This window comes from Phaseolus vulgaris, chromosome 2, assembly GCF_051622355.1.
Source record: "Phaseolus vulgaris cultivar YP4 chromosome 2, ASM5162235v1, whole genome shotgun sequence".
NCBI lineage: Eukaryota > Viridiplantae > Streptophyta > Magnoliopsida > Fabales > Fabaceae > Phaseolus > Phaseolus vulgaris.
This window is the reverse complement of record NC_143499.1, coordinates 26,702,949-26,970,828: the sequence shown is the minus strand read 5'-3', so window position 1 is coordinate 26,970,828 and position 267,880 is coordinate 26,702,949. Positions and strand designations below refer to the sequence as shown.

At 34.1% G+C, this 267,880-nt stretch overlaps 18 protein-coding genes, 1 long non-coding RNA gene, 1 other non-coding gene and 3 pseudogenes across 44 annotated transcripts; 14 read left to right on the top strand and 9 right to left on the bottom strand.

Moving 5' to 3' along the window:
* Positions 1 to 6,924: 6,924 nt before the first annotated feature.
* Positions 6,925 to 7,797, top strand: LOC137809295 (uncharacterized). Its single transcript, XM_068610427.2, has one exon. It carries the CDS (start codon positions 6,925 to 6,927, stop codon positions 7,795 to 7,797), a length of 873 nt encoding a protein of 290 aa, XP_068466528.2.
* Positions 7,798 to 9,270: 1,473 nt separating this feature from the next.
* On the top strand, positions 9,271 to 12,012 carry LOC137811144 (putative polyamine transporter At1g31830). Of its 6 annotated transcripts, none has more exons than XM_068612760.2 (3): positions 9,271 to 9,742; positions 9,850 to 9,920; positions 10,154 to 12,012. In XM_068612760.2, the coding sequence occupies exons 2-3, from the start codon at positions 9,918 to 9,920 to the stop codon at positions 11,609 to 11,611; spliced, it is 1,461 nt and encodes a 486-aa protein (XP_068468861.2). In that variant the 5' UTR covers positions 9,271 to 9,742; positions 9,850 to 9,917; the 3' UTR covers positions 11,612 to 12,012. The 6 variants fall into 6 exon arrangements, with proteins under 6 accessions (XP_068468861.2, XP_068468859.2, XP_068468862.2 ...); XM_068612758.2 differs by having other exon boundaries at positions 9,316 to 9,595; XM_068612761.2 differs by having other exon boundaries at positions 9,321 to 9,595; positions 10,061 to 12,012.
* Positions 12,013 to 29,117: 17,105 nt separating this feature from the next.
* On the top strand, positions 29,118 to 31,320 carry LOC137811143 (large ribosomal subunit protein eL13x). Its single transcript, XM_068612756.2, has 5 exons — positions 29,118 to 29,251; positions 29,914 to 30,029; positions 30,131 to 30,264; positions 30,611 to 30,769; positions 30,892 to 31,320. Exons 2-5 carry the CDS (start codon positions 29,921 to 29,923, stop codon positions 31,111 to 31,113), a joined length of 624 nt encoding a protein of 207 aa, XP_068468857.1. The 5' UTR covers positions 29,118 to 29,251; positions 29,914 to 29,920; the 3' UTR covers positions 31,114 to 31,320.
* A 2,730-nt stretch (positions 31,321 to 34,050) lies between these two features.
* On the bottom strand, positions 34,051 to 37,236 carry LOC137809293 (LRR receptor-like serine/threonine-protein kinase EFR). The gene is made up of 2 exons (XM_068610424.2): positions 34,571 to 37,236; positions 34,051 to 34,458 (listed from the first exon to the last, which is right to left on the bottom strand). The coding sequence occupies exons 1-2, from the start codon at positions 37,209 to 37,211 to the stop codon at positions 34,079 to 34,081; spliced, it is 3,021 nt and encodes a 1,006-aa protein (XP_068466525.1). The 5' UTR covers positions 37,212 to 37,236; the 3' UTR covers positions 34,051 to 34,078.
* Positions 37,237 to 50,387: 13,151 nt separating this feature from the next.
* Positions 50,388 to 52,361, top strand: ACBP6 (acyl-CoA-binding protein 6). Its single transcript, XM_068612754.1, has 4 exons — positions 50,388 to 50,650; positions 51,623 to 51,740; positions 51,879 to 51,941; positions 52,026 to 52,361. Exons 1-4 carry the CDS (start codon positions 50,639 to 50,641, stop codon positions 52,103 to 52,105), a joined length of 273 nt encoding a protein of 90 aa, XP_068468855.1. The 5' UTR covers positions 50,388 to 50,638; the 3' UTR covers positions 52,106 to 52,361.
* Positions 52,362 to 62,469: 10,108 nt separating this feature from the next.
* On the bottom strand, positions 62,470 to 68,446 carry LOC137811140 (Ribonuclease P protein subunit P38-like protein). Of its 2 annotated transcripts, none has more exons than XM_068612752.2 (4): positions 66,800 to 68,446; positions 64,173 to 64,228; positions 63,898 to 64,090; positions 62,470 to 62,971 (listed from the first exon to the last, which is right to left on the bottom strand). In XM_068612752.2, the coding sequence occupies exons 1-4, from the start codon at positions 67,448 to 67,450 to the stop codon at positions 62,621 to 62,623; spliced, it is 1,251 nt and encodes a 416-aa protein (XP_068468853.1). In that variant the 5' UTR covers positions 67,451 to 68,446; the 3' UTR covers positions 62,470 to 62,620. The 2 variants fall into 2 exon arrangements, with proteins under 2 accessions (XP_068468853.1, XP_068468854.1); XM_068612753.1 differs by having other exon boundaries at positions 63,898 to 64,087; positions 66,800 to 67,678.
* Positions 68,447 to 72,574: 4,128 nt separating this feature from the next.
* MED32 (mediator of RNA polymerase II transcription subunit-like protein) lies at positions 72,575 to 75,345 on the bottom strand. 3 transcript variants are annotated; one of them, XM_068612749.1, is made up of 3 exons: positions 75,133 to 75,345; positions 73,833 to 74,067; positions 72,575 to 73,213 (listed from the first exon to the last, which is right to left on the bottom strand). In XM_068612749.1, exon 3 carries the CDS (start codon positions 73,206 to 73,208, stop codon positions 72,768 to 72,770), a length of 441 nt encoding a protein of 146 aa, XP_068468850.1. In that variant the 5' UTR covers positions 73,209 to 73,213; positions 73,833 to 74,067; positions 75,133 to 75,345; the 3' UTR covers positions 72,575 to 72,767. The 3 variants fall into 3 exon arrangements, with proteins under 3 accessions (XP_068468850.1, XP_068468852.1, XP_068468851.1); XM_068612751.1 differs by having other exon boundaries at positions 75,061 to 75,236; XM_068612750.1 differs by lacking the exon at positions 73,833 to 74,067 and having other exon boundaries at positions 75,133 to 75,333.
* A 743-nt stretch (positions 75,346 to 76,088) lies between these two features.
* Positions 76,089 to 101,508, top strand: HAF01 (HAC13 protein (HAC13)). 7 transcript variants are annotated; one of them, XM_068612742.2, is made up of 21 exons: positions 76,089 to 76,828; positions 77,202 to 77,308; positions 78,338 to 78,400; positions 78,563 to 78,608; positions 80,389 to 80,637; positions 83,827 to 83,945; positions 85,581 to 85,737; positions 85,976 to 87,089; positions 88,206 to 88,408; positions 88,544 to 88,781; positions 92,353 to 92,689; positions 92,932 to 93,141; positions 93,605 to 93,697; positions 94,095 to 94,298; positions 95,586 to 95,792; positions 97,196 to 97,682; positions 97,857 to 98,041; positions 98,186 to 98,308; positions 98,931 to 98,993; positions 99,459 to 100,535; positions 100,858 to 101,508. In XM_068612742.2, the coding sequence occupies exons 1-21, from the start codon at positions 76,783 to 76,785 to the stop codon at positions 101,221 to 101,223; spliced, it is 5,694 nt and encodes a 1,897-aa protein (XP_068468843.1). In that variant the 5' UTR covers positions 76,089 to 76,782; the 3' UTR covers positions 101,224 to 101,508. The 7 variants fall into 7 exon arrangements, with proteins under 7 accessions (XP_068468843.1, XP_068468846.1, XP_068468849.1 ...); XM_068612745.2 differs by having other exon boundaries at positions 83,799 to 83,945; XM_068612748.2 differs by having other exon boundaries at positions 76,140 to 76,828; positions 78,563 to 78,659.
* A 1,497-nt stretch (positions 101,509 to 103,005) lies between these two features.
* AFH14 (Formin Homology 14) lies at positions 103,006 to 114,176 on the top strand. Of its 2 annotated transcripts, none has more exons than XM_068612741.2 (17): positions 103,006 to 103,279; positions 103,352 to 104,049; positions 104,353 to 104,574; positions 104,712 to 106,630; positions 106,841 to 106,967; positions 107,321 to 107,392; positions 108,769 to 108,867; positions 109,748 to 109,789; positions 109,867 to 109,947; positions 110,041 to 110,091; positions 110,173 to 110,254; positions 110,398 to 110,492; positions 110,665 to 110,736; positions 110,840 to 110,956; positions 112,515 to 112,583; positions 112,760 to 112,826; positions 113,589 to 114,176. In XM_068612741.2, the coding sequence occupies exons 1-17, from the start codon at positions 103,207 to 103,209 to the stop codon at positions 113,741 to 113,743; spliced, it is 4,041 nt and encodes a 1,346-aa protein (XP_068468842.2). In that variant the 5' UTR covers positions 103,006 to 103,206; the 3' UTR covers positions 113,744 to 114,176. The 2 variants fall into 2 exon arrangements, with proteins under 2 accessions (XP_068468842.2, XP_090154580.1); XM_090298454.1 differs by having other exon boundaries at positions 103,133 to 103,279; positions 104,357 to 104,574.
* A 1,341-nt stretch (positions 114,177 to 115,517) lies between these two features.
* DUR3 (urea-proton symporter DEGRADATION OF UREA 3 (DUR3)) lies at positions 115,518 to 119,051 on the bottom strand. 2 transcript variants are annotated; one of them, XM_068612740.1, is made up of 9 exons: positions 118,631 to 119,051; positions 118,357 to 118,464; positions 118,170 to 118,265; positions 117,964 to 118,046; positions 117,630 to 117,850; positions 117,278 to 117,540; positions 116,900 to 117,138; positions 116,129 to 116,778; positions 115,518 to 115,991 (listed from the first exon to the last, which is right to left on the bottom strand). In XM_068612740.1, exons 1-9 carry the CDS (start codon positions 118,814 to 118,816, stop codon positions 115,696 to 115,698), a joined length of 2,142 nt encoding a protein of 713 aa, XP_068468841.1. In that variant the 5' UTR covers positions 118,817 to 119,051; the 3' UTR covers positions 115,518 to 115,695. The 2 variants fall into 2 exon arrangements, with proteins under 2 accessions (XP_068468841.1, XP_090154579.1); XM_090298453.1 differs by having other exon boundaries at positions 117,630 to 117,785; positions 118,631 to 118,997.
* A 6,532-nt stretch (positions 119,052 to 125,583) lies between these two features.
* LOC137811134 (ubiquinol oxidase 1, mitochondrial) lies at positions 125,584 to 129,402 on the top strand. 2 transcript variants are annotated; one of them, XM_068612739.2, is made up of 4 exons: positions 125,594 to 126,015; positions 126,118 to 126,246; positions 128,484 to 128,972; positions 129,110 to 129,402. In XM_068612739.2, exons 1-4 carry the CDS (start codon positions 125,734 to 125,736, stop codon positions 129,167 to 129,169), a joined length of 960 nt encoding a protein of 319 aa, XP_068468840.2. In that variant the 5' UTR covers positions 125,594 to 125,733; the 3' UTR covers positions 129,170 to 129,402. The 2 variants fall into 2 exon arrangements, with proteins under 2 accessions (XP_090154578.1, XP_068468840.2); XM_090298452.1 differs by lacking the exons at positions 128,484 to 128,972; positions 129,110 to 129,402 and adding an exon at positions 127,185 to 127,839 and having other exon boundaries at positions 125,584 to 126,015.
* A 773-nt stretch (positions 129,403 to 130,175) lies between these two features.
* HGL1 (heteroglycan glucosidase 1) lies at positions 130,176 to 144,827 on the bottom strand. 5 transcript variants are annotated; one of them, XR_016518577.1, is made up of 23 exons: positions 144,226 to 144,827; positions 143,479 to 143,761; positions 143,235 to 143,303; positions 143,016 to 143,153; positions 142,795 to 142,912; positions 142,222 to 142,304; positions 141,507 to 141,602; positions 141,067 to 141,235; positions 140,774 to 140,916; positions 140,573 to 140,659; positions 140,188 to 140,373; positions 138,976 to 139,143; positions 136,315 to 136,435; positions 136,134 to 136,203; positions 135,470 to 135,557; positions 135,212 to 135,373; positions 134,805 to 134,998; positions 134,574 to 134,682; positions 133,081 to 133,236; positions 132,825 to 132,927; positions 132,494 to 132,649; positions 131,687 to 131,832; positions 130,176 to 130,777 (listed from the first exon to the last, which is right to left on the bottom strand). XR_016518577.1 is itself a non-coding variant. In XM_068612737.2 (23 exons), the coding sequence occupies exons 1-23, from the start codon at positions 144,372 to 144,374 to the stop codon at positions 130,584 to 130,586; spliced, it is 3,147 nt and encodes a 1,048-aa protein (XP_068468838.1). In that variant the 5' UTR covers positions 144,375 to 144,827; the 3' UTR covers positions 130,176 to 130,583. The 5 variants fall into 5 exon arrangements, 2 of the variants coding, with proteins under 2 accessions (XP_068468838.1, XP_090154576.1); XM_068612737.2 differs by having other exon boundaries at positions 135,253 to 135,373; XR_016518578.1 differs by lacking the exon at positions 135,470 to 135,557 and having other exon boundaries at positions 135,253 to 135,373.
* Positions 144,828 to 146,831: 2,004 nt separating this feature from the next.
* On the bottom strand, positions 146,832 to 148,757 carry LOC137811132 (uncharacterized). The gene is made up of 5 exons (XR_016519037.1): positions 148,148 to 148,757; positions 147,827 to 147,945; positions 147,668 to 147,742; positions 147,362 to 147,475; positions 146,832 to 147,272 (listed from the first exon to the last, which is right to left on the bottom strand). It is a non-coding gene; the product is annotated as an uncharacterized LOC137811132 (long non-coding RNA).
* Positions 148,758 to 159,349: 10,592 nt separating this feature from the next.
* On the bottom strand, positions 159,350 to 174,553 carry LOC137811131 (uncharacterized). Its single transcript, XR_016518576.1, has 22 exons — positions 174,394 to 174,553; positions 173,821 to 174,122; positions 173,566 to 173,634; positions 173,351 to 173,488; positions 173,133 to 173,250; positions 172,530 to 172,609; positions 171,817 to 171,912; positions 171,333 to 171,501; positions 171,085 to 171,227; positions 170,880 to 170,966; positions 170,467 to 170,652; positions 169,283 to 169,450; positions 168,067 to 168,187; positions 167,893 to 167,962; positions 164,011 to 164,098; positions 163,792 to 163,912; positions 163,275 to 163,468; positions 163,022 to 163,130; positions 162,455 to 162,535; positions 161,940 to 162,043; positions 160,676 to 161,862; positions 159,350 to 160,503 (listed from the first exon to the last, which is right to left on the bottom strand). It is a non-coding gene; the product is annotated as an uncharacterized LOC137811131 (transcript).
* A 2,196-nt stretch (positions 174,554 to 176,749) lies between these two features.
* On the top strand, positions 176,750 to 187,334 carry RECQL2 (RECQ helicase L2). Of its 4 annotated transcripts, none has more exons than XM_090298448.1 (20): positions 176,750 to 176,929; positions 177,120 to 177,340; positions 178,522 to 178,616; positions 178,737 to 178,949; positions 179,330 to 179,434; positions 179,543 to 179,647; positions 179,786 to 179,908; positions 181,212 to 181,300; positions 181,752 to 181,788; positions 181,880 to 181,913; positions 182,426 to 182,478; positions 182,789 to 182,866; positions 183,163 to 183,228; positions 183,823 to 183,889; positions 183,986 to 184,039; positions 184,213 to 184,320; positions 184,725 to 184,789; positions 185,687 to 185,765; positions 186,213 to 186,430; positions 186,822 to 187,334. In XM_090298448.1, exons 4-20 carry the CDS (start codon positions 178,740 to 178,742, stop codon positions 187,002 to 187,004), a joined length of 1,674 nt encoding a protein of 557 aa, XP_090154574.1. In that variant the 5' UTR covers positions 176,750 to 176,929; positions 177,120 to 177,340; positions 178,522 to 178,616; positions 178,737 to 178,739; the 3' UTR covers positions 187,005 to 187,334. The 4 variants fall into 4 exon arrangements, 3 of the variants coding, with proteins under 3 accessions (XP_090154574.1, XP_068468832.1, XP_090154575.1); XM_068612731.2 differs by having other exon boundaries at positions 176,755 to 176,929; positions 178,470 to 178,616; XR_016518575.1 differs by lacking the exons at positions 185,687 to 185,765; positions 186,213 to 186,430; positions 186,822 to 187,334 and having other exon boundaries at positions 176,755 to 176,929; positions 178,470 to 178,616; positions 182,430 to 182,478.
* A 9,722-nt stretch (positions 187,335 to 197,056) lies between these two features.
* On the top strand, positions 197,057 to 197,770 carry LOC137809291 (uncharacterized). Its single transcript, XM_068610423.2, has one exon. It carries the CDS (start codon positions 197,057 to 197,059, stop codon positions 197,768 to 197,770), a length of 714 nt encoding a protein of 237 aa, XP_068466524.2.
* Positions 197,771 to 200,141: 2,371 nt separating this feature from the next.
* Positions 200,142 to 200,855, top strand: LOC150029081 (uncharacterized). The gene has a single exon (XM_090297925.1). The coding sequence runs from the start codon at positions 200,142 to 200,144 to the stop codon at positions 200,853 to 200,855; it is 714 nt and encodes a 237-aa protein (XP_090154051.1).
* Positions 200,856 to 208,779: 7,924 nt separating this feature from the next.
* On the top strand, positions 208,780 to 210,310 carry KUF1 (KAR-UP F-box 1). The gene has a single exon (XM_068612730.2). The coding sequence runs from the start codon at positions 209,017 to 209,019 to the stop codon at positions 210,205 to 210,207; it is 1,191 nt and encodes a 396-aa protein (XP_068468831.2). The 5' UTR covers positions 208,780 to 209,016; the 3' UTR covers positions 210,208 to 210,310.
* Positions 210,311 to 227,238: 16,928 nt separating this feature from the next.
* LOC137809670 (uncharacterized) lies at positions 227,239 to 230,525 on the top strand (annotated as a pseudogene).
* A 2,364-nt stretch (positions 230,526 to 232,889) lies between these two features.
* LOC150029080 (uncharacterized) lies at positions 232,890 to 236,291 on the top strand (annotated as a pseudogene).
* A 9,504-nt stretch (positions 236,292 to 245,795) lies between these two features.
* On the bottom strand, positions 245,796 to 247,385 carry LOC137809290 (protein FAR-RED IMPAIRED RESPONSE 1-like; annotated as a pseudogene).
* A 4,247-nt stretch (positions 247,386 to 251,632) lies between these two features.
* On the bottom strand, positions 251,633 to 255,018 carry LOC137811128 (phytochrome-interacting ankyrin-repeat protein 1). The gene is made up of 3 exons (XM_068612729.2): positions 254,323 to 255,018; positions 252,481 to 252,652; positions 251,633 to 252,158 (listed from the first exon to the last, which is right to left on the bottom strand). The coding sequence occupies exons 1-3, from the start codon at positions 254,449 to 254,451 to the stop codon at positions 251,944 to 251,946; spliced, it is 516 nt and encodes a 171-aa protein (XP_068468830.1). The 5' UTR covers positions 254,452 to 255,018; the 3' UTR covers positions 251,633 to 251,943.
* A 3,109-nt stretch (positions 255,019 to 258,127) lies between these two features.
* LOC137811127 (trihelix transcription factor GT-3b) lies at positions 258,128 to 260,634 on the top strand. The gene is made up of 2 exons (XM_068612728.2): positions 258,128 to 258,683; positions 259,719 to 260,634. The coding sequence occupies exons 1-2, from the start codon at positions 258,357 to 258,359 to the stop codon at positions 260,319 to 260,321; spliced, it is 930 nt and encodes a 309-aa protein (XP_068468829.2). The 5' UTR covers positions 258,128 to 258,356; the 3' UTR covers positions 260,322 to 260,634.
* Positions 260,635 to 267,880: the final 7,246 nt, after the last annotated feature.

Genomic DNA, 267,880 nt, shown 5'->3' with positions numbered 1-267,880 from the left:
GGGAATTGTAACCGTTTGTCCCACGTGTAACCACGTTCTTTGCTTAATTAGATAATTTACTTCGAACCACGCGGTCGTCCGGTGCCGACCGGTACATACCTACTTTCCACATTCTTTTTTTACCATACTTTCCACATTTTGTGAAAAAACTAATATATTATAAAAAATAATAAGAAAAAAAGAGAAAATTGAAGAGAGGAATAAAGATTATGAATAAATTGATAGTATGTTTTTCATGTTTTAATAATAGTTAAAAATTTTCAATTTTTATTGTGTTATAATATGTGAGTTTTTAAAGACAAAAACAGTCATATGAGATCAATTAAAAAAAGTATTCTATAATGTTATCATTTGCATTTAAAATTGATCAATATCACATTTTGGATATTTTCTTTTTTTTTCTTAAATTTTATAAGAAAGAAATATCACATAAGTTCCTTTGAAGATAAATTAATATTATTAACAAATATGAATTTTACTTGAAATTAATATATCAATACTCTTATATGTTTATTTTATTATTTATTAACTTACTTTTCTTTACTTTAATTAGTTTTATCAAAAAATAGTATTAAAAAGTTATATAATTTTTTTAAAAAAATTATTTACAATTTTAAAATTGTTTAATTAAAAGTAAATACAAATATTTAATTTTTATAACTTTTTAAATATTTTTTTCATTTATTATTTTTTCAAATTTTAATAGATACATACCAAACACAAATTTGAAGACTAAATGTTAAAAATAGAAAAGAGAAGTGAATACACGAAAAAGATCTTATAGAGAAAGGAGGAACAATACTATTCATATGACAAATATTGCTTCAGAAATGAAATTGACATATATTTGACATTTGGCTCAATCAATAAAAAATGCAGTTAACAAAAATGTTATTAGTGCTCCATACTACGATTTTTTTTATTGGTGATTATATGCTTTTTAAAAATTTATTTAATTTGATTAAAATTTATATTTAATCAAAATAAAACTAAATTGAATAATCAGTAAATTTACCATGTATTACTATTATGTTAGCTATATTTTGATAAAATTTATGTGTTTTCTTACATTTGTATTTATTAAAATGAACTTAAATTTATATTGATAATACAAGTGTGTGAATAATAATATTGTTTGTTCAATTTTAATATTAAACATAATTATATATAAATAAAAAATAAAAAATGTGGATACACAACTCACTAGTATTTATAATAAAATATTTTTATATATTTATAATAAAATAAAAAGTATTATGTATATTAATAAAAAAATTAAAATTAATTAATTATATTATAAAATTTATATATAATGAATTATGTATAGAAATCTTATAACGTAATCAATTATAATAACTTATATGTAATATATATAATAGGTTATGTTATAGAATTTATATACACTAGCGGGCACACAGCCTCTCGTATATCCGCATTTTTTATTTTTATTTTATTTTATATAATTAAATATAAAATTTAATCAAATTAAATAATATATTATTATTTGTGTTAATTTGTTATTACTTATATTTATATTTATTTTTAATTAAATATGTTTAAAATAATTATATTTTTTTATCACAATAAATCAAATGTAATATTTTTGAAGAACTTAATATTTTAACAATGTGATTCTTAATGAGTTATAGAAATTGAAGTTATTAATTTATAAAATAAACTAAACATCTCTATTGAAAAAAAATAAAATAAAATGTATACATTAGAGAAATAGGAAAAGCAAAATAAGATAAATAAAAGAGATGAAATATGAAGAAAATTAACAATACACAATTTCAGAATCTCAACATTAGGATTTTTGAAGCATTGAGGAGACGGAAGACCGGTGAAGTGGCGGTGATGAAATGTGAAGAAGAATAACAATACAGTTTCAGAATCTCAAAATTAGGATTTTGGAGACATTAAGATGTTTTCTTATATGTCACTCTTTCATAATCTCAAAATTAAGATTTTGGAGACATAAGTTTTTATATTATTTCTCTTTCACAGTTTTCTTATATATTACTCTTTTGCCTAAAAAAGAGTAACCATTCATAAATTCACATTTCACCACTCTCTCTCCACTATTCCCTAATAAAAGGCACCAATCTTTTCACTTTCCTGTCAATTAAGTGAGAACAAATAAAATAAAATTTTAAAATTAAAAATATGCTTATTTAATAAAGAAGAATATCAGTTTAAAACAAAAAAGTAACCAATCTCTCCACTCTCCTGCCATTTAGGTGATAACAAAAAATAAAATTAACGTACCAATTTCTCCATTAAGTGAGAACAAATAAAATATTTTACTTCCAAATGATACTAAAAAAAAAGTGGATCTTTAACAATAAAAGATTTTCATCTATGACATCAAAATATATTAATTTTTCAAAATAATATTAATTATTTATTTTAAAACATTAATAATCAATACTTTTTTAACACTACCTTAATAATCAGCACCCTTTTCTATAAAATCTCAAACTAAGAACGAATAAAAAAATTAAAAAAACAAATAATAAACTTGTATCTATTGATTTTTTTTTTTGTTAAATTCTTTTTGTTTAAAAAAAATTAAAATCTACTAACTGTTTCTGTTATTATACAACAATTAAATATTAAACAAAAACAATTTAAAAAATGAATGATCTCATTAGAACTAAGCACAATGTGACTGAGAAAGATGATGAAATCTTCGCACGGGTGCTTGGATTGCTCCCTCTTTTTTTCAGACTCCCCCTCACGGTTTTCTTTTGGCTTGAAAAAAATCAAGTTTAAAGGACTAATCGCATGAAACCACATCTTGTTCTCCACTTTCTCTGGAAAACCAAAAGCAACATCCATAGAGAGATGGAACAACATCAACAGAGAGAAAATGAGAGTTTACATTAGATTTCGTTGATTGAAGAAATAAAAAGGTAAGAAATGAGGAAATGAAAAATCTATTTGAATCAAATTGAAAACTGTTGTGTAAATCAAATGATAAATTGTTCTGTATCAAATCGAGAACTGCTCGCTGATTCAAATTGTTTCATAAATAAAATGAAAAACAGATTCAAAAAGAAAAGAAACAAATAGAAAATTAAATTCAAAACTGTATACAAAATAGCCAAAAACGGTTATTTAGGAGATTTCTCTGTTCTTTTAAAATATATATATATATATATATATATATATATAAAACAGTTACAAAATAATAAAAAATAAGAATAAAATAAAATATTAATATATAAAATATTAATAAAATGTAACTGATTTTGAAAATAAATCAAACCGCTCATCCACCTCTCGCTCCCACTACGTATACCAAATATTGTAGAAAAAATAAGAAATGACACAATGACCATAATACAATAATAAAATTAAATATTAATATAAGGATAAAATGAGAAAAAAAATGAAGAGCAGTTAAGAGGGGAATCTCCTTTATATATAGGTATAGATAATGGATTATATATTATACATACAATTATATATAAATTTAAAAATATAATTAATTATAATAATATAGTATAATTATATAATATAAATATTTAAATATTAAAAAATAATAGTATTAATTAAATTTTTTTATTAAATAATAATAATAAATATAAATTAAATAAATTAATAATAATTAAATAAATGTATTAAATAATAATATTATTGATATTGATTATTAATCTTATTTTTATTTGTATCAAATATAAAATAACATTAATGAAAATAATAAAAATATAATTATAATATAATAAAAATATAATTATTTATGTTAAAATAATTTATATAATAGTAATAATATTATTAATTATAAAAAATAAATATCTAAATATTAAATTATTGTATACTTCATTAGAGATTTGATTACATATATTAAAGTATTAGATACTGAGAATCTGAATGAGGTTTCTTCTAACTTATCCACTTAACTTTTGTCACGAATTTTATGCACCCTAAAATAATCTTTTCCTTAATAATTATTTTACCAGAAATCGTATTCTTACTTTGATACCAATTTAAAAGAAAAACTACAATTAATGGTTAGATTGCATCCATTTCTACTTAAAAAAGTAATAGGTAAAATTTCTTACTCAATTGTCCTGGACCCATATAACCTATACCATGAGATGCACCACAAATAAAACATATATAAGTCTTTTGAAAAACATTAAATGTAAAATGTCATTATTTAATTAAGATACAACTTGAAATTCTCACATATTTGATATAATTCATTATATGGTAATTTAGTATAATTATAGAAGGCACCATAAAAAGAAATTACTTAACAGATCTGATTAGTAAGGAACATGTGGATATGGTGTGTCTAAGTGCTTTGATTTCAGCAGGGAGAAGATTTGTCTTCTTTGGGAGACTAACGAATTAGATTGGGTAGAAAACAAAGCTACAAACAGCGCAGAGGGGTTCTTACGATGTGGAGTAATTAGTCGTTTCAGATGTTTAGTTTTGTTAACGGAAGGAACTATATTGTGATTGAAGGTTTTTGGAAAGGTGGGTAATGGGGTTTTTGTAACTATAGTGAATGTATATTGCTCTGACTCTTTATGGGAAAAGAAAAAGATGTGGAAAGAAATCAATGGAGTCAGGTTGAATCAACTATCAAAGGCGTGGTGTATTATTGGAGATTTTAACTCTATTAGACGTCAAGAAGAGATGAAGAGTTTGATTTCGACGTCAGATTATTCTAGAGAAATAAAAAGGTTTAATGATTTTATTGAAAAATCAGAATTGGTTGATATCCCGTTGGTTGGAAGGAAGTTTACTTGGAATAAGCCCAATGGTTTGGTGAAGAGCAGAATCGACATGGTTGTAGTTTCAAAGGAGTGGCTGGAATCTTGGCTTCACTGCCAACAATTCGTTTTAAACAGATCAATCTCTAACCATTGTCCAGTTATACTTAAAGAGGTGTAAGTGGAATAGGGCCCAAAACCTTTTAGGTGTTTGGACGTCTAGCAAAAATATAGCAAATTTAAAGAGTTTGTGAGTTCGAGTTGGTCTTCTTATGAGGTTATAGGAGGTGGGATTTTTATTTTCAAAGAAAAATTGAAATCTTTGGAGATGTAAATCTTGCTAGTAAGGAAGTGCAAAAGAAGATCGATGAATTAGACGTATGAGAAGATGATGGTGGTTTAGTTGAGTCAGTAAGGGAAGAAAGAAAGTCCCTCTTTGTTGAACTTAATAGATTCAAATTTAAGCAAGAAGCGATTATGTGTCAGAAAGCAAGACAGAGGTGGTTAAAACAGGGGGATCTTAATACAAAGTTTTTTCACTCGTTTGTAAACTGGAGAAGGGCAAGGAATCAGTTGCATGGGGTTTTCGTTAACGGTAAATGGTGTGAAGATAAGGAGGTGATTAAGGACAAGGTTCGTGTTTTCTTTGAAGATAGGTTTGCCAGGAACGATGCTTGTCAGGTTATACTGGACAATGTCAGGTTCAGTTTCATTTCGGAGTCCGATAATGAGTTGTTGATTGGAGATTTCTCTGAAGATGAGGTTAGGGCTACAGTTTGGAATTGTGACAATTCAAAGAGCCCTAGCCCTTATGGTTTCAATTTCGGGTTTTTAAAATTTTGTTGGGATATCATTAAAAAGGATGTGGTGTCAGTGGTGAAGGATTTTGCGGTTAATGGTTATTGGCCCAGAGGTTCAAACGCTTTGTTCCTTTGTTTAATACCAAAAGTAGAAAACCTCAGCAACTCAGTGAGTTTAGACCTATTTCGTTAGTTGGGTGCTTGTATAAAATCATATTTAAAGCGCTATCTCTACGATTGAAAATGGTAATTAGTAAAGTTATTAACGTTAGACAGTCGACTTTCCTTGAAGGAAGGGGTTTGCTGGACAGTGTGTTAGTAGCCAATGAGATTTTGGAAGAATATAAAAGAAAGAGGAAGAGTTGTGTTATCTTCAAAGTTGACTATGAGAAGGCGTATGATTTGTTCAGTTGGGAGTTTATTTATTATATGCTAAGGAGGTTGGGTTTCTGCGATCTTTGGATCCGTTGGATAAAGGGTTGTTTAGAATTAGCCTCGGTTTCAGTTCTGGTTAACGGTAATCCAACTAGGGAGTTCTTTCCTAGGAAGGGACTTCGTCAAGGTGATCCACTAGCACCGTTTCTCTTCCTTATTGTGGCTGAAGAAAAGAATTTGATAGACAGTTTGGAGGTTGGCAAGGATAAAATGAAGGTAAATATGTTACAATATGCATATGATACTTTGTTCTTCTGTGAAGCTAACACCAAAAGCGTTTTCAATATTAAGGCGATTTTGCAATGCTTTGAGTTTTCTTCTGGGCTTAGGGTGAATTTTTTGAAAAGTAGAATTGGTGGGACAGGGCTGGATCAACTTTTTGCTTCAGCATTTGGCAGTTATTCTTAATTGCGACGTGATGGTTTCTCCTTTTGTTTACTTGGGATTGCCAGCTGGTGGAAATCACAGGCATGGTGCCTTTTGGAATGGGGTGATGGAGAAAGTTCAAGCTAGGCTGAGCAGGTGGAAAGGAAGGTGTCTGTCGTTGGCTGGGAGGATCTGTTTCAAGTCAGTTCTTTCCTCTATCACATTATTTTTTATGTCCTTATTCAAACTGCCATCAGGGGTGGCAGATAAATTAGTTAGGATTCAAAGGAATTTTCTTTGGGGGTGGGGATCTGAAGGAAGGAAGATCGCTTGGGTTTATTGGCAAAAGGTATGTAAGCCTCACGATTTTGGGGGGCTTGGTATTATTGATTTAAAGATTTTTAACATGGCTTTGTTAGGAAAGTGGATTTGGAGGTTGGGTACGGATAAGGGTGGTCTTTGGAAGGAGATTCTGGTTTCAAAATATGGTGGTTGGAGGTGTTTGAGAGAGGAAGGAAAAAGTCGTAAGAGCTCTCTTTGTTGGAAAGATTTGAAAAAGGTGTGGGCCTTAGAGGGTTGAGGAAGAAGTTTTGAAGATGGGTTCAACTAGAAATGATATTTCCTTCTGGGAGGAAAATTGGTTAGGTTGCGATGCGTTGAAGAGAGCCTTTCTGAGACTGTTCTCTCTGTGTTTTGCCAAAGAGGCAAAGGTGGCAGAGCTTGGATCTTGGTCTAATGGTGTTTGGGTTTGGCATTTAGTCTGGCAAAGACCTTTTTTTGAATGGGAGAAGCCTTTGGTGGATCAATTTTGGCAGGTATTGCAAGGTATTAGGTTGATTTTGGGAGAGGCAGATAGTTGGGTTTGGAAGGTCGGGGGTCTTCAGAAGTTTTCAGTTAATTCTGCTTATATGCATGTTAAGAGGGATAGCGAGGTGGAAGGTTCTCCGGTATTAAGTAAGTTGTGGAGGTGTAAAGCCATACCTTCTACTTTATTTATTGCTTGGAGGGTTCTAGAGAATAAAATCGCTACTAGGGTCAATCTGAAAAGGCGAGGAGTGATGGTTGAAAATGCTTTGTGTTGTTTGTGTGGGAAGGAGGAAGAGTCTTACCGTCATTTGTTTTTCGATTGCAGTTTTGCTTGGCGTGTTTGGTGTCTTTGTTATAAGTGGCTTGGAGTGTCACTTGTGTCTCACATTGATCCTAAGTCCAACTTTGCTCATTTATGGATGAGTCAGTCTTCAGAATTGATTAACATTGTGTGGAGTACAATTTGGGTGGGGGTGGTAAGTGAATTTTGGAATCACATGAACCTTATCATTTTCAAAAGGGGTGTGACTGATGTGTTAAAAGTGTTTGCAATGGTGCAAGTAAATGTTTGGTCTTGGATTTCTGCAAAATCTCGTTCTGCTTCGTTTTTGTATTCTAATTGGTGTTTGGAACCGTCGGCGTGCATGAGGATGGTTCCTTGAAGTTTTTACGTGTTAGTTTGATTAGTGCTTTCGTCGGTTAGGTAGGCGGTTCTAGTTAGAAGTTGGTTATTGTGAGATATTGTGAAACTTTGTATAAGAGTTGAACCACCCTTAAAGTGATTCTCATTTATTTATTGTTTATTAATGATAAAAAAAAATCTCAATAAAAAGTATTACAACCTTTTATACTAAAGTCCTATACAAATAAAGTATTAAAGTAAGTTAAACCAAGTCATTATTATACTAATTTTTATAACACTGAATATTGAAATTTTCACATTTTACTTGATTTCTTTAAATTTCTTTTATATTCAACTTCTTGTTTATGATTCACATGTTTTTTTATCTATACTTTTATAACACCTTTTAATAATCTTGGTTTAAGAAAAAAATTCAAAATTCAAATGTTCAAATGTTCAAATTGCTATTGTAGAAAACGTTTAAATATATTTTCAATTGAAATATAATACTTATTTAACATGTATAAATTATATAATGAAAATGTAATTATTGAATTTAAACATTTAAATACTTATTTATCTTATTTTTTATTTTTTATTTGCATATACTTTTTTTGTTTTTATTAATATAATTAAAATTTATAAAATTATTATTATAACTTTAATCAAATAGAAATATTTATTAATAATTTTTAAGATAAAATTTTAAATTATTTTAAAGACTATTTTAATTTCATTACTTAGTTAAACTTATTATTGTGTGAGACTGAGATGTTACGATGGTTTGATGTTGGAGAGTGCTTGATATATATTCTTGAACTCTGAAATATATATATTTTTTCTGCTCTGTGCGATTATTATTGTGCTAGTATATATATATGACTTAATTTTTTTAATAAATAACTCTATAATTTAAGAATTAGAAAAAATTGTTAATGTGTGTATTGAGATTACTTCTATCTTAATCTTCGAGATTTATGTTAACATAAATCTTAATAAACTAAGAAATATAAATAGCTAAATGATATAGGATTAATGATATATTTACTCATATTATATATCAATGACAAAGCAATTTTTTAAAATTGGGTCTTTAGAGAGTCTTCATTAGGTTTATAGTTTATAATTCTATAGCCAAATTATTGATAAAAAGCGGTAATTGTTTCTTGCATCATATCATATCACCGAATGCAAAATTTAAAATCCAATATTTTGTTCTTGATTTTATTTTTCTTATGGATACACAAATTTCGAAGTGAGTTTTATACATTATGAATTTCGAAGATATTTTTATATCTTATTTAAGTTTCTGGATGGTAATATCTAAAATGAGAGTTATAAATTTCAGATTTTTATATCAGAATAATTTATATGGTGTTAAAGATTGAGATTCAAAACTCATTTATGTTTACTTAAGAATCTTAACACGTGAAAATGAAATTTATACTGTTCAATTAAGTTTCCTAAAGGTAAAATTCCAAAGTATATATTCATAATTTGATTATGAATATTTGAAAGAAAAAAATTATAAATTATTAAGAGAAAAAATGGATATTTCAGGTTAGTGTTGGGTGCAAATCTAATATGATGCGGGAGAATCAGCCCCAAAAACATTGAAAGACCCAAAAATAGTAAAACCCAGATACAATCCGAAACCGTTCAATTTTCTTCTTTCCTTTTTTAATTTCCTTGTTTCCTTCTCTATCAACCCTTCATTTCGATCGGGTCTCATAATTGGGTTTCTAAAGCTTTTCACAAGTGGGTTTATACCAAGGAGGCTATTGCTTGTTGTCGGTGTTCCAAGATCTGTTCCCAGTTCCCCTCCACCCTCTTGATGCGTGCGTATTTGTTTGAACTTTAAATATTTGAAATTTATATTAGCCCAGTAGACCCATCTTCGTAAATATTTTTTTTCCTTTCACTTTGCTGTGTGGTTTGGTGGGTTGTTGGCTCTGTTGATGGATGTGGGGATGTTTGCGACAGCGGTGATGAATCCGGTTTATTTTTATGACTTTTATTTGATTGTTGGAGTCTTAAAAGCACTTGATTTTGTGATTGTTGATGTTATTTCAAAACTGTGTATTTGGTTCAGGTGCTCGACGCTAGATTTCACGATGGAGGATGTTATCATCTCCACCCTGACAGGATAACTTATCTTCCATGGTTCGTTCATTAACCGTTTTTCACACTCTATTTTTAACACATTCTCCACTGTTAGTGTTGATTTTTTATTAAACATGTAAAAATTAGTATACCTTACTTTTTATTTAATGAGTTTAACTAAAATAATTTTTTTTCATTAGTAATGACTGTGCTAAAAGGAGTGTATCTGGAACTGTTGCCACACTCCTCAACTTCTGATTTTGCTATTCTTGAAAAAAACTATATGGGTGCAGAAATTCAGGATTGCGGCTGTTAATAGACAACAAGCTTCCATTGAAATGGGGGAGTTCCCCCAGGAGGAGTATGTAGCTGTCAGTGAATTACCTCCCATCAGGGCGAATCACTCAAGGAAAGTTTCAGTTCTTCCTCTTGTGTTTCTCATCTTCTATGAGGTTTCAGGTGGCCCTTTTGGGGTGGAGGATACTGTGCAGGCAGCTGGTCCTCTGTTAGCCCTCCTTGGGTTCTTGATTTTCCCATTAGTATGGAGTATTCCTGAAGCTTTGATCACTGCTGAGCTCGGTACCATGTTCCCTGAAAACAGTGGTTATGTGGTTTGGGTTTCCTCTGCTTTGGGTCCCTATTGGGGGTTTCAGCAAGGTTGGATGAAATGGCTGAGTGGGGTGATAGACAATGCTTTGTACCCAGTTCTATTTCTTGACTATCTGAAGTCGGCAATCCCAGCTTTAGGTGGTGGTTTGCCTAGAGTTGCTGCAACATGGGGTCTGACTATTGTGCTCACTTTTTTAAACTATAGGGGTATGGTCATTGTGGGATGGGTTGCTGTTTGTTTAGGGATTTTCTCACTACTCCCTTTTGTGGTTATGGGGTTCTTGGCAATTCCCGATCTAGAGCCTTCTAGATGGACTGTGACAAATCTCCATGATATTGACTGGAATTTGTATCTGAATACTCTATTTTGGAATCTTAACTATTGGGACTCCATAAGTACTCTTTCTGGAGAAGTGGAAAATCCAAAGAAAACTCTTCCAAGGGCTTTGTTTTACGCTGTGATCCTAGTAGTTATAGGGTACTTCTTTCCGCTCCTAATAGGTACTGGTGCTGTTCCTCTCAATCGGGATCTTTGGACGGATGGCTACTTCTCAGATATTGCTATGATTATAGGAGGAGCGTGGTTGAGATGGTGGCTTCAGGCTGCTGCCGCCATGTCAAATATGGGAATGTTTGTTGCTGAAATGAGCAGTGATGCATTCCAGCTACTGGGGATGGCTGAGAGGGGAATGTTGCCTGAGATCTTCAGCATGAGGTCTCGCCACGGAACACCTCTAATAGGAATACTCTTTTCAGCATCAGGTGTGATTTTACTATCATGGATGAGCTTTCAAGAAATTGTAGCAGCAGAAAATTTCTTGTACTGTTTTGGGATGATTTTGGAGTTTATTGCATTCATTTTGTTAAGGATTAAACATCCCAATGCATCTCGTCCTTACAAGATTTCAGGGGGAACAGTTGGAGCCTTTTTGATCTGTATCCCTCCCACAATATTGATTTGTGTTGTGTTGTTTTTCTCCTCCCTCAAAATAATGTTTATAAGCCTCTTTGCTATGGCAATAGGCCTTGTGTTGCAGCCTTGCCTCAAATATGCGGAGAAAAAGAGATGGATGAAGTTTTCCCATAATTCTGAGCTCCCTGATTTTGGCAATCAGGAGATCACTCGCTCTTTGGTGTATTAATCTCTCCTGTTTCAATAAAATGAACACGATTTGCTCTTCAAGGTCTTTAAGGAAGCTGGTTAAGTTTAAACTATGAAAGGGAAGCTTTCTATCCAACACCTTTGTTAATTCACTTGGTTGTCTTTAATTTTAGTTTGATCAATAGATAGATGAGAGGGCAATTAGAAACATGGAAAGTAGAATTTGGTATTTCTTGGGAAACACATTATTTGTTTAGAAGAAAATTCTGTTATCATTTGAAAAGGGAGAAAAATAAAGTATAGACATTTTTCTTCTTTAATTTTAAATTGTTTGTTAGAGAAGCTAAATCATGAATCCAGTTCATTTGGGGGCTTGTGGAATGTTTGGTAGATGTGCTTTTGTAAAAACTTTTTAGCAGTAATATTATTTTATTTTCATTATAGAATTTATTACACCTATTTACATTGTTTTTCTTCATTTTTAATATTAATTTCATATTTTATGTCATTTTGTTATAAAAATTGTTGCATAAGTTTTAGGTAGAAGTTACTACTTTTCTTTCAAAAGTTCATTTTTTATATTTAAAATTATTATTAACACTGAAGTCCAGTTTCGTTCATCATTTTTTCTTCTGGTTCAAAAGATACTAAAGATTGGATTTGATTCCATCTGTGAATGGTTCTTGAACAGATATGTTAATTTTAGAACTCAATTGATTTAAATAAAAATAAATAGAACATATGCTGTTTTTTTAAAAGCCCAAAGCTATAGTCATAGAAAGATAAAATGACCAAAATCACTATTAACGACATCAATCATGACTGCACTTATAAATTTGATGAGTTTTACTTTTCATTTAATAAATAAATATATAATAATTTATTAAAATTTAGTAATTTGAAATAAATAAATAAATTGTAAGCAATACGCACCTTACATTCCACTAACATGAAGGCTCTCTTTGAGGGTAAAACAAAAAAAACGAGGTATTAAATAATATAAATCACTAAAAACGAGGGTAAAAAAAAAACGAGGTATTAAATAATATAAATCACTAAAAACGAAAAGAGTTTTTTTTTAAAATTTTCTTCCCGTGAGAAGAGAGAATTGCAACGAAAAGTTGCTTTAAAAGTTGCTTTATAGTTTAAGTTAGTTTTTTTATTTTAAACTAAATATAATTAAAACTGTAAAAAATATTTATTATAAAATAACATAATTAATTATTTATAAGAATAAATATAAATAATAATAATAATAAATATATTTTTAAATAAAAATAATTATATTAATTATAAAAAATAAAGATAAAAATAATAAATTTATTTAATTTATAAAAATCAATCTAATTATTTTTTTAATAATTTTTAAATATAAAAGTAAATTTATAATTTTATAATTTTATCAATTAAAAAATATAATTTCAATCATATCTATCTCATCACTCACAAACTTTCATAAACTTTCTCTGCATTTTCTACTTTATTTACCTTAATCCAAACAACCTCGCTTTCGTCATACTTTCCCTTCAAATCATCTCAAATTCACTCATCCTTTTTCCTTTTTAATCCAAACAAAACCGAAAACCAAAAATAAATAAATTAGATGCCAAATTGTTAATGATAGAAAGAAATGGAAAAGGGTTGGAATTGAAAATGGTGAGTGCTGCAACTTTATCATTTTATATTTTAAAGTAAACTTTTGATGTTATGCCTCAAAACTTGTGTGTGAAATATATTTTATAAGTAATTTAACAGCAATTTGAAGGGCATTCAATAAACTTTTATTATAATAAAATTTTAATGACTTTAATATTACATTGAAAGTAAATTTTAAGATTAATTTAATCTTAAAATAAAATTCACTTATATAAAAAATTATCTTTAATAGAGAGTAGATTTCTCAAATTTTTTAAAAAACTTTCAATGAAAAGGTCCAAAACTTATTTATATAGCAATTTATTGTACACCAAATAATATAAATATCGTATTAGTGGATATATTATTATTATTGTTTTTCATAGAAATGTGGATATTATGTTGATTTTTTAATGTTGGGTGTAGTTTTTGTACGGTTGGAAAAGAAGACGGTGGGTGGTGCAATAATTTTGCAGCTTCAGCATGACCTGGCCATAACCAGCTATGGTGCGAGCTTATGTGTAAAAGCATTAAAAAAGTAACTGATTGGTTTCTTTAAATTTAATTCTATTTGTTTTATTGGAAAGAACTTTAAAAAAAATAAACACATATAAACTCCACATAAGCCCAAGAGAATTTTTCAATGTCCTCTACAAGGGAGAGAAATTGAAAAAAAAAAAAAAAAAAAAAAACTTGAAATAAAAAAATTATTTATTTATTTAGTAGAAAAATATGTAATCTTTTATTAATTTTTCTAATTTCATTTATTCGATGAGATAAAAAATATTAATTTTATAGTATGCTGGTATTGTTAATATGCATTTATAAATAAGATGAATTCTATAATTGTGTATAAAATTATTAAGAAAATTGATAATTTTATATGAAATCTATTTTCGAACGGGTTTGGGGTTTAGAGAATGATTCCTTCTGCCTCTACCTTCGGTCGGTCACTCTCACTCCAAGCTTTTTGTTCCTCCTTCCTCCTCTCAGTCCTCTGGCTCCACAGGCGGGGATGATACCTGCAGAAGGCACTCCAACGCTCAAGTCAGTCAAGGTGTTGACACTCGGGTGTCAGAGTACTGTAGATAATCACCTACCTTTCTCCTTGGAATATGTGTTTTTTATTACCTTAATGGGCCTTCATTGGTGGACCGAATTAGAAGGTTGGTTCATGTTTAGGGTTGTGCTAAACAACCCTTAATTATGTATTAACCTTGTTGACTTGGTCAACTCGTGGCTTGACGCCCAAGGTCGGTCGGTCACGTATCATCATGTGACCTTCTCATCGTGGTTGATTGATTGAGTGGTGAAGTTCTTGACCGAGTCACTGAGTTGTCCTAGTACAAAATCTTTTGATGATATTTACATTATATTACATTTAAAGTAATATTTTAAGATAGTTACATTATATTCATAAAGTATGAAAATTGGATTGAAACTTTGATATTTATGGAAATTTATTCTTTAGACTAATATGATCAATATGAATTCTCACTCAAGTAACACTTGAGTTTTAAGAAATGTGAGTTGATTGTATAGGTTAGTTTCGTATAAGAGTTGGGTCATGATTCGTATAAAAATATTTTTTTAAACTTAATTTTGAATATTTTTTGTTTATTAAATTAATTATTTTATTTATTTATATAAATTAGATAAATGGTATCATATTATTATCTTCATTGACATATGGATAAAAGAATATTATTATGATGTTATGATTTTTAATAAAATTTAATTTTTAATTATACTAGTAAAATGATTAATAAAATATTTCATTAAATATATACAATCTTTAAGGTATTACATATAGACACATTATTACTCATTTAATTTGAAAAATAGTATATATATAATACTATATTTAAATTTCATTATAAAAAGACTAATGTCTTTTAATGAGTATTGGAAAATTAAACAATCATGTATTTTAGAAAAACAAAAAAATATTATTAAATATTAAAAAATTATTATTGAATTTTGTAAAAGTGTTATGAATTAGGAATTGAGAATAGTTTCTTCTGGCACTTCCATGTCTTTTTTTTTGCCCCTCATATTTCAAAAAATACTCAAATTACACTTTGATTTTTTATATTAAATGTTTTTTTTCTTTAATTTCATAATGTGAATACAATTTTGTATTGAGAAATTATAATTTTAGAATTTTTTAAAATACTGTTACATTAATAATATAACCTACTTAATATAAATTGTATTCAAAAACGTTAAGTGTGATAAATGTCAAAAGATATGTTTGAGGTTCACACAAAATTTCTTAAAAGCGGTTAAGTAAATGTCATTATTTTATTAAGATACATTTGAGGTTCACACAATATTGGGTATAAGTGATTTTATTTTAATTTATTGTAAGTGTTCTTAAGAGAAAGTTTGATGTTCTTCATCATATATGTATGTGGTGTTTTATGTATTACAAACCTTTCTACTAAAATCATGTATCTTTCATTGCAAATAAGGTATTAAAGTAAGTTAAACCAACTCATATAATATACTAAAAATTATAACACTAAATATTTAAATTTTCTCATTTTACTTTATTTCTTTCAATTTCCTTTATAGTTAACTTTTTTATGATTCACATATTCTTTTATTTATAATTTTATAACACCTGTTAGTAAACTTGGCTTAAAAAAAATTCAAATTTTAGATAATCAATTGTAATTTTTATCATAATTAACAAACTCTACTTTGTTTTGAACCTTAGGAATACAAATGTTATATAAAATAGTTTTAAAAATAATTTTATTTGTGACAAATTTGTGATATTTGTTTGCCTTTTATATCTAAAAATTAATTTAATATATTTAAATTTTAAATTATATTTGACCAATCTAACTAAAAAAATATTTATTTTATTTAACGGATTATACATAGATTATATTTTTTTCATCGAAAACATAAATAAAACCATGTAATATAATGTAGATAACATTAATTTCATAAAGACCCTTTTACCTCTTCCAATTCAAAATATGCTATAGCATAAGAAATAATAGTATTTTATATCAACAACTCTCATTTATTTAAAAATGGTACACCCTTTTGCACCTTTGAATAAATAAGTTAGTATTTGTTGGAAAATAGTAGTCCTTTGCATTTTGCATGAGTATCTCAATATTTATATATTTTAAAACTAAGATATATATAATTATTTATTAAATTAATGATTAATAGTATCATAAAAACGTATTTCTAAAGTAAAAAATAAAATTATTATTTATGTTTTAGTTTTCATTTTTTTCATTGCATTTATAAAACCTTAATACTAATTTAAGTAGAGAATAGGATTATAATAGTAAAGTTAGGTTAAACTTTATCGTAAAAAATGCATGATTATTATAAATTAAACAATATTTTCAATTTCTAAAACTTTACCAAATGGCTCGTCTGTATAAAATAATTACATTATCCTGATAAAAGATGATTAAGTTTATTTTCAATTGAAATATAATACTTGTTTAACATGTATATTATATAATGAAAATGTAGTTATTAAATTTAAATATTTAATATTTTATTTATATATACTTAGTTTTGTTTTTTAATATTATATTTACAATTTATTAAATTATCATTATAAATTAAATTAAATAAAAATATTTATTAATAATTTTTAAGATAACATTTTAAATTACTTAAAATTATTATGCTTATAAAACCCAAACAAAAAGTAGTAAAACCTAAATAAAATCATAGTCGTTTAATCTAGATGCGTGACGTATACTACTTTAAAAACAAACACAAACCTAGTTCTGTCTCCCTCTCCATCCACCAACAACAATAAATTTTTATGGTGATAGAAATTTAATATTCAGACATAATTTTAGATTAGTCAAAATTGAAAACAAAAAAATAATATGTAAAAAAAATATTAATCAACCTTTTTTTTCATTTTTTTTAGTTTGAGTTTCTCTTCTTTAAGTTTTTCCTTTTCTTCCATGGATGGTTTTGAGATCGAAAAATGAGATGATGTTGACGGTAAGGTTATGATTCACTTATCGTAGATAAAAAAAGAATTATAATTTTACTAAATAATAGAGTCATTGAAAATTGAGTGGAGAGAGTGATTCAAAATGAAAGTTATTTTATTTGTAAGAATAATTGAAAATGTAGGTTATTTCATTTTATATGTGAACTAAATGAAGGTAAGGGTAGAGTCTTTCTTTCTTTATGTTTTTACCTTGAAATAAGAAGTCAGGAAAGAGTGGAAGTTAATAAAAACGGTCTCTTAACATTAATTTAAAAAATAAAATAAAAATATTAATTTAGTGAAAATTTATTTTTTCACTAATGACAAAATATTCCATTGTACTAATAAAATAAGATATATTAAATAAGAATAAAACTATAAAATTTATTTAAAGCGATTATAAAAAAGGAAACTTTCTTTATAAACAAAACCATGAGTATAATGCATATAACACCTCTTGCAATTAAAAATATGCTATAGTATAAAAAATAATAATATTTTATATTAACAACTCTCATTTATTTAAAATGTACATTCTTTTACACCTTTGAATGAATAAGTTAGTATTTGCTGGAAAATAGTAGTCCTTTGCTTGAGTATCTCAATATATAAAGGTCTGTAATACATTTTAAAAATAAGATATAGATAATTATTTATTGAAATAGCGATTAATAGTATTATAGATATAAGTATTTCTAAAGTAAAAGATAAAATTATTTATGTTTTAGTTTTCATTTTTGTTCATGCTGCTGCATTTATAAAACTGAAGAGTAATACATGTAATTATTGATTTAGGTTTTTTATGTGAATATTAAATAGAGTGGGGTGGTCAATTATTAATAGTAAATATTACAGAAGGAAAGAAAGAAGAAATCACATAGTAATAAAAAAAATGATTTAAAATATAAGAAGGCTAATATTTTAAATAAGAAGAATTCCTACATCCTATTAGATATGGATGGATTCTGAAAGTCTCAACAATTTGTAAGAGTCATTTTTTAATAATATAATATAAATTATTAGAAAAATATTTATGTTAAAAATGAAGTTTAATACTTATACTTTCAAGATATTCATATTTTACAAAAAAAATTATATTTTTTAAAATAAAGCTCAATTATTCTTGTTTATTGTGTTAATTTATTTATTTTTCTCTTATTCTTCTTGTTTAATTATAATTTATACTTATTTTATTCTCCTATTTAACTGTTTTTAATTATTTTCTTATTTTATTCTTATATTAATATTTAATTTTATTTCAATATTACAAACATTGCGTTATTTTTTATTATTTTTTTTAAAATATTTGGTATATATGGACAGGTATTGAATTAAAAGAAAATGAATGTATGATTTATAATTAAAGAGATGATTTATTTTAAAAAAATTTGAATAGAGATTGGAGTGTTTGTTCAAATTTCGAGAGAGATATTACGAAGTGGACTTTAAGCCTAACTCAACCCCATAAAACCGGCTCATAGGGTTGAGGTCTGCACCCATTTATATATTATGAAATGTCCTTATCTCTAGTCGTTGTGGGATCTCCAACACACCCCCCTCACGCCGAGAGTGATTAGCAACAGAAATAGAGTAATTATTTGATAAAAGAAAAGTAGAAAGTTTAGCGTACCATTGGCGACCAGCTTGACGAAGGCCATACAAAGACCGTTGAAGCTTGCAAACATGCTGGGGAGAAGGAAGAGAAAGGCCAGGTGGGGGGGTCATGTATATCTCTTCATGGAGATCACTATGAAGAAATGCATTATTGACATCAAGTTGTTTTAAAATCCAATTTTGGTAGTGGCAATAGCAAGCAGAAGGCGGAGGGTAGTGAGTTTAGCAACAGGTGCAAAAGTGTCTAAGAAATCAAGTCCTTCAAGTTGGGTAAACCCTTTGGCAACAACTCTAGCTTTGTGGCGCTCAACAGTGCCATCAGAATGGTATTTGATTTTATATACCCATTTACAACCAATAGTTTTCTTTCCTGGAGGGAGAGGGGTAAGTTGCCAAGTATTGTTAGCAGCAAGAGCTTGAAGCTCATCTTGCATGGCAGATTGCCAAGAAGCATGTTTGGAGGCTTCATTATATGTCCGAGGTTCAGGATGAGAATTGATAGAGGAAATAACATTTCTAAAATTGGGAGATAAGGAATTGTAAGACAAGTAATTATGAATAGGATATCTACTACTTACAGTGTTGGTTGCAGTGTGGAAATCTGCAAGATAGGCAGGTTGTCGGTGAGGACGAGCTGATCTTCTTGGAAATTAGGGTGAGATGCTTCCTGGAGATGCAGGCGGTGATAATTCTGATGGAGGTGCAATGTTGGATGCAGGAGCAAAGGCACTATTTGTTGGAAGATCATAGGATAATGAGGCTGGTAGAGGAACAGTATTGGGTGCAGGAGTAGAGGCAACGTTCAATCTCCCTAGTGCGACGTTCAACCTCTCTAGAGCGATGTTCATCCTCTCTAGAGCGATGTATACAAAAGAAGACAAACAATAAGGCGACAACGATCAGAACCACAATAAGAATGTGAAATTTTTTTAATATCTCAGACATTTGATAATGATGATCTTCCCCATGAACATCATCATAATCCTGAAGAAATCTACGATGGTGTCCATCAATCAGGTCAGTGGCTGCCAAAGCTACTGTTGAGAACAAAAAGAGAATGCACATGAGTTTGGTGAGTGATTTTGTCCACATCATTTTGTATGAAAAGAAATTTGTTGAAAGAGTTAACTCTGAAAACAGTAAAAAAAGGTTTGTGGAAGAGTTAGTTGTTTTCTTAATAAATGTTATTCCTACTCCATTACTTGATAACATCACTCCTCATGAAAAGTTGTTTGGAAAACCATATGGCATTTCTTTTCTAAAAGTGTTTGGTTGTCTTTGTTATGCTAGTACCATTACTGCACATAGGAAAAAATTAGATGATAGATCTATCAAAGGTATTTTTCTTGGCTTCCCGCAAAATACAAAAGGTTATATTATCTTAAATTTAAAGTTTCATAGCATAGAGATATCAAGACATGTAATCTTTCATGAAAACCACTTTCCATATAAATTGGACAGTGGCTTGCCTAAGAACCCTAACACTTTATCTCTCCCTATTTCTAATGCATATAATTATGCTTTTGATTTTTTTTCTGATACTGCACCTCCTGTCGAGCCGGTTTTATGGGGTTGAGTTAGGCTTAAAGTCCACTTTCGTAACATGGTATCAGAGCCATTTCGAGCCTATCCTAGCAAGTGTTTGTGTTGGGCCTATCGTGCCACCCGCTATCGGGCCGCTATCGGACCACCCATAATATATAGTCCCACGCACGAGCTTCTATCTATTACTCTCGGCGTGAGGGGGGTGTGTTGGAGATCCCACATCGACTAGAGATAAAGACATTTCATAATATATAAATGGGTGCAAACCTCACCTTATTGAGTCGGTTTTATGGGGTTGAGTTAGGCTTAAAGTCCACTCCTTTTATAATTATTTTATTTTATTATTCTATTTTTGTTATATTATTATTTTTTAGTTATCAAAACATATTTTTTATATTATTTAAAAAATAATAATTAGAACAGTTAACAGTTATTGAATTTAGATAAAAATATATTGTTTTTTTTTTACAGAAACAAATTATAAAGTTGATGATATAAGAGTTTTTTAATACAATCTCTTTAAATCTTAGCCCCTTTGCTCCATCTTGCCTCACCGACATCAACGTCTCTAGAGTTTCTTCCCACATGGTCTTACTACGCTCACTTCTTCACCATCTTTACTTTCATTATCATCATCTACTATGTCATGTTGGACCTCTTCCCCTCCTCCGACCATCCCCACGATGCCCCGCGGAACTTTGATTCTCAGATGAAGATGACTTTGATCTCGAGAAGCCCTCCTTATGGACATCAAAGGTTAGATCTATGACATTTGGTAAAACAGGTATAGGGAGAATAAGACCACTTTTGTGTTTTTTATTTTTGTTCTTTTTTTAATTTTTTTATGTTTTTGGATTCTAGGTTCTTGGAGGCATTTTTTTCTGTTTTTTTTTTCTTTCTTAGATGTGCATTTCAGAAATGGAAAAAACTTACAAACTCATTGTTTTGTCCTTGTTAAGCACTAAACCCACAAAAAGGAAGTTTTTGGGTTCAAATTTTGGGTGATTTTGGTATCTCGTTCTCTTAAACAAAACTATGAATGATTACACTTTGTTGCACAAGAGGACGTTTGTGTTTTCAGAATTGAACTGCTCACAAGTTGGAAAACTCCAAATCTAATCTAAAGTGCAACATTTTGTATATAGGATTTTTGTTTCTAAAATTTACTTTGTTTTTCTATCATTCCATTAATATTTCTTTGGGCATTGCCTCTATCATTAAAGGGACTTTGCCTTTGTCTGGGTCTCCTTTTGGGAATTGTGTTGTGCGTTATTACATTTTAAGATTATTATTTTGTCCTCAACGTGGCGAAGTGGCGATGAGTGTGCACCTGTCCATTGGAAAGAATGGAAAAGGTGAGAAGACAAAGCTTTTGGTTCAAGGGGACTCCATTCGAGGCGGTTAATGTTACCAATGAAAATGAAAAATGAAAGTAATAAAATTAACAATGCAATGATAAGGAGAGGGTGGGAAAGGTCAATATAAATATTATTAAATAATTATAAAATATAAATATTATTAATGAGAGTTGTAGAGTAAAAGTAAAAAAGAAGATAAATGCAAAACAATTATTTGTGTATAATATTTGCTCTTATACATTCATTTAGCACAAACATCATTGACCTTTCTCTCCCTCTCCTTCAACATTACATTGTTAATTTTATTAATTTCTTTCTCATTGGTAACATGAACCAAAGTCTCGGAAGCGAGTTCCCTTGTCTTCTCACCTTTTCCATTCTTTCCAACAGACACACTCATCTCCAAGTTGAGTACACAATAGCAAAAACCCTATACTAATAGAGGCAACGACCAAAGAGATATTAATGGAATGATAGAAAAACAAAGTAAATTTTAAAAACAAAAATCCTATATACAAAATGTTGCACTTTAGATTTGATTCAAATTTTTCCAACTTGTGAGCACTTCAATTTTGAAAACACAAACGTCCTTCTATGCAACAAAGTATAATCATTCCTCATGTTGTTTAAGAGAGCGAGACACTAAAATCACCAAAATTTGAACCCAAAAACTTCCTTTTTGTTGGTTTGGTGCTTAGTAAGGACAAAATAATGAGCTTGTAAGTTTGTTCCATTCCTGAGATGCACATCTAAGAAAGAAAAAAATAGAAAAAAATGCCTTCGAAAACCTAGAATCCAAAAACAAAAAAAATAAAAATAAAAGGACAAAAATAAAAAAAAACACAAAAAGTGGTGTTATCCTCCATGTACATCCTTTGCCAAACATCATAGATATAACACTTGATGGCCATGAGGAGGGGCTTCTCGGGATCAGAATCGTCTCCATCTGGGGCTCGAATTCGCGGAGTGTCGTGACGGTGGTTGGAGGAGGAGAAGAAGTCCAAAACGACATAGTGGATCGCGAGAATGAGAGTGAAGAGGGTGAAGGAGTGGGTGTAGAAAGGACATTGTAGGTCATGTGAGAAAAAAAAATCAAATTGTAAGTAACTGTTCCGTAAAATGTGAAAAAAATAACAATATATTTTATTTAAATTAAAATTTTGCTCTATCATATGCTCTGTAATTTGTTTCTTGCAAAAAAATGACAATATATTTTATCTAAATTCAAAAACCTGCTCTATCAACTGCTCTGTAATTTTTTAAATATACTTTGATAACTACTCATACAAAATGACAATATAACCAAAATAGAATAATAAAATAAAATATTATAAAAGAATACAATATAAATAAAATTGTATATATAAAAAACAGTTATAATAGGGAATTCCCTTTATATATAGGTATAAATTTATATTTTAAAATTTTTTAAATAATTTTTCTAATGTTTATTATTTGTCTAGATTTTAATAGATTATATAACAAAATGGAAAATATAAGTGTTAAAAGACTAACACTAGAACGATAAAGACAAACTTGAAGACTTCTTTTAAATGACAGGGAAAATAAAAGCCATTTTGAATACCAATCTTTATTTAGTGTCTTAGAATTTATTACGATAAAATCATGACATTGTAAATTACTGCTTTCTTCTTTAGAATATATATATATATATATATATATATATATATTATAATTTTGCATGACATTTGTAAATTTACCATATATAACTATTGTGTTAGCTATATTTTTCACAATATATGAGTAGGTGCACTTAGATAATTATGTGCCTTCTCATATATATTCATATTTATTATAATGTATTATAAATTTATATTGTTAATCTAAGAGTGTGTTTGGATTGAGTAGGAGATGTGTGAGGATTTGAGGGAGTGAATGTGTGATGATGTGAGAAGAAAATGTAAAGAAAGTGGGATTCCTTGAATTGAGGTACGTTAGAGTGAATATGTTGGGAAAGTTTACGGGAGTTTGTCAGTGATGTGATACTATGAGAGATTTTTTTTTTAAGTACAAAATGTTATTTTACAAATTTACCCTTGTGTGTTAAAAATATTTAATAATGAAATGAGTTATTTTTGTTTAAAAATAAACCACTTTCACATATTCCTAGATTTGAAAATTACAATTAAAAAATAAATATGTATTAAATGTAAATAGGTATAATTTTAAAATTACAATTAGAAAAACATATGTATTTAATAAATTAAATAAAAACAGAACTTCGGGTAATTTATTAAAATGTTAAACATCTACTATAAAATTAAAAAATAAATCAGAAAATAAATCATATCTTTTATAAAAAAAAATTACTTTTTAATATTAAAAATTGTAGTAATGAAAAATAAAAAATACTACAACAATAAAAGTATAATATAAATAACAATAAAAAAAAATCTTATAACAAATTATTATGAAATAAATTACAACTCATAAACATAATAATTATAAACAAAATATATTAATATAAACATAAAAACAAATTAAATAAAAAGAGAACATCAAGTAATCTTTTAAAATATTAAACATATATTATAAAATTGGAAAATAAATCACATTTTATATATAAAAAATACTATTTTTTAATATTAGAAAATCTTACAGTAATGGAAAATAAAAAATACTAAAAAACAGTATAATAAAATAAATGAGGGTAAATTCAAACAATTCGAACATAACACATGCTTACTTGACTTTTCATCTACATCTCTTTATTTTGCATGGAGATGATATTTACTGCTCACAAGTATACTCTCTCATTCTATTCCTCCACAAAATCCTCGATTCAAATGACAAATCCTCGATTCAGTCCCACTAGTTATAATTGGAAAACGTTTTTTGAGCACCCCAAAAGTTCTCTCAATTACATTTCTAAGGGATGAATGTTGATGATTAAACAACTCTTTTGCATTTTGTGACTCTATTCGCGAATATTCTTTCAAATGGTATCTCACCCCCACGATAAGGTGTTATTATATTTCATTTTAACATAAAACCTGCATCACCAAAATAGTATTTTCCTACAAAGATTGTGGAAAGCTAGGTTAGTATATACTACTACAACCTTTTAATTTTTTTGCACACCCAATACCCTATAAGTAACCTTCTGGAATAACCAAATGATCGTCTTTTACCAAAACATCTTTCAATATCCTTGAATCGGAGGCAGTTCCTTCCCAACCGGCTAGGACATATGTGAACTTCATGTCAAAGTCACAGCCTGCAAATATGTTTTGGGTTGGCCAATCTTTTCTCCCTCGAAAACGAGGTGCATCAGCACGTGCAACCTTAACACGTACATGACTCCCATCTATGGCCCCTAAACAATCCTAATGTAAACAAAATTTCATAACTTTAATTGAACACAAAATAAAAAAGACATTAGACATAATTTAAAGTAATGTTATCATCAACAAACCTTAAAGTAGGGAAAAAATCGACTGTTGTTAAGGATGTGTGGTTCTACAACCGTTCCATTTGGTTGAATTAAGAATTCTCCCTCCAACCTTAAAATTGCAGTCAAAACATTATGGAAGTGACGTGAAACTGTTTCTCCAGACCAATGGAAAAAGAATGACACACTTTGATTCTTCACATTATGCCCAATAATGTGCATAAATTTCGGTACTTGTTCTGCCACGGTTGATCGATATGCATCTTTAGCACGTCTAGTTGTCCGTATTCATTCACATAATTTAATGAAAGCTTCCGGTCCCATGCGAATAATATCACGAGATTGTTCACTCTGAACCAAGTACTCCATCAATTCTTGTCAGTGACACTCTTTTTGTGGTTGAGACTCACTCATACAGTTACTTATACTAGGCACCGTGCGTAACAAATTCAATCCAAAAGCAATCATACAAAAGATCATGACTGATGCACCTTCATTATTATTTTTTATTTCTTCGATTTGTGAAATTAAATTTATGTTCGCCGCAACAAGATCGTCATAAATTACAACTGTTTCCTCAAAGTGTACCATCTCTACCTCGTCATAATGTCTTTCCGAATTCATACCGAAGGCGATTACCGTTTCGGTGTAAAAGTACACCAATACAGTGACCCTAAAACATATTTTTAATTAATTTTAATGGAAAATTTATTATAAATGACTATATCATTTAATTTTTGTAATATAAAAAAATTATATAAATATATACATAAATTATATTTTTCAATCACATAATTTAATCAAACAACAAATAAATATAAACAAACAAAATAAATAATAACATAAAATTAATAACTATCATAACAAATATAATTATATATAAATATTCAAATTTCATATATTTATTTCAAATGTATAAAAAAAAACCTAAAAATTTAAAAATTCTATTTCATTTATGTCTAAATTTTTACTATTTATTTTAATTACTATATCATTTTGTATAATGTTTTTAATTATAACATTAACAATTTATGTCAAATAAAATTAAAAAACCCTAAACATTAGAAATTATTTTTTCCATTCTGTCAAAATTTTATTTATAAATAAAAAATTCATTTTTTTAAAAAGAATTCAAATTTTAAAAAATAAAGTAAAAATCATATTTCTTCTCTGAACTTTTACTGCTTTTTTAAATTACTACGAAATTTTTATAATGTTTTTAATTATAACATTAATAAATTATGTTAAATTTAAAAAAATGAAAACCCTAACATTATAAATTTTGAATTCCATTCTTTCAAAAATAATTTTTTTAATTTTTTTTATAAACAATTCAATTTTAAATAAATAATTACTTTCTACATTTATTATTAAAATATCAGATTTCTTCTCAAAAGTTTTACTGGTTTTTTTAATTAATACAACATTTTTTATAAATTTTTTAATTATAACATTAACAATTTATGTCAGATATAAAAAAAACCTACAAATTACAAAATTTTATTTCCAGTTATAAAAATATTCATTTTAAATAAATAAATTTTTTTTATAAACAATTAAATCTTATAAAAAAATTACTAAAACATTTTTTTAATATTTTTAATGATAACATTTCAAATCTAAAAAATATTAACTAAACATTATAAAATTTTATTTCCATTCTGTAAAAATATTATTTACAAATAAAAAACTATTTCTTATAAATAAATTAATTTTTAAAAACTAATAACTATCTACATTTATTATTAGAAATTCAAATTTTTTCTCTAAACTTTTTCCACCTTTTTAAATTACTATAACATTTTTTTATAACATTTTAATTCTAACATCAATAATTTATGTAAAATAAGAAATAACCCTACAAAATACAAATATTCATTTTAAATAAATAAATTTATTCTCTTATAAACAATTAAATGTTAAAAAAAATAACTATCTACATTTATTATTAAAAATTTAAATAATATTTATCTAAACTTTTTCAGTTTTCTTTAATTACTACAACATTTTTTAATTGTTTTAATTATAACAATAATAATTTATGTTAAATATAAAAAAAACCTAAACTTTACAAATTTCTATTTCCGTTTTATAAATCATTCATTACAAATAAATATTTTTCTTAAATGTTAAAAAAATAATAACCATCTACAAAAATTAAAAAAAAAAAATCACATAAAGGACTTCAGAAACAACATTAATTTACTAACTCATTAACATAATTAACTAATATAAACTCTGAAAAAAATTAAATTACAAAACCATAATCAACCAAACATAAATATAAAACAGAAATTTAAAACAAAAACCAAAAAATAAAGAAAAAATTAAAAAATATGAAGAACAACACTGAAGAACACCACAATAGAAAACACAATAGGGATGAAGAACACACCAGGAGAGTGATTGAAAACCATATTAAGCAACACCATATATGCACGTTTAACAAAAGCCATAATCGATTATCACCATATATGCACGTTTAACATAATCGATTATGTCTTCAAATTTTAACAGATAATCGATTCCTGCCTTTGCATAATCGATTATCAACTCCATAATCGATTATGTGGCCAGTGTTTTTTCAGCCATAATCGATTAACCATCATTGAAGCAAAGTCAATGCTCACCCGAGATGAACCAAGCACAACGTAAGTGAAATCCCTACCACACTCTGATGCCTTACTAATCTCTTCAACCGCAGTAGAACTCAATACATATGAGGAGAATGTTCAGTTTCATTGATCAGTGAAGTGAAACAACCATGCATGGTTTAGTTTTATATACTGAAAAACCAAGTTATTGCACACACCTACTCCTCACCCACTGCATTCACAACCTTCACAGCCTTCAATGGTCAAACGATTCCTGAGCCAAAGTCATGAATCTCACGCTCTGATCTCGCATGCATGCAGGGGCAGTGCTTTATCGTGGCATGGAGGAGAAAAGCAAGGGCACAACGGTAACTTCCTAGGTTTGATGTGGCACTCGCTCTGCTCATCTCTACTTTCTCTTCATCTTGGAGAAGCCCCTAAACCCACTCCACTTTCTTTACACTTTCTCCATCACCCGCATGGAACACTGGAAGCAAACGGGGTGGCATTGAGACTTTCGTCGTCGACAACAGTACCACCCCATAACCAAACAGGACCTAAGTGTTTGAATAATAATAATATTTAATTAAATTTTAATATTAAGTATAAATATATAAATAATAAAAATAAAAAATACAAATACTCGAAAACATTCCTCTACTTTATAAATATAAATGTAATTAAAATAAGCTAAAGAACGATTATAAACTTTTGTCATAAAAATTGAATAAGATAATATAATTATAATAGTAAAGTTAGGTTAAGCTCTATCATAAAAAAATGCATGATTACTATAAACTAAACAATATTTTTAATTTTTAAAACTTTACCATTTGCGTCGTCTGAATAAAACAATCACTTTATCATTGTAAAAGATGATTAAATATATTTTGAATTGAAGTATAATAGTTTGTAACATGTATAAATAAATTATATAATGAAAACATAGTTATTGAATTTAAATAATTAATATTTTATTTACATATACTTGTTTTTGTTTTTTTAATATTATATTTACAATTTATTAAATTTTTATTATAGATTTAATCAAATAGAAATATTAATTAATAATTTTTAAGATAACATTTTAAATTACTCTAAAGATGTCAACTTAAAATTATTATGCTTATTTTATTTTAATTTCATGAATCCAAAACCTGACAAAAATCAGTAATTTTCTATAAGATCTCAAGATTTATTTTAACATAAATTTTAAGAAACAAATAAATATAAACATAAAAGCACATAATAATATATATACTCATAATATATATATATATATATATATATATATATATATATAAATGAGAATACAAATTTCTAAACAAACATGCTATTTTGTTATTGGGTCTGTAGCCCAAGCTTTGATCCAATAACAGGCCCAAAAGTATTAAAACCTAAATACAATCCTAGCCGTTCAATCTAGATGTTGTGTGACTCATAGGGTACTTTAAAAACAAGCACAAACCCTAGTTCTGCCTCTGTCTCCGTCATTTTTCGGCAGTTGCAGTTCCTGTGCGTGACCGAGACTCAGGTAATTGTGCATTTCTCTTGTTAAAGCTTCATTTCGCTGTTACGTTTCCGTCGCACTTCTGAATGTAAGACGTTCTCCTGTTTTCGTTTAGTCCTTTATGGATTCGTATTTGGGATTGAATTAGACTTACAGCTATCACAGTTTCTGATATTCAAGATCCCTCTATTTGGTGTTTGATTTGTATTTGTATTCTTCAACTGTTATTGTTTTTTTTTTTTATATAAATATGACTCTGAAATTGTTTTTTATCCTCTGCTCTGTGAGATTAGCCTCTTGAGTGGTGTGACTACTCTTACTCTTTAAGAAATGTATGTATTAATGTATTCAGCTAGCGAGGCTATCCGATCTTTTATAAGAAGGAACTGTTGCAAAAGAGCACTTTTTCTTTTTATCTTGTGTGTTCAATCATCTGGTTTAGTGACTGCTTTTTAAACAAAATTATTTGTAAGTCCTTTAATTTCTGAAGGGACGGAGGTCTATTATGGATGAATTCCTCTTTGTTTTTTCTGCACCAAACTAATTTTTCTGAACTTTTTGTTAATACTATATTCCTCATTGTTTACAGCTTAATTCTTAGTGTGTTTGATTTGTGATTCACTCACTCTGGTTATTTTATAATTAAACAATCTCATTTATTGTTGTGGTTGGCTTTTATATGTTAGGTAAGCCATGGTTAAGCACAACAATGTTATCCCCAGCGGGCACTTCCGCAAGCATTGGCAAAACTATGTGAGGACATGGTTCAATCAACCAGCGAGGAAGACAAGAAGACGTTTGGGTAATTGACATATTTTCTTCCTCCTTTTGAAACTCCTTACTAGCTTGAATAATTGTTGGTTGCTTTAATTTCTAACAAGTTGACGTTGTTGCATTGTTCAGCTCGTCAGAAGAAAGCTGTGAAGATTTTCCCCAGACCCACTGCAGGACCTCTTAGACCTGTTGTGCATGGTCAAACTTTGAAATACAATATGAAAGTTAGAGCTGGAAGAGGATTTTCTCTTGAAGAGCTGAAGGTAAACCTTGTATCTCTTATATTTGGTTAAGATTCAGTGGTTGTAATTATTGTTCGATTTGGAATTTAAATTTGTTACTCATTTTATTTGTTATACTGAACAACACAATCGTTTTTTTTTTCCATTGATAAAAGTATGGGAATATGCTTATTTCTTTATTTTTTTTTTATTTTTTTATTTATTTTCAGTGATAATTTTTTTAATGAATTACTTCATTGATAGCTGATGAAATTATCCAAAAGTAATTTCAAGCATTTATTTATAAAATGTGAGTGTGTAGAAGCAATGAATTCTGCGTTTTTAGTATATCTCTTGATATTAGGTTTGTTTCTGTATTATGTTATAGGCTGCTGGTATTCCCAAAAAGCTTGCTCCAACAATCGGAATTTCTGTTGATCACCGCCGCAGAAACCGTTCATTGGAAAGTATGCAATCAAATGTGCAGAGGCTGAAAACCTACAAGGCCAAATTGGTTGTCTTCCCAAGACGCGCACGCAAGGTCAAGGTAATACAAATGTTGAATTATATATTTTGATTCTGTCGGCAGTTTTTTAATGTTTGATGCAATAATTCCTTGCAAGGATCTTAAAGTAAAATAAACCCTTCCCTTTTGTTAATCGTTTGCAGGCTGGTGACTCTACTCCTGAGGAACTTGCAAATGCAACACAAGTCCAGGGTTCATACTTACCTATTGCGAGGGAGAAGGCTCCTGTTGAACTTGTGAAGATCACAGACGACATGAAGGCATTCAAAGCTTATTACAAGCTAAGACTTGAACGCACCAACAAACGCCATTTTGGTGCCAGACTGAAGAAGGCTGCCGAGGCAGAGAAGGAAGACAAGAAGTGATGATCTTTTTGTAAGTCCCAAGTTTATATAGTCCCTTCATATGATAGTTGTTGCAAGACAATTTTTGCTCGAGATTAGTTTTATCAAGAACATCCTCTGTCGAAATCAGGATCTCTCCACCTATTTTTATTTTGTTGGTTTATCTAAAAACCTTTTATTTTGTCTGGATTATCGGGCAGAATTTATTTTTGCTAAGAATGTTTCTAATTGTTCGCATTGTTATTTACTTAACACTGATCGGGAACGTCTTTAATTTTACTGGGATGCATAAAAATATCTTCAAATGATTTTTAACTAATTTTAAGTCCGTAATTACTATACACAGTGAATAATATCGTTAAAAAAGATCCATTAACCCGATTGTCAGTAATTTTTGAGAGAATAGTGTGTTGTTGATTTCCGTTACTCTTTTCAAGAGATACAATATCCTCTTCTGGTTTCTGGTTCATAAGTTCGACTATATCCTTTATATCTCTTTGATTTCAATTTAGCCTTTTGTGCCATTAGTATAGCCTTTTGATGAGCTTTTTATGTTGGCCTCCAGTTTGTAGTACTCGTGAAATGTAGTTTCAGAATATTCATAGAACTATTTTTGGAACTATTTAGAATTGTTGTAGATTATTCTGGGATTGAAATGAATTAATTTCTAAAGTATTTATGCCGAACAAATATTTTTAAATGTATAAAGTATTTTTCTAGTTAAAATTAGAAAAAAATGAAGAATGATATTTTTGTTATCCTTTGTTAGAAAAATATCATTTTGTTATCATTTGTTATCCTTCCAAATTTACGGCTTTAATATTTTGTTATATATAAATATAAATATTCGGATATAAATATATTCATTACCTTTTCTCAAAGAATTGTATTATGTATGCACTTAACAAATTAGATATGATAATGTTTTTAACACAAGTTATTTCGTTATAAATTATTTATCTACAAGTAACAATGTTTTATCCTGATAATTACATAGTATACTGTAACTATTTATTTACAATTTTAAATTTCAGTCACAATAAACCGGCGTTCTTAATTTCAGGAATCATAATGCAATCAAATTTTATACGAAATGAATATTTATAAATACATAATTTTGTATTTATTTTTAACAAAAAAAATTTGAAATTATAAGATAAGAGATAATTGAGTAAGCCTTAAATTAACCATCCCTCTGTATTATGGGAGTAGAGAGTCAATTAAGCCTAAAATTAAATAGAAGTGCCAGCTATGAACATGATTTATGTTAAAATGGTATAACTTTTAGATTCAATGAAATAAGAGTAATTACATCAATGGATGTGAAAGAGTTCTTTGTTTTTCACCTTTTAAAATTTCCTGCATAGATTATAGATAAGAAAAAAACCCCTAAAGTATAGATATTTCTGGAAGAATTTATACACTACTTCAAAAAAAAATAGAGAACAAAGGTGAATCAATTAGTTTACCATCACTCTAATATCATAGTTAATGAATTGAATCTCATCTTAGCTAATAATAAGAGAATATTTCATCTCACATTAAACTTTTTAATTATGAAATCAAGAAAATAAGAATATAGGATAAACGTAAAAATATAATGTGAGCATACTAATATAAAGATTATGAATAGTTAAAAGAAAAATAAAAGAGGAAAAATCAAGTAAAATAAGATGGAGAAGACCGTTATTTGAGTTTTTTTTTTTTTTATAAAAAAGTTGGTGTATTATTACACTATTATTATGTAAATGGATAAATTTTAAAAAATTATATATTTTACTAAATGACGCGTGAGACTGTAATTCATAATAATATGCACTATCATGATAAGAATGCTTACAAGATTTCTCTGAGAAAAATGTATTCATTTAAAAGTATTTTAAAGAGAGGCAAAGTGACTATAATACTCAAAATCAAATGTAGATGATAGGAAAATTTCAAATGAAAGATCTAATTAAATTCTTTATACACCTAACCTAACCTGCACCTCACACTTTTAAATTTCCAAAAATATCCTCCATTCTGAAAAAAAATCTGGAATTAGAAAAAATACATTCTGAAAAAGTAATTTCAAAAAAAGTAAATCCAGAATAAACTAGTGTTGTAGAAATAAAAATTCAGAATAAAATTAAAATATATTTTCAGAATAGAAAAATACGTTTTGTAAAACAAAATTCATTAACATATTTAAGAAAAAAGATCCAAAATATATTTTTATCCAATATCTCTTTTTTATTAAGGATATTTTTATTATTTCACATTTTTTTATTTAAGGATATTTTATTATTTGATATGGTAATGAAAGTAATTGCCTAAGATCTATAATAACCCATATGTGTGGCCCACCTAGGTGAAGGTAACTCACTTTTCTTGCCTTTATCTTCTCATATTTGACTTGGTGTTTCCTTTGCTATGGTTTGGCCGAGATTCTTTTTACTCTCCCTAGTAATTCAGTACTTTTCAATTAAGACCTAATTACAATTCCAAAGTTACTGTTGCAATTTAAAATCATATAGTAAAAATAAAATATACAATTCCAAAAATTAATGAGTTCATAAAATACTGAATACATAAAGTAAATAATTATTTTTGTGGGTAAAGATGTTTTTATTTCCTTTCATGCTTTTTGTAATCTTTCATAATCTTCTTATTCAATTTCTTTTGTTGATTTATGTATTCATCACAACTTTCCTGAACCAAAAAAGATAAATACATAAATGATTTTGACAGATATTGTTGTTTCATTTAATGCTTCTTGTAATATCTGAAATGAAATAAAAATAGCAACCAAAAAAAATTATATTTGAAAACCCAAAAAAAATAAATTACTATATAACTTGTTACCAAAATAATCATGAAAGGGATTCGAAAAAAAAAATAGAAGACAAAAAGAATAAAGTATATGATAGAAACATGAAACTTTTTTTAGAACAATAATAATTTTCTGTTCTATAGTTATACAGTGCATAATTAAATAGATTCTGGTTTACCCAGCAGCAACAGCAAGAAAGACCCTTTTGATTCGACTAAGCTCCTTGATAAGATCAACCACACTCATTCTTTCTTTTGGTGATTCCTTAGAACAAGCAAGTCCAACTATGAAAAGTGAAACTATGCATTCCTTGACATTTCGATTAAGATGTGAGTTGTTTCCATCCAATGTTGTTGGTTCATATGTTGGAACAAGTTGTGGGTCCAAAATTTGCAGAAGATTACTAGGAAATGAAATTGAAACAAAGTTATGAAGATTTAGACCATCTTCAAACACTTTATCTGTAGGTCTTCTGCCTGTTAGAATCTCCAACACCAGAATTCCAAAGCTATACATGTCCCCCAAAGTAGATACCTCAGAGCTCATTCCATACTCTAAATATACACAAAAAACTGTTAAGCACAATGCTAAAAACAATAACAATTTGACACCAAAAGATATCAGAATTTAAATGAAAAACATGGTGATTCAAACTTTAGAATGTACCTGGAGGAGCATAGCCAACAGTACCCTTTATTCCAATTGTACTTGTTTTCTTAGAAGTGGTGGCATCAGTTGTAGCTGAGAGAAATCTAGCTATGCCAAAATCACTCACATGAGCAATCATATCATCATCAAGAAGGACATTGCTTGGCTTCAAATCACAATGAATGATTGTTGGCTCACAATCATGGTGAAGATAATTTAAGGCAGTAGCTACATCAATGATGATATTTAATCTTTGATCAAGACTCAATAATCTTGGATGTTCTTCAGGGTGTAACCATTGCTCCAAGCTTCCATTTCTCATGTACTCAAAAATTAAAGCTTTAAATTCCTGACCTTTGTAATCTGTGCTAGAACAACACGTCAAAATCTGAACCAGATTTCTATGTTTAATGCTTCTCAGTGCATTGCATTCAGCAAGGAAACTCTTGTGAGATCCTTTATGTTTAAGGTTTAGAACCTTTATGGCAACTACTTTATCTTCTGACTCAAGAGTTCCTTTATAGACAGAACTAAAAATCCCACACCCTATCAAATTTGTAACTGAGAAGCCATCAGTTCCATTGTATAGGCTTTGGTATGAAACTTTAGCTAGCAGGTTAATTGTTGGCGAATCCAAAGATGCTTTTTTAGTCTTTTTCCTCATCCAATAGATAGTTAGAATAACTAGCATGAGAAAAACAACAACCACACTAACCATCACTGACACTATGATCAACTTGAACTTGTGTTTTACAAGTTTCTTACCTTTGACAGGACATGAGGGTAGCTGTAGTTTTGAAATACCTCCACAAAGGCCACTATTTCCAGAAATCACTACCCCACTTGCATTTCGGAAGACACCTTCAGTTGGCACCTCACCATCCAACATGTTAAATGACACATTCAAGTATGCTAAGAATGAAATAGTCTGCAGAACATTAGGAGTTGATCCAGATAATTGGTTTCGTGAGAGGTCTAACTTTTCAAGTCCTTTGAGTGATGCCAAAGAGGATGGTATGCTTCCTTGTAAAGAATTCCCTTCCAAATAGATTTCTTCCAACATTATGCATTTTCCAATGCTATCAGGAATGACACCCGAGAGATGATTATCAGACATATACAACGAATTAAGGTTTTTTAAATTGCCCACTTCTTTTGGTATACTACCACTCAATGAGTTTTGTGACAAACCCAACACGTTTGTTAGAGATGAAAGCTTAAAAACCTCTATTGGTATGATTCCTGTAAGGTTGTTATCCGAAATGTCTAAGTATTGTAACTTTTGACAGTTTCCTAGACTTGGTGGAATATTTCCTCGTAACATATTTTCTCCTATTTCCAGATGAAACAATTGACTAAGATTCCCTATCCAGTCTTTAATGTCTCCTGACAACTTGTTTGAGCCCAAATTTAAAAACTCCATTTTCTGAAACTTTCCAAAAGTTGTTGGGATATTCCCAGTGATATAGTTATTTTCCATGGCCAAAATATTTAAGCCAATTAGATTACCAAGTGCAGCAGGAATTTCCCCAGATATCTGATTACCTCCAAGATATAGTTGAGGGAGTTGATTGGATAAGTTGCCCAAATAATTTGGCAAATGGCCACCAAAATTATTGTAGGCTAAATCTAAGACATTCAACTTACTACAATTTGTTAATGATTCTAAAAACACCAAATCATCAACTGAATTTTCACCAAGAAAGTTTTTATCAACAACAAAATAATAAAGATCTTGTAGATTCCCCATACTTGGAACTCGTCCAGTAAGTTTGTTTCCACCCATTTCAAATATTGAAAGATTAGATGCATTTGAGATGGATGGTGGGATTGAGCCTGAGATTTGGTTGAGATTAAAATAAAATGTTTGGAGATTGGAGAGGGTGTGAAACATGTTGGGTGGAAGGGAGCCATTGAGCTGATTTTCTGTAGCTGAGATCACAGTAAGAGAGGACATATTATAAACACACAAAGGAATTGTTCCACTTAGTTTGTTGAAATTAAGTGATAGAAGTGTCAAGCTTTTCAGATGACATATTTCTTGTGGAACACCTCCCTCTAAATTGTTTTCAGACACAGAGAAACGAATCAAAGATGAAATATTTCCTATGAAGGATGGGATTACTCCTGTCAAATGATTCCTATAAAGGGCAAGAAGTTGAAGCTTTCGAAGTGAGACAATTTGAACAGGTATTTTTCCAGTGAGATTGTTCCCATTCAAGAGTAAACTTGTGAGATGAGCAAATCCTGTCAAATTTGTAGGAATTTCACCTACTAAGGAGTTATTTTGAAGAGAGAGTTGTTGTAATTGTGACAACAATCCTAACTCTTGTGGGATTTTGCCGTGGAAGTTGTTGTTTGCAATGTTGAAATCTTTCATAAAAGAAAGATTGCCAACATGGGGAGATATGAATCCCTTCAACTTGCATCCCTGCAAGTTCAAGTGTGTAACTCTTTGAAGCATGGAATTGCATGTGACTCCATGCCAGTTACAAAAGTGAGAAGAAGTATTCCAGGAGAGGAAGATTCCATATGGATCATTGGATATGGAGGCCTTGAATTTCAGCAATGCTAGATTATCAGTATCATTTCCTGATGTAAAGCCTTCTGTGTTTGGGGTAAAGCACAGTGTGAGGAAGATGAAAGCAAAATACTTCATTTTGATGAGAAATTGAAGATTGGTTGGTGGTGATCTTCTTTTGTTTCATGACTCTATATATAAGAATTGGTGATTAGAAGACATCATAAATCAACATAATCAGTGTAACAGTGTATTAGTGTAAAAGTAAAATGTTACTTTTAACAATTATAATATGGTGGAGATTATCAATATAATCAACACATAAAATTTATTAATGGATTAAAATATTGATGTAAGAGTGTAGTAAGAATTTTTTTTATTTAAATTTATAAAAATGGATGGGATTTTATATAATTAAAGAAATTTATAAGTTTTAAAACAGGATTTTTACAACGAAATAGAAGTAGAGTTTTGAATATATAACTTCTGTTTTTTAAATACGAATAATTTATTTTTATAATTTTTCAAAGATCTAATTATTTTGGTAAATTGTAAAAGAAATTATCTCGGTAAAAAAACTCTAAGGCATGTTATTCAAATATAATATCATGTTAATTATTTTTTCAATTAATTATTATAATAACTTAAATTAAGACAATAGATCTCACTGCAAATAAGAAAAAACATGAAATAGTCTACTAAAATACATTATTTTGATTTATTTATATTTATTAACGTGCATAACAACAAGTAATAAATTATGACAGAACCATCTCTGTTTTTTTATGAGAGTGGGTTGATTAAACAACTCTCAAAACTATAATGAATTGCATATAAATATATAGACTTTTAAAAAAATACTGTAATTATTATATTGTTTCAGGAATTATAGATACAGAAACATGTTAATATATGATTTTTTGATACCAATTTGGATAGAGGTATGAGTAACTCCAGTACTTTTATTTATATTATATTTTATGGTTGATTAAAAAATTAATAAACTATGACAAACTAAGTGATTAAACTAATTACTATATAATATGATTTAATTATTTGTTTTATTGTTCCCCATCAAAAATCATGGTTTGAACGGCTGCAAATAAACTATGTTTTGTTTGTCACGTAGGAATTGTTTCTTATGTTCTCAGCTTTTATCACGGTTTGTTCTTTCTTTCTATCAACTTTTCCTTCACTCCAAATTGATACGACGTCTTTAAATAATCAATTTTTATTGCTTCCACTTATACATAATTTGTGTTAATTAATTTGTCTGTTTTTCAAATAAAGTAAAACTAATTCATCCATCAACTATTTACTTAAAATCTTTATTATTACCTAAATATAGGAATTTATAATGATTTTGATATATGAAATGATGTGATCAATCCAATAATAAGTAAAGTTCAAGTTTAATAGGCTCATCAATGAAGAGATGAATAGTTTTTTTAAAGTAAAAAAAGCCACATATATTAGTTTCGATTTGTATGTTTGATTAATTATGTTATCTTATTTACATAATTAGGGTTTGATTTTGTTGCTTAAGTTACGTTTATTTCTATTAGGGCATTAGGTTTCAAAGGGGTAACCTAATTAATTATACTATTATGGAAATTTTTGGGTAAAATTCACATGATTTTATTAACAATTATGAAAATTCAATATTATATAGAAGCTCATCAAGATTGTTTGAAGATAATATATTTTCAGTCTATTATATTACATCATATGGATCTTGTTAGTTACTGTTGGACACTAGCTAAGGAACTTAAAGTATATTTATATTAAAAAAATTATGAAATATATTAAAGTTATAGGAAAACACATTTCTTTCTAATGATGACCTCTATTTTAATATAAACCCTAAATCTAACAACACTTATGAGTGATCAGAAGTAAGATTTCAACTTATATTATATTAATTTGAAAATAACTTTGTATAAAATATATCTGAATACGTGGCTTAATTATTTGCATTATTATTGTTACCCACAAAAGTCATTGCTTACGTTCTTCACATAAACATTTTTTTGTGTCCCCTTTTTTCCCATTTTCTATCTCACTTCATTGTTTATCAAGTCTTTTGATGGAGACAAGAATGAAACATTTAATAGTATAATTTTTTTGTTTTTAATTTTAATGGTTAGAGTTATAAATTATTTCAGTACTCTGAGTTAATTTGAGTTAACTTCTCATTTTTCAATTTTAAAAATAAGTTTTTTACTCAAAAATATTTAAACTATTATGCTTATTTAAATGTTTTGATATTTTATAATGAATTTTACAGAGGGGGTAAATTAAAAAAAATAGTAGAAAGTATTAAACAAATGGCTAAACAATCAAAGAAGGTGAGTGTTAGCCTCCGTAATTTCCTTTTACTTTTCCACATTAATGTTCCTCCTTTTTAGATATAACTACTTTAAAAGTAAAAAACAAACTAAACAAAAAGAGGTATCAAGTTTTTGGTCTTCCAGTTTTCAGGGTTTTTGTCTTCCGGTTTTTATGTTCATGGTAAAGACATTTTTTATTATCTTTTAACTTTAAGGTGTTTATAGTGATTGTATTTGGACCTTATATATACAGATAATTAAATTAGGCTAAAGTGGTCTTAGTCATAATTTTATATGTTATTTATTATTTAACATTTGTTAATTACATTCTTAAGACATTGATCTTAAGAATTAATAGTGCATGCGTTCGAGATGTCGAAATTCCAAATGAAATTTAATATCTCAACAACTCGACAATAGAATATATTATAACATCTTATTTACTTTCATTGTAAAATAATATAAAAAGTGTGATGACATTATTATCATTAAATGGACACTTTATATTATTTATATATTTAACAATACAAAAACATTTTTATATTTCTCAAATTCTAATGTAATGTTTCATATTCTACAACTCTAACAATATTTATGGAGTTTAACGATATAAAATCGATGAAGATAGAAACATTGTTATTTATATGAAACCTAGTAAAGTGTTCAATGAACATTTGTGCGTTTATTATAAGTTTTACAAATTACAAATACTATGATTTGGTAGTGAAAGCTATTATTAACCTTAAGGCTTTGTTTGGATTAGAAGTTGTGGGTGAGTGGAAAGTTGAGGGTGTGGGGGAGTGGAAGTGTGAAGAAAGTGTGAAGAAAGTTGAGGGTGTTTGGATTGGGATATGTTAGAGTAGATGTGTGAAGAAAGTTTATGCACTCTCCCCTTTCTCTTCATTTTGGAGAAGATGCAAGATCTCCTACACTTTCCCTGCAATCTCTCCCTCACCCGCACACATAACTGGAAGCAAACAGGGTGGTACTGTGACTTCCGTCGTCGCAAACAGTACCACCCCTAGAAGCAAACGGTACCTAAATCTCCAAAAAGGACTTGAACCAAAGACCCGTAACTAGAGAGATTGATTAAAGTCATGAAAAGCTTTTTGTATAACAACTTGACCATAGCATAGATTCCCTAACCTCCCACCTTGTGACCATTTCCTTTGGTATGCTACCACTAAGAATTTCCTCACAAAGTGATTCACTACCCTCCCACCTTGTAACCACCTTCACCATTTCCTTTCGTTTGCTACCACTTGAGAATTTTCTCACAAATCCAACAACTTTGTCACTATGATTGAAAACCTCTTGTGGTATTGACTTGTGAATGAAAAGAACAAGAAAAAAAATTGTGGAATTGACCTGTGAATAAAAAGAAAACTAAATAAAACTAAAAGATGAAATTTAGAAAATATTTTATAAACTGTACTAGATAATAAAAAAAATAAAACTTTTAAAGGAATGATGAAAAGAAGAAAACTAAAAAAACAAGAAGATGAAATTTAGAAAACATTTTATAAAGTGTAGTAGAGAATGCCTTCCCACGACTAGTTGTGTGATTGTAAAAAAAAATAAAAAATTCATAAACTTTTAGAAAATTATTTAGAAAGTGAGAAGTTTATTTAGAAAGTGTGATAGAGAATATTCTAACATGTTTAAGAAGTTTTTAGAAAATTCTATGAGTTTTTAAAATGATTTCCAAAAAAAATGACTTAAGATGTATGAACTTACATAATTACCTCATGAGGGAATTATGCAAGTTCTTAAACTTAATTACTTCATCAAGAAGGTGGTTTTGACTTTTTCTTCATATTACTATCATAGAGTTCTGGCAAAAGAAGATTCCATGTATTTGCATTATTTTGTTTTGCTTCTAAATGTTTTTTTTTGAACTCTATCTCTTCTAAATGCTTCAAATAAATGGGAATTTTTGTAAGATCTTCAAGTCTATTGAGAGTTTAATACTCGAGGTTATGTACTTTTTTTTTTGAGTTTTTTCAAAAGACAAATTAACCTTGCATTTATCATTTGACGGCATGTTCTTCCATATTTCTTACTTTGTGCATTTGATTTTTTTTTTTATCATTTGTTCTTTGATTTTTTATTTAGCAATAAAATCATCATAATTCTTAATTAAGTTATTTTTTCCAAATCTTTCTTCAAGTTGATAGGTTGTTTTTAAAGATAAGATGACTCATTAATTCACTAAAGTGTTATTCACTAAAACATTATATTTTAGATAAAAACCTACTGAATTTTATCTTAATTATTCAAGTGTCGAAATGGCAGAAATTTTTTACTACCTTTGTTGTTTATGAATTTTGAAATACATAACAAATGGCTTAAAACCAAATTGTAACTACACAAACAAATACTCAAGTAAGTGCCAAAGTCGGCAGCAAATTCAACTAATGGGTGAAATAATTCCAAAAAATAAAAATACAGGGAAAAAGAGATAATCTCCTACAAATTTCTACATACATCAAATGAAGATTGTGTTAAAAATACTTTTCTATGAATATGAGACTTGTAATGAGACGAAATTAAGGTAACCTTTATCTACCTTCTATGAATAGAAAAAAAATAAAAAATCACAACGATTGAGAGAAAAACCTGATTAAAAGGTAAAAAAAGGGGTTTAATAAAGCTTATACCTTTTTTAGAATGAAAAATAATAAAAATAACTGAAAGGGGATAGTATGTACGAATTAGGATGAGTGCAAATAACAAAAACAATAATGGCAAAAGTCCATTGAACCAAAATAAATTGGGCCAAGCCCCAGTTACTCATCATTCCGACAAGGACAGTTTCTTCCTGCACCCCTACATTTTTCTTCCTGCAACCCCATAATATTATGCAAAGACCAAATTGTCTCTATTATTCTTTAAAAACCTTAAAATGCACTTGAACTGTATTTATTTTTTTGCATTATGGATTATGGAATCCGGAAAAATTTTGGATTGACACTTCCGGTAAAATTTCAGATCCACCAATCCGTAATTCAAAATATGCACCATTCTAAAAAAGCATTCTGGATCCACCAATCCGTAACAGAAATATGCATTCCGGATTTAAAAATATGTAATTTAAAAAAAAAAACATTCCAGATCCATGAATCCGTAATAGAATTAGACTTCTAGATTCAGCAATCCAAAAATCAATAATTTATGCAAAAATTGCTTCCGGAACATCCCCCTCATCCGGAAAAAAAAAATATTCAGTTCCAGATTGCTGAATCCGTAGCACACTCCTAGATTCCTATTTCCGATAACCACAGTGTCCTTTTTCAAATAAAATATTAAGGTCAATTTCGGGATTTAAAAAATTATGGTGGTGCAGGAAGAAAAATGTAGGGGTGCAGGAAGAAGAAGCCTCCGACAAGAATCCAAAAGGACAGTCTATACATAGTTTCTATTTTATAGTTTTATTTGTAAATATCATAATGTATCAAATACTTGTTGGAATTTTTCTTTTGGGGTAATAAATATTTGTCTTATACTTTTTCCATTCGAAATATATTTCTTCTTCAATACTTGTTAGATACTATTGTTATAAAGACAATTTTCAAAAATAATAATTTATTATGATTTAGAAGTGACATAATAACATAAGAAAACTACGAAATGAATTAAGAAATCATTTCCAAATTGTAAATTATAATACATGAGCAATTTTAAAAAAAAATCATATTTTAAAAAATGTATGAGTTATTTCCAAATTGTAAGTTAAAAGTGTTGTAAAATTTATTTAATATATTTATTGTTTATTGTCATGTTATAATAATATTATAATTATAATGATATGTTATGTATATTATTTATTTTTCAAAATTAAAAAAAAATGTTACAACATCTAAGTGTCTAGCCTTTTTTACAAGTAAAATAAATGTTACAACATCCCGTAATTTTTAAAATAATCATTTTATCTTTTATATTTCAGATTATCCATTTTACTTTTTTAATAAGTTTTCCAATACTTTTAAAATAATATTTTTAGAATCAAATTTCTGGAGCATGATTTTTAGAATAAAATTTCAGGAACACCTTTTTTGGAATATATGAAATGTATTTCAAAATAAATTTTCAGAAACAAACTTTTCTAAATATAAGATGTTTTTTGGAATAAGAAACTTTCCAAAACAACCTACTTTCTCAAACATGTACAATAAATTCTGAAAGAAGCTTCCAGAACAACTCTCCATCTCTTTCTTCTTCATTTCAAGAGTGCACCAATGATGGAGAATGGAGGTGAAGTTGTTGTAAGATGCACGATAACAATATTTTAACCTTTTTATCTTAGTATGGGTTCTAGTTAGTAATTATTAGGATACATGAAGTAAAAGTCTAAACTAAGGGACAAATGGGCTTGAAAGGCACATGGGTGATAACCCAAATTTTATTATGTGATTGGATAGCGAGTTATGTTCTGCACCTCCACAATCTAACCCCCCACCCCCATATAATCTGAAAATCCAATTTTACCCTTTTAAAATTATATTTTGGACTCTACACTCCGAAAAATAAAATATAAATTCCAAAGTGCACATTCCATAACAGATATTTTAGATTATGCATTCCAAAATACATCTTTTATATTATGGATTACGTATTTTATATATCTCTTTTGTATTTCAGATTGTACATTTTGGAATGTCCAATTTAAAATACAATAGATGTATTCTCGAATACACAATCCTAAATACATTATTTTTTTTAATTAATTTTGAACATAATTTATTTATTTTAAAGATCCATATTTTATTTTAAACACAAATAATTTATTTATTTTATTTTTTATTAGTAACAATGTAAAACACAATAAATCATGACAATATATTTTATATTAATGATCAAAAGTTTTGCACAATATTATTGCTAAATTTAAAATACAAAATATAAGTATTTTGGGAAATTGTCTAAGAACTATAACTACGTGTCTATCATCTATCATCTGCTCCGTACAACACGTGTATGTCTTATATAAATTATCCTCTCATTTGTGTTGTTATAGGTTAACTGCAATAAACTGTGAGTTTCGTCTCATGCTGGAGTACCTTATGACACATATCTATAGTCAAGCATGCACTACAAAATGTCAGTAATCCTCCTGAATGTATCTTGCATTCATTGAAATTACATCAGACACTTCAAATGTTAAAACAAAAATCATGATAAAATAATAATGGAAATAACCCACTGGGCAAGCATTCTCTTGCTTTGGCGACGATCATGTTTGACCACCATCCGAACTATGTGGACAATGATGTAGTAATATAGTCGGTCGATCTTCATCTGCTTGAGGAAATGTGTAGGGATATGGCATGGATCTGAAGTAGTACATGTATCCAATTGCATATGCTAAGAGATGAGAAACCAATGTCATATGAGTACGAAGATGGTTAAAAATGTGGGGGAGGTTGAAGAATTGTCTACTTTTACCCAAACTATTGTAGTATCTGCTTTGGCAAATAGCGTTGGGAGCACATCCCGATTCGATATATTTATGGAACATGATTATTGTCTCAAACAACCGACTAGGACCATGGTTATCATAAAGACTTTAGAACACCCCAACATGGGTAAGACCATCTATCTTCACACGCCCAACACCAACTATATATATATATATATATAACATCTAATGACATAACGAGATGTCTGAGGGAAAATCTCTTGATATGTGGCTCTTGATATGTGGGATTGATATTGTTGGGTCTATTAGTGTCTAAGTTCAAGAGGGGAGGGGTGAATTGAGCTTATAAAATTTTCGCAATAACACACAATTTACAGTATACCAGAGGCAAAAAGAACAGATTGTTTTTACACAAAACAGATTGATTCTTCAGAGCAGTCTAGCAAAATTTGACTTTGTTCAAATTAGAATTGTAATCAACAGAGGATTATAACAGAATCAGATTAGTTGGATTTTATGAGTATGAAGAATACAGCTATGCCAAGAAATCAATCAACTTCATTCAACACAAGGTTTTAATGAGAATAAATCTTTGACAGGTTTTAATGAATAGACAATTTGTTTTCAGATCAATTAAAACAGCATATACAACTGCCTTGATTGTGATTAGAGAGCTTTAACAGATCAGGAAGAACAGTTTTTATTAACCCAGAATTAACAGATTCAATTTCAAAAGAACAGATTTAGTTCTTGACAGAAATAAGCAAAACCAGAAATGAGTGCAGGGATGAGAAGAAAAGGCACACAAGTTTTTATACTGGTTCACTCATACAGAGCTACGTCCAGTCTCACCTTACCCCAAGGTGGAATCCACTAAAAACAGTACCAATTACTTACAAACACAGCAGTTCTTGAACACTACAAGAACAACACAATCAATGCTGAAAAACCCTATTTCAGCACACCTTGCACTCCAAGAAACCCTATCAAGGAGTGACTAACACTTACACCTTTACAAACCAGAATAAAGGAAAGATTACACCTGAAAAGAAGATGCAAGAACTCAAAACCAGTAGTTCAATTTGCTGCAGAACTGCACCAGCACCTTCACCAAGATCAAAGGTTTCCTAGAACAAGCACACTTGAAAATCTCTTTGGAAAACCTTTCAAAAATCTTTCAATCTTTCTTCTCGCATGGAAATTGTTTGATCTCTGTCAAAAACGTAATTGCTCAGCACTTTTTCATGTGAGAGAGACTTTTCTTTATATAGAAAACAGTTTCTAACTTCTTTTCAAAAAATAGTTGAAAAGCAGTTATGAAAACAACAGATTCATTTTTGAACTTAACAGATTTATTTTGTGAAAACCGCCAACTCAGCTAACTGAAATAACTGTATGAGTTGTACCTTTGGTGCCCTAACTAAATTATGAAAAACCTTTCAACTGACCAAAGAGCAAACCGATTCTTTCACAGTGAAACAGATTAAATGATAACAAATAGGCCAGCTCAGCTTTAACAGAAATAACGAACTAAGCTTTGCCTGTGGTGCCCTAACAAAATTTTAGAAAAGCCTTTTAACAGAGAAGAAATAAACCGATTCTTTCTCCATAAAACAAATTTATTTGTGTACTGATTTAAAACTTTTAAAAACATTTTAAAAAGCTTTTCAAAAACCATTTAACCACATCATGTGCTTGATCTAGACTTGGTTAGGCATCTAGGATAGGTCACATAGCAAAAGGCAACCATACACAATTACAAGCCTAATTACAAACGAATTTAAAAGCCTATTACAATCTTCAAAGCACTCAAGCTATTTTCTTCATCAAACACACATCAAGCCTTGGTAGGGAAGAAGCTTCCTCCAGCTTCAACAGATATCCCACATTCTCATCCCCGAAAAGTGTTTATATATCCATGCTTTATGAACTCATATTATTCATATATCCAATTAGAAATTAATCAATTGTTCAAATGATGTGTATTATTTATCTATAACAATGTGACATAATCTCTTAGCTGATCGTACATGTGGGTGAGTTGATATAACCCAACTAGACAAGGAGATAACCAAGGACACAATAACCACTTCACAAATAAGTCGGTTATCTCAGCATCTAAGACAAGACCCTACCAAACTTTAGAAGGACCTTAACAAAAGAAGAACTGAACATAGGCTAGAGCATCAAATTTTCTTTCTTCTGGTATTTTTAAAAGACAAGTTTATTTGAATATTTTTGGCTCATTTTGGGGGTCCAAACAGAAGAATAAGCTCAAGTAGGATGTGCTTAGTAATTTGGGCTTGTGTCAAGCCCACCTTTCATGACATGTGCACCTAGGTTTAGGGTTTCTTTGACCTACCTTATAAAAGGTTTCTCACCAATGACGTCCCTACTCCTCTCACTCTTGCTCCCCAAGTCACTCTCTCTTATATGAAGGGTGTCTTGCCTCATATTTTTCTACCCTTGAATTTGAATTGAGAAGAGAAACTCTACTTGAGTGATTAGTGAACTTTGTCTCCTAAATTGTTTTTGCGTCTTATCTTGAGAGTAGTGCACCTCAAGTGGTGGCTCCTCACCACTCATATTGGAATTCCCTCACCCTCCAAGTGGCATGATTCCTTGCTCCATTTTCCATAAGCTTTCTTCATGTTTTCATCCTTTTCCTTTCTTATTTGGGCCATTTCCATTCCTTTTTATGTTCTTCCTTTTTCTTTTCAATTTTCATTGTGTTTTCTTTCCATTTTATGTTCTTTATTTCCGGCCATCATCATCTAAATCACCATATAACTGTGTTTTCTCTTTGCCCTCTAGAAGAGAACCTTCACACTTACTTAACCACTTGGTTAAGTCCGTGTCCAGTTGCAATCTTCTTTGGGTTTCTCACCATATTCTGCCTAAACAAAAACTTATAAACAAAGTGAAACCCATAAAAATGTGTAATTCTAAAATCAACTCACATCATGAGTGCATCAGGTCCCCATGCGTACCCATCACACATCCTTATATTGTCGAATAACGACAAGTACAACATGTTAATTGATGTCACACTTCTATAAAAAAAAATTGTGCAACAAGATGTAACAAATAAGAACGAGCTGCAAACTTTTATTTGTGGTGGACGATGCACTCCTCGTACACCTCGCACAACCAACTCAATCGGATGTGAGCACCACGATACCCTTCAACTTTCTCACCACATCACCAAGCTCTACACCAACTAGTTCAACCAAATGATGATGCTAATGTGAAATCCAACGTCACATATGAACAAAAATGCCTTACAATCAGGAGATGCAACAGTGTTGACACATAACTAACGTTGCATGGTGGCAACAACTCGTTGTTAAGGATCATGATCTCAATCTAGTGATGAGGGATCTCAAGCTCACTTAACTCATGTTTATAGGAGACCAACTTTAGTTACTCATGATCCTCACCCTCCCATAATCTACACGTTATGTGGTCAACATAACTCAATAGTTTTAATGTGTTATAGGTCCCCCAACAAATCTCACTTGCTCATAAAGTCTTGTAGTAGCTGGTGGCAACAAAGAGGAACGAGTGCGAGTTTGATTATCTCATCCCCATCTACGAAAAATTCATCCTCATCTCCATTGGGGAACATGTATACCATTCTTGTGTTCGTACCTACCCCCTCACTATTCTAAATAATAATTAAATAAATGTTTTGTAAAAATAAAAATCACAACAAAGGAAACATGATTTCATCATGTATTCAATGTCAAAATGATATACATTTTTTTTTCTCCAATGTCAAATATCAAGAAAGAAATTATAAATGTATAAATATCAAATCGTGAAAATGGTCAAATGTATGACCTATAAAAAAGTTACAAAATTAAGGAATAAAGAAAAGTTAATATAAGTTTGTTAGGTTACCTAATAAATTAAAGGTGTTTTAGTAATTTAAAACAAGAACGGTTATGAGGACGAAGATGAGTATTAGGACGAGTTTGGGGACGAGGACGAAGAGGATATGCACATACTCATACTCTTAACCAGTAAATGCGGGGATTTCTCATCAAAATCGAGAGGGGTTTATACAATACCTGTGAAGATGAGTTCATTTGTCATCCCTAACTGATGGCAACATCAACATCATTAACAACGATAATTTTTCCTATCCCTTTTATAAAAAAATGTTGTCAATCTTTACTTAACTTTCATTTACGATGGAAATTTACCTCTAATCGTAATCATATCTCTACCGATAATAATAAAACAACGACTACTTTGTTTGAAATAATAAATACATTTTGGATTGTCCACTCTTGAATGTATTTTCTAATTCTAAACATTTTTTGAATACCTAATCTAGAATGCATTTATATATTAAAAACCCGTTTCTAAATTTGATGCATTCCAGAATATATACATACTTGCCTTTTAAAATATATTTTGAAATTCGAAAATTAGAGATAACACCAAACTAGAAAGATAAACCAAATAAATACTTACCTCTTCTAGAGGCACAAGTTAATACAATTTTGGGAGAGCTTAAAAAATGGAAATGGGGGTTGCGATAGAAATAGAAGAGAAAGAATTAGAAGAGAAAGAAGTGAGAAAGAAGAAAAATCAAGTTTAATATAAATATAAGGAAAAAATAACTTAATCTTTTCACGTTACTATTGGGTGCATTTTAAAGTTATGGGCTCCACATTGCATAGCGGGATTGGGTAATCGCTAGTCCATATAGCAACGTGACAGAAAGTGCCCCAAATTAGTAAAATACTTAAAAAGTACTTTTCTACATATATAATGAGTTTGAAAATTGTACAATTTTAATTGATAAGAAAATAACATTTTTTAACGATAATATCATAATTAAAATTATTATGGTTCAAAATAGCTAATCTATGGATTTAGTAAATAGTAACGGAAATATATTTAGAATATGTTGATAAACTGTAATTATGATTCATCTTAAAATACATTTATACCTAACTGATAAATATTAAAAAAGTGAGTGTATATTAATACATGTTTATAGAGTTTGTTAATTTACATTTACTTTTTTTTTAAAATAGCTGATAAAGTACAATTATGATTAAGCTAAAATATATCTTAATGTAGTTTATTAATATATTTTCTATTAAAACCAATGAATATGCTAATTAATTTATATATATATATATATATATATAAATTAATTTATCTTACCGTTATCGGCGAAAATATAATTTTTTTAATGATATATACCAAGGCAAAATTGAAAGATATAAAGAAAAGAAAATGACTTTAACTTACTTTAAATGAAAAGAAAATAGTTAATGAGTGTCTAAAAGTAACAAATATATCTTGGATTTAAGTTTCTAAATCATTTTTAAGTTTCTAAAATTAATAATTCTTTTGATGCAAATTCAATTAAGTGTTTTTGTGAGAAGTTTTTCTACTGTTAGGAAGATTAACTAAGATCATTAAAAAATAAAAAATTCTTTTAATTTCTCCAATAAAAAAATGAAGGTTTTAAGAATAAATTTGCTTGGACAAGTTGATAGGTCAGGGATGAAAATAAAGAAAACGACGAAATAATTTTGTACTGACAACATTAATTTTTGTAGATTTTTATAATTTTTAATTTAGAATCTTTAAAGCGGATATAGGAATAGGAATATGGTTGCGTTACGTAGACGCGCGGCGTGAAATTGTTCTCCGGCCCACACCCCAAACTCTGCAACTATAAGTAGGCTTCGAACATAACGCCTATCACCACCATCATCGTTATCATCTACAACTAACGAAGATCCAACAACCCGATCAATCTCTCTCTCTGTTTCCCAACGAAAATACTCATGGGTTTGAAGGTTCGTTTGTTTCCATAATCTATGTGCTTCTTCCATATGTTTCAACCTTTGTTTTTCATCAATCATTATATGTCTCCTTAGCATACATAGTTGTTGTTTATATTATACATAGCATTCAATCTTGTTCTTGCCTTGTGCTCGGCTATTTATTTTATTTTTTTTGTGGGGGGTTTCTCTGATAGCAAATATCTCTTCTTGTATAGTTTTCCAGATCCATGTCACTGTTTAATTTGTTAGGGGGTGCTAGATTTCTTGGCAAAAAAGGGTTTTTTTGTTTGTTTTGGTTGGTGGGTATTTTGAAGAGTTGTCTCGAAGTGAAAGAAATTTTATGGGGTCTGTTTTGTGGCCTGAGAGGATGTGATACCCTTTGATTTGTTGGAACTTGGAATAGTGAGTGAGTTTTTTATTTGAGTAAAAGAAATTACTAGATGATTGTAATTTGTCTATGTACTGTACTTGCATTTCTTGCGGCCTTTAGCTTTAGTTGCTTGATTATTTGTAGCAGAAACCTTTTGATCTGTAGTTTGTATTGCTGTAGGCTTGAAGATACTGGTTAAGTTTTTAAGGGGATTGATTGTTCTTTAATGGATCCGCAAATGCAGAAGCACATGCTATCAAATTAGTAATTTTGTAATGGGAAATTATGATATGTTCGGCAGTATTGGTTATATTCGTAAAGCAATGTTTTATGCTACTATTTGACTAGATTTTGGAAATAATACAGTTGTTCAAATACTGTAATTAGCCTATTCTTCAGTCAGTATGAAATTAAATTCATCAAATATGCATCCCAAATCCCCAGGCAGGTATGTTAATCAATAGTTTTATAATGAACATGGATTGTCGTTGATGTACTGTATTTGTGGGTATGTTCTGAGTTTTGAACTAGTTTTATACTTCTATGCTTGACATTTTGCTTATAAAAAGAATTGAAACTTGAAGCATCACACACTGTGGAATATGGTTATGCAGGAGGACTTTGAGGAGTATGCTAACAAAGCAAAAACTTTGCCACCAAATCAAACAAATGAGAACTTGCTTATCATTTATGGATTGTACAAGCAGGCCACTGTTGGACCTGTTAACACCTGTGAGTGATGTTTATTTAACAAATAACTGTAATAACTCCTCCACTTTTGAATCCTCTCTTTCAATAGGATTCACCCCACTTCTTTTCTAAATACATAAGGACTATCGTTGTTCATGGATTTTCCATCTGATTTTACAGCCCGTCCTGGAATATTGAACATGAAGGACAGAGCTAAATGGGATGCATGGAAGGCTGTTGAAGGTAGTAGATAGAAGCTAGGTCGATCAATTTATGTTTCTTGCTAGTACTTTATGTTTTCTCAGAGCATCTTACTATTTTTTGCAGGGAAATCCAAGGATGAAGCAATGAATGATTACATCACTAAGGTGAAACAGCTGCTGGAAGAAGCTGGCTTGCCTGCTTGACAACATTGTCATCTCTTGCATTATGATTCCGTGCTACAAGTTCCCAACTGTTTGGAAATAAGCAATTGCAATGTTTGAAGCTTTCATAGTTATAATATAATCTTATTTATTCCTAATTATTTAGACATGTTCCTTTGAGTTCAGTTTTATGTATCACTGTTCACTATGATTGAAAATGCTCTCAGACACATGCAATGGACCTCAAAATTTCTTTAGTATAATTAGAAGTTGAAACTACTTCTACTTTTGAATTTTATTGCTTGATCTCGCGTTTTCCCTATCCACTCTGGTTAATCTGAATTTCATCAGATGCTTGTGTTTGTTTTATCCTTGCTCTGTCACACTCCAACAGTGCCTTTGTATTTCTAACTACCGTTATTGATGATGATGATGATGTTATGCTTGTTATACCAACATGGCATGCAGTGATTTCTTCAGAAATATGGAATTTTAAGGATTTCAAGCATATGGGTTATCTTTCTCATCTCATGGATAATATGTTGGAATATGAACTATTTGATTTGGTAACTGCGATTCTGTAGAATAAGGATTAAAGAAAAAAGTATCATACAATGATTAAATTAAACACTGTTCTCAAGGGTTGGCTTGTCTTTTTCACTACCTAGTGGTGAGAGTTTGGATAATTAGGTTCAAACCCTTGGTTACTCTCAAAAACTATGATTTTGAGTTTACAATTTCAGACCATAAAATCTTGCTTATACAATCTTCTACTGTACAATTTTTTTCTTTTTTTCTTTGTCTAAAATTTCAATTTTTTTTATAAAATTATAAAAATACATTTTTTATATGATCGATTAGAGGTTTTACAGTGGAAGGGGTGATTCCAAACAGTTTTTCATCATAAAGGCAACTCCATTCTCCATTTTGGTATTTCTGAATCTAGTAACAGTAAATTTCTGAATTTTGATGTAATACCCAAATTCAGTAACATCATTTTCCCTCCCCACTGTAGACCTGACACGAATGCTATCTGAAATGCAACTACTGGTCCATAACAAAAGGATATGGCACACTTATACAGCCATTATTTTTTGGATCACTAAATTTTAGATGATATCCTACACCTGACATCACGTACAAAGGATCTTTAGAAGGATATGTAAAATCAATTTACCTCGTTATCAGTGCTAGGTTTTTGTTGGTGCACTCTGTGGTCCCTACAGTTGCTTTGGTTGGTATTTTTTATTCATCATTTATGGGCTTTTGCTTCTTACACACCATATTTTTAAAATAACTTTTTTATTCTCTAGATACGACTTTTAAAATAAATTTTCAGATAAAAGTTTCTATAACATATGGAATGTATTATACGACATATTTTTTGGAATAAACTTTTGAACACATAAATGAAACTTTTTAGAACACGTTAAATACGTTTCAAAATAAAATTTTCAAACCTTTTAGAACATATATGATAATTTGAAGAACGAGTTTTTCTTATTAAAGTTAAGGTTTTACTCTCTTTCTTTCTTTTTCTTAATTTCTCATACAACAATGATATTCGTAGAACATGAGTAGCTTATCTATTTATTTCAATTGCCCCCAAAATAGAAATGTATTTTTTTTTATTAATTTTGAAATGGAGGTAGTTAACTGGTAGTTGTTTTGGTAGATATAAATGAATACTGTTTTAAATGGAACAAACAATGGTAGTTGGCAAAGTTAGGCACTTATGAGTATTCCATATCGATCTATCCTGCATTCACGTGTCGATGTACCCAACAAATCTTAAATAAAGACACGAAAGTAGTTGGTACATAAAAATATAGTTAGGAGTTTTACAATTTTCAAAATTCTTATCAATTTGGTTTATGATTTGATCAAAATAGACAAACCTTTAACTTCTATTCTACAAATTCGACATACACTTTAAAAGATGAGATATTTACATTAACAAATGGAAATTGTAGTTACCTTAAGAAATAATACTTATATTCCCTCTAATGTTTTGAAATAGGAGGAGCCACCACCTCTCTTTGAAGTCAACGGCGGCTGAATCAACCGACGAGAATAGCGGTACTACCATGTCGCCCGAAACAGTATTGTCCGCTTTCACAGAGCATCAGTGGAACACATCCCGAGGCAGGAGAAGAAAAGGGTTGACGTCCTATCTCGGCTCTCGGTCACCAAGAAGAAGAGCCACCAAAAATCAATCATGCAAATATGGCTAAGACACCCAGTGTCTCAGAAACCGAATGTCTGGCAGTCACCGAGGTCCAAACCGATAGCTGGATGATTCCTATCATCCAGTATCTCAAGCACGACACCTACAAGCTAGAGGAAGAGAAAACAATGAAGTAGTAGTGTGCCCCGACACACTATGTTGAACGAAGACCTATACAAAAGACGCTACTTGGTCCCCCTGCTCAAATGCATCACCCGAGAACAGACCAAGTATTTCCTCACGGAGATACACGAGGGGGTATGCGACAACCATTCAGGAGCTCGAATGATGGGTGCCTAGGTCCTCAAAGCCGGCTATTATTGGCCGACCGTTCAAGTACACTGCGCTGAATATGTGAAGAAATGCGCCAAATGCCAAGAGTTCGACACTCTGCACCATGCTAAGCCAGAAGTGCTACATAGCCTCACGTCCAAGGTTGTCAAACTCGCAAGTCTACGTAGACTCGTGGGAGCTCCGTAGACTCGACTCGTAAGAGTCTACTTTCCTATTAAAAAAAATAATAAAAAAAATTAATAGTTCTTTAGAGCATTTTTACTTCTACTAGAAGATGCAATTCTATTGAGCTCACTTAAATTTGATCCACACCCTCCCAGACTTTCCTTAAAAAATATACTGCTCCTCCAAATTTAACTTCTTCCCAAAAAAACTAATGTGCAGCAAGCCCACTTCATTCTGCAGCAGCCCAATAAAAAAAAATAGAACCCTAATCCCTTCCCTACCCTAATTTCACACCACCCATCTCAAGCAGCAACCTGCGACCACCGCGACGCCACCACCTGCAACCCGCGACCACCGCGACGCCACCACCTTCAACCCGCGACCACCGCGATGCCACCACCTGTAACCCGCAACCATCGCACGCTCCGCTTGATCTACCGCCGCACTCCACAGAAGAACACGAAGACGCAGTCCACACGCAAACACAAACGACACCGTTTTGAGTTTAAAAAAAATCCAGTTGGACTCGTCAACTCGGACTAGAGTCGCGAGTCCACTGCGATTTCACCGAGTCCGCGCCGAGTCCACCGAGTTTACCCCAAAAATGAGTTTACTACCGAGTTAACTCGGTAAGGCAAAGTGGGCATGTAAACTCGGACGAGTCAACGAGTTGACTCGCGAGTTTGATAACCATGCTCACGTCTCCATGGTCGTTCGCCATTTGGAGAATGGACATCATCGACCCATTCACCAGGAAATGGGCAAACAAAGTTCCTCCTTGTTGGAATCGACTACTTCACAAAATGGATCGAGGTCGAGCCACTCGCATCCATCTCTGCCAAAAAACGTGCAAAATTTTGTATGGCGAAGTATTGTGTGTCGGTTCGACATACCGAACACAGTAATAACGGATAACGATCGACAAATCATTGACCAGGGGCTCCAATCCTTTTATGTCGACCTCGACATCAAGTCTATAACGGCCTCAGTCGAGCACCCCAGACCAATGGGCAAGCCGAGGCCACTAATAAAGTCATCCTCAACGAGTTGAAGAAGTGTCTCAGCAAGGCGAAAGGCCGATGGACAGAAGAACTGATAGAAGTCTTATGGGCATACATATGCACCCCCAAAACAACCACTCAAGAAACACCATATAGTCAGACGTATGGAACCGAGGCAATGATCCGGTTGAGGTAGGCGATCCTACCATCCGAAGACAGATGTTCGACCTTACCCTTAATGAGGAAAACCTCTCGGTCAACCTCGATTTGGTAAACGAACTTCGTGACACGAGCAAGATTAGGGAGGCAGCATACAAGCTTCGGATGACAAGACACTACAACACCAAGGTCCGACCGAGGAGCTTCCAGAAATGAGACCTCGTCTAGAGGATGCGAAGCGACGCGAGAAGAAGTGAAGAGATGTTCTCATTCAATTGGGAAGGACCCTTTCGAGTCTGAGAAATCGCAGTTGGGGGGCATACAACTTAGAGTGGCTTTCAGGAAAAATTGTACCGAGAACGTGGAATGCCACGCATCTCAAATTTTACTATAGCTAACGAAATAAAATTTACGCACTCTTTCCTCGCCTGACCTTTTTTTCCTAAGGAGAGTTTTCGGTCGGGAAGGTTTTAATGAGGCGAGTCTTTTCAATGTTATCCTATTTGCACCTCTCAAACATCAGTTCGGTCTGGATGAAGTCTTAATCGGCATACCCTGCTGACACCGCCTAACTTGGTTTGGTCTGGATGAAGCCTTAATAGGCAGCCAATACCTCACACACTCGGTTCGGTCTGGTTGAAGCCTTAATCGGCATACCCTACCGACACCGCCTAACTTGGTTTGGTCTTTATGAAGCCTTAACAGGCATACCCTACCACCTCACATGCTCGGTTTGGTCTGGATGAAGCCTTAATCAGCATTAAGGGTGGTCATGGATTGGATTTTCAAAAATCCAATCCATATCCAATCCAAATCCAAATATTTGGATCAGATTTAAAATCCAAATCCATATTTTTTATAAAAACAATTTGGATTTCTATAAATCCAAATCCAAATATTTGAATTGGATCTAAAATCCAAATCCATATTTTTTATAAATTTATATAATATAAAAAAATTATTAGTGTAATGTAATTTAATTTTTTATGATAAAGATTAATTATTAATTTTTTAATTATTAATTTTAATATTTTATAGTAGCTTAACATTTTTATATTTACGCATTTATTATTTATTTAATATATATTTAAATAAGTAAGTTTGATTTTAGGAGAAATTTTTTATCCTGATTTTATTTTCAGTTATATCTATTCAGATAAAATATATATTAAATAATTTTAATATGTTTAATTTAAAATTTTCGTATTATGCTTATTTTAATTTTGATAAAAAAAACTTAATAAAAAATTACTCCGTTGTTTTTATTAAGATAAAACATTCTCTATTTTTTATTTTTTTTATAAAAATTATTTAATTTTTAAAATATTAAAATAAATTGTATAAAAGGGACTATTTTTTTACTGATGTCAATTCAGTAGAAAAAATTTATTTTTCAAAATTCTAAAATGAATACCCTCTTGATGAATAACAAAAATTTAATATTTTTATTTCATGTATTTTTTATCTACATTTTTGTAAAATAAAAAAATTGTTAAAATTTATCTGTGCCTCAGGTGTTCACGTTATAATGGTTTGAAATAACTAACCTTTGAGCGTGAAGAACTGAAATCTTGTAGTACATTTCACATTGTGACCATGCAATGAATATGGATTGGTTATTTGGATTATCCATTTTCTAAAATCGGTATAAATAAAATGGAACTCTGATATGGAAAAGTTTTAAAATATGAATCAAAATCAAAATCATATTTAAACAAATGGATTTTGAAATGGATTGGAGCAGTTTACAAATAGAGCAGTTTATTTTAATTGGACACCCTTAATCGGCATACCCTGTCGACACCACTTAACTTGGTTTGTTCTGGATGAAGCCTTAATAGGCATACCCTACCGACACCTCACATGCTCGATCGGCATACCGTGCAGACACTAGGTCTAAAACTCTAACAAGACTACGAACAAAGGCTGACCGCCTATTTACCTTGTTATTTGGAAAGGCACTTATGAGTAACCGACCAATGGTTTAACTTGTTAAATTTTTACTCAATTACTTATTAGACCGAGTGCTCACAATATTTAATGAAAACGACTGATGCATTGATACCGAGTGTTCAAGCTGCATGAGGCCTCGAACAGCTCATGCTCTAGCCGAGATATCTCCTTGGCATGGCGATCTCGGTCTTGAGATCCCAACTGGATCATGACAAGGGACCGACACAACATCTCCAGACCCCCCTTCAGCAAGTTCAATGTCGGGACGACCCGGATCACATCTCGGGTGGCCTTAGGAAGCGCAAGCCACACCACCCCCTAGGATCGCTAGGGGTGACATAGAAACCTCCATCGAGCAATCAGTCTCGGGTGGGGAGACCGCCTTGTTGGCCTCACTCGGCCGTGGTGAGTCGATGTCAATAGGCTCGCGACGAGGTGGTGGTGTCGGGAGAACTTGTTGTTGCAATGTTGCTCCCCTCCCTCAGCCGTTTCTTGGACTTACTGGAAGGGTCAGCCGAACCCTTTCAAGTTCGGGATCCCAAGCCCTTAGCAGCATCCAAAGTTTTGATGCTCGGCCGACCCTTCCTCTGGGCAGCCCTCTCCCTGAAGGCATGCAACACACCGCCATCCAGGGGACAATCTTGATCCATGAATCCTGCAAAGAAAAGTCAACTGTTAATCAACGGAAAAAATACTGACCGAGGACAAAAGAAATAAGCATACCCTTAATGGCCACCCAACGTGACGACTCGGTGTACACGTCAATCAACTTTCGCGTAGGAAGCTTCCTCGGGAGCGCAATGAAGAGCGAAAGAACCTCTAGCTCCTCGTCACCCCCGACCAGCTGAAGCCATTCTTTAAAATCACGAGGCTTGTTGGTCCAATAAAGGGAAACCTCGACCGACCGGTCTCATAAAAAAAGTAGGTTGTTGCCTCTGGCTGAATATAAACCTTGAAGAACCTCTCCTTGAATTTTTTGTAAGAGGTGGAAAAGGAATTGAAGATGACATTACCCGACTGACTAATCAGGGAATGCCACAGAACATGGTTGGTCGAGTGAGACGTATAATAACTCAAAAAACATGAAGGAGAAGGATGAAGACGCAGAACGTCACATATCATGTGAAAGGCTTGAATGGACGCCTAGGTGTTTGGGTGAAGCTGGGTAGGCGCCACGTTGCGCGTCCGAAGGACACCCATCCTGAAATCATCAAAGGGGAGATAAACATGTAAGTCTGAAAAGAGACATAAATACATATAGAAGAAAGGAGGACCGGTACCAGGTCAAACCATACAAACGCTCTCGGTCGGAAAGCAAGGCTCAACACTAAAGAAACTAGAACGTGCATTGATGACTTTTTACGGAAAGTGCACCGCATTTGTCAAAAATAATAATTGTCCCTAAAGGACGGATATCGATCCCACAAGGAACAGTGAATTATCAAGTACAATATTCGCTAAATATAACAACGAAACAATAAAAAGTTGGTTATGTTGGCACTGATCAATAAGAAAACAAACAAAGAATTAGTTGCTTCAATTGGAAAAATAGGGATTAGGTTTCATCTCTCTCACTCTCATGTATTTTAATTAGCATGTCAATATTAAGTTCTTTGATTGAAATTGATGCCCGTAGAAAATTCATTTATATCGATCTCTCGCATATAAAATTCTTAAGAATGTTTCTTAAATATCGATCTCTCGCATACTTATAAAAACAACTTAGAAATCACAATCAGATGTTAATGACAATTAACATTTCAAGTCTATCTCTAACACTCAAATATGTTAAGTAATGATGTTTAGGTCCGAACCCTAAAAATACCTCTCGGTCATATTTAAGATTATCAATTTGTCACGGAAAGTTAAAAGTAAAACAACAATACCAATAATCAATCAAGAATTGAATATTAATATATAAGATATCACCTCAATACATAAGAGTTTGGGCAGATTACTCTCAATCCCAAAGGGTAGAATTAGCCACACATACTTCTAGCACCTTCCATTCTTCCAATTGGGTTACAATTCACTCTATGGTATTTTCCTCTCAATCTGGCACCCTAGGGTTGAGCCTCTAGCTCTCTATTTATCCTAGTTTTCTAGGGTTAGGTTGCTTCTTGTGTCGCGCTAATGGGCTAAATGATAAAACATAAAAATGACTCAATCTTTCTTTGCATCTTTTTTTATTCTGGGACCTTCCAGCTTTTTCTTTTTAGCTCAAATTATTCTTCTTTACTCCAAATCTTCAATCATCCCTAGAAATCTGCAATTAACACCAAATTAGGGATTAAAATGCTCTTATTCAAATAAAACTCATAAAAAATGTAAATAGGTATAAATTCATAAATTAAGGATTATTTTATATGTAAATTAGACACTTATCACGCATCCGCCTTCGAAACCGGGACCCCTCCCTAAAATTTGGAGATGGAGACCTCGGTCGAGAAGGTGGACACGATCCTAGTTACCTTAGGATCAACCCAAGCATACTCCACTCGAGAGGTAGCTTGCTTGGGGGAGTTCGACCGACAAGAAGTCGGTTGTAGAGGAACCAAAAGACAAGGACGAGGATGAGGACGAAGACGAAGAAGAAGGACGCGCGGGAAGAAGAGAAGGGGGAGCAAAAGAAGAAGAAGTAGGCCGAGACAAGGAAGACATCACTAACCTTACACAAAGCCGAAAACCGAGACATTGCAGGAGGACGAGGGAATACTCGAATCTCAGAGCAAACGACAGAGAAGTAGCATAGTGTCTCGGCACTATTGGGACCACTATTTATAGGCTCCATGGGCCTCGAGAGAGGAAGCACCACAACGATCTCAATCGTTAGATCTCCTAGATCCAACGGCTCGCAATGCTCCGCGCCCAAAAAACCTCTCATCAATGCGGGTCACATCACGTGCGCAGGCGCCGCCTGAGGTCACGTCATACCTCGGGAAGTCCAACCGTCACACTAAACTCAGAAGACCAACCGACAGTCAACATTTAAGACTCTTTGGATGAATTCATCCTCGAGCTTGGGGGCAAGTGTACTAGTATGGACCGAACGATCAACACCATGACTCGACTCATACGGCCAGGCCGACCGAATGACATGCGTCCGTACGGGCCGACCGAGACCCTCGACCCATTAACGTTCAAATCAAGGTCAGTAAAGTTAAACTACCATTAAGAATTATGTAATATGTCTCTAAGTATGATTCACCTCACTAATTCGGCCCAATAAGATAAGTCAATTAAAATAATATAAATAGCGCATATTCAAAAAACAAGGTACCTCATTAATTATTGCGTTTGTTTTATATATGTTGTGCTCGTGCTCAAAGTGTCAGAGTGGAGCACCCCCAAAGACACAGCGTGGCACTGCTCCGGCAAACATGTGTGTAGGAATCATCTGCATTGCCGTGGAGGTAGTCGCGGTGGCGGTGCGGAGGGTTTTGGTGTGTGATGCGGTGGTACCACAAGCAAATGGCTATGAGATGGCACGTTGATACGACGAAAGCTGCTAGACCCATTGCAATGAGGAGAATCACAACGATGTTAAAAAAGGGGTGGCCGTGGTCGTCGTCCATTGTTTAACGGTGAATGCAAGAGATTTGCCATTGTTTAATGCACGCCTTCTGATTCATGTTTTTGTCTCTTGCTTGATTTGGTGATGACTGATAAAGATTTGAAGAAATGTAATGGGTACGGAAACACAAAATCTGAGAACCAATGAGTATAAGGGTGATATCTTTTTCTTCCATATTTGTTTTAACCACTAACACATTTCAATTATATTTTCTTCTATGAAAGTAGCAGTTAAGTCACAGTGTATAAATTTATTGCTTAGTTGAATCACCTGCAGTTGAACTTTTCTTTTGATGATTGATCGGAAATTTACCACTTAACTTGTTTTTTTTAGTATACAGTGACTTCAATATAGAAACCTAAAATACTACAATTTTAGAGTACATGTGAAGTAGCTATCAGTATAAGTGACAGCCATATGCAACAATATTCCATGCCATGGTACGTCAGATTCTCCTTGGTCTACACTCAGCATGAGCCATGTAAAAAACAGGAGAAAAATAACTTACAGGGAAGCTCTCTAGCAGAGTTTTAAACAACTTTTCCATGGAATAAAAGTGGAATGATCGAGAAAGATTGCTTGTCATTTGTTAAACCCACATCAAAAGCCCTTGATTATCATCATTTAAATAAATTCTACAATTTTTTAAAAAAAAATACAAATAAGAGGATGTTCCAGTTATTAATCCAATACATCTCATTAATCTGCTGACGACAAACTGCATTCAATTTCTAAACCTTGTCATTAAGACAAGACGACTAACTGAAAAGTGGAAGAAGGATAGCAGTCCTCCACAACACAAGACAGATGCAAAGGAATGTCATAGAAAAACAGGAGAGACAAACAAATTAGGTAAAATGAAATGGATATAGAAGGCGTGTGAATGTGTGTTTCTTTTGTGTTTAGTGACATAATGCATCTTAACCGTTATTGTTGTTGTTGTTTTGGCTTTTCAGAAATGAGTGGTTCCATCAGCAAATGGACAAAAATGCATTTAAGATGGATGCCCACGTGGGGGAGGAAGAAGAAGATATTTAAGATGCCAACATAAGCAGCAGCGGTATGATTTCATTTCACAGGGATATCCAACTACCACTTTTATGAATTGAAAAAATATACATACCCACAAGAGATAGCTTGTTAGCTTTAGAGGTGAGGCTTCCTACTGCTACCAGTCTCAGATTCTATTGAACAAAAGGATATCTAGAAATATAATATTCTCTTACACGAGATGCCCCTTCCCGTGAAAGAATCCCCTCAAGATCGCCAATAATTCTGGCCAACCATATCTCCAGATTTCGCTGGATTTCTTTGAAGTTGTTCCTCGTAGACTCCAAAGACCGTCTTGTGGTTAGTGTGGTCTCGCTTCTCAACTCATCTCTGTAATTGCTCTTCCCAATTTCAGTTTGCAATGACACTAGGTTCTGTCCAGTTTCAGATACCCCCTGTTGAAGCCGAAATGCTTCCAATAAAAATTCTGTTTGAGTTTGGGTTCGGAATTCTGAACCGAGGGAGGGCTCGCAGGGATCATTAGCCTGTTCAAAAATAAGGGTGTCAGGCCCAAAATTGCAATCGGTCTTATGTGACAAAGAAAAATGGGTCCAACTTTAACTAAATGAAGCAATAAGATTATGTCAGCAGAAGCAGGCTTGCAGGGGGGCTGTTGTTTTGGAAGAAAATACATTAGTAGGTGGTGCCTCTACCTATAACGTAAACTTTAAAGTCAAGTTTCTTCAAAACAGACTAACATCCACACTACAAACAGAAGTACTAACATCAGATTTTCGGTGTCTCTTTCAATCCCCGATCCATAACGTTGTGCATCATGCTTGCACAGCACAACAAATAATACAAGCTTTAATTTTTCATTTCCTGGATGAAGCAGTTGATAGCCACACACATAACCATCAATAAATATCTTATATAATCAATCAGTTGGCACGAAGCTTGCTCCACCCCAGAGACAGTCTGACCATTGGTTTTACATATATACATAATACATCACATCCAATAAATATGGTATTGATAGTTCTATGTGTACTCATGGACCTGTATTCAATTCCCGAACAAAATATTAAATTAAAATATGGTATTTATAGACACAACCATCAACATGGGACCAATGATAAATTATATTAGTAGGTTGACATATCAGACAATTTATTTTCAGAATATCACCATAATTTATACTTCTCAATAGAGTTTTAAAGGACATATACCAACTAACGGGATGTACAGAAGTTTATTGATAGGCAGTTGACACCGTACACTTTACATATCAGCTGACCTCAAAAGACACATTTCAAAATATACAGGCAGTGCCTCACAATTAATTAAAGGTTTTTAAGTATTTAAAGCAAAAAGAGAAAAGAATTATTATGATTTCAACTTTTAGATCAATTACAATTTGCAACATAGCAACACCTAAAACAAAAGAAGAAATAAGACATGAGTTACTTACTATTCTTCGGCATAAATCCTCTATTTTTTCTGAAAGCCCTTGATATCTCTTTGCCTGCTTCTTAATCAAAGATGACACCTTGGAAGGATCATTTTTACCAATCTTCTCTAGATTTAGTAAGTCTTGCTCAAGTAATTTAAGTTTAGAGGAAACTCCAGCAGAATCACCATCTACCTTCCAGGGAGACTCCCTTCTGGGGGGAAAAAAATTCGTTTAGTTGGATATGATTCCAAATGCTTCAGAAGTTATCTGCATTTACACTATCAATTATTTACCTTGCAACGAAATGCTTTGTATTATACATTGATTCAAGGGATTCGTACTGTACATCCTGGAAGAGTAGACATTTACAGGTCAGAAATTGAAAGAGAAGTATGTGGACAAGTAGTTCCTTAAAAGTTGCCTGGTAAAACATTGAGAAAACTAACATAATGGTTTTTATTTCAGGTGTAATGAAATATGAAGTCAAATGAGCTTAGATCTTCTTGGTACTTTTTGAAACAAAAGTTTTCTCACTTAGTGCCTTTAAGAATTTAGGTAGGATGGTGGGTTCTTTTATACTTTCCAAAGGTTAGAGTTTGCATTGATCACTAGTCTGCAATATGAAATAGTTAATGGGGGATCACTGATTAATCGATTTTAATGAATACCTAGTTTGCTTAGACCATTTCATGTGATTTATTATTGGTTGATAATACTCAACAAAATGATATTTTAGAAACAAAAAACCAAAAAATATTTATGGGACAATTTAATTAATAGAAATAGGAGCGAACAAATAAATATCTATGTTTTGAGACTGTCAATGAAGGTTCATTGATCACACGTATTAATAAAATAATACAAATAATTAAAAAATATATAAAATAACAATAGAGAAATATAACATCATAACTTAATAATACTAAAAACTAAAAATAACATATTTTATAAGTTTTTAACATTCAAAATACACATAAAAATCAAATATATCATAATATTAATATTTAAGGTTCAACATACATAATAATGTTTTTTGAAAATAAAAAGTTACTCGAAAAGAAAATGACAAATACTTTACATTATTTTATTTTTAAGGGAAAAAAATCAAAATAACATTTAAAAATATTTTAGAAAAAACTGTAGACTTGTTTTGAATCAGTTTTAAGCCGGATTTTTAACTGGTTCAGTTGAAAATGGATTTTATGGTTCTAAAGGACTGGACACCAGACGGATTCAGTCCGGTTTATACAGTAGAGATAAATATACAACAACTTCATACTCATGCGATTTACAATTTAAAGGAGATTTCACTTTATCATCGATTTACAATTTAAAGGAGATTTCACTTTATCATCTAAACAAAATCATTTATTCCTAAACTCGCTTTCAAAACATCATTTCCAAAAACAAATCAATTTTCTAACATCAATTATTTCAAACCCACTTCTACCCAAAGTCTAAATCTAATAAAACAAGAAATTCATTTCTCCCTAGTGGGTGCTTTAAAAATATCCCTAGCCTGTCGTATATTTCCTTCGTCAACCACTCTCGAAGAATAAAACATGTGTTTGCCAACTGCTGTTTGCAATAGCAAAGAGTAAAAGATTGCGAGACCCTGATACCAGCAGCAAAGAGCAGAGCTAGACCTTTTCCATGTCAATCAATGCATACTAAGGGTGAGTTTAGAATTCATCGATTGCAAACTAAAAAAAAAAGGTCATATTTTTCAGTTCTGCTAAAAAATTCGTTTGGAACCAACGTACACTTTTCATCATTTGTGAATGCAATTCAACGTACACTCTCCATAATGCAGACTATGGTTTCTTTGGGGTATGCATAATATAATCAAAACATGCATGAACCACCAACCAACACCAATAACTTAAGCGATTAGCAACCATGTCCCCAGCACAGACAATGAAGAACCTAGAGAATAAAGGCCCTATATTTCAGCACCGGATAAGAATGGTGACTACTGCCTGAAAGTAAAGTGGACCAGGCATGCAGAGCAGCATAACATGCAATAGGGGACAGATTGCTACAAGCAAAGGACAGAAGTAGACAAATAACAATTGGATGGTCCATGGCTCCACCATGGCGAACATTATGAAACCTAACCAACTACATCTAAACTCCAAAGGGAAAAAGAAGGCCTCTCGGACCCCCAAGTTGCCATTACATATGCCATTTCTTTTTCCTCTTAGAAAAGTGATGTCTAGAGCAAAAGTTATGTCGTACTCTCCTAAAGCTATAACCTTAAAAATCGAGTAAAAAGTGGTGCGGTAAATGAACAGTCCACCACAAGGTTAGAACGGAGCAGAAACATCCTGACCCAGAATCCTAAACCAGGTCATCGTCCTTGAAAAAGAAAAAAACTTTTCGCCATAGCCCACTTTTTAACCATGATAAAAGTATTAACTATCTTCCACTTTTAGAAAAAAATGAATTAAATATCTTTCTACTCCCTTATAAATGAGTTTTAATACCTCAAAAATATTTTCTATTATCGTCTCTCGAGTGTAAAAATGGGTGATGAGTAATTCTTAGTTTTCAAGGATGAGGAGAGATATTGAACAGTGACAATTTTTTGTGAATGACAGGACCACACATCACACAATTTTATAACTAGGAGAGACCAAAAAAAGTTTGCTTTTCAGAAAGCGAATACTGCCATGATATGAAACGACTAAAAACATATTTAATCCAAAACTAAGTAAATTAAAATTGCAAGCACCATTTTCTTTTGTCTCTGTAAACTTCAAATTGTCTTATGCATGTGTTGATTATGAACCTTTACCGAAAAGTAAGACAAGAAGAAGCAATTATTTAATCAAAATAAGCCAATTTAAACACACTCATCTAAAATTTCAGCGAAAAAAACGTAATCAAAGTCAACCAAGTTAAAGAGAAATCCACAAACCTGCCAAAGCGAGGCTTTCTCAGACCAGAACTTGGAAGCAGAGGCCATGAACTCAGAATCAAAGCCATTGTTTCCAAAATGTTGACTATGCTGTTCATAGATAACCTCAATCTCCTCTTCCAAACTCCTAGTGGACCCCACCAAATCCTCTTCCTCCTCCTCCTCCTCCTCCTTCTGAAACCATTCCCCACTCTTCTTACCATACTGCTCCCTGCCACCCAATCCCTCCTCCTCGATCCTCCGCGACATGAACCCAATCATCTCGTCCCGCTCACCCACCTCCTTCTCCGCACGCGTCACGCACTCCTCCAGCTCCACCACGCGCCCCCGCAGGCGCGCGATCTCCTCCGCCGCCGCGTCGATCTGCTGCAGCAGGCGCTTCTCCTCCGCCTGCCACGCGTTCCGGTGCGACGCGAAGATCTCCACCACGCGAGCGTTCGCCTTCGAGTCCTCCTGCCGTCGCGACTTCATCTGGCGCAGCTCCTCCGCCGCCTCCGCCGCCCGCTGCGACAGCATGCGCACCTTTCCCTGCAGCGCCGGCACGGAGTTGTTTGCCAGCGTGGCTAGAAACATGGAGAAGCTTAGCCCTAAATACGAACGCAACAGCTTGTGAGTGTCTTCTTCTTGTTGCTGCTGTTTCTCTTCGGCCATTGCGACAAGGGTTTGGGTGTTGGTCTCTGGGACCTGTGAATGGCTTTAATGAATGGTGGTGCAGCGTTTGTTGGTGTTGCTGGTTTTGCTTCTGCTGTGTGGGACTTCTAGAACTCAGCAAAAGAGAAACAGTGCCTTTCTGTCCTTTTATGTGTGCCCTTTGTCTCTCATGCTTCTTTTAACCATCTCTTTTCAACTTAAAACACTTCTCATTTCATATTCAAATATTTTTTCACAACCAAGTTTCTCTATTTACTTCTGATCAATAACATGATTAGCTATGGATATTTGAGATCTCACATCGACTACAAATAAAAATAAGAGGATTTTATTGTATATAAAAAGATATAAATCTTAGTTCATGAATTGATTTTATAGAATTGAATTACAAGCTTGTAATATTAATAAATAAAATAGAATACAACAAACTTATTTTCTTATTCTCTTTCTTGGATGACATGAATGAATGATTGAGGACTTTTGTTTTTAGATTAGTCTTAAAAAGTGTGATGTGTGCAAGTGTATAAAAAGGCTTGTCAATTCACTTTTTACTATTTTGAAGAGTTGCAAAAAGAAATGTGGGTCTATGCTCTCTCTCTGCCAATGTGTGCACAGAGTGGTGGTATCTTCAGAAAATGAAAATGACAGAATACTCATATTTAAACAGAACTTTTGGAATAAATTGAAATTTTTAAAATATAAAAACGAGGTGTTAGTGGCAATAAGGCATTTAAGAATTTTTGTTACTGTTTAAAAAAGTGATTTGAGTGAAAAAAAGAATGATTGAGAATTAAAATAAGAAGTATTAAGTTAAAAAGTAAGTGTGAAGGGAAAAGCAGTGACAGGGGAAGAAACAGTGTGTTTGAGAAAAAATGATTAGTGGTTATAAGGTTGTGGGAAATAAAGGGGTGATGATTGTACCTTAGGTCTGGAATAGAAGCTATAAGCAAAAGCACATGGAAAGGAAGATAGCCAAAAAAGCAGAAAGAAAAAAGTGAGGGAACAACTAGATGACAAGTCCACAGCTATAAAGACTATACCAATAGTTGTAGATGTCAATTTGGTGGACAATAAATATTTTAGAATTAAGTCTGTATATCATAAAAGATAATTAAATAGGAATACTTTTTATATATTTTTTCTTCTCATTTCGTTTTTCTCTTTTTTTTTTCTCAATAGTAAAATATAAATTCATTTCAAGTAATATTCAAGTTTATTGTTGTTATTCATTTCTCACATTAACAATGACACTGTGAATTAATATTGTACAATTTTATTTATCATAAATATTAATAAAGCTTTCTATTTTATAAATAAATTTGGAATTTTTTTATCTTACTTAAGATCCGTTCATTTTGATAAGGATCATGAATATTTTCTTATCAATAAAAAAGAAGATTGTCTTACAAAATGTACTTTTAAGTAATTGTTCCATAGATTGTATCTCTATTTATGTGAAGAATAAATCATCTGACGAGAGAATTTTATTTGTACAAATGATATTTTGAACTTGGAATGAGTATGAAGAAATTAACATTTTTTTCATCTTTTGAGTTGTTTTGTCAAATCAGTTATTCAAGATCTTTGTTCTCTACATGAACCTAATTGAAAAAATGGGACTTCATCCCATGGACTCGTTGAAAATAATTCTGATATAGTTTTTGTAGCGTATTAGAAGTTGAAGGTGCCCTAGTGGGATCCTCATCTATGGAAAAAAGATTTTTTTTTCAGTTTGATAAAGATCGAGTGGCATTGCTTATTTCGTCTGAACCAAGAAATGTCAATTTAAAATTTACGATTTTCTCTCAATTTCAACACAAGGTGTCTTTGATTCCACCATTTTGTAGCATATCCTACAAACATGTAATAACACAAAGTAACAATATGAAAATCATGGCAATTAACAATGAATGGATGAAGTTTTTCATTTTTTCTCTCCTATGAAAAATATGATCCATGATCAATTTTACATCCAAATGTGAAAATTTGATTTTCAAATATCAACATGTCATCCATCTCGTAAAAAAAAATCAAAAGTATCTACACAAACAAATAGTTAGCACAATTAAGAAAAAAAACATATGACCTAAGTGCTCACTAAGTATTTACTCAATTAGTCATACATATATCCTGAAAGTTAAGCACTCTTACTCAAAGTTCTCTTTAATTCTTAAGAAGAACATTCAATCAATCAAACAATTATATTCAAAGTGAAATATATAAATACATAAAAGTTATATTAATGAGGTGAAGAAAATTAAAACTCAAAGACAACAACAAAACTTTAAAGACAAGTAAAAAAACCACAAAAGCAAGAAATATGTTAAAACAAAGAGAGTAAAAATATGGCAAAAAAAAGTATTTTAAAAAACATGAGTAGTGGTATTTATAATTATTACTAGAAAATTGCAAAACAAAGTAAAGATAAATAATTAAAAAAAATCAAGTTAAGATTCTCTAATAAGTTATCACATAAAACTACATTTCATAATTAGGATACAAGAAAATTAAGAACTCAAAGAAATTAATGGACTAGAGACTCAAGTCCAATTAAGAATAAAAAAATAGCACCCGAAAGATCAAGAAAATTTAACAATTATATGAGTTAATCAACACATTTACACTCTTTAAATATTACACTACTTCAGTTCAAATGGTCACAAAACAAAATTGATTTGAATAAAATTATTGATTGCATCGATTGGACCAACTCCATCATTCAATAGATTGCCACGCAAATAAAGTCATCCAAACAACAACCAAGACTTAACAAATATCACTAAAACATAAACAAGCATTGTAGTTATTTTCTAGAATGCTATTGCACTATACTAAATCAAATACTTTGTAATTGAACAACTCATACTTGAATTAATTTCACATTGAATAAAACCACTGTTTAAAATTGATACACATTATTCATGTAGAATTAAACCACTTTAAATCAATTCAAAGAAATATAAGAAATTTGTTCACACACTTGCTTCTTTCATTGTTTCAATTCATTAAAAATTCTCAAATTGAATGACACTTATCTTTATTGCTAATGAAATTTAATTATTGTACCAATTGCCACCACTTGCAATAGATTATTCTCCAATATTCGAATAAAGCACCAAACAAATTGATGTAAGGAGTTGTTGCACTTTCAATTTCTTCATTGTGTTAAATATTTCCAAATTAACATATGAATTTGACCTAAAAAATTGATGCTCAACAGTTGCTTAAGGAAATGCTCGAATTAGGAAATCTCATTTACAATTCAACGAAACTGAATCATAAGTGTATCTTTAAACAATATGTTCATGCTATTACGATTCAATCACCAAAGATTGTTCGATCCAAATGAAAGTTGCAACAACTTCAAATGTATCACTGATTCAAGCCACGAAAAGAAAAAACAATTGCGCGCCACAATTCATCTAGTAATTGTTTCAAGGATTAAAGACACTGACAAACAATAATTTGGTTTGCATTGCTTAATTCAAGATTCTTGTGTTGACTAGTGAATACTACACATAACACCTTATGAGCATCAATCATCACCGTGCACAACTTCAAGCAAAGTAATAGTAATGTGTTAGAACAAAAGTCTAACTCCTATAGTTTTGATTAAGTATTGAAAACATAAAATAAGATAATGTGTCATTTTTAAGATGGATGTTTTCAACAATAGATCATGTAAGACTCAAGTGTTTGGTAGAACACTGTGAAGTCTTTTTGTAAGTCTATGTCACTATCGGGATTATTGTGGGACGAAAAAAAAATTCAAAAAAATAAAAGAGTTACAATTAAAACTACAGAAAAACCTAAAACTATGCTTTGCAAAATACAATGTCCAACGTGAAAATGAGTGTGGGTTCTTAAAAATATTTACTTTATCTCGAAAAAGAAAAAATACAAAATGCATGAATAAAAAAATATATTTTTGGAATTTTTTTAATTTGTCCGACAATGATTGGCCTGAATACTACTTATTTTCATTTACAATGAAAAATTATGGTTTATGCAGTTCTAAAAATCAAAAAGTTTTTTAAGTTATATATTTTTAATTTAGATTTTTTTTTAATTTTATTTCTTTAAGATTTTATGTTTTTTATAAGTCACTTTGTTTGGACTACTACACAATGGAAACGATTATGCTTAATATTATTTACAAATCATACCGTAAACAAAGATAATACAAACGGTACACCGATATTGTTCACTATTTGTGTAAAATTTATTTAAAAGAAAATATATTTTTTAATTTTTGTTGGAAATAATAGAAGGTAATGTGAATGGTCATATAAATACTCAAAAATCATACATGTATCTAAAATTTAGTGTAAAAAATTATATTTTTATTTATTTTTTATTTTACTTTAAAAAAACGTTGGTGATGGTATATTTTAAAAAATAAATAGCAAATAGCAGAAGATTTGGACCTAATGAATGAGCCGAAACTTTTTAAACAAAATAAGAACGGGTAGATCTATAAATAAAAGAAGTAGTGGTAAATAGTAAAAGGTTTGGCCAGCTGAATGGGCCTAAGGTTTTCAAAAAAATATACAGTGCATATATAAAAAAGGGGGTAGCACTAGTGAAAATATTGGGTCGAATGGATGGTCCTTAATTTTCTCAAAAGATATGTTGCCTTCGATAATTAAATACAAATAGATGCAACAAATATTTAAATCAAAGATACAATTGTTAAAATCATTTCAATTTTTTAAATAAATTCTAAACTGTTTTACGAAGCACATCCTGTTTCTAATAATATATATTTATAAAATATTTTGAAATGAACAATCCAAAATATTTCAAAATTAATATAGACTTTCCATACTAAAATATTAAAAAATTATTTCAAACTACATATTCCAATTACTTTTAAATTTGTGGGCATTTCTACATGTTGTATTTCATATTTAATAGTTGAATTAATTTAAAGAATTGGTTACATGTTCTATTTCATATTTTGGAGTGAATTTAATTTAATCAATCTGTTGTATACTTCGTTGGTCCTCTTATCTACAATACAATGTATATAGTTTGGATGTGGTCTTTGTGTCAATGAAATTTCTGAATTGCACTACTTGTATGAATACATTTTACAGTGTTTAATAAATTCACTCATGTTAATTTATAGGGTAAAATAAAATACATTAATTATCACCAACATAAAATTAAGGATTGTTGTCTCATGCACAATGCACACAAGTTACACTCTTTAACAGCTTAACAAAGAGCTAATACTTAATATTAGCTAAAGCAGTACCTAAGCAAGATCAGCATACAGAAATATGTAACATTAATCATCACAGTTACCCTAATGCTATTGAGTAGCATCTTCAGAAAATCTCGCATCAAATGCAGCTGAGGGATGGGAAAGAGCTGAATTAGCAGAACTAGCTCCAGAACCATGCTGCAATTCAATGACAAGCCATCGAACTGCTTTACTCATCTGTTCCAACCGAACTGCACTTATGGGAGGAAGACCAGTCATGGTAGCTTGTCCAGGTTTTCCTGCCACAGGCCTTGTTGCCTCATCCACCAGACACTCGGATCCTATCCTTTGCTTCACAGACTCCACAAACTCCTCAGCTTGATCACATGCTACTCTAAACAATTCCCACTTCTGCTTAAAGTTCTCCAGAGCAGTATCTGTTGCTGTTGTTTTAACAGAACCGGCACTTTCTTTCGCTTCTAACACATTGGCAGCGGCGGCAACAAAATCTTGATAGGCATTATTCAGAGAATCAACTACACTGTCCATTTGGCCTGCTTGTGTTAAACAAATCAATTCTAAGATTCTTGTAACTACAGATCCTAAGGGAAAGTAACACCAATGGAATTAAAGCTTGAGAACAGTAGCTACTAATATCACAAGCTATTTGTCTCCTATCCAGATAATATATTTGTATGCAAGACTAAAATATCACTAAGAAACACAACACAGTATGAATTGTTGAACTATCAAAAAAAGAAGGTGGTAGGAGAAACACTGGTATACCAAGCACCCTATAAACATATATTATACACAGATCCATCAATTACATTTTATCAAGTATGTGATCAGGAATAGAAATATTATAAGGTAAAAGAAAATTACTGGTTATGAATCTAATACAGTGAAACTAAAATCTGCCAAACCCTGATATTATAAATTCGAATCTGTCATTGTAGCCAATCAAGAAGATTTCAATTCAATTTACAATCATGGTTGTGAAACTTGCGAATCAACTCGGCAGTAAACTCGGTTTTTGAGTAAATTTGGCAGACTCGGAAAGAACTTGTTCAAACTCGCGAGTCTGCTCTGAGTTGGCGAGTTCAGTTGAGTTTTCGTTTTAACCAAAAAGATATCGTTCTGAATGGGGAAAATTAAATGGAATAAACTCACTTTAGGGTTTCGCGTTGCGTTTTGGTTTCAGTCACATTGCATCTTCTCTGGAGCGGAGGTGGTGCGTCTTCTCTGAACGAGTGCGGCGGTGGTGGCGATTGGGCAGAGGACGTGGCGCGGTGGTGGCGGTTTGTGCGTTCGTGCGGTGGTCGCGCGTTGCAGGTCGACGGTTGTCCCGGTGGTGCCGTTGGGTGGTGTGGAATTAGGGTTGTAATTAAGATTTTTTTTTATTGGGCTGCAAAATACAAGATGTGCTCCAAATTATACTTTTTTCATTTAATTGAGGTGCAGTTTTTTTTTTGGAATGCTCTCTGTTTCTTTTAATTGCAAAATCTTTTTGCAAATTTCATTTGGTTTTGTCAGTTGAATTTGGAGCAGTGTATTTTTTAAAGAATGTCTGAGAATAGATCATACTCAACAGGGGTCAATCTAAGTACATCTCTTATTTGTAAAAATCTCCAGAAAATAAATCAGATATTAGACGATAGACAAATATTAACAAACATAATTAGAGGATTGTACATAGAAATTTGATATTTATCAATTTCTAATTATTTAATTTTTATGACTTAATTTTCTTTTTCATGTGAACTAATACTTAGACTTCTGAGTTTGAGAATCTTTCTTGCAGTTGTCCTAGAACATATTCAACAATAACCATTCAACATATATATTAATTGATTGAGGCACATTCTTATGGCATATATTTAATTTTTATGACTTAATTTTCTTTCTCATGTGAAGTAATACTTAGACTCTTGAGTTTGAGAATCTTTCTTGCAGTTGTCCTAGAACATATTCAGCAATAACCATTCAACATATATACTAATTGATTGAGGCACATTCTTATGACATAGACATTGAACTATATTTCTTCTCAAGATAGGCATTCAAATCGATATAACTGTTATCTTCAGAATGATCAGCCGAGTTCTTAGGGCATACACAAAATCAAGAGAGATAATATAATTTAACCACTTAATCATTGAATCTCATTGGGCTATTTCTGATGATCAGGTGCAAATTAGACTTTTAAATTAGAAGGCCACTGGAAAACAAACTAATATACAAGCACAGCAAGAATTAGTTTAGTTTATCTGACCTAGCCACACGAGAACTAAATTCAATTAAATCACTGTTTCTTATTTCTTGGTTTGAAACAATGATAACAGAAATGCATCATACACAACCCCAATTTGCAGTGTCAGACAAATAATCCTTACCCTACCTCTAATTCATACCAAGAAAACATATATCATTGGCAATTCAAGATGCAGAGCACAAATCTGTTGAGAGATACCGTTTCGGTTTGATGAAGAATGTCTCTTTGTTTGTGCGTGTGGGACGAGAGCTTTGCGCGTCGACGAACCCTAATTAACCAACACCTGAAATGAAAACTCCTCTGTTGTTTATTCCTCTGTCAAAGTTTATATGCTTTTTGTAAGATTCTGTCCCTGTGTTATGAGTGGAGTTTTTTATGAGGTAAGTGCATAGCTAGATTAAGATTTAACTCACACCAATTTTGACTTTTGACATTTTTAACTTTTAACATATCAATGCATCATATTTTTTTATTTTACAAAATACACATTAACATATATATTTTCACTTTAATATTAATAACTAACTTATGAATAGTTATGTATATCAACGTATACCTAAATTAGAATTTTACACGTATATATAATATAGTTTGTTTTAATTAGCTAAATGATTGTATTTTAAAAACTAATATTTGATATTGGGACCATACATAAAAAAAAGAAAAAGAAAATAAAATATAAAAAAAAGCATAATAAATTTATTTATTTTAAAGAATTACCCATATAAATTTAGTTAAAAAAAATCTAAAATATATAACTTAACTTAAATTTAATTAAAAGTATTTTTTTTACTAATATTAGAATAATTGAGTTTATAAAATAAGGTAACACAGATATGTATTGATTGTTAAGAGCACTAAAAACTTAAAAAATATAGTAAAACTTATCAATATAAATATTTTAATAAAATTCCCTATTTCGTAATGTAAAAACATATTATATTTTTAATTAAAATTATTGTTTATAACTATTTATAAAGATATTTCTTCTGAGTGCATATAATTTATTATCAATTTTACTTTTATTAATACATCTCATTCTATAATTTTGTATTCATTTTTTAAACCAATTAATTTTTTACAGTAAAAAAGTTACTTTTTATAGAACTATAAAATTCTTTATTTATTTACAGGTGTTTCCACTAGGTATTTTTGAAATGTTTTATCCTAATTTTTTTTGTATTTTGTAGAAGTTTAGGGGTGCAGGAAGCAATTGGTGAGAGTCAAGAATATCACCCTCTTCGTGTCACATCCTCTCCCCCAAGAAATAAATAAATAACACACCGTGCGGCATCAACAAGCTGCAACTCAATTCGGAAAAGAGGGTCTTCTCCCCAACACCGTGGACGGCGACGAACACGTAGTCGCAGATCTCAAGCATCATCTTGAGGGTTTTCTCAACCTTGTGCCCTCCTCCGCCACGTCCGCATGCGCTCGCCTCTCTTTTCCTCCTCGACGGCGAAATGAAACGAACGGTCTCATTTGGAAATACATAACACACTGTGGGGTAACAACAAGCTGCAACTCAATTGTTGAATCGATCAACTCTAAACGCTGATTGCTGAAACCCTTCGTCCGTTCACGGTCCAGGCAGTATTCGGTTCTGCTGAATTTAATCCGGTTCGTGGAGAGGAAACCTAATTTGCGGGCTTCGTTTTCTTTAGGGGATGAAGAGGAAAATTGCAGAGTGGAATAGGGTTAGTGAAGTTTAAATAGGGTTTTCGAGGCACAGAAGCACTTGAAGAAGACAGTAATTGGAATTGATTTTGCTGGAATTTTGTTCTGGAGCTGCTGTGATGAGTTTGTGCTGAATTTGGGCTATAATTCCAATAGCTCTGGTCGGACAGCATGGGTTACGATTCGGCTAGCCCCTCGCAGGATGGGAGGGACGAAGGTAAATGTCTGCAACGAAAATTGGGGAATTGTAGCATGAGAAGGGATAGGAACAGGGAAAAGAAAAAAATCAAAATAAAGGAAAAATAAATAGCTTCAATATGGTTAGAGGGTTGCGAAATTGGATGTATATTCTAGTTGGTCAGTGTTGTAGGCTCGAAAAATGTTTCGTTTGCTTGTTCAGGCTGTTTGTTATCATATTTAGGTTTAGAGTTGGGAGTAGGGTGGAAATGGTTAGGCTAAATTTTGAGTTAGTGGCTGTGTGCTGAAATGGGATATATGTAACTGCAGTTCACGTGGTGTTCTAGTGTCTTATATGGTTTGTTGTTTGGTTTAGTTTGTTAACTCCATGTGTGATGAATTTGAAATGATAGATGATGAAGAAGAATATGAGGACTCTGGCAAGGGTAATCGATTTCTTGGGTTCATGTTTGGAAATGTAGATAATTCTGGTGATCTCGACGTTGACTATCTTGATGAGGTAATTTTATGCCGCCTTTCATGTTGCATTTGAATTTGGTGGTCAAACCATTTGGAAAGTCAGGATCGAGCTGATGCATGCATAAATGTCATGCTTAGATTTCTGTGTCAGTTTTTTTTACTCAATCATAGTGTTACTGTTATCTTCCTGGACTCCTATGTGCATCTTAGATAGTTATACAGCCAAATGAAATTGCTAAGCTATTGTAGATTTATAATTGGTAAGTAGAGGTTTTTAAGTTACTAAACTTTTATTTTGGAAGATTTAAAGCCACTATATTTTAGATTCGTACTTTATGGGGAACTTTAACTTGAGTCGTGCATTGTAAATTCTCAAAATACAAAAAAAAGGAGGCATTTTGATGTGTGTTGCTCAGTATGATTGTCCAAAGTCTAAATTAACAAATTACATGCAATTCAATTTTGGAGGATTTTAGTATTCGTGTGCAAACTGCAAATATTTATTTATTATTTGCTATATGTGTCTGGTTGCATGGTGGAGAACATCAGGAGTTACTTTGCCTTCTGGAAACGTCATTTCAGTGAAAATGATGTTTGGTTATTGTTAGATAGGACCAATTTTGCCTCGAAACCTTGGTTTGACTAGAAGTGATAAAAAGTAGCTTTTGTGTTAGGTTGACAAATTTACTTTTAAATTTTATAACAAACTTGCTTTTAAGGTAAAATATTGAAACATAAATTACTCCACTTAAAAATAAATGTTAACAAATCCAAACAATAAGATTTTTCTTAATTAAATTTATGTTCTAGGCTGCTGTTTATACTTTATGCCTTTACTTTCTGTGATATGGGCATGCCTGATTATGAATTATACAGGGAAAAATAAATTGAAGGTTCTAGGGAGGATGGTCTTCCTAGAAAACAATTGCATCATTTGTGATATATACATGTTATGAAAATTAAATTATACCAATTGTTGAATGAGCAATCGCTTCTTGGTTTATTCATGTATATCTGTTTTGGCGAAAAGCTTTAAAGCTGGTGCTAAATAAGCTTATTTCTTCTTTAGGATGCAAAGGAGCATCTTTCTGCATTAGCGGATAAGCTGGGTCCTTCACTGACAGATATAGATGTAAGTAAATCTAAATATCATTACCTGTCTGTATTGTTCAAGTTTGGAATTCAAAGTGCTATCTGTTGACATGCTTAAGAAGTGTCAAATTATCTGATTTTCCTACTATGTTTCATTCATTCTATTTCTATTTTGACGATGATAGAAATTTGTTGTTTGCAGTTGTCAGGAAAATCACCACAAACACCACCTGATGTTGTTGAACAAGGTGAAGTCTGCCAGGAAAAAACTATATCATGCAGTTTTTGATATTCTGTTGGTATCATTTTTTTCCCTCATCAACTGAGAGCACTTCACCTGTGTTTTATTTCTACTGGAATTCTTTCCCACATTGCATATGTTTTGTAGGGTTATAGACGCTCATTGTCTTTCCTTCTCAAAGAAGAAATTTCCATACATCTTATGAGATATTCTGGCACTATACTTTCTAACACACTCTATTGTTGACTGAAATTTATTGGAAATAACAAAATTTTGTTTCTCACTTATCTGATGACTCTCTCCCCTAATTTTGTAGTTTATAGTATTGTAAAACCATCCAGCTTCCGCCATGTGTCATTTCTGCATACAATTTGGGCCCACTTTTTTTTCTATCGTTTTCTCTATCATGCTCTTGTGCTAGATTTTAATTAATTTACCAATAGTAGAGTATGTGCTAAAAAGAATCTTTCACTAGCATTCCTCATCTTAAATATGTATGTATATGGCATTGGACGATTAGAGTGGACACTAAACTCTCCATTCTGGAAAATATTTTATAAAAATGTTTTGTTTGTAAAATAAAAACATCAGTAGTTATGGCCGATGCTAGGGGTTAATAAGGGCCACTGATGCAAGTCAATAGAAGAAGATCGATAAAACAAACTGATGTGAAGTTTCAGTAATGACTTGTAACTGGTATTGATCAACATGTGTGAATAATAGTCATTCATTAGCAGTCATACATTGTTACATAAATATTGGTTGGCACCTAAAATATGGTTAGGTGCTCTTCCTGGCTTCTGTTTTCTCCAAAATGATTTTCCTTTGGGGAAGTGTATTTAGTCAAAATGAATTGATTTATGAAATACTTTATTGGATTTTCTGGGATTTGATCTGTATAGGATGTTAAGGTTTTATGCAGTTGTAACTCTTTTCATGGGGGTTTGTTGTATTTTAAAGCAAAATGCAAGAAAATTACAGTGAGTGGCTTCTGCTGTTGAATTTTATTTGGGTTACGGATAGTTTCCATGATTTTGTGTGTATGGAATTGTGATCCTTGCTTACAAGGTTCTCACACGACTGAGGGTCAGTTTGGAGAAACTTCTCCACAAGCTCTCCTAGGAGAGAAAAAGAAAAAACTGAAATCAGTTTTTCAGTAAGTTAAATTAACAATAGACTCATTTATATTAATTATTTCCTCTTAGCTTTTGCTAAATCTGATTTTTAACTTGCATAAGTTAATTTTAGCTCATAGAGAAACTGATTTCATTTTTCCATATATTTTTCTTATAGAAGTGCGTAGGGAGAAGTTTTCTCTAAACAAGCCCTTGGTCTTCTTATTGTGGCATACCTGAAATTCAGACATGGGGTCCCACAGTACTTTTCCTGCATAGGGCATTATACCAATTTTCCTTTCTCCCATCAAAAGACTTAGTCATGTGATGTGACAGCTTCATGTGAGGGGAAGGGTTTTGATTTGAATCTCATAATTTATTCAATGAGTTACTTTGACAGATTTGTGGAGGGATTTGAGAGTATTTCTGCTTGATGCAGTATATTTGTTTTCGTTATTTTCTGTTGGGAGGATTTCTGACCCTTCTGCTCCAACATTTCTTCTTCCTTGGAAATTTCATTGCATAAAGCTAATGCACATGAAGAGCATTTGTTGTCTGTAAAATAGTTTGAATTTGACACAATGAAGCTTTGTTTAAAAGAGCAATATAAGTCTTCTCTTTTCTCCTCTTTCTGTAATTTAGTTTTCTAACTTTGGATTTTTCTAATGTTAGACTGTGATGAAAAAGCTGAAGACGCTGTTGATTATGAAGATATTGATGAAGAGTATGATGGTCCAGAGACAGAAGCTGCCAATGAAGAAGACTATTTATTGCCAAAAAAAGAATTTTTCTCTGCTGAGGCATCTGTATGCTTGGAATCCAAAGCTTCTGTATTTGATGATGAAAATTATGATGAAGAATCTGAGAAGGAGCAAGACTCTCTGAATGAAGATTCTAAAGTTGATAATATATCCTTATCTGGTAATATTTTTTTTACACGAATTGCACCACCACTTTGTTATTGCTGTTGTATTTTGTGTGTGTGATTTTAACTTCAAACATGAATTTACTTGTTATGTTGGTTTTACTCCTCATAAAAGTGCAAGAAAGATATTCATTCTTGTAATCTAGCTATAGCATTTTTAGGCAGCCTTGTTCAGATGTTAGCTGGAGACAGATTTATGGTTTGTTTGGATTTCAGTTGAAATACCCAATCTAACTTTCAGTTTTCGATCAACAGTCTGCCAACATATGTCACACCTTTTTCTCAGATTCAGTTGGAAACAAAATTCACCTCAAAATCCAATTAGCTTAAAAGCTATAATGAGTTGCTTTTTTTTAGTCTAGTTGAGTTCAACTCAACTTAATTACCTATCTGAATTCCGAACACATTTACTGTTATCATGAATGAGAGTGCTTCAACTTTTTTACTAAATTTTTTGTGGTTCTCTTTATTTGCACCTTAGAGATAGTTCTCTTTGACTTTCGTGATGACATGCTACATTAGTTGACTCCCTTTGAGCAATAAATCCAGGAGGTTGCTCCATGTAGACTTCCTCATCACAATCTGTAGAATAGTTGCGATGCAGAAGAAAAGCAAGATAAATGTCATTTTGGCAACAGGAGAGAAAATGTTAATATAATCTTGTCCATAGGTTTGTGTGTGTCCTTTGGCAACCTGACTAACTTTTTAGTGATAAATTTGTGCTTTAGGTTTTGTTTCAAGTGTACAAGTACAACCGTTAACACCCAACAATTGATTTTCTTGTTAGATCAAGGTTAAGAGTAGAATGTATACCCTTTTTGAATACAATTGGCCAATCATTTTATGAGGAAATAGGATTAGGATTGACTTCCACTATATCATTGTTAGTCGAAGATGAGTCTTGTATTCAAATGCAAATACGTCGTGGGTGGTGTTGATATACCTGAAGTGGTGTTGAAGACGCATCTCGAGATATGGTAGAGTCATTTGGTGATGAAGGAAGATTGACAAACGTGAGAATCTCACTATATATATATCTTGATTAGAAGGATCAAGTGTATAATGAGGCAAGCTAAAAGGAAGAGACATAAACAAAAACAAAATATTGATTGAGCTCAAAAGATAATCATTGATACCCTTTTTGAGTACGATGGTATCGTAGAAAGACATATTTGAACAATTGTGGAGGCTTTGTCTTGGCCAAGTGTGAGGTTATGTACTAAACATGTGGAATAAAAAATAGATGGAGGACGACTAGATAAACGAGAATGAGGAAAAGGGATGAAGTGAGTTACCTAATCATTAAGGACAAATGATGATATTTGATTAATGAGATAACATGCGGTTAAGATAACATTTCCCCAAACACGATGTCAAAAATGACTACGAAGGAGAAGGGTTTGTGTAGTTTCAATAAGATTTTTGTTTTTGTATTCAACTACTTCTTTTGGTTAAGTATGAGGATATGAAGTTTGATGAAGAATATCATTTGATGCCTTGAATGGTTGGATATGGTGAAATTGGTATTCTCGAACATTGTTACTCCAAAAAGTGCATATGAATTCTCAGAAAAAGGACTTTAAGATTACCTCAATCTCACAAAATTGGCTTATAAGATTATGTCTGTACCCATTTATATGTTATAATTTGGCCTTTTTTCTATTCGTTGTGGGATCTTCAACACACTTCTTCATGCTGAGAACAAGACATCTTGTGCGTGAGACTAGATATATCTTGTGACACAATATGCCCAACAAATCTCATTAGGATAGTCTCTGATACCATATTAGAAAATGGACTTTATGTTTCACTCAACCTCACAAAATCAGCTTGTAAGATGAGGTTTTGCACTCACTTATATACTATAATTTGACATCATTATATTTAGTTGATGTGGGATCTTTAACATGAATGTACCAAATTGTGATTTAATTTCATTACAAAATTTGTTAAGATAGATATAAATTTTGATCAATTTTTCATCAACAAAATCGAAGTACATATATTGAATAGTTGTCAATAAAGGTAACAAAATATTTAAAGCTAGAGGGAGTAGTTGTACTACAAAAAGGACACCTAATCTCGGAGTGAACTAAAGAAAAAGTAGATGAAGCTTGTTTATAAATAAATACTATAAAGAAAACAGACAAATATGTTTACCTTGACACAACTCAACTCAAACTAGACAAGTTTTTAAAATTTAGTACAATCTATTGCAGTTTTTTCCATTTGGGATGTTCTAGTGTGCACAAATCATCATTGGAGAAGCTGCTTATGCACAATCAGTCGTGGATGGAGAGAGATGGTAAAGGCCATGCGACTCACATCCGACACCAATCTTCCATGTTATTCGATCTTGTAAGGTACCATTTGTTGGTAAAGATAATGTCATGAGATTTAATTAATCGGGTGGCAAAAAGTAAATTAAATGGGTAGTTAGGCACATAAAGAACAAGTGTGGTAGATCACAAATAGAAAAGATGGATGTGAGGGTGCATCAAACATAGTCTTTGGCTGGTGTTTAGACGGTTGTGTAGATCAGCTTTGGGCGAATTTGACCTTGTGGCCGCTAGAGCACACAGAGGTTGTAGGAAAAGTCATCAAAATGGTGACCTAACCCAAAAAGAGGGTAGACAACAAAAACTCTTCATTGGAGACAATGAGCCAAGATGGTTTTCAAGAGGCTCCAGATACCATGTTAAACTATAGGAAATAGAGAGCATTGAGAAAAAACTGTGTCGATATGAGACAACCTGGATGCTGTTTTATATTGAGAATTGAGAAAACAGAATTAATACAATAAATAGATGAGAGATGATATCCTCTAATAATAAATATATGATAGGCGAATAAATAAAAACATTTCTAATAATGCATATATAATCTAATGCATATATAATTTAGATATTCATGGGTCTAAAACATATTCATAATTATAAAATATTTGTACCTTATGTATAATTATAACACTAACAATACTTGCTTTGTGCTTGATCTAGAGCTTTAATACCATATCTTTCAGCACAACTAAACTTAATTCAAGAACTGATGATTCTGTGAGGGTTTAAGCTTGGAAGTTTTAGGAAAGAAAAATAAAAATGCTTGTTTTCCCTTAATAAACGGTAGATGTACCTCATTTCATATTGGAATCTTGCAGTTCACATATGCTAGCTTTGTTCTTTCAGAGGAGCAGGAAGAGAGTGTGGTAGATGCATCTAAAGAAGAGAGTGCTGTTGAACGGGAATTACATGTTGACTCACTGCAGACTGAAGAATTGGATGCTGATGTACAAAAACTTGAGGAGGTATATTTCAGTTTTGTGACCTCTTAATTATTTCTTTTTGCCTTTTGATGTTTGAATACGAGAGATTGAATGCACCTTGATCGATATTTGCTTGGTTTCATATAATATGTTAGAATATTATAAAAAGCATAAAGCAATATCCCTTGTTTATTCTTATACTAAGTCATAGTCTGAAGTCCCAGCTATTTGAGGAAATAAATAATAAAACTAAGAATATGGAAATTAATCCGAAGAGATAAGATATGCAATGATACTATGTAGATATCATTGGATATTGCTCATATATTCTAACAATTCTCATGAATGATGTTTAAGTTCTGTACTATTCTGATGATTAAGTGAATATATGTACTGTTTTGACTCTGAATCATATTTGACCTTCAAGTTGTATATTTAATACTTTTGATTAGATTACTTGTAGTCTTGCAGATGAGAATATAGGTGATTCAACTATATAAATAAAAATAATTGATGGATGGCTTAGTTGATGTTGTGTGGACTTGCTTAAAGAGGGTTGATCTTCTGATTAATAAGCAGGGTAAATAGAAGAACATTTTCTGCTATTAAGAAAACCGATTGATCCTGATATATCTTTTAAATTCCTTTATACTGGAGGAAATCACTAAAATTAGTCGCTACTCATATCAGGCCAAACTTGTCCAAAGAGAGAATTAAAGTTAGATCACATAAGTAATTTTTTACCTGAAGCTGCCTACTCAATGAGTGCATATACTGCATTAGTTTACGTAGTACTCAAACTCACTACATTGATGTGAATGGTAATCCATTGTGTGTGTGTGTGTGTATATATAGAGTCGTGTGGCTTGAGCCCATGAGCACATGCTGAGGAATTCAATCCTTAGACAATGTCACCCTATGATCCCCATTCTTCATAATTTTGTCCCCTTTGGGTTTTGATTAATTTTAGGGAAACATATCTCCCCCATAGTGACCTCAACCCCTCACGCTCACCCCCACCCCAAAAAGAAATATGAAAATATTAATCTGTAAAGTTAAATAATAAGTTGTTTTGAATACCAAATAATATAATCCAAAGGGACTGCAAATTCAAACCTAAAATGATCTTGGGGACATTGTGGTGCTGTTTGGTCCTTGTATTCGACCCTGCCTAGTGGGAAAAGTTGGTTGTAGTAGTGGTGACGTGGGACAAGCAGAGATATGCATACTTGCACATAACTCTCGACCTTGTTTTGAATGGTGGTTTTACTGGCGTATTTACTACTTGATGCATTTTAGAAACATGCAAATAGGATGGCATTTCAGTTTGGTGCTTAATTAATTGTAAATGGCTAAAGTGGGGTGGAGAAGAGTAAAAAGATTTCTCTGAAATGTAAGCATCAACTTGAGCCCATTTACTATTAACTGTGAAGTATACCGCGTTTAGTACCCTGCTATAAGCCCAACCAATTAGTAATGCTTACTCTGACATATTTTTTTCCAACTAACTGTGATGTATACCGCTTTTAGTACCGTGCTATAAGCCCAGCCAATTAGTAATGCTTACACTAACAAATTTTTTTCCAACATTGATGATAATTATTGTTGATAGGATTATAAAAGATTATGTTTGACTTTCTATTGACATATTAATGTCTTAATTGATGAAACAAACAGGAAGGGCCTGAAGTTCAGAAAAGGTCTACGGCTGTGCCATTGCCTGTTTTATGTGTGGAAGATGGTGTGGCAATTTTACGCTTCTCTGAAATCTTTGGCATTCATGAACCTCTCAGAAAGGGAGAAAAGAGAGAACATCGGCAACCTATTCCAAGGGGTAATTGGAGATTGGAAATGTTTACCTGAATTTTATTTTGATGTGTCAGTCTATTAATCTTCTAGGAGAGATATGATTAGAAAAATTAAAATTGTTGTTGCACAATTTGTAGAGTATGTGAGTGAAATTTAGGGCTGCCAATGGTGAGATTTGAATGACACAATGAATGCTTATCTTTCTGCAGTGTTAGTCTGTGGGGCTTCTATTCTAATTGGCCTTTTACCTATCGTGTTTACAGATAGATACAAGTCTTTGGATTTTACTGATGATTTTGTAGAAGAGGATGAAGAGGAATTCCTCAAGGGCTCCTCCCAGAGTCTCTCACATACTAAACAAGTTTCTGTAGTTCATAATGATGTATTAGAAAGCAACGATGTTGACTTGGAGTTTCCAAAATTTGGGTTTCTTCATGCGGAGCCCTCAGTGGTCAGGAAAGATGATCATCAATCAAAGGACTCGTGTCATAGTGCTGAACCAATGAAAGGGGATTTTGAAGAAGACCTTTCATGGAAAGATCATCCTTTCATATGGACCAACTTTTATCCTCTTGATCAGCAAGACTGGGAAGATGAAATCATTTGGGGCAATTCTCCTGTTCCAAGTAATAATAATATTGAAAGCTGTGAAGTTTCTGGACCTGAGTTGGGAGTTTCTGGTGGCAGTGAAATAGAAATTGAAAGTGGGATCCAGACTATTCAGATAGAGCCTTACAAGATACTGGAAGATAAAGATCATAATGTCTCGCTCAGCTCTCCTGTCTCGTTGGAGGCCTTTGGCTCAAGGGGTTCTTCTGGAGCTAAAACCAATCTAATATCTAGAAGTCTATTTCACCCCCAACTTTTAAGGTTAGAATCCAGATCTGAAGTGGATAGTTCTAGTCTTGCAGATGGAAAAGAGGGGGAAATATGTAAGCATAATCAAAGTAGTCAAATTACGCGTTTTAACAAGGCTATATCACAAAACAGAGACATGATGGAGGGTTCCTGGTTAGACGAGATAATATGGGAGGAGCTTGATCAGCCTATGGTGAAACCAAAGCTTATCTTTGATCTTCAGGATGATCAAATGCACTTTGAAGTTTTGGATAGCAAGGATGGGGCGCATCTTTGCCTTCATGCTGGGGCTATAATTTTAACTCGATCTTTAAAATCAAGCAGTGGGGACTCTTCTGAACTTCCAGGACATGGAAGTCAATATGGATGGCGATATGTTTCTAATGACAAACATTATTCAAATCGTAAAACTTCTCAGCAATTGAAATCAAATTCCAAAAAACGCTCAGCTCATGGTGTCAAAGTTTTCCACTCTCAACCTGCTCTGAAGCTGCAGACAATGAAATTGAAGTTGAGCAAGTAAGATTTTATTTGTTTGGAGGAGGTAGCATTTTTTGTCTGTAGCATGCCTTACCTGTTTTGAGACATTTTTGGCTCAGAATATTGTGTTTTTTAAGATGAACTTCTGGTACAATCTTACATTCAAGTTTGTTTGATGATTAGGCTACTAGATACCCAATATGGTGAGAGCATCATATCTCCAAATATTTTTGGGTTTTCTATTTTTCTTGCCTCTGTGCACTATTCTTGAATAATATAACTTCAGTCCAGAGTTTTTCTCAAACCAGGTTCTTTTGGAAAAAATGATTGTTTATCTGTCTCAGTGTAGGTGAACTTTTGTTGTACACTTAAATGGATAGAGTCCGTGATTCGTGCAAGTTACTAGATTCATTATCTTGTTGGTTTCTCGTTGTTTATGATTTTTTCATACTATACCAATTAAATGGATCTGATTTCACACACCGATACACTTAATATAAATGCAAGTTTGCAGTTCAGTTCTTTTTTCCCTGAACAATTCATGCAAGTAAATCCCTCTCTGTGTATACTTAACAGAACTTGTCTCATTCTCCACCCTAAAATGCTACATACATGCACTCTTATCATTTTACTCCATAACTTATTTTCTGTCCATCAACTCAACTCCTCATCTATGGTCAAACCTTTATGGAAGCAAAATTGCTGGAGAAATCTCTGTATCATAGAGCTTAAGATGATCTCGACCAGTTACAGTTTGTGGCAGATAGAAAGATTGATTCTTTATATCTTGACCTGTGCTTCAGAAATGATATTGCAAAACAAGAATAGACCTTGACATTTTTTTTATCAGCAGGCCTAGACATCGATGCTTTTGTTAAAGAATGGCCCATAGCATTTAAAGTTTGAACCTAGCTCACTGTTTCTATATTAGCTCATAACCAGTCACCATTAGACTAGTCCATTTGTTGACCTATTAGTTGCCCATAACAATTGTGAGATTTCTTATGTTTTTTATCAAGTTCTTGCAAAACCTTTGTTTATTTGTGTATAAGTGAGTCATCATGTCTGTCCTTTAATTTATATGGTGCTTTAATATCTATTGTCTACATGTGCATTGTAGATTTTGTCATTATAATCTTACCAACTCTTTTGCAGTAAAGATATTGCAAATTTTCACCGGCCAAAAGCATTATGGTATCCCCATGACAATGAGGTGGCTGTCAAAGAACAAGGGAAATTGCCAACACAAGGACCCATGAAGATCATTATAAAGAGTTTGGGTGGAAAGGGGAGTAAATTGCATGTGGATTCTGAAGAAACTCTCTCAACTGTTAAAGCAAAAGCTTCCAAAAAGCTAGGTTGTGAATTTTTCCTTCTATAATAAAATTTCTTATTTCTGTAATGGATTTAAAATCATAATTAGGCTGCAAATTTATTCTAGATTTCAGTGTACTTTCTACTCTTCTGTATGACTGATCTGAAGTTTTTTATAGATTTTAAGGCATTGGAAACAGTGAAAATGTTTTATTTAGGAAGAGAGCTTGACGATCAGAAGTCACTTGCTGAACAAAATGTTCGACCAAATTCCTTGCTACATCTTGTTCGTTCAAAGATACATTTGTGGCCAAAAGCACAGAGGGTTCCTGGTGAGAACAAGTCCTTGCGTCCTCCTGGGGCATTCAAGAAAAAGTCTGATATGTCTGTAAAAGATGGACATGTTTTTCTGATGGAGTAAGTGACTTGAAATTTTTATCCTGCTATTACACAAGGAGAGATAAAAGAAAATGAAGCACTGAATTAATATTAACTTAGATATATTAATATACATACATATATATATTGATATAGTTGATATATTCTATGTATTTGCAAGCTTTCATATTCATATTCAATGTACTACGTTTCTTATTTTTTATGCGTATATTTTTGTGAAGTGTAGAAAAAGTCTCATGAAAATCAAAACTGTGGACTTGATGAAATCCTTTTCCACTAGTTGTGCTTTATATTTATAAATGGATCCATATGCATTTTCCTTGACTCGAAAAACCATTTACATCCAGCAGCTTGTCTGTTAGAGGGTAATGTAACTAAATCCCATGTATTTGCTGCATGAGAGCATCATACTCCTGCTGCATTGCAGCTAACCAATTAGCATCTTTAAGAGCTTGCTTAACACTTGGAAGAAGCAGTGAAGGGAGAATTTTGTGTTGAACAATACCAAATTTGGACCTAGTTTGCATAGGGTAAGTATTAACAGGAGGTGCTGTATTATGTACAAGTCCAGTAATTATGACAGGTGAAATATTAGACATAGACTCAGATGAGGATTATTCTGTTGAATTAACGTGAATTCTGTGTATATTTGGACCTAGTTTTTATAACAGGGGTTGCTGTATTATATACAAGTTCAGTAGTTACAACAGGTGCAGTATTAGACATAGACTAAGAGGACCGTTTTGTGGAATTAATAAGCACATAACAAAATGAAGTAGTGTTAGATGTTTGAGGTAGTGGAAGAATGGGATTTAAATTAAAATACTCATTGAGATCTTTGACAGTATTGGGAGTATTAGGAGAAAAATGAGAATAAGGAAATTCATGTTCATTAAATCGAACATCCTTTGAAATGTAAACTCTTTTACTGGATTGTAACCTTTGTGTATTTGAGAATATCCTAGGAAAATACACTCCCTAGATTTAAAATCAAGTTTATGAGAATGATAAGGTTTTAAAAGAGGAAAAGAAGCACATCCAATTTTTTTGATAAAAGCAAAGTCTGGATCTTTATTAAAAAGAACATAATAAGGAATAACAAAATTTAAGAAGCTGTAGGAAGTCAATTAATAAGATACAAAACTATAATAAAGGTATAATTCCAAAATTGTAATGGAAGAGATCCTTTGGGCAGCAAGGTAAGACCTAAATCAATAATATGTCTGTGTTTCCTTTCAACAACACCATTTTGATTATGTGTATGAGGACAAACAAGTCTATGATTTATACCACAATGAGTTAATTAAGAGACTTGTAAAAGGTCTATATTCTCCACCTCAATCAGATGGGATGTTTTTAATTTTGAAACCAAGCTGTAACTCAACCAGCTTTTTTAAATTCTGAAAAACAGACGTGTCACCCTTAGACTTTATTGGAATTATCCAAGTATATCTAGAACAAGCATCAACAAAGGAAACATAATATTTGTACCCTGCATAAGAGGTAAAATGAGCAAGTCCCCAAAGATCGGTAAACAAGCTCTAAGGTAGAATAAACAAATTTGGATGCATGAGATGACAAGTTATGTGATTTACCAACACAATAGGATGAGCAAAAGTAAGAATTAGCTTTATTGGACAAAGAAATTTTACAATGTTTCAATACAATTTGCATAACATGACTATTTGAATGACCAAGTTTATTGTGCCACACATGAATATTGTTATTTACCTGAGTGAAACACTTGGAAGATGACTACAATTGAGATGACTGCAATTGAGGGTGGGTGAAACTGGAGATTATTGAATGGATAAAGCCCATCAATACCAACAACACCTTGAAGAAGAACTTTATCCATCCCCTGAGATTTATCAAGACACTTGTCAGGATGAAACTCAAAGAAAGCATAATTATCTTTGGCAAATTGACTAACACTTAACAAATTTTTGGTGATAGAACGAACATGCAACAAATTGTTTAGTTTTAGAATGACATGTGAATCATTAGATGAGACAAATGAAGAGACACCAACACCACAAATACTCCTAAGAAAATCTGGTCAGGATTATCAAAATGTTGAAGCTGCTTTACCTTCTGAGATTCACCAGTAACATGGAAACTTGCTCCATAGTCTGGTATCTAGGATGTTAATTTTTGCTTGAGAGGTGGACTTCATCAGTAATATGCTAGGTTGAGTGTTATGTCCATAGTTGTTATTAGGATTTATCCATGTATTTGATGGCTTATATGAGCCAGCCGATTAAGGAATATATTTCTGTGGCTGGATCAATAAAACATCGTGATTGACGGGGTTGATACGAAACATCATACCTGAAATGGTAAACATTGGCGGTATGACCAAACTTAAGACAAATCTGACACTGAAAATTGGCAAACTTGCCACCACGACCTCTACCAGAACCAGTAGCACCAACACAAGAAGTTCCATTATGGGAGCCTCCACAACCTTGTGCATAAGAGACGTGAGTGTAATTCAGGAATGGTGATACTTAAGTGTTGAAGACTAGAAGGAGGATGGTACATGATAATATTTATTATTCACTTGCTGTGAGAAAAGTTTCATTTTGAAGATTGAGAATAACAAGTTACTACTTTCTGAGCTACAGATCTGTTTTGGTTAATAAGTAATAACATCCTTTGTATCTTAAATTCTTCAAAAGCAGTAAGCTAGAAAAACTTTTCTGTGCCTGATAGTTGAAACTACTCAGTGTTTGTTTTCACATATTATCCGTTTCCATTTGGATTTATTTTAAAGTTCTGGACTGTTGACTTTGGGTGACTAAATTTTGGAAGTATCTTTTTTCTTATTGAACAGCCCTTCAACTTGCTTGTTATGGAATTCCATATGTTTATATTTCTTCGTTGATTGAAATTTAGGTAAGACTGGGATGGTACCATGGTGTTAGATATAAGAGAAACTATATATGATTATATAAATAGGGAAAGAAGGGTAGAAGTATTCATTAATTTTGTTAGCATTTTTTGTATTGGGCATTGGCTCAGATGTAGACAGGGAATCCTTAGATAATAAAATTCTACTCATATTCAGTTTCTGCCTTCCGAACATTTTTGCGCATTAGTTAATACTCATCTGAAAACAGAAATTATTGCAATTTATTTTTGCATATCAAGCATGTTCTAATGACTTCAACTCTATTATATTAAGAAAAATGTGGCTTTAGTAGTTGACTTTAATTTTTCTTTTTAATTTGTTGCCTGCAATGGGGATCCTCTTTTTACATTGTATCTCTTTTGGACTTAGCTAAATGAATGAGGATTGAGGATACCCCATTAGGATTCTGGGAATTTCATTTTTATTTAGTGTATTTTACATTTCAGTTTTAAACTGCACTGTTGGTAGTTAGTTGTTGACATTGTTTTTTGTACGATGTTAGTTGGCTGGTAGGTTACTAATGCCAACTGTCACTAACTGTTTTTGTAACTAAATGTACACAGTTTTAAATTCCAGTTTGTACTCCTTGATCAATACACTAATAAATTCTCTCTTTCATGCGTTTTCTCTGAAGTTTCTATGTTTCTAATGGCATTGAATATGTTCTTTTTGTAGGTATTGTGAAGAAAGACCTTTACTTTTGAGCAATGTTGGAATGGGTGCAAGACTTTGTACATACTATCAAAAATGCTCACCGGATGACCAATCTGGCTCTTTATTACGCAACACAGATAGTAGCTTGGGGCACATTATTTCTCTGGATCCTGCTGATAAATCTCCTTTCCTTGGAGATTTGAAACCTGGTTGCTGTCAGTCATCACTAGAGACAAATATGTATAGAGCACCCGTATTTCCTCATAAAGTTCCACTAACTGACTACCTGCTGGTTCGCTCATCCAAGGGAAAGTTATCATTAAGGCGCATTGATAAAATTAATGTCGTCGGACAGCAGGTTTGTAGATTGTTGTTTTGTGCTTTTTTTTAACTGTCTTTTAATGATTTAGAATCTGACTTTCCATTTGGTAAATGTGATGTTTTGAGCAGTCACACTCATAATGCCGTATTTGATTAACTTCTCCTTGTTTGATACTGCAATTTGCCTAACAAATTCCAAAGCTGTCTCTGAGAATATTATAAAAAGTACAATTTATATTTGTGATTTGTGCTAATTTGTTTCTAACTTACTCTTTGCAGGAGCCACTCATGGAGGTATTTTCACCGGGAAGTAAAAATCTTCAGACTTACATGATGAACAGGCTATTGGTACACATGTGCCGTGAATTCCAAGCAGCTGAGAAGCGGCACTTGCCTCCTTATATCCGTGTCGATGAATTTCTCTCACAGTTTCCTTACCAATCAGAAGCATCACTCCGTAAGAAAATCAAGGAGTATGCAAATTTACAGGTATAAGAGTGTCACAAAGCTTGCTATTCTCCAAGCAATTTATAGGAAATGGATCCTCCAAGCAAATTTACATGAATGCTTAACAGCATTCCTTAGGGCTTGTTTGGTTTATGACAATGTGTTCTGTTTCATTTCTTGTTTTCACAGAGAATTACAAAAGTGATATTGTTTTCTCTGTCTTTTCTGTTTTCAAAGATTTGTATAGAAACAATAAAATAGCAATTCTTTTCATTGTTACCCTGTACAAATTTTTTAAAACAGTGATTTTTTTTTTAATTATTTATGAAAATAGGAAATGAAAAATAAAAGGAAATATTTTCTCCAACAAAACTAACCCTTATATTTTCAAAAAACGAGAAAAATCATAATTTCTGGAAAATAGTTTTATATTGGAATTACAATCTTAATTTTGTGTATTTTTAATATGTTTTTCTGTATTCCTGAATATTATCTATTACTGCAGAGGGGAGCAAATGGACAGTCAATTTTGGTCAAAAAGAGAAATTTCCGCATGTGGTCGGAGGATGAACTGAGAAAAATGGTTCCGCCAGAGCTTGTGAGTTGTCATATGACATTCATTTTTTTTATTTATAATTTAGACATGTCTTTCTGTTGAAACATACTATTAAGAATAAAAAAGGATTGCAGCCTGTTTTATTTTTATTTATACTGTGCTTTTGGGTTGTTGAAAAATGAGGCTTCATTAAATAACAATGCATTTTATTGGGTGCTCAATGTGGTTATTTATGCTTACCTTGTATTGCTTTTATGATTTGGTGGTCTATAATTTACATGTTGCTTAGCTTGGGATAAAGTGAATTAACTGCGTTTCAATCTTTGTTCCAAATTTGGGTGCTTTTGCGTTATTGTTTCTTTGTTGTAAGATGTATCCTGTTATATTGTTTCATTTGATAAGATTCTTTCTGTCTTGTATTTATTTTAAATTGTTTTAGGTTTGTGCCTATGAAAGCATGCAAGCAGGCCTCTACCGGCTAAGACATTTAGGAATAACTGAAACACACCCTACAAATATTTCATCTGCAATGAGCCGGCTTCCTGATGAAGCAATAGCATTGGCTGCTGCATCACACATTGAGAGGGAACTTCAGATTACTCCTTGGAACTTGAGTAGCAATTTTGTTGCTTGTACAAGCCAGGTGATCTATGTTAAATCTGATTTTTGGTTTATTTGGCATTGGCATCTATCCTGGTCATGTGTTAAAAATTTGTTCACATATGTCCATTTGATTATTTTTGGGTAGAAGTGAAAAAGGGGATTAAAAAGTAAAAGGAAATTAGGGCAGGAAAATTTAAAGAAAGAATAGATGAATTGACTGTCGAGGATGCGCTGACTACTATATGCAATGATCTCATTCCTGGTATTTTTGTCGGATGTAAGCTTATAATGAGTTATTTACTGACTTGGGTAGGTCATTCATACATTTGCACTCTTTGTTTGTTATTTTATACAAGAATTTGAAACCTGGAAACATGCTATTTTTTTCACAAATAATCTTGTGCCAGGGTCTGATAATTCTTTAGCAAAGAATATTTTAAAATAGAATTAATTACAATAGGTTTAGACTTCGTGAATTTTGGTCCCAAGAGTTGTTTTTTCCAAGCCCATTAAGTCCCCTGTTTAAGATGATTCAAAAGGGATTCTGCTACCAAACACCTCAAATCCCAATTTTCTACTTAGTAATTGTTTGGAATTATTTGAACCCTTTTTTAATTCAAAACCACCAACTAAAACATCAAATTTCACCCAAAATGAATAAAATCTTATGAATTTCTTCAAATTTGATCAAAATTTCACTAAATTTATGACTTCTAAACACTTGAAATTATTTCAAATACTAATTATATTACAAGTTGTCAAATGTTTGATTAAAAAGTAATCTAAGATTGGTCTTTAACTGAGCTTAATGTTGGCATGTTAAGATTTTTGTTATTTGGATTGGAAATTACTATTTTAGGGTTTGTAGTAGATGAAAATTGAAGGCAGGATCAATTTTTCTTAATTTTTGAAGTAAATGAACTTAATTGATTCAAAAAATCAAGTAAAATACATGGGAGTGCTAACTAAAGGAATAAAAGAATACAGTTATGTTTTGCAAAAGGATAAACATTTTACTTATCCACTTTATTTCCCCATCCCTTATAAGTTCGCTGTAGTATGTTATAAATATGACCTCTTAAGCTGTGAACTGTTATGTTGATAAGATTGTCTTTTGCTTCTTGACAATTGCGCAAAGAGACTTGTCCTTGCATCCTTAAGTTGCCTAGAATGGCTGCAATTCTTCCATTTGTTGCGTGTCATATAATTCCAACAAAATTTGAATACAAGTTGAAATGGATGTTATACTTGAGTTTAGAGACATGCATCAATGGAATTTATGCTTCCATTTACATTTGTGGTAGTCATAATTTGCTTGTATTCGCAGGGTAAGGAAAATATTGAACGTATGGAAATTACTGGTGTTGGTGATCCATCTGGTCGTGGCATGGGTTTCAGCTATGCTCGGGCACCTCCAAAGGCACCAGTGTCTAGTGCAATGGTGAAGAAGAAAGCAGCTGCTAACCGTGGAGGTTCTACTGTTACTGGTACAGATGCTGATCTCCGTAGATTAAGCATGGAGGCTGCACGAGAGGTGTGTGGTATTTTGGTGATCTGTTCTGAACTTTATATGCTTATGTAAGCTATAGAGCTTGATATTAAAAAGAATTTTCTTTCTGGTAGGTGAAATTTTTCTGACATATTGTACTCAATTGTAATAAAGTGATTTTCAAGCTCCACTTCAAATATGAAAATTATTGCAGCAATTTTTTTCTCTCATGTTTTACTCAATTGTGTTATGAATAGAGCTGATATTAATGGATACGTTTGTTTTTGTATTAAACTGAGACAAACTGCACCTCAGAAGTGAAAATTAGTGCAGCAAAATGTTTTGATCTCTGTTGGAGTTCCCACATTCATTAAAAATATTTCCAGATTAAGGTATATAAGTGGAGGGTAGCTCTAACCTTATAAACCAGTTTTGTAATGTTAATGACCTAAATACAAATTTTCAGATGCTAACAGAGTCTACCTTAGTGATTGTTGCTAGGCTTATTTGGTTACTCACTATCCAGCTATTATCAGACCATCCATAGATGTCTGGTCTTGCTAATTTCATGCTTGACTTTTTAGAGATCCCTCATTTATCTAGAGTGTAATTAAATTAAAGTATATAAGTGAAGTATAACACTCATTCCCAAGCTTGTTGGTGTTTAACTAGGATTAAACCCAAATGTTAAGGATTGTTCAGATTTCTCCAGATTTTATTCCAAACAGTAGTTTGTTTTGTTTTCTCTCTATATGTAGCTTTTTTTAATAAAAAGAAAGAATGTTATTTGCATCACTATACAAGTTGTAATGCTAACCAACCAGGTTAGCACTACTACCTATACCAATCATATGCAGCATTCTTACTTAATACAATTAAAAGAAAAAGGAAAAACAAAAGTGACGAGTAACAGCAGATAACATCACTGCTGCTAGCAAATTACTTCAATTCCTATTGGGACGTGTAAGTGTCTTAATTGTTGAAGTGCGCAGCTGCTGATCCATGATGCTTTGAAAGTCCATAATATAACTGGAAAAAGACAAGCTAAAAAATGATGATTTGCATTTTCAAAATCATTATAACGAGGACAATATGATATCTCATTTCAAGTAGCTAATCCGTAGGCAGTTGATTATGTAGCAATCTCCATAGGATGAATGTTTAGAAGGAAGAATGGCTTTGCTCCAACTTGTTTTTCCCCAAGAAACCTGTGGTTTAGCAATTGGAATGAGAGTGTTTAATTTGTTGTACAATATCATGTGACACTAATAAAATTCCAACATATCCATAGTTGCTTAAGCAGCAAATTAATTTTCCACTACTCCATTTGGCTGGTTTTGCCTTATTAGTGTCTACTTGACTTCTGACTGCAATTATAATGATGGAACAGCATTGTATGTTTAATATGTACCATTCCTGTTTTTAATCTCAGTTATGTTCTGATCCAGGTTCTTCTTAAGTTCAATGTTCCTGAGGAAGTCATTGCAAAACAAACCAGGTGGCATCGCATTGCTATGATACGTAAACTTTCAAGTGAGCAAGCTGCATCTGGGGTTAAGGTTGATCCGACAACTATTAGCAAATATGCTCGTGGCCAGCGAATGTCCTTTCTTCAGTTACAGCAGCAGACTAGAGAGAAATGCCAGGAGATTTGGGATCGACAAGTTCAGAGTCTGTCAGCTGTAAATGCTGATGAGAACGAGAGTGATTCGGAAGGGAATAGTGATCTGGATTCTTTTGCTGGAGATCTGGAAAATTTACTTGATGCTGAGGAGTTTGAAGAGGGAGAAGAGGGTACAAATGACTTAAAACGTGACAAGGGAGACGGTGTTAAGGGTCTTAAAATGAGAAGACGCCCAACTTTGGCTCAGGCAGAGGAGGAAATAGAAGATGAAGCAGCTGAGGCTGCTGAATTGTGCAGGTTGCTTATGGATGGTATGATATCCTGTTGATCATTGAAGTATTATTACAAGATATTTTTTAGTACTGAATGTACCAAAGCTGATGTTTTTAGGGCTGTTCTAATGCAATTGGATTAACATTTTCAAATTGAACTCAGATGCTACTTGTCATATTTGACCCCTTTTTTTTGGATGATAATTTGTGCAGATGATGAAGCTGATAGGAAGAAAAAGAAGAAAACTAAAGTAACGGGGGAAGAAACAAGATTGGTATCAAAGATGCAATCGAAATTTGCCTTTGACAGTTCTGAACTGGTTAAGCCATTAACAAATACTTCACAATTAGATGGAAATAATCCCTTGAAAGAGGATGTGATTACAGATCTTAGGGAGGTAAGATCATTTATTTACATTCTCCTGTCAGTTGCATTGTTTAAACATTTATTTCACAATTTATATGAAGATCTGATCATAAATATGTAAAGACTTATTTATTTATAAATGAGGCCTAATTATTTTATTTCATGATTTTGGCAGGAGGAAAACTTTGGTGCTAAAAAAAGTAAATCACTGAAGGCCAATAAAGCAAAGAAGAATGATATTACACCTGTTTCTCTTCCCAATAAAAAAATCAAATTGAATATGGGAGAAGGAATTAAGGTAAGTGATCAACTTTAGTCTGTTTCATCACTCTCTTTTTTACTTATAGATAATCCATTTTAAGTGGTTGAGTTTATGTAAAAAGCAACAGGTATATTCATGGCTGTATCAAAGTTTTGACTGCTTTATATATAGGTTTTTTTGCTTAGTCTTTTGCTATAAAAGTCTTTTCATCTCGTATTTTGAATTTTAACTTCAATTTGAGTTTGTAACTGCTGCATGTATTTTTCATTTAGATTTTTGTGTCATAATTATTTTCTTCTTTTGATTTTAATAACCTTGGATCAACCATATGCCAACTCATAAAAGGAGGTTAGGCCAAAGTGTACATCGTAGTAATTGCATTTCTTTCCATCACATTATTGAGAAATTAGGACTGCTCTGTCTGCAACTATTTACTACATTTATCAGTAATTGCTAGAATTGAAGTAAATACATGGAAATAGTCTTCTTGACACTTGTTCAAATTGCAATACATTATTGTGTTTTGCAGATATGCTAAAAGTTTGTTGAACTCTATGTTTTTGTCTGAGTTTTGTATCTGCATTCTTTCAGGGAGATCAGAATAATATTTTCAAATTTTACTCTGCTTCCTGAAATTATCTCTGATTTGTGTATGCAGAACCAGGTGTTTAAGGAGAAAAAACCATCAAGGGAAACTTTTGTTTGTGGAGCATGTGGTCAGGTGTGTGTATCTTGAGTTGTTTACATATGTTTTTAAGTATTTCATCGGGGACGGGCATCAGTATATAAAATGGCAGGCTCCTGTGTCCAATATTTTGGACATTAGTTGTCCCAGTGTTCTGTCCTGTCAACTTTCGGTATATCAGTAGATGTTTCATGGGTTTACAGTTTATTTACATAAACTTCAAAATTAGTTTATTACATGTTTCTAGGTTCAATGCCTTTAATAAATTTTGCTAAAATGGTATTTTTTTAAATTCACTTTTGTGAATGTGAAGGTAAATTGTAACTACACTAGTGTATTTTGAAAACAAAGTGTGATCAAGAAACCAAAAGACTTCTGTATTTTCTACGTTAGTAATTAATAAAAATCTAGCAATTAAAACAGAAGGGTATCATGGGTTATCTTAAAGTTTTGCTCTCCATTGTTCAATATTTTATTCTAATTATTTCATTGATGAACCAGCCTGGGCATATGCGAACAAACAAGAACTGTCCAAAATATGGTGAAGATCTTGAAACTCAACTTGAATCTGCAGATATGGAAAAATCATCTGGGAAACCCATAGACCACTCTAGTCACTCCCAGCCTACTAAAGCTCCCTCCAAAAAGTCCATTTCAAAAAGCACCACGAAGATTACTCCTGTTGACAATTCGGCAAAAATTCCACTGAAATTCAAATGCGGCTCCTCAGAGAAATCTTCTGATAAACCTGTAACAGAGACCCTGCAGAATTCTGACAAGCCAGTCACTTCGGATTCAGAAACTGCAAAGTCTGCTAAGGTTAATAAGATAATTATTCCCAAAAAAGTGAAACCAGATGATACACAGGCTGAATCTCGTAAGCATGCTGTTGTTATACGGCCTCCTACTGAATCAAGTAGAGGGCCTCCTCCTACTGATGCAGGCAGAGGTCAGGTTGATTATAACAAGTTACCAATTAAAATACGACCACCAACAGAAATAGATAAGGAGCAGAGTCACAAAAAGATCGTTATAAAACGAACGAAGGAGGTTATTGGTGTGGAACTGGACAGTCCTGGTGGAAACACAGGACTTCAACACAGAAAGACTAAAAGAATTGTTGAATTGTCGAATTTTGAGAAACAAAAGAAACAGGATACCGTGTATGGAACTGGAGGTTTTCCAAAGTGGAACACTAAAGAGGACAGAAGATGGTGGGAAGAGCAAGAGAAACGTAGAAATGATGCAAGACTTCGAGAAGAGGACAGAGCAAGGAGGCATCAGAAAGAAGAAATGAGGATGCTCAAAGAGCAAGAGAGGTTAGATGAAATAAAAAGATTCGAAGAAGATATCAGAAGAGAGAGGGAGGAGGAAGAACGGCAAAAGGCTAAGAAGAAAAAGAAGAAGAAAAAGCCTGATTTAAGAGAGGAGTATTTAGATGATCCCAGAGCAAGAAGACATGATAAGAGAATGCCAGAAAGAGAGAGGAGTGGAAAAAGGAGATCTGTTTCTGAGTTAGGAAAGCTTAGTGCAGATTATATGCCACCAACAAAACGCCGAAGAGGGGGAGGGGGAGAGGTACATTTCTATGTTTGTTATTTCTTTTATTTAGTGGTTAATTTATTTGCATGTATTGCATCTTCATACATATTAAGTAGGAAGCTTTGGACATTTTTTGGGGGGCTTTGAAAGAACACTATTTTTGTGAGTAATATATGCAAATGCCCAAAAGAAAGAATGCCATTCGGTTGTGTTTATGATTTGTGTAAGTAAAATTATGCTATATGATTTTGGTAACAAATAGTTTGAAGTTTGGTATGTCTGCGGTTATAGTCCTTGTTACTGTTATATGATTTGTACATGGTTTGAGTTGTATGGTTAATTCAATCTATCTCTGAAGGTTGGTTTGGCAAATATCTTGGAGAGCATTGTGGACACGATTGTGAAAGATAGGTACGAGCTGTCGTATCTTTTCGTGAAGCCTGTGTCGAAGAAAGAGGCTCCTGACTACCTGGACATTATAGATACGCCTATGGATCTTTCGAGAATCAGGGAGAGAGTACGGAACATGGAGTACAAGAGCCGAGAAGATTTCAGGCATGACGTCTGGCAGATTACATATAATGCACATAAATATAACGACGGGAGAAATCCGGGAATTCCTCCCCTTGCAGATATGCTTTTGGAATATTGTGATTATTTGTTGAATGAGAATGATGATAGCCTCACTTCAGCAGAAGCTGGCATTGAAATTAGAGAATTCTAAACCCTCTCAAACTCAGATCATGATCTGGAGGTTTTGGTACCTCTAAACGATTCTCAAAATATAGTGTAAATTCTGGTTTAAAAGGACACCAAAATACCTCCTGTAATTTTTTTAACGATATCCCAAGAGGGTTGCAAGTTGTGTGGAAACAAGGGTGATGTATCAACCATGTAGCTTGTTCAATTTTCAGCGTGTAACATTGTAGATTCAGGCCACTTAAACAATTATTTTAGATCTTAAAAGAACTAAATAAAAGCAGAATAGCCGCACCAGTTATGGACATTATCTTTACTTTTTTATACTTCGTTTTTTAATTATATTATTTCTCCATGCTTCAATTAATTTCCTTAACTTACAACGTTAAGTTTTTACTCCTTTAACTTTCTTTTACATTAAATCATTTGAATGATGTTAAACACTTTCGTTCAGAACTTATCTACTAAATTTCTTACTTACTTCTTAACCCTACATGTTAAAGTTAATGCTTTTTGGGAAAATAAATAATTCGGTTGTTGAATGTGCTAGCATTATAATATTACCTTTTGTTAAGACTATCAAGTCCTTTTAAGTTTTCGAAACTTTCTTCTTGTACATCTTTAGATATGTAGGAAAAGTTTAGATTATTTATAATTCAAAAACATTTTACATTGTATAATCTGAAAATTTATTTTAAACTATATATTTTAAAATAATTTTTTATATTATTTAAAATATATTTTAAAGTATACAATTTAAAATATATAGTCTAAATCGAATAACTTATAATATATTTCAAATGTTTTCGGATTTTGAAAATGTATTTTAAAATGTGAAATTCAAACCATATTTTCGAATTATAAAAAAAAAACGTGTTATGGTATTTTTTAACTTAAACACTCGTACCATAATAATGAGTCTCCTGTTACATGTTTTCTTTTTGTCTCATTCTCTTATCTACCGTTATGGGTTATCGAAAGCAATGGTTATATGTAAAATGTTACAATTTAATGTTAATGACTAAATTACATCTGTTATGTATTATATTGTGACAGTTAAAAGTTTTCATTTTATTAAAATAACATCTATGCTTATGAATAACCTGTATGGTGTTAAAATAATTAATAACTTTTAAAACATGAAATGATAAAATTGAATCGAATTTTAAAGATGAAGGGTCTAATTAAAATTAACATAAGCAAAAAAAAGAAAGAAAAAAAAAACTAAAGTGTAACTTAACATATTACCTATACAATAGTACAATAATGTTTACATATCTAGTGTTGCTTTATTTTTAATTGAAGTTAATAAAATCTTAAAAAAAATCAGTATCTTAACAAATAACGAAGTAACTTTATGATAGGCTAAGCAAAAGGAACAAAGGTAACTATTATAAATTAGGAAGCAATTTAATTTCATAGTAGTTTGATATGAATTTAGAAAATATTAATGAATTTAATAATTATTTAATTTGAATTTTTTATGTGTGTATATATACTTACTAGTTAAGTTAAGGTTGGTGCTGGAAGGCAAGGTGCCAGTTACTAGATTGGTTTTAAATGCAATTGGTTTTTGTTTTGGTAAAAGATCAACAAACTTAAACAATATGTAGCAGTTTTGATTTGTTGTGTTTACGAAAAAAACTTAATAAATTTAACTGTCTTTTTCTTTGATTTTATTCTTGAATATAATAAAAGTGAAAATCCCATTTGTTCTCTCTTACCAAACAGTAGTTACAAAGTGAACACAAAAAAAAGAAAAGATCTTAATTCCATAATTTGTGCAAAGCATGAAAATGAAAAAACCAGTCTTCTCTGTTTAATTACAAATTACAATCCCATTTCAAATTTCAAAACCAAAACTCTCTCTTTTCTCTCTCTCTTTTCTCTCTCTCTCTCTCTCTCTCTCTCTCTCTCTCTCTCTCTCATTCTGTGAGAGAGAAGTGCATACAAAGCTCTGAAACTCTACTCTGCCAAACTCCATTGTTGTTCCTTCCATGCAACAACCATGTCTCTCCTCAGCAGATTCTTCTACAAGCGTCCTCCTGATGGCTTACTGGAATTCGCGGACAGAGTCTATGGTAAGTTCCTAATTCCCATTTCGCTTTCGATTTTGATTTTGATTTCATCAAATTTTCCATTTTCCTTTTCAGTATTCGATTCCTGCTTCTCCACCGAAGCGCTTCCCGAGGGAATGTACCAGCTCTACCTCCGCCAAATTCTCTCCGACCTCCACGAGGACTTCCCGGAATCCTCCTTCCTCGCCCTCAACTTCCGCGACGGTCACACCCGCAGCCGCTTCTCACGCCTCCTCTGCGACCTCGACGCCACTGTCATCGACTACCCCAAGCAGTACGAGGGCTGCCCCCTCCTCCCCCTCGCCCTCCTCCACCACTTCCTCCGCCTCTGTGACACCTGCCTCGCTGACCCCGCCGCCGTGGTCCTCTTCCACTGTGAGCGCGGCGGCTGGCCCCTCCTCGCCTTTCTCCTCGCTGCTTTCCTCGTTTTCCGGAAGGCGCAGAGTGGGGAGCGCAAGATTCTAGAGATGGTTCACAGGGAGGCGCCGAAGGGGCTGCTGCAGCTGCTGTCGGCGCTCAACCCGATGCCGTCGCAGCTGCGGTATGTGCAGTATGTGGCGCGGAGGAACATTGGCGCAGAGTGGCCTCCGCCGGAGAGGGCGCTTTCTCTGGATTGTGTGATACTAAGAGGGGTTCCTGGGTTTGATGGGGGGAATGGTTGCAGGCCGTTTTTTAGGATTTTTGGGAGGAATTTGCTTAGTAAAGGCGGGCTTTCCACGCAGATGATTTATAATATGCATAAGAAGAAGAAGAGTTTGAGGCATTATAGACAGGTTTAGTGTGTGTGTGTGTGTGTGTTTGTTTGAGTTTGCTGTGGGACAACTAATATATGGTTGCTTGAGTGCTTTTGGTGCTGTTCTCCAATTCTGTGTGTGGGTGTGTATTTGGTTCTTTTGCTTATCTATCACTAAAATTTAGTTTTACTTTGGTAATTTGTGTAAGAAAGGTTTGCTGTTCTCCAATTCTGATTGGAGAATAACGATAAAAATAGCTAAGGGAAAGTATACAAGTTATTGGTTGTTGTGTTTGTGTGAATTAGTTGATGCTGGAATGAATGTGTTGTGTTTTTATCTCAGGCAGACTGTGATGTGATTAAGATTGATATTCAATGCTTAGTACAAGGGGACGTGGTATTGGAGTGTGTGCATTTGGATTTGGATCCGGAGAGGGAGGTGATGATGTTTCGAGTGATGTTCAACACTGCTTTCATTCGATCAAACATTTTGATGCTGAATGCTGAGAACTTGGACATTCTGTGGGATTCAAAGGAGCGGTATCCAAAGGGCTTCCGGGCTGAGGTGAGTTTTATGTTATAGTGTATGTATTGTGAAAAGTTAAGACTTCGATTCTTTGTTGTATTGTAATGGTTGTGATTGTTCTGCTCTGCATTAAGGTTATTGGTTTTAATCTGATCTTGGAAAGCCTTTAAATTTAGGTTTTGTTTGGGGAGGTTGAAAACATAAGTCCTCAAAGGGCTCCCACAAGTATTTTAGATGGCGAGGTGAAAGGTGGATTACCCATTGAGGCATTTTCAAGGGTTCAAGAACTTTTCAGTGGCGCAGAATGGATTGACAGTGGTGATTCTGCTGCTGTATGGCTGCTCAAGCAGCTTACAGTCTTAAATGACCCCAAAGAGTTTTCAAGGTTTCAGGGTAGAGGAAGTTGGTATTCATCACCTGCTGACTCTGAAGAAGAAAACAATGAATCGAGCACTGCTGATAGTTCAGATGAGGCCTTTGATGTTATTCCTAGGTCTTATGCTGATCCTTCTAAATTATTTGCATCTGATACACCTGATTTGGTTCATTTAACTTTTGAAAATAACGGTGGAGATTATGTAAATCTAACTTCAACAACACCTAATCAGTCACTAACTGATGATGTTTCATTACCTCTTCATGCTCTAAGTAAGGAATCTTCTCCTTGTTTGTCTCCACCATCACCTTCACATGTTCCCGCTACTCAACCTCTTCATATACCAGCACCACTGCCTCCATCATCAATACCTGTACAGCCAAGTTTAGCTCCTCCCCATCCTCCCCCACCTCCGCATCCTTTAGTTCAGAATCTGAACAATGCTTCTACATTGCCTTCACCTCCTCCTCCACCCACTCTCCCCCCTATAGGTAGGGATGCGAATAGCTCTCCTGGTTTACCTCCACATCCTCTAGGATCTGTACAAACAAGTTCAGCCCCTCTACCACCACCTCCTCCTCCTCCTCTTCCTCCTGCTCCAGTACCTCCTCCTCCAGGTCCTGTGCAAACAGGTTCAGCCCCACCACCACCACCACCACCACCTCCACCTCCTCCAGGTCTTGTACAAACAGGTTCTGTTCCGCCACCACCTCCACCTCCTCCTGGTCCTGGTCCTGGTCCTGTACGAACAGGTTCAGCTCCACCTCCGCCCCCTCCAGGTCTTGTACAAACAGGTTCTGTCCCGCCACCACCTCCACCTCCACCTCCACCTCCTTTTGGTCCTGTACGAACAGGTTCAGCTCCACCTCCACCTCCACCCCCACCTCCTCCAGGTCCTGTACAATCAGGTTCAGCTCCACCTCCACCACCACCTCCTCCAGGTCCTGTACAAACAGGTTCAGCTCCACCTCCACCTCCGCCTCCTCCAGGTCCTGTACGAACAGGTTCAGCTCCACCTCCACCTCCACCTCCTCCAGGTCCTGTACGAACAGGTTCAACTCCACCACCACCACCTCCTCCTCCAGGTCCTGTACGAACAGGTTCAGCTCCACCACCACCACCTCCTCCTCCAGGTTCTGTACCAACAGGTTCAGCTCCACCACCACCACCTCCTCCTCCAGGTTCTGTACGAACAGGTTCAGCTCCACCACCACCACCTCCTCCTCCAGGTCCTGTACGAACAGGTTCAGCTCCACCACCACCTCCTCCTCCTCCAGGTCCTGTACGAACAGGTTCAGCTCCACCACCACCTCCACCTCCCCCAGGTGCTGTACGCACAGGTTCAGCTGCACCACCACCTCCACCTCCTCCAGGTCCTGTACGCACAGGTTCAGCTGCACCACCACCTCCACCTCCTCCAGGTCCTGCACAAACAGGTTCGGCACCACCACTGGCCCCAAAGCCCCCAGGTGCTCCTCCTCCTCCACCTGGTCGTGGTGCATCTCCAATGCCACCTCCACCTCCTGCAGCTACAGGCTCTGGTGTGGCACCACCACCTGGCAAAGCTTCAACAACAAATGTTGGTAGAGCTCATGGTATTGGTGTTACTGTTAATGCTCCAAAGAAAACTTTGCTAAAACCTCTACACTGGGTGAAAGTGGCCCGAGCAGCCAAGGGAAGTCTATGGGCTGATTCACAGAAACAGGATAGCGGACCAAGGTACTGATTACAGAATTTTGATATGGATATCAAACATGATTTTCATAATAATGATACTTGTGTTGTGACTGGAAACTGACATTTTTTAAAGTGTTTGTGGGTAATTTTGTTAATTTGCCTAACCTCCCTTCTTTTGATAGGAATCGAAGGGAGGGTGGGATGCAATTCCTATTTAGCATTTCTGATTTTAAATAATGAAATGTTTGTTAGGGCCCCTGAGATAGATATATCAGAACTTGAGACCCTGTTTTCAGCAGCATCTGCATCTGATGGGAGTAGTGCTAAAGGTGGAGGTCGGCGTGGTCCTAATATTAACAAACCGGAGAAAGTACAATTGGTAAGCAACTCCTTGGCATAAATTATTTTATCAACTAATGCTTTGGAGTTATATGCATGATTATAAGATCCTATCATGGTAATTAGGAATTATTCTGGTATTAAAATGGCCATTGAAAGAGGCATAGAAATTGCTTTTTAATTAAGATAAAAAGTCACAGAAATTTTATTGCCAAAGATGTTTTATATTGGATTGAATTGATAGGCAGTTATCTGACGAAACAGATATTCCTCAAATGCAGACAAACCTAAATGCAGAGCATTTTTTATCTGTAAATTGTCTGATTAGTTGTATTTAATTAGTAAAAAAATGTATAACTAATAAACCCAAACTCCTTTTCCCTATATTGTCAGGTTGACTTGCGTAGAGCATATAACTGTGAAATAATGCTCTCTAAAATCAAAATTCCTTTGCCAGATATGCTTGTAAGTTTCCCTTGCTCTCAGTTTACTTGGCTCTTGTTTATTCAGTGAAATTACTTTTCGGATGTTTCTATGTGTTGCATCATATGGCAAATCTGGATTTAGTCCTAAACTTTTTTGCACAAACATACTTATTGTATTTAGGTAGATACTGGTGTAGTTGAGTAATCCATGTAGATGATACCATATTGACAAAATTGTTGAGTTATGGCTCAACTTAATAGTATAAAAATATACCTAATGGGATTGGGTTTTACAGGAGGATTCCTTGTGCTTATTTTTTGCCGTTCTCTGTTCCTTCATTATATTCTTCTTTTATTTCAAAAAAGAATAAAAGTAAAAAACCTAATGGAGGAGCATGCATTTTGTTTTTATTTTTCTTAATTTGTGTGAATGCATCCAAGTATTCTAGTTTGGTTCTGACCAGGACATTTTGGAGTGATAAAGGGAATTTATTACAATTTTCTTGAAGGCTACTTGGAGTGGAAACTTTGATCAATTTGTTGAATTGATTACTTTATATTGAATCCTCAAGCAAAAATGGAATGTTAACAAATACAGTGGCAGATTGGTTTAACTCCTTGTTTTAGTTGAAAGCAAACTCCAAGCAAAAGTATTGAAATATAGCCACAAATGTCATTAATTGATGCTTCTAATTTTCTTCCAGTAAGTTGTTATTCTTTTGTTTTGGTTTGCTTTAGGAGTAATTGTCAATGTCTTCCTACATACTTCTCTCGTTTAATATGCTAAAAAAATTCTTTTTGTATGAAAAAGCATTCTATAGGATTTAATATTTTATTTGAAAATCTAATTTTGTAACTTCACTTTTATAAACCCATGCATTCATGTTTATGTGAGTTTGAATTGGCTTATTTTGAGGTAAAATAAGTTTTTTTCTTAGCCAATTTTCCCTAGAGATATTTTGAAAAAAAAGCTTTCCTAAACATGTACCTAGTGAAATGATTATATGTTTTATTTTATCCTTGTCTACTTTTGATAGTTTACTTTGTAGATTTTAGACAAAGTCATCTGTGAAGGAGGTTTTTTCATTGTTGACAATGTCCTGTTTCACCTTTGAATTGTTTAGACTTGAAGTTGTCAGAGATTAATTGATGTAATTTTTGAAATTTATTGAGTGAGGTTAATAATCATTTGAGTTCATTATTATATTGAGCAGGTGGATTTTTTGATTGCTTTCTCTTCTCATTTTGTTTGATAAAAGCTTACATAATGAGAATATTTTAGCCTAGTTGTATTTTTTAATATAAATATTAATTCACTTATACTTCAGTCTGTGATGAGGTTGGTTTTAGATGACATTTTTTTCCATGTTTTCTCTTACTAGTTAGCATTTATGTGGGTTTTGTTTTTTATTTCAGAAAGCGGTACTGGCATTGGATTCTGTAGTTCTTGATATTGATCAGGTTGAGAATCTCATCAAGTTCTGTCCAACAAAGGAAGAGATGGAAGTGTTAAAGGTACATCTATGCCCTTGTCTGAGCAGGAACCCATAAAAAATGTATGAACTGTAATGTGTGACTTTATTTGCTACAATAGTATCTTGGTTGCAATGTTTTAACCTTTACACTCTTTTTACTTGGTTTCAGCCTCAAAATCTGGAATCATATAATGGTATATTTGTTTGAAAACATGAAGGTTGCCATCTTAGCTTGATTCAGTAACAATTTTTAAAAAGTACATGAAACATATTTTCCTATGGCTTTGACTTATTTTGTTAGGATTTCACATATTATAATTTCTTCATTATATAAAAGATGGAGAGACTTTCTCCTTTACAGAGAAAACCCTCTCTTAGCACATAGTGAAGAAAATACGACAACTCCTTTCCAAAATCATCTCCTGCCTCTCTTTCCCTTCTTCCCCAGTCTCCCCTATATAGTTCCTCTTCCATTTTCGCATGATCCTCAAATTCGCTTTACCACTCAACATGTGACAGCTGTCCTATATGGTATTGGTACATGTTGCCTTAACCCACATCTATTCAACCTTTTTTTTTTGTAGTATACAGTGTGTAATGGGCCTATCAAAACATTAATAAATTGGTTTAGATTGTTCCATTTTGTTCAAGGGAATGACAACTGTCATAGAAGTTTTTTATATTAATTGGTCAAATATATATATATATATATATATATATATATATATATATATATATATATATATGAGAGAGAGAGAGAGAGAGAGAGAGATTTCCAGCTTACTATTTTTTTTAAATAAACGCTCAATCTTCTTAATGATACATAAATTGTGAAAGTCTGGTTCAAATTTCTTCGTAAAAGAAGAGATGCTACATTGTCTTTTTTGAGTTTTTCCTCACTAAAATCTTTTTGTTTCCAGAATTATACAGGAAACAAGGAAATGCTTGGCAAGTGTGAACAGGTTTTTCTCACTTATACTCTTTAGTCAATAAATCCCTGTAACTTATTTATGTTGATTTTAATATATTCTTTTCTCAGTTTTTTATGGAGCTGATGAAAGTTCCACGTGTGGAATCCAAATTAAGGGTTTTTGCTTTTAAAATCACCTTTTCTTCGCAGGTATGTTATCTAGGCTATGAACTTATGATATCTCTCTGTATGCTTTTACTGTAATATTTTATGTGTAAAGACTTGTTTTTCTTGCTTCTTCAGGTAAACGATTTGAAGGTAAATTTGAACACAATCAACAATGCAGCCAGAGAGGTATGGTTTAATGGTTATTAGTTGACAAACATGAAGGCATATTTGGGCTGCTTCTTCATGCTACATTACTCGTACTTTTAGGTGAAAGAATCTGGAAAATTGCGTCAAATAATGCAGACTATTCTTACTCTGGGAAATGCCTTGAATCAAGGAACAGCACGGGGTAATCTTTTGTTAACTCTAGTGCTCCTTTAGTTTAATTAGGGATGGATTTCTTGTTGACATTTCATCTCACCATCATTTGACAAAATGAGAAAGTTTCTGCTATGCTTTTTTAAGACTAAACTTCTATGTTGCTCATTGCAGGATCAGCTGTTGGATTCAAATTGGATAGCCTTCTTAAATTATCTGATACTCGTGCAAGAAATAATAAAATGACTTTAATGCATTATTTGTGTAAGGTAGATATGTCAAAATCTTCAAATTTTATTTTGCATTTTACCATTGTATCTTTAGGGTATATATGTCTTTTCCACCCAGTTGAAACTTCACAATATTCAAGTTCTAACATCATTTGTTTGTCATAGATGCTAATTTTATACGATACCTTACAAGTTATTATTTTCTCTTTAGCTTCTTGCGGAAAAAATGCCAGAATTGCTAGATTTTGATAAGGATCTTGTCCATTTGGAAGCAGCTTCTAAGGTATTCTCTGTCAATAACATTTTCATTAACCTTATTGATGTTAGATGTACTACAGATGATCTTATGAACTTGCTTATTGGGTTGTGTTCTCTATGTCCAATAGATTCAACTAAAAGCTTTGGCTGAAGAAATGCAAGCTGTAAGTAAAGGTTTAGAGAAAGTTGAGCAAGAACTCGCTACTTCTGAAAATGATGGTGCTATATCTACAGGATTTCGTAAGGTGAGAAATAAAAAACGTTGGCTTATACCTGAATGCGTTATACTTCTCTTCTCTAAGATACTTCTCTACTAGAGAATAGGGAAGTTTGTCTTATTCAACTAATAGCAGCTTCAAGACATGCTTATATTATATTTTTTTTATCCATTCCTCGGCATCCCCATTTTCAGCACCCGAACACAAAAATATACTGCATAAAAAAATAAGAAGCCTCAGCTACAATTCTAGCTTGACTCCATTCATTCTATGAAAAAACTAAAGAAAATCATGAGGTTATGCTTTCAAGGCATCAAATCTTAACTAAATGCTTCCTTTTAGTCACTTTGCTACATAATGACATATTTGTTAAAAGTAGTAATGTGGTCTTCAATAAATTGTAGTATGGTTAGCAATTGCTAGCTATCACGTATGTAGGTGATTTTATGTGTCTTGTTACATGGTCCCATGGTGAAAACCTTGATTTAATAAGTGATTTGTTTGTATATACCTAAGATTTTCTCAGAATATTTTATAGAATCTTACTACTCACCAATCAAATCCTATGATTTGATACAATTTGGCTACCTATTAATTCATATCATAAGATGAATCTCAAATGACTTTGAATCTTTTGATACATATATAGATCGGTGCAATCTTGCATCCTTAATACATATAAAAATTCAACAATTCTTCGATATTGTTTTGATTTTGTTACTCTTATTTTGACAAATCTTGTGAAAGAAATTGAAAAGTCATAAAAACTTAATTTGTTGAATTAAAAAAAATGGAAGAAGCAATTATGAACTTATCCTATTTGACTATTCCACATGTTTATTTGTGAGTATTCAATGCAATTGCCTATTAAATTGCTTAATTTTCCATTTTTCTAAAAATAGAGACATCCCAAAATTAGATATTTACCAACATTTTCTTAAAATACTTATGGTTAAGTTGCTTTAGCTATTTCTAGTTTAATATAATTACATTGAACACTATATATCATCTATATAATGTATTTGATTTAACATTATTTTCAACCATCTTTGAATCTTTGTTAGGATACACAGAGGAGGAGTTAGTTAGAATTAGAATAGTCATGAATTAGTTACTTGATTTGCTAGTTAGATATAAATAAGAAAGAAGGAGAGGGGGAGGGGGAGTGTGTAATATTTTTGTAGATTGAGCTTTAGCTCTTTGTGAAGGACAAACCCTTGGAGGAGAGAGTGCTCTCCTATTTCTTGTTCTTTTCTTTCTATTCAATAAAAACCTTTCTTTTCTTCTCTTTATAATTCTTGGATCCTAACAATCTTCCACTTGAAGGAGTATATGAGTAAAAGATATATAAGGATCAGTAGCTTACAATAGAAGCTTAAGAAAAGAAAAAGATTACCATAAGAATTTACCCTTAGGTTTCTAGGTTGTGGATAGATATAACACAACAACTTTTGCTCAGAAGACAATATAAACTATTCTAATACTTACAATTTGATACAAACTATAATTCATGATTCAAAAATAACGATTCAAGATTTGAAAACCTTGTTTCTCAGTGATTCTCAGTAACAAATTTCTTGCTCAGGTGTTGAAGAATTTTCTTGATATTGCTGAAGCTGATGTGAGGTCCCTTATATCATTGTATTCGGAAGTGGTGAGTCCTGTTGTAGTAATAATTTTTCTCTTTCTTCTTTTTTTCTCGGTGTTGCTCTAAAGTTGGAGATTTTGATGCTCCATCCCAGATAAAAGTCATTAACTTAGGGCTGTGTTGTTGACTAAGTGTGCCAACTACTTATTTTTTGGTTTTGATCTTGAGTCTTTCTTTTCCAGGGAAGAAGTGCAGACTCTTTGTCCCAGTACTTTGGAGAGGATCCAGCTAGATGCCCCTTTGAACAAGGTTTGGTGTTCTCTACAGTCTACAGACTCCACACATGCACAATATCTGGGTTTTTTTAACGTTGTTTTTGGTTGCAATGATTAAGTAGAAGGGTATGCCATGGATTTCGGTTTTCCTTGCAGTGATGACTAATTTTGGGTATGGTTTTATGAAATTCAAAATCTTGGATTGCTGAAGCAGTGCGAATATGCCTTGATGAAGAGAATAACCATTTTTCCTCGATCAGTTTATCATAAGGGATTATCTTAGTATTTTTACGAGGCTAAACGTGTGTTTGTTATTTTATCATTTTATTCTTTCTGAATCTTATTTCCTTATGCTGTAGGCATGTAGTATCTTTGATTTTTAGCCTTTTAATTAATGAAGTAAAAACTCCTCAAATTCTCAATTGTGTTGGAGAGTTTCACTGTGCTTTGAGAAATTGGAATAATCATCACTAAGTAGGTATTTCGGGAGATTAATTTCATTCCATGGCATTACTTTCGCTGTCCTTTAATTCCCTGGATATGCCTATGGTTTTGGTGTCCTCCTGATTGATGCACCTTAGCATCGTAAAAATTCATGGTGCTATTATTTCTCCTGAGAGGGTCAACCTAGGTGCACGGTAATGTTGCTTCCTTGTGATCTAGAGCAAGGGTAAGGCCACACACATTTACCCTCTTAGATCATTGCCACCGTTTTCTTGTTATTGCTCATAAAGATGATTTTTGGTTTCTTTTGTAAATGATTATTCTGACTGCTAAAGTTGTGTTGTTGTTGCAGTGACACAAATCCTTGTTGTCTTTGTCAAGATGTTCAACAAGTCAAGGGAGGAGAATGAAAGGCAGGCAGATGCTGAAAAAAAGAAATTAGAGAAAGAAGCCTTGAAGGAAAGGGCAGCAAATAATTCACATTCCAAAAGAGACGTGATTCGGTAGATACATACCTGAACATCTAACAAGAAAGCCGCAGAGTTACTTTCAGTTCTTAACACACTGTGTTACAAATTTTGGACGGTCTGAAATCCAATTCTTGCATTGCATGCACCAGTGGGAAGATGATGGTGGTTAGTGAGTTCCTTCCCATAGTAGGATGAGGATGAATGTGCCTCTCTCCCTTTCTTCTGCACTGCTGCTAAAGGAGAAATACATGTACAGACTGTGGTGGTCTTTTGTAATTATACCACAACCCAACTGATATACAAAATTCACGTTTTCTTCCTCTTTAAAGTATAGGGGCCATATATAATTTTTTCAACTTCAATTTTTCTTGTGCTTTAGACCATTGCACATTCACTTCTCATTCTCAATTTGTAATCAATATACAGATCATTTTTGTAATTAAAAAGCACTTTAGATGTATCATAATGAATTCCTCTGGTGTATTATAGAAAATCATTGTCAACACCCAAAAGAGAAGAATATAATTGTTAAATAATGGATTAAAATGATAAAAGAGAATACTGAAAATATATACAAATAATGCTTTTATTATAAATAAGCAGATGTTTAGACATCATTCTAGATAAAAAAAAGTGTTTTCAAATACAATGTTATTCATAAATAAAAGTATAATAATAAACATCCTTTTAAATTTAAAATTGTAATAATGAATTAGGATTTGCTTGATAAATATTAATGTTTGATATTTTATAAAAAAAATTAAAATTTAAGTTTTTTTTAAATTGTTTTTGTTTAATAATTATAAAACATGTGATTTTATATATTAGGATGAGTATAAGCCTTATTTTATCATTGATTTTTCTTCAAATTTCTACAGATATTACATATTTTTTTTGTTTAATATTATATATAAACAATTATAATAATTTCAAATATTCTTTATACTATAATATTTTAAGGATTATGTCTAAGACTTACGAGATAATTGATAATTTAATTTTCACTCTAATATTTAATGCATGATAGATTGTCTAATTTTATTTGATGTTTAAGAGAAGTTTTCAATAATAATATCTTTTAATAAATTTATGGATTGTAAATTTGTCTCAGATTTACTTAATTAAAAATATCAATTAAAATGTTTTTACATGAATATCTAAGGCTGTAGAGCTATGTAGCACATATACGAACACTGACACGACACGGATACGAACACAGAGATACGTATAATCTCTAAAATGTATATTCTTTTGGAAGCAGGAAGATTGGTTTAAAAGAATTTGTTCCTTATTTTTATAATCATAATAAAAATTTATACGATAAATTTGAGTTTTTAGAAAATTATTGTATTTATACCTTTTAAAATTGTGTTAAAACCGTGTTAGAATTTTCAAAAATCCAACAAATATTTTTTGAATTGAACACTTCACCGATAAGTGTCCTACAAGTGTCGTACGAGTTTCGACACCGATACGTGTGTCCGATCCGGATACGTCCATTTAAGAGAAGTGTCTGAACCTCATAGTTGTAGAGTCTTTTATCGCTGTGATTAATATTTTAAAAAAAAATTATTATATCTAGGGATACATAGATCCCTTTTATCGAGTTAATATAAATAGTAATAATATATTTATAAAAATAATATTTTTTTGTAATAACTTTTTATATAAATAATATTTCATTAATAATAAATTGCAAAAAGTAGTTTTTATTTGATTTAATGTGTAAAATAAGTATTGGAAGAGGAAAAAAGTTATGTACTTTCACAGTATTATTTAGTAGTAAAGTAAAGTAAAATCAAGAGCAAAAATTAAATCGAATTCAGTTCAGATACCATATTCACTTGTTTTTCCTTGTGACATTCTCTGGGGCATTTCAATCATTCAATACACACTGTAACATCACAACATGTTACTGGTCCATAAGGTTGAACCTGATTAGCAAAACACTCTCTGTTTTGGTTTTAGCAAATATTTTGTCTAGAGATCTTATGCAGGAAGAGAAGAAGGGTGTGATTCAGAGGCTTCTAACTTTTTGGCCTTCCCCTTCTCAAGCAGGTAAAGTTGTTCTGCTTCTGGTATTGCTTGCATGATGGTCTGCAACTTCAAATTTAGCTCCTCCACCTTTTCCATTAGCCTGTCATTTGTAAACATGCCCATGATCACACTTTGGATGGTTTCCCAGCTCTCCATTAATGGCAAAACAATTATCACAGCAGACCCAACAGTACCCCATCCTATGGCAATCACTGCCCAGAAATAGAAGTAGCCCTTACTAAACTCACCTGTGGTAAGGCACAAATAAAAGTGAGAGACCAAAACTTGTGATGATGAAAACAAAGACTTTGGTCTTATTTGGGTCTAAGGCAAGAAAAGAGAATCACTTTCAAATGTTTGCTAAAGCAATGAAACTCAAAGTTACCTGCTGGGAGGGAGAGAATAGGCCAAAGTATGACTATCAAAACAGTGAAACCAATACCCCACTTCACCACCCAGGCTTTAGCTCTGATTAGCTTCTCTTCTTTAAACTCTTCAGCTGGCAGTTCAGTCTTTTCCTTTTCAACCACTGTGATTTGCTTGGTGGTGCTCCAGTCATAGTTCTGAGGCCACAACATGCTGCAGATACCATGAACCACTCCTCCAGTGAGTATTGAGACAAGGTTTCCAACAAGCATTGGTGCATTTCTTCCAGTTGTATCGAGGTTTACCCGCCCATATTGTATTTTTGTAACAGACAGCCATGTGATAATTCCTAAAAGACAACCTGTGACTGTTCCAAGAATGGCTCCAATTGCATTTGCTTTTCTCCATAGAAGCATAAAAGCAATAGGAAGAACTGCTGAGCCAATCAGAACTCCCATTGCAAGGTACATCCATCCTAAAGAAACTCCAGCCTTGTTTAGTATGACTGCTAGCAACCCCATGAAACACCCGAAGCCTAGCACAACCCCCCTTGACACCTTCAGGATTTGCTTTCCACTTGCATTAGGATTTATGTATGTTCGGTAGATATCATATGTGCATAATGATGACACCGCAATTAGTTCTGATGAACCAGCAGAAGTCACAGCCCTGATCAGTACATCAAAGTTCAATATCATCAGAAAAATTATTTTGTTACAAGCCTTGTAGCAAATTGTTAATTTGTTTGCTATTTCAAAATTGTCCAGACATAATAAAAATTGTAACTTACATAAAAAGCATGGTAAGAATAAGAATAGATCCTCCTTGCCCCATCAAAGCTACTGCTGTAGCAGGGGGAACAAGTCCACGACCTGCTTCACTTTCATTTATTGGTAAATCAAGGGCTAGAGCTCCTAAACCCAACGATGTAGCCAAAGAAAATGGCACAGCAAACCAGACCAAGCCTCCCAACAAGTAGCCTTTATGGGTTGACGAAGGTCTTGCTGCGATGGCACTCACCCAGTATCCCTAGGCACTCCCCATTTGAAGAATCATTAGCCACAAAACCAAAATAACAAGAAAGAAAATAGCACAAGTTATCGTTACATGCTTCAAATCAATCAAACAAACTGTTGATGTAAAGACAAATCTCTAAATTGATGCTTACATTGTCAACAAACACAGTGCCAAAGTTGCCAACAATGTTTATAATCCCAAATACCAAGCCACCTGAACTCAGCATTGTTAGGTAAGAACCTTGGTGATTCCCATCTACAGGACCACAAGATTGCCCTTGGTGTGATATAGGATACTGACATGTTCTTGATTTGCTTGCAACCTCTAGGAGGCGATTGTACACAACAGAAGGGCTACCAAGCTCACTGCTAGCCGTGTAGACAAGGTAGACAAAAATCACCAAAACAATGTGCACTGAAAAGTGTAAACCAACAAATTCCCAGTTTAACCATAAAAGACACTAATACAGCAAAATGCAAAAAATGATAAAATGAAGTAGAAACCTATGACAGAATGGATATAGCTTGCTAAGAATGTGGCCTTCAGTCCACCCGCTAGTGTATACACAATTACTCCAAGTGGTATTAGAAAGCTAGCGGCATAAAGATTCACTCCAGTTAAGGCATTCACAACCGCAGAACCACCAAGGAGCAACATAGCTGTCACAATTATATTTGTCATGAAGCAGAAAAAGAGAAAAACAACGTGTGCAGAAGTCCCCCAACTGAGATAAAGAAACTTGGTTATCACTGGAATGAACAAAATCTTGTACTCAAATCTGGAGCAAAACACAAATTAAAAGAACTCTGAATGTACAAACTCCAAACAGTAACATACCGGGCCTTGACAATTTCACACACAGTGTGAGCTTGAGGAGCCTTTCTTTTAATCTCTATAGCCATGACTCCAAACAACAATACCTGATCATTTTCAATACATTATAAACTTTCAGCTTTGCTTCCTTTTCCATATTTCAATATATGAAAATTTAGAAGAAAAATTGCTTTATTCTGAGGAAATATCATATAAGGTTCATGTCTTGCCTGGATGGTGGCCCCACTAGCATACCAGAAAGGTCCACTAACTCCATATTCCCAGGCAACATTAGAGCTTTGCAGTATTGTAGCAGCCCATGTCCACTGCACAAACATCATTGTAATAATAGTGATATGAAAAATTGACCTTCAGGCTCATCAAAGTATACAATATGAGAGTGTTTGAGTTCACTACCTGAGACACAATAACACTAGCAATAAGCCCTGTCTTAACATTTCTGCCTGCTGTATTGAACCATTCAGACGTGTGACGTGACCCAACATAACGCTTCTCCAGCCACACCTGATCCACAAGAATATTTGTACCAAATCAATTTATTATGACGAACTATGAAAGTATAAAACAGTGATTATGAGAAAAACATGACAAGGGTAGGCACTGATTTTCTACTTGTATCAAAGGATCAAAATAACTAATGAAAAAAAAAACACATTTGACTTTTACGAACCAAGAAAGAGGTGAAGACAGCAAAGAAAGCACCAAAACCAAGAATGACAGAGTAACCAACTCCCTGATTAAGCACTGGTTTGCCTTCAAAGAAACTGGTTTGCCTCATGCACACACCTCCATTCTCAGACACATGATAGTACTTGCTAGAAAATTCAAATGGTGAACACCCTGATGCAGATGCCATGAAACTATAACAGAAATTGTCTTAGTTGGTTGCTATGAATTGAATAAAATTATAATAGTATGCATCTCTCTCCATTTCTCGGGAACAAAAATGGAGATTTTGAGGCTTATCTCTAGATGGAAGGAAGGAAGGTAGTAAGTCAAACAAAGAGGGTATCCAATTATTTTAATCCAAGGAATCTATGGGTCGGATTCCTTCATGGAACTCTTTTGGTCAAATTGTTGAAATTTTGCATATTATTTTGTCAGCATCTCTAGAGAGTAAGAGTATCCCTCAAAGGATGGCCCTATTGCCCAAAGCAAATTAATGTCACACAATTTAATGTAATGTATCACAAAATAAATTATTTTTAATTTACTATATATATATATTCTATAATAGCTACTTTTTTTAATAGTATATCTTTAATATATATATATATATATATATATATATATATATATATATATATTAAAAGAATACTGTGAATAGTACATATAAGAAAAAATATCTATTAATACGAAATGAAGATAACAATCACAAAGATAATAACATTTCAATACATATAAACATGCACTGAATTCTATAAATGTTAATTTTTAATTAATATTGTATTTTTTAACATAAATATACTTATACGAAAACTCATGCATATGATACATATATTAAAATCAATTATATCATTTATTTTTAAAGGTTGTGAGAGGTAATCTGGTAAAGATGAAATAAGAAAAGATCATGAAAAATTTATGTGATTTTGCAAGATAAGTTGCAAGTTACATGACAAGTCAAAGAAAAAGTGGTTATGACGTGACATCATAGACTTATCATATGTTAGAGCGGAAAATGAAAATTCTTATGCCAGCTTAAAGAAGTTGATTTACCTTCCTGCAAGTACTATGTGATAAGCAAATAACATATATTCAAGTTTGTAAGAGTGTATAAAAAACAAACACATATTACACATGAATCATTTTTATGTGTGAGAATCACTTATATTATATCTCAAATGAGTAAAATATTTAGTATCATTCACTGATGATTAATCTAGGAGACTATGAGTGTAAAGAAAGTCAAATGTATTTTCAGTATTCAAGGAATTCAAAGCACAAGTAAAGTATAAATGAAATGTTTTTTAGCATTCCGTAAGCAAGAGAGTATTATGGAAATATTTTCTCTTCCACATAGACTTTAGTAGGATGGTGTGAATGAATAGAACACTCCTAGATAGAATAAGAGTCATGTTAAGTATAGTAGAAACGAGAAGTCTTTATTGGAAGAATTAATTAAAACATCCTCTTACATGATAAATTGATCATCATCAACATCGATTATTAGACAATTATTATACTGTTACATATATGACGTTAGACAACAGTTATAATACTGTTACGTATATGTCGTTAGACAGTTATTATACTGTTACATATATGTGTTTATATATGTAAGTTACGCTTGGTAATTCTTAAGTTTACAGTTTAGTGGTTTTCTCTCCCATGACTTCATATCCCTCTCCCCTCTCTCTTATCTAACATGGTATAACAAAGCCATTTTTTTTCTCTTTTTTTTCGTTTCTCTTTCATGGCCTCTAGTGCATCTTCTTCTTCTTCTTCTTCTTCATCTTCCTCTGCCATTTCCACTACTCCAATCACTACCCCGTTGCTGCAACTCCATCATTTTCACACTCCTATATCATTAAAGCTTGACGATGACAACTTCCTAGTCTGGAAACACCAAGTTTTGGCCATGCTACGTGGTTTGGATTTCATGCACTTCTTGAAAGGTGATTTTGTTCCTCCTCGATACCTTTCCAATCCAGAAGAAACTCAGATCACCAACTCTGCATATCTCCATTATCAACAACAAGATCAACTTGTGGTTGCTTGGCTTCTCGCTTCGGTGTCTGCAACTATTCTCATCAAAATGGTCAGTCTTGATTCTTCCATGCAGATCTGGGAATGTCTCACTACACACTATGCCTTTCATACTCGTGCCATGATCAAGAAGCCGCGCCTACTTCTGAAAACGTCAAAGAACGATCACTCTATCTCAACATACATTATTGATATCAAGAAAACTATAGACTCGTTGGCTGCTGTTGGCGCTCCGATTTCTACAACAGAACATGTGGATGCTATACTTGATGGCCTTCTTGAAGATTACAATGGGTTTATTACCTCCATTATTTCTCGCAATGATCCTTACAATGTAGATGAGATTGAAGCGCTCCTTCTTGCACAAGAAAAACGTTTTGAAAAGCATAGGTTGGCTCAATCCTCAGTTATACAAGTCAATAACACATCCACAACGTGGTCTTCTCATAAATCTTTTAAACATAAGCCCACTCATACAACTTCTTGTGGAGGTCGTTCCAACAATCGATTTGCAGGTTCTCGCACACCAGTGTGCCGTGTTACAGCAGATATGTGTTGGCACAGGTATGATCCTTCTCCCTCAAGATCTTTCAATGTTAACATCACTGCATCTACACCTTATATTCATTCCGATCCTGCTCCTTCCATTCTCGGTGCTCCCTCTACTCTTGAGGATCACTTATGGTACCCCGACAGTGGAGCCACGCACCATGTCACGCATGATTCAAACTTTTTCACAAATAAACAAAGTCATCATGGAGCTGAAACACTCAAATTAGGCAATAATCAAGGTATGGAAATTTTGCATACTGGCTATGCACATTATATTGTTCCTCACACAACTACCACGTTTGTGCTTCGCAATCTCCTTCAAGTTCCTCATATAACTAAACATTTGATTAGTGTAGCACAATTCGCAAAAGATAACAATGTCAATTTTGAATTCTATGCTAATGCTTGTTATGTTAAACATGAGGACACCCATCAGATATTACTCCAAGGAACTGTTAAAGATGGTCTCTATGTGTTCCCTCCTTCACGTGAAACTCATGCCTATATTGTTAATCATGCTGCCTATAAACCTACGCTTCTTACTTTGCAACTTTGGCACAATAGATTAGGTCACTGTAATTTTCCTGTTGTTAAACATATTCTACGAACATGTAATGTTGCATATAAACCTCAAACACAGTTTTGTAATGCTTGTATGTGTGGTAAAGCTCATTGACTATTGTTTTCTAAATCTAACACTCATTACACAACACCCTTAAAATTTGTATACATTGATATTTGGGGCCCCTCACCGGTGTGTGCTTCCAATGGTACAAGGTACGACATTTCCTTTATGGACACATATACTAAATATACTTGGCTTTTTCTTTTACATCATAAATCTCAAGCCCTCAATACTCTTACACGTTTTAAAAACTTTGCTGAAAAACAAACTGGTCACACACTCAAAGTCATTCAAATTGATAATGTCAAAGAATTTCTCTGTTTTAAGAACTTCACACATGAATTTGGTATTCATCACTGCTTTATTTGCCCACACACGCATGAACAGAATGGAACCATTGAAAGAAAACATCGTCATATTACTGAAATGGGTTGTTGCTGCAACCCTACCAATTCAGTTTTGGGGTGAAGCTTTTACTACTATTATGCACATTATCAATGCCCTCCCCTGTTATTTCAAACAAATCACCTTATGAAATGTTGTTTAAAATTAAACCTGATTACTCTCATTTCAAAATGTTTGGTTGTGCTTGCTTCCCTCTCCTACTCCTGTATAATAATCATAAGCTAGACTTTCATTCTGAATGTTGCTTATTCCTTGGCTACAACTTACACAATAAAGGTTATTTGTGCCTCTCCTCCAATGGTAAGACTTATGTTTCCCGTCATGTAATTTTTAATGAACAACTGTACCCTTACACCCTTCCTGAGTACAAGTTTACTACCCCTGCTACCACTCATCCTGACAATACCAATTCCCATACTCCTTCTGACCATACTTAAGCCACATGCACCCTCTGTTTTTTCTTCACCGCACAACATTACTAATTTCCTTCTATCCCCTACCTATTGTTCTTCTCCATCTTCTACTCCACCTAATTCCCCTCTTACACCTACACCCAATCCCATCAATGCTCATCCTATGGTGACAAGATCCAAAGTTGGTATATTCAAACCCAAAATTTTCCACACCAACCTTCACTCTCTCATCCCCACTACTATTCATGACGCTCTCACATCTCCCCCTGGTTACAAGCCATGTATGATGAATAGCATGCTCTCAAAAGTAACAAAACCTGGACCCTTACTTTTCTCCCTTCTGGTGCCAAATCGGTTGGATGCAAATGGCTTTTTAAAACACAAATACAATGCAAATGCCTCTTTTCAACGCCATAAAGCTTATCTGGTTGCACAAGGATTTACTCAAATTGCAGGCTTTGACTATAATGAAACATACAGTCCTGTTGTAAAGCCTTCTACTATACGTGTTGTTCTCTCACATGCTGTCACCTCTGCCTGGCTCATTCATCAAATAGATGTTAATAATGCTTTTCTAAACGGTGATCTCCAAGAAGATGTTTACATGAAGCAACCACTAGGTTTTGAATTCGCGTCTCCTAACCTTGTCTGCAAACTTCACAAAGCTCTCTATGGGTTAAAGCAAGCTCCACGATCTTGGTTCCAAAAGCTAAGTTCCACTCTCCACACCTTTGGTTTTCATGCAAACAAAAGTGATACATCCTTATTTGTTAAGTTTATGCCTTCATATACAATATATGTGTTAATCTATGTTGACGACATTATCATCACAAGGTCTTCAAAACACGAAGTCACCATCCTCATCTCCAACCTAAGTGAATGCTTTGCTTTGAAGGATCTCGGCCCCCTACACTACTTTCTTGGCATTGAAGTCACTCGTCTCAGAAATGGCGATCTGCTATTGTCTCAAAGCAAATACATTATTGATCTTCTACGTCGCATAAGTATGCTCTCCGCCAACCCACTTCCAACGCCCATGCAGTCTACTCTTCGTCTTCAGCAGGATGCATCCTCTGCCATGACAGATCCTACCTTATAGTGTTCTATTGTAGGCACTTTGCAATACATTCTCATTACTCATCCTGAACTCACATTCACTGTAAACAAAGTTTGTCAGTTCATGCATAATTCACAAGAGCATCACTAGAAGGCTATGAAAAAAATACTCAAATATCTTGCGGGAATATCCTCGCATGGGCTCCTTATCAAACACAACTCCTCTTCTAGCATTCTTGCGTTTAGTGATGCTGAATGGGGAAGTGATATGGATGACCGAAAATCTACCACAAGATATTGTGTGTATCTTGGCTCAAATCTGGTTGCTTGGTCTTCTCATAAGCAACGTGTGGTTTCTCGTAGCAGTACTGAAGCGAAATATAGAAGCATTGTTGTTGTTCTTACTGAGGTTTTTTGGCTGCAATCCTTGCTACATGAGCTGCACATATCCTCTAGGAAACCCCAGCTCTTTTCAAACAATCTTGGTGCAGTTTTGCTTAGTGTCAATCCTGTTATGCACTCACGCACTAAGCATTTTGAACTTGATCTCCACTTTGTCAGGGATCATGTACAACAACAACATGTTAGTCTCGTGCATCTTCCAGCACGGTTTCAAGTAGCTGATATTCTGACGAAACCCACCTCCAAACCTTCGTTTACTGCTTTTAGAACTAAACTTATGGTTAGATCTCCATCACCATAAGTTTATAGGGGGTACTTTAGACAATTATTATATTGTTACATATATGACGTTAGACGGTTATTATACTGTTACGTATATGTGTTTATATATGTAAGTTACACTAGGTAATTCTTAAGGGTTTAGGGTTTAGGGTTTTTCTCTCCCATGACTTCATATCTCTCTCCTCTCTCTCCTCTTCTAACATCCATAGGTTTGAAAACATCAATACAAATGTAAATTCAGAAACCAACTAAATATTTTTTTTTGCATGTATTTGATGCATATGATGTACAACTTCCAAAGAAGAACAAAGTTGAATCCAAATTTAGAAAATGTATATTTTTGGACTATGCATAGTTTTAACATAAAATAAAATAAAATAAAGACTTAACTAAATTTTTTAAGTTTTTTATTAATATTTTTATTCAGTATTTATATTATATATTTTTTAATTGACTGACGTAACAGTTTAATTAATATCATGAATTTAAATAATAGAAAACAATAAAGTTTTAAGCTCTAGTTAAACAATATTATTTTATTTTATAAATTAAATACTAAAATAAAAATTAAATTAAATGATTAAAATATCTCAATTGTCTGGGTAAAAAGTTAATTAAAAAAATATTTTTTTAAATACTACTTGATAAATTTCTTAATAAAATCTTAAACTAAGTTAAGTTGTATAATATTAAAAGTAAATCATACCATCTTGCTCTTTAAATATATATTATATATATACTTATTTATTGTTTATTCTTTCTAAAAATATGTGGCACGGCTTTTAAACTATTGACTTGATACCCACGAAAACTCCTGTTATGAGATCTGATATACTTGCTCTCCAAGAAAAATTAAAGTTTTAATAAATCATCATTTATGATATGAGTGCTAGGCTGTACAAATATTTATGCAGTACAGATATCAAATAAATTTCATTAATTAATTCTTTATGTGGATTCATTTTTTTAAAAATTAATTATATGACAATAAATTATTTTAGAAAAAAATTTAGAAGTAACATACTGAAAATTTGAAAGACATATTTTTGGTAACATACAGAAATTTAGAAGCAGTTTTAATAAAAAAAAATAATGTAAAAAAGTATATTCTAGAAATTCCATGGCAATTAATCGTCACTTAGCCAACGCGTCAACGATATTCACCTTACGTCCTAGCCGTCGTGTCTCACAACTTCACCATATAATATATAACCTTCCTTAAACCCTTTTCTTCCATTACCAAAACCACTAACTTTCTCTCATTTTCTTCACTCAATATATTTCTCTCTTTCTTCATTATTCTCTCTCAGTCTAGATTTTGGTGTGTTGATGACGATGATGATGATGAGTCGCGGTGGCACCAAAAGGGTGGCCAACACTGCAGTGTCGGTGGCTAAGGGTTTAAGCTGTGAAGTTGGTGGATTGAGAGCGTTTTATGGCGGTGGTGTGAGGAGTGAGAGCACTATGGCTTTGTCGGAGAAGGAGAAGAAGGTTGGTTTGTCTTCTGATGGTGGAAACAAAGAGCAAAAAGAGATTGTGAGTTATTGGGGCGTTGAACCCTCTAAGATCACCAAACTAGATGGAACAGAATGGAAGTGGAATTGCTTCAGGGTATATTTTCTTCATTTTTTGTGATTTCCACTTCAAAATCTTTTATGAGTAGGTGTTGAAGATAAATGTGTATATTTACATAATTTTGTTGTGTTTTTGAAGCCATGGGAGACATACAAAGCAGATGTTTCAATTGATCTGAAGAAGCACCATCCACCCACCACGTTTCTCGACAAAATGGCTTTTTGGACCGTCAAAACTCTAAGATACCCCACCGATGTGTTTTTCCAGGTATTTTGGAGCTTTTCCCACACCCACGGAACAAAATCAAGTAAAGAATAAAAAATTATTTCACTGTTTGGAAAAGTCTTTTTTAATGTGAATATCTAATATATATATAACATTGTTCTTATTTTATAATAATAAGCACTAAAAATAATTTCTTTTACGTTTCTTTCAACGTGGTTTTCCTCTTGCATTAGTTATTTTATTTCTTAGCTTTTTCCTTTTTGTTATGTCTCTTATTTTTCTACTTTATACCCAAAATAAATACAGTATATTTTCGTTTGTTTTCAAAGAATGTATCTGTCTCTTGCAATTATTTCATTTTACCTTTAATTATTTTCTTTTCAGATATTTCTTCAATTTCATCAAATTTATCCATATACCCCATCAACTAATTGAAATGATCAAAATATCTTATTTAATTTGTCATTATTAAAAAACACATTCTAGAATGTTTTATATAAGTTCTGGATGTATGTTGAGTAAGTCACTTTTAAAAGGGTAAAGGTCTTTTCCGAAATTGATTGGGGTGCAGGATAAATTTGTAGGGGTGAAGGAAGAAGTACCCTCCGTTTTACCCTCTGTTTTTAGTGAAGTATTTTGGCAGATTCTTACTGCACCATCTCATTTGTCATTGGCACTCAACTCAATGTTAAATAACTATTGTATCCTTAATAAAATAGAAATTAAGTTAAAGTTAATTTACACCCAGTAAAATAGTAAATTTTCATAAAATTTTTGACTTTCAAATATATATTCGTAATTCCGAATATATATATCCGTAATTATGTTATTGTGTTCAGGATGTATATATATCTGAAATAGTTCTGGATAATTATCAGAAGAATATTTTGCTTGATTTGTTTTGGATGAAAATAAATGTGTCCCTGCCAATCCCTTTAACTTTTTCTTTGAATTTCATGTGGTCCTGTCCCATTTGTTAGGGGATAAAAGGGTCCTACAAACTTCACTCTCTTGATCCAATTGATTTGAGAAATGCAACCATTTCTTTCCATTGCACTTCCACACAAGAATTTCCGGAGTGCTTCACCAAACTATTGATTTGCTACTTCAATAGCAATTAGGCACATGGTTTCACAATTTTATTTTGTCTTTTCTAGTTGTTTTTGGATTAAAGTCCATAACATCAATTTTTTAACTTTGTTTAGTTTAGTGGATTTTAATCCATTAAAAGTACCAAAATCATCATACTGCCAAAAAAAGAGAGTTGAGGATGATTGGTTTCCGGATATGTATATCTAGAAACATAATGTGCCTTTCAGATAAAGATGTCCATAGTTAAAGAGTACAATTATGGATGACAATATCTGTAGGCAAACATGACACTTCCGGATACCAATATCCGTAGATAAAATTGACACTTATGGATATTAATATCCATAGGCAAAACTGACACTTCTAAATATTAATATGCGTAAGCAAATTTGTGACTTCTGGATATCCATAAGCAAATATGTGACAAGGACAAAGTTGGGTTAAGAAGGTTACATTGTTGAGTGATAACAAAAATGATATGGGGCAGGAAGAAATTGCCAAGTATTTTTCCTTTAGGGTTTAGGGTACAAATTTCAAAAATATTGTTTCATATATATGTTCAATTTTTTTTTACCTCATTTGTGTTTTGAAATTACAAATTTTAAATTTAATTATTACGTATTAACTTCTTTTAGGAACGTAATGTATTAATTCTGTTGCCCGTTATTGAATTGAATTTTTAAATAGAATGGTTTTATACAAAATTTGGATTGGTTCATGTATACTTTTAAAAATATTTCGTATTCGTAAATGCTAAAACATTGTTATATACTGTTTAATATATATATTTATATTATTGTATTTTTGGGAATCTTATTGGATCTTTTTGTTTTTGCTTAAAATAAAATATATTATTATTGTTATTTGTATTGTTATTATTAATCTACCTAAAGATTAATAATATTTTTCACTAGAGTTAAGTTTAATTTTATGTGCATGATTCTCTCTAAATGTATTATAATCCTAGTTGGTGAGCGAGGTTCTTTAGAAAAATCTTCTTGCATTTAAAACTGTTTGTATGCAGCATAGGCGTGTACATGCATCTTCTAAATGAACATATATGCAGATAGTTTCAACATAACTTGGATGTCTTGCTCAGTTTTGAAAGAAAAGTAGTTTTGTATTATTATAGACATTGTGTATGAAGCTTATTATTTTCTGAATTATGGTGTGTGAAAATGTAACAGAGACGATATGGATGCCGAGCAATGATGCTAGAAACAGTGGCAGCAGTGCCTGGGATGGTAGGAGGCATGCTACTGCACTTCAAATCCCTTCGAAGATTCGAGCAGAGTGGCGGTTGGATCAAAGCACTGCTAGAAGAAGCAGAAAATGAAAGGATGCACCTAATGACGTTCATGGAAGTGGCAAAGCCAAAGTGGTATGAGCGTGCTCTAGTCATAACTGTGCAAGGTGTTTTCTTCAATGCATACTTCTTGGGGTATATGATCTCACCAAAATTTGCACACCGCATGGTGGGTTACCTTGAGGAGGAAGCAATACACTCCTACACAGAGTTCCTCAAGGAATTGGACAAAGGCAATATTCAAAATGTGCCAGCTCCAGCCATTGCCATCGACTACTGGCAGCTCCCACCAGACGCCACTTTAAGGGATGTTGTCATGGTTGTCAGAGCAGACGAGGCACACCATCGTGATGTCAACCACTTTGCTTCGGTAATTGACCTTATATATGTGTTTATATTCATTCTATTGGCATAAATGGGGAGATAAGAAATATGGAATGGTTTTTCTTTTACTTGTTCAAATGAGTCGAGAACAAAACTGATGCTATTTTTTGTAATGAATTGCAGGACATACACTACCAAGGGCGTGAGTTAAGAGAGACTGCTGCTCCAATTGGCTATCACTAGAGTCAATTTTTGGCTTCGAGTGTGAAATTTTAAGACATACTGATTTTGGTTACAGAATAAATAAAATTTCCGGTGACTGACTATACAGTGGGTTTTTGGTTGTCTAATGATGTCTGTAAATAATGTGTAGTGTCAATTTCTTCATAATCATATTTGATGCATTTGTAGTTCCACCGTGCACTCTTCGAAGTACAAGTGGAGTTATATGATACATGATATATTTTGCTTACAAATTCCTCTTTTCATTCCATTTGAATATGGACATTTCTTCCTCTTGGGTTTCGCCTTCTTGGTCATAAAGAATCGAGGTTGAAGTCTGCTTCTTACTGTCTTAGAAATCATCATAAATATGGCACCAAGATGAAAATGGCAGGTATGTAGTAGACAAGCTAAGATGCCAGGTATCTTTTACACGGTACAATTCTTTTCCATCTTTCCCAAACCATTATTCATTTACGAGAATATCATTATCTAAATTTCTAATTTAAACCTAGATAGATTCAACTGTAATGAGGAATTTTTAGTTTCGCTACAAGTGATGGTTTAGTGGAAAATATGAATGGAAGTTGCACCATGCAAACTTTCATGCCCCCATGGCAACTCGCTACATGTGACGTTCCCTCTCTTCTCTAAATAAATAAAATAATTTAATTTTATGAAAACAAAAAATAAATTTTTTACATATTATTATTTGATTACAATTTTTTTTTATCAAAATAAGATATAGTATTTATATTATCATCTCATTTTTTATTTTTTCTTGGAAGTATCTAGGAACATGAAATTGGGGCTGTTAATTTTCTTTTTATAAAAAAAACACAATACGGAAAGTTGCATTTTGCACCCATGTTTTCAAATGTGTACTCCTATATGGTGTGAAATGGTAAAACTATTCCTGAAAAAATGCATTTCGGATCCAAGAATAGAATAGAATGTATTTTTTAAATCCACAAATACCTTTCAAAATTTGTAATTCAGAATTATTTTTCAGAAATATCTTAGAATGTGCAGTACGAAATATATTTTTTATTTTGTATTTCAGAACATACATTACAAAATACAAAATTTTATTTTAAAATATACATTGTATTCCAGATGTCAATCCAGAAAAGGTCACTGGATTTACTATCCAAAACTGAAACTACAACGACCTAATTTATTTCTAGAAGGGTAGGTTTGAAATTTCAAATTTTATAGGGGTGGAGCTTGAAAGTTTTGGTTGCAGAATGCAATACCCAACAGTATGATCCTAAAGGGTTTCAAAGTACAGATATCTGTTATGCATCATTTATAAAACCTAGACCACACATAACAGACATTCCGGTTAACAGGAAGAAGGAAAGAGCACACAAATTAAAATGCATATATTGTTGCAGCAGTACTCAGCGTTACGAACATTCCAGATACCTAGTTATTATGGAATTCTTAAAACCTCGTATTGATGGGAAATTCGAAGAGGGGATTGGTCTGAAACAGGCCTACTCTCAGACCAAAGCTCCAGGTTGACAGTGCCACTATCCCAGTGAACGAGACATTTGAATACCTCAGTAACATTAAATCGGTTCACCAGTGCCAAGCCAAGACATTTATCAATGAGCCTCCACTCACCTGAAAGAAAGTTACAATTCAAGTTTTACAGGGAACACCAACCTGCTGTCCATATTCAGAAGATTGACTTGAAAATAAACTACAATATGAAAATACATAGCGAAACTTCAATTCCTAGACGGGCCACCTATACTAAACATTGTTTTTCAAAATGTATGTTGGATTTTTCCCCTTCGATTGGGGCGAGTAGGAAAAGATGACACTTGCAAGAACAGGCATGTCACCAATTGCTTATTGGTTTGTCCAAGGTAGGCTTCGTATGGAATAATATGTTCAAGATAATTCTGATTCTGAATAAAATAAACATCTTCAGAAATAAACCAGTCCAAAGGCTGACACATTCTATACTTAAAGATGAAAAAATTAACAAGAATATTATTAATTAAAAAACAAAACAATAGAAGTCGGTTTCAAAACACTCCTGTTATTTTTTCAAATTTTGGTTTTCGTCCTGCTATTCTTTAAAAGTCTGGTTGAATTCCTATGATTTCGAAACCACAAAGAATTGGTCCACGCTGCCATGCCTACGTTTGGGTTTTGGTCCTATCCTACGGTCCTTACACCAGGACAAATTCTTAGTAGATTTGAAAACACCATGACTAATTCTTAGTAATTTTGCAAATATAGGCACTCAACCAACTATTTCAAGTATGGAGACAACCAAAATTATAAAGACTAAAATTTCAGACTCGGTTTCATGTTTAAAGGTTAACACACAAGCCAGCATGTCAGTTTCTCTTCATTTTTATAATTTGATTTTTAAAAATTAAATATTTTGAATTTAAAAGTATATGGTTTGTTGAGGTGAATAAATTTTTATTATTTTATTTATGGTTTCATCCCAGTAGAAGTTCCTACATTCCATATGTGTAGTAACGAGTTAGTTAAAAGATGAAATGGCCATATTACCATTAGGAAGGAGGTTTCCTTCAAAGAATTGCTCCCCATCATCTGGAAAGACTTCATGCACCGATCCATCCATTGAAGTAAATGAAACAAAAGATTCTGACGGATGCAAAAGAACGAACGTTGGGTGAACTCTTAAGCAAACCAACCTACAGAAAATACAAGGAAGCAGAATAGAAATTATAGCATTTGAAACAACTGACAGAAACATTTACAGCATAGAAAATGACAGACAAGAAGGACATATTGTCGTTAACATCTAAACTTTCCACTTGAATCCTCATGCACAATATAGTGAAAAAACACCATAACAATCACACAACGCAAATACTGCTTTTTGGTTTACTTTATCAAACTATGTGAATGTTTGACTTCAGATTAATGATGAATGTTAATCAATTGTGAAACATATTTTCAGTTAGAAATATAATATAAAACCATTCTCATGTCTTCACCTAAGAACTCAAGCTTTTAGTAGGTTCATGACATGAGATCATAACCTCTATGACACCAGCGGAAAGAGTTCAATCCTTGTTAGCCTCATTTTTCTAATATAAAAAGTTCAATTACAGCACAAGTATGCCTATACATTATCCACACTTCGCCTAAGAGCTGCCCAAGCTTTTAGGACAGTTAGATCATGAAAATTTGAAAGAATGATATCTTGGGAGATATTCATCCAAACGTACTTTTGAAAGAGTAAATTGTTTGGATACATAAAAATTGTCAAAATATATGTTTATATACAATTATAAAAGAGATATAATGGTAACATTGTAAGGAAACAAGAGAGGAGGCTTCAGATATAACCTTGAGAACCCTCCAGAACCAGCTCCAACACTACGGGCTATTATACTAGAGTCTATCTGGATGATATTGGGAACATTCTTTGGAACATAGATATGACGTCGAAGAACCAATCCTCCACCAATATCACCCTCTAACACCACCAGCCCAGGTTCTCGACTGAAAAAAAGATTGCCACAAAACACTTGTTAAATACGAAAATGAAAAGGGGGTGGGACAAGAATAAATACCATACTAAAAATGTATATATAGGGATCAAATTCTCCTTCAATGACTCCTTGACGATAAATTTTCCTTGATGAAATCATGAAAATGAAATACATAGGAAGCTTACTTAATGACAGAATACTCCTCAGAACACCCAGCAGAACGATACTCCGTACCACTATACTCCTCGTAACCATGGATCTCAATCCTGCTATGGAGCCATTGTGTTCCTGAAAGCAGATTGTTTATTATCATGAACATTATAGTGCATATTATAAACAATATACATTATTGTTCCACATGGAGAAAAAATACAAGCAACTTGTACGTTCCCTATCATTCAAAAAACAAAATAAATATATTGCAAATGATGATCAACGTACCAGAGGGAATGTGTGTCATGGAGATGATTCTACCCCCAATCCAGGGAACAACTTTAAGATCCCATTCACCATTTTTCAGTTCAATGGGAGTTTTTGAAAGCACTGTTCCCTTGGTTCCAGAAACCTCTTCTATATCAGGGATTGCAGTTGCATTTTCTGCCAAATAAAAAATAGCAGAAAGTAGCACACCTTGATATACAATTGGCATTTATGGGACCCTTGAATGCAATTTTGAAAAAATGTAAAATGCAACATAATTTGAAGGATAAACAATCGATCAGCCTCAGCTCTACTCACGAACAGGGCGAAAGAACTAAAAATCCATACAAAAGACTAAATTGAGACAAATAACAACAGAGGGAAAAGTAACCATACAGTAGATAAAAATACATCCAAACTAAACCGCGGAAATAGTAAGGAGAATATACAAACCAAAAAATTATCTTAAAACGCAAAGAAATATATTAGATCTTAAAAGCAGTACACTAAAGAATAAAATGTAGCATCAGCAGAGAAAATAATGGTAAAAAAAAGAACTGGTACAACACAAGCATAGATATTGTCACATAAATTAGGCTAAATTCAACTTGTAGTCTTTTATCTTATTTTTAATATTCAGTTTGATCTTTTATCTTTTGTAAAGTTCAATTTAATCTTCTATCTTTTAAAATGATTCAGTTCAGTTCTTTCTGACACATCTAGATGTAAAAGAATCAAGGTTGCCATTTTTTGTTGGTTTAAAACCGTCAATAGTTATTTTAGTTTTTAACAAGTATGAACAATTTTCTATCGGTTTTAAAACACCATAAATTGCTTTAGACCGGTGCACTGCTATAAAAACAATTAGTTGCCTCAACAAAGGATAAGATCCAGATCAATGACTATAGAGATGGGAACATTAGGAAGACAAGTTGTGACCAAGTTGTTAGCATCCAACTTGACTTGCTGCAATGCAATCCGAAGCTGGCAAGGGAGCAGAGACATAATCTCTATGAAGTGATTTGCAGAAGAACTGCAACAATTTCCATCAAAACCTTGTTCCAAGGAACAGATCCAGATGGAAACATAAACCATCTTTTACTTCATCTTTGTTGTTTGGAAGTATTTCTTTTTTTATCGGTCAAAAATAAATAAATTAATTGGACATATGGGGATGCTCCAACCCGTACACAAAAGATGCGTATGATACATTATGTCCTTGATATGCAATCAGAATACAAAACACCTCCCCTAATCAGTTTTGGACGTATATTATACACTTGCATTATCATATCAATGTTGTTATTGTAATTACAATGTTTGAGATGGTCAGGTGGCACTTCGAGAACTTTCAAGAGAAAAAGAACCAAATAGAACTTTTAAGAGAAAAAGAATAAAAGATAAAGAACCAAACTGAACATAAAAAACAATATAAAAGACTAAAAGTATAATTTAACCTATAAATTAAAATTAATATTCATAAAGCAGCTAAGGATATTTGAACAAGCACATACCCAAACGGTCCTTGTAATGCTTCTCACTAGTAGATACTAGCTTCAACACCTCATCTTCTGCAGGCAAGATTAGTTGCAGAACTTCTCCATCACTTCCCCATGTATCAAGCTGTTTATAACACAACTTCATAAATATTCAAATCAAAGAACAAGGTAAAAGATACAGTCTTTTACAGTTTCTTTGAAACAGGTTTCAAACTCTTCATAGTTTCATCTCAGAAAAATACATACCATTGCACACCCACCCAGTAATAATTGAATATGCAGGCGGCGTTTGGGTCTTTCCCATGATCCTTCAGTTTTGTGTACCCTCACAGTAACTACCGATGATTTAAGTTCAGCCACATAGTGTGTTAATAAATAATTTCCTTTTGTGAATTCGTATCCATCACCATCATCCTCAAACAGAACACCTTCAGCTTTCCCTGTCAATGATTAAGGGTGCATTTGGGTAAAAACTGTAAACACTTGTTAAATAAGTTCTTGTAAAGTTGTACCACGAAAGAAGCTAAGAACTTATTAGAATCATAAACTACTTTCACAAGCTCAAATAAGCTCTGTAATTCCATACAACACCCTGCAAATTATCATATTCATACGGCATTTAAGAGCAAGATGCTAATATGAAGAATACAGACCTCAACAAGCATGCCAAGGACGTTTGAATGCATTGACTCACCATGTTCATCTAAGGCCACAAGAAGGGTCAAGTCATCAGACGGATTAGCTTCTCCAACATGCTGAAGAGGGAGGCCCACAGGAATAATTGAGCCACCTTTTAAGTATAAAGCTGGCAAATCCTGACATGCCCAGACAAAACAAGAAAAATTGAAATTTTTTGGAGAAAAAAAATATTAAAATAAAATGCAAACCGAAAGAGCAGAAAAATCATTTACTGGATGTGCATCACTGAAATCAAAACTCAACCATATTCCCTTAGGCAAAGTAATCTCCATCTTATCCAACCCTTCTTTTTGTAAGGTGCTGATCAATATACAAATAACATGTTAAAGCAGTACAAAATTGTACAGTAACGTGTTATACAGCTTTATGTAAAACTTCAAGTGTAAATAAACATGAGAGCTGCGACCCTGAAAAGGAGCATAGATCCTAAGACCACAAATAATTACAAATATGGGTTGTTAATGAATGAATGAAACATTACACATTTTTAATAAAAAAAAAGTGGACTAGGTCAGATAAAGGTGGAAAGAGGAATCAACTGAAATTCAAAGAAATGCACACATAAAAGCAAAATGAGCAGATGGCAGTAATACAATCATTTATGTTTCTCTTGTACAAATAGTACCATTCATATTGTTAATAAATTTAATGTTTTCTGATTATTAAAACAGGGGATTTACCATGATCAGATCTAACTTAAAAATGTACCATTTTTTATCATGCAACCTTTCTTGATGACTAAAGCCTATACCTAATTTACAGTCAGCGTGAAAAAAAAAAAAGCATCAGAAAAACCAGCATATTTACTGTACAGTTATCTCTTAAAAATATAGCAGTTTTATCTAGGTTACTGATAAAGTTATGAAGTAGAAGAACCTTGCATACACTAAGACTGGACCAAGCAAAAACGAATTTTCAAGTTTCCTCAGGCTAGGATCTTTTGGATCTGCAAAAGCAAAATCAAGAAATAAATATGTAAAAATCATGATGTATACAAAGTAAGCTCATATATCATGAACCAAAGACACTAAAACGAGTAAACAGAACATGAACCCACCGGCAAAGAAAATAGGAGTTGCCACTGGAGTGCCCCTTGTGTGAGCAAAATAAAAAAGCGTGTAGATAAGTGGGATCAGACGGTAGCGCCTTTTCAATGCCAATCGGCAAACTTCTTCACACTAAAAGTTAGATCTGAAGTTAGACATGCAGAAAGCACCATTTCATTATGTGAGAATTAGAATGCCTGCATATTGTCCCATCCTATCGTTCATCACACAAATGTCTTCTTAGCCTTTATCAGACAGTGCTAGGATTGCATAAAAAGTAATTAATGTTGTTTGTAATAAAGAAATACACTAATCTCACAAAATATAGTCAAAAGGTGCTAGCAAATATTAATAACAAATCACCAAATAAAATCCTGTTTAAGCCAGTACTAGACTACAAGCTCTAAAAAAAGAATACATGCTATTGAGTGTCGTACTTACTTATGCCCTCAGTCCTAGATATCTTAAATGAATTAATATGTGTGTGTAAGCCCGTGTCCAATTGTATCAAGTTCCATTGAATGGGAAAAATAGCCACAAAATTATTTTAGAAGTAAACAAAGAATAAGTTAATAACAAATGTATACCACAAGAACTTAAGGCGTGAAATGAAATATGTAAGGTTATGTATTTCTTCTAACTCAAAATTGTTAAGTTGGTACTAAGCAAACAATCAAACTCAAAATACAAACTTTATAATTTTACTCTATTATGAAAGTCGATTCCAAATCTAACTCAATTTTACAAAATTGTCTTAAAAGATAAGTTTTGCACCTAGTTATATATTATAATTTGGTCATATATTTAGTCGATGTAGAATTTCCAACACAACCCCTCACACTAAAGATATCAAGTATGGGAATGGAGGGGGTCCTGATAGTGAGTGCAACCATAGGCCCAACAAACCTTGCTAGAATAGGTCATTAATATGCTCTGAAACCATCTTATGAAACTAGACTTTAAGCCTAACTCAACTTCACAAAATGGATCCCATAGCAATGTAAATAATCCAAGAGTCATCATTGTCCCAAATTTGAAAATTAAGGTTATCCCAAGATATGACTTGCTAAGGCACAAATTCTTGGGAAGGAAAGACTTCCTTCTCTTTTTTAAGTCTTCTACATTATCCAAGGTGAAAAGACTCGTCGAATGATCATGATGAATGAGCCCTATATTGAAGGAGTTGTTATGTTCTCTAAAAGGGCTTTCAAACCTGGAACTTCAAATCCTAGGAACATGAAACTAGCTCAAAAGGCAAGGAGGATCATTGGTGTTCTCATTGTAAGAAATATGGTCACACCAAGTAAACTTGCTTCAAGTTACATGGAAAGAAGAAAGCTTTCATTCGTCTATCAGAACTAAAAGGTCAACCTTCAAGAAAGGTTTAACCAGACATTTAAGATTCTGAAAATTCTGGTTGGATTCCTTCATCCTCTTCAATTGAAGAAGCAATGTTTACACTACATGCTGAATGGAGTCAATGGAGTCCATATCTTAATAATTGGATGTGATAATATCTATCTTTTGTTATCCCTCAGCCTTAAATATGTCCTTCATGTTCCAAAACTTTCTAATAACCTTATTTCCGTTGAAAAACTTACCCATGACCTAAACTGTTATATAACCTTTCCCACCCATTCACCACTGTTAACATCATACGTTTTCTTTCTGGTAACCACATTATTGTTGCAAATGGGACTCATATCCCAATAAATGGACTTGGTAATATTTCTTTTTATTCATCCCTTAACCTTAAATATGACAATTGGGTTCGAGCCATGAATGAAAATGAGTGCCTTAGAAAAGATCTAGACATGGGAGATTGTTGACTAGCCACAGGATAAAAAGGCAGTAGGATGCAGGTGGGTTAATAATGTAAAGTATAAATTTAATGGCTCATTGGATCATTACAATGAAAGATTAGTTGTTAAAGATTACACTCGAACTTATGGTGTTGATTATGAAGAGACATTCCCTCCAATGGCAAAAATGAATACGGTAATCATTCTCTCACTGACAGCTTATTTTGATTGGGAATTGCAACAATTTGATGTAAAAAATGCTTTCTTGCATAGACATCTAGAGCAAGAAGTCTCATGAAAATTCCTCTAGGTTTTAGGTCTATTGAAGATGGGAATAAAGTGGGCAGGTTGAGAAAATATTGTATGGACACAAGCAGTCGTCCTGTGCTTGGTTTGGTAGACTCAGTTAGGTTATGATCTCCATGGGGTATCAACAGAGTGGGAATAGAGGGAAACTTACTCTACTCTTGGTCTATATGAATAACATGATTGTTGCAGAAGATAAACATGAAAAACAGATCTTGAAAGAAAAACTTGGTGCCTAATTTGAGATTGAAGGATCTAGGAAAATTAAAGTACTTTGTTGGAATAATTTGAGATTGAAGGATCTAGAAAAATTAAAGTACTTTGTTGGAATAGAGGTAGCTTACTCAAAGAAAGGCATTTTATCTCCCAGATAAAATATGTTCTTGATCTTCTCAAAATATTATTTCAAAAAAAATTTCCCTCATAATTTGATCTTTTTCAAGTTACTCCATGTGATATATAATGATAAAAAAATTCAGCATACAATTTACATAAATGTGCAGCACATAACAAGATGGAAATTGAAAGAGAATGGTGATTTTGTACAGACAAAGATGACCTAACCTCTTCCCCAAAAGACCAGGGTTCATGGTCAGCGGTGGCTGCTTCAGAATGACCTCGGCAAAAGGGAAACATGGAACCCACACCCATCCACCGTCCAAAAAGTTTAGGTGTTGCATTTCCAGCAAATCCACCAATATCAGGACCTGAAAGTGGCTGACCACTAAGTCCCTGAACAGAAGGAAAGCAAATTATAAAGGGAAATATAACATTCAAATTAACAAACAATAACGCGAACTTAAACTATTAGGTGAAGATTAATGAATGATTTTAAATTATATCTCTAACACACATCCATGAAAAAGCCTTTTCATACTTTAAGCATTAAAACTCACAAGTTGTCCTATCTTTCTAAAGATCCAACTTTTTATTAGAAGAATGGGGGCAGGGCAGCAAGGATTGAACTCTATACCAGTTGGTTATAGACAAGTCTAATATAATAGCATGTCATGAACAAGTAATTCCTAAAGCTTAAGACCCATAAATGGTCTTACATTTCATCTCGATGCATTTAGTAGTATTATTGACTACATATAGTACTGTATTAATGTATTATACAGCCTGTAATTCTTTCAAAGGTAATATTATTTCCTTTCATTCAGGTTTTAAGTTTAAATTTGAAATAAATATTAGATTATAGCAAGCCGACAACATCTTAATTCTTCTGGAACTGAACCACATTTTCAAAAGTTGTGAAAAAAATTGCTCTCAATGAGAGAATTAAAAAAAAATCTCATTCTCAAGAAGAAAATAGAAGAATATCACAACTCAAAGAAATCTGGGAACGAATGGTATATGACGATATCTAATGTAACCATCTAGAAAATGACTGCCACTTGCCGTCAGATTCTTTGTCTTAAAAAGGTACTGTCTTATAGCACCAATTAAAAGTGTCATTTGGGTGACTAATTTTTTCAAAAACTTAAACTAACAAGTATTGGATAGTGGTTGTAACAACTAATATCCAGCTAGATGACATATACAATGTGTCCATAAATGTTTCTTGTCGAGATCTCATCTCATATAGTCTACCAACATGATCAAGTTAGTCCTTGTACGGTTTGAGAAGTCCTAACCTCACAACCAAGTTTTGTAAGGTTGAGTAAACATGTATTCTAAGCTTTGCAAGAAACTGCAGAAGTAAATGGTGCTAAGACAACGTCAAATGACAGTGTTGATTAGGTGAAGCAGCATCCATGCTACTGAGAATCTTACCAGCTGAAGTACCATTGAGATACTCATATGAAGATGCTCCCAGGTAGAAAGATTATCTCCAGTCCATGTTGAAGCATACCTTTGGCTGCCAGAAAATCCAGCTCTAGTAAGAACAAAAGGCCGCTTCTTTTCATTGGCTAGTTTCATGCCTTCATAAGTTGATCTTGCCATCAGTAGACCATACACCTATAGAGAACAGTTATAATAATTAATAACGCTTCATAACTATAAAGTAAGGCACCAAAACACTCAACAGATCTAAGTCATAAACTAACATTAGAGTCAAGATGCACTCAGTGTCCAATATTATAATCAAAGTGGTTTGTCAATTTTATAATTGAAAAACAAGTGCTCCAAAATCTTAATAAAGGGAAGAGTATATTACGTTATGATAGAACGAATGATTCTGACAACCTCCCAGTTCACCATCTCCTCTATGAACATTGCTTTCAGGCATTGTTTTTGTTGCAACCTAGAAAAGAAATGGGTAAGGAAATGGAACACATCAAGAGCCACAATAATAAGATTTGGGTCAAATATTGTTTCATATTATTCAAAGAAAATAAACCAACAGGATTATAATTACCTTAAAGATAGCTGGTTCGTTCATATCATTCCATATACCATCAACACCATTGGAAATGAAGTCTTTAACTAAATTTGCCCACCATGCACGAACTTTTGACTGTGTATAGTCAGGGAATACACATGGTCCAGGCCACACCTCCCCTGAGAATGTATATATGGGATAATGCATCACATAAAGAAAAGAAGGTCTGAACAGTCATAATTGATGTAAAAAACACTGCAGGTCTTGTAACATCATGAACAAGCACACAGAAAGTACAGAAATATTCAGGTCAAAAAGAAAAACGTTACCAACATAAGGAGTTCCATCTGCCTTTTGGACCCAAACATCATTTTTAGAACCACTATCATATACAAAATAACCCTCTTCCTGCTTGATTCCTGGATCAAGCATCCAAATAGCTTTAAAACCACTATAATGGAGATCTTTCACTAAAGATGCGGGATCTCGAAAACGCTCCTGAAAGATATCACATACTTTTCTGAAAAAAATATTATGTACATCCAAAAGTAGACTACGCATTTTTTAAATTACCAGCACAGGTTGGACAACTAATGCAAGCCAATAAAACAAATTTATATTATACAAATAATGCAAATACATCACTTTGAGACATGTGGCACGTACTAAACATTAAATCAATTCATTTTCATAATTAGAAAGATCTAATACCAAAACTATAACACTGTAAACTGATTATTGGTCCTTTTTCTAAGAATAAAAAACATACCTTGTCAAAGGTGAAACAACGAAAACCGTCCATGTAATCAATATCCATCCATATCACATCACAAGGTATACACTTTTTCCGAAATGTTTTTGCAACCTGCAAATTTTAATTTTAATTACTAACAAGTTAAGACAAACTATGCTTCTGAGCAACTAAACTAAAGTTAGAGTCTACAGAACTATGTTGATAGCAATGCATATATCCCAAATTCCTAGCTATTTTGAATGTCTACAAATAACCTTAATTTATCTGGTATGCATGAAATTTTTGGAAAACCGTGTTTAGCTTGAGAGCTGAAAGTTATTAAAGATTCTCTGGATGATGTAATGTCTACATTTTTTAAATGATTACGGATTTTCTTACTCAATTACAAACAAATAGTTTAAACAGTTTTTATACGCTTCATATTCCCAGGGATTCTGGATTACCATATCTATTGCATTTGAATGCTATGCCCAATAATGAAGAAACTTCAAATCCTGCCATATAAGCATGTATGATCCAAAACAAAAACGCCGGATATCTTTTACATATTAAAAAACAGATACACCAAATAGAACTTAAAATGATTTCATTTATTCTTAAGCAAAAAGATAGTTAAAGCAAAAAGACTACAGGAAAAACAGACAGAACATGGAACACACATCATATTCGGATTCTGCAGCTATCTGCATATATGAATGCAACTAAATCACTGCTGAGAAAAATCAAGTACCTCCAGAACTCTCTGGTCAGATAAATAACTCCAACGGCATTGATGATAGCCTAATGACCATTTTGGGGGCATAAACACAGTTCCTGGCAAAGAAATATAAATATATATATATATATGGAGAGAGAGAGAAGAAAGAATTTTTTAATAAAATGTTGAAGCTGGAAAGTGGTGTACAGTATATTGTTCACATCCTAATACATGCACGAAATTTTAATTTGAAAAAAGTTCTTCATGAACTTTATACGTCAATTATAGGTATCACTTACGCAGATCTAAAGGAAGACTATAGTAAACACATATTCCAAGCTTTCTCAATTTGAAGATTACAAATATTTAAGCATAAAAATACTAATATTATTGATAATGTCTTTATGTTTTAGGCATAAATTTTATTAGCTCCTATTCATGAGTTCCTCTATAGCTATGGACTACTCTCCAAAAGTGATGAAAGACTTTAGTTTTTCAAAAAACATAATTGCATAAAATCTTTTTGTGTTGAATCCCTTGACAAAAGATGAAGAGGCATAATTTCCACACAGTTACCTAATTATCATTTTTTTTATTAGAAATTACCAATTGCTTTTGATAGGGATATCAAGACTTCAGTGGGTGAAGCAAAAGGGCCGAACGTAATGACAGGATGTGAGGATGAAGCAACAATCTGTATCGTTGATTCTCTCCTCAGATCAATCTGCTTATGAACAAAACAAATGACCATTAAACAGATTATTACAATAAGAACACAGACTTCTGTACAAGGTTATAAATTACAAAAGGGACACATATTACAGAACCTCACAGCGCCTTGTAGTGTCAGCAAGAATTCCAAGTGCCTCACCATTGGGAAGAACAGCTAACACCCATGGATGTGATTGATACAAAGATGTAGTTCCAGGTCCATAACCCCATGCATCTGTGTTCCATGTGAAAACCTGAAAAGGAAATATAACTGATCAGTATGCAGATAATAAGTAAATCTTTTTAAAAAGAAAAATTCCATAAGATTGAGTTACTCTTTTGCCCGTCCTCTCTAGATCTCCACTAACTTCTCCAGTTCCATAAAGGGAGGAACCTACAGGCAGCTGGTTCAGAAACAAATTCAATCAATTTACCAAGCCCAGGGAAAGACAGCAGCAAATTACTACGCCAGCAAAAAAAGTCAACAAACTAGCACTCTCAAATTTAAAAGATAACAAACATTTTTAAGATTACAACCAAAAGATCGGATACCAGGAGCACATAAAGTGAGTAACTGACCTCAAGTTTGACAACCTGCTGCTCTAGAAGACACTCAAACGTAGGGATATACGAAGGAACCTTCTGAGTAGAGATAGGTGTGTCTCTATCCCTGCTATTCGCAAAAGAAATACTGGGATACGCTGCATCCCGATCATTCACAGAACAATCAAAACGGAACACCCCATCTTCCAAAATAGGCTCAAAAATCATACTCCCTGATCTAACATCGCTGCCACTAGTAACTGCCTGTCCTTCATAATTAGCCATTTTGGACACAAACTTCTCACAAAACCTCTTTCTTCTGCACACCAAAAAAGCACTAGTCACAACACAACTATGCAAGTGTTAAACTCAGTCGTTGTCCAATTTAATCAAAATTAGTAAATAATCACGAAAACACTTTAACTGACTCACAACAAAATTCAGAAATACCAATAATCAGGTATGAGTAAAAGCATCAGCCAGAACAAGCAAGTTAGTTCTCTCTCTCTCTCGATTCAAAGGTTTGAGTAATAAGATACTCAAAATTCCACAATCCAAACAACTATTGGCGACTGAACATACAATATCAAGTTACTTATTTCTCTCTCTCTTGATTCAAAGTAAATAACGTCACATTTAGTAAAAAGCTACTCGAAATTCCACAATCTAAACTCGAATTAGCGACTAAACATGCAAGAACGAGGATCGACGGTAGCATTGGAAAGAGAAATTTAGTGTTTGAAAGTGCGATGCGGAAGAATGAAACAGTATGAAGGAAGGAACCTGAGAGCGGTTATAGAAGATGAAAATGGCGCGTTCCGAAGAAGAAGATGAAGATGTTGACGATAGCGAAGTGGAGACAGAAAGAGCGATATATATTGAAGGGAACCAACTTTGTAACTGCTACGCCATACTAGTGCTTCCTCGATCATCGCGTCGTAGCTTTTGAGTTCTATTTATGTCATTATTTTATTTTTAATTATTATTATATTCGATGCGTAATCCACGTTTTGTTGTAGTGGACAATCGAGTGTGGAAGAATAAATTTCATTCTGACATTGAACAATAGTGTGGTCTAGAAAAGAGGATTAGTTACACAGCACGAGCTTCTCTGTATTCTCTGGTGAAGAGAAATGATTCCACCATTGATTTATTTGATGTGTTAAATGTGGATGCAGTGAAAGGTATTCAATTTTGTAGATTGGAAAATGAGGACGGTGTGGTACCTACACTCATTGAAAACAAGTTGTGATTCATTATAAAATTTAGTGAAGCCATGTTCAGTATATAATACTATTGGAGCTGAGGTTTTTGTAATCCACTGTCTGGAAGACACCTATAGCAAGGATTTTTTTTCAATCTCCAAACCAAAATCTCTTCCCTTCAAGGATATCCTGGTGGAAATTACAATTTAAGTATGTGTTTTTGTTTGTTGTGAGATTATTTTTTGTAAAAAAAATAAATGTTTCTCTTCTAAATTTTGATAGATTGTAATATAGTTTTTTTAATTTGTTTAGTAATATAGTTTTGTTGATTTGTTTATATAAAAAATGTTTGATGAGGTTATATTCACATATTTTTTCTATTAAATAGATAATTAAGTATTAGCAAATGTTTAAATCACATATTTTTTATTTAATGAATAACTGATATATTTTCTGTGATTATTTTGTAAGACAAACAAAATCTTCTCAAATTATATTATCTATATCAACAAACAAATTTTTGTACAATCAACTTTTCTAAAAATATTATATATTTGATGACAATAGAATCGTAGAATCCATACTGAGTCTTCATAAGTCTTGTTAAGACAATCAAGTGGAGCAGGCCATACAGTCCGTTCGTAGTCTGCTAGAAAAAATGGGATAGAATCAGTAATTCAACCTGTCAACCTGTTTACATCCGTATAATTCACAGTCCACGTTGACCAACAGCGGAGCACAAAGTGGTCGACTGACCTGCACACAAAAAAAGACAAAGTTGTGTACTTCATGTCAAACACGTGTCATCTGTGTTTGAATGTTTGAATACATTAAAAATATAGAAAGTGAATTTTTAGATTAGACTAAACTTGTTGAACCATCATTTCTTTATCCAGGTTTACAGTGAGAGTAAGATCATAACCATTTATTTTGTACTATGACCATATTGGTTGAACCATTAATTTTATTTTAATTTACATAGTTCAACAACTGAAAACATTACCTTGTGTTAACATTGCTTATCAAAACATAATCAGAAAATTTTGGTAATACATATTAAATTCTTAATGTTTGGCTAGATGGAAGAAAATAATACTGATGTTTTATATCAGTACCAAACATAGGTTCAATATTTTATTCAATTATAATCAATTTATATTCCATTTTTTTTTATAATTATTCAATTTTATTATTCAATTTTTCAGTAACAATGCAAAAAGTAACAAATATTTTCATTGAATTCTTTTATATTCAATTTTTTAATAGAAATTTTTTTAATTAAATTCTTAAAAAAAAAATTGTACACGTGGGGGAGAAATCAGTCTGCTTCACTACAGGGGACGGGACAACTCGCATTGTCATCCCTACCGAAATGAACAGTGAATCATTAGAGAAAGTTCTTCTATCACACTAGAATAGCTTAGAAATTTTCATGTTCTCAAACATTATGCGAAACTACGTTGAACCATATCATGTTTATTGTGTGAGTATGATCATATTTTATTTTGTACGATAACTATTTATTTTGTACTATGACCATATTGGTTGAACCTTGTGTTATCATTGCTTATCAAAACACATAATCTGATTGAAATAAGCTCTTATGATGTTGAGGATTTTGGTAGTACATATCGAATGGTTGTTGATAAATTAATTGTGGATAACTTATGTCAAGAAACTATTTGAATACATTCAAAATATAGAAAGAAAAAGGTCAATAATGTATGTTACTTCATATTAGACTGAACTACTTGAACCATCATTTTTTTCCTACTGATAAAGGTCAATAATGTATGTTACTTCATATTAGACTGAACTAGTTGAACCATCATTTTTTTCCCTTCTGGGAATATGATCATATTTTATTTTGTACGATGTCTAATTATTTTGTACGATTACTTTGTTGAATCATTAATTTTAATTATATGATTATTCTTAATTTGCAAATTTGATTAGAATGAATGAGGAATGTATACCATGCATCCAATGTTATTGAAATTAAAGAATATTAATGTTTGATTTTTTATACCATTAACAAACATAGTTTCAAATTTTTATTCAATTTATATTCAATTTTTTTATAACTATTGAATTTTATTATTCAACTTTTCAGTAGCAATGCAAAAAGTAGCAAATATTTCAATTGAGATCTTTTATATTCAATTTTTCAATAGCAAAAATTTTAATTGAATTTCTTAAAAAGAACAAAAACAAAATGGTACGCGGCGGGGCGGAAAGAGAAATCAGCTCGGTCACTACGTGGGCGGGCCATCTCACATTGTCATCCCTATCCAAATGAAAGATCCAAGTCTATCTGAATCATCAAAGAACAAAGAGCAATACGATACGTACCAAAGTTCATGAAAAGTAATATGAAAAAGAAATTTAGAAAAAGACTCACAAGGGATGAATTCAATGATGAAATGAGATCTTATTTTAGTGTTGTAGACAAACCTGCTAAGGTAATTGTCAGCAATAGAAAGAGACTTCAATGGTCCTTTGAAAGAAGAAAGGACATGTAGGAGATGATTCACTCCAACACAGGACACATAACAGTTTTCTAACTTCAAACAATTTATGGGAGAAAACATTTTAGATGCTCCAACAAAATAGGGAATTATATTCCTGGAAGATGTGTAAGATGATACACAATTAGAGACTATAATCTAATTTCATAACTTCCAACTATAACTAGAAATAGAAATTTAATTGACTTGATTCCTTCATCTTCAATTGAATTGTCACTTATATCCAACTCCTCCAAGTTAGGCAAATGTTCAAGAGAATACCTAAGATTTTCTGCATCATCTTTGCCTAAATTGTTTTCCCTACAACACTATGAATGGATTAAAAATCTTTTTCTTCGTGGCATACTGATGGCATGAAAATATAAATGCAAAAAAGCTTATAGAGAAACCACTTCATTAATTTTCAATACACATTCTATTATTCATAGCCAATAAAAGATGATTCTAACATAACACAAAAAAATACAACTATATTATTTAGTACGGTGTTACCTTAGAGCGAGTACTCGCAACATTTTCAACAACTTTCTAGTTCCAAAGCACAGTTGTGAATCACTCAAGAATCTCCTGTTAAATTCAGAAAGCCATCCAGTTATCTTAAAGCATGTGCACCGAAAAAATATAGAATGCATATGCTGATCAAATACTTACTTTATTATCAGAAAGGTCAAGGACAGATAGGCCAGAGGAAAGGTTCAGAAGAGTCACTAAAAGATCTTTGGCAAAAGTTTGTCCATGGTTGGGACCCAATATTCGCACAAAATTGGCTACTGCAATTACCAAATAAAAATACATAATACGGAAACACTGAGATATTGTGAATTCAATACTTTTAGAGGTCGTAACTTCCAGAAAATTCAATAAGAGTTTATATACACAACCAATTTAAGGAAAGAAAATACAAAAACAAAAATCTCAACGCGAAAACGAGATTTCACAAAAATATCAAACAAATTGAAAATGCCAATGCACCAATTTGAGATCGTCGGGGGTGCTAGGGTCTTTGGCGGTGCTGTGAAATGCGCCTTGGCGCTCTTGTGCCGATTAGAGGAAACCCTAGGTTTGAACTTCATTCTCTTCTCTCTTCTTTTTGTGACGATAATGGGTATTGTATAAGAAAAGAAAAATAGATTTAGGGTTTACATTGTGAAGGTACAAGTGATGGTTAGGTTAATCGAATAAGAAATTTGGAGATTAGAAAAGACAAAGAAACAAAGGATTTTGGAAATATGTTTTCAAAGGATTTTCGGAAATTTGGGACAATCAGGGAATGAAGATGAGAATAGGGTTTTGGGAAATCAAAAATTTGAGGAAGTGTGGGAAATGTAGGAAGCGAACGAGGGACTTGCAGAGATGATAGAGAGTGGAGAGCGAGAAAATGCGTGTGTTTCGAAAAACTCCAGCGTAAACAGAGCCGACAGTGGATGTGGCAGAGAGAAAATGGTGAATGGTGGAGAGAAGATGGTGGATGTGGCAGAGAGGAGGCAGAGAGCGGCGGGGAGAAGACGATGAGTGGCAGAGAGAAGAAAAGAGGGTTTCGAAGAGAAGAGGGATTTCAAAGGTTTTAGGGAATAAATTTTGGAAATTATGTGGGAATCATATGAAGAGAACTAAAAGCGGGAGAATTTTTTTTTTGAAGCTTAATTGTGACAGTTCTAAATATCACATTTCGAAGGAACATTATGGCGCTTACGAAAATGTCGTATTATACCGTAAATTGTGGCGGTTTTTAATAACCGCCATGTTTTAATCGCCATCACATACACGTTTTTTTTTTGTAGTGAATGAGATTACTTTCACTCATAGGGAAAAAAAAGCTTGTACTCTATCCCTTATCACATTCACAAGTGGTAAAGGATCAAGTACAAATGAAGCAAAAGAGAGAGGGAGAGAAAAAAAAATTAGAAAACAAAAAAAAAAGCCCTTAGGGAAAAAAAGATGTGGGAGAAGAGTGTTCCTTCCCACAAGGTCATTCAAGAAGAAGAAAAATTTGAAAACAAAATTGAAAAGATACTTCTTTCTGAACAATCTATGGGCCTCCTGCTTTGTAAAGGAACACTTGCATGCACTGCCACACTTATTGAAACTTGTGTTCTACCTCCTCAAGTAAAAGAACTTTTAAAAGAATTTGATGATATATTCTTTAAGGAAGGCCCTAGTGGACTTCCACCTTTTAGAGGAATAGAACATCAAATAAACTTAGTTTCAGAGGCCAGTCTACCCAATAGACCAGCCTATAGAACTAATCCTGAAGAAACTAAGGAGATAGAATTACAAGTACAGGATTTGTTGGAGAAGGGTTGGGTTCAAAAGAGTCCTTTGATAACATACATGAACTTTACAAAGAAGATCAAGATTTTGCATCCATCTTTGCTAAATTTGAACATAGAGCACAAGGAAGATTTTATGTGTCTCCTGGGGTATCTTTTTAAAGAAGGAAAACTTTGCATACCCCAAGGAACACATAGAAAATTCTTGTAAAAGAATCTCATGAAGGAAAACTCATGGATCATTTTGGAGTTGATAAAACTCTAGAGCTTTTAAAAGGGAAATTCTTTTTGCCACACATGAGAATAGACGTTCAGAGACATTGTGTTAGATGCATTTCATGTTTAAAAGATAAATCTAAAACAATGCCTCATGGACTTTATACTCTTTTACCTTTTGCAAGTGTTCTGTGGGAAGACATCAGCATGGATTTTATTTTAGGGCTTCCTAGGACAACAAGAGGTTTTGATTCCATTTTTGTGGTTGTGGACAGGTTTAGTAAAATGACACATTTTATTCCCTGCCACAAAGTGGATGACGCTAATAATATCTCTAGGCTCTTCTTTAGAGAAGTGGTAAGACTTCATGGTCTACCTAAAAGCATAGTTTTTTATAGAGATCCAAAATTTGTAGGTCATTTCTGGAGAACTATCTGGGAAAGGCTTGGAACTAAACTAAAATTCTCAACTTCTTGTCATCCTCAAACGGATGGTCAAACAAAGGTTGTAAATAGATCTCTTTCTACTATACTTAGGGCAATTATGAAAGGCAACCATAGATCTTGGGATGAGTACCTTCCCCATATTGAGTTTGCATACAATAGGGTAGTTCATAAAACTACTAATATTTCTCCATTTGAAGTTGTATATGGGTTTAATCCTCTCACTCCCTTAGATTTGTTGCCTCTTCCTAATCCACAAGAATTTGTGCATAAAGAAGGAGCCACAAAAGCTAAATTTGTTAAGAAAATGTATGAGAGGATTAAAGAACAAATACAACAACAAACAGAGAAATATTTAAAACATAGGAATAAGGGGAAGAGAGAGATAATCTTTGAGGAAGGAGATTGGGTTTGGCTTCATCCTAGGAAGGATAGATTTCCAACTAAGAGGAAGTCCAAACTTAGTCCCCGGGGTGATGGACCTTTCCAAGTCCTCAAGAGGATCAATAATAATGCATATAAACTTGACCTGCTTGAGGAATACGGAGTCCACACTACTTTTAATGTCATGGACTTAACTCCTTTTGTAGCTTGTGGCGACGAAGAGGCAGAAGCATTGGATTTGAGGACAAATTCTCTTCAAAAGGGAGGGAATGCTGGAAGAGGCCCAAGCACAACCCCAAATGTAAGCCTAACAAAGAGAAGATCTGGGTCAACCACTAGAGCTATGGCCAAGAAGATTAAGAAGGATTAGGATATTGCTATTGATGGCAAAGAAACCTTTCTATATATATTTAAAAATGTCATAACTCTAGTGTAGAGTAGACTTTATTTTCTTGTCAAAATTAGATTGGGAATTTTATTTGTAATGTTTTTAGATTGAAATTTTTGTCGTACTTACCAACCTAGATTAAATTAGGGTTGCTAAAACACCTAATTTAATCAAGGCCTATCATGAGAAAGCCCATGAAGGAGGTGAACGTGTAACCCTAATCACACCTTCCATGTGCTCTTCTTTAGGCGCCAAATTCAAAGCTAGATTAGTTTGAATTTCCTTCCACTTTCTCTTGTTCAAATCTGGCACTCTCTTGCTATATATAGAGGTGCTTGGTTCATGTAAATTCAAGATTAATGAGTGAGTGAAATTGCTGCCAAAATATTGAGCCAATTCTCACTTTTGTCTTGCCTCTTTAGGATAGACACTTTAGTCTTCAACTCTTCACCTAGCTCAAGTGATTAGGCCTCACCTATCACTTTCCATACTTAGCATGCACCTCCAAGAAAACCGCAAGCTCCATGTGAGCCTCCTTGCACGCCTCCTCCATTGAAGCTTCCGCCAATCCTCTCCAAAATTCAATCAAATAATTCGGTCATGAAGGCACAATACATCAAGACATTGTATTTTGGATTATACATTACAAAATGAAAATTTTATGGAAAACTAACTTAAAAGGGTAATTTTGATATTTTTCAAAAGTATAGGGGTGCATGAAAAAACACATGAAGGTGTAGGAAGAATTTTTCTCACTTCTGATTGAGGTTTTCTTCACCCAATGAAGGAATTTTTATGGAAGGGGAACAATGTTTGCTCTTTTTTACCAAAATGGTATTGCTTTCGGAAAAATTACAGATGTAAAAAAGTCATGTCAATGTGACACGATTTCATTATGAAAAAAAATGATAAAGTCGTGTCAAGTTCGTATAACTTCAGTATAATCAGTTTGAATTCAAATCGTATCACGTTGACACGACTTCACCTCGATATACCAGAAATCATGTCATCTTGACACAATTTTTTTATAATAAAATCGTCTCAGCATGACGCAACTTCTTCATATGTATAATTTTTTCAAAAGCAACCTCATTTCAATAAAAAATAAAAAAAAATGAAAAAAATACTTCACTTTCATAAAATAATGCAATATAACTAACATTTGAAGCATTACAGCTTGACTCATCATAAGTTGAAATGATGAATCATTTTACTGAAAATGTAAATAAAATAAGATTCTAAGAATACTCAAATAACCACGTAACAGTCATGCTTAAGTGATTCGTATTATAGACTTTTTATTTATGTTAATATTTATTCTATTAAATGGAATATTTATTCTTAATAAAATATTTAACAAATAATAATTAAATTCTCTAATTTGTTTAATTTTTATTTTCTTATTAAATAGTAGGTAAATTTTGAGCGTACATATTTTAAAACAAAAAAATCCCATCATAACATGGATGAGAATCAGTTTCTCGACAACTTTAATATAATGATTATATGATTCTTCTTTAATTAATGTTTACCTTTTTTATATGTTGTTTAATTTTCTTTTTATATGTACCAAAAAGTTTGATAAAAAATTTGGCCAATGTTAACAAATCTTCCAAAAGAGACTTCACTATGTTCAAATACTTTTATGTATTGACTTGCTTTTGCAACTTGCATTGAGAAAGTAAATTGCAATCCACTTTTGGTGAGTTGGATAAAATTGTAATTCAAATGAAGGTAGTTCTGGAATGGTGACAAGAGATAGTTTTCTCGGATACTTCGTGTTTGTACAAACAATCTTTTCTTTAAAATATTGGAGATCACACATTGATATAGTATCTAAGTGGATGTAAACCATCACCTCATAAGTTGATTTTATAATTTTGAGTTAGGCTTAAGTTCATTTCTTAATATTGTATCAAAGTTCTTTAGAGTTTATCCTAACGAGAATTTGTTGGACTTATCAGGTCACCCTTTATCGGACCACCTATAATATATAGTCTCACGCACGAGTTGGCAGCCTCTGCAGGAGGGATGTGTTGGAGATTCTGCATCAATTAGAAATTAGGAAACTTTATAGTATATAAGTGGGTGCTACCCTCACCTTATAAGGTTGAGTTAGTCTGTTCTCTTTTTTGTCCTGCTATTCTTTATGTCCTTGTTCAAAATGCCATCAGCGGTGGTAGATAAGATAGTAAAGATTCAGAGGAATTTTTTGTGGGGTTGGGGTTCATAAGGAAGGAAGATAACTTGGGTCTCTTGGAAAAAGGTTTGTGAGCCTCGCGAGTTTGGTGATCTTGGCATTAAAGATTTGAGGATATTCAACTTGGCTTTGTTGGGAAAGTGGATTTGGAGATTGGGAACGAATAAGGGTGGTTTGTGGAAGGAGATTCTTGAATCTAAATATGGAGGTTGGAGAAGTTTGAGAGAGGACTGGAACCGTTGTGGGGGTTCGCTTTGGTGAAAGGATTTGAAGGAAGTGTGGGTTTCGGAGGGATGGGGAGGGAATTTTGAAGACGCTGTTAAGTGGAAAGCTGGTGATGGAAGAGAAATCTCTTTTTGGGAGGACAATTGGTTGAATTGTGGCGCGCTGAAGAGGTTTTCCCGAGGTTGTTTTCTTTGAGTTCGGTCAAAGATGCAAAGGTGGCACAACTTGGGGTATGGAGTAATGGTGTTTGGGTCTGGTTTTTAGACTGGAGAAGGTCGTTCTTCGAATGGGAGAAGCCTTTGGAGTGTCGTCTTCTTCAGATTTTACATGGGGCGGGTTTGGTTTTGGGAGAGAAGGATAGGTGGCTTTGGGAGGCAGGAGAGTTTCAAAATTATTCGGTAAGTTCCGTCTTCGCCTTGTTACGGCGGGATCGTGAGGAAGATTTGTCTTCTGTGTATAGTAGGTTGTGGAGATGTAAAGTTTTGCCTTCTGCTCTTCTCACTGCTTAGAGGGTGTTGGAGAATAAGATTGTTACTACGGTCAATTTGGAAAGGTGAGGAATCGTGGTTGACAATATGTTGTGCTGCTTGTGTGGGAAGGAGGAGGAATCTCACTGCTGTTTTTCAATTGTAGATTTGCTTGGTTAGTCTAGTGTCTTTGTTTTGAGTGACTTGGTGTGACGTTCGTGATTCACTCTGATCCTGTTTCAAATTTTATTCAGTTCGGGATGTGTAATGCTTAGGTCTGGTTAATGAGTTTTGGGGAGTAATAGAGGTTGGAGTTGTGAGTGAAATTTGGAAACATAGGAATAATGTCATTTTTAATAGGGGAAAGGCCGATGTGACAGAAGTATTTGCAATAGTTCAAGTCAAGATTTGGTCTTGGATTTATTTAAGTCTCGTTTTAGGATGTTCTCCTATTCCAATTGGTGTTTGGATCTTGTGGTTTGTATGAGGCTGGCTATTTGATGTTTTGTTATGTGAGATTGTCTTATATTAATTTTGTGGTTGTGTCTGTTTGGTAGGTTTCTCTTAAAAGGGAGGAGGAGATGAGATGTTTTTTTTTATAAGGATTGAATCACCATTTAAGTGATTCATATTTATTAATTTTTTTTTGATAAAAAAAAATCTCACATTCACTCGATTGGCTGAGTATTGAATCTTACTAAGATCCTTTTGAAGTAAAAAAAAAAGGTTTGAGAATTGGCAAAGAGCAAGGATTTAGAAGATTAAAGATTTTTTCACTATATTTTAATGTTTGCTTGATAACAATGAAATCAATCATGGTTAATGTCTAAGTAATCTGGTTACAAATAATGACCCAAAATAGTAAATATATTCAAGAACGTGACTCAGCATTGCAGCATACTTAAATAACACAGACTTTGCATTGCATTCAATTTAACAAGGTTTATACCTGAAATTTGACATTTTTCAATTAATTTTTCTTCATTCTTTAAAAATGTTTTATTTGAAGAAAATAAATTTAAATTCTTAATTTAGATTTAACAAAAAACTATCTACTGGAACAAAATTTCACTTTCGAAACATTTTAAAAAAATCGAATTGCAAAATATATACATTGATCGATTTTTAAATATTTAATAATTCTAGTATTAAATAATTCATGCAAAAATATTAAATCCCTAGTTTTGACATTTTTTTTATAAATAGTTTATCTGAGCTAATTTAAGACTATAAAAATATAAAAACTTCTAACTTCGCATAAATGTATAATATCATTTACTAATTAACCCATTCTATATAGTCACTTGTCTTAAAAACTACCACTACGAGACATAGTTAATCAATAATATAAATATGTAATAACATGGTTATTGGAGCTTTCTTTAACTCCATTAACTATTTGTCATTGAAATTGTTGTAATTGGTAAATAGCGTGTTATTATAATAAAGAATACCTAGAGTTTAGAGTTTATGATTACAATATTTATTTAGTGAAATTGTTATCATAAACTTTAACTATATTAAAAAAGTTAAAATTTATAAATATTCTGTTTTTAAAATTTAATTAGTTGTTGGGTTAACATAGTTGGTATTTTCATAGTTATGAACTTCAAAGAAAAATAATTAATGAGAGATGAGATAATTAGCTTCAAATGTTTTTCATGCAATTACCTATTACTTTAACTCCTATTACACTACGAATCTAATGTTAGAAATATAACTTGCACTATGAACTTAATTTTAGAAATGATGATTCTAAACTAAAAAAGAGGAGTTATATATATAACAAAGTAAGTTAAAGATTATGTAGAAATGAAAAAAAAAATTGTAGCTTATTGTCTTTCACTATCTTAGAGGATTTTTTTTTACAAAAAAGATTGTAGGAAAATTATGCTTATGAGAGAATGACATTTGAGGATGAAACTTAAGAGTTGAAAATATTTATTACTTGAATTTTGAGCTTGATGTAAGTATTCGAGACATGAGCGTAATTTGAATTTGTTTGAAATAGTAATTTAATTTTATCAAATTATTTGTGGTTTTTAATTTTATTTGATTTAGTTATTAAATTTTTATATTTAATTATAGGTTTATAAAAAAAAGTCATTTACTTAAAAAAAACAAATGACTTGATTTATATTATATATAAATTGAAACTTAAAAATAAACAAATTAAAAATATTGGTGTTCTCCCATTTAACAATTTTGAGTATAATAATGGATGGATAATTATAAAGACAAATATGTTAACGTGAGAAAGTTTAGGTGAGAGTAATAGTAGAAATGTTGACTTAGTTTGATGGACAAATGACAATCTTGAAAATGATGTCACTAGAGAATTTGAGAAAGAGATATTAAAACATTTTTACATTTTCAGTTATTTAATTGTTATCACCTTAAGAAATTATGTGTTGTAGTTGTATTAACTAATCTATTTGGTATAGTTTGAAATTAAATTAGTTATGCACTACTATACTTAGTTATTTTATAGTTGTAGAATTATTGTCTACTATTTCAGAACTCCAACGAGTCTGTAGACTCTAGAGTCTCAACATTGTATAATCAACATTTTATCATATATAAATCATAAAACATGACATAATCAACATTTTATCATATAAATTTTTAATTACGACATCAAAATATGTAACATTCTCATAATTATTCTTTCAAAACATTCATTGCTTTAGCTTTTCTTTTCCGTCGTATTGACAGATCAGCTCAAAATCTCAAGGTGTGTCCCCTCTTGTCTGTGTCACATATTTCCCTTGTCAAAAAGAGACATATATTCTTCTTTGGCAAAAGAGATATTATGTTTTAACATTAACATTTATCTTAGCCTCGTATATTTAACAAAACATACAATTATCCTATCCTCAACAATAACATTAAAATAATCAATACACAAAATGTAGAATATTGCGTTGAATATTCATTCAAGAATAATTAATAGTAAAATGCTTTTATAGTCATTAAAACCCTCCAATTACGAAAAAGAATATATATATATATATGTATATGTATATATATATATATATATGTATTCTAACAAATCAAAGATTATAAAATTCTTCCACAAAATAATTAATTATATATGAATTTACTTAAATCCCAAACTATAGTTTAGGTTAAAAATATTATGTTAATGTGACAAATCTGATTTTAGGTTTATTTATTGGGTCTCGTGACTTATCTTATTTGGCATCTCATTCTAATAATTTTATAACTTTAGATCTGATTTTCTTATATCTTATTATCTTTGTCTTTTTGTATCTCATATACTAATATTCTCATTAGTCTCATATTTTAATCTCTTTATCCCTAATTTAGCTCATATTTTAATCTCTTAATTTATCTCATTCTAACCTCTTGGGATGTAATTGTTTATATCATTTAATTAAAGTTCTTCCTAATGGCATAAACATTCATAATAGTTATTTATTTATTTTACCGGCATGTTATACATTTCTAGTTACAGCCCATTTTATCCACTTTCAAAGCTGTCCTAAATGTATAAAAATGCTAGGGTTGCAAATAGCTATGAATATGATTAAAGGGTTTATCATTCTATTGCCCCTTGATTCCTCCTCCTTTGTGATTGATTCTAAAGGTTCCTCATCAATCAAGTTACAAATGAGTATAATACTCCATGTCAAGGTTATTAAGTAAATCCTTACGAGTTTAAGGGTATGTTGAAGGGTCACAAGTCAATTCGGGAGTAAACTCGTTTTTTATTAAACTCGATGCAGACTCGCTCAGACTCAATCAAATTCGTGAACTTGCTAGTTTGAGGTTGAGTCACCAAGTTCTGAAAAAAAAATCTAAAACGGTGTGTTTCATGCTTCATGTTCACTTGCCATCTTCCTCACTATCGTCGCACCGCACACCCTCGTCACATACTGTGCATCCTCACCGCTACACTGCTCGTGAAGCATCGTAGGTATGTGCTGCTGTTGTGGGTCGTGGGACTTAGGATTTACGATTGGGAAATTAGGTCAAATTGAGTTTAAGATTAGAGATTTTTAAATTGGGTTGTGAATTTTTAATTGATTGGATTTAGGGTTATTTTTAGGTTGGGTTTGGGAATTGTTGGACAGATTGAGGATTTTTGGACAAATTATGATTTTTGGTTTTTGATAGATTGAGATATTTTTTAGATTTTTGGTAGATTGATTGTTTTTTTTTTAGATTTTTGACAAATTGTAAGATGACTGAAAGTAGCATGAATGTTGACTTAGTTGGAGGAAGAAGTTTAAATGATAAAATTCTAGATGCAGATTTTGATAATATAGGTTTGGATGATGATGTTCATGGTGATGGAGATGATCATGAAGATCTTGGAAATAATTTACTTAGAGGATTAGATGAATGGATCTTTTAAACTTGATAACATTTGTGTTGTTTTAATTATTTTGTTGGTGTATGAACTTGTTTATTTCAATAATATGGAATTGAATTGGTATCATGAATTAGTTAAAAAAAATTTATGTGAAGTACGAGTCGCGAGTCGGGTTTCCAGGTTTCCCACAAGTCTGAGTAGACTGTGGAGTTGCTCCATGTTTCTGATTAGAGAGTAGTATACTCATACATCCACTAAACCATAATTATCTTTATATGAATAATTATTGTAGACAATGAAATGCAATTTGTTACCACCACTGGCTCTGCTGTCACTGTCCCTAGAGAAGTCCCTTCATAACACTTCCTTACTCGACCATCTCTCAAGATAGGAACCAGAAAAACATTTCAGAATTGAATGCAAACACATTAAAAAGTAGCCCTGTATCACTCAATCATAAACACATTTCTATATCAGGTTTTCTCTAGCCAGAGTCAAAACTGCACACATATATACCTGCTTCACCACAATGAGTAAAAATCAAAATGAGCCTCAAAAGGAAGGCAACCAATACAAAATCATACAAGAGCAGGTATTAGAACCTAACAAACCCTTTCTCAAAATGTACTACTAAGTGAAGGATCAAACAAGTAAAAAGTCAGCTCCGAATAAATAATACCACTGCCTCTTGATTTGGTTCTATTAAGCAACGTTGTACCCATATACAAGTGCAATCAAGTACAGATCCTACCTAAATGTAGCAACCTAATTCAAAAATGTGTAAATGTAATCCATAGAGATGTATCAAAATAGGCAAAAGATATAGGTATTAATCATATAGGCAAAACATGCAGGCAGTCTGAAATAGATAGATAGATAGATAAACATATAGATATCAACCAAAACAGAAATACATATTGAAGCAACAAATTAAATAGAAACATATAGATATCAGGCAAACCAGAGATGCAAATCAATGAAATCAAATTTGAACACAAGTCAATCAACAAAAACGAACCTGAAGCACGTGCACACACAGCTCTAAACAGAGATACAGAAATTGTGAAGGAATGTACACAAGTGATAAAGGGAGGAACACATGTGAGCAGCAGTAAGAAAATCCATTTCTTAATTTTTGGTGGGATCGAATTATGTTAATAAATATATATATAGACAAAATTACTAGAATTTCAAATTCATTTTAAATAACCCTATCCAGACAAATTATTCTACAGCAGAACATTCCAAATGCACTAAAACATTAATTACTTGCTTAAAATTCCTCATCCAAACTGTGCATATTAAATTAAAGATCTGATTTAAACTAAAATACATAGTACACTTGTACAAAGTAATATTTATGCACAAACCTAATAGTTATTAGTAGGTGAGTTGACTGACATAACAATGGTTGACCTCTAAGAAGGAAAATGCCATGCTTCCATGGGAGGATGAAGAAACTACGGCCACATTATATCTTGAGAAATTTAACCACAATTCTCCTCTGCTTTCACATCTACAACAATGCCTTTCAATAAATGGATGAATTTCAACCGGAATTTGGTCCATCGTAGGTAAAACTTTCATGGTTTAGACCATGGACTGGTTTCTCGGATGAAGGACGATCAGTTATGTCATCATTGGCAGAATGTGGATCTATATGCTCCCAATACAAAGGATCAGATTCAACTGATTTATCTCTCTTCGACCCTAAATCCTGTGGAGCATCATTTGTTCTTACCTTTTCAGGAGCTGAACACATTAAAGTTATATCAGGCAAGGCCAGTTCACGCAATTTAGCCTTCAAAGTAACTTTTCCAGCATAATCAAGATCCTGAAATTGCTTGTGCAGAGCATCAATTTCACGTTGCAATGATACCTCAGACCCATCTCCGTTCATTTCTTGGACAATGAAGCTTAACCTCCTCCAATGAATATGAATTGCCTGCAAGGGTACTGGTTGCAAAGGTACTGGTTGCAAGGATACTTCAGACCCCTCTTCGTTCATTTCTTGGAATCTGAAATCTAACCTCCCAGGAACTTGAACTTCCTGCAAGGGTACTGGATGATGCATATTGTACCTAGCAAGTTCACATGCACAAGGTAGACCATGTGTAGTTCTAATTGTGCAGCCACATATAGAACTATCAATGCCAACAGTCATAATTCGGTCATATTGGTCAGATATATAACTCAATGCACTCCTAGATACAAATCCAACCAACTTTTTGTAGAATAGAGTATTGTATTCCACTGTGTTTATGCTTTTCTCAAATGACACCTTAATCTCCTTGTGTTGCAATTTAATCATGTTGTTCATAGCATCCCAACAACTACAAATGTCCCCCTTACTATCTTCAAGCATGTTCTCCAATCTCCAATGTGCTGTTTCCACTCTGTAAGAGTTATCATTTGACATTTATAGTAATGTTAATATTTAACATAGTAAGTAGCATATTAGCACATAATAATAATAATTAGCATAATCATAATTAAATTAATATTTAGCATAATAAAAATAATAGTAATAGTAATAGTAATCGACATAATTATAATTTTAAAGCATACCTATTAAGTGTTGTGTTTCCCAAATGCATCACTTTATCTATCCATGCCGTGACAAATTTTTCCTTGTGAGGAGTAAGCCACGTATCTTTCACATAATCACCAAAATTTGGAAAATCTGAGCAAACTTTGTCAAATAATGCCAAACGTTGCATATACTCACCCTCATTAGGAGAATTCATAACATTGTGCCATGCATCCATCACCAAGTCATATTGCTCCTTCGGATGAACTATCATCTTGCATTTAGCCTTCACATTCTTGCCTATATGAAAACGACATAACAAATTAGAAGAATTCGGAAAGACCGCCTGCACTGCGTTCATCAGAGCAATGTCTCTAACAGATACAATTACTGGAGGTATCTCACTGTCTTTGACAAACAATCCTCTTAACTTCTGCAGTGCCCAAGTGAAGTTATCAACTTGCTCAGACTCTAGATAAGCAAATGCCACAGAGAATGTTAACTCTGTTGAAGTAACACCAACAATCTCAAGTAGTGGCAATCTATACCTATTGACTTTATAAGTATTATCAAGAAGCAAGACAATGTGGAAAGCACTTAGAAGTTTGATGGCGTCTGGATGTGTCCAAAACATATCACTGATAGCATCAGAATCATCCACCTTTCTATTCCAATATACATATTGATCATATTCCAATAACTTTTGTAGGTGTTGCATTTCTGTCCTAGGGCCTTTCTGAGAAGATCGATAAGCTTGTCGAGCATTGTAAATATGCCTGATAGTAGTCTCATTATTATGATCTTTCAAAGTTAGTAGTATGTTTCTCGGCTCCACCATGTTCTTTGTCATATCAATGACTATAGACTTCTCCTCAGCACTTAACCGACCAGCATATGAATGTCCTACCACCAATGTTTCCCCTAAGTCGTGGTTGTGACAACCACACATTACCTTAACAACCCACCTTTCATTCTTTTTCAAAGCTTTTGCCCTTAGCTTGAAGGGACACTCACATTTTTTGGTACTAGTGACCTTAGATAATGTATTCTTGTATGGTCTATATTTTCCACTCCTTTCACAACCCATAATTACATATGTCTTCCCTTTGTTATTCTTTTTATTACTTCTTGTACATGTTTCTGACCTCAAAATAGTAAGGACAAATCCATTCACTCTTGCTACTTCTCGAGCCCAATTCAGCATAGCATCTCGAGAAGGGAAAACCTGAAATATAAAAAAAAATTTAGATTTGTATGGTCACATGCTGGCAACGTAAGGAGATTAATTAACCGTTCAGTTACCTCCGTAGTGTTAAATGCATCACTACAATCACCGGGCTTTCTTACTGCTCCATCAGTTGGAATAAGCACCTCCTTAGACATCTTACTAACATGGTCTTCTATGTCTAGCCACAAATTAAAAAGAAAAGAAAAGTTTGTAACACCTTCGAAACATTTAAAAAATATTTAAACCAGACTTTCTGTTGGTCAACTATAGGTACTACACCCTTACATAGATATGGACTACTATCTGAAAGTAATGAAAGAATTCTGTTTCTATGAACAAAAAAATTGCATAAAATCTTATTGAGTCCCTGGACAAAAATGAAGAGGCAAAATTGCAATGGAGCTACATTAAATACAATTGAACTGTTTTTTGTTAGCAAATTACCAATTGCTTTTGATATATCAACACCAGCTACTTATACATTTCCCATTACCTAAATAACAAATTGCTAATGACAATCACTGTATGAAGATGTGTCATGGAAATAATTTGACCCAAAATCCATGGAACAACTTTAGATTCCACTCACCACTTTTCCGTTCAAAGAGAGTCATTTCTGTTCCCTTGGGTCCAGAAACCACTTCTACATCAGGAATTGGAATTGCATTCTCTGCCAAAAAAAATAGCAGAAAGTAGCACACTTTGATTTAGAATTGGCATTTTTAGGATCTTTGAATGAATAATGGATACAATTCAAATGTAAAATACAGCATAAGTTGCAGAATAAAACAAATTGGTCAGCCTCAACTCCAGTCAGACAGGGAAGAATAACTAAAGCCCATGCAAAAACTCAATTCAGACAATTTTCAACACAGGGAAAGAAACAATATGACAAAATAAAGACACAGAAACTAATGCATAGAAATAGTAAGGTCATTCAAAATACAAAATATCTTCAAAAAATCAACATTTAGATCTTAAAAGCAGGATTGTCTGCAAGAGATAAACAAACCACAATTATTCCAAAGAATAAGATTTAGTAACAGCAGAGAGAAAATGATGGTCAAGAAAATAAGAATAGGTACAACACAAGCATAAGTATAAATAAATTAATATTCATAAAACAAACAGCTAAAATATTAGAACAAGCACATACCCAAGCAGTCCTTGTACTGTGTCTCACTAGTAGATACTAGCTTCAACACCTCGTCTTCAGAAGGCAAGATTACTTGCAGAACTTCTCCATCAGTTCCCCATGTATCAAGCTGTTTATAAAACATGACCATACAAATATTATGACCAAGCTGTTTATACTCAATAAAGGATAGAATCAAGCACTGTTTTTACAGATGCTTTCTATACATGAGTTTCAAAATCGTTGTAGTTTCATCTCACAGAAACACACATACCATTGCACCCCCACCCAGCAATAATTGAATATGCAGACGGCGTTTAGGCCTTTCCCTTGATCCTTCAGTTTTGTGTACACTCACAGTAACAACTGATGATTTAAGATCAGCCACATAATGTGTTAATAAATAATTTCCTTTTGTGAACTCGTATCCATCACCATCATCCTCAAAAAGAACACCTTCAGCTTTTCCTGCCAGTGATTAAGGGTACATTTGGATAAACAACGCAATCAAACACTGCTTATGCCATAAATTTCACCATCAAATTTACTTTCATGTGTTAAAAAGAGCTTATTTTGATAAGTTGCAACAAGAAGCTAATCAACATAAGCAAAAACTTATAGGGGATAAACTGTTTTCACAAACTCAAATTAGCTCCGCATAATTTCTTTCGAATTCTCAGTTAATTATATCCACAATTCCTTAAAGAGCAAGGTGTTATCTGAAGAGTACAGACCTTATCCAGATAGTTGTACAATCATGTTTCCAGTAAAAATTTAATGCATTCACTTACCATGTTCGTCTAAAGCCACAAAAAGAGTCAAGTCATCTGAAGGATTAGCTTCTTCAACATGCTGAACAGAGAGGCCCACTGGAATAATTGAGCCACCTTTTAAGTATAAGGCTGGCAAATCCTGACATGCCCCCAAGAGAAACAAAACGAAAGAAAGAAAATAAATTAAAATATTACGAAAGTAAAATACAAATAAAAGGTGCATGAAAAACAAAGTACCGGATGTGCATCACTGAAATCAAAACGCAACCATATCCCCTTAGGCAAAGTAATCTCCAATTTATCCAACCCCTGTGCATGTATGGTGCTGATCAAAATAAAAACATGTTAAATCAAGCACAACTAATGGGTGTTATACAGCCTTTTTTTATCAAACTTCTAAATATAATTAAACATGAGGGCTGTGACACAAAATAAAATGAAAAACCAGAGATCCTAAGACCACATATACTCATAAATATGCAGTATTAAAGAATAAGAGAAAATATTACACATATTTTAACATTAACATCAGGTAGAATTGTACTGCATACATGACTATCACCTAGGTGTAGTCCTTTCAGATCTTGTGTGTATATCTGATGGAAGGACTCTTATAATAATGTCAAAGATATGATATCAAAGGACAAAATTCATTACATCCCTTCTTGATTTCTCTATTCTAAACAAGATACCAAAATGATATCATCCTTCGTGACCTATTTTGCCACTGATTCTTTCAAGAAATACATGAATTAGCTAAGAGATGCATTAATCTCTTAAGAATTCTTCCATATTTTTCCATTCTCTAAATGGTATCAAGAGTTAGGTCATCTACCAAAGCAGTATTATCCTCCGTGACCTATTTTGTCACTAATCCTTTCAAGAAATACATGAATTAGCTAAGAGATTTATTAATCTCTTAAGCATTCTTTCATATTTTTCCATTCTCTAAGTGGTATTAGAACGAGGTCATCTCGGTACGCCTATTATAGTCTAGTGAGAATACCAACACTTGTTGGCATGCATCTCTCAACAACATCATTTTTGTTTGACATGCACCTAAACGTGTTCGTCATATCACACAACAGAGATCCCACAATTCACCATCGCCACTAATTGCCACAATCATTTTTCTCTAGCGTGTACCCCAACCAGGAGTGCAAAAGCCATGCATCGCCCTTTGATCAATAGAGCAATGACATCAGTGTCCATAAGGTTAGCTAGCTTCCCTTGTCCCTGTTTCAACCATTGGTTCTAATTTTCCACTCGTGTTTGTTTCAACCCATAGGGTGCACTCCCTTGTCCCTCTCATATCCATTTTTTGTACCTTCTTCAATAAAAAATGTCTTCAAGACCTACCACACCGTTTATGGGACTCCCACAACACAATTACTTCATAAAACCTTAATGCAAATACAATCTCTCTTGGTTTGCATTTGATGATTTTTGCTTTCTCGACCAAGGTCCCCATGATCACTTGGAAGATGCTGATAGTAAAATACCATCAAACAAAGTTGAACACTTAGGAGGAAATAGATTTGTGCCACAAACCCAAATTTAGATCATGATTGAGATTAAATCCTCACTGGTCAAGTTTCATCAATGAAAAGCCTAATTGTTGTAAATAGCATATTATTAGGATAAAAATATTTTCAATATCTCCATAGTAATTAGGAAAATATCTTCAGAATCTTCATATTCATTTCAGCATAGTTTATTTAAAGGTTTTAATTATTACAAATACAAATGATGATAATGTAATTGGTGATTGTCATCAATAAAATAATTCATTATTGTCTTACATAATTCAACTTTGTATCAAAGTTCCTGATCTTGAGAGCCTTTTTTCCATTACCTCGTTAATAGTTGCCATTGTCATTGTTTTCCATCTTCATCGAGGTATGTGGTGGGCCAAGTTGTTGTCGCCCATTCAAAGGGGTGGTGACATCTCATTTGAATCCAATTTAAGTTGATTTAATTTTTTGTTGGTTTTATTTGCTAAACAAGTTCTCTTTGTTATGAATCAAAGCAACAATGACTAAATATTTCTTTTCAATATCCATTCTAGCAAGGTTTATTGGGTCTAAGGAGACACCAACTATTAGACCATTATCGAACCACCAAAAATATCTAGCTCACACTCAAGATGTCCACTCTTCAACATGAGGACCTATCTTGTGGAGATTCCATATCGACCAGAGATATGAACAAATTTAAGTATGTAAAAGGATGTAAACATCACCTTAATAAATGGTTTTGTAGAGTTAAGTTAATGTGGTATCAGAGTCCATCCTAACAAAATTTATTAAGTCTACGATGTCATCTGTTATCAAATTGTTATTGGACCACTCACAAATATTTAATCACACGCTTGAGATGTTCAGTCCTAGACATAAGAGGGTGTGTTGGAAATCTTACATCAACTAAAACAAAGACAAATTATAGTATATGAGTGAGTGCAAACCCTCACCTTACAAGTCAGTTTTGTAGGGTTGAGTTAGGCTTAAAATCTACTTTCTAATAATATGCAAGAGCCATCAAATGTGTTTTCTGGGGATGTACTTGTCTCCAAAAGGGGTGTCGATGTTATTCTCCAAAAACTAAAAGTTACATGTAAAGAAACTCTTTTCTTTCCTTATTCCCTAGAAGATGTTAGTCTTCTCAAACAAGTCTTACATGTCCCATTAGTTGAACCATTGTCATTCCCCGCTTGTGACACTCCAAATCAAACCACATCTCAAAGCATACACATTATAAGTCAATCGAGATATAAAAGATTTGTTGGAAAACTTATTTATCTCACTATTACTAGACCTCACTTATATTTTTCCCTTAAAGTGGTATGCAGGCTCCTCGTCTTCATCATCGAAGTGCTATATCACTCACATTATCATGTTTTCATTAACAACAATATTATTTCTTGGAGAAGCAAAAACATAATGTGTTTGCTCAATCTAGTGTCAAAGTTGAATAAAGGGTGATAGTGTCATTCACTTGTAAACTTGTGCAAATAAAACAAATCCACCAATACCTAAAATTTAGTTAAATTCAGCAAATGAGAATGTATTGTGACAACGAGGCAACTTTTCACATTACTTCCATTTCACATTACTTCCAAGCATGTATTTCATGAAAAATCAAACACATAAATTGATTGTCATTTTATTCAAGAGAAGTTGTTGTCCACAAAAATTTGCACGAAATTTGTTAGCTCCCATGATCAGCTTGCAAATATTTTAACTAAGTCTTTGAGAGTACTTCCACTTCAATATCCCAAGCTCAGTAAATATAATATGTATGCTCCAGCTTGAAAAAAGAGTGTTAGAATTGTTTGAGCTCCCATGATCAGCTTGCAAATATTTTAACTAAGTCTTTGAGAGTACTTCCACTTCAATATCCCAAGCTCAGTAAATATAATATGTACGCTCCAGCTTGAAAAAAGAGTGATAGAATTGTTTGACTTGTTTGAACAGGTTAATTTGTTAGAACAGTTTAACCTATTTATGTATATACCTATCTGTCACTTAGGTGTAGTCTTTTCCTATTTTGTTTTGTATCTCTAACATGAATTAGCCAAGAGATGCATTGATTTGTTAAGCATTCTTTCTCATATTTTTCATACTTAAGTACATCAATAATGCAAAATGAAAAAGGTTAGCTAAAAGTTAAATGAGGAATCAGCTTATATTTAAAGACAAGCATATAAACACAAAAGGAGCAGAAACCAGTAGATAATATCCATAAACAATGTATGTAAAGCCTCAACAAACATAGATAGGTGGGGATTTATATTACAATTATTTATTTTTGCTTTGCTTGTGCTAACTAGTACCACCGAATATCCATATTAATGAATTTAATGTTTCCTGCTTATTAAAAAACTGAAGAATGAACATAAAATGGGATTTACCATGAGTAGATTTAATTGTTTTACAAATTAGAAAAGTAAAAGGTTAAAAAAAGTATGATTCACCCTTTGGCGGTGATTAAAAACTACATCAAATTTGCAGCCAACATGCATAGAAGCACTAGGAAAACCAGTCTATTTCCTGCAAAGGCATCTCTACAAAAAATAGTAGTGTTATCTAAATTGGTGATAGACAAGTAAAGTAGAAGAACCTTGCATACACTAAGACTGGACCGAGCAAAAACGAATTTTCAAGCTTCCTCAGGCTAGGATCTTTTGGATCTGCAAAAGCATAATAAGTATATAAAAATTGTGCAGATGAAGAAAGATCCAAGATCAAAATAGAACCAATAACATTAGAAGAAGTAGACAGAACATGAACGCACCAGCAAAGAAAGTAGGGGTTGCCACTGGTGTGCCCCGTGTATGAGCAAAATAAAAAAGAGTGTAGATAAGGGGAATTAGGCGGTATCGCCTCTTCAATGCCAATCGGCAAACTTCTTCACACTATGTTAGAGCTGACGTTAGTGAGGCACAAATTACAGAACACTATTGCAGTTTGTGAGAATCATAAGGGCTATAAATTGTCACATCTTTTTCATTGATCACAGAAATGTGTTCTAGGCCTTTATCAGACAGTGCTAGGTTTGCATAGATTAGAATTAAATGTTTTTCTATTCAAGAAATATACTAGTCATGCATAATATAGTCAGAGAAGGTCCTAGCAAGACTAATAACAAATTACCGCGACAAGAATAACATCCGGATTAGGCCAGTAGCAGAATAAAATCACAGGTAAATGCTATTTAACCGAATTCACGATGATGAGTGTGGTATTTTTATCATGTCCTCCTTCCTAGATACTTCATAATTGAATTAAAAATAAGTATATACACCCAATGGATATCAAGTTCCATTAGAGGGGAAAAAATAACCCTAGAAAATTTTAAAACTTCTTAGAATTATGGCTTATGACCTAACTCAACCTCAAACAAATTTTCAAGGTCAGGATCACTCAATCTTTATTAAGGCATAACTATAGTCAGTGTAAACGTCACACACCCTTGAGGTTGCAACCATGGCTGGCTACGAGTAACCCCAAGGCAGCTTTAACACACTGCCTGAAGCGTGGACGCAACTGGCTCAACAATAGATCTAAGAATATTCTTATACCATATTGGAATTTGGGTTTAGCATCTAACTCAACCATACAAATCTTTCTTGCAAGGTTGGAGTCCAAACATTTTAAATTTTTACGTAAATCATATTTTTAATTAATGTGAGACTCAACTATTATTTACGTAGCCCCCAAAAAGGCCACAACTAAGGTAAGCTTGGGCTGCCCTTGATTAAGACAACTTTCCAATAAAAGTAAAAGTGGAATAAATCAATAACAAATGCAGCCCTAGAGCTTATGTACCTTTTTCTTATTAACTCGAAATCATTAGTTCATACAAAGGAATGATCAAGCTCAATACAAGGCCTTCATTATTTCTTCCTCCAAGTGATACATATTGACATGAATTTTCAACTCAGAATTTAGATAAATATCCAACATACAACAAGTTGCAAAACTACATGAATATAAAAAGATGAACTAACCTCTTCCCCAAAAGACCAAGGTACGTGATCAGTGGTACAAGCTTCAGAATGCCCTCGACAAAAGGGAAATAAGGAACCAACACCCATCCACCTTCCAAAAAGTCTAGGTGTTGCATTTCCAGCAAATCCACCAATATCAGCACCTGAAAGTGGCTGACCACTAAGTCCCTGAATAGAAGGCAAGAATATTATTAAGGGAAGTAAAACATATACTCAAAGTGATTATTTAATGTCTTAAACTTCCCAGGAGCTTAAACTACAAGGTGAAGACAAATGAACGAGTTTATATTGTATATATCTAACACACACCATGCAAGAGCCCTTTTAGACTTCAAGTTTGAACAACCCACAATTACTAAGGGGGGGTGATTCGATAGCAACCTGGTAGTGAGTGACAGATAGGTCCAACAAATATCGATAGGATAGAATCTGATACCATCTTAGGAAGTGAACTTTAAGTTTAACTCAACTTCACAATTGTAAGATGAGATTTACAGCCACTTATTCACGTGTGGCTCAAATATAATCATGTTCAAGGCATGGTTGGACAATAAAAAACAAAGATTTGAAACTTAGTTCACCACGTTTTGAGAAACTAACCCTTAAACCCAATCTGTTGTTGCTACATGAATGATTATAAATTACATCCAACACTTATTTTTGCTAAAATAACGTACTTTTTGTAGAGTTGCAATTCAATCAGAGTTATTATTCAGAGATGATATTATTTCCAGTCATTCGGGCTTTCTGTTTAAATTTGAAGTAAATATTACACTGTAGTAAGACAATAATAACATCTTAATTCTTCTGAAACTGAACCACATTTTCAAACATTATAAGAAACTTGCAAATATTCAATGCCAATAGCATCATAAAAAATAATACACATCACAACTCAAAGAAAATGGAAAAGGATGATGATCCACATCATTATCTAATGTAGACTTCATGATCACAACAGCTACTTGCTTGTCTTATGAGAGCAGTATCATGTAGCACTAACGAAAAATGTATCAATTATCATTTGGGCAACAGATGTTTCCAAAACTTAAGCTAACAACAATTTGTTATAATCTTGCTACACGTATACTGTGTATCCATAAATGTTTCACAAGAAATTGCAGAAGTAAATTAATGGAACAAAGACAACATAAGATCACAATGCTACGGTAATGAAATCATACCAGCTGAAGTACCATGGAGATACTCATATGAAGATGCTCCCAGGTTGAAAGATTATCACCCGTCCATGTTGCTGCATACCTTTGGCTGCCAATGAATCCAGCTCTTGTAAGAATAAAAGGACGCTTCTCTTCATTAGCTTGTTTCATGCCTTCATAGGTTGATCTTGCCATCAGAAGACCATACACCTATAGTGAACAATCATAATAATTGACAAAACTTCATAACTAAAGAGTAAGAATCAAAACACTTAACAAATCAAAATTCAAACACTAACAAAAGAATCAAGATGCAGACAGTGTCTAATTATATAATCAAACAGAATCAAGATTCAAACACTTCATTTGCTTTGTCAACAATCTTATGGTAAAATAAAATGCAAGTCCAAAATCAAAAAAAGGGTAAAGTATATTACATTGTGATAGAAAGAATGATTCTGACAGCCTCCAAGTTCACTATCTCCTCTATGAACATTGCTATCAGGCATTGTTTTTGTTTCAACCTGGAAAAAAAGAAGTGAAGGTAGAAATGGAACAAATCAGGAGTCACAATGAGTAGGATTGTATCAAAATATTGTTTCATATTATTCAATGAAATGAAACTAAGGATGATGGAATTACCTTAAAAATAGTTGGTTCGTTCATATCATTCCATATACCATCAACACCACTGGAAATGAAATCTTTAACTAAACTTGCCCACCATGCACGAACTTTTGACTGTGTATAGTCAGGGAAAACGCAAGGCCCAGCCCACACCTCCCCTAAGAATGCACATATGGGATCATGTATCATAGAAAGGAAAGAAGAAGAAGCCATGCATGAAGGAAAGAAATATTAGTGTAAAAGGAAAAAAAAAAAAATCATACCTACGAAAGGAGTTTCATCTGCATTTTGGATCCAAACATCATTTTTAGAACCACTGTCATATACAAAATAACCCTCTTCCTGCTTAATTCCAGGATCAAGCATCCAAATGACTTTAAAACCACTACATTGGAGATCTTTCACCAAAGACCCGGGATCTTGGAAACGGTCCTGAAAGATATCACAATACTTACTTTTTTAGACAAAAAAACTATAGTCAGACACTAAAGTGGCCAAGCCAAAATTTAACTAAGTATTTTCAAAATCAACAGTGCAGGTTGGACAACCAACCAATGTTATCCAATAAAAGAAGTTTATATTATACAACCTATGCAATACATCACTTTAACATGTGAAACACAGGACATGGAATACGTGTACCAAGCACTAAATCAATTCAAGTGAATTATTAGAAAGATCTAAAGGAAAAAATTATCATACTGTAAAATTATAATTGATCATTTTCCATGGGTAAAATAAACCTGCCTTGTCAAATGTGAAACAACGAAAACCATCCATGTAATCAGTCTCCATCCATATCACGTCACATGGTATGCTCTTCTTCTGGAACGTTTTTGCAACCTGCAAAATTTAATTGTTAGCAAATCAAACATGCTTTGGAATAACTGAAAACCAATAAAGTTAGAATATGCAGAATTCCTAAATTCCTAGGTATTTTGAATGTCTGCATATAAACATAATTATCTGGTATAATGAAAAATTGTCATTGATGTTTAAGTATGAAAGCTGAAATTTATTACAGACTCCCTAGAGCATGGTGTAATGACAAGATTTTTCAGTGCATACTGATTTTCATATTCAAAAGCAAGTGCGTAGCTAACTGCATTTGTATGCAAAAGATTCCTAATCCTCTCAGATTCCCTTGTACATAGGAAGGTATACCCAAAAACGAAGAAATCTGATATCCTGCAACATTCTTCTGCTAATGTCAAGCACACGAATGTTATCATCTCATCCGAAAATCCCAGATAAATCATGTATTAAATACAGGTATACTAAACAAAGCATAAAAGGATTTTCATTTTTTCATAACCAAAAATATAGAAAAACAAAAAGCATATATAGCAATGAAAGGCAACTGGGAACACATATCATATTTAGAGTCTTGCACTCTAACTCTGAACATATATGAATGCAATTAATCCCAGAATCATCACTATAGAGAAAGAATCAAGTACCTCCAGAACTTTATCAGATAAATAACTCGAACGGCATTGATGATAGCCTAAAGACCATTTTGGGGGCATAAATACAGTTCCTGACAAAGAAAAAAACTTTTAAGTTTTCAGAATAATGTAAACAACCTAATACATGTATGGAATTTTAATTTGAAAAGGATCTCTTCTTGAATCTTGTTCTTAAATCATAGTTATGCAGATAAAAAATAGAAGATAATAGTAAACTCACATTGCATGCTTTCTTAATTTGAAGAATACAAATAAATAAGCATAATATTATGAATATAATTGACTGATAACGTCTTTATTTTTAGACATAAATTTTATAAGCTCCAAGTATAATAAAAGCATACTAACAAATGTTTATGTACACACATAAAACATTAACAAATGCTATATGAAATCATTAATTGTGAGTCAACTACAGGTAACAGGTTCTTCTATAGATATGGACTACTCTCCATAAGTAAGGACAAACTTCAATATTTACAAACAAAAGAATTGCATAACATCTCCTTATGTTGAATCCCTCGACAAAATGAAGAGACATAATTTCCATGGAGCTACAATAATTATTATTTAATTTTTTTATTAGAAAATTACCAATTGCTTTTGATAGAGAAATTAACACTTCAGTGGGTGAAGCAAAAGGACCAAATGTAATGACAGGATATGAAGATGGAGCAACAAACTGTATTGTTGATTCTTTCCTCAGATCAATCTGCTTACAAACAAACAAATAATCACCAAACAGATTAATATAACAGCATAAACATCTCTCTTCGGGGTTATAGATGAAAAGAAGCCAAATGTTACAGCACCTCACAGCGCCTTGTAGTGTCAGCAAGGATTCCTAGTCCCTCACCATTTGGAAGAACAGCTAACACCCATGGATGTGACTGGTACAAGGATGTAGTTTCAGGTCCATAACCCCATGCATCAGTGTTCCATGTGTAAACCTGCAAATGAAACTTAACTGATGAGCACCTACTAAATAAATCTCTCTAAAACGCAAAATTCCATGAGATTGACTAACTCTTTGGCCCGTCCTCTCAAGCTGTCCGCTAACTTCTCCAGTTCCATAAAGGGAGGAACCTACAGGCAGCTGGTTCAGAAACAAATTCAATCAATTTCTGGAGACAGGGGAAATGGCATGAACAGCAGCAAATTACAGAAGGAAAAAAAAAAAAGACAAGAAACAAACACCTCCTAACCAAAAAGATAATCAGCACCTGAAAGATGACAAGTTGACGACCAATAGATATGAGATAGAAGCTAAAAAGTAACTGACCTCAAGTTTGACAATCTGCTGCTCTAATCGAATCTCAAACGTAGGGTTATACAGAGGAACCTTCTCAGTAGAGAGAGGTGTGTCTCTGTCCTTGCTATTCACAAAAGAAATACTGGGAGATGCTGTTTCTCTAACCTTTACAGAACAATCAAAACGAAACACTCCATCTTCTATAATAGGCTGAAAAATCATTCTCGGTCTGACATTGCTACCACTAATACCCGACCGTCGTCGTTTAGATCTTGCCATTTAGGATACAGCCTCTCAGAAACCCCTTTCTTCTGCGCATAAACAAAATTGCCCTAGTGATAACCAAGCAAGTGTTCACTACAGTTGTTTAATCAATAAATTACTTTCACTGACGAGAACGAAATTCGGAAACAACATTAAGCAGGTAAAAGCAGTTGCGAGAACGAATTAGATAGCTCCCTCCCACTCAATTCCAAGAAAATCGCGCGTAACGTTAAACAACAATTGGCGACTAAATAGGGAAGAACTAAAGATGACGCTGACATTGCAAAGAGAAATTACAGTTCCACAGTGTGACGCCGAAGAACGAAAGAAGGAACGAACCTGAGAGAGATTGTGGAATCCGGAAGAAAAACGTGACGGTGAAATGAAATAGAGATTGAAGGGTAGCGGCTTTGGTGGCGATTCTGCTACTCCGCAGCACTAGGGCTGTTCATGGTTTGCTCTCACTGAATTTGCCCCGCTCACAACACAAACTAATTTTGACAGGCTGGGTTTAGAACAAATTATGTATAATTTTTGTATCGCGTACCAGTTTAAAAAATCAAATTATGATAAAGTAATAATTTTTATATTAAAAAAAATAGTAATCAAAATAATTTGTTTTTTTTAATCTTTTTCATATAAAAAGTACACTTATACATGTAAACGCATAAGTTTCTATTAGTTAAAGGTAAGGAGAGGTGAGTATAATTTCTTCTAAAAATAATGTAAAATAAATACTTAATAAACGATAATAAATCTATAAAAAATCTTTAGACTGGTTTATATTTTTCTTTTGTATTTTCTTTGAAAGTTTTAGTTTAGTCTTTTATTTTATTTTTAATTGATCGTTTATTTCTTAAATTTTTCTTAATTTGTTCCAATTATCCATTATAAAAATAAATTTTAAATTATTCTTTTATTAAGTTTCAATTTTAAGATAAATTTTAAAATTGTTTGTTTTTAAGATATAAAACTTATATCTATTAGTTTAGCTTAAATCAAATTTTGAAACACTAATATTAAGAAAAAATTGACTAGAAAGAATAAAACACACGTCTTCAACAAAAATTGTTATTACAAATCAAAATATAAAATATAATAAATTAATCATTTATAACATTTCATAAATTTAATTAAAATAAACATCATTAAATATTTGTATTTTCTATCAAAAACAATTAAATACTTATAAAATTATAAAAATGTACAAATTTGAACTCAAATATTAATATTTATTTTATTTATCTAACATTGTATATGATATAGATCTCAACTATAAATCTTTATACAATATCATGACTTCCTTTACAAGAAACTGGTCACATATTTGTTATGGACATGTTATTTTTTTTATTTTGTTGTGTGTTCCAAATGATTAAATAAATAAAGAAAAAGTAAATGTTAAAAGAGATTAATTAATTCTCATGGGCTCCACAACTGAGGTTATGACTCGGTACTCGGTCATTACATCGATTGACACTAAGTAGTATTAGTGAGGTTAATTTAATTAGCGATCAAGAGTTAGGTAATACACTTCTAAATATGACTTTGTTCCTTAACCTGACTCAATAAGAAATGACTCATGACAATCATATAATTAGGCACAAAATCCAAGAACCAGATACGTCATTATACACGCCTCAGAATACAGAGTGTTGAATACTTAATTATGATTTGAACGTCGTAATGCCTTTTGAAGGTAGCATCTGAATATGGACTTTGTGCCAGATTGAGGGGAGGAGCAAGGAACTCCTTTGAGAGGAATAGAAATACAGACCAACCAATCGAGGAGGTAGAAAAACAATTCGAATTGTTATCTTGGTTTTAACTTCGTTCGAGAATAATTGACGTCCACTGTGGGGACAGGAGACGTGAAGAGGAAAGTAGATGGTATCAACCCGAAACATGACGAGCGAGAAGATGTCTGAGACTGAGCAGATGACACCTTTGATACAACTGCGTGAAACTAAATTTTAATAATATTTTTGTTCTCACATTTATTTTAGATATAAAATATTCAATTTACTAGTTTAAAAAAAAATTAATCCGGTCCCAATTTTTTTTAAAAGTATATATTTTAGTCATTTATGTTAAATTTTCATTACCTTTGTTAAAAAATGATAGTTTTACTTGACTAAGTGGTACAAAGAGTGACACAAGAGTGACACTTTTGTATACGCGTATCTCTGTGTGTTCCAGAGCATATTCCAACAACATCCTTATTTTCCCTAACCTTCTCAATCTTCTTCCATGTGAACCACTTGAAACTGGTTAAATTTCTCTTTTCGAATTCAACTCTAAACTCCAAATAATTAATCCCAACATTGTGTCTATTGCTTTGTGTAATGGTGGTGTTTTATTTTATTTTGCAATACCATTTATTTATTTATTAAAAAAACAAGAAACTAAATTATAATTTGTAATATTTTACAAAATTTAGGAAGTCATTGGGCAAGTTGCAGGGGAAGCGAACACAGGAGCCTCTTCTTAAGACTAACAATTCACCTTAATTTGATATCTTCATGATCAAATAAACTATCATAATTATTATTAAGACTAATAAACATTTATTTTGAGGTGACACTTGCATAAAAACATTTAAACATAGAAACCAAAGTAAATTATTTTATTTTAGATTTAAATAACTAAAAACATACTTTTTTTTATAAAGACTAAAAGGAAGAAAAAGAATAATATAATTTTGCCCTGCAAAGTAACGTAACCATCAAAGTTCAAACGAAGCCGTTGGTGTAGACCGTCGTCGGCTTTTAGGGTTGTCTTGCGTTGCTCTCACACTGAAACTGTTCTGTGATGGAGAGCAACGAGATTCTAGAGGAGCTTCTGAACGTCGAGGTCGAGATTCAAGATGTTCAAGGTGCTTCTTCCTCAATCCTTTCAATATCACAGTGTTAATGCCACGAACTACTCGCCTAAATTTGTAGCAACAGTTGTCACGATAATGCAAACAAAACGGTTTCACTTCATCGTAACGATTATGTTCACCAAATGGTGCAGGCGAATTTGTTATCAATTTTATTTAGAAATAGAATTATTTCTCTTTGCAGAACAAATAAGGGCGTTGATTGAGAGACAAGAGAATTTGTACGAGAGAAAATCGGAGTTGAGTGCTATTTTGGAAGCGTGTAAGGAATCTGGAAACGAGGCCAGTAATGTGGCTTCAAGCGCCGTGGAAGATTGGAGTGGGACATTTGGATGGGATTCCAGAGCAGATGATGTTAGGTTGAATGTTTTTGGCATTTCGTCCTACCGTGCAAATCAAAGAGAGGTAACTAAGAATGGAACATTTTAAAAAAATAATTGAAAGGGGTAGAAAAACAAATGTTCTAATCTTGTTCCTTTGAAGACACCTATTCACTGTTTTGTTCTGAACTGAACTGAAGTTGAGGATTGAGATTGCACATTCTCCATTTCCTTTATTGTATAATACGCTCACACTCCTGTGGTTTCTTGAGATGGCACACAACTCCCTATTTTTTTAGGCAATCTCCCTGTACACAATATAGAGTGTGATTTTTTTAAACGATTAAGAGAGTTAATGTTATGTGTAAGGAGTGTCAGTGTAATGTCTTGGAACAATTAAAGAGGTTAATGTATGAGTAAAAAGGAGGTCTGGAGGGGATTGGGGCAAATTTGATGCCTCAAGGGGTATCAATGTAATTTATTCTTTCCTTTAATAGTAAAGAAACGAAGTGGGATGTCACAGTAAAGGGTTGTACTTTGTCACTTCATGTTAAGCGTGTTATCAAATGCTGTATTCCTGTGATTTCTAAATTTTGTACTGGCTGTTGGAGTTCCAGCTTGTTCCAAACCTTGCCTTTTGGTTTCAAGTCTACAAGCTTAATGCTGTGGGTTATCGATTAGTTAAACAATTAGGCCTTAAAATTTTTTTTAGTAGGGATATTAAATCTGACAAGTTATTTACCTGATTCATGTTTCATAATAGTTAGTTGCTTTGTTACTTAGTTTCTTTGTGTTAATGTGTTTGTTAGAATAATTTATATTATCTTCTGAGTAAAAAAACTGTTTTGTGTTGTATCTAGCGGTTTCATTTTTCTCTCTTTCCTTATGCTTATGTTGCAAGCATCCGATCCTTGTAAATGTAGGAATATGAATAAACAGTGAGATGAGATCCAAGTTAAGATCTTTTAAACACTTTTTCTCTTTAAGTGTGTTTAACTCTTTTTTAGGTGCTTTGATTTTTTTGCTCTCAATTTTTAGATTCTAAAAGTTGGGCATTGTTATCCTGTGCTGTTATGAGCATATTGACGATCAGACAATCAAAATCATAGTTTGTGAATATTTTTTTTGTATATATGTATGGATTATGGCTTTTGGGTAAAATTTTATTAACATAGTAATGACAGATAATTAATGCCATTATGTGTTGATGACAGATAATTAATGCCATTATGAGTGGAAGAGACGTTCTGGTTATTATGGCTGCAGGTGGTGGCAAGAGTCTCTGCTATCAGCTTCCTGCTGTTCTTCGTGATGGAATTGCTCTAGTTGTCAGTCCTTTGCTTTCCTTAATACAAGATCAGGTGCATTTCATTATGTTAAAAATCCAGTACAAATTTGTGGTCAATGATTTTTTTTTTTAAATTTAAAAAGGTTGTTTTTTCTTCCTCTTTTATTCCCCTGGGTGGGGACGATTGCTTCAGGTAATGGGTTTGACTGCATTGGGCATTCCTGCGTATATGTTGACTTCAACAAATAAGGGAGACGAGAAGTTCATATACAAGGCTTTGGAGAAGGGAGAGGGGGACCTCAAAGTATTGTATGTCACTCCAGAAAAGATATCAAAGAGCAAGAGGTTTATGTCAAAACTTGAAAAATGCCATCATGCTGGTCGTCTCTCTCTAATTTCAATTGATGTGAGTTCAAAGTGAGATGCTGTATAGACTTGTTTTGTATTATGTTTGCCAAATTCATCTTTTTATGAATGTCAATGGTTGTTGACTTGTTGATTTTAAGAATGAGTGCAGAAGTGTACTGGGAATATTTTTGTATTTTGCTTCATTTGCTGATTTATTAGCCTGTTGACTAAATTCAACTGAGCATCGATTCATTGTAGATTGTGAAATTGTGTTTGTCAACAGCAGAGACAAAGTTCTCTGGAATTTTGGATTGTTAGTCACTCATCTTTTGTATTTATTTTGTGGTTTAGAAGACCCTGAGGACTTTTCATGGCTGTGATATATCAATGCTGCATTGGTTGTATACCAATAGAATTTCTGGTTGGTTTGCTTTGCAGGAAGCACATTGCTGTAGTCAGTGGGGCCATGACTTTCGACCTGACTACAAGAGCCTTGGTATTCTCAAGACACAATTCCCTAATGTTCCTATGGTTGCTTTGACTGTAAGCTTTTATCTCAAGTTTCTGTTATGTATTACAAATAAAATTATTAGATTTGGAGATTCTTTTCATACTTAATTTTCATTTACATTGATGACATTTATTTGTCAGGCAACTGCTACTCAGAGGGTCCAAAATGATCTGACAGAGATGTTGCATATTCCTAGATGCGTCAAATTTGTTAGCACAGTCAATCGGCCAAATTTGTTTTATATGGTATTTTTGTAGCTAATGTCCGTTAACAGGTTTTTTAACTTTTTTATACGTGTGGTGTGCCCCCTCTCCCCTCCCCAAGTAAGTTAAACTCTTTGCTTTAGTATGAAGTTTAAAATAATTTCATATTTTACACTGCAGGTAAAGGAAAAGTCATCAGTTGGGAAGGTAGTCATTGATGAAATTGCACAATTCATTCAAGAATCTTATCCAAATAATAAATCAGGGATTGTTTATTGCTTCTCTAGGAAGGAATGTGAACAGGTATGCTTGATTATTATGTCTTTCTTCTAACAATTAGGCATACATATTTTGAATGTCAAATAATGTCCTCAAGGAAGCACACTGCTCACGTTTATAGATTATCTCTCAACCCTTAAATTTGCTTTGGGTTGGGATCGTGTTTTCTCTTTTCAGCTTCTTTCTGGTGTTCTACCCAGCTGTTTTGTAACATCCACATAATTAATGTTATAATTTTGGTGATAAACGTCAAACAACAAATCAACTATATTGTTTGAGAATTACAGCAGTCTCCTTCCATAAGGATATACAACTAACCATTCACATTCACTTGACCACGTCTAAACATGCTTTTATAATAGAATATAAGTATTCTCACAAATCGATAATGTTTATATGTATAGAGACTGCATTAATAAGCTTTTATGTACAGGGACCTAATTGAGAGTTTGCCACACGAGACTAAATTATATTTTTAACCATTTTTTATTTGAATACTGTAAAATTGTTTTATTTTTTCTGAAGTTTTTATAAATATATTTGATTATCATGACTTAATTTTAAAATTTATTTTAATATTATTTCCTTTTCTGTAATTATTTTAGTATCATATTATTATTATTATTATTATCTTTATCTCTTACAATTTCTATTTTTCAATTCTAATTTGTGTAATATGTCTTGCAATTATTGAATATATACACAATAATAAAACTATAAAATATTAGTTGTATTGGCAGAGAATATTCATTAGCAATATAATTATTAATGATCATTCCAAGATTCCCCTGCTTTCCATATAGGTATTGAACAAATTATTTGAACCTTCTGGTGCTCAGAATTTGCTCACAAACTGCTGAGGATCTTATGTGCTCATTTTATTTAGCAACTTCAGTGGATTCAAAATTTTGTGCTGCATGGCATTTGCAAGCCTTCGGTGTCTTTGGTTGTGATAAAATGTCTGCATCTTTAAGGATCAGTTCCAGAAAGTGCTATGATTATTGAAATTTTTTTGGGGTGTATAGTAGTCTCCCCCACACCTCCAAAAAATGAAAACTTTAAGGAAATATAGCCCAAGATGGGAACTTACCCTTGCTGACTGTGCTCGCACAATGAATTAAATAGGGAGAATTTTGTATCCAATTTTTTTTTTTCATTGCATTCTATCTTCTGCTTCCAATGCAAAAATACTTTCAGCATGATCTAGAATTCTGATATAGTGTCTGCTCTATTTTCTTTGAATGTCAATATATTTGTGCCCCTTTGTCATATGCATCTTGTGAGGTAGAGTATGTACTCAACCCTTTTGTTGTCAAGACTATTTTAGGTTGCGAAGGAGTTGAGGGAGAGAAGAATTTCAGCTGATTATTATCATGCAGATATGGATGTAATTGCTCGGCAAAAGGTTCATATGCGGTAAAGTAATCTTCAAAATGTTGTCATTTTTACATATCACTTCTAATTTTCTTCCAAGATAACATCTTTTCTTTTATTTGTTAGTGTTGAATACGTCACTGAATGCTAAAGTCTTACTTGCCAGTGTTTTAGGAACTAAATGAATACAGATGCCTTGATTTCAGTATTGTCTACGATTTGTTAGCACTGTCTTGTACATTAACCTATGAATACTTATTTTAGAAGACCTTGACTGAATTTGGGTGTAGGTTTCAATTGCCAGTCTTGGGCCCTGTTAAATAGTATGAAAGAGTTTCAGAGATAGCATATGGCTGTTCTATTTATTATATCTCATAAAATTTGAGACCAGCCCGGTTTTTACACATCATTCATATTTGTGAATGTATAATAGTTTGTAAATGATATGATGATGGCACTACCAAATGAGTTAATGGAGATTTTTATCACACAGGTGGAGCAATAACAAGCTGCAGGTCATCGTTGGTACAGTATGTATCATTACGACTGTTTCCCTGTGAGGTTGACACGTGCTTTTGTTACTTCCATCCTTTATGACATTGAGTTTTTTATTCATTTCAGGTAGCTTTTGGTATGGGAATCAACAAACCAGATGGTTAGTATGCCAAAAATTCCTCAGCTCTATGTTCTCTATAATTGTTGTGTTATACCATCTATGACATTTTTTACAACTGTAATTGTTTTCTATATGAAAAGATAAATGCAATACAGCGGTTTATTTTCACATGTTCACCACTAAAACATGATACACTCAGACTCAGTGTCATACTATTGTGCATATGCATTTCACTTATTTTCATGACTGATGTATTGTTTGACAAGGGTTCTCTTTATGACTGTGAAAATCAATATTCCTTTTTGAGGGGGTGTTATTGATTTGTAATTAATGCCTCTTTCGGTCAGAGTTTTGCTGGAGTCTTAGAGATATCTTTATCAAGATTATTTACATGATTTAATTGTTTCAAATTCATGCTTGCATTGGTGGATAATGGAGTTTATTTTGTGAGTATTTTTGCAAGTGACATCCCCACTGGATGTGCATGCACATTGTATTTGCTTTACCTTCATTGAAGCTGATAACATTTAACGCTAGATATTTTCATGTAGTCAGGTTTGTCATCCATCATAGCTTGAGTAAATCAATGGAAACATACTACCAGGTTTTGCCCTGATCCTATTAAGATTTTCTTCTGTTCGATAACCTTTCTATGTTCTCTAGAAGCTTAATTTGTTGGGTCAAGGCCTAGGCCTAGGAATGGTTTTTATTTAAACATAATTTCACATGCAAAAGTCTTTTGGGCTTGAAGCATTGATAAAGCCCATGCTTCTGAAACCTTGTGTTAAAATCAATTTTATGAAGATAATGGGGGTTGCAATGAGCCTTTAATACAAAGGACTATTGATCCTAAATGCTTAGGCTGGCAGGTGAAAGAAAGCCCAGAGATGATTCTTATGTAACTCTTTTTACAGGAAAGTGGACGAGCTGGCCGAGATGGACTTCCTTCTGAATGCATACTGTACTTTAGACCCGGTGATGTTCCCCGCCAGGTGAGACTTTGCAACACTCGACTATAAATTTTTGCATATTCATGTCCAATTATCTTTTTCTGCAAAAACTGGAGCTTGCTGGAGATAAGACCTTTGAATCTTTTGAGCTCAGACATTTTGCGTTGGATATTTGAGGTCTATTTTGGCACCAATTTCATTTAAGAATATAGTATGAGATAAAAAGTTATATTGACAGAGATAAAAATATAATCAATCTATTCAAGTTTGGAAGTAATCTACATATTGCATATGGATTGCTGGATTATGTGATCAGATATCGTAACAATTTTTCTCAGAGTTCAATGGTCTTCTATGAAAATTCGGGACTGCAGAATCTCTATGACATAGTACGATATTGTCAGGTAATTTCTTCTGTAATATCAAGTTTTACTGGTAGTTGATCTCTTCTCAGTTTTTTTGAAGTTTTAAAGTTAGAATATTGATTTTTTTCTCCTTCCCCTTATTGTTTAGGTGGGTTTCTTAATTTTTTAGGTTTATTGGTTCCCTAGCCTATCTGTTGAAGTGTGAATATACATGAAACAAAGATGTTAAAGTATGAATATATGCTTCAGTCCTTTCTGTATGCTGGACTGAGTGCCTTTCTTTCTTCTTTTCATTTGTCTGATTATGCTCTTAAGTTGTTGAATTATTATAAATCAAATTGAAAGAATATCTACAAATAAAGAAGGGGTGTGTAATTGTGTTATTCATTTTTAGGATTTTCTTTAGGACCCTTGTCTTAGGGATTTTATCCTCGGGAAGTTAAGAGCTCCTTTTATTAATCAGGATTAGTTGTGTATTTAGCATAAATAGAAGTATTTGGTTAGTATTTTGTATCATGTCGCAATACATGAGAATATTATCAAGGTTTCTTTTTTCTCTCTCTCTTTACATCCTTATCTACCAAAACTCTTTACTTGCAACAATAATTGTAATTTTTGTTCTCTTTAATGCAGTCCAAAAAACAATGCCGACGAAGTGCTTTTTTCCGACATTTTGCTGAGCCACTTCAGGAGTGCAATGGTATCTTTCAATCTCGTCATTTACTTTTCTTTTATTCTCTGACCTCATGTTGCATGCTCTCTCTGACCTGATATATTTATACTCTTGATGTTACAGGGATGTGTGACATTTGTGCATTCTCAAGAGAGGTGAAAGAAATGGATGTCTCTGGTTCGTTGCTCTGACTTGTAGTTCAATTTATACCTTCTACTCTTCATTTACCATATATTTCGTATTAAAGTGAATGATTTCCTTTTTTTTTTCTTCCTTTTAATCTCTGAACATTTTCCTATTTCTTAACTACCATTTTATTTACCCAACCTTAACATGGGGATACTTTACAGATCATGCAAAACTGATGGTTTCATTGTTGCAAGATATGCAAGTAAATGATCAGAGGTCAACGATGTTGCAATTAGTTGATAAAATGAAAATAAAACAGAAGAAGCAAGGTTGGTTTTTTTTCTCTGCTCTTTTTATACTTAATATTTAGCTGGCTAGATTGTTTGCTATGAAGTACTAAGACCTTTGGGCATGATCAGTCCTCCCCTATGGTTTTGTCTTACCCATAACATGATTTAACAATAAGGTTGGAGGAGTGACCTGGGGCTGAAAAGTCAACCAAATCATTGTGTGAAGACATCAGAAATAAATAAATAAATAAGAATACAACGCCCAAGCTGCTGGATGTGCTAACTGCTCTTGTAAACTTCATTCAAAATAAAAATAACTCTACTCTTTTCCTTTTCATAATTCACAAAATTTGCAATGTTTATCATGTATTAATCTTAATATGTTTCTCGGATGTAATTTATCACAAATATGAATCTCATATCTTCCTATATTAATTGTCCAGGTTCTGAGTTGAAGCGCGAGGATAATGAGCAACTTATCTTACACCTTTTATTGGGGCGGTTTTTGGTAAATACATTGTTCCCTCATCACTGAAAGTTATAAATATTTCTTGTTCTTAAAATTAATTGTGCATATTATAGACAAGGTAAGACAACCTCATTACATTTTCAAGTAAAAATGAAAGAACAAACACTGATTGATTTTTATGATTTATCCTTTCATGTACTTTTGAGGCTAAACTGTAGGATCATTATCGATGTCCATTTGTTTGGCTTATCTGTTTGATCATTATCAATGGTTATTTGTTAGTTTGTTGTTCTGTTTCAGTACCAACAGAACTGAACTGTGGAAGTCGTTGTGGATTTGGGACAAAAGTAATCCCACTTTCGATGCAACATTTGGAAGACACCAGTCTTAACTTTCTGTTCTGCAGTAAAACTGCACATTTTATTTCATGATTTTCGCTGAACATCTGGAGTATTCTTCATTTTGCTTAGTCCCTTACATAAAGTGTGATTCATATGAAGCATGGATTTATCACAGCCCTCAAACACTCAACTGTGACCCAGATGAATCCAATTAATTCAAAAACAATTAAAATTTCTTGAGGATACCTCGTAAAATTAGTGAAAAGAGTTTCTGCTTTCCCATAACATCTGCAGACCTGGAACCAGTTTAACAATCACAGTATCATGATATTAGTTTAAGTAAAAGGGAAAAAACAAAACCTGTGAAGAAAAAGTAAGATCAACACGAAACATGTTATTTACATCATATGAACTTTGAATGTCAAGACTTATAAATATAAGGGAGATATATTTCATAATGATTTTACTTTGAATTGCATTAGCTATCAGTTCTAATTTTGAAGTTCCAAGCTTTCACATTTGATCTGTCAGTGCAAAAGTGTACCTTTTCAATATTTTAGCGGGTTTATTTAGAACAAACCTTTTCTTGATGTAGAAAGAAGAATTTCAGCATACAGCTTATGCCACAAATGCTTACATTGCTGTGGGACCGTTGGCCAAGCAAATACTACAAGGTACTCATGATTTCCTATCAAAGATGTTAATCTATAATAAAGTTAATTTATCACAGGAAAGCCTTATTAAAGTCTTATGTTGCATTTGTGCTGTGTTATTTCTTTCATTCAACCGTTAAATTCGTTAATGATAGTCTGTTTTGATAAAGTCGGTTGATTTTTTTTCTGATTTATGGCCATGCTTGCACCAATTTACATCGTATCACTGAACACTTCTGATTATTCCTCCAAAGTGCCGGTGTATGTGTGTGCATTCGATTTTCAAAGTGTCATTGTCACATGTTGATGACCTACTTGTAAACTGTTTGGTTATTATTTAAGCTGTCCATGGTGGTGCTAATTATTACTCAATAGAGTTTGAAAATATCAGATTTTCTATGTTTCATTTGTTGCACAGTCCAGATGTACTTAACTCTGCTTCTTCGATTGTCATCGTTTAATGTGCAGGGAAGAAATCTGTGACACTTGAGATTTACACTGAACACCGAACTAAAGCTGCTTTAAGATCAGTGAAGCGCAGCCTTGAGTCCTCTGATTTGGAGCTAAAGCTTGATGAGCTGAGAAAAGAACTGTCCTCTGCCCATGGAGGAATACTCCCACACTCAGTCTTATCCACTGAACAAATCAGCTTGTTAAGTTCTCAAAAACCAAACTCACTGGAACAGGCAAGTTTTAAGTATGTTTGGATACGTAATGTTGAGTGGATTCGAATGAAACGGGGAATAGAAAAAAAAAGTGTAATAAAGAGAAATGGAATGGAAAAATATCAAGCAAATATACTATTTCATTAATTTAGATATTTTTGTAATTGAAAGGAAAAAATTAATGGCTCCATACTTCCACATCCTATACCACCCTCTGAAACATGAGAAGAAAGGAAAGTGTATACATGACATCAAGTTCCTCTCCATTTCATTATATTTTTAACAATCCAAATAATGGAGCTCAATATTCGTTTTCACTCCATTCCATTATTCTATCAGTGCTCATCCACACACCTTATAAAATAGTTTTGATGTTATCCAGACCGAAGTTATGATTTTTGTTTGTGTGCAGTTGGAGAAGGTAATTGGAAAATTGAAGACAGAAAAGTACGGCAATAGAATACTTCAGCAAATTGAAAAATATTCGGATTCCGAGCTTACTGATAAACAAGAAACTGATGGTAGAGCAGCAAAGAGGTCGAAGACCAAGAAAAATCTTGTTCTCATTGAGAGTAGTGAAGATGAAGAAGAATGATAACTGGTGCTGTCCCCACATCAATTTTAGTTTTATATATAAAATTATGGCACAATTGACGGAAAAAAAGGTTATTCAATTCCAAACTGAGCTTCTGGCTCATCCAAATGAGGAAATGGAATCTATGACAAGTGTGGCAAAGAATCTTGATTGTTCAGCAGTTGATAAAATCGAAATTAGAGTAGAGACCGTACCCAGTAGATCAATATTTAAGAAAAAATAATTGGGACTTCTGTACTGAGACCATTTTTTTCTTCCAAGACAGTTCATTTGAAAAGAACCACAGTCGAACTTGTGATTTAATTTATATAAATTAAACAAGTTTTAAATCTCTTGATTTATTATCTGAATTTTATTTTCAATTAGGTGTTTACATTAGTGATGAATGATACACTGACGCCTTTCTAAAAGGTACATACAAATGATATTACGCTAGTAATTGCATATGGGATATAGTTTACTCTTACATTATTGTTTATGAATTCACATATATGATTAAGCCAAACTTTACCACAATAAAAATCTCTATAAAGGTATATATGATATTGGTTGTATGGTAAAAGGATTAAATGTTTGCTTATTGTTATTCTCTATTAAATTGTCTCAGTGTGAAGACCAAAAATTTAATCTAATAAAATTAGGGTATTATTAGGGTTCATAGTTTTAATAAATGGAATATAAAATATTACATTGAAATCTCTAATAGGAATAGTTGGTTTGATTTACTGTTTTTAAATGCCAATTTGCAATAAAATTAGATTATGTTTATTAATTATATAATTTTTTAAAACTAATATATATATATATATATCAGGATTATACTAAATATTAAATATTGTTGTAAAATGTGAAGAGAAAAAAAAGTTGCAATAATAAACTCAGCCCAATTAAAAAAAATCCATTTTGAAATAATTCATCAAGTAAAAGAATATCAGGCTTTGTAAAACTTTGGATTGAATTTTCTCTATCTGGTTGAGATTTTGACATGTTATAGCACAAATTAGTTAAAACACACAGACAACCCCAATCCAAAAAAAAAACTAAGATCAATAAAAAAACATGTTACTTTTTCACCGCAATTTGAATATCAGGCTTTGTAAAACTTTGGATTGCATTATCTATCAGTTCTAATTTTAAAGCTCCAAGCTTTCTCAGTTGACCTCACCTCTTAGTGCAAATATTTACAGTTAGTATTTTTAGCTGGATATTTCGAGTCACCATTTTCATGATGTAGAAAGAAGAATTTCAGCTTACAGGTTATGCTACAAAATGCTATCATTGGACAAGTTTATATTGCAATGTACTCATGATTTCCTAACAGAAAAATTAATCTTTAAGTAAGCTAATTTATCATGGCAGAAACTATAAATGTCTTTTGTGTTACATCTATGTTGTGTGTATTTCATTAACCAGAAACTGGTTCAATGAAGTTAGTTTATTTCCTGATTTATGGCTAAGTTTGCACCTATTTACCTAGGAAGTTGCACACTGAACACCTCTGATTCTTCCTCCAACATATTAGTACTAATACCAAATAGAGTTGAAAACATCAGATTTTGCACGTTTTCATTCTGTTGACACATGGTTTTATATGCAAAATAATTTTGTGAAACTTCATAGTTATTCTTACCAGATAACTAACTGATTTTTTTTTATTAGTAAAGAATGAAATTAAATTAAGAGGGATACAAAAGGGGTATCCCAACTCTTTTACATAAACCAAACCACATTAAGAATCTCTAAGAATAAAGAGATGAACAAACACCCTAGAAGTGCATAAGCTAAACATCCTATTTCAGCTAGCACCGTGCTCGTATTGGAATGCTATAAGCACTACAAACTGTAGCTACAAAGCCATCAAAATACACCAAAATATTGGTTATCTCCACCACCTCATTGACATTCCTTCTACCCAGCTTGCAGTGGCACGATTGTAGCACTAGTCACAGAATTAATCACTTCAATGTAGCATCTTCCTTTCGCTCCTTTTTGGACTTTGACTTCCCCTTGTTTGCTCCTTTTAAGCTCACTTTTATCAGAAACCAACTTCCTACTTGCCAGGGTTCATCTCGCACTTAAATTGGTTGGAGTTTACAACTTCGACTTACACAGAACCCTTAACCAGCATACACCCTGCCTCTATTGGTCTGTTAAAAGACACATCAAAATAGAATCCTTCATCATGTCCTTAACATTCCTTTTGACTCCCTTGCATACAAGCACATATGTCATTTCCATCTTGCACCAGCTGCAGATCATGACAAACACACAAACACCTCCAACCAACTATAAATCCAGTATAGGCCGTAGTTTTGGCATCTGGGAGTCCTAATTATAACTTCTAATTCAAAGCATTGGATTAAGAATCCAGTCTACAAAAGAACAAGTAAAGGAATGCACCTTGTGCTTCATCCAAAGCCAAGATTTGAGTTGAGCCTTCTGAAACACCTCATTCGCATCTACTAGTCCTTTTTTGAATACAATCAGGTTCCTTTGCTCCCAGATACACCTAACAACAGATGCCCAAACACCTTTCCATACTAGGTTTTGCTTCTTGCTAGCATTGCTCAAATAAAAACTCATTTTTTTATTAAGTTTAGGGTTTATCTTCTATAGTACTGTGGCAGCTTAAGCCACCAGAGTTTTAGGTAACAAGAACTTGTGATGTTCTTAGATGTCAAGTTATAGATTATTAAGTTCTCAAAAACCTATAACTCATTTTTTGATCAATATCTAAACAAATTTAATTTTATAGAAAATTTCATAATATGTGCTTGGAAAAATGGGGTGCCGAAAAATCACTGCTCATACTTAATAAAATGAAAGTTTGAGACTTAGTAATTTAATTAAACCTTGATTTTATTGCTATACTTAGTTAATAATTTTTTAATAAAAAATCAATTAAAAATATCTAAATTTACTATATATTTACAAGTTAATTAACTTATCCAGATTCAACCTCATCTAGTTTGTTAAGCCACAGTGGTAATCCGTTTATATCTTATTTTTCATATTATTACGATATTATTTGTTCATTGGTTACTATACTGTTTGGTGAGAGATTTTAAGTGTAAACTTCTTGCTAAAGGGACAAACAAGTTGTTTCCATAACAGTTTAAATAAAATTTCTTAAAACTTTTTTAAACACTTTTTTATAATTTCCAATGCATTTATAATGTGATTTAACTATAAAAAGAGTGTTATTAATTCCTTAACTAACTCTATTGCTACAGTAATTTTTAATGGCTGTAAAATCCTTGCCCGTGGTTGGATTTGGAGAATTCATAATAAAATAAATCGTTAACTGTTTAAATAATTTATTTAATCTGAAACATTAACGCTCTTAACTGTCTTAATCATCTTGTGCCTATATTGTTAGTGTGATAGTCCAAGAAACAAAAACCATAATATTTTATAATTATTCTGAAAATATTAATTTAAAAAAAAATTTAAAAAAAAAAATGATTTGAAAAAGGAGTGGGTGAAAGAGCATGCGTGGCAATGAGGGTAGTTTTTGGAAGCATTGATTGATAATATTAATAGTATTATAATGTGATGTTTAGTTCAACTGCCACACCAATATCAATGTACCTTTCCAACCTATCCACGCACCTCTTTTCATATTGCATCAACTTCAAAGCTTCATATGTCATATCAAAATATTTTAAATAAAAATAATTAAATTAATATTCGTTTGATCAAATCAAATAACTAACGCAAGTCACATTTTTTTCTATAAATATTTAACACGTTTACACATTTAAAAAATTCATTCGAGATTTTAAATTCAAATAATATGATATAAGCTACTTCATTGGGTGAATAATGCCCTTTATATCTGCCTTCCTATATATATCAAGGAAAAAACATTTTCTTAATCTCATTTTTAATTAGGTCATTTCATGTTTTTATCAATTTAAAATATTTTTATTATTCAATGAAACATATAATAATTCAATTTAAAATAATCATGTAATTTCACAACTCAAAATAAACCGCTAACAATATTAAAGATTCAAATTAGATATATTTTTAAATCTTTTATTTTTTTCAAAATAATATTTTAAAACTATATTTACAAAGTTGTTTTTTAAAATATATTATTTTAAAATAATATTTGCGAAGGAGTTGGAAGATGAAAGAGAGAAGAATTGTGGTGGTAAGAGCACTTGTAAAAAATATATATAATTTTTAAAATATAAGATTTGAGACATGAATCTATATATTATATAATTATAAATTATATAAATTGATAATAAAAATTTATGTGTATAATTATGTTTTAATTTTTTTTTGAAATATAAAGATATATTTTTATGCTGATTTAAAAGGATTTATTTATTTTTTATAATTATAATAAAAATTTATATAATAAATTTAAATTTTTAAAAAAATAATATATATTTTTTCAAATTATATTAAAATGTATTAAAATATCAGAAACTTAATAAATATTTTTAAATTAAACATTATATATCGTTATTTAAAAGAAGTATATATGACTCTAGTAAGCGTGATCAACGAAATCAAACAAACCTTGATCTGCACAGTAATCTAAATAGACTTAAATGAACCATTTTGTAAAATAATTATTTTCTAAAACACATCCACATATTATAAATTTTTATTTATTTATATATTTAATTATTGTTTTAATTTTATTTATACAACTTAAATTTTTTATTAATTTGTTTAAAGAGAGATTAGAATAAAGTGTTACCCGACATAAAAGCAGATTAGATAAAGAAATATATAATTGAGGTATTTGAAATGATAATGATGAATTTTGACAGCTTTATCCACGTGCAGTTTCCCTGGGGTCTTGCAGGGAGGCAATGGAAAATAATTGGAAAGGCAAGTAAAAAGGCATGCCTCAACTCCATTCCAACAGCTACCTACTCTCACTACCTCAAAACCTGCATTACCTAATTCCACCAAAACGACATGCCCCTCATTTAGGTCAAAAATTACTAATAATATATGCAAGTTTTCTCAAGTCAAATAAAACTACTCATTTTTTATACACACCAACAACAACTTTCATTACTAAAGAACATGATTCATAAGATAAGGGTTCATACTTTTCCCTAGGGAGATGCTACAGGTTGAACAAATACTAGGAGAGTTTTAAGAGTGATGTTTTAATTATTGGTTGAAGAATTTGTTATCTATTTTTCAAATTCATATTTTAGAAACATCCGTTTTCAGGAAATTGATTGAGATTTTTTATGAGAATTTCAGGATTCTAATCATCGTTTTTTTTTGGAAATTAATCATTAAAAGATCGACTTCTCAAGTGTTATATTACTTAAAAAATATATCTAGGTATTGATTATGAGGAAATCAAACTTTTAAATTTATTGAACTTATTTTTAGGTGTCTGACTGAGATTCTTCTTTATGAGAATTTGATGAATCGATCAACTAATTTGTGATTTTTAGAAACATTTTTCCAATATCCTATATATTTTGAGAAAATTTTTTTCCTTAAAAAGAAAATAAATAAATAAATGATTTACTTATTTGTGATTGATTTAAGTATACATGATAACCCATAAATATCTTTAAACCATAAAGAGTTTTACTATCTTCATTTTCAAAAGGTGAAAATTCATTATTATTACTGTTTTAATATTTAAAAAATTGTCTCCTCCTATTTGCATTCGATAAGTAGATAATAGGCATATCATTAATTTTTTTTATTATTTTAAATATTAATTAAATATGAATTTTCAAAATAAAAAAACTATAGAAAATTAAACATATTATTATTAAATATTCCATGTTAAAAGAATACATGTTTCTTTCTTCAATGTCAAGTATAACAAAATTATAATTGCATAAATAATAAATAAAAAATAAAAAAGTAAAATAACAAAATAACAAAATAAAAATTGAATAAAAATTAAATAATAATAGAAATGAGATAAAAATGTCTAACATGTTGATTTAATGAAATTTAGGATTGTAATCTAAAAAAGAGAGTTATAATTACATAAATATAAAATCAAAGTATCAAATAAAAATTAATAAATATCAAATAATGATAAAAATAGTGAAAATAATGGAATATGTTGATTTAGTGAAATTGAGGATTACAATTCATGAAATGGAATACATTATTTGGACAAAAACACACACAAAAAAAAATGATGTGTAATAAAAGTTGTGATAAATTTTTTTTAGCAAAAAAAATATTTTTCAAATGAAATAAAATTAGGGATCAAAAGAAGATAAAGAATATAAACTTGTTATATTATCCAAGATTTACGGGGGAACATTTTAAATTGAAAATCAAGCATTCTAATGTGTAAAAACAAATAGTAAATAAAATATTAAAAAACAGTATAAATAATCTAATGTTTTATAAACTATTTTATTTAATAAAATTAAAGTTTATATTTTCTGAAATGTTTTATAACAAAAATATGTTATCTGTGTACAAAATTTGAAATTTTCAAAAGAAATAATTGAATTATTTCAAATTAGATAAATTTAAATTCCACTAAAAAAAGTAATCATTTAAAATTTTGAATATTATCAAATTTATGAGCTTTTTCTTCTAATTTTCTTCTGAATTCGATTTTGTTTATGGTGTTGTCAACTTAACTAATATTAACATATTAATGTACTGTTAAAGATGACTACTTCTCATTGAAACCGGAAAATTTATGTTTTGAATGATATTAAATTAGATTTTTTAACAACATTTGGGTGGATTATTTTTTGTTGATGTTTGCAACACTTATTTACTATCATCAACGCTGTTATTATTTTTTTAATACTAACTCTGAGAAATTTAAGTCAACATTAACTAGACTTGTTTCTTTATAACCTAATTGAAAAAGAAATCAATCAACATTAATTTAAAAGGTAGAAAAAAACCTTCAACCAACAATGTTAGAAATATAATTTTAATGAATATTAATCTAAATAATTATAATTCAACATAAAAAAAAATCTCAATTGTCAGAAAAAAAAATCGTCATATTAATTGAAAAAAAATATATTCACGAGTTTTAACCCAAAAAAGTAATATAAACCAAATTAATTAAAACAAATATCAATACTTTAACAATTGCTTGATATTTAATATTAATGAAAATACTTTATCTATAAATTGTAAGGATCGAGAAAAATAGTTTTAGAATATAAGTAGTATAACTAATCTGAAATCTGAATATTTTATTATTAAATTTAAAAGAGCATATAAATAGAAATTCCAAGTTTTATTTTAAAAGAATTATCATCTCTCTAAAAACTCCATTTTTTTTTCTCTGCTTTCTATCTAAGATTCTAACATCCTTGCTTATCAATTTGACGATCAGAGTTTGCCATTGGACTTCTGGCAGTGAACTCTACAAGATTGTCTAATCAAAATCTCATATAGAGTAAGTTCATTCTTGACTCCTTATTCTTTGAGTTAATTTTGATTTGGTTAGGTTTGTCTTTAGTTTAAGCTTGCATGTGATGCTTTTATCTTCAAAAATAGTCTCTGTTAGCTCATGGTCCTAGTGATATAGTATAGTTAGATTTTTTTAACAGGACTCTGTGGTGCAGGTTAGGCTACCCTTGAGCTTCTGGTAGTTTGGAGCTCTTAGGGAGCATCTGCTCAAGTTCAGGTAAAGGAAGCTAGTTTTAAATTTTCAATAGAACCTTAGACTAGAAGATATGAAAATATGGGGGTGACGTGGTCATCAATCTCAAAATTTTTCTTGCAGGATTGTCTCTTTTAAGAGTAAAGTAATATATTAAATGAAATGGTTGATTTTAAATATTATATAGTGATTTTTAAGGTGAATAAGTTGATGAAAGTGTTGTGATTGAGAATTGAAAGTGGTTGAATGATAATATAAATGAGTTGAATTGTATTTGTATAGTTTGTTAAATTACTTAAAATATGATGTTTGATGAGAATTTGTTGTTTGACTTTGGATGATGTTTGATTTAGAAAGCATACATGAGTAAGAATTGCCATTTTTTTAATGTGTAGATTATTAAAATTATGAGTTGAATGATAATTGATTTAGGAATATAATAAGATTATGCAGATTTCTATGCATATCTCGCTCAGACAAACTAATTCTCACTTAAGCAATAATAGAATGGAAAGATAGGGTGCTCTCGGGTCCATTTTCGCCCAAACGAGAAGGAATCTCGCTCAGGCGAAAATGGGATAAATTTTGGGGTTGTTCTCGGATTTACTCTCGCTCAAGCGAGACGCTTTTCGCTCAAGCTAGACACTTTGTAAAAAAAGTAATTATTTTTGCTTTTGAAAGCCTAGTTTATTATTGCTTATTGTTTTTTCAGTGAAAATTCTAAATTTTATTTAAAAATATGACTAAAGAAGCTTAACTATATGTTTAAGTGAATTTTGAGATATGTTTGGATTGTTTAGAAAAGTTTAAAATATGATGTGGTTGAATGGTGTATTGATGTGTTACACGAGATATGGAATGATGTGAAAGTATAATCAAGACATAGTTTCAGGAAAGAAAATACCGTGTTAAGATTTCTTAGGATGTGCATTAACTAGGAATTTGTTTAGAATGAGATATCCTGACTTTTCTGAGATAATGGAATCATATAGATGAAGTTATTCATGTGGTGAGAGTCGAAGAAGGTTCATATGAATGGGTAAGTTGTTTGAAAGATAACTAACTGGACTTGTTATATGAGTCAACCCTGTCATACTAGGAGATAGGTGATATTGAGATTATTTATGCACATAGCTGTGTGGACTTCACAGGGAGATAGTATGATAGGTGCAAATCTCTAAGTCTAAGTTAATGCATAAGTCTTTCGGAAGTAGAATCAAATGTCTATGTGTTGTGAGTCAATAAAATTTTGACATGAGAAAGATGAACTGTGAATTTTGATAGACACTTGATGGTTATATGCTTATGTGGAAATGCATGAGAATTGATGACTTTATGTGAATATTTAAAGTTATATTTATATTATAAGTTTTAAAAATAGCTAGTTTACCATTTGCTTTGTTTTGTGGTTATTTTTTTTAATATGTGATGATCGTGTATTTACATGAGTGCAAATGATGTTACAAGTGATAGAGTTCCTCAGTGAGAAGCTGGATGATGAAAATGTTTTTTTTTTAATATTTATTTTAATTTTATGTAAATATTTAAAGTCTTATGAAGATGGATATATTTTGAAACACTATATGAAATAGTTGTAAACATATTTATATTATGTTTATATATTTATTTTATTTTGATATTTCATGATGTACCGGGACGACCGAGTCACCTATGATGAGTCGACCAGGAACTTGATCATTCAACCAATCAACCACGATAAGAAGGTCACATGACGACATATGACCGACCGATCCATGGTGACGAGCCATAGGTTGACCAAGTCAGTAGGGTTAATCCATAGTTAAGAGCTGTTTAGCACAACCCTAAACATGAACCAAGCTCCTAATACGACCCATCAACAAAGGCCCATTAAGGTAATATAATAACACACATTCCAAGGAGAAAGGTACGTCATTATCTACAGTACTTTGATATCCCAGTGCTGACACCCTGACTGACTTGAGCGTTGGAGTGCCTTCTGCAGGTACCACTCCCGCCTGTGGAGCCAGACGACCGAGAGGAGGAAGGAGAAACAGGAAGCTTGGAGCGTCAGTGACTGACCGAAGGTAGAGCCATAAGGACTCGTTCTCTAGGCCCCAGACCCGTTCGAGAACAATTGGTGCCCACCGTGGGGCCGAGAGAAGATAGCGAGAAGAAGCAACAGTAGATGGTATCAACTCGAAGTATGACAAGTGAGAGGATTTCAGAGGCGGATCAAACGACAATGCTAATGGCACTCCAGAAAGAGCTGGCCGAGATGAAGAAGGCGCATGAAGAAGCCACAAAGATGAATGAAGAAGAGATCAATAACCTCCGAAAGGAGAACCAGGAGATGAAAAAGTTGATGGAGGGAGGATCGTCCCTAGCTCCGACCAACTAGGTCGATAGGTCTTTTTCCACCTCTGCCGGCCCTCAAACTGAGAGAGAGCCGAAGAACAAGAACCTCACTTTGGAGATGGATGGTGAATCCCATTCCAACAAATCGTTGAATACGACCAGTACTGTAGTTATCGATCGTCGTCACCTTTTCACTTACTTCGTCACAGAGGCTTCTCTGCCGGACAAGTGGAAGGGGTTTAATAGTGATTGTTATGATGGAACGATCGATCCTGATAAACACATGGATACGTACACCACTAATATGAGTCTGTATACGATCGATGACACAATCTTATGCCGAGTCTTTCCAACTTCTTTGAAGGGAGGAGCTTTGAGCTGGTTCACGAAGCTCCCTCCCAACTCCATTGACAGTTTTGAGACGCTGGTAGCCAAATTCGACGTCCAATTCGCTACCAGTCGACCTCACCACTTGACATTCATCGCCCTGGTTAGCATTCGCCAGGAGAAGGGGGAATCCCTGAGGAAGTTCATCGACCGGTTCGGGAAGGTCGCTATGAGTATTCGGAACCTCAGTCCTGAGGTGGCGATACATCATATGTCGACGATCCTCAGACCGGACCCTTTCACGGACAACTTGTGTATGCAACCTGCAACAAGCTTGGATGAACTTAGGCGCCAAGCCGCCAAGTTCATGCAGTTGGAAGAGTTGCGTGAATTCCGCAACCAGGCTCGGGCAAAGGCGAGCGGTGAGAAGAAGGACGAGAAGGATTCTGTAGGAAGCCCTGAGCGCGGAGCTGATACCGCCATCCAGAAGGGCTTTAAGTCCTGATGGTGCCGACCATAGCAAGAAGTGTCGGTATCATCAGAATACCGATCATTTGATCGAGGAATGCCAAGCCTTGAAGGACAAAATAGAATAGCTGATCTAGGTTGGGCATTTGCACCGCTTTGTACATGGTGGTCGCGCCACCTTCCCCGTGCAAAGAAGAAGCACCAAGGGAGAGAGATCGCACCCCTCCAGGACCGAGGAAGGACGATCGACGCCGAGAGCGCCGCAGGAGGAGGGACGAACCTCGCAGGGATGACTAGAGAAGAGGCTGCGAGGTTATAAACACCATCGTCGATGGGTTCGCCGGGGGTGGAAGCTCGAACAGTGCGCGAAAGAAGCACCTACGCGCTGTTCACCAGGTGAATTCAATGGTCGTTCGGCCAAGGATGCCACACATAACGTTCACAGACGAGGACTTCAAGGGCGTCGACCCATCGCAAGACGAACCGATGGTGATATCGGTCGACATCGATAACTTCACCATCATGAAGACCTTGGTTGATCAAGGTAGCTCGGTGGACATCCTTTATTGGAAAACCTTCAAAACTATGAGGATTCCAATAAAAGAGATGACACCCTATGACGACCATGTGGTCGGTTTCTCGGGCGAACGAGTAAGCACAAAGGGGTACATTGAGTTGTACACGGCCTTCAGCCTAAACAAGGCGAATAAAACTTTGAAGATCAGGTATTTGGTTATTGATGCCAATATCTCTTATAACATCCTGTTAGGGCGGTCGTCCCTCAACAAGCTCGGGGCGATCGTCTCCACCCCACACCTTGCAATGAAGTTCCCCTCCTTGTCGACATTTTGACCATTCACGTGGATCAGAAGATAGCAAAGGAATGTTATGCATAAAGCCTACGAGTGGAACCCACTCGGCAGAAGGTCACCGACAACCATTCACCCAGGAGTAAGATGCTTGGACGAGGAAGGTCCCCTCGAAGGCATGTGCAACCGGCTGAACATGCGGTCGCAATGGTCGACCTGGACCCGCGAGAGGTCGAACCAAAACTTGAAGCAAAGGACGAGCTGCGCCACATTCCCCTCATTGATGAAGAAAGGTATACGAGCATCGGCATGGCCATGGTGGCCGCTGACGCTGAACTCATACACCAGGCTTTGAAGAAAAACGTTGACCTCTTCGCCTGGACGACCGCTGAAGTGCTAAGGGTTAACCCTGAGGTCATCACCCATAGACTATTGGTCTACAAGGAGGCACGCCTAGTTGCACAGAAGAAGAGGAATCACGGTGAAGAGAAAAGGCTCGCGGCTAGGGCAGAGGCCGACAAGCTCCTAAAGGCAGGGTTCATTCGAGAGACCCAATACACAACCTGGTTGGCCAACGTGGTCATGGTTACCAAGTCCAACGACAAGTGGCGGATGTGCGTGGACTACAAGGACCTAAACTAGGCGTGCCCAAAAGATTCATACCCTTTGCCTAACATCGATCGACTCGTTGACGGAGCGATTGGGCACAAAGTATTGAGCTTCCTGGACGCTTATTCTGGCTACAACCAGATAAGCATGTACCCCAGGGACAAAGAGAAAACAACCTTCACGATCGACGGTGCAAACTACTTCTATGAGGTAATGTCGTTCGGTCTGAAGAATGCGTGGGCGACCTACCAGCGCTTGATGAACAAAATCTTCAAAGGAATGATCGGTCGAAGCATAGAGGTTTACGTGGACAACATTGTGGTCAATTATGACTCGTGCAACCAACACATCAAGGACCTATAAGAAGTCTTCGACGCTTTGAGAAGGACCAACATGCGCCTCAACCTCGAAAAGTGCGGGTTTGGGGTTGAGGGGGGCAAGTTCCTGGGCTTCATGCTAACCCATAGAGGGATCGAGGCCAACCCTGATAATTGTAAAGCCATCACCGAGATGAGAAGGCCACAAAATCTGAAGGAAATACAACAGTTGCTCGGTCGGTTGACAACGTTGTCTAGGTTCGTCCCTCACCTTGCCGAACGAATGAGACCTACGGCGCAAATGCTTCGCAAAACTGCAAAGTTCAGCTAGAATGAGGCATGCAAAAACATCTTCACCTAGCTCAAATTGTCATCACCGACCGTCATCCAGAAGCCAAGGCAGGATCTACCGATCATAGTGTACCTGGCAGTCTCTGAAGAGGCGGTCAACGCCGCCTTGGTACAAGAAATTGTTAAAGAGGAGCGCCTAGTGTACTTCGTCAGCCGCATGCTCCATGTTGTCGAGACAAGGTACCAGATGATAGAAAAAGTTGCACTAGCTCTAGTGTTGACAGCAAAAAGGATACGGTCGTACTTTCAAAACCACACCATTACGGTAAAAACCAACTACCCTATATATAAAATATTGTCTAAACCCGATCTTGCATGGCGAATGATAGGGTGGTTGGTCGAGTTATCAGAATTTGACATCAAGTACGAGCCAAGAGGTGCCATCAAATCTCAATGCCTGACAGACTTCTCGACAGAGCTAGCACCGCAACCTGACGTCCCCACCACATGGACGCTTTACGTCAATGAGTCGTCGAACAAAACCTCGTGCGGTGCAGGAGTCGTCCTGGAGGGACTAGGAGATCTGCTGGTTGAACAAGCATTGCAGTTTTCCTTTAAGGCAACAGACAATCAAGCCGAATATGAAGCCATCCTGGCCGGCCTCAATTTAGCTCATGATCTCGGGGCGCGCGAGGTTGTGTGCAGGAGCGACTCACAACTGGTCATCGCCCAGATCATAGGTGAATTCGAGGTTAAGGAGCCTCTCCTCCAACATTACTACCACACAGTCAACAACTCGGTCGCCAAGTTCGATAAGGTCACCATCAAACACATACCCCGACAAGACAATGAACGAACGGATGCACTGTATTGTCTTGCGTCCTCAAAAAAGCAAAGCCATCACCACTCAGTCATTCAAATCCGTTTGAAGCAGCCAAGTGTGGGGGAGGCCGAATGCCTGGCCATCACCGAAGTTGACACTTGGATGAGCCTAATCATCCAATACCTAGAGCATGGAACGTGCAAACCAGGCGATGAAAATGCCATCAGATTGCAGTGCGCCCGATACACCATGATCGACCAGGATTTATACTAAAGGGGATACTCAACGCCACTCCTGAAGTGTCTTACCAAGGAACAAGCACAATATGTGTTGCAAGAAATCCATGACGGAGCATGCGGTAATCATTCAGGGGCGAGAACCATGGCAGCCAAGGTCATCCGCGCGGGGTATTACTGGCGACCGTTCAAGGCGACTGTACGAACTATGTGAAGAAGTGTTTGAAATGCTAAGAGTTCGGCCCGTTACACCATTCAAAACTAGAAGAACTCCACAACATGCCATCACCCTAACCGTTTGCCGTATGGGGAATGGACATCATTGACCCTTTCTCACCTGGCAAAGGACAGACGAAGCATCTACTAGTCGCGGTAGATTACTTTACAAAATGGATAGTGGTCGAACCCCTAACGTCCATATCGGCCAAAAACGTCCAAAGTTTCGTATGGAAAAACATTATGTGTAGATTCGGGCTGCCAAACATGATTGTGTCAGATAATGGACGGCAGTTCATTGACCGAGGACTCCAAACTTTCTACGAGGACCTTGGCATCAAGTCCGTGACCAGCTCGGTCAAACACCCCCAAACAAATGGTCAAGCAGAGGCGGCCAACAAGGTTCTCTTGAATGAATTGAAGAAGAGACTCAGAACAACAAAGGGGAGGTGGATCGAGGAACTACCTGAGGTCCCGTGGGCATACTGATGCACTCCTCAGACTACAACACAAGAAACGCCGTACAACCTCACATACGACACTGAGGCCATGATCCTTGTAGAAGTAGGCGAACTGTCCATCAGGCGACAACTTTTTGACCTATCCCTCAATCAAGAAAGCCTGGCAGTCCGGCTCGACCTCATCAATGAACTTCGTGACAAGAGTAAAATTCGCGAAGCTGCATGCAAGCTTAAGGCAACAAGAAGATACAACACGAAGGTTCGGCCAAGAAGCTTCTACAAAGGTGACCTCGTTTGGAGGATGCGAAGCAACGCCAGGAAGTCGGACGACAAATTCTCATCAAACTGGGAAAGACCGTTTAGGATTTGAGAAGTAGGAGAAGGGGGAGCATACCACTTAGAATGGTTATCAGGAAAAATTGTACTAAGGACGTGGAATGCCACACACCTCAAGTTTTTATTTCAGTTGAACGATGAATAAAATTTACACACTTTTTCCTCGCCCGGCAACACCATCGGTCGGAGAGATTTTAACGAGGCGTTCCCTTCAAATAATGTGCAAGCTATAAATTCCACCACGAGTGTCAGCGAGGATGAAACCTTAACTAGTATACCCTCTTGACACTTCCCACATGGCTCGGCCAGGATGAAGCCTTAACTAGCATACCCTCCCGAGACCCAAACGCAGGTGTTGGCTAGGACGAAGCCTTAAACGACATACCCTCCCAATACTCCATCCACGGTTCGCCCAGGACGTAGCTTTAATCGGCATACCCTCCTGAGACCCAAACGCAAGTGTTGGCCAGGATGAAACCTCAAACGATATACCCTCCCAACACTTCACCCACTGTTTAGCCAGGATGTAGCCTTAACCGGCATTCCCTCCCGATACCCGTTCGAGTGTATCGGTCCACCCCGATATCACTAACCACAATCGAATGAGATATCACCCGAACGAGTAATTTAACTTGTGTAAATAAATGTTTTCCATCTTGATTATGCTTCAGAGGTCAACCGCCACTATAGCTCAATTCGTTAAACAAATTACTTTTTTTTTTTAAATGACCAAGGACATTAACTCACGCCAATTGGGTTCATCACATTAGTTGCTCTTAACTCACACCCACATCGACCGAAAGAAAAGACTTGTACAAATTATTGAAAACGAAAACGAACGATTCTATTCATCAATAAAAGGTGAAGGCCACACCTCGACCTCAAGGGAACAAAATGAACGAAAGAAAAAAAAACTTAAAAGCTTAGGCTTTGGTCTTAAACATGCTCGTTCGGGTCAGGCCGGTCGATGCTTTGCAAATTCTGAACCTCGTCCGCAGGGACCAGTCGACCGTTAAAGACCTCTATCTCTTGGTCAAATTGACCAGAGGGTGGAGGCCCACCATACAACACCCCAGCCTGTCGAACGGCCAGGTCGAAGCTTTGAGTGATTAAGACCATGGTATCCTCCATGGTCTTCAGCACCTTAGCCTCCGTCGCCTCTTTCCCTTGCCGCAGAGAGGCAATCTCCCCTTCCATTGATGTTCCCTTGTGTTCGGCCTCCTCCAGGGCCTTCTTCAGTCGGGCGTTATCAGCTGCCCTTTTAGCGTTCGACATCTCCAATTTGGCCACCCTGGTTGCACCAAGCTCGAACTCAACAGCTTGTGCACACAACTTCTTCTCATAAGTTGTGTTGGCCTCAACGGAGGTTGTTGGACGCCTCCTGAAGTTGATGCTCAAGGCACGACAGCTCCTCAACGCACCGCCTGTGAGCCTCTGCTCCCCGGCGGGTTAGTATCAGGCCCCGACACATCATCTCGACGCTGTCGTCGAGTAGATAGTTGATAAGTGTCCAATTTCAGTAATATTTCATATTAAAATATAGGCACTTATGAAGATTTATTGCTAATTTACATATAAAATAATCCCTAATTTATGAATTTATACCTTTTTACATTTTTATGAGATTTATTTGAATAAAAGCATTTTATTCCCAAATTTGGTGTTAATTGCAGATTTCTAGGGAAGATTGAAGATTTGTAATAAAGGAGAATAATTTGAGCTAAAAAGATAAAGACAGAAGGTCCCAGAATGGAAAAAGATACAAAGAAAGATTGGGCCTTTTTTTAGTTTTATCATTTAGCCCATTAGCGCGACACAAGAAGCAACGTAACCCTAGAAAACTAGGATAAATAGAGGGCTAGAGGCTCAACCCTAGGTGTGCTAGATTGAGAGGAAAACACCATAGAGTGAATTGTAACCCAATTGGGAGAATGAAAGGTGATAGAAGTATGCGTGGCTAATTCTACCCTTTGGGATTGGGAGTAATCTGCTCAAACTCTTATGTATTAAGGTGATATCTTATATATTAATATTCAGTTATTGGTTGATTATTGGTATTGTTGTTTTACTTTTAACTTTCCGTGACAAATTGAGAATCTTAAATATGACCGGGAGGTATTTTTAGGGTTCGGACCTAAACAACAATACTTAACATATTTGAGTGTTAGGAATATACTTGAAATGTTAATTGCTATTAAACGTTTGAGCTTCGTTCTAAGTTGTTCTTATAATTATGCGAGAGATCGATAGTTAGGGGACATTCTTAAGGATTTTATATGCGAGGAATCGATATAAATGATTTTTATACGGGCATCAATTTCAATCAAAGAACTTAATATTGACATGCTAATCAAAATACTTGAGAGTGAGAGAGATGAAACTAATCCTTATTTTTCCAATTGAAACAACTAATTCTTTGTCTGTTTTCTTATTGATCATGCCACCGCAATTAATTCAAAACTCTTTTAATTGTTGTTATGTTTTTATATTTAGCGATTATTGTACTCGATAATTCACTGTTCCTTGTGGGATCGATATCCGTCCTTAGGGACAATTATTACTTTTGACAAACGCGGTGCACTTGCCGTAAAAAGTCAACAATAGTCCTTGGGGACCGACCCGATAAGATCTTCAATGCTGGGGGCAGGTTGAAGTTCATTGTCCTTGTAAAATAAAAGTCACCCCCTAACACCGCCAGGGACGACTCTTGGACGATCGCAACAGGCACGGCGACCGCTGTTGGAATAGGCCGGTTGAACTCGTGGGTTGGTGGCGAGCCAATGTTGGCAGGCGCTCGACTCGGAGGAGGGGTCGGCATCTCACCTGGAACCCGATAGGTTCGGGCGGTGTTGCCGCCCTCCCTTGCCCTCTTTTTGGGGTTCTTCGACGAAGACCCCACTCGGGAAGCAGCAGCTGGAGGGGGCCCAGTGCTAGCAACCCTCCTCTTCTCCTTTAGCTTGTCCTTAAATACCGCCAACATACCGACCGCCTGTAGTATCCCTCTCTTTGCGATTACTACAACAAAAACAAGATGTTAGTCACAAACATAGAATGAACGACTGAAGGTCTAAAGATGTCAAACATACCCTCAAAGGCCACTTCGCGATTGGTCTCTGTGTACAACGACATCAGTGGCCGAGCGGGGAGCTTCCTAGGAAGGCTATTGAATAAGGCGAAAACTTCCCGCTCGCCTTCGCTCAGATTAACCGGACGTGGCCAATCCTTTATCTTGGTTGGGCTCCTTGTCTAAAACAAAGGAAACCTTGACCGGCCGGCGTCATCAAAGAAGTGGGTGTGCCCGTCGGCTCCACGAACACCTGAAAGAACCTTTCTTTGAAGTTCTTGTAAGAGGCTGTGAAAGCCTTGAACAGGACGCTGCCCGCCTGACTGACCAAGGAATGCCAGTCGACCAGTTCAGAGGGGTGGGAGATATAGTAATGAAGGAAACAGGTTGGGAGTGGACGCACCCCGAACGTTTGGCATACCACGCAAAAGGACTGCATGTATGCCCACGTGTTCGGGTGCAGCTAACTTGGCGCCACATTGAGTGCTTGAAGGACACCCATCGTGAACGTGTCGAAAGGTAGCGACATGTGCAAGTCCGAAAAGAGACAGTTGTATGTGAAGAAAAATGGGGGTTCGGTAGATGATCGTTCCCTATACACCCGGTCATCCAGCGAACAGGGACCAAACGACAAAAAAGATTCCTCGGCCGAAGCCTTCAAGATAGGAACCTTATTCAAAAAATCAGCTACTGAGGCATCTATGTGGAACACAGACGCGATCCCACACACTTTGGGATCAACCCAGGCAGGGCCCTCGTGAGGGCGCGGTCACTCAGATGAGCTCGACCAGTCTGATGCGTTACCAACGTCATCACCCATCACTTCCTCCACTTGTGTGGCAATGGTTTGAATTGCCCCGATCGAGATGACTTTGTCGGAAGAAGAAGTGGATGAAGAAGATGAAAAAGACGAGGAGGACGAGCAAGAAGGAGGTTCAGGAAGATGGGACCGAGCGGGAGAAGAAGAAGATGTAGGACGCGAGTGGGTAGACATGACTAACCTTAAGACGAACGAGGAGTGCAACAAAGATCGCTCGGAGCCGTTCCAATATTGGAGATTAGTGAGTATCAGAACGCGTGAGAAGTCATTGTTCCCAGCCCCTATTTATAGCCTAAAGACGTCTCAGAATCCCAAATGTCACAAGATCTTAACCATTGGATCTGCCTGATCCAACAGTCCACGTTGCTTGGCGCCCAAAACCCCCCTCATAAATGCACGTCACATCATACGCTCAGGCGCCGCCTTCAGTCACTTCACCCATCATCACCCCCACCGACCGAGGCCTCCCACTAAGACTCTTCAGTTGTATCCGCTCTCAAACATGGGGGGCAAGTGTACCAGGACGACCGAGTCACCTATGACGAGTCGGCCAGGAACTTGACCATTTGATATGATTCCAATAGCAAGATATAGATGATTCTTTGACATTTTATGGAATCAACTTGAGTTGGAGAATGAAGAGGCACTTTTATAGAAATGGATCAATGTTCTATGTTTCAAGAACTCCAAAACTTGCGCCAAACACGAAAACTCACATGGAAGTCCCATTTCTTGTCAATTGAACCGATTAAAAGATGTAAGAATGTAATTGAACCGATTAAATTGCATAACAAATGAAATGCATCAAACAAATCAATGGAAAATGAAGAAGAACCGATTAAATCCAGCAAAGGAGAAGATGAACCGAACAAAACATGATTTAAAACAAAAGCACCGAATAGAATTGCAAGAAAGGAACCTAAGACATGTTTAGGAGTTCATATGAGCACGACAATGGAAGAAATAGATGGAGAAGAAAGATGACTTATGTGGTTGTAGTTCTTGGTTGATGAACACGCCACTTGAAGTGTGAAAGCTCCAAGATAAGTGTGAATTACCGCCACTTGAGGGAACCAAGGCTCTCAAGATGAGACTAGGAAGAGGAGAAGGCAAGTTCTCACTACACTCAATCACCAATTTGGGAGAGTTTTGATACTACAAATTCCAATTCTGAATTTCAAAGGACCCAAGCCCTCCTTTTATAGGAGCAAGGGCTGGTCATGAGCTTTACAAAGCTTGTACCACAAGCTACCCAAGAGTCTCCTAAGCTAACGCCTAAAGTGACTTATGAAGAGTCACCTTCTAGAAAATTCTAAACTAAAGCCTAAAGATGCTTTTACAAAGGAGGTATCTAATGTTTCCCTCTAAGCACCTTCCTAAAAACTATGTATTAAACATTCTACTTTTTATACAAAAGACACTATAAAAAGAGAAAACAATCTACCACTATTTCCTAATTCCTTAAACTTGCTCCTTGTAAGCCTTTGAGGTAAGCTAGTGTCTCCTTGAGCTTCTTCAACTTCGGCCTCTACCTCCTCTTGTCCTTGATCTTCGACCTCTATTTCTTCTTGATCTTGATCTCCATCATCATTCAACCAATCAACCACCATAAGAAAGTCACATGACGACATGTGACCGACCAATCCATGGCGACGAGCCATAGGTTGACCAAGTCAGCAGGGTTAATCCATAGTTAAGGGTTGTTTAGCACAAACCTAAACATGAACCAACCTCCTAATACGACCCATCAATGAAGGCCCATTAAGGTAATATACATAGCACAAATTCCAAGGAGAAAGGTACGTCATTATCTACCGTACTTTGATACCCCAGTGTCGACACCTTGACTGACTTGAGCGTTAGAGTGTCTTCTGCAGGTACCACCCCCGCCTGTGAAGTCAGACGACCGAGAGGAGAAAAGAGGAACATGAAGCTTGGAGCGTCAGTGACTGACCGAAGGTAGAGGCATAAGGAATCGTTCTCTAGGCCTCTTGAGAACACATGAAAATTTTAATTATTAGCTATTAGATATGAGAAAAATATAGGGATGTTAGATAAATTAAGATTAAAATTCCAGAAATTTTAAGTTACGTTATTCAAACAAAATATTAAAAAATAAAATAATTGAAAATAAAATGAATTCGAAATTTTATTTATTTAAATGTTTCAGAAGTTATACATTTCTTATTTAAACAAAACGTTAGACTTTCTATTCTATCTTCTTTGTTGTTTGTGAGTTGCAAATTTATATCATTTACTTTTTTTAAAGTTCAACTTTATTTGTTGTTTTTTTTTGGTTGGGTGAAACTTATTTTCTTTCTTCGGTGTCTCTCTTTTTGACAAAACAATGTATTTCTTTACAAAATTGTCGTAGTTTTACAACAAAATCACAGCTATTTTTTTCCCTTTCAGACTCTTTTCTAGGCTTTTTTTTTTTCTTTCAAGGAAAAGAGAAGACAAAATAAAATTGAGTTAAATACTATTTATTATACATTGACCCTTTACAGCGAAAAAAACGAATAATACTAATTTAGCACTCCGTACATTCATACTTATGAGTGGTGAGAAATTGAAGCTCAACTTAATTGTTCTTTATACTCTTAATAACATTCTCTCGAAAAAAATAAAAAAAAATATATGGAAATTAAACCAAATTCATGCAAATAAAAACAAAAGAAACTTCTAAAAATAATCTAAGCAAATTAGAAGTTTAAAGAAAAAAGAAAAAAGAAAAAATGAAATAAAGATAATAAAAAAAACAAATTAAATACCTAATCGATATAAGGATTGATCATTAGTTATATTTTATTATAAGAAAACAAAGAGAACTCAAGAAACAAGTAGATAATTATTTTTAATTTGTAAAAGTATATAACTTTATCATATTAGTTTCTGGAGCAAACAGATTTTAAATACGTTTTTGACTTTATAATTCATTTACCATACTATTTCAAATTTAAATGATTAGAATAAAATAACAATTAAAATGAAGTTTAGGTGTTTATAAAGTATTAAAGATTTTTTGAATTGGTGTAAAGAGGGATATTAATATTAATTAGTGAAAAGAGAGAAAAAAAGAATGAATAGTGTCTGTGGGTGGTCGTAGTAATTGGACAGCAGAACAGTTGGAAAGATGGGATATGTTTTAATGAAGGAAAAAAGCTGAAACAAGAACACTGTCCTTCACTTTATCTTTTTATTTCAAATCCAACATTACTTTTAAACCTCTTCCTCACCAAAACCAACACCAACCCCCAACCTATACCATTCTCCAACTCTCTCCCTTCTCTTCCCTCCTTCCATGGACATCCCCAACACACCACACCACCACCACTCTCAGTTTCAGTTTCAGTTTCAGTTTCACTCTGAATCTTCTTCCACCATCACCACCACCACCACCACCACCAAACGCCCAAAACACCACCACCACCAACAACAACATGACCAACATGACCAAGAACATGTTCTCATCGCAGGTCTCCCCGACCACATAGCCCAATTGTGTCTTTCATCTATCAACCCTTCTCTTCTGTTCTCAATTTCTCATTCATGGCGTCGTTTGATATATTCTCCTTCTTTTCCTCCATTCTTCTCCCTCTACGCGATTCTCTCAGCTCCCAAGTCCCACTCTTTCATGGAATTTCACACGTTTGACCCCATCTCCCACACGTGGCGCATCCTTCCTCGCCCCCCACCGATCCGCCATCTCCTCCTCCGCCACCCCTCCTTCCTCTCCCGAAGCCTCTCCGTCCAGTCCATCTCCGCCGCCGGCAGCCTCGTACTCCTCGCCGCCACTACGCACAACCTCTCCCCCGCCCTCCCCCGCCCCCTTATATTCCATCCCCTCTCCGCCACCTGGTCCTTCGGGCCCATGCTCGCCGCGCCGCGCCGCTGGTGCGCGCTTGGTGCGCTCGGTCCCACTGTTTACGTCGCCAGCGGCATCGGCGCCCACTTCTCCATCCACGTGGCCCGCTCGCTCGAAAAATGGGACGTCCGAAACCCTAACGCCGCCGTCTGGGAGAAGATGACGGATCTCAAGGACGGGCGCTTCAGCAGAGAGGCAATCGACGCCGTGGGATGGCGGCAGAAGCTCTGCATGGTGAACGTGAAAGGCGACGCCGCAAAGGAAGGCGCCGTGTACGACGTGGCGGAAGACGCCTGGAAGGAGATGCCGGAGGGGATGCTCTACGGTTGGAGAGGACCCGTGGCCGCCATGGAAGAAGAAGTGATGTACGTCGTGGACGAAGCGAAGGGAGTGCTTAGAAGATACCTAGCGGAAGAAGACTCTTGGGAAGAGATTCTCGAGAACGAAAGATTCAAAGGCGCCGAACAACTCGTCGCAGAAAAAGGAAAACTCTGTGTCGTTTCGGCTTCCGGGATCTCCGTTGTGGATGTCGCCGCATCGCCGCCGCGGATCATACCGGTTCTGCTGCCGGAAGGGTTTGAGCCGGTGGCGGTTCACGTCCTTCCACGGATGCCGGTCGGTCACTGATTGAGACTTTTTTTAACGCATTTAATTTTTCTTTCTTCTGTTATTCTTTTGTAACAAGTTAAAATGTGAAATTGAATGAGAGATGATATGATTTTATTTTAAATTATACTTAGATAATTTTTTTATTGATTGATAATTAAACTCTTTCACATGCGGAATATAAGTGTATTAAATATATAAATATTAAATGTATTAAAATGGAGTGAATTATTGAAGAGATCAAATAGGACAAAAGTTGCCTTTTGGATTTTTTATTCAATACAAGTTCTCTAAAATGTATGATTTTTTAATTGGATTTTTGAATTATACTGAGGCACATCTCTTTCAAAATAAAGGATATTTATTTCATAGTTTGAGACTATGTTTGGTATCCAACAATAGTTAAACTCATAGAACCAATTGGGATGGAAACCGTGTAAGACATTCGTCATTATTATAATGCAAATCAATTTTTGATGGAAGGGTGGATTTATTTTAGGGTTGTTTCAATCTATAATTGACTTTTTAAATATTTTACACCAATTAACAATTCAGATACGCCCAAGTCCAAAAAACGACTTTTCAATATTTTATATTTCAGAAATATTGTGATGACGTAGCACTTATATAATTCTTTTGATACTGAATCAAATAGAAATAAGTAGAAAAATATATGCAATTGATTAAATTTCACAGAACTGCTCCCAAATTCATTATATTTTGTGATTATAGTTATTCTTGCCAAGATCCACTGGATCAGGTGGTGTGACACTCGGATGTTGAAGTCACTGTTACGTGTTAAATATTAAAGCTAATAAATAATTAATATATATATTTTTTATATATAATATTTTAATAAATTTTAATTATTTTTCTTACAAAATTGAATAACTCCTAGAAATCTCATTAACCGTTCGGTTAAGTTTATAAATTGTTAATGTGGATGAGATACTTAAAAATATACTTAAACACTTAAATAGAGTTGAATTTGTAGACAAGATTTTACGTATTGTTTAATTTTTGGATATTTTTGAGTTGTCTTGAGTTCTCGACTATATCTATATTATCATTTACTATTCGATATTCGATAATAATAAATTCATTCATCATCTCCAAACTCCCAAATAGTAGATATGTTGTGTTTTTTTTTTTTTTTGCATTAGGTAATAAAAATTTGTGATTGATGGATTTTGTTTCCTTAATTTGACATCCCATAATCTAGATTTACACATAAATGATAAGGTGTCTTTGTTTCCATTTTGGTCCAACTCCACTTGCCACTTGATATTATGATTCGGTTTGAAAGTTGACTAAAGGACTTTCACCCCACTCCTCAACCAAGTGGTGGATGTCCATTTAACTCATGTCTGACATTTACAAAACCAATTACCAAAATTTAGGATTGTGAAATTTGTGAAGACATGAATAAGGAGGAGAATATGATACCTTGATTGATGTGAAATTGTGAAGCAAGCATGTTGTCTTGGCCCCCCAAAACCTAAAATCCTGGCTCATTAGTGCGTATCGCATTTTTTCTTAATTTTCCCAACCCCAGGTTTCTTCCTCTTTCTTCTTTATTCTTTTTCAACTGTAACATCGCACTTTATTTCTTTAATACCTAAATTAATATTCTAACTTATGCTCACATACATTTGGATCTATGTCATGGAAAACACACAATCTTACTATTCACGTTTTAATTTAAGGATTTAAGACCAAAAATATAGTTTTTTTTTTAAAATAACACTTTTTCAGTCAAGATTTTATGAGAAACTCTTAAAAATATACTGCAGTAGTTGGAAAAATATTTTATCAGACAATTATTTTAATAATAAAATAAAATTTTACATCTGAAAAAAATAACAGAAGTCTTTTTCTTCCAGAAAATTCTTTCATAATTTGAAATAATAAAAATAATATTAAAAAATTCTATAAATAGCAATTTTTTTCTCTCGTTCAATTCTTTATATTATTGGGAACTAAGACTTTGACATCTATCAAAAGTTTATATTCTTATCTTACAACCACTTTTATTAATATTTTATAACAATTTAATATTTTATTAATATAGAAAAATATTAAATGAAAATAAGATTAAATGTTGGTTGTCAAAATAGTTTTTTCCTTCTCTTATACTCTATTCCTCAATTGTTTTTTATGTACTCCTTCCTCTCAAAATATAGGTAAAAGAATATGTTATTAATTTTAAAATTTATATTATCTTCTTCCCTTTCTGTTTTAATATTGTAAAACTATATTATATATATGTATATATTTAAATAATATTTTATTTATATTGAGTTGTAAACTTACTTTTTTTATATTATTTTATTTATTTCTCGAAATAGACGGTTCACTTCTATTTTTTTTTTCCGTTATTTAATTTATTTACGAAAATATATTTTTTATTATTTAATTTCTTTTAATTATATATTAATTTTTTTATTTATTGTAATATGTTGACATTTTTTTTATGTTTTCAGTATTTATTTTACGTTCAGTAATATATTAGTTTTATTTTTTTTATTGAATTTACTTTCATTAGTGCAGTGTCTTTTTTTTACCTTCTTTTATTAATATACTTATTTTTTATACTTTATTTTATTCATAGCTATGCTATTTAATTTATTTGAATGATATATTGGTTTACGTTCAATTATTTACTTAAAGTTGTTTTTTTTATTTTTTATTTATTTTACGTATAATATTTAAAAAAAATATGTTATCGTAATATTTACTCAAATATTTAGATGATGAAAAAATAAAAGTGAAGAAATAATACAAAAATAAATAAGTTTAATCAAACAAAATAGATTATAAGTAATTATATATATATATATATATATTTTGTATTCTTTTAATTATTTTTTAATATTTGTTTGGATTATGTGTATAAGTTAAGTTAAATAATTGTTATGACAATGTGTTATGTATTTTGTATATATAAATTAAAAATTGATGTATTATTATAAAATATTAGTTGAATTTAGGAAAAGTCTTAAACTTTTTTTGTGATTAATTAGTTATGATCATGTTAATGCATGAATTATGTGTTTGGAAATTGTGGGAAAAAAATTACAATTTAGTGATGAAAGATAATGACTTAATTAGATAAGTAACTATCAAGTAAGTAATACTAAGTTAGTTTCGACTAATATACTAAAATAATCATAAGTCAAACTATTTGACATCTTCTCAACACAAATAAATTTGGATAGTGAATATATATTATTTTTTTATGAACTAAAATGTTATTGATATTATCAATAAAAATGACCACCAATATTTTTTTTTTTGAGAAATGCTCAAATAATTAACCACTTCTTAAGTAACTTGCATTTAATTCGAGTCATAAATTTAAGTCTTAATTGTTTGTAATTGTGTATGAAGTTTATTAAAATAATTGGTAGAGATTTGCAAAAGCTTTTGTGCTTTGTATATTTTATTTTGCATATATTTGTGGTATGAGTAGAAAATAAACATGCTCCATATGATGTCTTCCTAGAAAATGCTCACTCCCTACTCAACTTGTTTTAAGTGATGTTGGGTTTAAAAATAGTCTATGATTACCTTTTATATTATTAAACAACAATAGAAAAAAACAATTCTAATATGTTATTTTTAATACTTTAGATAATTATTATCTTTAGTAACTATATGTTAGAAATGTAATTTTGTAACCCATAATACATTTTCTTGTTTTAATTAAAATTAAAAAGTAGTAATTTTTTAATTAATTAAATAAATATTTTTAACATCAATAATGTTACACCATTCACACCATGATAATAATTAATCCTTTGGAACATGAAATAAAAGTGTAAACAAACAAGAGTAACACAATAAATTGAATAGCATTTACATGTATTTCTTCACTTATTGAAGGATGCACGAATTCAACCTTCTTTCAACTATCAACTCCAACACCTTTCCATCAGTGCTAGAGTAATGTCCAGACGGTTTATTTGCAGAAAAAGAAAAGGGTTTATCTGTGAAAAGAAATCAAAATTAATAATCGATAATATATGTTACTTTCATTTAGGACACAATATTGTGGTGACATTACAATAGAGGTAGCAATGATATCTATTGAAGGCTATTTTATTTTCTGTGTTTTGAGTGTGACACACACTTTATATTTTCATACCTTTTGCACCTACAATCTTCCTATAGCCTTTGCTGGTTTTATACGTCACGTTAACTTAACTTTAATAAAATCCATGAACTGCAATGGCCCTCATTCATTGATAGAATGGTCATCATGAAGAAGGCCAATAGGTGATTTGAACTGAGTTATGGGAAGGCACACCTAATTTTTAAAATGATATTTTACCCGTAAAAGTGATTTTTGGGTTATTTGTTGCGGAAATCCCTCTCAACAAGCTATCCAGAATTTTTAAAATAAGATTTCTTAAACAGAATTGCAGAACAAGTTTTTCCGAAAAGAATTCCTCTAACTAGTTGTATATGTGTAATATAGTCTCACATCGTTAAGAGTTAAGATCAATGATAGTTTATATACTTATTATTTCTTCAATTCACCGAAACATATTTTAAGAACAAAATTATGATAAAATCCTAACATTTAAAATAGATAAATTGATCTTACAATACTTGTTCCTGTCGGTTGACTTCTTCGCCGGTTGACCTAGGATGAATGCACCTCCTTCTGGTTCTGGAGTCACGTCTCTCTTATCTGCTTCGAGTATGGCTCCGTTGTGATAGAGGACGCCCTACCTGTTGATGACACTCCGATGCTCAAGTCAGTAAGGGCTCACAAAGCAACAATAAAACTCTATTTAGTGTGCAAAAACAACATACCTTCATCTGGGTCTCAGGCCCCTTTTATAACCACACATGCAACAGTTTCTCGCTTGAGAGAATAAAATCTTAACTACAAATATACTAAGCACATTTATCTTTTATCTCTAACAGAAAAAAACGGCCTACCACGTACACCAATCATCTTCAGGTGCTAATCGCAAGCTAACATTCTGTTATAAATGCACGTCCCTATCTTCTTTAGGGTTAACAAAAACTATCAACTAGTATTTACGTGTAGCAACAACAATATATCAACAAATATAATAACAAACATTATAATAACTACTATTATATATATCTACTAGTGCGAAAATAAGGGGTATCTCGTACGACAACCTTACCATGCGCTTTGGGCCTTCCATCGAAATTGGGCCAGTCACATAAATCTTAGCTCGACCCAACAGTCGAGTTGACCTCTTACCTTTTCCGAGCACCGAGCTATTGTTCACATATACTAGAGTGTCGAGCTCTGTAAACAAGGCCCCAGGCTCGAGCTGAGCTTGGTCAGGCAAAGAGTCTACTGAGCGCAAAAACACCCCGACCCTTTTGACGGGTTTCCCCTGTTCTGGACCCAAAAGCCTTACTAACGGGGTTTGAGGTAGCCAATGGGCAAGCTTCCAACCTTTACCCAGACTTGGACCTCTCCCAGCTTGATCCAGGCAAACAAGTGGTGGATGGACAAGTGATAGAAAAAAATACATTACTTAACATCTTGTAATTATAAACTATTCATTCTTCTGAATTTTGCTTTTAATTTTATGGTTTCGTTGCTCTTTATATATTTATGTCTCCCTACCCCTTGCATACTTGCCATAACACAACTTATTTATTGCAACTGTACTAGGTTTGGCTAACATCGGTTTGCACAAGCGTAATGACTACCATATATACGTAAAAGAGCTTTAACTTAAACAAAAGACTAATCTCAAACTAGGTTTAAACATCACGGAACAACACTCCACCTTAGCATGCCCAATTGTACTAGGAGAAAATCACCTACCTCGACTTACTGAGTACGACCCTTTCTAACAAGGGTGTGACCTTGTCGTCATAACCTTTTGCCGCCCTTCATGCGAGCGAAAAAAATATTTAGGCAGGATAACTTCATTCTACAAGAAGTCGAATTCGAGTCTACCCCACCATCTTGAGTGAGCTCTCTCTTCCCTGCACACTTACTCCACCCAGTATTTGAGCTCGGGTGAACACTCTCACGTCGACTTATTTCACTTATTACTGGTTAGATCGGGGTGAATTGCTCATACAACTTCGACCCCACAGAATGTCTAGACTTGGGTGAACACTCTCACATCAAATCAGTCCTTCTTATTTTGTACTGCATTGGATGATCAATCTGCGTAACTAGTATTCATCCCACAGTGCGTTTAAGCTTGGGAGAGCACTCTCGTGCCGAGTTAACCCGACCATGTTGATCCGGATGAATTACCTACGCGCTATTATTCATCTCACATAGCGTTTAAGCTCGGGTGAACGCTCTCACACCAAATTAACCCGACTGTGTTTAAACATCTACACACCATTACTCATCCCACAAAGCGTTTAAGCTCGGGTGAACTCTCTCACACCGAGTTAACCCGACTGTGTTGGTCAGGGTGAGTAATCCACAAAAATAGGCAATGCCACAGAGCATTTAAGCTCAAGTGAACATTATCACACCGAGTTAACCTGAATGTGTTTAAACATCTACGCGCCCTTACTCATCCCACAAAGCATTTAAGCTCGGGTGAACGCTCTCACATCGAGTTAACCCGATTGTGTTGATTAGGATGGGGCACCAATTTTACCTACAAGGCGACTTCGGTCGACTTACCTGGCAGTGGTATTTATCCACACCTAGGACTTCTACTTGGAAAAATTTCCAAGGAAGGTCGCTGAACAACATATATCACACATAAAAGAAAGCAACGATGCATCATAAATACCTTTTTATATCGGGGAAAAAAACTCTCTTTAGGAAAAAAGAGCTTACATCACATTGTTCATCAACAAGCATCAGATACATCAACTGAAGTAAAATTTGAGGTTGGCAGCGTTCCATGTCCTTGGGATAGGTCCCCCCTCTAGGGTTTTTAACCTGTAAGTGCCATTCCCGAGCACCTCAACTACCCGGAAAGGTCCTGTCCACTTAGGAGACAACTTATTCTACAATTGGTAAGGATGAGCTTATCACACCACCAAGCCAGCTACCCGGAACTGCCCAGGCCTGACCTTGGTCCTTTGTCAGCTTAATCCTTCTTTTCAGCACCTCTGATTTGATGTGGGCCTGTTCTCGGACTTCATCTAACAAGTCTAGGTTTACCTTTCTTCCTTCATTGGATTCTTCAGTAATGAAATTCTGGAAACGGGGAGAGTTCTCTTGGATTTCTACAGGAAACATGTCATCTGCCCCATACACCATACTAAAAGGAGTCTCCTTGGTAGTCGATTGCGGTGTAGTATGGTAGGCCCATAGAATCTGGGGAACTTCCTCCGCCCACATTCCCTTTACCTTCTCTAATCTTCTTTTTAAACCCCTGAGTAAGACCCTGTTAGCCGATTCCACCTGACCATTTGTTTGGGGGTGCTCCACAAAGACGAATATCTGCTTTATCCCAAGCTCGGAACACAACTTGCCCAATTGTTGACTGACGAACTGTGTCCCATTGTCGGACACCAAGTGTCTAGGGATTCCAAAGAGACACACTATGTTCTTCCATACAGAGTGTTGTACCTTGTGTGTGGTGATATGTGCGACAGGTTTGGCTTTGGTCCACTTTGTGAAGTATTTGATGGCTACCACAAGATACTTCATTTGGCGTGTTGCCAAAGGGAAATGACCAATAATGTCTATTCCCTAGGTATGGAACGGCCACGGGCTGTAAATCGACCGCAACTCTTCTGCAGGTGCATGGTGCCAGTCAGCATGCCTCTGACATTGCTCACACTGCTGGGCATACCCTCTGCAGTCTTCCTTAACTGTTGGCCAACAGTATCCAGCTCGGATGACTTTTAACGCGAGTGCTCAACCGCCTATGTGACTTCCACATATACCTTCATGTAATTCTGCCATTACACTAACACATTGATCTTCGCTTATACAAGAAAGGGCGAGATGAGCGTAGCCGTGACGAAACAACATGTCGTTAATCAAAGTATACTTCCCTGCATTCTTCTTAACCATCTTTGCTTCCGTGGGCTCAACTGGAAGTAAACCATCTGCTAAATACCGCTGATACGGGGTGATCCAGGTCTCCGTTGTGCCACCCTGTGAGGTAGCCATTACCTCGCCTTCTTGTACCTGGCACATCACTACCCTGGGGACCTTCAATGTCTCCTGGGTCAATGACCGATGACTTCTTCCACCCTTAGGTGATAAAGATCAAGTAAGAGAGGATTTTACTAATGGAGGAAAAGGCCATCCACCCAAACATTTAAAGTTCTTCCTTCTAGTCTTCTAAAAAATTAAAGAAGAACTAAAATAAAGAGAGGACCAAGCCTAAAGCCAAAAGAAGACTACAAGCATTCAAGAATGAGCTCCAATTAATATCTCTCTTTATAGTTTCTTTTGTATAAATTTGTAAATAATATAGAATAGTGTTTAGGAAGGTGATAAAGAGGGAAACCTAAGACACCTCTTGTGTAAAAGCATCTATAGGCGTTAGCTTTAGGAAAAGTCTAGAAGGTGCCCCTTCACTCTCTATTTTAGGCGCTAGAAGTGGAAGAGTTATTAGGCAACCTTGGAAAGCTTCTCTTGTAAGCTTCTTTGTAAATAATGACCAGTCCTTTCTTCTATAAAAGGAGGGCTTGAGTCCTTGAAATAATAGAATTGATATTTTGAGTAAAGAACCTCTCCCAAATTGGTGAGTGAATTGAGAGAGACTTGTGTCTTCTTCTCTTCTAGTTTTATCTTGAGTGCATTCTTGGACTCTCAAGTGGCGGCAACTACACTCATCTTGAAGCCTTTCATCCTTCAAGTGGCGTGCACATCTCCAAGAGCTACAACCACATAAGTTTCCTAGTTCTTTTTGCTGAACCAACTGATGTTCAAGCTTTGAAGAATCCAAACCCTTTGAAGGATGCTGAAGCCTTGGCTGTGCTTGCTGTTGCTGTGCTGGTTTAGTATAGTTCTGAGGTAGTTTGAGTGTTGTAATCCACCCTTTGATCGAATCTAAAGCATAGGCATTCTCAATCTTTGTGAAAGTAAAATGTTTTCAAACTAAGTTAAAACAACCGATTGTTTTGTCGAAACAACCGATTGTTTATACTTAGATGTTTTAAGAAAAGATTGAAAACTGTTTTTCAAATGGTTGAATTGTTAGAACCAAATCAACCGATTAATTCGAGGAAACAACCGATTGTTTGTTTTGGGACCATAACATAAAAACTGCTTTATCTTTGACTGAGCTTTAAATGATTTAACTGCTTACGCTCCAGTCATTAAATTCTTTGACCAATCTTTTAATGCAATTTAAGAGTTTGTTAAGATTTGATAACAAACTACATCTTTGAATATATTTAGAAAAACATATTTGAGAATTAATCTTTGACAAGTTTTTGCTAAGAGTTTTTGAGTTTTTCAAAGAGCTGAGATTACTGAAAGTTTGTGATTGATCAAAGTTTGTGGAATAGGATTTTGCTTGTATTGATTTCAGATTATCTTCTGTAACAAGTGTAATCCTTGTACTCTGTGAAACAAGTTTTCGTTTCTGTGTTTGCTGAGATTGGCTGTGTGTTCTTGAGGGGATCAAGATCAGCAATCTTAGTGTTGGTGTGTTGGCCAAGAAGAGTGTGTGTCTTGAGGTGTTCAAGATCACTTTCTTGGTTGTGGTGTAAGTGATCAGGTTGTGATTGCTTAGTGGATTTCCTCAGGGTTTCTGAGAAGACTGGATGTAGCTCTGGGTTTGGAGTGGACCAGTATAAACATCCGTGTACTTTTTCTCTATCCTTAACTCTTTAGAATTCAGTTTTGATATTTGTTTACTGGTATAAACAACTGATTGTTTCTGCGAAACAACCGATTGTTTTCCCAGTGCTGTGCTTTGTGTTTTGAAAAACTGATTTCTTAATCAAGGTATTTGTGAAGTATTTTCATTCAAGACTCAATAGATTGCGAAAACTCTCTTTAAACAATTCACCCCCTCTAGTTTAAAGCCATATATTCTAACACTTTTCATCTTCTTCATCCATTTCCATTCTAAAACAAACTCTAAAACATGTCTTTGATGTTTCTAGTCATTTCAATCGGTAGAACTTGCTTATTTTGTGTTTTTGTTCGGTAGTTTCTTCTAGCTTGCTGTTCTTGTGATTGTGTTTGAGTTTCCTTGTGTTATAATCGGTTCATTTGAGTTTCCTTGTGTTTTAATCAGTTCATTTGCATTCTAGCTTGTTTTAATCAGTTCATTTGCCATATTATGGGTTTCTATATAAGTTTGGCTTCGTTACTTGTGATTTGGTGAGTTCTTGAATGTTAAGAACATTGATCGAATTCTTAGAAAGTGCCTAATCTTATTCCAACTCTTGTTGAATCCATAACATGTCCATATAATATCTCTATCATGTTATTGGAATCATATCATTAGGCCATATATCCAAGATCTCCGCTTGGCCTGCCTTTGGGGGATTCTCCCCTGCTGTTCTCGGAGACTTCAGAGTCTCCGGTATCACCGACCTTTGCCGATTTCCCTTCCCCGAGCTTGCCAACTTGGCCAACAGATCAACCTGGAATTTTGCTCCCTTAGCACATGGACGAGTTCAAACATGGTGAAAGCTTTCATCAGAATCATGACAAACTGGTGGTATGCAGCCAACTGCAAGTCTTTGGCTTGGTACGTGCCGGTCACCCGTTTAGTAACAAGTAACAAATCGTTCTTTACCAGTAAACTTCTAGCTCCCAACTCCTAAGCTAGCAACATTTCTGCTATCAGAGCTTCACACTCGGCCTGGTTATTGCTAGCCTTAAATGCAAATTTCAAGGATTGTTCAATCAATAATCCACTGGACCCTTCAAAACGACATTAACACCGCTACCCTTCTGGTTGGAGGACCTGTCTACCGAAAAGATCCATTGGAAATCTCCTGGATTGGAATGAGTACCCTCCGATACCAATTCCACCACAAAATATGCGCAGACCTGCCATTTTATCGGCCCTCTCAATTCATAATAGATATCGAACTCGGGCAGTTCCACTGACCATCGCACCATTCGACCCACAATGTTGGGTTTTTGCAAAACTTTACAGATAGGGAGGTCAATCATCACTATCACGGTAAAACTTTGAAAATAATGCTACAACCTCTGAGCTGTGAACACTACCGCCAGCGCCGCCTTCTCAATTGTTTGGTAGCGCTCCTTTGGTCCCTGCAACACCTTGCTAACAAAATAGATTGGTCTCTGGACCTGTTCCTGGTCTTATACTATTACCGAGCTAATTGCTCGATCTGTGATGGTGAAGTACAAGCGCAGGGGAATACCAACTACTGGCTTCCCGAGGACAAGAGGGTTGGCCAGATACTCTTTCAACTCTACAAAAGCCTCCTCGCACTCGGAGGTCCATACGAATCAATTATTTTTCTTTAGGCACTGGAAATAGGGTAACCCTTATCTCCGCTTGCTGATAGAAAACGTGAGAGGGCCGCCATACGTCCTGTTAACTATTGGACCTCCTTTACCGTGGCGGGGCTCCTCATCTCTATAATGGTTGCACATTTGTCTGGGTTGGCCTCTATGCCCCTCCCAGTCAACAAAAATCCAAGGAACTTCCCAGCCTCTACCCCAAACACACACTTCTCGGGGTTCAACTTCAAGTTATACTTAGCAATGGTTGCGAACAGCTCTTCCAGATAGACCATGTGCTGTTCCTTCTCGACAGAGGTGACGACCATGTCATCTACATAGGCCTGCATCGTTCACCCGAGTAGGGGGCGAGAATCCTATCCATCAAGCGTTGGTAGGTGGCACCAACATTCTTAAGGCCAAAAGGCATGACCTAGTAGCAGTAACTAGCAAATTCTGTCATGAACGCGATTTTACTTTCATCGTTGGGATGCATCTGAATCTGGTTGTAACCCGAGAGCACGTCAAGAAATTATATGATTCCAATAACAAGATAGAGATGTTTCATGGACATGTTAAGGATTCAACTTGAGTTTGAATATGATTAGGCACTTTTCTAGAATTGGATCAATGTTCTTTCATTCAAGAACTCACCAAATCATAAGCAACCAAGCCAAAACTCATTTGGAAACCCATTTCTTGTCAAATGAACCGATAAGATTGAACAAGAAGGCAAATGAACCGATTAAAACAGTCAAGAACTCAAATGAACCGAACAAAACATGCTAGGAATCAAATGAACCAAACAAAAGTAAGAAAAGATGCAAATGAACCGAATACAAAGACTAGAAATGCCTAAGAGATGTTTTAGAGTTTATTTGGGAATGGAAATGGATGAATAAGATGGAAAGGAGAAGAGAACTTATGTGTTTGGAGTCCTTGGAGAGGAACACGTCACTTTAAGGATGCAAAGCTTCAAGATGAGTGTAGATGCTGCCACTTGAGGTTCCAAGATTGCTCTCAAGATAAGACTAGAATAAGAGAAGACACAAGTCTCTCAATCACTCACCAATTTGGGAGAATTTCTAAACTCAAAATATCAAATCTGTATTAGAAAGACTCAAGCCCTCGTTATATAGGAGAAAGACCGGTCATGAAAGTACAAGAGGCTTACAAAAGAAGCTAACTAAGGTTCCCTCGTAACTCTTCCACTTCTAGCGCCTAAAGGTAAGGAGGAAGGAATACCTTTCTAGAATTTTCTAAAGCTAATATCTAAAGATGCTTTACACAAGAGGTATCTTTAGATTTCCCTCTTAGCACCTTCCTAAACACTATATTAAGCATTTTTAAATTTTATACAAAAGATACTACAAAAAGAGAAAACATTTGACCACTACTTCCTAATTCTTTAAATTTGCTCCTTGTAATCCTTTGAGGTAAAAAAGATGATGAGCTGATAATCCTCTGAGCATCTTCATCTTCGGCTTCTTTCTCTTCTTGATCTTGATCTCCATCAAGAAATCTCAGCAGGCGACAACCTGAGGCGCTGTCTACCAAAAAGTCGATATTCAGCAACAGGTAGGAGTTATTGGGGCAGAATTTTTTTAGGTTGGTAAAATCGACGCACATCCTCCACTTTCCATTGGACTTCTGTACCAGCACCACATTTGCTAGCCACTTAGGATACTGGATTTCCCTGATGTGGTTAGCATTCAATAACTTTTGAGTTTCCGCCCTTATGATCAAGCGTCTTTCTTCATTAAACTTCCTCCTCCTTTGAACCACGAGCCTGACCCTCGTGTCCATGGTCAACCTGTGACAAAGAAAATCGGGATCTATCCTCGACATATCTGCTGAGGACCACGCAAATGCACTTTCCGGACTATCACCTCGGCTATTTGATCCTGTAACCTTTGATCTATCGAGGCACCGAGCTTGAACATTTTTCCGTCAATCTCCTGCTCCTGAACCTTGCCAGTAGGTGCAGGTCACTATCGGTTGCCGGCCTCGGTCTCCAGCACCTCATCCACCTTCCCCTCATGCACAAAGGAGGTTGAGTTCAACCTCTTTCTGTTCTTCAGGCTGCTCTCATAACACTTTCGAGCAGCTTTCTGGTTCGACCTAATCGTGATCACCTTCCCCTCCTCGGACGGTAGCCTCATCTTCATGTGCTTTGTTGAAGCTACTACACCCAACCTGTTTATAGAGGGTCTCCTCAAAAGCAAGTTATAGGCAGAAGGAGTATTAACCACAACGTACCTGATGACAATGGTCCTGGCAGTCTCCTCGTTCGAGAACGTTGTCCTTAGGTCTACATACCCTTACACCTTCACGTGGTCACCTGCAAAGCCCACTAGGCATCCGTCATGAGGCCTCAAATGGTTGGGGGACAATCGCAGGTTGACGAACGTTGACCAGAACATTACATCGGTCGAGCTTCCTTGATCGATAAGAACTCGGTGTACTCTCCTTCCTACTGTGATGATCGATATCACTACTGGGTCATTGTCGTGGGGAACTACGTCCGCCAAATCGGCCTTTATGAAGTAGAGATCGGGTTCAGGAGCGTCATCTTGATCCCCTGTTTCCAACGACATCACAGCCCTCACGTACCGCTTGCGTTTGGTGGTCGTGCTACCTCTTACAAAGAACCCTCCTGATATGGTGTTTAACTCGGCATGGATGGGGACTTCATGCGTTTGGTCTCTCCTGATCAGAGAATCGCAGAACGGTCCAGAAGCAACCCCTTGCTCAAAGGCGGATACCATGACATTATTGTCGTGAGTTTGGAGCTTCACAGTAAAAGCCCAGAATCGATTCAGATAGTCTTGCAATGACTCCCCCTCCCTTTGTCGCACGCTAAAAAGACCGTATAGCATTAGGGGCTTCACCCGATTGATATAAAACTGCTCTCTCAACAGTTTGGCGAATTGCGCAAACGAAGTAATGTGGCCACTTGGGAGTCCACTAAACCACTATATTGTCGTACCTGTAAAAGTACTCATGAACATCTTACACCGTATTGCATATGATCCTTTCGAGATGATCATTTGAGCATAGAACGCTGTAAGATGGGTCTCTGGATCCTCTACCCCCATGAACGTGATCTTGGGGTCACGTAGTGCATGGGCACTACTTCATCCATGATAGCCCGAGAGAATAGTTCGGCGTTGTCCCTTTCATGCAAACTCGCCTCCCGTTCTCTTGGGGGTCGTCGGTCATGTTGCTGGAGATCCCTGTGCAACTCCTCGTGAGTTTTGCGCAGTTCTTCCCGCAACCTTTCTTGCTCCAACACAGACCGCTCATTGGCTTCTCGTAGTCTCTCCTGCTCTTGTCTCGACTGCTCGTTGGCCTCCTGGAGAGCCCTTAGGCTCTCCATCAGTTGCTGCAGTGTGGGAGCCATACCTCCATCTTGTCCCGTTGGTACTTGTCTCGTGTTTCTCATCTTCATCTCGAAACTTGAACTTAACGGCAGACGTGGATGGGATCAAGTTTTAGCGTGCCCCACGGTGGGCTCCAAATGTTCCTACCGGTTGACTTCTTCGTCGGTTGACCTAGGATGAACACACCTCCTTCTAGGTCTGGAGTCACGTCTCTCTTAGTTGCTTCGAGTATGACTCCATTGTGACAGAGGGCGCCCTACCTATTGATGGCACTCCGACACACAAGTTAGTAAGGGCTCACAAAGCATCAATAAAACTCAGTTTAGTGTGCAAAAACAACGTACCTTCATCTGGGGTCTCATGCCCCTTTTATAACCACTCATGCAACAATCATCTTCAGGTGCTAACCGCAGGCTAACATTCTGTTATAATTGCACGTCCCTATCTTCTTTAGGGTTTACAACAACTATCAACATGTATTTACGTGTAGCAACAACAATATATCAATAAATATAATAACAAACATTATAATAACTACTATTATATATATCTACTAGCACGAAAATAAGGGGTATCTCGTACGACAACCTTACCATGCGCTTTGGGCCCTTCCATCAAAATTGGGTCAGTCACATAAATCTTAGCTCGGCCCAACAATCGAGTTGGCCTCTTACCTTTTCCGAGCACCGAGCTATTGTTCACATATACTAGAGTGTCGAGCTTTGTACAATACAATACTATGTTTCAAACTTGAAATATATTTATGTTTATATCAAGACTTAAAATATATTTATGTTTATATCAAGACTTAAATTTTAAGTATAACTCAATCTTATTGAATTTTTTTTTAAGTATAACCTAATCTCTAGTGCCATCTGTTTCTATGGGTGCCCTAAGTATTCACGTGCCATGCATGCATCTACCTTTGGGAACCCTAACCCTAATGGTTCTTAGTGCCTCTAATGATTATTTTCACGTGTCGCGCCTGTATGCGTTGTACACACCACGTGCATGGATCCTTTGTGACTTAGGCTTCCCTCATATCTAATGTTCTAACTGATGATTTAGGATAGTTCTGGGACCCTCCTTACGTGGTTCAACATGACGTTCAGACCACCGATGTTTGATCTCTCCTTCTGTTGGTAAGGACCGATGTCGATCTCCAACATCGGGGTCTTATGTTATTGATGCCCGAAGTCTCACTAATCTTCTGACAGGTGCATCTGGGACCCAGCTTACGTGACCCCTTCCACTTATCAGGCCTTGGTGCGCGATGTCTGAGGTTAGTTACTGGGATCGATGACCGAAAACTGGTCGGGATAGAAATAAAAAAAATAAAATAAAGTGATCCATACAAATAAATGAGAAATATGATATAAATAAAAGTGTTTGGTACGAAGAAATATAGAAAAAGAATGAGAGAGATTAAAAAAATGTATTTACCTGTCATTTTTTCTTGTTCTTTTTAATAAGAATAAATAAATCATATTTGTGTCTGTTTTCTTACTCTTTTTTTCCTTCAATCGAATTGTGTTATAAGTAAACCAATTGAAGGTGACAATTCTCATATATAAAATATTTTTACACAGTTTTTATGAAAGACACTGAAGCAGGATAATACTTTAAGAATCTAATCAATGAGTAAGTTACACAAACTCCTAGTAGGCATAAAAAACCTATTCCTCAGAAGTCAAAACTTGTTCTAACAATGTTCATTACTTTGCTTGTAGCACAATATTCATTAAACTAGTCAACCTTTTCTACACATTGCAATTAGATGGATCAGATAATGAAATGTACATATATTTTCTCATTTGTATCTCTGAAAAACCTGTGATTGTATTAAGAGTTTAAACTACTATTGTTGGTTTAATACTTTAATACCTTCTACAACTTGTATTTCTTTATGATAACTAGGCCTGCCATGGAACCTTCCATTCTTTTTAAAGTTCAATTTCTTCTTACTTATTAACCATTTGGCACTGTAACAGATGCAATGGCCATTAGTAAATCCCATTGGCTATGATGAAAGACTTTTGTGTGTGGAATCGTGGGATGTTTGTTATGGATAACTCATTATTTCTTGGATTTATTTTCCTGGCATATACACAAATTATCTGTATTTGGCAATTGGTTATTCTCTTGATTTGAGCTTTTCTTCCGTTGGGTTGACATGATTTTAATGATGGTATTCAAAAAAGGTGCTTCTTCTATTATGTCATCCAATTACCAATTTATATAAAGTGATCTAAGAATAGCAATACCACCATCAAGCAGCCTCCAATTTTCATCAAAATGAAGTATTTTTCTCTCGTGTTACTTGCATTTTGGTCTATATATGTCCACCTCTTTGTTCTCTATTAACGTTAAACTCACAATGGATTATCCCAAAACTGGTTGCATCAGGCATCAGAAAATGAGACTGATCACATGCCACTGCTTGAATTCAGAAAATCCATACTCTCTAATCCACACATGGAATCTTTCTCTCTTGGAATACTTCTACTCACTTTTGTAAGTGGCATGGAATCAATGTAATCTATTATAAAATGAACTTTAAACCTAACTCAATCTTTACAAAATCAGTTTATAAAGTGAGGTTTACACCCACTTATATATTATGAAATGCTTTAATTTTTAGTCGATGTAGGATCTCCAACATAATTTAAAGCATCAAAGAGTTTCAGAGTTAAACTTGCAGGGATACATTGGTAATCTATCTTATATGAGAAGCATCAACTTCTATGGTGAAATCCCACCAAAATTGGGGCGATTGTCACAACTGCATAACCTTTCTGTAGGAAATAATTCATTGGTTGGAGAAATCACTACAAACTTGACAGGTTGCACTAATCTCAAGTTTTTACATCTAGGTGGGAACAATTTTATTCACAAAATACCTATAGAAATTGGCTCACTTCGAAAGCTTCAACACTTGATCCTTTCAAATAACGAGTTTACTGGAGGAATCCCATCATTCATGGGAAATCTTTCATCTCTAACACTTCTTTCTGTAGAAGGAAACAACTTAGAGGGATCTATTCCACATGAAATATGTAGTCTCAAAAGCTTGACATGGATAGCATTTCACCTCAACAAACTGAGAGGCACATTTCCTACCTGTCTCTACAACATCTCATCTCTTAATATAATCTCAGCTACAAACAATCAACTTAATGGCTCTCTTCCCACCAACATCTTCCACACTCTCCCCAATCTTCACAAACTTCTAATTTCTAACAACCAAATCATAGGTTCAATCCCACCTTCCATCACAATGCATCTTTCCTTTCAATTCTTGATGCTGATAATAACTATTTAACAGGACAAGTTCCTAGTCTGAGCAAGTTACAGGATCTTCGATATCTATCTTTTTCTGGGAACAATCTAGGTGACAATTCTACTGATGATTTAGACATTTTAAAATCATTGACAAACTGTAGACAGTTGCAAATGATAGATATAGGCTTCAATAATTTTGGAGGTCATTTGCCAAATTCTTGGGGCAATTTATCTATGCAACTCAACGAACTATATCAGGGAGGCAATCATATAGTAGGAGAAATCCCTTCTGCGATAGGAAACCTCATTGGTTTAGTTCTCTTGTCCATGACTGGTAACTCCATAGATGGAACTATCCCTACAACTTTTGGTAAGCTTCAGAATATGCAAAAGTTGAGGTTAGGTAGAAACAAGTTATCAGGGGGAATAGGAGCCTTCATTGGGAACCTAAGTCAATTGTTTCACTTGGATGTGGAAAAAATATGTTACATGGAAAGATTCCTCCAAATATAGGAAACTGCCAAAGGTTGCAACACTTAGTACTTTCAAGAAACAACCTTACAGGAACCATTCCCGTAGAGCTTTTCAGTATTTCCTCTCTAACAACCTCCTTGGATTTATCACAAAACTTGTTGAATGGTAGCATACCAGTAGAAGTGGGAAACCTTAAAAACCTTGGTTACTTAGATATGTCTGAGAATAATCTGTCTTGTAACATTCCTCTATCTATAGGAGAATGCATAGTGTTGTAGTACCTCAATTTGAAAGGGAATTCTTTAAATGGAATCATACCACCCTCTTTGGCATCACTCAAAGGACTTCGAAGTTTAGACCTCTCACAAAACAGCTTGGGTGGATCAATTCCTAATGATCTGCAGAAAATTTCTGTCTTACAATACTTCAATGTGTCTCTTAACATGTTGGTTGGTGAGGTACCGCAGGGAGGTGTCTTTCAAAATGCTAGTGCGTTAGTGGTCACTGGGAACAAAAATCTCTGTGGAGGTATTTCAGAACTGCATCTACCACCATGCCCTGTCGATGGTAAGAAACTTGCAAAACTTCATCCATTCATGTTGATAGCAACGATAGTTAGCGCAGTCGCTTTTCTTCTCATCATTGCAAGTATTCTAACTATCCATCGGATGAGGAATAAGAAACCATCTTCGGATTCACCAGCAACTGCCTAAAGTTTCATATCAAAGCCCACACAACGCAACCAATGGGTTCTCAATCACAAATTTGATAGGCTCTTGGAATTTTAGCTTTGTCTACAAAGGAATTCTTAGGCCAGAAGAGAGTTGTTGCCATAAAAGTCTTGAACCTTCAAAAAAGAGGATCTCAAAAGAGTTTCATCGCTGAATGCAATGCACTAAAAAATATTAAACATCGAAATGTAGTTCCAATTTTAACATGCTGTTCTGGAATAGACTACAAATGTCAGGAATTTAAAGCTCTGATTTTTTAGTACATGAAAAATGGAAACTTAGAGCAATGGTTGCATCAAAGCACATTAAGTGCAGAACATTCAAGAACATTGAACCTTTATCAAAGATTAAATATCATGATTGATGTTGCTTCTGCTTTACATTATCTTCATTATGAATGTGAGCAGTTGATCGTTCATTGTGATTTGAAGCCAGCAATGTCCTTCTTGATGATGACATGATTGCTCAAGTCAGTGATTTTGGCCTAGTAAGGCTTTTCTCAACAATCAATGGTACCAGTTCTCAGCTCACAAGTACAATTGTCATAAAGGGTACTCTCGGCTATGTTCCTCCAGGTTTGTTCTAAACTCTTGAACAAACGCTTCTTTGAAATTTGAATTCCTCTATCTTTTAGTGAAAACTTGATAGATATTCACTGATAACAAAGTATGAAAATGTTTGCTATATTTTCTTGGAGTATGGAATGGGTTCTGAGGTGTCTACAGATGGTGACATGTACAGTTTTGGGATTCTTCTTTTGGAGATGCTTAAAGGAAGAAGACCAATAGATGAAATATTTGAAGATGGTCAACATTTGCATACCTTTGTGGAAAGCTCACTTCCTGATAATCTTCTACAGGTTCTGGACCCATCCATTGTACTAAACCAAGAAGAAGAACAAAACAGTCAGAATCTTACTCCAACAGTTGAAAAGTGTATAGTTTCACTCTTTAAAATTGGACTTGTTTGTTCAATGGAATCTCCCAAAGAAAGAATGAAGGTTGATGTTACTAGGGAGGTAAGTGAAATCAGAAAAACTTTTCTTGCAATGTAACATGACATAATTTCCTGCTTATATTTTGCGGGAGAACAAACGTTGTAGCAAAACAGTATACTTTATTTTTTGAATTATTTCACTGATATTAGTTTTTCTTTCCAAACGTAGCAATATAAAATTGAGGGTTCAAGATGCTTAACTTCACATGATTATGCAGTTACAATTACAATTTCATTTTCTGCTATTTATGCTATAGTTGATCAACATTACACTAAATACATATTTATTTGTGTTTATCATATAATTATTATATCTCAAACTCTAACTTAAACATCAGAATATCTAATCTTCTATATATAACATACTAGAGATTGAATACCCAAAAGACATAGATCGACAACCAAAGAACCGAACCAATATTGATCGGTGGAAGAGAACTTCCTGCCCAAGCAAAACCAAATAGATATTCCACAAAAAAATTCTCATCTCAAGAACTTAACGCTTTTGCGCATTAACATCAACAAATTGATTGATAGATTTGACGTTCCACACCTTCTAAGTACAAATAAATTACTATTTTTATTTTAAATTTTATACTTATAACTTTATTATTTGTTGTTTTTGCTGAATTTATGTCTAACTTGTCCTCTTTTAAGAAGCTTATACAAAATATCATATCATTCTAATTGGATTTGGATAAACCTGTTCAGTAATCATTATCACTCATTAGGTTTATTATTAAATTTAGAGATTAAGACAAACCAAATAAAACAATAAAAAATAATGAAAACCATATAAATGTCTAATTTGGTGGGATAATTGGTTGATTAGTTTTTATTTCAAAGTGTATATTAAGTAAAAAGCAACAAAATAAACGGTTAAGACCTACTTAACACAAGCTATTTTGTTTATGGTAAACTAGTGAAAACACATACGCTCAAGCACTTACGTATTTGCTTGTATCTCTGCATTTTTTTTTATTAGTATTTCCAAAGTCATAATAATATTACTATAACAATAAAGAAAAAAAAACGATTGAATATCTTATATTTATTAATAATTCTCAATTTAGTTGAACAAACAAATAAAAGGAAATGAGATACAATTTGATAAAGAGGAATAAAAAATGAAAATGTCAAGAAGAGACAACATTGCTCCCAAACAATGACTTTAAAGGTCTGATTGCGAAAAACAGGACAAACAACAGGTTACAATTGTAAATCCAAGTTATGAAGACTCAATCTTCCATAATAGTCATTTCTCCATAATGCAGTGAACTTTTTCAATATCTCGCGCGAGAAAGATTGCGTAAAAAATCATAGACTTAAAATTGTATTGACGAATTTGGAGAAGTTTCGATGTCACATTTGTGATGAGAAGAATAGGTGATCCATGAAGAAGGATGTAATTGGAATGAAGAAGAATAAGTTGTTTTGCTCATCGTTCACAGTCACAGATTGAGTCATCTGTGAAGTCATTCATTCATATTTTTTCAAAGAAAAAAATAAGAAACTAAATGATAGGAAGGAATAACAACTACGATTTTTAAGAAAGATGAAGATATGAGGAAAAAACTGCTCCACCTCGTACAAAATGTTTAATAAACTGCTTCACATTCAATTTAAAATTGGTAACTACTTTTTAAAAAATGATAAAATATTAGTTCTAAAAAAAGGTTTTTAATTAATTATAAAAATAATTAATTATTTATTAAATACTTAAAAAATATGAAATGATTGAAATGTTAAAAAATAAAACAATAAAATAAATATTAATATAAGGATAAAATTGATAAATAATTCCTATATATATAAGTATAGGCAGGAGACAATTCAATCCATTTTAATTATTCTTCATTTTTTATCCAAAATTTTAAAACATTGTTTTAAGAAAAATGAAAATAAAAAAAATAGAAGTAAATATTATCCCACCCCTTAAATTTTAATATAAAATCCAAATATGTTAATAAAGAATTAAAAGGAAGTACCTGCTGACATAATTTTGTACTTTGTTCAATGCAAGGAACGAGCTAGGCCATAATTTTTCATTAATTGTAAATATTGCTTTCTCTCTATTTTTATTTTTGAACTTATTTTTAAAAAATGGTGTTTGCTTCTCATTTGGATCCCGATATATTAACACCCTTTGCACCTAACACACTTTTGACGCTGCATAAGTGGCACGGCGTTGCATAGGCGTGGCATCGAGGGGTGACATGGCAAAGTGAGTTTGCGTTCGATGACGTGGCAAGTGTTTTTAGGGGAGTGCTTTACAGCGGTTGGTAGTGATAACCGTCGTAGCATTTTTGAACTTGTTTGTGATGCGCATACACCGGGTGGTTGTGAAAACTGCTGTAACATTTCAAATTTAGGTAAAATTAATTGTCGCTGCCTTCTCTCTTTTTCGAGTGCAGTGCTTGAGGTTGAGTTGTTTTCACTTTTTCCGTTTTGTTGGATTTCCTAATGGGTTGTGGGTGTGGGGTTCCGATTCCCTTCGTCTTTGTTCTGACAGTGATTTCGTTTGGGGTTTGTTCTGTTTGCTCACTCTGTAATACATTTCAAATTTAGGTCAAATTAAGCGTCGCTGCCATCTCTCTTTTTCAGGTGCAGTGCTTGAGGTTGAGTTGTTTTCAGTTTATCCGTTTTGTTGGATTTTCGACTGGGTTGTGGGTGTGGGGTTCCGATTCCCTTCGTCTTTGTTCCGACAGTGATTTCGTTTGGGGTTTGTTCTGTTTGCTCCCTCTGTAATACGTTTCAAATTTAGGTCAAATTAAGTGCCGCTGCCTTCTCTCTTTTTCGGGTGCAGTGCTGGAGGTTGAGTTGTTTTCAGTTTATCCGTTTTGTTGGATTTCTGATTGGGTTGTGGGTTTTTACTTCCGTTTCCCTTCGTCTTTGTTCTGACAGTGATTTCGTTTGGGGTTTGTTCTGTTTGCTCCTTCTGTAATACGTTTCAAATTTAGGTCAAATTAAGTGCTGCTGCCTTCTCTCTTTTTCGGGTGCAGTGCTTGAGGTTGAGTTATTTTCAGTTTATCCGTTTTGTTGGATTTCTGATTGGGTTGTGGGTGTTTACTTTCGTTTCCCTTCGTCTTTGTTCTGACATTGACCTCGTTTTGGGGTTTGTTGCGTTTGTTGGTGTTCGTGTTCGTATTGTCTTGGTGAGTATGTGTTCTTTCCTTTGTTGTGATGTGTTTTGGTTCGTTCATTTGGAGTTTTTGTGGTTCACCATTTGTTCTGTTTGCTCATTTTTTGTGTTGTCCATGTTAGGTTTCTTTTTGAAGGAAAAGAAATGGCAGACAAGTATGGTGTGAACGAAGTTAATGTATGTTTATCTTACAAGGTATATATTGTTTCTTGTTCTTTTGTAAAGCAAGTAATCAGTTTATTGTTTACAATTGCACATTAGGGTGAGACACAGGGTATGTATAGAACATATCATTCAGATTAATGGTATGTTATCTTCTTCCCAAAGTAAGAGGATTGAAAGTACACCGTTTAAATGGTTGCTCTGATTGGAACAACCATTAAATATTTCAAGTACTATTTTGAAGGAGTTGGTTAGGAGGTGGTCTGCTGAGGACCAATGTTTTAGGATAAGGCAACATCTTGTGCCATTTAGTACTTTTGATGTCTGTATTAGTTCGGGATTAGGAATTAGTGGTATAAAAGTTGAATTACAAGATGATGAAGGGGCCTTGTTAAAATATTATTTGGTTCTGAGGACATTACAATTGTTGGTATTGTGAGGAAGTTGAATGATAGTAAAAAAAAAAAAGAAAAAGATGTTGATGTATTTGTAAATTGTATATATTGCTTGGGTTTGCTATTTTATATTTTCCTCGAACATCTAGGTCTTTTTGTAGTTTTCCGTTTACTTTGTTAGATAAGTTAGATTCTTTGAGTATGTACAACTGGGGTGAAGTCGTCCACAGGTTACTTGTTATCAGTCTAGCGCGTGCTTCTGAAACTTTGAACAAGCAAAAAAATTCAGCCAGAGTATACCTAGCTGGATGTGTTGTTGTGCTGTAGGTTAGTTGAAGTGGTTTATCCATATTTTCATTGTGGAAGTGAAGGAGAAATCTTGTATTGTTGAAATTGAAAATAATTTAAAAAAAAAACCTTTTCTCATTGTAACAGTTGTGGACAGTTCAACATGTGGGTGTTGGTGATGGGAGTCCAACATGTTCTTTTCAATGTGTTCTTGCCTGACCATGTGTAAATGACCGATCAAGCAAAATACATGTTGCATTTGCTTCGAATAAGGTATTTTGAACTTTTTTATGAACTAAATGGTTATTCTTATTTCCTCATTTTGAAGGTGTGGTTTTCACTTTTGTAAATCAGTTTATTGGAAAAAAAATTTAGATTATATGGGATTGGGGTCTATCAGAGGAAGAAGAGGTGTTGGACGTAGTGGTTGAAGCACGAAATTTTGGTCGAGAGTCATCACCAAAATTGTTTGAAAATGAAGAATCCTCCTTCACTTGCATTGATTTGGACAGGATTTTGTGTGAACTACGAAAGTTCCAACAAAAGTGCAAAGAAAAGGCTAAGGAAAATGACAATCGCATTACCGCCATTGAAGACAAAATAAGACTTCTACAAGATCAAGTTTTTAAGGGCGACGATAATGTGGAGTCATCATCATACAAGACACCAACTCCAAGAAATACCGGTAAGACCCATCATGGTGTTGATTGTCAACTTATTTACCAGACTTTGACCTGTGGTTTTGATGGAGACAATAATAGGTTTGTGAATATTAAAGTGTGAAGTTTTAGGGTTCTGTAGTAAAATCATGGTATGTTATATAATGTTTTTTTTGTGTGTGTAGAGTTGTCGTAGAGGTGAATAAGCAGATCTTGACACAAGCTGACATCCATTCCCTTAGGCCTAGAGGGAAAGTCGACAACATGGTAAAATTTATTGTAAACATTTCTCATATAAAGTTTGATATAAAATTAACCGATGATTATTGCTTGTAGGTTATGTTGTTTGCATGTAGTACAATGATGTATGATGAAACAAAAAAAAGTGGAAGTGGCAAGGTCAAACGCTTTTTATTTAGTCCTTTTTTGCAGTATGTGTAATATATTTGTTCTTTCATTCATAGATTTATAGTGTTTTTGTAATTTTGTCATTCCATTTCATTACAGAGTACTATTATTGAAGAAATGAAGAACCCAAAATCGAAATTGTGGGTTTGGGTTGCAAAGGATTACAAAGTTTATTTCCAGAATGGCATCTTTGAATTCCAACATATATCACATACTGAATTTGTGACTGCCAGATTCCAACATATACATAAAAATTAGATGATTACGTACTTTATAAACATGGATGGTGACCATTGTTTTGCTGAAACGTAGGTCTTTGTACCATTTGTGCATGATGACCACTGGTGGTGTTATGTGGTTAAGTGTGACAGTAAGGAGTTCTTTGTATTGGATTCCCTTGGGCACAATGATCGGTCACGCAAACGTATTAATAAAGCTATGGAATGTATGTTGCTAAGTAAACGTGTATTGTTCGTGAAATGTAAAATATTAATTCATTTTTGTTGTATGCTTTTTTTGTGTTTTTGAAATTGATTGTATTTGGCCAGGCACAAAGACTTCAACATATGTTTAGTATCATTGGAATGGATGTTCCTCCCAACATTATTGAACCAAAGGTTCCATTACAACCAAATAAGTGAGTAGTTATCCATTTTGTAGTACGATGTAATTAAGGGTACATACGTTTATGTTGAACTGATTGTTGTCGTTGTGGTTGACATTTTTCAGTTATGATTGTGGGCTCATGGTCCTTAAATATATGAATTTATGGGATGAAGTCCAGAAGTTTGACAACAACAATATGCCATAAGATACTTCAGGTGATTTTACTTTCATTAGATTTATATATGTTTTTGTTTGTCTTTTAAGGCACAAGTGTATATATTAATTTGAGATGTTGGCTGCTCAGGTTGAAATTCAAAGTTTGCGGCAGAAGTTGGTTTGCAAATGGGTGCTTCACGAAGACAATATCCATCGTCAACAATTGCTGTCAAATATAGAGTTGAAGGGTTGAAAAAAGTGACACACTACAATGTTTGATTATTAGGATAGGATATAGAGTTCAAGTTGTCATTGAAATTTGTAACTTGTAATAAGTAAATGTTTTTGTACATGGGTTTGCATTTTATTCAGAGAACTATACATATGTAAAACTTACAATGAGTATTTCATGTTATATATGTATAACTTTAATTATTGATTTTGAAATATCATTTGTGATTTCATGTTTCATTACTTTGCCTATAAATAAGACAGAAGTAGGTGAAAACGAAATAACTTACAAATATGTAATGAATATTTGAATGACAAGAGTGTGTGAAGGGCAATGTTGAGTGTCCGGAGTGTGAGGGTGCCATTTCTGTGCTGGGGGGGTGGTGAGGAAGTCATTCGTGGATGATTGGATGCAGGTGGTACTGTTAAGGGTTCATGCCAAGCAAGGCAACACAGCTAAGTTACACACACAGGGGTAACCACTTTTTCCCTAACACTAATTGTGGACGAAAGAGGGGGTTGGGCAAGTCCTTGATTGGTCTCAGGGTGTGTGAAGGGCAATGTTGAGTGTCCGGGGTGTGAGGGTGCCATTTCTGTGCTAGGGGGTGGTGAGGAAGTCATTTGTGGATGATTGGATGCAGGTGGTACAGTCAAGGGTTCATGCCAGGCAAGACAACACAGGTAACCAGTTACACACACAAGGGTAACCACTTTTTTCCTTGAGACTAATTGTAGACGAAAGTGGGGGTTGGGCAAGTCCTTGGTTGGTCCAAGGATGTGTGAAGGGCAATGTTGAGTGTCCAGGATGTGAGGGTGCCATTTCTGTGCTGGGGGGTGCAGTAGTCATTCGAGAATGATTGGATGCTAGTGGTACTGTCAAGGGTTCATGCCCGGCAAGGCAACACGGGTAACTAGTTACATACACAAGGGTAACCACTTTTTTCCCTGAGAATAATTGTGGATGAAAGTGGGGGTTGGGAAAGTCCTTGGTTGGTCCAAGGGTGTGTGAAAGGGAATGTTGAGTGGTCGGGGTGTGTGGGTGCCATTTCTGTGCTGGAAGGGTGGTAAGGAAGTCAATTGTGGATGATTGGATACATGTGGTAATGTCAAGGGTTCATGCCAGAAAAGGCAACACAGGTAACCAGTTACACACACAGGGGTAACCCGTTTTTTTCATGAAACTAATTGTGGACGAAAGTGGGGGTTGGGCAAGGTCCAAGGATGTGTGAAGGGCAATGTTGAGTGTTCGGGGTGTGAGGGTGCCATTTCTGTGCTGGGGTGGTGAGGAAGTCATTCGTGGATGATTGGATGCAGGTGGTACTGTCAAAGGTGCATGTTAGGCAAGGCAACACAGGTAACCAATTACACATACAAGGGTAACCAGTTTTTTCCCTGAATCTAATTGTGGACGAAAGTGGGGTTTGGGCAAGTCCTTCATTGGTCCAAGGGTGTGTGATGGGCAATGTTGAGTGTCCGGGGTGTGAGGGTGCCATTTCTGTGTTGGGAGGGTGGTGAGGAAGTCATTTGTGGATGATTGGATGTAGGTGGTCCTGTCAATGGTTCATGTTAGGCAAGGCAATACAGATAACCAGTTACACACACGCGGGTAACCACTTTTTTCTTGAGACTAATTGTGGACGAAAGTGGGAGTTGGGCAAGTCCTTGGTGGGTCGAAAGTGGTGTGAAAGGCAATGTTGAGTGTCCGGGGTGTGGGGATGCCATTTCTGTGCTGGGAGGGTGTTGAGAAAGTCATTTGTGGTTGATTGGATGCAGGTGGTTCTGTGAAGGGTTCTTGTCAGGCAAGGCAACACAGGTAACCAGTTACACACACAGGGGTAACCACTTTTTTCCCTAAGACTAGTTGTGGACGAAAGTGGGGGTTGGGCAAGTCCTTGGTTTTTCCAAGGGTGTGTCAAGGGCAATGTTGAGTGTCCGAGGTGTGAGGGTGCCATTTCTGTGCTGGGGGGTGGTGAGGAATTCATTCGTGGATTATTGGATGAAGGTGGTACTGTGAAGTGTTTATGCCAGGCAAGGCAACACAAGTAACCAGTTCACACACATGAGTAACCGTTTTTTTCCCTGAGACTAATTGTGGACGAAAGTGGGGGTTGGGCAAGTCTTTGGTTGTTCCAATGGTGTGTGAAGGGCAATGTTGAGTGTCCGGGGTGCGAGGGTGCCATTTCTGTGGTGGGAGGGTATTGAGGAAGTCATTCGTGGTTAATTGGAGTTGGTAGTACTGTGAAGGGTTCATGCCATCCAAGGCAACAGGTAACCAGTTACACACACAAGGGTAACAATTTTTTCCCTAAGACTAGTTGTGGACGAAAGTGGGGGTTGGGCAAGTCCGTAGTTGGTCCAAGGGTGTGTGAAGGGCAATGTTGAGTGTTCGGGGTGTGAGGGTGCCATTTCTGTGTTGGGAGGGTGTTGAGGAAGTCATTCGTGGTTTATTGGATGCATGTGGTATTGTGAAGGGTTGATGTCAGGCAAGGTAACACAGGTAACTAGTTCCACACACAAGGGAAACAATTTTTTCCTTGAGACTATTTGTGGACGAAAGTGGGGGTTGGGCAAGTCCTTAGTTGGTCCAAGGGTGTGTGAAGGCCATTGTTGAGTGTCCGGGGTGTGAGGGTGCCATTTGTGTGTTAGGGGGGGTGGTGAGGAAGTCATAAGTGGATGATTGGATGCAGGTGGTACTGTCAAGGGTTCATGCCAGGCAAGGCAACACAGGTAACCAGTTACACACAGAAGAGTAACCACTTTTTTTCCCTGAGACTAATTGTGAACAAATGTGGGGGTTGGGCAAGTCGTTGGTTGGTCCAAGGGTGTGTGAAAAGCAATGTTGACGGGGTGAGAGGCTGCCATTTCTGTGTTGGGAGGGTGGTGAGGAAGTCATTACTAGATGATTGGATGCAGGTGGTACTGTCATAGGTTCATGCCAGGCAAGGCAACACAGATAACTAGTTACAGACATCGACGTAGCCATTTTTTTCCCTGAGACTGGTAGTGGACGAAAGTGGGGGTTGGGAAGTCCTTGGTTGGTCCAAGGGTGTGTGAATGGCAATGTGGAGTGTCTGGTGTGTGAATGTGCCATTTCTGTGGTAGGGGGTGGTGAGGAAGTCATTCGTGTATGATTGGATGCAGGTGGTACTGTGAAGGGTTCATGCCAGCCAAGGCAACACAGGTTACCAGTTACACACACAGGGGTGACCACTTTTTTTCCCTGAGACTAATTGTGGACGAAAGTGGGGGTCGGACAAGTCCTTGGTTAGTCCAAGGGTGTGTGAAGGGCAATGTTGAGTGTCTGGGGTGTGAGGGTGCCATTTTTGTGCTAGGAGGGTGGTGAGGAAGTCATTCGTGGATGATTGGATGCAGGTGGTACTGTCAAGGGTTCATGCCAGGCAAGGCAACACAGGTAACCAGTTACACACACAGGGGTAACCACTTTTTTCCCTAACACTAATTGTGGACGAAAGTGGGGGTTGGGCAAGTCCTTGGTTCGTCCAAGGGTGTGTGAATGGCAATGTTGAGTATCCGGGTGTGAGGGTGCCATTTCTGTGTTGGGGGGTGGTGAGGAAGTCATTCGTGGATGATTGGATGCAGGTGGTACTGTGAAGGGTTAATGCCAGGCATGGCAACACATGTAACCAGTTACACACACGGGGGTAACCACTCTTTTACCTGAGAATAATTATGGACAAAAGTGTGGGTTGGGCAAGTCCTTGGTTGGTCCAAGAGTGTGTGAAGAGAAATGTTGAGTGTTCGAGGTTTGAGGGTGCCATTTTTGTGATGGGGGGATGGTGATGAAGTTATTCGTGGATGATTTGATGAAGGTGGTACTGTCAAGGGTTCATGCTAGGCAAGGCAACACAGGTAACCAGTTACAGACACAGGGGTAACCACTTTTTTCTCTGAGACTAATTGTGGACGAAAGTGGGGGTTGAGCAAGTCCTTGGTTGGTCCAAGGGTGTGTGAAGGGCAATGTTGAGTGTTCGGGGTGTGAGGGTGCCATTTATGTGCTGGGGGGTGGTGAGTAAGTCATTCATGGATAATTGGATGCAGGTGGTACTGTCAAGGGTTCATGCCAGCCAAGGCAACACAGGTAACTAGTTACACACACTGGGGTAACCACTTTTTTAGGGTGAGTGTGGTGTTCTTAACAAATTAATAGACACTGAATGGCAAGCAATAAGTAAATGAAGTCTATTAATATTGTGAATTACTACATGCGATATTAACCTAACATAATACTAAATTATTCAAAATATTAAAAAATTCAAGACATATTAGTCACAAAGCATAACTCTGATGCGTTCATTTGGGACATCTATTTGGAACTCAAAGATAATGTGGTCCCCTTCTTGAATTTTGTTTAACGTACAAAACTCATTCCATAGAGGTCCAAGGTAGAAAGTGTTGGATGAGGTTGGTGATGCCTCGACTACAAATATTTCATCAGTTAGTGGTCCACATACGATGTAGTGTCTGAAATCTGAATCCCGGATATAATTTCCAAGACCTTCTCCAGACACAATCTGCCCACACATACAAACAATTTGCAGTCATAAACTTGTGGGATAAAAGTTGTATATTTTTAAGTAAATTGAAAAAGTATAACATATATTACCATATAATCGTCGTTATAAACTTATGCATTCAGGGTAAGCATGTAATGAGCAAACTGACCCTGGAACATAGCTTCTGTTGATGCAATGTCACACAAAAATCGTTCATAGCAACTTCCCCATCGTCTGGCACTAACATATCCAATTAATATGTGGTGGTGACCAAGCAACCTATAGAAGTTCCTTATTTCCATCCACCCGTTAGTCAACCTTGGATCCAATAAGTCTTCATTATATTCAAGATGATGAATGATTCCTGCCGCATCCGCTAGCACCCAATGCCTTTCGAGGTTGGCTTGATTGTTTATGGCAAACAAACGATCTACATGGCCATATTCCTTCAATAATTCCTCATGAAAGCACATTAGATAGACTTCATAATTATGTTTACATTGGCAATTGGGAAATGAATACAACATCAGCACTTAATTAACGTACCTCATTTGGGAAACTCATGGTGGTGAAAACGGCTATGGGGTCTCTGTTCCAAATTATTCGTGACAGCTCCGGATTGGAATGCGACATTTTTGCAGATAATGGAAAGAGGTATGTTGGACAGAGGCAAATTGAAACTGTGAGAGACAACGTATGTGTGAATTGAGGACGTTGAAGTACGTTTTAAATAGATCAAAGGGGTTGGTCTTGGTGTTGCTCTCAGTCAATGAATTGCATGGTCTCCCACACCGTTCAACAGGAACAATTCTCAAAAGAATCCAACAATCTTCACGAAGTGATGCATGCATGGGGTTTGTTCAGTTTAGTACGATTTCGATAGGAAAATCATTTATTAAATGAAACGTGTGAATTGTGTCCGTTTCACTTCTTCATGGGACTTAATGTCATAGGAGAAATTAACACACAAGTAGGTGAACAACAAACAACGGCAAACACAATGTCACTTTCGTGCTTCACTGCTTGAACGAAGTGCTTCACTCGTTCAACGAAGTTAATGTGATTGGCGAAACTATAGTCAAACTGTATTGGGTTATATTATACATACGTTACCCTCAAATAATTTACATCGGGTAACTGTCGTAACCGATGTGATGTTAAAGTTTTTAGTTAACAAACAATATATGACATTGGTTAATAATAAGAATCGCTGTAATGTACTATTTTAAAGCCCACTTAAAATCCTGTTTCGAACTTGTCATGTCATTCGCGCTATTACTTGTGTTTCATCGTTGTCCTTCGTTTTGCAGCGGTTGTGCTCCAGACGTTGTGATTAATCTTCTTTTCTATTTCATTCTCCTGCCTTCATTCCGGCACCGTTGGTTCGTACTTCATTCGCCTGCACTCTGTTCACATTGTCATTCTTCAGCGATCACAAGTCTGCGCTTGATGTTCCAAGGTGCCATTTTTATTATTAAATTTTCGAACTTTCTATTTGAAATATACTGTACTGTAATGAAGGTCTTCGTATTGGGTTCGGGGGTGATCGACCTAGGCATTTTGTATTTTGTATACAGGAAATGAATCTCAGTTCATACTCCTAAACCACTTTTTTGTATTTTGGTAACTTTTGATATTATGTAGTAGTACTCAGTCATCAGACTTTGATAGGTGACCGTTGTATTAATAATTTTAAATATGTTTTTATTCTTTGTAGGTGCGTGACATGGCTGAGGGTGAGTCAAGAAGGAATAATAGGGGTCTTACAGGATTAGAAGATGTTGTGCTTAGGCCTGATAATGATAAGGTTCTAGTTCAGATTGACCCAAAAACAGCAGGCCAAAAGACCCTAATAAGGCTAGATTTGTAACCTTTTTAGGATCCTTAGCTCGAAAGGAGGTCTCCATATTGACCCCCAGCTGGAAAGAGGTATCACAAGTACAGAGGAATCTGATATGGGAAAAGATTTGTGTAAGTAATTTATTTTAATGTTAGTCAATAATGTGTATTGAATTTGACGTGAATAAGGTGGAGTGAATTTAATGTGAATGATTTTGTTAACATAATTTGTAGTCAAAATATGCATTTGAGACTTCCCATGATATTCAGAAGAAGATAATGTGTTCAGTCAGTACAAAATGGAGGCAATTTAAAACGTATCTCACATCCCATTACGTCTTTGGTCGTTACAAGGACAAGTTTCCTTGTGTGGGTTATCCAATAGATCAAGAGACCTGGTCTGAATTTGTTAAGACTTGAACCGATCCACAATGGCAAGTTGGTCAATATTTTATTACATGTGTTATTTTATCTAATCATGGAATTGATCAGTTATATGTGCCTGATCTTATTGCAGAAAATCAGGAACAAAGCCAAAATGATTGCGCAGGGAGAAATGCTACCCCACACCGCCTTTCTCGAGGAGGTTATGACTTGCTTGAGAGAAGAATAGTAGAGGAAAAGATGAAGAGAAGACAGGCTGAATCACATTCCGCTGACGATGTGTCTTCTCCATCCCCTCCTAATCGATGTGACCTATGGGAGTTGGCGAGAACTACACCCACGGGTAACATGACATCTGAGCGTACATTACAAGTTTTTGAGCGAATTGTAAGTTCATAATTACATCTGAATTTTTCAGTCGTTTAAACTTATCATTACATAGTATTGTATTAACAAATTCTATGAATTTTGACAGGCTGAGCTAAAGTACCAAAGAGACTAGGGAAATTTTAATCCCACGGGTCGAGAAGACATTTTGACCTTGGCTCTTGAAACCATAGAACACCCGGGGCGTGTTAGGACAACTGGTTTTGTTGTTGGTCTAAGAGAATATTTTGGATCAGTATCTCAACGTAGGTCTTCTGCAAATGTGAGTCAGGAAATGATGGATGAATTGGGTAACACCATAAAACAACAAATGACTGAAGAAATGAGGAAGACCATACAAGAACAACTGATTGAACAACTGAGGAACACCATTAAAGAACAAGTTCGTGAAGAAGCCAGAGCTGAATTCCAGGAACGATGTAATGTACCTCAACCAGTTGAACATGATGACACTGATGCAACTCCTTTAAGCCCTGAAGTCCAACCAGAAGTTCAAAAATCATTAAGCCCAATCCAAGACTTAATCAAAGTTTGTAGTGAAATCTTTGACAATCCTTGTCCGATTCCCTGGGATGCCGAATTATTTGGTGTTAACAATGGTGGACTTCCATTATGCGTAAGCATGCAAGATCTGCTTGAAATCATCCAGGGTAATCAATACCTGAACATCTCAATTATTCAAGTATGGATCATGTAAATACCTTTAATCAGTACATGCTATTTATTGAAATGATGTTTGATGAATGGTGTGAATGAATGATATTTATATTAACAATGTGGGTATATAAATGAAATCAGTAACAATGGTGAAAATGATGGTACTTATGGCTTCCTGAACCCACAATCAATACAGCTGTCTGGAAATGGAGACCAACAGTGTCTAAAATACGTTCGAATTTGGCTTGTGGAAATAAAAAGAAGGATTTATTTCGTTCCTTTCATAAATGGGTAAGTGAAAGATTTTTACACAGGTACTAACTTAATTAAAAGAAACACTAATGAACTATTTTATACCAGATCTCACTGGCAATTACTGCTTCTTTGCCTTATGGATAAAACTGTTGTGTGGTTTTGTTCATTGCACAGGTCGTCCAATGCACATGCCAACAACATTGCGAGGTACAATAATGTAAATTATTATACAATGTGTTATGAATTAATAATCACTCTTGTTTCTGTTTTTAGGCAAATGAATAGATGAGGAAAGGTTCGTTGGATTGTTCTCAAGGTTAGTCAATTATTGATTACGCTTATTAAGTTTAACATTTGTCGAATGAGACTAAAATAATTATCACTCTTTTTCATAATAGTCCAATAAGCAAGAAGGGAATTTCGAATGTGGTTACTATATCATGCATTGGATGTGGACGATAGCGCGGGGGACACTTATAGAGTACTGGGATCAGGTATTATGTCATAAGGGTATATGGTCTATCTTTTTTTATTCATTAACACTAACATGTATTGTTCCATTTGACAGTTTTTTCAGAGTCAAGAGGCACTGACAACTAAAGATCTCAAAGAACTCTGTGAGAAATGGGCAAAGTACTTTATGCAAATTAGGAACAAAATGATCGAATAGTTTCGTAGTGGGTAACCCATGAACATTTCTATTATATGTAGATCTTAGAATTTTGAATATATGAAGATTTTGATTATGTGTAAATGGTACAACTTTTAATATAAATCTTCATAATTGTCTATATATCAATTTTGGCGCCTGATGTGGTTAACTGTTTTGTTGTCAGGTTTATAAATTTGGGTTAAAAAATTTATTGTTGAAATGTAAGTATATAACCGCGGTTAAGTGACTAAATTGCTGCAATGAAGCAGTGTATGACTTATTTTATGTCTTCTCATGCAGCGGTTAGATGAACAAGCCGTTGCAAAACAGGAATGAATCATCTCTTCATTGTTTATATCTTCTAATACTTTTGTGTTATATATTTTAATTTTGAGTTCGTAAAAATATGACATTACAACGTATTTTATTGTTAAGCGATGTCATATGTTTTTTTTAACCAATAAGCATGCACATGACATTAGTTAAGACATTTATCTTCACATACTACAGGTGGAGACTTGGACGCAAACGGATAACCACTTTTACTTTTGACCCTTGTTTTTCGATCCATGAACAACGTATTTCTTTGACCATGAACTCATGCATAAGTATATTTTACGAACTTCCACATGCTTTATCCTTTTAACACGGCGTCAGCATAAACATAACACGAGTACATGAAAAAACATGGAACGTCAAACACAGTCATAACACATGCAACTTCAGCAATATGACAAAACCTTTTACACATTGTATCATACCTCTCAATATGCGCCTCCTCTTTTCCTGCGGTATAGGATGCTTTAATGTATGTGTGTCTTCTTCTCAGATTTTTGGACCACCTCATGAAAACATATTTCGACAGGACCTTCTCAAGTCTTTCTTGGGCTACGACAACCAAACAATGTTTGCATAAAATTCCCCTTAACTCAAACAACATGCAGTTGCACTGAACATCATGGTTTTCACGATGAAAAAATACAATGAAAATTTGATCTTCAGTACGTTCATTCTGCATGCACTCCTCAAGAACCGGGTACTTACATCTGTATCCATCAACACTAACATCTTGTATGAGACAATTCATCTTGGCCTTGAATACATTTTGCAATTCAACAAACTTGCGATGTGTGTATTCTGCCTGGAATTGTTCTCAATGGATGAATTAGACCCACAAGGAATAACATTGTTTAAGGAGGAAAAATCAGCCTCATACTCATTTTCAGCTTTTTGCTGTAAAGCATTGTCATAGTGATGGACAAACTGTTGGAGGGTTCTGCTGGGGTTAATATATCCATCAAAGAAAGCATTCATGCCTTCACTTCACTGAGTTGTGGACATTCCAGCCCAAAATTGTCCCTTCAAATAACAGGGGACCCATCTTTGACGTTCCTCATAAAGTGTCGCCAACCATTCGTTAATCCAAATGATGTTATAAATTTTTCCCAATTACATTCAAATTCAACCACAGTCATGGATTCATAGACAACAACCTTCATTTGATGATTGATATTCTTGTAATCCTGATATGCTGCCAACTTCTCTGCTATTTTTTTCATGATGTCCCACAAACACCATCTATGACGTGTTTGAGGGAAGACAACAACAACAACAACGTTTTTCATGGCCCTGCATTGGTCAGTAACAATGCCAATTGGGGCCTTGTAGAATATACAATTTAACCAACACTTAAATAGCCATATAAATGTCTCAGTGTCCTCAGAGGACAAAAGTCCACAACCTAATAGGATTGACTGACCGTGGTGATTAATACAGTGAACGACATGTCATATTTATTGGTAAGGTACGTTGTATCAAATAATACGACGTCTCCAAAATGCTCATATGCAGCCCGACTTCTAGCATCTGCCCAGAAGACATTTCTTATATGATTTTCATCATCGATGTCAATTTCAAAGAAGAAATCCCTATTCAATTCTCGCATGCATGAAAAGTGGGCCAATAATGTCCGACCATCACCATCCTTCCCCAAGGCACGTCTATGCTGACTTACATAGTTTCGGACATCACGCTAAAAAAATGACATGTTCTCGTAACCTCCAACAACACTTACTAGAGATCGAAAACTCTTATTGACTTGTACTCCTGCATCATCGTTCAGGTCAAGGGTTCTTTTCGGACTAAGACTAATTTTCCTATTCCCACGGAATAACCTTGACTTTGTTGGACTTAGGTCATGGGAATGTTCGTAAATGAAAAACATGATATTGTTAGAATGTATGGCTTTAAACTAGAGGGGGTGAATGGTTTAAAGAGGGTTTTCGAAAACTTTTATGCTTAGAATGAAATTACCTCGAGAATAACTTGATTAAGAAATTAGTTTGTCAAAACACAAAGCAAAAAGCACAACACCAGAAAAACAATCGGTTGTTTCGTAGAAACAATCGATTGTTTATACCAGTTCACAAATATCACAACTGAAATTAAAGAGTTAAAGGATAGAGAAAATGCACACAGAGGTTTATACTAGTTCACTCTAAACCCAGAGCTACATCCAGTCTTCCCAGAAACCACTGGGGAATCCACTAAGCAATCAACCCTAGATTACTTACAACACAACCAAAGAAGTGACTTTGATCCCCTCAAGACACACACTCCCTTTGGTCTAACACAACTACACTAAGAATGCTGATCTTGATCCCCTCAAGAACACACAACACTTCTCAGCAAACACACAAAGTTTCTTTCAATGGATACAAAGGATTACACTTGTTACAGAACAAATCTAAAATCAATACAATACAAGATGAAAATCCTATCTCACTCTTTGATCAAAAGCAATCTCTAAGCAATCCTCAACTTTTCAAAATCTCAATCTCTTGAAAAACTCAAATCTGTTTTTTGTATATAATCAAAGTTGTTGTTTGTTATCAAATCTTAACAAACTATTAATTGCATTTAAAGATTGGTCAACACATTAAAAAATGGAGCGTAAATAATTAGAAAATCATTTAATGCTTAGTCAAAGCACAAAACAGTTTTCTATTATGGTCCCAAAACAAACAATCGGTTGTTTCCACAATTCAATCGGTTGTTTTGGTTTGACAACAAGTCAACCATTGAGAACAGTTTTCAACCTTTCTAAAAACACCTAAGTATAAAACAATTGGTTGTTTTTCACTTAGTTTGAAAAACCCTTTTCTTTTAAAAGGATTGAGAATGCTTATGCTTTGGATTCAATCAAGAGTGGACTATACATAAAATCTACCTCAGACCCTATCTAAAAGACAGCTCAGCAACAACAAGCACAACTAGCCTTTCATCATCCTTCAAAGGGTTTGGATTCTTCAAAGCTTGAACACACTTGGCTCAACAATCTCCCCCTATTTGATGAAGACAAATCCCTGGTGCTTGTGTTTGATCTGATTGAATCTGAAGCAGTACCTGCAAAAGTAGCATATATACAATCCAATGCTTCTTACAACAACAGGTTAGATTTTCACACATTGAAAGCATATTTCCAGATAAACAATCGATTGTTTACACGAAACAATCGGTTGTTTCTATCAGCAGCAGCAAAAACAGTTTTAATAACAGAGATTTAAACAGATTTAAACAATTTCAGAGAAAGATACACAAGAACCAATCAATTCTCCCCCTATTTGTCTTCACAAATAGACTTTAACATATAACAAAATAGATTTAGGAGAGATTATTAAGATCAAGGATACCTAAGTCATTTCTTAGAAAGAAGAACCTCTCTTTTGGTAATGGCTTAGTGAAGATATCAACCAATTGCAGCTTTGTCTCTACAAACTTCACTTCACAATCCCCATTACTTACATGATCTCTGATGAAATGATGACGTATCTCAATATGTTTGGTCCTTGAATGCTGAATCTGATTTTTGGTAAGATTGATGGCACTTGTGTTATCACACATCAAAGGAACTTTGCTGATTTGTAATCCAAAGTGTGCAAGTTGTTGTTTGAGCCACAAAATCTGTGCACAACAGCTTCCAACAGCTATATACTCAGTCTCAGCAGTAGAGAGAGCAACACATGTTTGCTTCTTGCTATGCCATCAGATAAGGCTTGAACCAAGAAGGTGGCAAGTGCCACTTGTGCTCTTCCTATCTAGCTTGCATCCTGCAAAGTCAGAATTTGAATAACCAATTAAATGAATAGGAGAGTGAGAAGGATACCATAACCCAACAGTTGATGTTCCTTTGAGATATTTCAGAATTCTTTTTGCAGCTTTGAAGTGTGACTCTTTAGGATTTGCTTGATATCTTGCACAAAGACACACCACAAACATAATGTCCGGCCTACTTGCTGTTAGATATAACAAAGAGCCAATCAATCCTCTGTATTTGGTTTGATCTACTCCCTTTCCAGCAGCATCTGCATCCATGTAGCAGCTTGATGGAGTGTTTGATTCTTTGCAGCTCTCCATTTCAAATTTCTTGAGAATCTCCTTGCAATACTTTGATTGGCATAGAAAGATCCCATCACTTGTTTGCTTAACCTGCAATCCAAGAAAGAAAGACAATTCTCCCATCATAGGCATTTCAAACTCATCTTTCATGGCAGCCACAAACTCTTCACATAAACTATCTTGTGTAGCACCAAAGATGATGTCATCAACATAAATTTGCACAAGAATTATTTCTAAATTTGACTTTTTGATGAAAAGAGTCTTGTCTATCATTCCCCTTTCATAGCCATGTGACAACAAAAAGTTGTTAAGTCTCTCATACCACTGCCTTGGAGCTTGCTTCAGTCCATACAAAACCTTCTTCAACTTGAAGACATGGTTGGGATGTTGGTGATCTTCAAAGCCTGGTGGTTGATCTACATACACTTCCTCATTGATGTAGCCATTCAAGAAGGCATTCTTGACATCCATTTGGAAGAGTTTAAAACCACTCATACATGCAAAAGTCAGCAGAATGTTTGTTGAACCAAGTGGTGTTCAAGCTTTGAAGAATTCAAACCCTTTGAAGAATGTTGAAGGCTTGGTTGTGCTTGCTGTTGCTGAGCTGTCTTAGTTAGAATCTGGGGTAGTTTGAGTTTTGTAATCCACTCTAGATTGAATCCAAAGCATAGGCATTCTCAATCTTTTAAAAGAAAAGTGTTTTTCAAACTAAGTGAAAAACAACCGATTGTTTTGTCGAAACAACCGATTGTTTTATACTTACATGTTTTGAGAAAATGTTGAAAACTGTTTTTCAAATGGTTGAGCTGTTAAAACCAAAACAACCGATTGATTTGAGGAAACAACCGATTGTTTGTTTTGGTACCATAACAAAAAAACTGTTTTAGCTTTGACTGAGCTTTAAATGCTTTAACTGTTTATGCTCTAGTCTTTAAATGTTTTGACCAATCTTTAAATACAATGAATAAGTTTATTAAGATTTGATAACAAACAATATCTTTGAATATATTAAAAAAAACAGATTTGAGAAATAAGATTTTGAAACAAGTTTTTGAGTTTTTCAAAGAGCTGAGATTGCTTAGAGATTGTGATTGATCAAAGAGTGTGAGATAGGATTTCTGCTTGTATATTTCAGATTTGCTTATGTAACAAGTGTAATCCTTGTATTATGTTGAACAAGTTTGTTTGTTTGTTTGCTGAGAAGTGCTGTGTTCTTGAGGGGATCAAGATCAACATTCTTAGTGTTGGTGTGTTGGCCAAGAGAAGTGTGTGTCTTGAGGGGATCAAAGTCACTTTCTTGGTTGTGTTGTAAGTAAACTAGGTTTGATTGCTTAGTGGAATTCCTCGATGATTTCTGAGAAGACTGGATGTAGTTCTGAGTTTAGAGTGAATCAGTATAAACATCTGTGTGCATCCTTAACTATTTAAATTCAGTTTTGATACTTGTTTATTGGTATAAACAACAGATTGTTTCTACGAAACAACCGATTGTTTTCCTAGTGTTGTGCGATTTCTCAATAGGTTTTTACGAAGTAATTTCATTCAAGGCTTAAAAGTTTGCGAAAACCCTATTTAAACAATTTACTCCCCCTCTAGTTTAAAGCCATACATTCTAACCTTCCTAAAAAAGCTTTCCCTACAAAATTTTCTCTCTATTATATCACATTTACAAAACTATCTTTGCCACATTTTAATTTCGACCACATTTACAAAACTATCTTTGCCACATTTTAATTTCGACCACGTGAACAGCATCAAAAGTGTGTAATGTGCATAAGGACTTAATAAAACATTTTCCTTCTCATTTTTTATACAAACATTTGAAACCATAGTAGACCATCTTTCAATTCATTTACATGACTAAATTCTTCAAACATGTCAGATTTTTTTTATTAAAAAACTCCTTTTCACGTAATAATTCGTCAAAACAAGACAAAGATCAAGAGAAAAGAAATCTTAACTTTGAAAAAAAAAAGATATTGTTCACAGGAAACATAACACAGCATGACAATAGTAATAAATACTTTCTAAGCAGCAGTATGTGTGCGCCTACAACACTACAACACACGTAAATGACAGCATCAACAACACAGCATTTATCAAATCAGCAATCATACATTGTTGTTCCAAACACATAAACATTAAGTAGCTCATCTTCATACATTAAGCAACTCATATAGTGTGTTGTTTTATTTCAGTCTACATTTATTACCCCAACACTGATCCTGTGCATGTCTGTATACGCTTACTGAAAGCACGCATTAACAAGTTTATGCCAAAGTTATAAAAGGGATTAGCTTCAAATCTGACAAGCATTGCATTGATATTCTCTGACGGGCATCCAAAAACACTATCAAACACCAACCAAATCCCGGAAAAGTTAATTAGCTTTCAGAGCTATAAGACATCTCTCCAGCAGATAAGTCTAGCTGTCGATGTCGCTTCATCTCCTCATAGGCCCATTCTAGTCCTGGACAGTAATGAAGCGGAGGGTTAAATCTGCTATCATTGATATCAGGTGGCAAAAAGGCTCCATTCTCTATCAAGAATTTCACAGTATCCCTCCTCCTTTCTTTGGCTGCAATGTGGAGCGGTGTCCCTGGTTCCAGAGAGAACATACTCATCAATGTAAAAAATTCATATTTTGAATCTGCATAGACATTGTACTATTACAGTAATTTTTACGAACCTATCTTGACTTCCTCTTCTCCGTCAAACAGATTTTAAAAATATAAATAAATAGACTTTCCATTACACACTATCCAGGAAATTTTAACCTAATAGCAAACACCTTAAGCTTAAAAAATTTAAAATTACCAAAAAGCTGTCATAAAATTGGAAAACCTCTTTTTACTTCAAAGTAGTTCTTAGGCAAAAAAACACCAGGCCTCAAGTCTAAACGGCAAGAATAAATCACTTACAGCCACAAGCACCCTTGGTTCTGGCATCAATGTCAGCACCACGCTCAAGTAGTACATCCATCACTCCAATGTGACCACCTTCCGCAGCAAGGTGGAGAGGGGTCACTCCTTTTGATTTAGGGCCCCATGCAGACACATTGACATTCATTCCTTCATCGAGAAGTTTTTTAACCTGTTCAGCAACACCATAAGATGGCCCCGTGTGACTAAATTGACACAATTGACAACCCTTTTGTGACAAATGATAAAAATTTAACTCTTAAAAACAATACATCATGAATAACCCAACAGGTTTGCAAACCATCAACTACATGAGGCAAAGTATTCAAGTACTACAAAGAAAATTCGGTAGCATCATAAGATTTGAAAACACTGAAACTCAGAAAAGAATTCATATAAAGGGTGGACCAGTGAACAAGGTTTTTGGCTCCCAACAATGTGGTGGGTACATTAAGTCAAATGTGTGAATCCATACTCCAAGAGAGAAGAAGCTGTTTAAACCACTAAGAACAGTGTCAACTGGTCACAATTTTTCATCCTCATTACTGACATGGTGTTGTGCGAACACTTATGGTGCTCATCCATAAAAAAACTCTTCACAACATTTAGACAAAATAAATATTAAAAAAAGGTCCATTTGAGATAGATCATGTAGGCTCCTTATTAGTGAAAACCATATTGGTTTCTAGCCAGCCATTATACACATTGAGTGGATTTGTTAGCCACTCAAGAAACACCAGCCCCCACCATTCTCCAAGTGTGAACTCGAAAGGTATGATAAATACCGAGTAACACTTCAAGTCAACAGAATACCCAATCCCATTTACAAATATCACATTAACCAGTAAAATAATCCCATTATTCATCACTGACCGTCATTATTGAGAATGCATTCAGGGATCAGGTAAGTCAGAGCCAGCTTCTACTAAATCTAGAAACAACCACATATTTGCATTAAATTCATCCACATTCCCGAAAAAAAACCCCATTTTTTATGGATTTCACACTAGTAAATATTTTTTTACTGCTTGATTATATATAATAAGTTAAGAACCTCGTTATGCATCTCAAATCTCACATTTTTTATGTATTAATCAATGAAATGCTGCACCTATTAGTCTCTGTTCATGCTATTCCATTCCCACCCAAGAAAAAAGGAAGTTAAACTTAATGAAAAATATTCCGCACAGAATATCTTTAAGGAATAAATCACGTATTAAAAGGAAATTGTCATTTCTTGAAGGTTGTATCGGTGTTTTCTATCAAGAATCAAACCTAATTCATTACAAAACAGCAATTAGTTGATAGCACTGTTAAAAATCACAGACAGCCTTGGATGCAATGAGATTAGGGTTTCGTAACCCCACAGGGATAAATTGATTTCAAAATTACCAGATGGTGTAGAATATGAATATACTCCAAAACTAGAGTTAATCGATACCCCTCCACAGTAAATTCAAATAGGAAATCATTCAAATTCCACACAACATTTTTGGCAACTTCGAAATAAAAGCACCCTTCTGTTCAAACAGGTCGTTTGGGTCAAACTAAGATGATGAAGATTGTGCAAGTTCTATAACGGTCATTTTTTCCCTGATTCGGGCATGGACATCAGCCTATAGCAAACACATGACAGGACCCTAACAAGGATAACAAAATTGAAACCTCCAAACAAACTAAAAAACGAAATTGAATAAACCAATAACCCGAGTGCAACCATAACATTTTTCCCATTTCAAAAACCCCAAATAACAATTTCCCTGACAAACAGCACCCTCCCTCCCATTCTAACCACAAAATTCAGCGATAAAACACATAAGGCGGATATGAAAATCACATTACCAATTTGATATCGCCTTTCCTAGCGAAAACATGAAGCGATGTCCAGCCCCTATCATCGGTATCAAACCCAGGTCTCAAGCGCCTCCGGGAAGGGCTCCTCCTGAACAAAACAGGTTGTTCCTCGAGCATATCTTTTCCTTTCTGACCGACCAACCAACCAACCAACAACGCAAAAACGACGACAAAGAAGAAAAAAAACCACGACGCTTAATCAAAGCCCCAAAATCGAGAGAGCTAATCTGGAACAGTGTGCTCAAAATTTACATGTTCAAAGTGAGAAAAAGAGGAAACGAAAGAACGCGCGGGGAAAAGAGGGGAATTGTTTAGCGAGCGCGGAGGGAATGATTGGCAATGCAATAGGGGGCGAAGGGATTCAAACCGGGACCGAAGACGCGAAGGTTATGCGCGGCGAAAATGGAGTTCATGGCAATGATCATAACTGGTTTAGGGTTGGGAGAGGGTGGAGAAGAAGCGTGGGGGAATAGGAATCAAATAAAACCTGGTTTCATTGGAATAATGAAGATAAAGATGAAGATGAATATGCTCTGAAGCTGATGAAGATGGTGAAACCCTAGCAGAAGAAACGCACCGATGAATCAATCTCAATCTCTCGCTAGCGGAATAGGCTAAACGTTTTCTCGTTCGTATTTAAAGATAAGATCGTATATAATTAAAAGACTGAAGCTATTGAAAAATAATTGAAACTAACACTAAAATTATAATTAAATATTTATTTTTTCAAACCGATCAGTTAATTTACTATCATTAGTAACTATATTAAAAGATACGACATATTTTGGTATTCTATGTTATCTTTCTAAATTTTTATTCATTTTAATATCTAAATTCTTAAAACCACTTCTACTCTTAACTGCATCATGCGAATAATCTATTTTGATTATTTGATATTTATTATTTTCTAAGCTACATAGGAATAAGAATTTTCTCTTTTATCTCCTGGTTAAACATTAAAAAAATGTTTGTAGTGTTATATCTAGATGAGATGTTTTTCTAAATGTTTTTAGTAATTTTAGTTTATTTAATCACTACTATATTTACTCAATTTTTATTTGATATGCATGTGAATTCTTAAGATAAGTTTTCAAAAAAGATAAATTCAGTCTATACATTGAAAAAAAATCATTCAATATAAAAGCACAATTTCATGAATTAGTTTGTATTATCTAACAGTTAAAAGATTTTGTTTCTATCTCTGAATTTAACTTTGGATCCAAATAGTCATATCAACAATCTTAACATTCTCTTCCAATTTTTTAACCACTATCCTATTATAATTTTAATTTCAATATTTAGAATTAGAATCAGATAATCTTAAAAATATATTTTAAACGGTAGAATCCTAAATATTTTTTACACATGACAAATAAGTTGGCTAATGAATTGACAAATAATTTATTCACTTTTTTTACCAAACAACTTCTATTGAATTTGCTAATGAATATATATTATTTTATAAACTAAAATATTATTAATATCATGAATAAAATAAATATTATTACATCAATATAATTTTTTTAGAAATGTTGAAGTAATTAACCACTTTTTAAATAACTCGCATTTAATACGAGTCATAATTTTATGTCAGTTGTATATTTCTGCAGTTTTCATTTTAATTATTTTCATCTTTGATCCAAATACAGCAACCACTATTTAACCATACATACTCAACTGATAATTATTTTATATGTAACATTTTCATGAATCAAGATTTGGTTTTTATAATTTATATTTGCTTGGATATCATGCTTTTGTTGTTAAATAAGGCCTTTTCATTTATGCTGCACTAGTTGGTACAAATTTAATTAAATAAAGAAGTTTAAAATTACTTAGTTCTTTTCATTGAAACAGATAACAAATAAGTTAGTTATTCTGATTAAATGAAGTCGTATTTTAGGATTTTGTTTGATAGCTGTTACATAACTATAAAAATAAATTTAATTTGAAAAAATCAAAATAAACTAAGTTAAAAGATGGTGATCTAAATTAATAAAATCATTTTTTGTCTGTACAAATCTAAAATCTAAATGAGTTTAAATCGAGTTGATTTATATACAACTTCTTTTTACAAAATAATTATTATTTAAAAAATAAAAGTAATATCAATTTTTTAAAAAACATATACATATATTATAGTTTATATTTATTTATACTTAAAATAGTTATATTTAAAATTAAAATTCAATAATATGACTTGAATTTTAAAAATATATATTAATTTTTTTTATTTAAATTAATTTGATTTTTTTTTAAATAAGGCAAATTGGTCAATTAGCACAATATAAAATAGCATCAGACAAAATAGCATTTCATTCCGTGCCTCTATGGTTTGCAGCTGCATAGCATAGAGATGGTGAAATGTCAAAAATACCTCCAACGCATGTTTATAAAATAACTATATTTTGAACTTGGGTTATAATTTTGAAAGATTATAGAAAGATGATAGATTGAAGTTATTTTAAAGTTTTGTTTACATTTTTTAATGTATATATTTCTGAATCTGATCCTAAAAATACATATTTCAGAATATATATTTTTAAAAAATAAAATTATAAATTTAATTTTATGGGAACAGAATGCAATGGTGGTGATAAAGAAAGGTATAATCCATTTAAAAATCACACCAACCTAATCCCATACAAATCTATTAAGTTGACTTATAGTTCAGATTGACAAACCTGCATTATAAGTCTAAAATCGTATCTTCTAGATAGAATAAGGCAATTTTTTCATGATGTATCTTCTTTTTCTATTTTTTTTAATTTTAATAATATCTTTATTAATATAATTGAGAATGTGTGTTTTTTTTTTTTTACGTGATGGTAATTAACCGTGTGAACGTTGGTGGTTATAGTAAGTTTTGTATTTTAAGGTGATTGTGTTTTTATTAGTTTTATTTTTTACTTTTTTAAAGTTACAAAATTTAGAAAAATAGAGTATAAAATTAAAAAAAAAATTATTTGCATACTGAAAAATGTTGAATCCAACAAATATTCTCGCCAACTGTCTCTTATATACTTAATTAATGAAATTGCTCTCTTAAAAGTGACTGAAAAAAATTGAAAGTGTGGTGAATAGAAAGAAGATATGAGAGTGTTGGATACAATTGACATTATTTAAAATATAAAATTATACTTTATATCAGATTATTTAAAATATTTGTTCAAAATCATCTTAAACAAAACAAGGAAGCCCATAAGCTGATTTGGGCCTGAAGCCCAAATTGAATTAATTCTATAGAAAAAGTAACAATTTAAAATTTAAAATTAAATTTGCAATAGAAATTTAAATTTAGTGGTTGCTAATGAATAAGCTGATTAAAATATTTATTAAAGTGTATTGTAAACAGACCATTTGATGAATACTCTTATAATCTGCTCCACTTTTGAAGATTGAGAACATTCTAGCAACTAAGAAAATCTTGAGTTGGCGGTCATAGCACATATTTTGACAAAGAGGAAACCTCTGTTTCGAACATTACATCATCACTTCCAAAATTTCAACTTCTTTAAATACCAGAATACAGTGTCAGTGCAGATAAATACACCAGAGTGTTTTTATCTTTAATAAATAAAAAATAGTTCAAAATATTAAAATATATTAAATTAGAGTGAAATGTGTAATAGATTTAAAAGACAAAATTTCTTTTAAGTATTATTTTTAATTTGGTTAATTCCAAATTCAGTTGCATCCACCCAGAGACGGCGTAACCCTTACACCGACAACGGAGAATGGGAAACGTGAATTAAATGAAGGGACAAAAGCGTAAAACTGTTTCCCGTTTTGAGGAGGCAGATTTTCACACGTAGGTATCGATAGTCAACGATTCCTGTCTTGTCCACAAAGCAAACTCGGAAAACGGAAAAGTAATTGAAAAAAGAACGAAAAACAAAAAGGATATTTTTTCCGAGGCTTCCACCAGCTCCAGTGCAGCATTTCCATTCTTGAGTTTTCGCATTTCCAAAACCCTAAACACGAATTCACATTGAAACCACGTCGTGGTGGCCAAGAGCTCAATGTTCGGTGGCGGAGGGGAGGACGCGTTGGCGGCACGGCTTGGCATGGTCACGCCGTCGCTGCTGAACCCGGCGACGCCGTTGGTGATGTCCGGAGAGGTGTCGGCGGTGGTGAGGGAGGAGAGGGCACCGGCGCAGCCGCAGTGGAGCCAGCAGGAGACGCGGGAGTTCATAGCGATACGCGCGGAGCTGGAGAGGGACTTCACTGCGTCGAAGCGGAACAAGACGCTTTGGGAAGTGGTGAGTTCGAAGATGAGGGAGAGAGGGTTCAGGAGGAGCCCTGAACAGTGCAAATGCAAGTGGAAGAACCTCGTTAATCGCTATAAGGTCTTTCTCTCCTTCTATTTCTTATGATTTTGTGGCTGTTGTCGATTTCGTTTGTTTATTTGTGGAGTTTTCATTGTTCATGATTTTGGAGCAGAGTTTGGCATTGCTGTTATCTCGTTGAATCTTTTTGTTGATGTTCAATTTGACTGTTTTGCTGCCAACTGGAGTAATGAGTGATATAATGTGATTTTCATTTGAATTATTTCAGACATGATAGAATGTGATTGGAAGGTAAATTGCTAACTAACACGCCATTTGGAGTGTATTTAGGTGGAAGGGAGAGATAGGAGTGAGAGAGATGCAAAGTGTTCGATAGATGTGATAGTAAAGATGAGATAGACATGGAAAAGGAAATGGAAGAAAAAGTAAATATATGTTTATTATGACAACTCTATGATGCTTGTGACAACTAAGTATGATCTATTGAATTGTTTAAGTTCATCTATACGAAACTCTGTTCATATGCTCAAAGGGTCGGGAGGGAATATGTAAAGTTCGTGGCTTAGATTCAACTGAATGGCCCATATCCAATGGATCGTGTTAATGGCCCATATCCAATGGATCGTGTTTGATGCAGGGCATTATATGTTGAGAGTTGAGTCTTTGCTAAAAGTTTAAGCTTTTGGTATGGTCATAATCGCTATTGATCATATAATTTATGACGTATGTGGTTATAGGGTGTGCAATGTGCTAGCTAGAGTTTAGCAGCGTGTTTGTTTTTCTGGCTGAATTGGTCCTGGACCCGTGTTTATCTAAAAGCTACAATTTATTGCTTCCCAGTAAACAGTGATTTAGAATGTGAGCCAGCGAAATACAAGTGTATCCAAATATGCTGTAGGCCAAACTTTAAGAAACCCCACTCTTACTGTGGTCATGTGGAAAAAAATCCTATAGGGAGTTTGTATGTATGGTTGAGCGACTTTATTTTGCTTTGCATTGGTGCAAACAAAATTCCTTTGAAAATGCAGAAAAGACATATCTCAAAGATGGAAGTGTTCACTTTACTCAGTAAATTAAGTGGTAATATTTTTGCAGGGAAAAGAGACATCTGACCCAGAGCATAGCAGGCAATGTCCATTTTTTGAAGAATTGCATGCAGTCTTTACCCAAAGGGCACATAATATGCAACGATTACTTCTTGAATCTGAAACTCGCTCAGCTCAAACCAAGAAAGGAGTGAAAAGATCAAGTGGAGACCGATCTTCAGAGGAACTCTCAGAAGATGAAGACGAGGTTGAATATGACAGCGAAGAGGAAAAACCTTCTAGAAGCAATACCCGCAAAAAGAAAGTTGACAAAGTTGGAATAGATAAGTCTTCTTCAAGGGCCAACAATTCATCGCATGCTGTCAGTAGTAGTACTAGTAGTATTCAGGAAATGCTAAAGGAATTTTTCCAGCACCAGCTAAGGATGGAGATGAAGTGGAGGGAGATGATGGAGAGACGAGCTCATGAAAGACAGTTGTTTGAACAGGAATGGAGGCAGTCGATGGAGAAGCTTGAGCGGGAGAGATTAATTATTGAGCAGGCATGGAGGGAGAGAGAAGAACAGAGGAGAATGAGAGAAGAGAGTAGGGCGGAAAAAAGAGATGCTTTATTGACGACCCTTTTGAACAAACTCATTAATGAATCTACCTAACTGAAGCAAATGGCTTGGGTTCCTTACTGATTACTTTGTTGTTTCTATTTATGTATGATTCTAAGTATAGCACAGAATGGACCAAATTTTACAGTAGCTTTCGATTAAGGAGAATTTTAGAAAGGAGAATATGGATGATGAAAGGAGTATTTATAGGGGTATATGAACATTTTATCTTGAAAATTGATACAGAAAGTTTTTATATGAACTTTCATTTAGGGATACTTCTGTTTGGCATTATGTTATGAGACATGTAACTAAAAACAGGTATTGTTTACAGTTTGTTGTATAATAGTTGATAAATTTTATTTTATTTTTCTATGGAATTATCCCGATGTGATTGAGATGAAATTTTAACATCATGATCATGAAAATGTATATGTTTTTAGCTTTCAATGTTTAACAATAATACCTCCTAAGTTTTGGTGTTGGATATTGTTGCCCGTAACTGCCATATAGCATGTATTGTTCATCATTGCTTTTCTCCCTGTATTATGCTCTGAAAAGAATTGAAGGTGCTAGTTCTGACATAGAATTTTGTGAAAGTGGTAGCTAATCTTTCCTATTTGTCAAGATTCACCCTACAATGCAAAAGCGCCAAAGTAAACTCCCCAACGGGCTGGTTCGTCCTGCACTTGGCCCGTCTCGCATAAAATTTGCGGGTTGATTTTTCTAGCCCGCTCCGCATAAAGGATGGCTCGCGGGCCAGCCCGCATTAGAGATATTTATTAAAAAAATAATTTTTTTTATTTAAATGCATTAAGTAAATGGTCTTATAATATTATTTTCATGAAACATGTGTAGTAAGATGTTATTAAAATTTTTGGAATGTAAAATATAAGGATACATGAAGAAAATATGGGGTGTAGAAAAAAAATATACATCTTAAAGTTATGTGGATTATGCGGGCCAACCCTCCCCGTCTCTCACTATGCAGGACGGAACTAAGTGGGCCAACGGGTTGAAATAAGCAACTCGTCCCACGTTTTTTTTCAGCGGGCCAGCCCGTCCCACTTTGCCACACCTACCTAAGATCCTCATGTCAAGTAATTAAAATATTAAAAAATATGTAAAATCCGATTTAATTTATTGTAATTGTTTGTTAATATTTTTTATTCAACTCTTAATAAAAAAAACTATACAACTTTGAAATTGAAATGTATAATTTTAAGTACATAAATATGCTCCATTAATTTTATGAGAAAAAACCACTTTGTTGTAATTTTTAAGTTAAAAAATAAGTATAATTTAAATATTATTTTTAATATACTTGTACTTGTATAGACAAAGTGAACCTAGATAAAACCTGAAACTAGTTGTACGATTGCTGAGGTGTCACTTTCTTACTCTTCACTCTAAGTCTCCTTTCTCAATTCACTGGTGCTCGGTCGGGATTGACCTACAAAATATAATACATTATATTCCAAACATAATATATTGATGGATAAGTTTTTTTATATGTAGTCATGGTCGTAGTTGGATAAATGAGAGTCGTATCAGTGATATGTATGAAAATGGTGTCGATGAATTTCTATAGTGATATTAGCGTCGTCCAAAGACAGGTGCAACAATAAAAAGGGAGACGCTAAATTGTATTAAAGGTCGGCTCACCATCCCAATAATAATGGACTCTAATTTAATGATGGCTAATACATTAAAGTTAGTGTACTATGAGGACACAATTGGAATCGATTTTCTTGACACAAATTGGGAAGATAGCATTGGCTAAGTTGAAAAAAAGCGAAAGAAATTATTTTTAATTAAATTCTATGATATCTTGTGTTTAGGGGAGAGTAAGCAAACACTTATTATAAAAAATCTAGCATCAATTTGCAAAACGCTATAATGTAAACAAAATTAAACACTACAAGAAATTATTTATTTACATATTGATTATTACATACAAATACAAATCCGTATGTAAATTGCATATTACATACGGATATTTACATATGGATTTCATTCAATATGTAAATACACATTACATACGAATTTTCAGTATGTAAATAAAAAAAAATTACATACAGATTTTATCCGTATATAACGTATTACATATTTAATTAAAAAAATGGAAATAGTTACTTACGGATTTTGTCTGTATGTAAAGTTAAGACATTGATATATTTAATACATTAAAAAAATAAAGTGTTGGTCTTACCATGCTTAGGGTTAGGACGTAGAAAAGGAGAAAGAGAAATAGAGAAGAAAAGAAAATGGAGAGCAGCGTCGCTGCCCCTTACCAAAGCCAATGGAGGAGGAGAGACCGACGACGAGCCTGCACTGCCTTCCGCGGTGGTCGTGTCGGGCCTCCATCAATTTGCAAAACGCTATGATGTATACATAATTAAACACTACAATAAATTATTTATTTACATATTGATTGTTACATACGGATACAAATCTTTATGTAAATTGCATTACATACAGATACGAATCCGTATGTAAATTGCATTACCTACGCACATTTACATGTGGATTTCATTCAGTATGTAAATACACATTACATATGAAAATTTAAGTATGTAAATAAAAAATAATTACATACAGATTTTATCCATATATAACATATTACATATTTCATTAAAAAAATTGAAATAGTTACTTACGGATTTTGTTCGTATGTAAAGACATTGATATATTTAATGCATCAAAAAAATAAAGTGTTGGTCTTACCATGCTTAGGGTTAGGACGTAGAAAAGGAGAAAGAGAAACGAATAAGAAAAGAAAATGGAGAGCAGCGCCGGACTGCTTCGTCCTCAATCTCAAGTCTTGCTTCGAGATATACCACTCCATCTTCCGGATCCGGATTGACCGCGATGCCTTCAACTACATTACTTACTGATCAAAGGACTCCTCCGACACCGCTAGTTTGGACCCCTCCTTCGGAATCACCGTTAGCTCCAAAAAGGTGCTTCCTTTTTATCTTTTTTACCTAGGGTTTTGAAGTTCATGTTTTTTATTATGATTCTTGAATGTATAGGTTTTGCTTTTCTACTTTCGCAGTTAATATTACTTTTTTTTTTTATATTTTCTTGAATGTAGGATCTGTTGGGTTGCCTTTCCGATAAGATAGTAAGCGTATGAAGAAGGGTTCATAGGCGGATTGAACTTCAAGCAAAGTTGAAAATGGTAAGGCATTCAAAATTGAAAAAAGTATAAAAACAAACATCGTGAAATTGAGGATTAGAACATTCAGTGTTTTTTTCAGATAGAAGGTGATGTTTATATTATTTTTACTGTGTTTTCAAAATCCTAAATTGCAAAAATCCCAATTTCTTATTCTCCCCCTTTCCCTCGAATGATTTCTAACAAAAAATATGTGTTTTTTTGCTTAACGAACCTTTTGCGTTGATGGATATGTGGAATCTACTCTTGTTCTTCTCTTTGGTGAGTCTGTGTGTTATGGCTGCTGCGAAGGTGTGATGCTTATTGATTGATTACTTAAGTTAATAAAGCCAATTTTCTATGCAGGTAACGCATGTCCCTCTAGCTATATATATCGTAATGCTCCTTTTATTCCTAAGAAACAATAAAATAAAAATATTAAAAAATGGCTAGACTAACTACAACTCTTCAAGAAGCACTTCTTCAAAGTGCGGTGTAATAGGAAGGACCCCACTCTCTTGGACGAGTTTCCTCTTTACTGGGCGGAGAAGCCCAATCTTCAGAAGCCCAAGTGTCTCGAGGACCTACCTTCTCAAGAGCGGGAGGTGTGCAACCTCTTTTCTGGTCTTCAAGCACCGTTTAATACGGTGGAGCTACTCAAGCTTGAATTCAACCCAAAGGCCCTCAAGGGTTATACGGGTATCTTGTTTGACTATGCTCTTTCTCATCTACTTGCATACTGTGTTGATTTACTTCTTATGGATTGTTGTTTTCTTGTGTAGGCATGGTGCTAAACGCGAAGAAGAGGTGGATGCTTGTTGAGGCAACCTCCAAACTCAAAGTTGGTGCTTGCCCATCTAATGCCAACACGGCGGCCCCTGCTGATGCTTCTTCTGCAGTTATTTCTGCCCCAAACCCTTATGCTCTTGCCCCTACGGACCTTAGGCAGGAGGATGTGGTTGAGGCTATTGCCTCTAAGGACGAGGACACCTGCTCTGACCTCGTCTTCAAGAGGAAAAGAGTTGCTAATGTTGCGGCCCCAGCCCAATCGGCCTTAAATGGTCGCGCCTCCTCCTTCCGAGAACCCCCCAAGTGTCTATTCTACTCGTGACTTAGTGGTACACGAAGAAGGGGGGGGGGGGGAGAGTTCCCCTAGAGGTGATTTTGGAGTGCCTCTTGTTGCTGAGCTGCCTGCCTTTCTCCAGGAGGTTCTTCAAACCTTCCAAGACAGGGAAATGGAGAGCCAAGGTGAAGACCCCCTGCGAGGGCATGCCGGGCCTTGACTCAAGTGCAAGACGACAAGTCAAGACGTGCTTCAAAACTAAAAGCTCACTCAGCGCGAAACCGTATTGCATCTGGAGTTGGCAAACCTTCGCCAAACTGACAAGGAGACCAAGAGGCTCCTATTCGAGAAGTCTCAGGTGGCCCTGAGTGCTCATGCGAAGATTCTGCCTCTCCGAAACGAGGTTATCATGTTGCAGGAGAAGGCTGAGGAGACGTAGGCCAAGATGGCCAGGCTGGAAGAAAGGGTGACCCAGCAGGAGGTGCAGCTAACTAGAGGGAGAGCTAGTCCGCAAGGACGAACTCTTCAGTGAGATCAAGGAGAAGCTCACCAACGATGCTACTAGAGCTTATGGTGATGGGTTTGAGGATGCCATGGCCCAGGTTGCCTGTGTGCACCCCAGGGTGGACCTATCCCAAACCGGTCTAACCAAGAGAATCGTTGATGGGCAGCTGGTCGACGCCCAAGAGTTGCTCCTTCCTTATTTGTAACTTAACTGTTTAGCGAACCATTTCAGTCACCTATACATGTATCTGTTTATTTATGAAATATGCTATATTCTTAACTTGCTCCTTTCTTGTTGTTAACTGCTTTGAACATGTATAAGAAGGTTTCTCTGCCATCAGTAGAAGCATTCCAATCTTCTTGAAGCTTCTTAGCCATGTCTCTAATGGTTGGCCCAATTCTACACTTTGGTGGGCTTGCATTTGAGTTGGTGCTTAGGCCTCTTCCATCATCCCCTCCCTCTTGAAAAGGATTTGTCCTCAAATCCAATGCTTCTGCTTCTTCTTCTTCATTAATATGGGGGTTGTGTGTGGCTGAATGGTTTCCATCATCCCCTCCTTCTTGAGAGGATCTGTCCTCAAATCTACAGGTTTGATCTCGAACAACAACTTTATTTCTGCTTTGAAAACTAGGCTTGTCCTCCAGGATCAAATGTCCACCCATGGGAATCATCAAACAAAGCAAATGAGTTAGTTTGAGCGGTTGTACAAAAATCAGTCTTATTAAGTTGCCATTCCTCTTGTTTTTCTATTGTTTTTGCCAACTTTTCACAAGATTTTTTTAGAGAGGAGTACATAATTTTCTTTTCTAAGTTTTTCCTCCCTTGTTCTAATTTTTTGTTACTAGACTCTTTAGACACTACTTTTTGTTCTAGAAGAGCCAGTGATTTCTCAGTTTTTATTTTATGTTTTAATCTTTTTTAACTATCTAACACCCAAGAAGATGTTAAAGGATAAAAAAGATATCTATTTTTTTTTTCATGTGTGAGAGTAGTCTCGTTGGTACGACCATTGTGCATGGAGTTTTTAGTGATTTGGAATGGTCGTCTCAATAAGACTTGACAAGTTTCCTTAGGCACTACATCACATAAAATTTTATCTTTGTAGATTCCTATAGATAACTTGACCTTCACTTGTCGGTGATATCTTAGCATATACTCAAAATAAACTATTACATATGTACCTATGCAATTCTTAAGGACATGATGCATAAGCCTTATGAAAGTGCTAGGTGCATTAGTGAGTCCAAAAGGTTTTACTAACCACTCATATAGTCCAAATTTGGTCTTAAAAGTAGTTTTCAACTCATCACCCTCTTTGATTCTTATTTGATGATATCCACTTTTAAGATCACTTTTGAAAAATGTAGGGGACCCATGCAATTCATCAAGCATATTATCAAGTCTAAGAATTGGATGCCTATATTTGATGGTGACATTATTGATGGTTCTACAATCATAACACATTCTCCATTTGTCATCTTTCTTTGGCACCAACAAAGTAGGTACAACACAAGGACTTAGATTCTTTCGAACCCAACCCTTCTCCAACAACTCCTGAAATTGTGATTCAATCTCCTTAGTCTCGTCACGATTAGTTTCATAAGCTGGTCTATTTCGTAGACTTGTTAGAATATATGGCCTTAAACGAGAGGGGAGTGAATTGTTTAAGAGAGGTTTTTGAAAACTTTTTCTAGTTTAACAAAATTCTTTGTGTGAATCCAGAACAGGAATCAAGTTTGCCAAGAAATTAAGCAATAAAACAACAAAGCAACAGAAAACAATTGGTTGTTTATATCAGTAAAGCTTAAAACAAAAATTAAATGAGTTCAGAGTAAGAGAGAGATGCACCAACAATTTATATTGGTTCACTCTTAAGCCAAGAGCTACATCCAGTCCCCAAAATACCATTGGGTAATCAACTAAGCAATCAAACCAGATTACAAAACACAAACCACCAAAGTAGTGACCTTGAACCCTTCAAGAAACACACTACCTTTGGCAAAGCACACCAAGAGTATTGATCTTGACCACCTCAAAAACACACAACACTCCTTGGCCACACAACACCAAAAATACAGTAGTTTTAGAAAGGATTACACCTGTTCACAGAACAATCTGAATTCAATACAATTGCAATCCTATTCCATTCTCTTTGAAAATCCAAAACTTGATTTGAATGTTCAAATCTTAGAATCAAACTTGTCAAAACTTAAAAATTCAAAAATGTTTCTCTCCCCTTGTTTGAAAAGATAAACAAACCATTTATATTTTCCAAAGATTGGTCAAAACAATTAATAAAGGAATGTATTCAGTTGGAAAACATTTAAAGCAGATTCACCAATCAAAACTGAATTCTGTTAGAATTTTCAAAGAAACAATCGGTTGAAACCACGAAACAACCGATTGTTTGGCTTGATAGTTAAGTCAACCAAACTAAAACAGTTTTCAACATTTTCAAAACTCCTAAGAGTAAAACAACCGGTTGATTCGACAAAACAACAGGTTGTTTTTCACTTAGTTGGAAAAACACTTGATTTCAAAAAGGTTTTAAATCACATCAGTTTTAGATTCAACAAAGGAGTGGATCACATTCTATTCTACCCAGATCCCATCCAGAAACAACAACAACACCAGCCTGTCATCAAACATCTTGGATTTGGATTATTCAAAGCACTTGATCACTCTTGATCAACAGACTAGCCCCTAGAACTAAATCTATTTGATTTTTTATACCTCTAAAAGATGGAAGTTCAATGGGTTTTTTCTTAGGAATATATCATCAAAATCTTTTAAAAACTTTTTCTCTTGAGGAGGTAGCTCACAAATTTCAGCAAGTGTGGCAGTGCATGCAAGTGTTCCTTTACAAGAATGGAGGTTTGAAGGTT

Coding starts and splice junctions, on each gene's coding strand:
- LOC137809295 (XM_068610427.2), top strand. CDS start 6,925: ATGGGTTCAACTAGAAATGATATTTCCTTCTGGGAGGAAAATTGGTTA.
- LOC137811143 (XM_068612756.2), top strand. CDS start 29,921: ATGGTTAAGCACAACAATGTTATCCCCAGCGGGCACTTCCGCAAGCAT. Junction 30,030..30,130: donor GAAGACAAGAAGACGTTTGG/GTAATTGACATA, acceptor TGCATTGTTCAG/CTCGTCAGAAGAAAGCTGTG. Junction 30,265..30,610: donor TTTCTCTTGAAGAGCTGAAG/GTAAACCTTGTA, acceptor ATTATGTTATAG/GCTGCTGGTATTCCCAAAAA.
- LOC137809293 (XM_068610424.2), bottom strand. CDS start 37,211: ATGAAGTATTTTGCTTTCATCTTCCTCACACTGTGCTTTACCCCAAAC. Junction 34,459..34,570: donor TGTTGGCTATGCTCCTCCAG/GTACATTCTAAA, acceptor GTGTATATTTAG/AGTATGGAATGAGCTCTGAG.
- ACBP6 (XM_068612754.1), top strand. Junction 51,741..51,878: donor TGTTGGACCTGTTAACACCT/GTGAGTGATGTT, acceptor CTGATTTTACAG/CCCGTCCTGGAATATTGAAC. Junction 51,942..52,025: donor TGCATGGAAGGCTGTTGAAG/GTAGTAGATAGA, acceptor TATTTTTTGCAG/GGAAATCCAAGGATGAAGCA.
- LOC137811140 (XM_068612752.2), bottom strand. CDS start 67,450: ATGGCCGAAGAGAAACAGCAGCAACAAGAAGAAGACACTCACAAGCTG. Junction 64,229..66,799: donor AGAAAGCCTCGCTTTGGCAG/GTTTGTGGATTT, acceptor CTACTCTTCCAG/GATGTACAGTACGAATCCCT. Junction 62,972..63,897: donor AGGATTTATGCCGAAGAATA/GTAAGTAACTCA, acceptor ATTTTTGAACAG/GCTAATGATCCCTGCGAGCC.
- MED32 (XM_068612749.1), bottom strand. CDS start 73,208: ATGGACAGTGTAGTTGATTCTCTGAATAATGCCTATCAAGATTTTGTT.
- HAF01 (XM_068612742.2), top strand. CDS start 76,783: ATGGGTTACGATTCGGCTAGCCCCTCGCAGGATGGGAGGGACGAAG. Junction 78,609..80,388: donor ACCTGATGTTGTTGAACAAG/GTGAAGTCTGCC, acceptor TTCTAATGTTAG/ACTGTGATGAAAAAGCTGAA. Junction 80,638..83,826: donor TGATAATATATCCTTATCTG/GTAATATTTTTT, acceptor TTGTTCTTTCAG/AGGAGCAGGAAGAGAGTGTG.
- AFH14 (XM_068612741.2), top strand. CDS start 103,207: ATGTCTCTCCTCAGCAGATTCTTCTACAAGCGTCCTCCTGATGGCTTA. Junction 108,868..109,747: donor AAGAGATGGAAGTGTTAAAG/GTACATCTATGC, acceptor TTTTGTTTCCAG/AATTATACAGGAAACAAGGA. Junction 110,737..110,839: donor ATTTGGAAGCAGCTTCTAAG/GTATTCTCTGTC, acceptor TATGTCCAATAG/ATTCAACTAAAAGCTTTGGC.
- DUR3 (XM_068612740.1), bottom strand. CDS start 118,816: ATGGCATCTGCATCAGGGTGTTCACCATTTGAATTTTCTAGCAAGTAC. Junction 118,465..118,630: donor CTGTCTTCACCTCTTTCTTG/GTTCGTAAAAGT, acceptor CTTGTGGATCAG/GTGTGGCTGGAGAAGCGTTA. Junction 117,139..117,277: donor GCACTGTGTTTGTTGACAAT/GTAAGCATCAAT, acceptor GGGAGTGCCTAG/GGATACTGGGTGAGTGCCAT.
- LOC137811134 (XM_068612739.2), top strand. CDS start 125,734: ATGACGATGATGATGATGAGTCGCGGTGGCACCAAAAGGGTGGCCAAC. Junction 126,016..126,117: donor GGAAGTGGAATTGCTTCAGG/GTATATTTTCTT, acceptor GTGTTTTTGAAG/CCATGGGAGACATACAAAGC. Junction 126,247..128,483: donor CCACCGATGTGTTTTTCCAG/GTATTTTGGAGC, acceptor AAAATGTAACAG/AGACGATATGGATGCCGAGC.
- HGL1 (XM_068612737.2), bottom strand. CDS start 144,374: ATGATCGAGGAAGCACTAGTATGGCGTAGCAGTTACAAAGTTGGTTCC. Junction 142,913..143,015: donor ACACTACAAGGCGCTGTGAG/GTTCTGTAATAT, acceptor GTTCATAAGCAG/ATTGATCTGAGGAGAGAATC. Junction 142,305..142,794: donor ATCCCTATCAAAAGCAATTG/GTAATTTCTAAT, acceptor TTTCTTTGCCAG/GAACTGTGTTTATGCCCCCA.
- RECQL2 (XM_068612731.2), top strand. CDS start 176,866: ATGGAGAGCAACGAGATTCTAGAGGAGCTTCTGAACGTCGAGGTCGAG. Junction 181,301..181,751: donor CGGCAAAAGGTTCATATGCG/GTAAAGTAATCT, acceptor TTTATCACACAG/GTGGAGCAATAACAAGCTGC. Junction 184,040..184,212: donor GAAAGAAATGGATGTCTCTG/GTTCGTTGCTCT, acceptor GATACTTTACAG/ATCATGCAAAACTGATGGTT.
- LOC137809291 (XM_068610423.2), top strand. CDS start 197,057: ATGGATGGTGAATCCCATTCCAACAAATCGTTGAATACGACCAGTACT.
- LOC150029081 (XM_090297925.1), top strand. CDS start 200,142: ATGATAGGGTGGTTGGTCGAGTTATCAGAATTTGACATCAAGTACGAG.
- KUF1 (XM_068612730.2), top strand. CDS start 209,017: ATGGACATCCCCAACACACCACACCACCACCACTCTCAGTTTCAGTTT.
- LOC137811128 (XM_068612729.2), bottom strand. CDS start 254,451: ATGCTCGAGGAACAACCTGTTTTGTTCAGGAGGAGCCCTTCCCGGAGG. Junction 252,653..254,322: donor GGAAAGGCGATATCAAATTG/GTAATGTGATTT, acceptor GTTGCTGAACAG/GTTAAAAAACTTCTCGATGA. Junction 252,159..252,480: donor AACCAAGGGTGCTTGTGGCT/GTAAGTGATTTA, acceptor CTCTGGAACCAG/GGACACCGCTCCACATTGCA.
- LOC137811127 (XM_068612728.2), top strand. CDS start 258,357: ATGTTCGGTGGCGGAGGGGAGGACGCGTTGGCGGCACGGCTTGGCATG. Junction 258,684..259,718: donor ACCTCGTTAATCGCTATAAG/GTCTTTCTCTCC, acceptor ATATTTTTGCAG/GGAAAAGAGACATCTGACCC.